The sequence below is a fragment of the Salmo salar genome, chromosome ssa09, assembly GCF_905237065.1.
Source record: "Salmo salar chromosome ssa09, Ssal_v3.1, whole genome shotgun sequence".
Taxonomy (NCBI): domain Eukaryota; kingdom Metazoa; phylum Chordata; class Actinopteri; order Salmoniformes; family Salmonidae; genus Salmo; species Salmo salar.
In genome coordinates, this window is record NC_059450.1 from 86408721 (window position 1) to 86697078 (window position 288358).

Below are 288358 nucleotides of genomic sequence, written 5' to 3' on the forward strand. Positions count from 1 at the left end.
CTGGTCTGTTCTCTCTTCGCTCTCCCCGTGGTCTCAGCAGCTCTCTCTCAGTCTTCGTCTCTCCGCTCACATCTCTGTCAGACAGACACAGACAAACGCACAGTCATTAGCATGCAGCAGCCTGGTACAGATGCCGAGAACAGTTATGATTCACAGCACTTATCTGTGTCTGATAACACGGTGTGTATGTGTGTGTGAGTCGGCGTGCATGTCTGTGTGTGTGTGTGTGTGTGTGTGTGTGTGTGTGTGTGTGTGTGTGTGTGTGTGTGTGTGTGTGTGTGTGTGTGTGTGTGTGTGTGTATCTACGTCTCTGTGTGTTCTCAAACAGCACTGCCTCTCTGCTGATAGTGGTAAGAGTGATAGTCATGTACTATAGACTACTATCACTGGAGGGTGTGTAGATAGCCCACCTCAACCCTGCAGACATGGCATTTAGACACTAGAGGAGATCTGTGATTCAGCTGGATACTGCATTTAGACACTAGAGGAGATCTGTGATTCAGCTGGATACTGCAGGGATGAGAACCAGTCTGAGTTCCAAACTGGCACTCTTTTCCTCCATAGGGCATTATTCCCTCATAGGGCTCTGGTCAAAAGCAATGCACTATACGGCTTGTAGGTTACTGGCTACTAGCCGCTCTACGTGTTAACTTCTCAATGGAAAGGGAAATTGATCAAATTAAAGGCCTAACCAGCAATAAATAAATGAATAATATTAAAGGCCTATAGAAAATAAACTGCATGATACACTGACCTCAGATGGGTTTGAAACACTAGACTAAAGAGATATAAAGAGATTGAAACACTAGACTAAAGAGATATAAAGAGATTGAAACACTAGACTAAAGAGATATAAAGAGATTGAAACACTGGACTAAAGAGATATAAAGAGATTGAAACACTAGACTAAAGAGATATAAAGAGATTGAAACACTAGACTAAAGAGATATAAAGAGATTGAAACACTAGACTAAAGAGATATAAAGAGATTGAAACACTAGACTAAAGAGATATAAAGAGATTGAAACACTAGACTAAAGAGATATAAAGAGATTGAAACACTAGACTAAAGAGCTATAAAGAGATTGAAACACTAGACTAAAGAGATATAAAGAGATTGAAACACTCGACTAAAGGAATATAAAGAGATTGAAACACTAGACTAAAGAGATATAAAGAGATTGAAACACTCGACTAAAGAGATATAAAGAGATTGAAAGACTAGACTAAAGGGATATAAAGAGATTGTCCGGCTGTGGGGAATTTTTGTTTTGTTTTGAGATGCATACCAGCAAGTTCCCGGTCCAAACTGTCGATGAATCTCTGTAGGTCTCCTGTGTCTCCCATTCTGGCTGCAGAGAAAAAGGAGAGCATGTGAGAATGGAGAAACAGAGAGTGGTTGAATGGAACATTTCTGTGGAGACATGCAGCAGAAGCAGCTTTAAGATCACTGGCATTTCCTCCTTTGGACCAGAGCAGGAAATGGGATCCAACTCCCAGAATTATATAAGAAGAATCTGCATCCCAAATGACACCCTATTCCGTTGAGCCCTTAGGGCCCTGGTTAAATGTAGTGGACTATATAGGAAATAGGGTACCATTTGGAACATAATGAAGGGGTCAGGACACAACCCCTGGTTTAACCAAGATGGAAAATAAGATTCACAGACTCTTATTCAGCTGTTTTTATAAAAATCTCCTCTTAAACAGCCCATAATATAAAACTCCACTGAGCCAGTGAGGCGCCTGCTGTACACCTCAGACTGACTGACGTGGAAATTCGAGTGTTATGTTTAGCTTATGTATGGCTTATGTAATGCTATGTACAGGTACGTATGTTTAATGCATCTCTTAAGTAATGTTATGTAAGTCAAATGTATGTCTCTTACGTAGTGTTATGTATGTCTAATGTATGTCTTTAGTAGTGTTATGCATGTCGAATGTGTCATAAGTAGTGTTATGTTTGTCTAATGAATGTCTTTAGTAGTGTTATGCATGTATAATGTATGTCTTAAGCAGTGTTATGTATGTCTAATGTATGTCTTAAGTAGTGTTATGTATAATGTATGTCTTAAGTAGTGTTATGTATAATGTATGTCTTAAGTAGTGTTATGTATGTCTAATGTATGTCTTCAGTAGTGTTATGTATGTCTAATGTATGTCTTAAGTAGTGTTATGTATAATGTATGTCTTAAGGAGTGTTATGTATGTCTAATGTATGTCTTCAGTAGTGTTATGTATGTCTAATGTATGTCTTCAGTAGTGTTATGTATGTCTAATGTATGTCTTCAGTAGTGTTATGTATGTCTAATGTATGTCTTAAGTAGTGCCATGTGTGCCAGTATAATGGAGACAGACAGACTGGTGCCCCCTCAACCAGCACTCTGTGGTCTTTCAATGAACATTATTCCCTCATCTACATTAGACAATGTGGCCCCCTTTCACCCAGCCACACACAGCTGCTTCTACCCTAAACCCCCGCTCCACCACCCAACGATGGGGCTCAATAGCCCTGCAGGAGACAGGCTGTAGAAACACAGCGGCCCAGCTTTGTTGTGTAAACTCAAATCAATAGTGATCTATTGTAATGCTCTAATTATCTGTGGGAAAGTGGTAGTGATCTGTGTATGGACTGATAGTGATCTCCTACTACAAATCCATCTGGACAGATTGCTCCGAGCTAGTTTACATGGTGATGGGTTGAGATGTAATGGTGTTGGTCTCCTTACCTTTGGGCGTCACTGTTATGCCTGCAGTGTGGATCTCTTCTTCACTGGTGTTCAAACTGTTACCCAGAAACGCCTCACTGCCTGGAGGGAGAGAGAGAGAGGGAGAGAGGGCGAGAGAGCAATAGAGAGAGAGAGAGAGAGAGAGAGAGAGAGAGAGAGAGAGATAGAGAGTGCGAGCAAGCAATAGGGAGAGAGAGAGAGAGCAATAGAGAGAGAGAGAGAGAGAGCAATAGAGAGAGAGAGAGAGAGAGAGAGAGAGAGAGAGAGAGAGAGAGAGAGAGAGAGAGAGAGAGAGAGAGAGAGAGAGAGAGAGAGAGAGAGAGAGAAAGAGAGGTTAGACCAAAAGAACATATCTACACGTGGCACAACTAATATATATTATAGACTGGGTGGTTCAAGCCCTGAATGCTGATTGGCTGAAAGCTGTATACCACAGGTATGAGAAAACATGTATTTTTACTGCTCTAATTACATTGGTAACCAGTTTATAATAACAATAAGGCACCTCGGGAGCTGTGGTATATGGCCATTATACCAGAGCTGGATCCAAGCAGTTTGTGCATAAGAAGAGCCCTGAGTCTGGTATATTGGCCATATTCCACACCCGCTCAGGCCTTATTGCTTAAATATATGCCATTTGGTAGACACTTGATCCAAAGCATACCGGCATACATTTTACATATGGGTGACCCCAGGACTCAAACCCACAACCCTGGCATTGCAAGCTCCATGCTCTACCAACTGAGCTACAGCAGACCATTCTGGTAGCTAATGTTGAATATAACTTTCAGATTGAATGATGTGTTAAATAAAATAATGCAACCCTTCATCCACAGACAGTCATACAAATCAATTTGATGTAATGGAGAAAACGTGCATTAGTTGAAACAGTGTTATTTTGTGTGACTCTAATTTCATTTAAGGTTGATGCATGTTCATGAACCGATGCTGTCGCCAGTAAAAAATGTCAAGTGAGGGTTGATGAAAGGGGCTCAAACGGCGGCTACCCACAGGCGTATTCTCCATCTGAGTCATCGTTTTACGCACAAAGGCCACGCGCACTCCTCCACGTATGTATGGGTCACACGACCATAAATGTTTAGACCTAAAGGCTACTCACTGCAGTCACTATTGTCTTCCACGCCGCTGTCGCTGACCACTGAGCCGTCGTCCCCTAGCCCGGTGCGCCGTTTGGCTTCAGACAAGAGCAGCTCGTATTCGTACGGGACGCTTTGGGAAGGCTCTCTCATCTCCTCAACCACGTCAGCGAACTCCTGGAGCAGATCAGTTAGCTCCAGCTCCAAGTCTGATAGGGGATTTAGAAAATGGTTTTAGTTAGAGTGGGAATAATTCAATTCATGATGGAATATAATTATTTTACACATTTATTTTAATTAGCCTATTAATAATAGGACTAAAGTGATTAAAAGCTTTTCAAAATTTGCCATTAAAAACTAAATAATGTATACCAAACAAAATCAATCCACATTAAAAATCTACAACAGCAGGAATAAAATACAAGAAAAAACGCTGCAATAATCAATAGCATAATGATTCAAATGTAAAAAATCAAGCCAACGCTCAAAACTCACCTGAAAAGTTCTCTGTAGACATTCTGAAAAGCGGGAATAGTGGGTCGATGACTAATAGAATACAGAAACTGTTGAAGAAGTGAAGTTTGAAGATAGGTGGGGTCTTCTGTTTATAAAGCCTCCATAGACTCTAGTCACAACGGAAAAGACGCGCTGTGCAGCACCCAATCAGGTCACTGCGCGCGGCTTCTGTGGTTACAGTAGTGAGTGGGCGTCTCGAAAGTAACAGTAAAGGGCGAGGAAGAAAATATGAACGGAACAGTCTCAGAAACCCCAAGATAGAAACTTATGCAACTCCATGAACGTCACCAGGACCTGGCTTTCGGGGCTTCCGCCACAAATATTTTTGGCGCTGATGCTGCAATGGTGTAAAAATAAATTGTAGTCAACTGAATGCACCACTTAGGTCATGGAACTGTTGTTATGTGAAACTTCCAAAGCCATCCAACCATTATAAACACTTCTCAGAATGGTGCTGTGTCTCGTAAAGTCACTTAATGATTCATTAGTATTGTACATAACAAACAGAATATAATAGCATGATAATGTCCGGCTGCTCTTATACCAAACACACCAGGTCATTTCTTGTGACAATTTAGGATAATTATATATATATATAAATATATATATATATATATATCTTCTCATGCTGTGGTTGTTTACCTCAATCTGCTCTAAAATCCGATTAGTTAGGCCTGTTAGCCACCCTTGCGTCATTCAACAAGATCAAAATGCCTATTCCCATGAACCTGATTGGGATTAAATGCACGTAGCACGGACGTTTCACCGGTAAAACGTGAAGAATTATCATTCACCATTGACAGTGATAATGACCTAATTTATAATAAGGTAGGCCTCATTTGGTGTTTTAGGATTTTTAAAAGGAGACAATGTTCCTTTAGCCTCTTACAGTATGTATAGACATACATTTTTAGTCATTTAGCAGACGCTCTTATCCAGAGCGACTTACAGTAGTGAATGCATACATTTCAATTCATTTCATTAATTTTTTCTCCATACTAGTCCCCCGTGGGAATCGAACCCACAACCCTGGCGTTGCAAACACCATGCTCTACCAACTGAGCCACATAGACAATAATCATGCATTGTATACATATTCTACAATTATTTTATACAATAGGCTTCATGTCGGTACCAACTTTCATTAAGAAATGATGGCTTAATAGACTACCTATAAAAATAACACAACACCACTGGTTATAATAACTGTAAAGCCATGTGTGGTGATCATTCCAGCACCGTTTTGATTGGGACTGCCTTGAGACAAGCATGGAAACTCATATTGATAAATCAATCTAAGTCTGATTTTTGTTTTCACTGAATCTCTGTTTGGATATTTGGTTATAATTAGGCTGGGAAATGTTAGCTAAATTGAAGTGAGTGCTCATGATCATTAGTCTAGCTATATAAAGAAAGGCAGCTCTTCTCTACACATGACTATAGTCGACTTGATGAGCTTCCCTGATGTTTTCCTGAACTTTCCAATACTTTTCTGATGCATTTCAGTCACTTAGCCTACTGATGCGAATATACATTTGTACACTATTCCCATTGGCTATCCAAGTCATTTGACGTGTGTTTTTATTGTTTAAAAAGGACACATGGTATATGTCGTTTCAATAACAATATAGCTGAAATCACTACAGGTTTCATTAACGGGGTGGCTGAAGTGCTACAGATAAATTGAAATACGTTTGTCAAATTATATAATTACTCCTGTCTCTAAATGAAATCATGTCAAATACAACACTAGTATAATTTAGCCTCAGTGGATCAATAGTTTATTTAACATTTAAAAAATGCTTTAGATTGTGTTTTGTCACATTATGAGCGCATAGGCCAAGTCTACAGTCTGGAATCCCGCAATTAGGCGGTAGCAAATATAAAACAGCTGGTTGTTGAGTTGTGGCTGTCAATGAACAGCAGGCAGCAGCTAGAAGGTATTTCGCAATATTTCAAAATACAATTGCGGGAAGAATCTGTTTGAATAGACAAGGGTCACTCAAGAAGTGAGAATGAAACGTTCCAATTCATGTCACTGCCAACATAGACCTCTGTCCTACAGACTGATTTACTGGTTGTATGCCTACACCTCTGGGGAGGAAAGATTATAGCCCTTTTACATTGGGGAAGCACTCTGTGATCACAGTGATCACTTGCCATTTGTGGCCACAGTTGAAATTGGAACGTTGTGGTGGAATAACTGTCCCTAAACTGACTTCTTTCTCATCATGTATAACAGTACGTATGTTCATATGGTTACAGATAAGAACCTATTATATGTGTTATCTGACATCTCATATTCTGTTGTTCCATTCACCAGAACCATTCAGATAATCTTTTTACATTTACTTTCTATTAGTCAATTCCTCAAACCACTAAACCAGAGATAAATGTTACAGGAAGAAGGTAAAGATGCTGAGTAACGAGTTGTTCTGATTGGCTGCTGCACACTGTTCAATCAGCTTATTAAGTTACCTGTAGTGGGAGGGGCACAAGGTGTGTGTGTGTTGGCACAGCAGTACCCAGGTAGGCTACAGGTACAGCTACCTCCCAGGCTTCCTCCCTACACTAGTCTGGCAGAGTGGGAGGGTCAGGAGAGAAGGAGAGGGTGTTAACAGTACCCAGGTAGGCTACAGGTACAGCTACCTCCCAGGCTTCCTCCCTACACTAGTCTGGCAGAGTGGGAGGGTCAGGAGAGAAGGAGAGGGTGTTAACAGTACCCAGGTAGGCTACAGGTACAGCTACCTCCCAGGCTTCCTCCCTACACTAGTCTGGCAGAGTGGGAGGGTCAGGAGAGAAGGAGAGGGTGTTAACAGTACCCAGGTAGGCTACAGGTACAGCTACCTCCCAGGCTTCCTCCCTACACTATTCTGGCAGAGTGGGAGGGTCAGGAGAGAAGGAGAGGGTGTTAACAGTACCCAGGTAGGCTACAGGTACAGCTACCTCCCAGGCTTCCTCCCTACACTAGTCTGGCAGAGTGGGAGGGTCAGGAGAGAAGGAGAGGGTGTTAACAGTACCCAGGTAGGCTACAGGTACAGCTACCTCCCAGGCTTCCTCCCTACACTAGTCTGGCAGAGTGGGAGGGTCAGGAGAGAAGGAGAGGGTGTTAACAGTACCCAGGTAGGCTACAGGTACAGCTACCTCCCAGGCTTCCTCCCTACACTAGTCTGGCAGAGTGGGAGGGTCAGGAGAGAAGGAGAGGGTGTTAACAGTACCCAGGTAGGCTACAGGTACAGCTACCTCCCAGGCTTCCTCCCTACACTAGTCTGGCAGAGTGGGAGGGTCAGGAGAGAAGGAGAGGGTGTTAACAGTACCCAGGTAGGCTACAGGTACAGCTACCTCCCAGGCTTCCTCCCTACACTAGTCTGGCAGAGTGGGAGGGTCAGGAGAGAAGGAGAGGGTGTTAACAGTACCCAGGTAGGCTACAGGTACAGCTACCTCCCAGGCTTCCTCCCTACTCTTAGCAGTGGTGGAGGCAGAGGTAACCCGGACAGGTGTCATGTGTGGAGGCTATGGGCCATGTGACGGATGATACTATGAACTGGGCTGGACTCCTTCAGGTCAGTCATCCATTAGTCAGTCACTTTATCACTTCATAAACCATAGGGCAATTGATCTGTCATGTCATATCTTGTATCTACGTAATTGTCTATGCTAATTGTGTAAAAACCCAATAAACATTAGTTCACCAGTATTAGTGGCAGCATTACACTCCTTGGATGTTTTAAGAATAATGCTATTATTCACTATTAACATGGAACATCATCATGTAAATATGTAAAATGTCATAGAAATGATGTGTGTGTAGGTTTTGTTAAATGCTTTTTTTATATAATTCCACAAGCATGTTTTGTCATTAGTCATGGTGCAGTAGGTTTGAACAGTAAGGGAAAAGAGGGTGAGATGCCTCAGATTATATTACAGTACCTCTGCGTCCCCAATGCCACCCTATTCCCTAAATAGTGCACCATTTTTTTTTTTTTACCCTATGGCACTGGTCAAAAGAAGTGCACTAAATAGGGAATAAGGTGCCATTTGGGACACGACACAGTCCCTTCGTTTACAGTAACCACTGAGGCAGTAATGCCACTGTTAATAATAGATCATGAAAGGAAGCTGTTTCCATCATAGCCTACTTCAGGGGGAACTTCCAAGGATAATAATTTCCTCATATGAATGTTTTTCCAACCTCACAACAATGTTCTCCAGTGTTTTAAGTTCCCTATTCAGGTTCTCCTTTAGAACATGGTACATATCAGTGGTTTACTTCACACCAATGTCTTCTAGCGTTCCTAGTCCTACATTTTCATTTCTATGTTCTACTTTAGAAGGTGCTTGTCATGGTCCATCTCAGGCAGATCCTGTGCTACGGTTCCGTTCAGATCTCGGTTCCAGAGGAGCAGGAGGCTGGGGTCCGGGTCGGGTCCATCGGGTTCATGTCCCCCCCCAGCAGCTCCTGACCCAGGTCTACCTCAGGGTGGACCAGGGGACAGGGAATGTCTACACCACCGACCACAGGTGGTTATTATTGAAACTCATTCTAGATGATCTGGTAGCCTACAGGCCTTTTGACTGTTTCTTTACCTAACTGGATGGATTTTTGCACTTTGATGTTTCTTGTTGCTGTATGCTTGTAATGTATAGCTGCTGCTGATAAAGAAACTATCTATCTATCTGTCCCAGGATGGACCGAGAGGCCCTGTGTCCTGACCAACCCCAGGCTGGGGAGTGTATCGTCCCACACGATGCCATCGTGGGCCCTGAGGCAGAGCTGGTGAAGTTCACTGTGGTCGTAGAGGACATCAATGACCACGCTCCTCACTTTGACAACACTGAGATCCATCTGAGTGTCTCTGAGGATGTGGCTGTGGGGACCAGTTTCTTATTGGACGACCAGGCAGAAGACAGAGTCATGGGACGTAACGGACAGCTGCAGTACCAGCTAGAGGGAGCCGGTGGGTTTTTCAGTGTGACAGTAGAAGAAGAAGCAGCCATTTTGTTTTTGGTTGTGCGACAAGGACTAGACCGCGAGAAGCAGGATCTTCATGAGATGACTCTAGTGGCCACAGGCTGTGGTTCTACCCCACTAAGCGTCACAGCAACTTTATTCATAAAAGTGACTGACGTGAATGATAACTGTCCAGAGTTTAGCCTGGACAGCACCCAGAAGTTGGTTATTATAGCAGAATCACCCAGAGACAGCAGTAATCATGGTCAGAGCCACAGACCTAGACCTGGGCCCCAACGCTGCCATTACCTACTCCCTCAGCCCCAAGGTCTCAGAACGGGCCAGGGAACTCTTCAGTCTGGACAGTCACACTGGCCTGATCAGCCTGAGGAGACCTCAGAGACCGCCACAGTGACAGTGTTAGTGACAGGGGAGAGGAGGTGGTGTTGAAAGTGTTAGCCAGCGGCCCCCACTGCCCCCCTGCAGACACTCAGGTAACCGTATCCCTGCTCCCCTTGCCATACCAGGAGAATGGCATAAAGATCAGGTTCATAGCAGAGCATCAAAACCAGACGATAGTGTTACAGGAAAACCAGCCCCCCACTCTTGGCTTTGCTAGAGCTGCTGGGGGATACTAGGACTGTTAGAGGCTCATTGTCTCTCTCCATTGAAGGAGAGGTGCCATTTTCTTTGAGCCTGTAAAACGGCAAATATCTCCTGTCAACATCAAAGCCCTTAGACTATGAGATGAAGAGTGAATATCATGTTTCTGTAGTGATGCGTGGTGGTGTCGGAGAGCCTGCAGCTCAGGGCTTCCCCAGGAGAGTGATCCAGGTGAGGGTGGTGGATGTGAATGATAATGCTACACAGTTTCTCCAGAATCACTATCTGATAGACATAGAGGAGAATAACCCTCCTGGGGCGTCTCTGCTGAGAGTCAGGGCGCAGGACGCAGACAGCTGTCTGAACGGGCAGGTCACCTACAAACTGGGCCGACCATCACACATGGTTTTTAGCCATTTTTAGAATCGACCAAAACACAGGTCAGCTGACGGTTTCTGTACTCCTGGACAGGGAACAACAGGACGCTCACAGATTGACAGTTGTAGCCAGAGATAACGGCTCTCCTCCATTAGAGTCTTCTGTGATGGTGACAATCACCGTCCTGGACCAGAATGATAATGCTCCTGACTTCCTCACCCCTCACTTCATCTTCTTCATCCCTGAGAATATACCTCCCCTGGCCCAGGTGGGGAAGGTGGGGGTGTCGGACGTTGACACAGGGCTTAACGGGGAGGTGGAGGTGAGGGTGGTGAACAGCAGTGTCATAGACAACGCCCAGGGGACCCTGCGCTGCAAGGCTGATGTCGACCGCGAGAAACAGGACCACTACGAGTTAGATCTACTCGCCACCAACAACGGACGCCCGTCACCTCTGACCTCTGTCGCCAGGGTAACAGTGTTCATCGAGGATGTCAACGACAACCAACCCCAGTTCATCCTTCCCAGCAGCAACCTGTCGTGTCTCACCATCTCCACGGGGACCAACACGGGCACCATGGTAACCAAGATCTACGCATCGACGAGGACTCAGGGTTAAACTAGGAGATCAAATCAAATCAAATCAAATGTATTTATATAGCCCTTCATACATCAGCTGATATCTAAAAGTGCTGTACAGAAACCCAGCCTAAAACCCCAAACAGCAAGCAATGCATGTGAAAGAAGCACGGTGGCTAGGAAAAACTCCCTAGAAAGGCCAAAAACCTAGGGAGAAACCTAGAGAGGAACCAGGCTATGAGGGGTGGCCAGTCCTCTTCTGGCTGTGCCTGGTGGATATTATAACAGAACATGGTCAAGATGTTAAAATGTTCATAAATGACCAGCATGGTCAAATAATAATAATCATAGTAGTTGTCGAGGGTGCAACAAGCACGTCCGGTGAACAGGTCAGGGTTCCATAGCCGCAGGCATAACAGTTGAAACTGGAGCAGCAGCACGGCCAGGTGGACTGGGGACAGCAAGGAGTCATCATGCCAGGTAGTCCTGAGGCATGGTCCTAGGGCTCAGGTCCTCCGAGAGAAAGAAAGAAAGAGAGAAAGAAAGAGAGAATTAGAGAGAGCATATTTAAATTCACACAGGACACCGGATAAGACAAGAGAAATACTCCAGATGTAACAGACTGACCCTAGCCCCCCGACACATAAACTACTGCAGCATAAATACTGGAGGCTGAGACAGGAGGGATCAGGAGACACTGTGGCCCCATCCGATGAAACCCCCCGGACAGGGCCAAACAGGCAGGATATAACCCCACCCACTTTGCCAAAGCACAGCCCCCACACCACTAGAGGGATGTCTCCAACCACCAACTTACCGTCCTAAGACAAGGCCGAGTATAGCCCACAAAGATCTCCGCCACGGCACAACCCAAGGGGGGGGCGCCAACCCAGACAGGAAGACCACGTCAGTGACTCAGCCCACTCAAGTGACGCACTCCTCCCATGGACGGCATGGAAGAACACCAGTACGCCAGTGACTCAGCCCCTGTAAAAGGGTTAGAGGCAGAGAATCCCAGTGGAGATCACATACACCATCGCAGCGCGGGAATCACCGGGCACCTCTCCATCATCCCATCACCACGGTGACAGCAGCAGCAGTCCCTTCCAGCTGGACGCTTGGTCCGGTAATGTGACCTTAGCCCAGAGGCTCATGGATAAGGACCTGGGGATGCACCACCTGTTCATCGTGGTGAGTGACGGTGGGAAACCAGCCCCCCTCCACACCACCGTCTGGGTCAATCTGCTGGTCAACGACACCTTGGAACCATGTCACCTGGACACTGTACCCAGATCCCTGCCCTACAGACTGGCACAGACACCCTCTGTAAAGCCAGCTGAGACACCCGCCTGCGACAGACATGCCCAGTTGATCCTGCTGGTAGGCCTGGGCATCATGGTGGCCTCGCTCTGTCTGTTTCTGGTGACAGTTGTTTTATACATGAAACAGAGGAAGAGATCTAGAGGGGAACGACAGCAGAGGAGGAGGATAAATGAGAGTCAGATTCCTCTACGCATTCAGGAGAGATTTTCTTCAGGAGAAGCATTATAATGAGAGAGATGCTTGTTCTGACTGCACTCTATAGATATTCTTCAGGAGAAGCATTATAATGAGACAGATGCTTGTTCTGACTGGACTCTATAGATATTCTTCAGGAGAAGCATTATAATGAGAGAGATGCTTGTTCTGACTGCACTCTATAGATATTCTTCAGGAGAAGCATATAATGAGAGAGATGCTTGTTCTTACTGGACTCTATAGATATTCTTCAGGAGAAGCATTATAATGAGAGATATGCTTGTTCTGACTGGACTCTATAGATATTCTTCAGAAGAAGCATTATAATGAGAGAGATGCTTGTTCTTACTGGACTCTATAGATATTCTTCAGGAGAAGCGTTTTAATGAGAGAGATGCTTGTTCTGACTGGACTCTATAGATATTATTCAGGAGAAGCGTTATAATGAGAGAGATGCTTGTTCTGACTGGACTCTATACTACATATAGTTGACGTTTCTTGTATACCATGTAAAAAGTATGAAATCAATTCTACAATTAAATACATTTTCACTGTTTTCACACAAAGGAGTCTCTATCTCTTTCAATATTCTAAATTAAAACACTCTGGTTAAATGTCTGATACAATCCAACATATATTTTATCAGTAGGGCTCTGGTCCCTATTCCCTACATGGTGGCCTACTTTTGGTAGGGCTCTGGTCCCTATTCCCTACATAGATATGGTACCATTTGTGACAGCCTTTACCTCATCAAAATGTGAGTGAGAATGAAATCAGAGACATTCAAGGAAATTATTAACTTGTGTGAACTGAGTCAGACATCAATGTTGAATAACGGATACAAATTCAAAACTTGTCTTGAATGAAAGAGTGAAGAGAAGAAAACAAAGTGAAAGTGGTTTAATCACAAGATCTTTATGTTCTGTTTCCATTATCTTTAGCCTAATCCCTGGTCAGATCTTCATGTTCTGTTTCCATTATCTTTAGCCTAATCCCTGGTCATATCTTTATGTTCTGTTTCCATTATCTTTAGCCTAATCCCTGGTCAGATATTCATGTTCTGTTTCCATTATCTTTAGCCTAGTCCCTGGTCAGATCTTTATGTTCTGTTTTCATTATCTTTAGCTTAATCCCTGGTCAGATCTCTATCTTCTGTTTCCATTATCTTTAGCCTAATCCCTGGTCAGATCTTTATGTTCTGTTTCCATTATCTTTAGCCTAATCCCTGGTCAAATCTTCATGTTCTGTTTCCATTATCTTTAGCCTAATCCCTGGTCAGATCTTTATGTTCTGTTTCCATTATCTTTAGCCTAATCCCTGGTCAGATCTTCATGTTCTGTTTCCATTATCTTTAGCCTAATCCCTGGTCAGATCTTCATGTTCTGTTTCCATTATCTTTAGCCTAATCCCTGGTCAGATCTTTATGTTCTGTTTCCATTATCTTTAGCCTAATCCCTGGTCAGATCTTCATGTTCTGTTTCCATTATCTTTAGCCTAATCCCTGGTCAGATCTTCATGTTCTGTTTCCATTATCTTTAACCTAATCCCTGGTCAGATCTTCATGTTCTGTTTCCATTATCTTTAGCCTAATCCCTGGTCAGATCTTTATGTTCTGTTTCCATTATCTTTAGCCTAATCCCTGGTCAGATCTTTATGTTCTGTTTCCATTATCTTTAGCCTAATCCCTGGTCAGATCTTTATGTTCTGTTTCCATTATCTTTAGCCTAATCCCTGGTCAGATATTCATGTTCTGTTTCCATTATCTTTAGCCTAATCCCTGGTCAGATCTTTATGTTCTGTTTTCATTATCTTTAGCTTAATCCCTGGTCAGATCTCTATCTTCTGTTTCCATTATCGTTAGCCTAATCCCTGGTCAGATCTTTATGTTCTGTTTCCATTATCTTTAGCCTAATCCCTGGTCAAATCTTCATGTTCTGTTTCCATTATCTTTAGCCTAATCCCTGGTCAGATCTTTATGTTCTGTTTCCATTATCTTTAGCCTAATCCCTGGTCAGATCTTTATGTTCTGTTTCCATTATCTTTAGCCTAATCCCTGGTCAGATCTTCATGTTCTGTTTCCATTATCTTTAGCCTAATCCCTGGTCAGATCTTTATGTTCTGTTTCCATTATCTTTAGCCTAATCCCTGGTCAGATCTTCATGTTCTGTTTCCATTATCTTTAGCCTAATCCCTGGTCAGATCTTTATGTTCTGTTTCCATTATCTTTAGCCTAATCCCTGGTCAGATCTTCATGTTCTGTTTTCATTATCTTTAGCCTAATCCCTGGTCAGATCTTTATGTTCTGTTTCCATTATCTTTAGCCTAATCCCTGGTCAGATCTTTATGTTCTGTTTCCATTATCTTTAGCCTAATCCCTGGTCAGATCTTCATGTTCTGTTTCCATTATCGTTAGCCTAATCCCTGGTCAGATCTTCATGTTCTGTTTCCATTATCTTTAGCCTAATCCCTGGTCAGATCTTTATGTTCTGTTTCCATTATCTTTAGCCTAATCCCTGGTCAAATCTTTATGTTCTGTTTCCATTATCTTTAGCCTAATCCCTGGTCAGATCTTCATACTGTGTGCCAGTGTCAGCCGAACGCAAAATGCCTAACAAGACCCAACATACTGTACTTTGATCCAGTATTTTCCAAGCTGGGAGACAGCTGCATGTTAAAATAGAAAACTAAAACCTCCATTTATTTTTGTGTTTGTACCAGCAGTTTATTTCTGTAAGGGATAAAACAACAAAAACAAAACATGAAAATGACTTGTGTCCCAAAGTAGACAGAAGGTGAACTGAATAGTCACTCAATGTAAACCTAAAGTAGCTATAAAACCATGAACTGTCTGTGTGGAGTATCAGGTGTTAAGCTACTGTACACTAGTCCCTTAATGATGACAGTGAGGAGAGAAACAGAGCAGCTCTAGGCCTGAAGACTGAGATCTGTTTCATACAGACCTGGGTTCAAACAGTATTTGAAATCGTTCAAATACTTTATCTATGCTTGATTGAGCTTGCCTGCCCCGCAATAGAACGAATAGAATAGCCACTGAAATATGCAAACCCCGTCCATCTGGCAATCCAGGGAGCCTCAAGCAAACGCTCCAAGATTTTGAATGATTTTGAATACTATTTGAACCCAGGTCTGGTCTAAGCTGAGGTATTGACCCAGGTTAAGGTGACTGGATCTTTCTCCGGTTTCCTACTCTGACTGATGGCTGCTCTCAGGTATTTAGACACACTAAAGGGATTAAATGTTCCTCGAGGGAAGGTGATGAAAGTTCCTCCAAGGAGCTGCTTAGCGGAGGGCAGGAGGCCGAGGGGCATGTAGGGAGGGAGGATAAGGAGGAGGGGGAAGGCAGGGGGGACAGGTGGGAGGTGGTGGGGGGAGGGAGGGTGACGGTGGAAGAGGTTGCAGTGGGGGAGACGCTGGGTCAAGGGAGGACAGAGGAGGTGGGGGGACGGAGTGAGGGGTTGTAAGTTACATATGGACAGACAGGTGAGAGGCTGGGACGGTGGGCCGGTGGGGGGAGGTGGGGAAGGTAGACAGGGGAGGGTGAGAGTTTGTATGGATCAACAGACAGGCGAGAGGCAGCAGCGGCAAGAAACACCACCATCTTAAGTCACAGAGCTAGCCCTCCCTCCATCACCTGATATCTGGCATTCTCACTCCTCTAATGTACTGCTAGATCACATTTCACCCAGTCACAACAGAATACACTGTACTGTACTTCTAAAATGAGTAGACTAGTTCTTCTGCTGTTGTCAGGAGCCTTGATCAGAAGGGTGCAATGTTACAGAGCCCACTGTTAGAAGGGTAGTGTGTAGACCAGATGTGATTGTCTGTTACAGAATAGAGTCGTGTTAGCTCTCTTCCTTGTCAAAAGCCCTGTTCAGGACAACGTTACAGAAGAGACCCCTGACATGTTGCCTATTGTGTAGACCAGATGTGATTACAGAATAGGGAGTCGTGTCAGCTCTCCTCGTTACATCTTTGAGACTTTCTGTTTGACGTTACTGAAGTGAAGATGTTCCGGGGTGAGGACTGTGATATGATAACTGGCACGGTTCTTATCTGCAGGTACTCTGGCAGGTCCTTATTCCTTAGTATCTTTTTACTGTTGTTCATAGGGAGGGAAAACATCAAACAAGTCTTAACCTGCATGTCACAAAGTTAACAAGAATCAACATGAAAAAGACTTCATGCTGTAACATGTCCAATTAGCACAACAAGATAAAATAGAACACAGAGATGACAAATCAATGTTTACTCTATACTCAGCGTTGAAAACACAACAACAACTGTCAGCCAAACACTTCCTGTTCAGTCGGTTCTCTAAGCCTCTTCACAAGTTAAGACAGGTGACATAAAAGGAAATTCAAAAAAAGGTGTTTGGTTGAGAGAATTTCCTTATCACATAATCTTTCCAACGATGTTGAAACCTGACAACGTTGTCGTTGATACGTTGGAGTTCGGCACCTTGGGTAATTCCACCTGTAATCATGCTCGGTTTGATGTGTGTGTGTGTGTGTGTGTGTGTGTGTGTGTGTGTGTGTGTGTGTGTGTGTGTGTGTGTGTGTGTGTGTGTGTGTGTGTGTGTGTGTGTGGTGAGCTTTGGGGACATTGAGAATAGTTAAATGTATAGTAAGCAGAATACATTTTCTGCAACATAAGTGTCCTGCTACTCTCCCTCCTGCATTCTACACCCTCAGTAAAATATCAGTCAATCTATTCAGCACTTCTTGATCACTCAGTGCAACCTCAAAAGATAGACATCTAGGTAGAGTCACTATAAATCACCTACTAGTTTCCTCTATGTGTTTATATCCTCATTCCTCATTAGTGTGACTTGGTTTACACAGTAGTCAACTGGACATTGAAAAAGCCTCACAGAAGCATCAGAGAGAATCCACAGTTCAATGGAATGTGAGTCAATTTCCAAAAGCACCAAAGAGGAGTGGTTATATTATTTTCTAGAACCCTGTGAGTCATCTTCGTGTATTCCATGGTGGAAGAAAATCTCTTCTATCTATAGTCTACTGATTCTCAACTGGTGGGTCGGAGTGTCTGAGTAAAAAATTAAAGAAATAAAATACTCCAGTCTGAATTTAAACAACTTAAACCAGGTAGAAAGTGGGTAGAAATTATAATGAATGTACATTTTTGTATAATTTAATCTCAAAATATATTTTTTCAATATAGAGCTATTAGCACTGCTATTGTGGTTGATATTGTGGTCTCAAACCAGAGTTTATGGGAAAAATGTCGTTATTGACAATGAGAGGGGTGGGAATGTTGTTCCCTTGTCATATAATTACTATATCTACTATCAATATAGCATTAAAAATAGTTTTCCAGATTGTATCTTGGTGATTCTTTTTCTTGACCTGAATATTGGCTCGCGATTGAGATTGGTTCAATTTGGGTCCCGACTGAGACAACTTGGATCAATCTGGGTCCCGAGGCAAAACCAGTTGAGGACCACTGGTCTACCGGAAGTCTATTCCTGATCACAGGAGGAGCTTTGGTCTGAGGATTTCTCAGGTAATCACCAGGCATAGAAATGACCACAGCCTTAAGAATACAGAATTTTATTTAGCAGATGAAGTTAGAATGGATCTACTTTCATGTGGCAATCCTTCCAAATCTTGTCTCATTGACTCAGAATGTGAGAATCCTGGGTTTCTGAGGCTAATACATCTAATACTGATTAGAGCCTATGTAGAGCAGTGTAACCTACTGTACATATGGAACAAGCTTATCATGTGTAATGCTGCCACATAGTGGCTACGATGTGTAAAGGAAATGATGTACTTAATTCTGTCAGGTGGCCACAACCACAGGTGCAAGAAATAAAGTATACTGTCACTGCCTTGCAGTCCAAGAAAGAGACGTGAAAGGAAGAAATAAAATGATCTGCTACTCTTGGCGGAAAATATAAAGTCAACAACAGGAGTTTCATCAAATCAAATGTTATTTGTCACATGTGCCGAACACAACAGGTGTAGGTAGACCTTATAGTGAAGTGCTTACAAGCCCTTAACCAACAATAAGTGTTAAGAAAGTATTTACTAAAATAAACTGAAGTAAAAATAATAATAATAAAAATAAATAAAATAATAATAATTAAAGGGCAACAATAAAATAACACTAACGAGGCTATGTACAGGGTGTTACAGTACAGAGTCAATGTGAGGTGGCTATATACAGGGTGTTACAGTACAGAGTCAATGTGAGGTGGCTATATACAGGGTGTTACGGTACAGAGTCAATGAGAGGTGGCTATATACAGGGTGTTACGGTACAAAGTCAATGTGAGGAGGCTATATACAGGGTGTTACGGTACAGAGTCAATGTGAGGTGGCTATATACAGGTTGTTACGGTACAAAGTCAATGAGAGGAGGCTATATACAGGGTGTTACGGTACAGAGTCAATGTGAGGAAGCTGTATATAGGGTGTTACGGTACAGAGTCAATGTTAGGAGGCTATATACAGGGTGTTACGGTACAGAGTCAATGAGAGGAGGCTATATACAGGGTGTTACGGTACAGAGTCAATGTGAGGAGGCTATATACAGGGTGTTACGGTACAGAGTCAATGTGAGGAGGCTATATACAGGGTGTTACGGTACAAAGTCAATGTGAGGAGGCTATATACAGGGTGTTACGGTACAGAGTCAATGTGAGGAGGCTATATACAGGGTGTTACGGTACAGAGTCAATGTGAGGAGGCTATATACAGGGGGTACTGGTACAGAGTCAATGTGAGGAGGCTATATACAGGGTGTTACGGTACAGAGTCAATGTGAGGAGGCTATATACAGGGTGTTACGGTACAGAGTCAATGTGAGGAGGCTATATACAGGGTGTTACGGTACAGAGTCAATGTGAGGAGGCTATATACAGGGGGTACCGGTACAGAGTCAATGGGAGGAGGCTATATACAGGGGTACCGGTACAGAGTCAATGGGAGGAGGCTATATACAGGGGGTACTGGTACAGAGTCGATATGAGGAGGCTATATACAGGGTGTAACGGTACAGAGTCAATGTGTGGGGGCACATGTTAGTCAAGGTAATTTACATTTACATTTACATTTAAGTCATTTAGCAGACGCTCTTATCCAGAGCGACTTACAAATTGGTGCATTCACCTTATAATATCCAGTGGAACAACCACTTTGATGTAATATGTACATGTAGGTAGAGGTAAAGTGACTATGCATAGATAATAAACAGAGATTAGCAGCAGTGTAAAAATGGTGTGGGGGGGGGGTGTATTTGGCCATTTTTAGGGCCTTCCTTCCTTTTAGGGGCTGGTATAGAGGTCCTGGATGGCAGGAAGCTTGGCCCCAGTGATGTACTGGGCCATATACATTACCCTCTGTAGTGCCTTGCGGTTGGAGGCCTAGCAGTTGCCATACCAGGCGGTGATGCAAACAGTCAGGATGCTCTCGATGGTGCAGCTGTAAAACTTTTTGAGGATCTGCCAATGACAAATATTTTCAGTCTCCTGAAGGGGAATAGGTGTTGTCATGCCCTTAGTCACTTTAATTAACTCTACCTACATGTACATACTACCTCAACTACCCGGTGCCCCCGCACATTAACTCTGTACCGGCACCCCCCTGTATATATTTGTATTTTTTACTGCTCCTCTTTAACTACTTGTTACTTTTATCTCTTATTCTTATCCGTATTTTTGAAACGGTTAGGGGTTGGTTAGGGGTTGGTTAGGGGTTCGTAAGTAAGCATTTCACTGTAAGGTCTAACACCTGTTGTATTCAGTGCATGTGACTAATAAAATTTGATTTACGACTGTCTTGTTGTGTTTGGACCATGATAGTTAGTTGGTGATGTTGACACCAAGGAACTTGAAGCCCTGAACCTGTTTAATTGTTATCAAACGACATTATCTACAAGGACCCAAGTTGGCTATGGGTTTACACCAACGTTTCCCAAACTAGGGGTCGCGATGCCATATGGGGCCGCCTGATTTGAGAATGGGTTCGCAGGAGAAAACTCTGGTTCATAGAACCGGGTGTACATCAGTAACCTCCGGTAGCCGCTAGATGTGTTTGTAATAAACAGAGAAGTTTCTGTTTTCTTCCTACAAACATGGCTGTATCTTTTGAACGGTTTAAGCTACACAACATCACTGAAAGATAAGACTCTCTGGAACACGTCTTCTGTTTCTCTCTACAATGTCCATAAGCACAGAGTGGACAAGACCAGGCACTAAATCAGACTGGGGGGAAAAGACCATCATTAATGATGACGTTCTTTTCTACACGGAAGATGATGCAAAAATATTGCCTGACGATCTTCTGAACTTCCCAATACCTTTCTGATGCATTTCAGTCACTTCCAACCAGACTTCCTTCAGCTTGAAATACTGTCAAAGGTACTGTCAGACTGATTTGTAATAGACTGTCATAGGCCAAAATGTAAAAAAAGAAAACATTGGCCGTTAATTACAACACTTGTTTTTACGTGGTAGGTTTGCAATTTCTTTTTATCAAAATGCGGTCGCGGGTCAAAAAAGCTTGGGAACACCTGATTCACACAAACTGTTTGACTATACTCAACAAAAATGTAAACGCAACTGTAACGGCTGTCGTGAGAGAGAGTAGACCAAGGTGCAGCGGAGTTAGTGTTCATCATTGAATATTTAATAGACGAAAGAACACTATACAAAAATAAGAAAACCGACAGCCAAACAGTCCTGTCAAGTGCAAAGCACTAACAGAAACAATTACCCACAACACCCCAACGGAAAAACAGGCACTTATGTGTGACACTTATCTGTTGGTCCCATGTTTCATGAAATGAGAAAAAAGATCCCAGAAATGTTCCATATACACAAAAAGCTTATTTATCTAAAACATTTGGTGCACAAATTTGTTTACATCACTATTAGTGAGAAATTCTCCTTTGCGTAGATAATCCATCCACCTGACAGGTGTGGCATATCAAGAAGCTGATTAAATGGCATAATCATTACACAGGTGCACCTTGTGCTGGGGACAATAAAAGGCTACTAAAATGTGCAGTTTTGTCACACAGCACAATGCCACAAATGTCTCATTGAGGGAGCGTGCAATTGGCATGCTGACTGTAGGAATGTCCACCAGAGCTGTTGCCAGAGAACTAAATGTTAATTTCTTTACCATAAGTTTCTTCCAATGTCGTTTTAGAGAATTTGGCAGTATGTCCAACCGGCCTCACAACCGCAGACCACGTGTATGGCGTTGTGTGGGCGAGCGGTTTGCTGATGTCAACGTTGTGAACAGAGTGCGCCACGGTGGGACGGCAGGTAGCCTAGTGGTTAGAGCGTTGGACTATTAACCGTAAAGGTTGCAAGATCGCATCCCCGAGCTGACAAGGTAAAACTATGTCGTTCTGCCCCTGAACAAGGCAGCTAACCCACTGTTCCTAGGCCGTCATTGAAAATAAGAATTTTTTAACTGATTTGCTTCGTTAAATAAAGGCAAAATAAAAATGGTGGCGGTGGGGTTATGGTATGGGCTGGCATAAGCAACGAACACAATTCCTTTTATCGATGGCAATTTGAATGCACAGAGATACCGTGACGAGATCCTGAGGCCCATTGCCGTGCCATTCATCTACCGCCATCACCTCATGTTTCAGCATGATAATGTACGACCCCCATGTCGCAAGGATCTGTACACAATTCCTGAAAGCTGAAAATGTCCCAGTTCTTCAATGTCCTGCATACTCTCCAGACATGTCACCCATTGAGCATGTTTAGGATGCTCTGGATCGACATGTACGACAGAGTGTTCCAGGTCCTCAAAATATCCAGCAACTTCATACAGCCATTGAAGAGGAGTGGGACAACATTCCACAGGTCACAATCAACAGCCTGATCAACTATATGCGAAAGTGATGTCACGCTGCATGAGGCAAGTGGTGGTCACACCAGATACCGACTGGTTTTATGATCCACGCCCCTACCTTTTAGGTATCTGTGACCAACAGATGCATATCTGTCTTCCCAGTCTCATGTGAAATCCATAGATTAGGGCCTAATGAGTTTATTTAAATGTACTGATTTCCTTGTATGAACTGTAACTCAGTAAAATCTTTGAAATTGTTGTATGTTGCGTTTATATGTTTGTTCAGTGTAGTTTCAAAGCAGCAGAAACCAACTGCTTCACACACAGCCACTAAGGGATGCACAGCAGCCTAATGTTCTCACACAGCGGCCTAATGTTCTCACACAGCGGCCTAATGTTCTCACACAGCGGCCTAATGTTCTCACACAGCGGCCTAATGTTCTCACACAGCGGCCTAATGTTCTCACACAGCGGCCTAATGTTCTCACACAGCGGCCTAATGACAGATATCTGTCCGAGCAAAATCAAGAGGGAACAGAATCTTCTTGAAAAGTTGACTGATGATGTTGCAGTGTCTAACCTCTTGTGAACATCTCAGTCTCTTTTCTTCATATTTTATTTATTTATTTATTTATTTCACCTTTATTTAACCAGGTAGGCTAGTTGAGAACAAGTTCTCATTAAAAACTGCGACCTGGCCAAGATAAAGCACAGCAGTTCAACACATACAACAACACAGAGTTACACATGGAATAAACAAACATACAGTCAATAATACAGTAGAAAAAATTAAAATCAATATACAGTGAGTGCAAATGAGATAAGATAAGGGAGGTAAGGCAATAAATAGGCCATGGTGGCAAAGTAATTACAATATAGCAATTAGACACTGGAATGGCAGATGTGCAGAAGATTAATGTGCAAGTAGAGATACTGGGGTGCAAAGGAAAAAGATAAATAAATAAATACAGTATGGGGATGAGGTAGTTGTATGGGCTGTTTACACATGGGTTATGTACAGGTGCAGTGATCTGTGAGCTGCTCTGACAGCTGGTGCTTAAAGCTAGTGAGGGAGATATGGGTCTCCAGCTTCAGTGACTTTTGCAGTTCATTCCAGTCATTGGCAGCAGAGAACTGGAAGGAAATGCGGCCAAAGGAGGAATTGGCTTTGAGATATACCTGCTGGAGCGCGTGCTACGGGTGGGTGCTGCTATGGTGACCAGTGAGCTGGTCACCATAGCATAAAGTGGGGCTTTACCAAGCAGAGACTTGTAGATGACCTGGAGCCAGTGGGTTTGGCGATGAGTATGACGCGATGGCCAGCCAACGAGAGCATACAGGTTGCAATGGTGGGTAATATATGGGGCTTTGGTGACAAAACGGATGGCACTGTGATAGACTGCATCCAATTTGTTGAGTAGAGTGTTGGAGGCTACTTTATAGAGGACATCGCCGAAGTCGAGGATCGGTAGGATGGTCAGTTTTACGAAGGTATGTTTGGCAGCATGAGTGAAGGATGCTTTGTTGTGAAATAAAAAGCCAGTTCTAGATTTCATTTTGGATTGGAGATGCTTAATGTGAGTCTGGAAGGAGAATTTACAGTCTAGCCAGACACCTAGGTATTTGTAGTTGTCCACATATTCTAAGTCAGAACCGTCCGGAGTAGTGATGCTGGACGGGCGGGCAGGTGCAGGCAGTGATCAGTTGAAGAGCATGCACTTAGTTTTACTTGCATTTAAGAGCAGTTGGAGGCCACGGAAGGAGAGTTGTATGGCATTGAACAGTGTCCAAAGAAGGGCCAGAAGTATACAGAATGGTGTCGTCTGCGTAGAGGAGGATCACAGAATCACCAGCAGCGAGAGCGACATCATTGATGTATACAGAGAAGAGAGTCGGCCTGAGAATTGAACCCTGTGGCACCCCATAGAGACTGCCAGAGGTCCGGACAACAGGCCCTCCAATTTGACACACTGAACTCTATCAGAGAAACAGTTGGTGAACCAGGGGAGGCAATCATTTGAGAAACCAAGGCTGTTGAGTCTGCCAATAAGAATGTGGTGATTGACAGAGTCGAAAGCCTTGGTCAGGTCGATGAATACGGCTGCACAGTAATGTCTCTTATCGATGGCGGTTATGATATCATTTAGGACCTTGAGTGTGGCTGAGGTGCACCCATGACCAGCTCTGAAACCAGATTGCATAGCGGAGAAGGTACGGTGATCCGCATAGCGGAGTCAATCACCACCTTCCGGAGACACCTGAAACCCCACCTCTTCAAGGAATACCTGGGATAGGATAAAGTAATCCTTCTAACCCCCCCCTTAAAAGATTTAGATGCACTATTGTAAAGTGGTTGTTCCACTGGATATTATAAGGTGAATGCACCAATTTGTAAGTCGTTCTGGATAAGAGCGTCTGCTAAATGACTAAAATGTAAATGTAAATGTACGGTGGGATTCGAAATGGTCGGTAATCTGTTTGTTGACTTGGCTTTCGAAGACCTTAGAAAGGCAGGGTAGGATAGATATAGGTCTGTAGCAATTTGGGTCTAGAGTGTCTCCCCTTTGAAGAGGGGGATGACCATGGCAGCTTTCCAATCTTTGGGAATCTCAGACGATACGAAAGAGAGATTGAAAAGGCTAGTAATAGGGGTTGAAACAATTTCGGCAGATAATTTTAAAAAGAGAGGGTCCAGATTGTCTAGCCCGGCTGATTTGTAGGGGTCCAGGTTTTGCAGTTAAGAACATCAGCTATCTGGATTTGGGTGAAGGAGAAATGGGGAGGCTTGGGCAAGTTGCTGTGGGGAGTGCAGGGCTGTTGAACGGGGTAGGGGTAGCCAGGTGGAAAGCATGGCCAGCCGTAGAAAAATGCTTATTGAAATTCTCGCAGTGGGCAGCTGGGAGGAGGTGCTCTTATTCTCCATGGACTTTACAGTGTCCCAGAACGTTTTTGAGTTTGTGCTACCTGATGCAAATTTCTGCTTGAAAAAGCTAGCCTTAGCTTTCCTAACTGCCTGTGTATATTTGTTCCTGACTTCCCTGAAAAGTTGTATATCACGGGGGCTAGTCGATGCTAATGCAGAACGCCACAGGATGTTTTTGTGCTGATCAAGGGCTGTCAGGTCTGGAGAGAACCAAGGGCTATATCTGTTCCTGGTTAAAAAAAAAATTGAAAGGGGCATGCTTATTTAAGATGGTGAGGAAGGCACTTTTAAAGAATTACCAGGCATCCTCTACTGACGGGATGAGGTCAATATCCTTCCAGGATACCGGGCCAGGTCGATTAGAAAGGCCTGCTCGCTGAAGTGTTTTAGGGAGCGTTTGATAGTGATGAGGGGTGGTCGTTTGACCGCAGACCCATTACGGATGCAAGCAATGAGGCAGTGATGGCTGAGATCTTGGTTGAAAACAGCAGAGGTGTATTTGGAGGGCAAGTTGGTTAGGATGATATCTATGAGGGTGCCCATGTTTACGGATTTGGGGTTGTTCCTGGTGGGTTCATTGATAATTTGTGAGCGATTGAGAGCATCAAGCTTAGATTGTAGGATGGCCAGGGTGTTAAGCATGTCCCAGTTTAGGTCACCTAGCAGCACTAGCTCTGAAGATAGATGGGGGGCAATCAGTTCACATATGGTGTCCAGGGCACAGCTGGGGGCAGAGGGTGGTCTATAGCAAGTGGCAACGGTAAGAGACTTGTTTCTGGAAAGGTGGATTTTTAAAAGTAGAAGCTCGAATTGTTTGGGTACAGACCTGGATAGTATGACAGTACTCAGCAGGCTATCTCTGCAGTAGATTGCAACACCGCCCCCTTTGGCAGTTCTATCTTGTCGGAAAATGTTATAGTTAGGGATGGAAATTTCCGTTTTTTTTGGTCTTCCTGAGCCAGGATTCAGACACGGCTAGGACATCCAGGTTGGCAGAGTGTGCTAGGGCAGTGAATAAAACAAACTTAGGGAGGAGGCTTCTAATGTTAACATGCATGAAACCAAGGCTTTTACAGTTACAGAAGTCAGCAAATGATAGCGCCTGGAATGGAGCTAGGCACTGCAGGGCCTGGATTAACCTCCACATCACCAGAGGAACAGAGAAGGAGTAGGATTAGGGTATGGCTAAAGGATAAAATAACTGGCTGTCTAGTACGTTCAGAACAGAGAGTAAAAAGAGCAGATTTCTGGGCACGGTAGAATAGATTCAAGGCATAGTGTACAGACAAAGGTATGGTAGGATGTGGATACAGTGAGGGTAAACCTGTGTATAGAGTGACGATGAAAGAGATATTGTCCCTAGAAATATAATTTAAACCAGGTGATGTCACCGCATGTGTGGTAGGTGGAACTAAAGTGTTAAATAAGGCATATTGAGCAGGGCTAGAGGCTATACAGTGAAATAAGGCAATAAATACTAACCAAAACAGCAATGGATAAGGCATATTGATGTTAGCGAGAGGCATGCGTAGCCGAGTGATCATAGGAGTCCAGTGAGTGGCTTCAGGCAGCTTGCGGGCCGGGGCTAACAAGCTACAGAAGGTCCTTGGCGGGACATCGCGACGGAAGAAAGTCTGTTGTGGCCCCCTCGTGCTATTACATCGGCAGACGGATCAGCAGGGCTCCGTGTGGTAAACCAGGCCAATTGGCAGAATAGGTATAGTGGCCAAAGAATTTGTCCGGTGGGCCTCTTAAGCTAACAGTCCGATGTGCTCTGGACAGCTAGCAGGCCGTGGCTAGCATGCTAGCGGATGAGATTTCAGGGGACGAAGCGACGGCAGAGCAAGTTGAGAAAAAACCCATTGGGTGAATCACGTCGGTGGTCCAGTCGTGATGAGTCGGCGGGGGTCCAAGCCATTTGGCTAAAAGAGGTACTGTAGCCCAAGTAGTGGCTGATGGACCTCTTTGGCTAACTGGGAGATGGGCCTAGCAAGGCTAGCTCCAGGCTAATTGGTTCTTGCGTCGGGACAGTGACGTTAGCCAGGAGTGGCAACTCGAATAGCAGCTAGCTAGCTGCGATGATCCAGGTGAAGAAAAAAAAGTTTTGGAGCTTGCGGTAGGAATCCGGAGATATGGAGAAAAATAAGTCAGATTTGCTCTGGTTTGAGTCGCACTGTGCAGACTGGCGAGAGTTGTCCATGCTAGAGGTGGCTGATGACCGCTAGCAGTGGCTAGCTGACTACTAGCTAGTAGCTAGTTAGTTGGCTAGCTTCTGTTGGGGTTCCGGTTCAGACGACGGATCAGCAGGGCTCCGTATGGTGGGTATAGTGGCCAAAGAATTTGTCCAATGGGCCTCTTAAGCTAACAGTCCGATGTACTTTAGACAGTTAGCGGGCCGTGGCTAACTAGTAGCCAGTTAGCTGGTAGCCAGTTAGCTGGCTAGCTTTTGATGAGTTGATGAGTTCTTAAGTATAAAAATAGCAGATCCGTACCACAGTCGGTGAGGCGGGTTGCAGGAGAGTATATTCAGTCCGTTGATAGAAAGTGATATTAAAATATTAAATATATATATATATGAAAAAGAAAAACAAGGAAAAACGATGTTTACAAGGGACGGGAAGAGACAAGACAAAAACACACGTCCGACTGCTACGCCATCTTGGAAAGTGATATGTTACAACGCCAACCTTTACAACAAACATCCATGACCCACCACCCATCATGTCATCTGATCAGTCCAGCAATCAGTGGGCTAGAAGATAACCAAAAATGACATTTTACAAGATGTCAATAGCCTATTTATTTATATGCTCAATTCCTGTAGGCTGTTAGCCTCGTACGAACCATCCTGATCTTGCCAGCTTTCATCTGTTTCAAATCAAATTAAATGTTATTTGTCACATGCGCCGAATACAACAGGTGTAGACCTTACAGGGAAATGTTTACTTACAAGCCCTTAACCAACAATGCAGTTAAGAAAAAAAGTGTCAAGAAAGTATTTACTCAAATAAACTGAAGTAAAAAATCAATAAAAAATAAGAAACATTTGAACTATTTAAGGAGCAAAAATAGAATAACAGTAGCGAGGCTATATACAGGGGGTACCGGTACTGAGTCAATGTGCGGGAGCACAGGTTAGTCCAGGTATTGAGGTAATATGTACATGTAGGTAGAGGTAAAGTGACTATGCATGGATAATAAACAGAGAGTAGCGGCAGTGTGAAAATGAGGGTGGGGGGGACAATGCAAATACTCAGGGTAGCTATTTGATTAGCTGTTCAGGAGTCTTATGGCTTGGGGGTAGAAGCTGTTAAGAAGCCTTTTGGACCTAGACTTGGCGCTCAGGTACCGCTTGCCGTATGGTAGCAGAGAGAATAGTCTATGACTAGGGTGGTTGGAGTCTTTGGATATTTTTTGGGCCTTCCTCTGACACCGCCTGGTATAGAGGTCCTGGATGGCAGGAAGCTTGGCCCCAGTGATGTACTGGGCCGTATGCACTACTCTCTGTAGTGCCTTGCGGCAAGGAGGCCGAGCAGGCAGGTGATGCAACCAGTCAACCACTACCCCTTGTATTACCGGAGGCAGCTGTTCTGTCTTGCCGATGGACCAAAAACCCAGCCAGCTGTATGTTACCCATGTCGTCATTCAGCCACGACTCAGTGAAACATAAGATATTACAGTTTTTATTGTCCCGTTGGTAGGATAGTATTGATCACAGCTCATCCATTTAGTTATCCAATGATTGCACGTTGGCTAATAGGATTGATGGTAGAGAGGGATTACTCACTCGCCGTCGGATCCTTACAAGGCACGCCGACCTACGTCCCCGATATCTCCGTCTTTTCTTCCTGAGAATGACGGTGATTTGGGCCTTGTTGGGTGTCTGAAGTAAACCCTTTGCGTCTGACTCGTTAAAGAAAAAATCTTCTTTCAATACGAGGTGAGTATTCGCTGTCCTGATATCTAGAAGCTCTTTTCGGTCATAAGAGACGGTGGCAGAAACATTATGTACAAAATAAGTTACAAATAACGCAAAAAAAAACACACAATAGCACAATTGGTTAGGAGCCCGTAAACAAAATGTAAGCTAGCGAGATCAGGATGGTTCATACAAGGTTAGTAGGCTGTGGCCTATGCCTGTTGATTCACATTGCACAACACAATAATAGGCTATTGTTTGGTTTATTATCCCATGAAACAGTAGGCATCACTACTACTAGGCCTATTAGACTAGGCTACACAAAAGAACGAAAGAAAAGAATGTGGAACCTTATCTGGCAAGACATCTTGGAGATGCTACCACAATGATATGCAAATGTGGAATCTTTTCTGGGAAGACATCTTGGATATGCTACCACAATTATATGCAAATACACGTGGTACTGCTTACTAACAATGAACTGAAGTACATTTCTCCAACGGGGAGAGAAGTTGACCTTCATTATCCTCAGTCTTGAACCCGGCCAGTTCTAGTGCGGACCCCTAGTCCATTGAAAAGCGACATTGTTTCTTTAAGATTCGACTTTCGGCCATCAGCGGGTCTGTCTGTTCATTGTTGGAGAGAGAGAGTGAAAGAGACAGCGAGTTGAGATTGATATACGGGGGCTGAGGACAAGTCGTGCATAATATCATCGAGCAGCTGTGGTGGAAAGCAGCACAGAACTCCGGTATTGAGCACACATTCTACCAGAGACAACATGGGTAAGTCGTCTACATTTGTTATGGTACCTCTAAATGGCTATTAATAGCCAACCAACCACAACCAAACTGTACATTTTCTTTGGTATTCTTTGAATGATTTTGGCATTATAAAATATTATATTATGGCTGGCATGAAAAGTGCTGATAAGTGATTTATTTAATGCTTCGAGAGGTACAGACTAGGCTACTTTCCAGAGGTGCATTGTCTTTCACTTACAATGTCTTAATTTTTACCAACCCAATGTGTTCTAAGTGCTATTTGTTTTAGGGCATAAAGGTCTGTGACGTCCATGAGAAGTTGTTTGAGGTCCTAATAGGTCCGTATCTTTATTAGTATAGTTCCTCTCTGCAGTTCTCGAGAGGGGACTTTTGAGGCTAGAATGGTGCAAATAGAGAAGTGTACTAGAAAACAAAGGAAAGCCGCACACTCTAAGCGCTCAGATGCAAAAATTTAATAACCAATTTTTACCACAGGGACAAGTTATAAGATAAATAACTGGCATAGTGGAACACGTAATAACACCTTTAATTGGGATAGATTTCCCTGTTTGGGGGTGTTTGAAGGATCTACATTTATAAGTGCCATTGCATTGAGCACAGCCATTACACTTGTAATTTCCATCCAGTATGGGAGCAAATAGGCGTTGTTCAGGAATATCTTGGGGTGGTAAATCAGAGTGTACCAATTGGTCTCTGAGATTTCTGCCCCGCAAATAGAGAAGTGAACTGTTTTAAACTAGGTAGAAAACCCCTGCACCTGTTGCTGGGTGACTATGCTATTTTCCTTCCTATGTGTATAAGTACTGCTATTTTCCTTCCTATGTGTATGATAAGTACTGCTATTTTCCTTCCTATGTGTACTGAGAAGTACTGCTATTTTCCTTCCTATGTGTATGATAAGTACTGCTATTTTCCTTCCTATGTGTACTGAGAAGTACTGCTATTTTCCTTCCTATGTGTATGATAAGTACAGCTATTTTCCTTCCTATGTGTACTGAGAAGTACTGCTATTTTCCTTCCTATGTGTTCTGAGAAGTACTGCTATTTTCCTTCCTATGTGTATGATAAGTACTGCTATTTTGTCAAAGTAACAAAATTGCTTGAACATAGGTATTGAGACTTGAAAAGTAAAGTGCTGAATATCAAGTCATGTTACTGAAGTGGCTTTTCCGCAGTGTGTTTTATAAAAGGCGCTTTATGGTCAGTCCTACAACTGCGTTGGCGCGCAGCATTCAAGGTGATACGGCTCTGCAGAAGGCAGGGCATTCATACTTCTAGCGCTTCGCTGAGCTGTTGTCAAGGAAGTGAGTTTGTGTTTATACTGGACCTCCTGCCATCACCTACCGTCAACTAATCATGTCAATGCGGAACTATATGGAGCCCTCCGCATTGTAACAAAATTTGAGAGGAGCAAGGTGATGCGGTCCAAAGCTCAATTTGGCTTCGTAATTGCATCACACCATCCATACGGAGTCCCCGACCACATTTTCCAATCAACCATAAATTGATTCTTAGTCCGTGTTCTTTCATTGGCAAACTTTTTAATTGGTTCAAAACTCATTTCCACACTGGAGTGATTATGCAACCTGGAAGACAGCCTGATCTCACACACACACACACAACCCTGGAGTCACAGAGTGCATGTGTATGGTGCCCCTTCCTGCCGTCTGTGCCAACTGTAATAATGGTACCAGCTCCAGCCAGTCTTCTGAGGGAGAGCGTGATCTCCCTCCTGTCTTTCCCCACTTCCACCACGGACTATTGGATATCCCTCTGGCTGTCACAAGCCTCCTTCTGCTCCTATAAACCCCAGTGTGGGTGCTGGAGGTGGCTCAGGCTATTGTTTGCTTGACATTGGTGGCCCTTGTCTTCCCACACTGCACCGGGACAAAGAACATTGTCTCTGCAGTCACACAAGCAGCCTCTCTCTTTCTTAGTCTCTTTCTCTGCCCTCCCTCTTTTCTCCCACTGTCCATGGTGTGAGCGCTGATTGGAGCCAGGGTTAGTGCTGGGTTTGGGACAGACAGATCCTCACATCCTAAGGGCCCATTCACAGCACATGACTCTGGGGAAGAATGACCATAGCTAGCTGACAGACTGAACGCTACTGTGCATAGAGAACAGACCAGTCCAAGGCCACAAAGAGTAACTCAGGGATGAGCTATTTTACGACCACAGCTGGATAGTGTAATAACTGTAGCCAGATCCTTCCAGTATACAGTTGTTTATCCATCCATTTAGTCACAGTGACGTATGTTCATTACCACTCCCTTGGTGGTTGCCCTATGCTTCTCTACAGGTAACCCATACGTAACCCTACATTAACCCCTATGTCGTTATGTCCTGTCCTATAGGTTGTTATGACTGCTGTATGAAGTGCCTGGGAGGAGTACCGTATTGCTCCCTGGTGGCCACTCTGCTGTGTTTCTCAGGGATAGCTCTGTTCTGTGGCTGTGGTCACCAGGCCCTCACTGAGACGGAGAGACTCATCGAGACATATTTCGCCCGTAACCTACAGGACTACATTACCCTGGCCTACCTGTGAGTGGCTCAAAGGCTATTGCTTTATCTCAAACCTACTCCCTAGGAATACCTGCAACTGATTAGAGTAGGGGTGGCCAAGACCTAGAAGGTTTTGTTAAAGCTGGGCTGGAACAAAAACCTAGATTGTTTTGGCGATCCAGGACCAGGATTGGCCACCACTGGTTTAGATGTCCCCTAAGTCTGCTGTATAAGTACATTGAACTAAACGGCAGACCTACTGTTAATGGTAGACCTCATGTTAGCGGTAGACATCATAGACCTACTGTTAATGGTAGACCTCATGTTAGCGGTAGACATCATAGACCTACTGTTAATGGTAGACCTCATGTTAGCGGTAGACATCATAGACCTACTGTTAATGGTAGACCTCATGTTAGCGGTAGACATCATAGACCTACTGTTAATGGTAGACCTCATGTTAGCGGTAGACATCATAGACCTACTGTTAATGGTAGACCTCATGTTAGCGGTAGACATCATAGACCTACTGTAGTGATGTGTCCTAATACTTTTTCCCTCCTTCTCCCCTGCCCCTCCTCTTCCTTCACCCCCGCCCCGCCCCTCCTCTTCCTTCCCCCCTGCCCCTCCTCTTCCTTCCCCCCTGCCCCTCCTCTTCCTTCACACCCCCTGCCCCTCCTCTTCCTTCACCCCCCTGCCCCTCCTCTTCTGCTCTTCCAACATAGTATCCAGTACTTCCAGTATGTTATCTACGGCTTGGCTTCATTCTTTTTCCTCTACTGCATCGTACTGCTGGCGGAGGGATTCTACACCACCAGCGCCGCCAAGCAGACCTTCGGAGAGTTCAGGAGCACCCTGTGTGGACGCTGTCTTAGTAGCACGGTGAGAGAGTCGGGGAAATGGTGGAGGGGTGATGGTAACAGGCTGGGGTGGAGGGGTGATGGTAACAGGCTGGGGTGGAGGGGTGATGGTAACAGGATGGGGTGGAGGGGTGATGGTAACAGGCTGGGGTGGAGGGGTGATGGTAACAGGCTGGGGTGGAGGGGTGATGGTAACTGGGTGGAGGGGTGATGGTAACTGGGTGGAAGGGTGATGGTAACAGGATGGAGGGGTGATGGTAACAGGATGGAGGGGTGATGGTAACAGGGTGGAAGGGTGATGTTAACAGGCTGGGGTGGAGGGGTGATGGTAACTGGGTGGAGGGGTGATGGTAACAGGATGGAGGGGTGATGGTAACTGGGTGGAAGGGTGATGGTAACAGGATGGAGGGGTGATGGTAACAGGGTGTGGATGGTGTGGAGGTAAGAAGATGAGGATGGAGGAAAGGCTGGGTGAGGAGGTAGTTGAGAGGATGCCGTGAAGGTATAGTGGGGCTGAGGCTAGTGGGATAGAGGTAAGAGAGTGAGGGTGGAGATGAGAGCTCAACAAAACTCTGAAAGTTACACTTCCCTGATTCATTTTTGGCCTGTTAAGATTCATAATGCCTAAACATGAATCTCTCTCTTCATCTGCAGTTTATATTGATAACGTACCTTCTGGCGGTGGTGTGGCTGTTAGTGTTTGCCTTCTCTGCCTTGCCTGTCTATTTCTTCTACAACATGGACTCTACCTGCCACACCATCACCGTCCTGACTGAGACCCCAGCTAGCATCAACCAGCTCTGTATCGACGCCAGACAGTACGGTAAGGAAAGAAAACATCACCTCACTATATCATCTGCTATGTTCATTCATATGGTAACATACAGTGCGTTCAATAAGTATTCAGACCCCTTTGACTAATTCCAGATTTTGTTACGGTACAGCCTTATTCTAAAATGGATTACATTTTTTGTAAATGTATAAAAAATAAAAAACATCACATATACGTAAGTATTCAGACCATCTGCTATGAGACTCGAAATTGAGCTCAGGTGCAGGAGCACACTGGCCTCCATCATTCTTAAATGGAAGAAGTTTGGATCCACCAAGAGTCTTCCTAGAGCTGGCTGCCCGGCCAAAATGAGCAATCGGGGGAGGAGGGCCTTGGTCAGGGAGGTGACCAAGAACCCGATGGTCACTCTGACAGAGCTCCAGAGTTCCTCTGGTGGAGATGGGAGAACCTTCCAGAAGGACAACCATCTCTGCAGCACTCCACCAATCAGGCCTTTATGGTAGAGTGGCCAGATGGAAGCCACTCTTCAGTAAAAGGCAAATGGCAGCCCACTTGGAGTTTGCCAAATGGCACCTAAAGACTCTGACCGTGATAAACAAGATTCTCTGGTCTGATGAAACCAAGATTGAACTCTTTGGCCTGAATGCTAAGTGTCACATCTGGAGGAAACCTGGCACCATTCCTACGGTGAAGCATGGTGGTGGTAGGATCGAGGGAAAGATGAACGGCGCAAAGTACAGAGAGATCCTTGATGAAAACCTGCTTCAGAGCGCTCAGAACCTCAGACTGGGGCGAAGGTTTACCTTCCAACAGGACAACGACCCTAAGTATACAGCCAAGACAACGCATGAGTGGCTTCGGGACAAGTTTCTGAATGTCCATAAGTGGCCCAGCCAGAGCCCGGACTTGAACCCAATCGAACATCTCTAGATAGACCTGAAAATAGCTGTGCAGCAATACTCCCTTTGCAACCTGACAGGGCTTGAGAGGATCTGCAGAGAATAATGGGAGAAACTCCCCAAATACAGGTGTGCCAAGCTTTTAGGATCATACCCAAGAAGACTCAAGCCTGTGATCGCTGCTAAAGGTGCTTCAACAAAGTACTGAGTAAAGGGTCTGAATACTTATGTAAATGTGACATTTAAGTTGGAATAAATAAGCAACAAATTTGAACCTGTTTTTGCTTTGTCATTATGGGGTAATGTGTGTAGATTGTTGAGGGGGGAAAAAAATATTTTAATCTATTTTAGAATAAGGCTGTAACGTAACAAAGCGTGGGAAAAGTCCAGGGTTCTGAATACTTTCTGAATGCACTGTATGATCTCTGTGGGCCTAGTAAAGATTGGTCATACCACGTTTAACATGTATTACCTTTAATGTGGCAGAAACACAACCAGTCATGATGTTTTCATCTGCTTGTCAAACAATCACTTAACAAAGGCGGTCCTGTAGGCTACTTGTGCACATTAGTTCACTCAGAAAATAATTCCAGCATCCAAACCCCAACAGTGCGCTATGCACCCGCAATTTGATGAATAGAAAGAGACAGCAGTTCTAAAACACCTGGTGTATTGTAATGGCATTGTGGGATTGTCATTAGGCCTCCACTTGTAGACTGAATTGATGCATCCACTGTTGTCTGCGGCCGCCGCGGTCTGGGCCACTCGTCTCCGCCTTGGCAAAAAGTGTTCTCGTCGAACCACAACGCAATTCGCTCATTTTTCATGGCCTATATTTTTCTTGGCAATATATGTTAATTGTGATAGGCTCACGTTTTACCAGTACGTTGTACCCCCACCATTTTTTGGGCTGGGACACTGTACCTTACCGGACCGTACCTTACCAGACCGTAATGTACCAGAACATACCAGACCTTACCTTACAGTACCAGGCCGTACCTTACCGTACCATAGCATACTGTACCTTAACAAACCAGAACATGCATACCAGAACATACCTTACCGTACCATACCTTACCTTACCTTACCAGACCGTACCTCACCTCACCATACCGTACCAGAACATACCGTACCAGAACATACCATACCAGACCATACCTCACCTCACCATACCGTACCAGAACATACCGTACCAGACCATACCTCACCTCACCATACCGTACCAGAACATACCTCACCTCACCATACCGTACCAGAACATACCGTACCAGAACATACCATACCAGACCATACCTCACCTCACCATACCGTACCAGAACATACCGTACCAGACCATACCTCACCTCACCATACCGTACCAGAACATACCTTACCATACCGTATCAGACCGGACTGTACCAGAACATACCTTACCTTACCATGCCAGACCGTACCAGACCGTACCAGAACATACCGTACCAGACCGTACCATACCAGACCATACCATACCCTGACATTACCAACTGTGAAAGCAGAGAATCGGATATGTGTATATATTTTTCATCTCTTTCAGGGCTCCTACCATGGAATGCGATGCCAGGCAAAGCTTGTGGAATGACACTGTCCAATGTCTGCAAAACCAGAGAGGTCAGTAATACAGTCTCTCATGATAGAACGGCAGACATGTTAAAAACAATGCGTCTCTAGAGTCTAGACTGTTAACGTTTCTCTGACATATTTCCAGAATGACACATGATCACTCTGACTCATCTCTGACTCTGATTTGTCCTTTTACAGTTCCGTGTGACCTACGACCTGTACATCGCTGCGTTTGCCGGGGCAGGCATCACACTCTTGGCTCTGGTGAGTGACCCTTCCCTAATCTCTTAACTGGGACCAGATTGGCTACAGCTTTACAATAGAGTTGTGTCTTATGTGACGTAGTCAGTGTAGGTGTTCAGGAATGCCAGAACGTCAGGCCTCCATGGCTGATAAGTCTCACTGTAGCTCTCTGTTCTTTCACTTTGAGTTCTCAGCTGATTCTGATGATAGAAATACCCTAATAATGTCATAACGTCTGGTACTTTTCCTGCTGGGAAGATCCCATAGTTACATTACCATGTCAGTACACTGTTAATGTAGCCTACTGTAGATCAGAATTATACTGAGATTGTCATGGACCTTGATGAACATAATAGGTGCATGAAATGGGGCTCGAAATTCTGTCTTATGTCTTTCTGGTCTATGCTCTTTCTTACCCTCTCTCTCTCTCTCTCTCTCTCTCTCTCTCTCTCTCTCTCTCTCTAGCTCACCTACATGGTGTCCACCACCTATAACTTTGCGGTGCTGCGGTACCTGGGGAGAAAGGGCATAGGCACGCGGTGTTAGACTCTACACTTCCTCCCTCCTGTCTCTCCATCCGACACAGCGACACCCAGAGAGGACACTATGACTCCCTAACACCCCTCTGCCTTTCCTCAACACCACCTGTGGAGTTGATTCTTTGAACTTGAGTGATTGATTCCTTGAACGATTCCTATTCTTTCCATTTTTCCCTTCACGACCCACCAACCTTTCCATGTACTGTGTCTTCATAGCACCATGGGTGGTTTGGTGGAAACCCAGACGTACACTACCTTAGTCTACTGCTTTGTCACACTGGTCTTCTCATGTTATATTTACTTTGCTCTGAAGCTGTCTTCTTCAAGTTAGAAGTTTTCTGTATTTTTGTTGTTCTCCATGTGTATTTTATCATGGGTTTGTAAAGATTGATGTAATGTTCCTCATATACTGCGGTTAGTGTGCCTGACGTATACACCATGTTTTCCTCACTTTTTAAAACGTAAATCACATGTAAAACCTACCTAGGAACATAACAAAGATCATTTTATTTCACAAAAGTATTCAGTTATAAATGTCCCACTGACTCTCATGGTTAGGGACTACTTGGTTAGGGACTACTTGGTTATGGACTACTTGCCTACTTTAGGCTTTGGGATTATAATCGGTTACCATGGGTACCATCCCTCACATCTGGTTGCCATGGTACCAGACATGTGTGCGTTTGCAGTTCTTCTCTCTGACCTCAGGGCCTTTTCTCACGGGAGGCAGAAAAGCCTCAACAATGGAGGCCACCCCCCTTAGGACTTCTTAGAAAACTAACCAATCAGAGGGGGTTGCTAGGGTCCACCTGCCCCGGCTCCCGGGTAGGGGGTGGAAGAGAGGTTTGTGTGAGAAGGCCCCTTTGTTACTATAGGGACCTTGGTCTATGGCAAGGGTCAGATTGCATGTCATAGGGAGAGGGTCTCATGACAAGGACAGGAGAAAGGCTGAAGGCTTCTCTCAAAGGCCTGAATACAACCCTTCTGTGACGGACCCACTGCTGCACGACACCCCATCTGTTGGAGGTGATGGACCCTGTGAAGGGACTTGGAAAGAAAAGGGTTAACATTTCTTTGAATGAAGGGATATCTCTGAGAAAAGGGACAACATTTTTAGTGAGTTTGTGCCATAGAATTCTGGTTGGTACAGATCAATAGGAGAAGTCTTTAATATCTCTGTTTTTAATGTTGAGATAGTAAAGTTGTTACAGGTTCTTAATGTTTTTTTTTTTTATTGCAACATTTATGTTATTTAGAAGTTTAAAACATCTCTGAAGATGCTTGACACTGTATGGCACTGCATTGAGGTGATATTATCATTGCTCCCCCTTCTGGCAGTATATGTGGTAACGTTCGCAAGGGATGAGGGTCTGTTATAGAGGCAAAACAATGCAGTTTTTATATAGTTTTGTCTCTGTAGCTGTCTAGAAAATATTAGTAGTTATTGTATAACACCCTAGTACTTACTGTAGGTAAATGTACTAATCTTAACGACAATTCACACTTTGTTTAATCTCTTGCTAACAAAATATCTTGTAACATACTGTGAGTATAGGTTATCCAATTGGGTGGAAGCTTTATCCAACAGCTCAGGTTGGTTTTGTGAACTGACGGCTGGCTGTTTGTCTGTTTTTTGTTTCTTTGTGTTTTATGATATGTTGGTTTGGCAATAAAAGATGGTCTGTCCTTTTTTTTTTAATTGTTCTCTCTGTTTGTCACAGAAATTGTTCTCTCTGTTTTTGTCACGACCGGATATTGAACCCATGACGTCCGTGCTACTCCAAAAGGTTTGACTACTACTGTTGGAACCCAGAACCAAACCTTTTGTGTCCTGGCCAGCTAGTCAACGTGGCATTTATTTATTCACATTTATGTGAAGTCTGCCACGGGAAACTAGGCTGCTAATCTCACAAGCATAGCTCACGGAACCAACTGTTACCTCTCAATATCAGTAAATGTTTTGTGTGAGAACCTATGCCATGCTGTTGTTGATTGACTTTGTGTTATAGTAAGCCATGTGCTCCTGGGACTGGTGTTGTGTTCTGTTTCTCTTCTCTATACAGATACTCTGCTCCCTCCTCCTGGCAGTCAGACTACAGAAACTCTCTGCTCCCTCCTCCTGGCAGTCAGACTACAAAAACTCTCTGCTCCCTCCTCCTGGCAGTCAGACTACAAAAACTCTCTGCTCACTCCTCCTGGCAGTCAGACTACAGAAACTCTCTGCTCCCTCCTCCTGGCAGTCAGACTACAAAAACTCTCTGCTCACTCACCTGGCAGTCAGACTATAGAAATTCTCTGCTCCCTCCACCTGGCAGTCAGACCTCAGAAACTCTCTGCTCCCTCCACCTGGCAGTCAGACTATAGAAACTCTCTGCTCCCTCTACCTGGCAGTCAGACTACAGAAACTCTCTGCTCCCTCCTCCTGGCAGTCAGACCTCAGAAACTCTGCTCCCTCCACCTGGCAGTCAGACCTCAGAAACTCTGCTCCCTCCACCTGGCAGTCAGACCTCAAACTCTGCTCCCTCCACCTGGCAGTCAGACCTCAGAAACTCTGCTCCCTCCACCTGGCAGTCAGACCTCAGAAATCTCTGCTCCCTCCACCTGGCAGTCAGACCTCAGAAACTCTGCTCCCTCCACCTGGCAGTCAGACCTCAGAAACTCTGCTCCCTCCACCTGGCAGTCAGACCTCAGAAACTCTGCTCCCTCCACCTGGCAGTCAGACCTCAGAAACTCTGCTCCCTCCACCTGGCAGTCAGACCTCAGAAACTCTGCTCCCTCCACCTGGCAGTCAGACCTCAGAAACTCTGCTCCCTCCTCCTGGCAGTCTGACCTCAGAAACTCTGCTCCCTCCACCTGGCAGTCAGACCTCAAACTCTGCTCCCTCCACCTGGCAGTCAGACCTCAAACTCTGCTCCCTCCACCTGGCAGTCAGACCTCAGAAACTCTGCTCCCTCCACCTGGCAGTCAGACCTCAGAAACTCTGCTCCCTCCACCTGGCAGTCAGACCTCAGAAACTCTGCTCCCTCCACCTGGCAGTCAGACCTCAGAAACTCTGCTCCCTCCACCTGGCAGTCAGACCTCAGAAACTCTGCTCCCTCCACCTGGCAGTCAGACCTCAGAAACTCTGCTCCCTTCACCTGGCAGTCAGACCGGTGGACGAGGAGGGAGAAGGAGAGGAAGAGCTACGAGCTCCACAGAAGACTCCAGGACAGTTGAGGGACAATATGCTCCCTTTACGCACCCCACATAATATCTGATAGTCTACCTCCTGACTGACCCCCTCATTCCTCCATGGTAACCCCCTGTGAAGGATCAGTTGGAGCTGACATCCTCATTCCTCCATGGTAACCCCCTGTGAAGGATCAGTCGGAGCTGACTCCCTCATTCCTCCATGGTAACCCCCTGTGAAGGATCAGTCGGAGCTGACCCCCTCATTCCTCCATGGTAACCCCCTGTGAAGGATCAGTCGGAGCTGACTCCCTCATTCCTCCATGGTAACCCCCTGTGAAGGATCAGTCGGAGCTGACCCCCTCATTCCTCCATGGTAACCCCCTGTGAAGGATCAGTCGGAGCTGACTCCCTCATTCCTCCATGGTAACCCCCTGTGAAGGATCAGTCGGAGCTGACTCCCTCATTCCTCCATGGTAACCCCCTGTGAAGGATCAGTCGGAGCTGACTCCCTAAACGTGAAGTGCCAGTTTTCCAGACCCAGATTAAGCCTGGTTTTAATAGCACTTTCAGTGGAGAATATTGCGCTTGGTAAATGACTTGTACAGGGTGGGAGCGTGTTGGGTAGGAGTTGTGCTTCTTCTAAAAGAACAACCACATCCAAGTCAGTTCCTGTATTTGGTTATGTTTCATGTTTGGTTTTATTGTCATACAATATTGGATAGTATTCACACCTACATCAATTTGACTGCATCCCATATGGCACCCTATACCCTATATAATGCCATCATTTTGACCAGGGGCCATGGGGCTGATTCCCTATGCCATCATTTTGACCAGGGGCCATGAATGTTATGGGTCTCTATATAGCGGGGCCGGGTTCTCTATATAGCGGGGCCGGGAGGCTGGGTTCTCTATATAGTGGGGCCGGGTTCTCTATATAGCGGGGCCGGGAGGCCGGGTTCTCTATTTAGGGAGGCCGGGTTCTCTATATAGCGGGGCCGGGAGGCCGGGTTCTCTATATAGTGGGGCCGGGTTCTCTATATAGCGGGGCCGGGAGGCCGGGTTCTCTATATAGCGGGGCCGGGAGGCCGGGTTCTCTATATAGTGGGGCCGGGTTCTCTATATAGCGGGGCCGGGAGGCCGGGTTCTCTATATAGTGGGGCCGGGTTCTCTATATAGCGGGGCCGGGAGGCCGGGTTCTCTATATAGGGAGGCCGGGTTCTCTATATAGCGGGGCCGGGAGGCCGGGTTCTCTATATAGTGGGGCCGGGTTCTCTATATAGCGGGGCCGGGAGGCCGGGTTCTCTATATAGTGGGGCCGGGTTCTCTATATAGCGAGGCCGGGTTCTCTATATAGCGGGGCCGGGAGGTTCTCTATATAGCGGGGCCGGGTTCTCTATATAGTGGGGCCGGGAGGCCGGGTTCTCTATATAGTGGGGCCGATTCCCTATACAGGGAAAGGGGGATAGCTAGTCAGTTGTACAACAATGTATTCAACTGAAATGTGTCTTCCTGCATTTAACCCACCCCTCTGAATCAGAGATGCGGGGGGGCTGTCTTAAATCGACATCCACGTCTTCAGCACCTGATGGAACAGTGGGTTAACTGCCTTGATCAGGGGCAGAACAGATTTTTACCTTGTCAGCTTAGGGATTCGATCCAGCAACCTTCCAGTTACTGGCCCAATGGGGCCATGGGGCTCTGGTCAAAAGTAGTGCACTATATATTGTATTAATCGGGGGCCATTTGGGAAGCAGCTCTGTAAAGGGACAGTCTTAACCTCCATAGGGCAACGAGGGGAAGAGTGGTTTTAAGGAAGTTTTGATATTGGATTTGCAACAAGCAATCAACAGATATACAGTTATATTCCTACATCACAACTGTATGATAGTTATTCATTTCTTACTCAGCTCAAAGCAGACTAAACACTTGGGTGGAGTTTAAATGATTTCAGTCAGTTGGTACAGTATTGAGGATTGAAACGATGGTACAGTATTATTTCAGGAATTAAAATGAATGCCATTTACAATGTACATTAACCATGTCTTTGTGCACCGTGTGACAAGCCCAAAGGAAACAGAGTACAATGAAAAACAAAAACGGGGTCATCAGCATTGGTTAGTGGGCGTGAGACAAGACGGGTGAGGCAAGACAAGACGGGTGAGACAAGGCGGTGAGGCAAGACAAGACGGGTGAGACAAGACGGTGAGGAGACAAGAACTGTATGTTAAACAGAGTATGAAAGATTTAACACATTCTCAGGAATATAGTTTACCTAGCAGTAGAATGTGACGTCTGACTTTAAGCACCTCTTTTTCAATTGGGTAAAAATAGATCACATGTATAGTTAACTGTTAAAACAAGACATTCACATGTCAGTTAATACTTGTCTTTTGTTACGTACCATGACCTAGAACATTATAAATTGTTATTTTGTTAAACTGTTTTTCCTAAATACAACAGGCTGAGTCAAAATCAACTCCTTCAATAGATACAGATGTAACATGAGAACAGAGTCAACATAACACAGTGCTAAAGTTTCATTGAACGGCTGGCTCTTTCACAGTGGACCCTTCTGCTGTACCAGACAGTCGTTTAACTTGAATTGAGAGGCAGATTAAAGTTATGTTTGTGTGTTATAAAGTCCTGATTAGATTGGTAAAAGTGAAGATACAAAGATGTGTAACTTTCCAGAACAGGGCCCATGCGGTAGACAGGCAAGGCAGTAGGGCTGGGAAACAAACCCTCGCTCTTCCTTAGTGACACACCAACCCAAACACACGTTACATGGTAGAAAACCCACAGTAAATATAAGAACAAATGCACTTCTGAAAAGAGAAATGGATCTGCCATACGCCAAACAAAAACTGGCTTATCTATAGAGAATACGCTTTACTGACTAAGAACGCTATATCCTTAACATTGAAGTGTCAAGAGAGACCGAAAAAATGAGAGGGACCTCACCGTAGTAGGTAAGGGATGAAATTACAGCCAGTGTCTCCTACAACTCTCACACACAGGCTTTCTACGAAGTGTTAGTCCTACAGGATATTTGGAGAGAATACTGGATCATCTGGTATACAGTTGTGGCCAAAAGTTTTGAGAATGACACAAATATTAATTTCCACAAAGTTTACTGCATCAGTGTCTTTAGATATTTTTGTCAGATGTTACTATAGAATATTGAAGTATAATTACAAGCCTTTCATAAGTGTCAAAGGCTTTTATTGACAATTACATGAAGTTGATGCGAAGAGTCAATATTTGCAGTGTTGACCCTTCTTTTTCAAGACCTCTGCAATCCACCCTGGCATGCTGTCAATTAACTTCTGGGCCACATCCTGACTGATGGCAGCCCATTCTTGCATAATCAATGCTTGGAGTTTGTCAGAATTTGTGGGTTTTTGTTTGTCCACCCGCCTGTTGAGGATTGACCACAAGCTCTCAATGGGATTAAGGTCTAGGGAGTTTCCTGGCCATGGACCCAAAATATCGATGTTTTGTTCCCCGAGCCACTTAGTTATCACTTTTGCCTTATGGAAAGGTGCTCCATCATGCTGGAAAAGGCATTGTTGGTCACCAAACTGTTCCTGGATGGTTGGGAGAAGTTGCTCTTGGAGGATGTGTTGGTACCATTCTTTATTCATGGCTGTGTTCTTAGGCAAAATTATGAGTGAGCCCACTCCCTTGGCTGAGAAGCCACCCCACACATGAATGGTCTCAGCATGCATTACTGTTGGCATGACACAGGACTGATGGTAGCGCTGACCTTGTCTTCTCCGTACAAGCTTTTTTCCGGATTCCCCAAACAATCGGAAAGGGGATTCATCAGAGAAAATGACTTTACCCCAGTCCTCAGCAGTCCAATCCCTGTACCTGCAGAATATTAGTCTGTCCCTGATGTTTTTCCTGAAATGGCTTCTTTGCTGCCCTTTGCTGCCCTTCTTGACACCAGGCCATCCTCCAAAAGTCTTCTCCTCACTGTGCGTGCAGATGCAATTCATCTGATCACTCTTCATAACATTCTGGAGTATATACAAATTGCCATCATACAAACTGAGGCAGCAGACTTTGTGAAAATTAATATTTGTCTCATTCTCAAAACTTTTGGCACGACCGTAGATACAAAGTACATCATATGTACCCAGTGTTAACAGATACGACAGAACAGAAACATCTTTCCCTTTGGGAGAAAATAAAATTAAATGTCATTCCTTTGTGCAGTAAACATTTTTCCTGGTACAGTAACGTGTGTAATCAATGTTGTCAGTTCTTAAACTGAACTGGAAAAAAAGTCCAGTCTATGTCAGTGTTTTAAATTATATTCCACCAGTCAGTCAACAGACCAGGTCTATGTCAGTATATTATATTATATTATATTCCACCAGTCAGTCAACAGACCAGGTCTATGTCAGTATATTATATTATATTCCACCAGTCAGTCAACAGACCAGGTCTATGTCAGTATATTATATTATATTCCACCAGTCAGTCAACAGACCAGGTCTATGTCAGTATATTATATTATATTCCACCAGTCAGTCAACAGACCAGGTCTATGTCAGTATATTATATTATATTCCACCAGTCAGTCAACAGACCAGGTCTATGTCAGTATATTATATTATATTCCACCAGTCAGTCAACCAATGTAATGAGATCTGACAGGGTGATGGGCCTGTCCTGGTCAGAGTACCTGTGAGACCTGACAGGGTGATGGTCATGTCCTGGTCAGAGTACCTGTGAGACCTGACAGGGTGATGGTCATGTCCTGGTCAGAGTACCTGTGAGACCTGACAGGGTGATGGTCATGTCCTGGTCAGAGTACCTGTGAGACCTGACAGGGTGATGGTCATGTCCTGGTCAGAGTACCTGTGAGATCTTTGAAGACACAGAGATTAAGGAATGAGAATGTTGCTGTGCCTGAAGCAGCCTGTTCTCTTGGAGAGGAGAACAGAAAGGACACATTAATATTATCAAATTAGAATGACTTATGTAGGAGGGCTAGGCCTATATGGTGAAAACATTACACAGGGCAGGTACATGAAGCTGGTTGGATGTAGACAGCAGTTTTGTGATATACTGCAGAACGCAGACAGAGTTGAACAACATGGTGTACCTGTTACATTGTACCTCATTGATAACCTTTCAAAATCAGATGTGTTGATTATCCAATACTCTTCCAAATCATTCTGTACCGACAACCTGACACTATTTAAAATCAGCTGTGTTGATAATCAGGTTGTCTCAGTAGCTTGTACCTGCATCATCATCATCATCAGTGGAGAGCTCCCAGAATGCTACAGGGTAGACAGAGAGGATTCAGGGAGGGGCTAGCTCTGACCAGTCCTTTCATCCAATCAGCAGCAAGAAGAGCGCGGTACTTTACGGTTGCCGTGGAGATCGATAGTGCTACTCAACAATGTGTGGTCGATCTGATCCTCCGCCGCCAGAACCTCCAGTACCGCTGCCTCAAACGCCACTCCCACGTTCGTATCATCCTTTGCACTGGTCTCGAAGTAGGGACAACAGCCGTTCTCCTCGCACCAGGCCCGAGCCTCGTCCTCCCCCACCTCCCTCTCCTCTTTGTCCACCTTGTTGCCCAGGACAACAAAGGGGAACCTCTCTGGGTCTCGTACGTCAGAGTAACACATGAACTCTTTCTTCCAGCTGGCCAGGTTCTGGAAGCTGTGCAGGTCGTCTACAGCGAAGGTGAGGAGGCAGCAGTCGGCGCCACGGTAGAACGGCGTCCTCAGGGACTTGAAGCGCTCCTGACCAGCCGTGTCCCAGATCTGAAGGGTCACCAGGCGCCCTTCCACCTGGAGAGAGGAAGTGAATGAAAACATTTATTGTACCAAAGAGAAACCTTTATTGCTCCCAAAAAGGATTAGATTTGTACATAATATGCACAGCAATCATAAAGATAAAACAGTAGACAGGGGAGGAAGAATCAATGACAGTAGCACAGCATATAATACATTTATTAAAACACATTCTGTGGGGTCAAAAAGCAGTCCACTGCACTAGCCTATATTGAGAATAGGGTGCAATTAGTCAAACTATAAATCAATTGAACAAATAACTGCTCAACCCCCCTCTCCGGGAATAGAAATGCGCAAACTGAATTAGGAACTGTATTTCCACATTTGGTTACGTTATAGCCTTATTCTGAAATAGATGCAAGACACAATACACCATAATGACAAATCAAAAACAGGTTTAGACATTTTTGCAAATGTATTAAAAACAAAAAGCTGAGTACTCAGTACTTTGTTGAAGCACATTAAGCAGCGATTACAGCCTTGAGTCTTTATGAGTATGACGCTACACGCTTGGCACACCTGTATTTGGGGAGTTTCTCCCATTCTTCTCTGTAGATATCTCAAGCTCTGTCAGGATGGATGGGGAGTGTCGCTGCGCAGCTATTTTCAGGTGTCTCCAGAGATGTTCGATCTGGTTCAAGTCTGGGCCACTCAAGGACATTCGGAGACTTTTCCCCAAGCCACTCCTGCATTGTCTTTGCTGTATACTTAGGGTCATTGTCCTGTTGGAAGGTGAACCTTCGCCCCAGTCTGAGGTCCTGAGCGCTCTGGAGCAGGTTTTCATCAAAGCTCTCTCTGTACTTTGCGCAATTGAATCTTTCCCTCGATCCTACCACCACCATGCTTCACCGTAGGGTTAGGGTTCACCGTAGGAATGGTGACAGGTTTCCTCCAGATGTGACACTTAGCATTCAGGCCAAAGAGTTTAATCTTGGTTTTATCAGACCAGAGAATCTTGTTTATCATGGTCTAAGAGTCTTTAGGTGCCATTTGGCAAACTCCAAGTGGGTTGTGGTGCCTTTTACTGAAGAGTGGCTTCCATCTGGCCACTCTACCATAAAGGCCTGAGATGGTTGTCCTTCTGGAAGGTTCTCCCATCTCCACAGAGGAACTCTGGAGCTCTGTCAGAGTTGACCATCGGGTTCTTGGTCACCTTCCTGACCAAGGCCTTTCTCCCTCGATTGCTCAGTTTGGCCGGGCTGCCAGCTCTAGGAAGAGTTTTGGTGGTTCCAAACTTCTGCCACTGTGTTCTCGGGGATCTTCAATGCTACAGACATTTTTGGCACCCTTCCCCAGATCTGTGCCTCGACACAATCCTGTCTCGGAGCTCTACGGACAATTCCTTCGACCTCATGGCTTGTTTTTTTTCTCTGATGTGCACTGTCAACTGGGGGACCTTATATAGACAGGTGTGTGCCTTTCCAAATCATTGGCAATCAATTGAATTAACCACAGGTGGACTCCAAGTTGTAGAAACATCAAGGATAATCAATGGAAACAGGATGCACCTGAGCTCAATTTCGAGTCTCATAGCAAGGGGTCTGAATACTTATGTAAATAAGTTTATAAAACCTAAAAACCTGTTTTCTCTTTGTCATTATGGGGTATTGTGTGTAGATTGATGAGGACATTTTTGTTTAATCTATTTTAGAATAAGGCTGTAACGTAACAAAATGGTGGAAAAAGTCAAGTGGTCTGAATACTTTCTAGATGAACTGAAGGTATTTATGCACTTATGTGGTCATGCGGTGCTGTGGTTAGTTGAGATGCAATACATTTCCAGAAAGGGACACAATAATAATTATTATTATTCAATTTCAGACAGAGCTTGGGTCTATCTCCTCACCTCCTTCTTAATTTCATTGGAGAAGAAGGTCCAAGGTCCCTCCTCTTATTTTGCAGTTTAAGAAGGCGATAAGGAGATAATGCGAAGAATAAAAAAAATACTAATTCAGAAACAGCTCTAAATCTGACCTCAAGGTCTCTGTTGAGGAACTCGACCCCGATGGTGTGGAAGGACTGGGAGTTGAAGCGGTCCGTGACGTAGCGGTTCATTAAGGAAGACTTTCCCACGCCACCATCCCCCAGCAGGATCACCTTTAACAGCAGGCTCTTCCCGCTCATCACAAACCTTCCTCTGCTGCTAGGCGGTGCAGCTCACCAGGCCATTCCAGGACCAGGCCACCTCCCTCCGCTGGCACGCTGGCTAGCCTGGAGCCGAGCCTCCTAGCCGGGTTACTGATCACTGTGACCCAGCCTCCACCTCGACACTAGGCTACTGGGCTAGTACTAGCAGGGTCAATGCAACCTGAAGGATGAGCAGAGAGATTTTTGTTATTGGTATTTGGAAGATGTTTCAGGTGTAGCGAAATGCTTATGCTCCAACGGCACATTAATGCCCAACAATACACACATCCCAGAAATGTAAAGGGAATTAAGAAATATTAGAATGAGCAATGTCAGAGTCCAGAAAATAAATATGTTCATGATGGTGTGTATAGACAGTACATCAATAGAAAAGGTGTGTACAGCAGTAGTTATATAGGATGAGCCTTGACTAGAATTCAGTATATACATATAAAGTGGGTGAAACAGTATGTACACCTTATTAAAGTGACCAGTGTTCAATGACTGTGTACATAGGGCAGCAGTTTTTAAGGGGCAGGGTTGAGTACCGGGTGGTAGCCAGCTATTAACAGTGACTAAGTTCAGGGCAGGGTACTGGGCGGAGGCCGGCTAGTGGTGACTATTTAACAGTCTGATGGCCTGGTGATAGAAAATGGTTTTCCGGCATTGATGCACCTGTACTGTCTCCGCCTTCTAGATGATGGTGAACAGGTCGTGGCTCGGGTGGCTGAGGTCCTTGATGATCTTCTTGGCCTTCCTGTGACACCGGGTGCTGTAGATGTCCTGGAGGGCAGGCAGTGTGCCCCCTGGTGATGTGTTGGGCTGAAAGCACCACCCTCTGGGGAGCCCTGCAATTGCAGACGGTGCAGTTGCCATTCCAGGTGGTGATACAGTCTGACAGGATGCTGTCAATGGTGCATCTGTAGAAGTTTGTGAGGTTCTTAGAGTCCAAGCCAAATTTCTTTAGCCTCCTGGACGTTGAAGAGGCGGTGTTGCGCCTTCTTCACCAAACTGTCTTTGTGGATAGACCATTTCAGGTGGTCAGTGATGTGCACCCTGAGGACCTTCAAGCTTTTCACCCTCTCCACTGTGGCTCGTCGATGTGGATGGGGGTGTGCTCCTTCTGCTGTCTCCTGAAGTCCACGATCAGCTCCTTCATTTTGTTGACGTTGAGGGAGAGGTTATTTTCCTGGCACCACTCTGCCAGAGCCCTCACCTCCTCCCTGTAGGATGTCTCGTCATTGTTAGTAATCAGGCCTAATACTGTTGTGTCGTCTGCAAACTTGATTGAGTTGGAGACGTGTGGCCACGCAGTCATGGGTGAACAGAGAGTATAGGAGGGGGCTGAGCATGCAGCCTTGTGGGGCCCCTGTGTTGAGGATCAGCGTAGCGGAGGTGTTGTTGCCTACCTTCACCATCTGGGGGCCCGTTAGGAAGTCCAGGACCCAGTTGCATAGGGCAGTGTTCAGAACCAGGGCCCCAAACTTAGTGATGAGCTTGGAAGGCACTATGGTGTTGAAGATAATGCTGTTAATCGACTACTGCTCTCTTACATAGGTATTCCTATTGTCCAGATCGGATAGGGTAGTGTGCAGTGCGATGGCGATTGTGTCATCCGTGGATCTGTTGGGGCAGTATGCAAATTGTAGTGGGTCGGGTAAGGTGGAGGTGATATGATCCTTAACTAGCCTCTCAAAGCACTTCATGATGACAGAAGTGAGTGCTACGCGCGATAGTCATTTAGTTCAGTTACCTTCGCTTTATTGGGTACAGGAACAATGGTGGACATCTTGAAGTGCGGACAGCAGACTGGGATATGGAGAGACTTAATATGTCCGTAAACACACCAGCCAGCTGGTCTAAACATGCTCTGACGAAGCAGATAGGGATGCCGTCTGGGCCGGCAGCCTTGCGAGGGTAACACACTTAAATATCTTACTCACGTCGGACACAAGGTGGAGGCCCTACATTTTCCTCGTAGTGGGCAAAGGTGTTTAGCTTGTCCGAGAGCATCGGTGTACACAACGTAGCTGGTTTTCCCCTTTATAATCCGTGATTGTCTGAGGTTCCTGCCACATACGTCTCATGTCTGAGCCGTTGAATTGCAACTCCACTGTCTCTGTACTGAAGTTTTGTCTGTTTGATTGCCTTACGGAGGGCATAGCTGGACTCATCCATGTTCCCAGTCATCTTACCGTGGTTAAATGCAGTGGTTCGCACTTTCAAATTTGTGTGAATGCTGCCTTTTGGCTTGGATAAGTTATACTCGTCACAGTGGAAACAACATCCTCTATGCACTTCCTGATCAATTCAGTCACTGAGTCAGTGTACACATCAATGTTTTATTTTTGTATTTTTTTGAGGCAATCCAGAACATTTCCCAGTCCGCGTTATCAAACAATCTTGAAGTATAGATTCCGATTGGTCAGACCAACGTTGAACAGGCCTTACCACGGGTATTTCCTGTTTCAGTTTCTGCCTATAGGAAGGGAGAAGCAGAATGTAGGTGTGATCTGATTTGCCGAAGGGAGAGCAGGGGAGGGCCTTGTAGTCTTCCTGGAAAGGGGAGTAGCAATGGTCAAGAATTATTGATGAGCGAGTAGCGCAGGCGATGTATTTATAAAACTTTGGAAGCGTTTTCCTCAGATTTGCTTTATTAAAGTCCCCAGCCAATATAAATTTGGCCTCATTATTTGCGGTTTCCAGTTCGTACAAAGTCCAGTGTAGTTCCTCAAGAGCCGTCATGTGTCGGCTTGAGGGGGAATATACACGGCCGTGATGATGGCCGAAGAAAATTAACTTGGAGGTAATGCGGTCGGCATTTGATAGTGAGGTATTCCATATCGGGAGAACAAAAGGACTTGAGTTCCTGTACATTACCACAATCACATCATGAGTAGTTAATCATGAAACACACCTCCGCCTCTCTTTCCCGCACAGTTCTTTCTTCTTGTCCATGCAATGTACGGAGAACCCCGCTGGCTGTATGGACAGGGACAATATACCTGGAGAGAGCCATGATTTCATGAAACAGTGCATGTTACAGTCCCTGATGTCTCTCTTGAAGGAGATCCTCGCCCTGAGCGCGTCTACTTTATTTTCCAGGGACTGAACGTTTAAGAGTAATATACTCAGAAGCGGTGGATGGTATGCATGCCTTCTGAGTCGGACTAAAAACCCACTCTGTATTCCTCTTCTCGTCGGCGGCATCTTGGAGCAGTGGAAATGCCTCTGGGGGTACGAACAAGAGATCCAATTCAGGAAAGCCTAATTTCTGGTCGAAATGCTGGTGAGGGACCGCCTATCTAATATCCAAAAGTTATTTTCAGCTGTAGGCAATAATGCAAGAAATGTTCTGAACAAGTAATATAAGAAATAAAAAACAACAAAAACGAAATACTGCAAAGTTGGCTACAAGCTAGGAATAGGGAGACCAAGTCTGTCAGCGCCATCTTGTACTTGTCAGTTAACAGCAGCATTATTATCGATACCTATATATATAAAAATTGGCTTTGTGTTCATGAGAGGCCGAAGACCTAACAGCAACCTGAGAGATACATGCTGGAAGATACTGACAATGAACACCACAATTTAGGCCTAGACAAAACAACATCAAGTAGCTGTCTCTCACCAGGAGGAGAAGTGGAGAGAGAGACTAGCTAGAGACAGAACAAAAGAGAATGGTTACTAAAACTGACAAACTCAAATAGCAGCAGCTTTAAAAATTGTAACAAAAATACTGATACAACAACATAATCTCTCTTCCAAAAGCCCTTGTATATGGAGCGCCATAAATCTGGTAACCTAGACTAACAGAACAACTATTTGGAAGTGATGTCCCTCCTGTCTGAGATGTGCTAGGTGAAGAGATATGTGTAAGGTCACCAGGGTGGTTGTCCTCAGGGACACCTGATAGGGGTGAATGACCCTGAGAAGAAACTCCCCCTCTCACAAACCCAGGGATTGGTTGAGCTGGAGATTGGCAAGTCGTAAAATGTACTACTGATGAGCTGAAGTTCCTCTGCTGTACATCACAATTCCCATGTTGTTGATAATGTAGAGACAGGAAGCAACCCTGAACCAGTGTACAGTATGGTTGAAAATCATGGTTCTTGATTTACAATACAGCTTCAGTAAACTGCTTCTTATTATGCCACATATGAGATATCCCAATAGATAGTTAGATAGTTAGCTAACTCACAACAACTCAGAATGTATCCTCCACTACCAGAGACTTTCATAACAACAACGATGAGTCAGGAAGATGAGCACTCGACTGCCTCAGGAATACATGACAACAACAAAAAAAGTTCCACCATAATTCGTCTTGGATCACTAAGATTAGGATCTGTATTTATCTATTTCATAATTATTGTTATGTTTATTGATAAGATATTAAGCATTTTTACCATAATTACCAATGCAAAAATTCTCATTACCGTGATAGTTTTGGAAGTCCAAAAAAGTCAAACAAGTCAATTTATAATATCTTTTTGTGTTTTTACATTCCTCACCTAATAAAATGGCCTGAGTTAAAACATGACACTGAAATCAAATATTTAAAATTGTATAAACATTTATTTAGCAATTTCACTCACAATATTTTCTGACAAATTGTCACAATTACTTGTGTATGTTATTTTTATGTACACAATTGGATAAACAAAAGACAAACTAAGATTCAGCCAAAATGGCAAAAGTATACGTTTGATTTTTCCTAAATACTGGCGCATTACGGTAATGAGAAGCAGGTTTCGGAGATGAGAATGCATGTTTCGGTAATGAGTGTTGCATAGTTTGCCATTGAAAAACTGTACTGAGCTCTATCAGAGATTCAGTAAGCCAATACATCATCAAACTGTCATTTGTTAATCCCAAATGACTTGCATAAAACTAAAATCATGGATTTTAATGCAATTGACTAATACACCCCTTATTATAGCATAATGACAAAAAAAGTTACTTAAATAAATCAAAAGGTCTTTGTGGGTAATATTGGCATATTAGGACATGGATGTGTTTGGTTCTAAGGTATTTTAGATGCATTTCTAAATTGAATGGGATCCTGCGAGCAAATGGCATAACATGATATGCCTATAAAATATCTAAATATGTGGGATATGGACAAGCAACTGTCTTGGGATATCTAACAAAAGTATAGGTAAGCGCTTAAAACAGGTACACGTCAAATTGGGGAATATCCTCCTTTAAGTGGTGGTTGCTCTTTGCTGAAACACAAACTCCAGATTGTGGCTTTAAGTAAATTAAAATGGGGTTTATAAACCCAGATTTCTTGACTACCCCCTACTTAATCAAATAACTGTTTTACAAAAACAAATCTATACAATAAGTGTAAGCAGTAGTCCTAGTAAATAATTAACGTTACCAGCATAGCACACCCATTGACTATACATTAGAATTAGCTTATTATCATTACCAAAACTGACCCTAAAAATGAGGCACGAATGAGAAGTATGTTTTGTAATGACAGGCCCTTAGCTCAATCTACCAGTAATAGGAGACTGCTGTTATGACTCAAAACAATTGACCACATCAGTAAAGCCCATTCATGCCTCCATGTTGATAAGGTCAATGGGTCTTTAAGTTTTTCCCAATTTTAGCTTTTTAGTCATGAGTGTAATGAGAAGGTTAAGTGTCGTAAAGAGGGTGTTTGAGAATAATATTCTCCTTCTGAAGGCCTTTAAAAAGGTTACATTTCATTTTTTTATTAAAAAAATATGTGAAGAAATGAAATTAACTTGTGCTCATCTAAGGCCTGCTCCTCTGACACATCATGGGGAATACAACTTCATTTTTAAAAAAGGATTGGAGTTTTTACAGCAACTTGAAAAAGTGTTATTGTAATGAGAAACATGTCAAAAGACACTTTTTACAAAAACAAATATTAGATTTTAATGTAAACTTCTATTAACGTATACAATTTTATGATTTATGGACAAACTACAGCAAAATATTTTGTGTTTTATTCAAATAAGTTAGCTAGCTAATGACCCGAGAATTTTATCTGGAAGCATTTCAGTGCATACAATTCAGGCGAAAATATTATATTCAGGCATCTTAATTTTTGAATAATATTTGATTCTTGCAGATACAGCATGGTTTTCTAACTCAATTTGCTCGTGCCATGGTTTCAACTGGTTTCATGAGAATCAACCAATTAACGTAGTAGCTAACCTCAACTAACTGCTATAGTTGTTCTGATGCCATTTTATTGTAGATAATAAAATCTGAGTGTTCCCATTCCGTAAATTATTACACAGGACATCTAGCTAGATATAGGGCTGAATAGCTAGCAAATGAAATGGCGACTATGTAATGATGATGATGATGATGATTTTAAAATAAAAAAAATAAGCCAGCCAGACTGTTACCGTTAGCTAGCTATATTTAGTGGATGGGTGGTGATGTTGACATCAATTGTTCTGAATTATTCAACTAAACTACGAATAAACAGACCGATTTGATCAAACGTGCAACATAATCAATATTACTACATGTGCATTCATTTAAGTAGTAAAATGGTTTTCGTTACCTCATTCTATACCATGATATGAGTCGTGGCTTGCCCAGTTTTGCATCTGAAATGTGATGTGCTATGAACTCGCTTGTTGGGGTTGCAGTGCGTCCCCAGGCTTTTAGAGTCCAGGGTAATCGTTATTCTAAACAGGTGCGTTTTGCAACGAAAACGAGAGTTGCGATTGGACACATGCAGGTTGTTCAGCCCCGTTTAATTCAGTTTGCTTCTGTTTAAGAACCGTTTTGCAACAGAATATGCGTAATGAATACGCCCTAGAGTTCAGTCGCGACGCCTGGTCCTAAAGCCCAGTTCACTTACCCATCCCTGGTCCATTTATTTATTTAGCTGTCAAATGTGGTCCATCCTCTGTGAGTCTGGATACTTCAACATGTTCAAATGGCCCTGCTTTGACTGTACATATTCTCTATTTTATGTGTTTTAAAATGTTTTATCGCTGAAGAAAATAACGTGAAAGTGCACAGTCAGTGTGTGATTCCACTCCAGAACTGTAGATGGTAGTAATGCATTAAAGTTTATTTGGCGTGAAGATCCCAGATTGCTTCCCTTTTTTTGCTGCTTCCCCCATTTTTCTCTCCACCCAAATACACATTTACAGAAGAAATTATTGAGTTCGGGGAGAGAGAAAAAGAGAGAAGAACGCGTCTACATTCATGTGTTTATTGTAATGATAACGGTAAGAATACGTGCGGTTTATTATGACCCTTGTAATATGTCTGATTGTGTCCCTCAAATTGGTTGTTTCAGCCAGAAAGATGGCTTTGATCCGTACTTTGACGTAGCTGGCTGGCTAGCTACAGTAGATCAGTATATTTAGTGGCTGTATATAGTGAAATATCACCGTGTAGCTATCATGTAAGTGATGGACAGACCAGAGCCATCTATTGCATGAAGCATATCTATTGGCCAATAACATCCATAGACTGTGACTAGTGTGCAGTGTACAAGCAGACAGAATCAGTGTACAAGCAGAAAGAATCAGTTTACAAGCAGTGTACAAGCAGACACAATCAGTGTACAAGCAGTGTACAAGCAGACAGAATCAGTGTACAAGCAGACAGAATCAGTTTACAAGCAGTGTACAAGCAGACAGAATCAGTGTACAAGCAGACAGAATCAGTGTACAAGCAGAAAGAATCAGTTTACAAGCAGTGTACAAGCAGACAGAATCAGTGTACAAGCAGACAGAATCCAAATAGAAGCATGATATCAGATCTATATAATGGTTCTCAGATGCCTGTGGAGGGGAGGCTGGGGGCCAGGCTGGTGCCCTGCTGTGTGTGGCTGTGTCTGGGGCTGCTGTGTCTCCTGTCCACCCTGCCCTGTTCCTGGTCCCAGGACCCCCTTAACGTTGGGGACCCCAAGGATATTGGAGACTCCATGGATGCAGATCAGGGTGCCTTCCAGCCGCAGAGTGCACTGTCTGACATGGAGTTCTCTTCCGTTGCCTCCTACCGCGGCCCCGGCAACAATGACTCGCGTGGCAACAAGGACCTGCCCATCCTGTTGTGGTGGAGTGCAGGACTCTTCCCTCATTTCCCCGGAGACACAGAACGCATCGACTGTCACACCTCCTCCTGTCTGGTCACACGCAATAGGAAGGTCTGTAGTTCTAGTATTATAGCTAGGTCTTCCAATGGTTTATACTGTTGTGTGATGTCCTAGCCTGTTCCCAGATCTGTTTGTGCTGTTTTGCCAACTCCTATGGCCATTGTCTCACCAAACAGATATGGGACCAGGCTAGTGTTTTCTTTGTGATCTGTTAATACATGTAGTTTATAATATGTTATTAATAATAGCCCCATGTCTTTTTCATGACCATGGATTTCAGTTTATATTGACTACAATGTGGATATGTATAAACTAGCACCATCCTAAATCTCTTTAGGTTCAACTGTACCGACGTACCTCCTCCATCATCTTCTATGGGACAGACTTCAGGGCCTACGAGGCTCCTCTTCCCAGACCCTCTCACCAGACCTGGGCCTTATTCCACGAGGAGTCCCCCATGAACAACTATGTCCTGTCCCACAGCCCAGGCATCAGGCTGTTTAACTACACAGGTACAGGAGACAGCGGGTCAACTCTTATCTTGTGTAAATAAAGTAAAGGGTACATGGAGCCAACAGTCGCTCACATAAAGAAATGAAGATTGCGTCCCAAATAGCACCCTATTCCCTATATAGTGCACTACTTTTGACCAGGGCCCATAGGGCTCTATATAGGGAATAGAGTGTTATTTGGGATGCAGTCTCGAAGGACAGCACTCACTTGAATGAATATAATTTGCAACTCAAAGCTTTGTTTGAATTTTATTTTTGTCAAAGCAACATGTCTTAATAAACCATACATTTCCCTTTGTTCATTTTGGATGTTCAACTCCACAGCCACCTTCAGGAGAGGTTCAGACTACCCTCTGACCCTGCAGTGGCTGCCCTCCCTGGGATACCTGCTCCAGCCTGTAGCCGTGTCTCTGGAGCAGAAGAACCGCTGGAGGAGAGAGGGTCTGGCCCCCATCATGTACATGCAGTCACACTGTGACGTCCCCTCTGACAGGGACAGATACGTACAGAAACTCATGAAGTACATAGAGGTACAGTGATATGGAATGTGTTCCCTCCTAGCCTAGATGTTTTGATATAAAGGAATGTTGTCTGGTTTTTATTATCTAATGATTTAGCAGACTGGCAACCATTTGTGTGAATTGAGCCCTTTAGTCTGGTCCAAACTTTTCTCTCATCTACCTCTTTGTCCCCTGTTCCCCCACCCACTCTCCTTTTCTCTCTCTCGCGCTCTCTCTCTCTCTTGCCCCCCTCCCTCTAGGTGGACTCGTATGGGAAATGTCTGAACAGTAAGCCCCTCCCTCAGTCCCTGGAGGACACAAGCACGGCCACAGGGGAGGACGCCGGCTTTATGAGCTTCACGGCACGCTACAAGTTCCACCTGGCCCTGGAGAACGGCCTGTGTCAGGTAAGAGAAAGAGGAGAGAGGAGCAAGGGAGTGATAGAGAGACAATTTTAGGTTTTTAGGCATGTTTGAAACTCATGTTTTTTTAGCTTGTCCTTAATGATTTTATTGTTGTTTAGACATCCTTTGTGTTTATTTTTTTTATTAATCTCTCTTATACAATATGAACTGAATGGTGAATAATGTATTGTCATTTTGGAGTCACTTTTATTTGAAATAAGAATAGAAGATGTTTTCGAACACTTCTACGTGAATCTGGATACTACTATAATTATGGATAATCATGAATTCATCTTTAAAAAGTTTGAGGTAGGAAAAAAAAATAGCTAACGTCCCGTATTATTGATAAAGGTGAGAGGTTAGCCTTTTTGGGGGGAGGGGGTGTGATCTTTGTTCTTCTGTAACTTTCTCCCTCATCATTATGTCAAATGAAAGGTGACATTCTGTAAAGTCGCCTCATATTAAACAAATTGAGAGTGTATACTGAACAAAAATATAAACGCAACAGGTAAAGTGTTGGTCCCATGTTTCATTAGCTGAAATAAAAGATCCCAGAAATGCTTCATATACACAAAAAGTTTGAGTGTAACTCTCAAATTGTGTGCATAAATTTGTTTACATCCCTGTTAGGAAGCATTTCTCTTTTGCCAAGATAATCTATCTACCTGACAGATGTGGCATATCAAGAAGCTGATTAAACAGCATGATCATTACACAGGGGCAGCTTGTAAAATGTGCAGTTTTGTCACACAACACTATGCCACAGATCGATGTCTCAAGTTTTGAGGGAGTGTGCAATGGGCATGCTGACTGCCGGAATGTTCACCAGAGCTGGTGCCAGAGAATTGAATGTTCATTTCTCTACCATAAGCCGCCTCCAACGTCGTTTTAGAGAATTTGGCAGTACGTCCAACCGGCCTGACAATCGCAGACCACATGAAACCACGACAGCCCAGGACCTCCACATCCGGTTTCTTCACCTGCGGGATCGTCAGAGGGGGAGCTGAGGAGTATTTCTGTCTGTAATAAAGCCCTTTTGTGGGGAAAAACGTATTCTGACTGGCTTGGCCTGGCTCCCCAGTGGGTGGGCCTGGCTCCCAAGTGGGTGGGCATATGCCCTCCTAGGCTGCGCCCCTGCCCAGTCATGTGAAATCCATAGATTAGGGCCTAATTTATTTATTTCAATTGACTGATTTCCTTATGTGAACTGTAATTCAGTAAAATGTTGAAATTGTTCATTTTTTTATTCCGTATATAAAGAATGATATTTGTTTGTGGATGGATTTACTTCTACCGCATGAAGACTATTGCGCTACAATTTTGCGCATTGAAGATCCATTAAATCTTTTTTTTTTTTTTTTAAACGTTCGAACTATAAGGCGTAGGCACTTCCTGGTTACTTTCATAGTGTATTGTCTTTTTATTTATTTTTGTCTCTTTCATTTCATTGTTTTAACTGTAAAGCGTGTTGTGATTTCAAATGCACTTTAAATAAAGTTGGATTTAATTTAATTTCCTCCAGGACTACATGACAGAGAAGCTATGGCGCCCTCTCCACCAGGGCTGTGTACCAGTCTACCGCGGCTCCTCATCAGTAGCCGACTGGATGCCCAACAACCTCTCTGTCATCCTTATCGATGACTTCCCATCACCTCAGGACCTAGCCAAGTTCCTCAAGGCGTTGGATGAGAACGATGAAGAGTATGCTAAGTATTTACAGTTTAAGAAGCCGAGCCACGTTACCAACGTTGGCCTGTTGGAGGCACTGGAGAGCAGGGAGTGGGGCGTGAACGACATGAGCAAACCCAACTACCTCAACGGCTTTGAGTGCTATGTCTGTGACCAGGAGAATACCAGACTGGCAATTGAACGGGCCTATAGGAAAGCCCCAGAGAAGAGCCCGCCCCCCCAGCCTAAGATGGCCAATAATTCTCATATGGGATGTCCTCTACCCAGCCCAGGGTTTGGAGACCTTCAGGATCTACACATCAATGACAGGTAGACACCACCAGCCTCAGAAATAAAGGCTTTAACCTTATAGTACATTATGACAGTGTACTGTTTACATTGAGAGATATTCCTCCATTGAGTGTCTTAACATGTCTTAACATACACACACACACACGTGTGTTTTTTTTCTCCTAACATTTCAAATAAACTGCTGTGTTTATTAGCCTTATTTATTTGTGTGTGTTTTTTTCCAGCTGGGTCCAGATGTGGCCGCAGGACTACTGGCAGAGCCTAGATCAGGCTGAAGGATTGGAGTCTCTCATCAGACATAACGAGTCAGACCCTGCACTGCTCTGGCATCACATCCAGGAGTTGGCTATGAGGAGGGCCAGAGGACAGGCATAACTAGTCGAACCCTGCACTGCTGAGGAACCACATACAGTAGGAGAGCCAGAGGTAACTGAGAAAGTTCCTTATTGCCAGTGTTTTTTGACAGAAAGAGGACAAGGAAAGAAAGCCATCTAATTGTCTAGAGACTTGCACCCCTTAACCAGTGGGGCCAAACGCAAACCTGAGAGATGTGGACCAGCAATAAGAATCAATGAACTGCTACTGAACTATCGGTAGTGTAGACTAAAGGATAGAGAAGATGTACAAAAATATATATATCACAGTACTGCTTTATAATGTTGTCCACTTGAGATGCCTGGTACCCTCATCTGTGGTACAAAAGGGCCTAATTTGTGTCCAAGTTACAGTAATGTTTTGTTATCTCAAACCTGTCGCCAATAGTTGTCTTTTCAACACTCAATAATGTACATTTTTTATACTCTATATTTATCATGTTTATATAAATCAATTTTATTGTTTTTCTGAGTCAAAGCATCAATTTAAAAATAAACGTTTGAACGAAAATCGTAGTTATTTACTTTGCATAGTCAAGCCTGAAAGTAGAAAATTGTACCCAACTGCCAATCTACATATCCAGTTCCCAGTTAACTATTGTCATTACGTAATAATATTTAGAGGCTTTTACATACAGTATCTTCATATTTCACAATACATTCACCAAGTTACAACATTAAAGGTACAATGCAGACGTTTTTATCTCAATGTCAAACCATTTCTGGGTAACAGTTAAGTATCTTACTGTGATTGTTTTAAATTAAAATGGTCTAAAATAAAATGTATTAATTCTTAGCAAAAAGCAATTTCTCAAGCAAGAATTTAGCTAGGACTGTCTGGGAGCGGTTTGAGTCCTAACTGGACGAGCCTAATGGGAGGGTTATCTAACATGACAACTAGCTGTTATTCGCTGAGCGGTTTGAAACTCTCTGTTATTGGTCTATTAACTCATTCCGCCTGGTGATGTCACCAGACAGTCCTAAACTCCATCCCACAAAAACAGGCTGAAATTTCAGGTGGTCTTTTCAAACAGCTCTTACACTAAAAGGGAATTATCATAATTTTCACAATTTCACAGTATTATTCCAACCTCCATAGTGTGGAATTATAAAACACAGGAAATCATGTTTTTGACTGCACTGGGCCTTTAAGGAGAAAAAGGCAACAAAAAAAGTGGACATTGAAACGGACGGAAGATTCAACTATATCAGTAATATGATCAGATTATTATCTTTACCAACCCTAAACCATAGAATAACTGCCATAGTATTTCAGTGTTAACCTCATTCAATTCAGTAGGACCCATACAAAGGTCTAAAAACAAAATGTGACACATGGAAATTCCTGTCAAAATGAAGGTGCAGTATCCCCTGTCTGTTAGCAGACGACAGGTCTTGATAGGAGAGAGCAGTTATATCAGCCATCCAGTCTTGTCACCTCTGTGGCCATGAAGGAAAAGAGACGGGGAGACAAGGGGATGAAGCTATCTACAAGACGTTGGCGTAGCAGCTCTCACAATGGACTGTCCCTTTGTGCAGGAACATGTTGTACAGAAAGTCTCCCATTGGCTTACTGCAAACACCACACTGCAACAAGAACAACAGCATAGTGTTAATGTAGCACAGCCAAGACTATATGAAGGCTTAGTTCTGGTCTGCAATGATGCTACCTGCTAGCAACACAGCTGCTATACCACTGAAACAACCCTTTTTATAACTACCGCAATCTCTACAGCTGATACAGGGTTAACGTGTATAACCTATAACATGATTGTAACCAGAGTTTAACATGTTAATAACCAGGTTTAGTTACCTTGAAGCAGGCCGGGTGGCAGGAGATGTTGAGGTGCTCGATGGTGATCTTGGCATCGTTACCCACCTGCTCTCCACAGTACGTACAGGCAGACGTCATGGTAGACCTAGAGGAGGGGGGAGAGGTGTTGAGCATGGGACACAGCTCTAATCGATCAAAGCCTGTATCTACAAGTTTCCAGCCAAGGAAAGACAAAATGATATGTGTGTCCATCAAAGTTATTATAGTTTTGGTATTTAATAGTTGTTATTATGTCTGTTCATTTTTAGAGTTTTATTTTAAGTTTAGTTTCCGTTCGTTTTCAGACTTTATTTAGTTTCAGTTTAATAAAAAACATTTCTATTTTGTTTGTAAACTTAGTTTCAGTTTTAGAAAGTAGCCAATGGGTGGGTGGCTAAGAGCCATTTATATGTTGTAGGTCTATAGTGTTTTATGGGCGGGGGGGGGGGGTGTCACTTCTTACCACTTGGGGGGCAGTAATACACAAGGTGATGGACCAGGACCATAGACGTGGATAGACATAACATCTGGATCTGTGTCATGATGGAGATGATAAGGTGATGGACCATAGACAGACACAACATCTGGATCTGTGTCATGATGGAGATGATAAGGTGATGGACCATAGACAGACATAACATCTGGATCTGTGTCATGATGGAGATGATAAGGTGATGGACCATAGACAGACATAACATCTGGATCTGTGTCATGATGGAGATGATAAGGTGATGGACCATAGACAGACATAACATCTGGATCTGTGTCATGATGGAGATGATAAGGTGATGGACCATAGACAGACATAACATCTGGATCTGTGTCATGATGATGTCTGAGGGGGAATCTCCATCTTGAAATAATCCATGTTCTTCTACACCAGGAAAATTCATTGGCTGATCCCTCCTGATGACCCAGCTGTCGTGACTCCAACCGGGTCATCAGGTCATGCCAACCGGGTCATCAGGTCATGCCAACCGGGTCATCAGGAGAAATCAGTCAAATAAGTTGGAAGTCCCGCTCAGTTGACTAAATCAAAATGGTGAAAGTTCTCAATGGTGCTGCCCATGGTAATACAGGCTTTTGGCAACTAGACTACATACAAGGCCATAGGTTTGGTTTGGTTTAAATTATAAATCAATCCTAATGTGACTTGGATTTAAAGGATAAGTGCCTAGACTGGTGCAAGAAATATGGTGGAAGGAAACTCTCTTGCCCATGTTTACACCAATCCAAAGCTTTTTTAACTTTAGTAGCAGATGTAAGAAGAATGATGTACCTTTATCTGACAGAAGAGAGAGGAAAAAACAACTAATATAACGTCAAATGTGCCATGACTTCATTAAGCACGTATCACTGGCTAACCCCTTCAAATAGTTCTAATAGAAACAGCTGGAACTACAGCACCAAAAACATGCTTCACAAATCTATCAGTTCACAGCCTGCCAGCCAGCCTGCCAGCCAGCCAGCCTGCCAGTGTGTGTTTTTCTGTTCAAACAAACAATATTCTGTGGTTTCTAACTCTTGGGATACAGGGGCAGAAACCAGATCCAGTGGATAAACATCCGTCCTTTACCTGTCCGAACTGGGGAGGTGACTCTGTAAACATGCCCCTCCGCAGGTACTTAATACACTGCCAGGTTGACCCTCTGTCTGGACAGTGATTCAGTATGCATGCAAAGTGCTCCCGCAGTGACTTCAGGAGGACCTGTGCCAACTGTCTTGCAACAGTAGTGACTGCAGGTGTGCCTCAAAGTTGAGACAGCACGGCACCACATCAGACTGCGACTGGCTGTCAGTTTGAAGTTGGTCGTGTGTGGATTGAGAACGGCTCCAGCATCTTCACAAGCTGTTGTAGCTTGGCCCAGTTACGCTCCGTGCTCGCCCTCGGATTTCTTCCCTGTTAGCTAGTGATCGCTAATGACAGTGATGCACAAGATAGGTGGTCTATTTGAAACATCGGCATCTACTGGCAGCATTTACCTGCCAGATTCAGAAGCTCAAACCACATTAGGAAAAAAAAGCTTGAAAGCCACGTTTTATATTTTTGGTTAAAATTTAGATGCAAAAACCTAAAAGTAACTTAATTTATGATGGTTTTTATTGAATTGTTTTGCAGTCAAAGATAATAGTTTCAGTTTTTCAAATGTTGCGTTTTATTTTATTTTTTCTTCAGTTTACTAAATCGGTTTTCCAATTTTAGTTTTATTTTAGTTTCAGTTTTGATTTACTATAATAACCTTGGTGTCCATGCCACTTATTTGCCAATCTGAAGGAACTGGATAGGTGTAAGCAATAAAGTTTGATTTGAATATGGTGATGACCCCGCTCCACCCATCTAGTCTTGTAGCTTCCTTCTGCTGTGTTGATTACACCTATCTGGGTTCCTTCAGATTTGGACAACAAGGGCCAAGGAGTTATTTTCAAAGTGTGGCGTGGTCAAAGTATTGTTACCTGGTGTAAGGGCTGCTGTAGGAATAGCTGGTAGAACTAGACGTTACATAGTCAGGATCGTTGTCTCTGGTGTTGTGCTTGGTTAGGTCTGTAGCGTTCACGTACTCCTTCAGATACACAAAACCCCTTTCAGAGGAGAGAGAAGGGCGGAGTAGAGGGGTCAGCGAGAGATACTTATTGTAACCATCACATTGATAACCATCACATAGTAACAATCACGTTGATAATAACTTTCACATAGTAACCATCATTACTAGAGTAACTGGTATAACTCACTGTACTTCTAACGTTCTACCCCCATCCTTCTCATGATTCACTCACTTCTTGGACTCGGTGTCTGGTGACGTGGGTCTCTGGTTGGCAGAACTGTCCAAGGTCCTGGAGTAGGAGCTAGAACTAGAGGAAATAATACTGTATATCAGACAGTGTGTCATTATGGGTCAAATAGAACATAGCAGAGAAATAGAATGGGAAAGAAAAACACAGGACAGACTATACTGGTATGTCTATGAGTTGTACCAGAGAGGTTTGATACAGAGGACAGACTATACTGGTATGGACAGACTATACTGGTATGGACAGACTATACAGGTATGGACAGACTATACTGGTGTCTATGAGTTGTACCAGAGAGGTTTGATACAGAGGACCGACTATACTGGTATGGACAGACTATACTGGTATGGACAGACTATACTGGTATGGACAGACTATACTGGTATGGACAGACTATACTGGTATGGACAGACTATACAGGTATGGACAGACTATACTGGTGTCTATGAGTTGTACCAGAGAGACTTGATACAGTGGACAGACTATACAGGTATGGACAGACTATACAGGTATGGACAGACTATACTGGTATGGACAGACTATACTGGTATGGACAGACTATACTGGTATGGACAGACTATACAGGTATGGACAGACTATACTGGTGTCTATGAGCTGTACCAGAGAGACTTGATACAGTGGACAGACTATACAGGTATGGACAGACTATACTGGTATGGACAGACTATACTGGTATATCTATGAGTAGTACCAGAGAGGCTTGATACAGAGGACAGACTATACTGGTATGGACAGACTATACTGGTATGTCTATGAGTAGTGCCAGAGAGGCTTGATACAGAGCTCAACACAACAGTCAGGGAGGTAACCTTAGATCCAATACAGATAGATAATACAGCTGCTTTAGCCTAAATCTCTTACTGGGTCTCCCTCTTACCACCAGTACTATATTATATATTCACCAGGTACAACTAGTGGATAACCTGTATGTGCTATGACCCTCACAGTTTCTCTTGGATAACCTGTATGTGCTATGGCCCTCACAGTTTCTCCTGGATAACCTGTATGTACTATGGCCCTCACAGTTTCTCCTGGATAACCTGTATGTGCTATGGCCCTCACAGTTTCTCCTGGATAACCTGTATGTGCTATGACCCTCACAGTTTCTCCTGGATAACCTGTATGTGCTATGACCCTCACAGTTTCTCTTGGATAACCTGTATGTGCTATGACCCTCACAGTTTCTCCTGGATAACCTGTATGTGCTATGACCCTCACAGTTTCTCCTGGATAACCTGTATGTGCTATGACCCTCACAGTTTCTCCTGGATAACCTGTATGTGCTATGACCCTCACAGTTTCTCCTGGATAACCTGTATGTGCTATGACCCTCACAGTTTCTCCTGGATAACCTGTTTGTGCTATGACCCTCACAGTTTCTCCTGGATAACCTGTATGTGCTATGACCCTCACAGTTTCTCCTGGATAACCTGTATGTGCTATGACCCTCACAGTGTCTCCTACATATATCTTTAGAGTCCCAAAATATCACATGTATTTGGTTTCCTATCTTACTACCAATAGATTCCTTACTATCATAGAAGCCCTAGCTTAGGTATCTCCAACTATAACATTCATTAGGTTCCCGTTCCACGTATCCCTTCCTTAAGCACAGCAACAAAGAGAGTGTTGTGGAGATTTTAGATTACAGCAGACAATGGGAAGGTATGCTATGACAGACATGAGGAAACATGAAGAGATATGAACATGTTGCTGTGTAAGACATAACGTGACACTCACCGGTCCATTGAAGGCTTTGGGTCTCTGTGATGAAGAGACAGTAATATCGTCAGAACACCCACTTCTAGAGAATGGCTTCCAATAGCCACACTGGGCACAGATGTCAATTCAACGTGTATTCCACGTTGGTTCAATGTAATTTCATTGAAATGATGTGGAAACAATGTTGATTCAACCAGTGTGTGCCTAGTGGGTTCTCATCCAAGTCTCTAACTTGTCACTACTTCTTCTAACTTGTCCCTTCTCAACTGTGATGCTAAGCTGTATGTCTCCCTGTAAAGAATGTCTCTGTCTGCCAATAGTCAACCAGCTAGCCTTTCAGATGTCTCTTTAACATGACTTTAGTCACTTCTCACCTGTAGCAAGCTATGTACGTCTCCTTCTGCCAGTGGTTCCCCCTCCCAGAGGATAGGTAGATGAATGGCAGGGATTATGTTTCAATGGCTGCTTTACTGGCTAACAAAGGTGTGGTCTAACACTTCTGTACTTCTGTACTACCTTACCGACCTCTCCTCCCCTTCTAGTCAAACTGCAGTTAACCATTACTCTCTCTCTCTCTCTTTCTTTCTATTTCTCTTTCGCTCTTTCTTTGGTCTCTCTCTCATTCTTTCTCTCTCTCTTTCTCTCTCTCTCTCTCTCTCTCTCTCGCTCTGTCTCTGGTATTTTCTCACTCTCTCTCTCCTTCCTCTCTCTAACATGCTTCTAGCATTATGCTGATAATGTTAGTCAATGATTAAAGGCATTGTGTTGTAAAATAAAGACTAATACATCCTATAGGGGTGGTCATATAATCAAGGTCATACCTCTTCTCTTTATAGACAGTAGGTGCACTCCATCTATCCCATGGTGAATCACTGTCAGATGACCTGCAACACAAACACACACACCATTAAGACATCATACATACCACTCCCATAGGAAGACACCACGGTAACGTCATGCACACAGTGATGGATGTAAAGAGATCAGTTTACTAGAGATGTATGGGAAAGGGCTAACGGGAATATATCTGACCTATATCCTATATACAGCAGCACCAATTCAGTCTGTATTCTGGTTCACTGGGCTGAGGGTGTTACTAATGGAGGACAGAGGCTGAGGGTGTTACTAATGGAGGACAGAGGCTGAGGGTGTTACTAATGGAGGACAGAGGCTGAGGGTGTTACTAATGGAGGACAGAGGCTGAGGGTGTTACTAATGGAGGACAGAGGCTGAGGGTGTTACTAATGGAGGACATAGAAAGAGGCTGAGGGTGTTACTAATGGAGGACATAGAAAGAGGCTGAGGGTGTTACTAATGGAGGACATAGAAAGAGGCTGAGGGTGTAACTAATGGAGGACATAGAAAGAGGCTGAGGGTGTTACTAATGGAGAACATAGAAAGAGGCTGAGAGCGTTACTAATGGAGGACAGAGGCTGAGGGTGTTACTAATGGAGGACAGAGGCTGAGGGTGTTACTAACAGAGGTTATAGAAAGAGGCTGAGGGTGTTACTAATGGAGAACATAGAAAGAGGCTGAGAGCGTTACTAATGGAGGACAGAGGCTGAGGGTGTTACTAATGGAGGACAGAGGCTGAGGGTGTTACTAATGGGGGTTATAGAAAGAGGCTGAGGGTGTTACTAATGGAGGACAGAGGCTGAGGGTGTTACTAATGGAGGACAGAGGCTGAGGGTGTTACTAATGGAGGAGATAGAAAGAGGCTGAGGGTGTAACTAATGGAGTACAAAGAAAGAGGCTGAGGGTGTTACTAATGTAGGTTATAGAAAGAGACTGAGGGTGTTACTAATGGAGGACATAGAAAGAGGCTGAGGGTGTTACTAATGGAGGACAGAGGCTGAGGGTGTAACTAATGGAGGACAGAAGCTGAGGGTGTACCTAATGGAGGACAGAGGCTGAGGGTGTTACTAACAGAGGTTATAGAAAGAGACTGAGGGTGTTACTAACAGAGGTTATAGAAAGAGGCTGAGGGTGTTACTAATGGAGAACATAGAAAGAGGCTGAGAGCGTTACTAATGGACGACAGAGGCTGAGGGTGTTACTAATGGAGGTTATAGAAAGAGGCTGAGGGTGTTACTAATGGAGGACAGAGGCTGAGGGTGTTACTAATGGAGGACATAAAGAGGCTGAGGGTGTTACTAATGGAGTACATAGAAAGAGGCTGAGGGTGTTACTAATGTAGGTTATAGAAAGAGGCTGAGGGTGTTACTAATGGAGGACAGAGGCTGAGGGTGTAACTAATGGAGGACAGAGACTGAGGGTGTAACTAATGGAGGACAGAGGCTGAGGGTGTTACTAATGGGGTACATAGAAAGAGGCTGAGGGTGTTACTAATGGAGTACATAGAAAGAGGCTGAGGGTGTTACTAATGGAGTACATAGAAAGAGGCTGAGGGTTTTACTAATGGAGGACAGAGGCTGAGGGTGTTACTAATGGAGTACGTAGAAAGAGGCTGAGGGTGTTACTAATGGAGAACATAGAAAGAGGCTGAGGGTGTAACTAATGGAGGACATAGAAAGAGGCTGAGGGTGTTACTAATGGAGAACATAGAAAGAGGCTGAGGGTGTAACTAATGGAGGACATAGAAAGAGGCTGAGGGTGTTACTAATGGAGGACAGAGGCTGAGAGTGTTACTAATGGAGAACATAGAAAGAGGCTGAGGGTGTAACTAATGGAGGACAGAGGCTGAGGGTGTTACCAATGGAGGTTATAGAAAGAGGCTCGGGGTGTTACTAATGAAGGACAGAGACTGAGGGTGTTAATGGAGGACAGAGGCTGGGGGTGTTACTAATGGAGGACAGAGGCTGAGCTGTTGCGCAGCAACTCCCTGCCTTCCTGAAGACAAACAATATATACGAAATGCTTCAGTCTGGTTTTAGACCCCATCATAGCACTGAGATTGCACTTGTGAAGGTGGTAAATGACCTTTTAATGGCGTCAGACCGAGGCTCTGCATCTGTCCTTGTGCTCCTAGACCTTAGTGCTGCTTTTGATACCATCGATCACCACATTCTTTTGGAGAGATTGGAAACCCAAATTGGTCTACACGGACAAGTTCTGGCCTGGTTTAGATCTTATCTGTCGGAAAGATATCAGTTTGTCTCTGTAAATGGTTTGTCCTCTGACAAATCAACTGTAAATTTCGGTGTTCCCCGAGGTTCCGTTTTAGGACCACTATTGTTTTCACTATATATTTTACCTCTTGGGAATGTCATTCGAAAACATAATGTTAACTTTCACTGCTATGCGGATGACACACAGCTGTACATTTCAATGAAACATGGTGAAGCCCCAAAATTGCCCTCGCTAGAAGCCTGTGTTTCAGACATAAGGAAGTGGATGGCTGCAAACTTTCTACTTTTAAACTCGGACAAAACAGAGTTGCTTGTTCTAGGTCCCAAGAAACAAAGAGATCTTCTGTTGAACCTGACAATTAATCTTGATGGTTGTACAGTCGTCTCAAATAAAACTGTGAAGGACCTCGGCGTTACTCTGGACCCTGATCTCTCTTTTGACGAACATATCAAGACTGTTTCAAGGACAGCTTTTTTCCATCTACGTAACATTGCAAAAATCAGAAACTTTCTGTCCAAAAATGATGCAGAAAAATTCATCCATGCTTTTGTTACTTCTAGGTTAGACTACTGCAATGCTCTACTTTCCGGCTACCCGGATAAAGCACTAAATAAACTTCAGTTAGTGCTAAATACGGCTGCTAGAATCCTGACTAGAACCCAAGAAATTGATCATATTACTCCAGTGCTAGCCACTCTACACTGGCTTCCTGTTAAGGCAAGGGCTGATTTCAAGGTTTTACTGCTAACCTACAAAGCATTACATGGGCTTGCTCCTACCCATCTTTCTGATTTGGTCCTGCCGTACATGCCTTCACGTACGCTACGGTCACAAGACGCAGGCCTCCTAATTGTCCCTAGAATTTCTAAGCAAACAGCTGGAGGCAGGGCTTTCGCCTATAGAGCTCAATTTTTATGGAATGGTCTGCCTACCCATGTGAGAGACGCAGACTCGGTCTCAACCTTTAAGTCTTTACTGAAGACTCATCTCTTCAGTAGGTCCTATGATTGAGTGTAGTCTGGCCCAGGAGTGTGAAGGTGAACAGAAAGGCTCTGGAGCAACGAACCGCCCTTGCTGTCTCTGCCTGGCCGGTTCCCCTCTCTCCACTGAGATTCTCTGCCTCTAACCCTATTACAGGGGATGAGTCACTGGCTTACTGGTGCTCTTCCATGCCGTCCCTAGGAGGGGTGCGTCATTTGAGTGGGTTGAGTCACTGACGTGGTCTTCCTGTCTGGGTTGGCGCCCCCCCCCCCCTTGGGTTGTGCCGTGGCGGAGATCTTTGTGGGCTACACTCGGCCTTGTGTCAGGATGGTAAGTTGGTGGTTGAAGATATCCCTCTAGTGGTGTGGGGCTGTGCTTTGGCAAAGTGGGTGGGGTTATATCCTTCCTGTTTGGCCCTGTCCGGGGGTATCATCGGATGGGGCCACAGTGTCTCCTGACCCCTCCTGTCTCAGCCTCCAGTATTTATGCTGCAGTAGTTTATGTGTCGGGGGGCTAGGGTCAGTCTGTTATATGTGGAGTATTTCTCCTGTCTTATCCGGTGTCCTGTGTGAATTTAAGTATGCTCTCTCTAATTCTCTCTTTCTTTCTCTCTCTCTCTCGGAGGACCTGAGCCCTAGGACCATGCCTCAGGACTGCCTGGCATGATGACTCCTTGCTGTCCCCAGTTCACCTGGCCGTGCTGCTGCTCCAGTTTCGACTGTTCTGCCTGCGGCTATGGAACCCTGACCTGTTCACCGGACGTGCTACCTGTCCCAGACCTTCTGTTTTCAACTCTCTAGAAACAGCAGAGGCGGTAGAGATACTCTCAATGATCGGCTATGAAAAGCCAACTGACATTTACTCTTGAGGTGCTGACCTGTTGCACCCTCGACAACTACTGTGATTATTATTATTTGACCATGCTGGTCATTTATGAACATTTGAACTTCTTGGCAATGTTCTGTTATAATCTCCCCCCGGCACAGCCAGAAGAGGACTGACCACCCCTCATAGCCTGGTTCCTCTCTAGGTTTCTTCCTAGGTTTTGGCCTTTCTAGGGAGTTTTTCCTAGCCACCGTGCTTCTACACCTGCATTGCTTGCTGTTTGGGGTTTTAGGCTGGGTTTCTGTACAGCACTTTGAGATATCAGCTGATGTAAGAAGGGCTATATAAATACATTTGATTTGATTTGAGGGTGTTACTAATGGAGGACATAGAAAGAGTTTGAGGCTGTGTGTGACTCAGTGCAGTGTTGTGTGTGAAAGGGGTGAGCTGTGTGTGTTTGTGAGGGGTTGATGCTTTTCCAGAGCCTTTAATAAAGAGGTGGCTTACTGTTTCTGAACCGTAACCAGGGACACCTGTGGATCCTGCTCCTCAGGCTCCTCCTCCTCACTGAGATGAGAGAACATAATAGGCTTTTAGTACTGCATGGTTGGGTGGTTCTGATGTGGACTTGGTTAGGAGCTTGGGAGGTGGCAGTGTGGATGTATATAAGTGATGATCTGTGAGGAGGTTCATTCACCTCTTGTCTGTGGTAATGATAGGGTTGACGTCCCAGGACCTCTTCCACGTCATTCTGAAGAGGGGGGGGAGAACACCACAGTTAGTCTGGAGACTGAGCTCAATTCTACATTGGAAGAGGAATGGGGTTTGCAAATATACACTAGTATAGGATGGACACAGTGAAAACAGACACTAGTAAAGGATGGACACAGTGAAAACAGACACTGGTATAGGATGGACACAGTGAAAACAGACACTAGTATAGGATGGACACAGTGAAAATATACACTAGTATAGGATGGACACAGTGAAAACAGACACTGGTATAGGATGGACACAGTGAAAACAGACACTAGTATAGGATGGACACAGTGAAAACAGACACTGGTATAGGATGGACACAGTGAAAACAGACACTGATATAGGATGGACACAGTGAAAACAGACACTAGTATAGGATGGACACAGTGAAAACAGACACTGGTATAGGATGGACACAGTGAAAACAGACACTGGTAAAGGATGGACACAGTGAAAACAGACACTGGTATAGGATGGACACAGTGAAAACAGACACTGGTATAGGATGGACACAGTGAAAACAGACTAACATTCGAATACCTTGTTGTGTTCGTGTTGAATGGGATAAAGTCGTCTTCAAGGGCCTCCAACACATTTTCATTCACACTGTAAAACAGAAAACAGATTAAAACAGATCATTTAAAGCTCTGACTCGTCATGAGCAGTGTGGATCCAAGTATAAAAACATAAATTAAAGTGTTACAAGCACAATGTCTCTCAGTAGACAGGTACAGTATATCTAAATCTCAGTAGACAGGAACAGTATATCTAACAGGTGTTCTCTCTCAGTAGACAGGTACAGTATATCTAACAGGTGTTCTCTCAGTGACATGTACAGTATATCTAACAGGTGTTCTCTCAGTGACAGGTACAGTATATCTAACAGGTGTTCTCTCTCAGTAGACAGGTACAGTATATCTAACAGGTGTTCTCTCTCAGTAGACAGGTACAGTATATCTAACAGGTGTTCTCTCAGTGACAGGTACAGTATATCTAACAGGTGTTCTCTCTCAGTAGACAGGTACAGTATATCTAACAGGTGGTCTCTCTCAGTGACATGTACAGTATATCTAACAGGTGTTCTCTCTCAGTAGACAGGTACAGTATATCTAACAGGTGGTCTCTCTCAGTGACAGGTACAGTATATCTAACAGGTGTTCTCTCTCAGTAGACAGGTACAGTATATCTAACAGGTGTTCTCTCAGTGACAGGTACAGTATATCTAACAGGTGTTCTCTCTCAGTAGACAGGTACAGTATATCTAACAGGTGTTCTCTCTGTGACAGGTACAGTATATCTAACAGGTGGTCTCTCAGTAGATAGGTACAGTATATCTAACAGGTGTTCTCTCTCAGTAGACAGGTACAGTATATCTAACAGGTGTTCTCTCTCAGTGACAGGTACAGTATATCTAACAGGTGTTCTCTCTCAGTAGACAGGTACAGTATATCTAACAGGTGTTCTCTCTCAGTAGACAGGTACAGTATATCTAACAGGTGTTCTCTCTCAGTAGACAGGTGCAGTATATCTAACAGGTGGTCTCTCAGTAGACAGGTACAGTATATCTAACAGCTGTTCTCTCAGTAGACAGGTACAGTATATCTAACAGGTGGTCTCTCTCAGTGACAGGTACAGTATATCTAACAGGTGTTCTCTCTCAGTAGACAGGTACAGTATATCTAACAGGTGGTCTCTCTCAGTGACATGTACAGTATATCTAACAGGTGTTCTCTCAGTAGACAGGTACAGTATATCTAACAGGTGTTCTCTCTCAGTGACAGGTACAGTATATCTAACAGGTGTTCTCTCTCAGTAGACAGGTACAGTATATCTAACAGGTGTTCTCTCTCAGTGACAGGTACAGTATATCTAACAGGTGTTCTCTCTCAGTAGACAGGTACAGTATATCTAACAGGTGTTCTCTCTCAGTAGACAGGTACAGTATATCTAACAGGTGTTCTCTCAGTGACAGGTACAGTATATCTAACAGGTGTTCTCTCTCAGTAGACAGGTACAGTATATCTAACAGGTGTTCTCTCAGTGACAGGTACAGTATATCTAACAGGTGTTCTCTCTCAGTAGACAGGTACAGTATATCTAACAGGTGTTCTCTCTCAGTAGACAGGTACAGTATATCTAACAGGTGTTCTCTCAGTAGACAGGTACAGTATATCTAACAGGTGTTCTCTCTCAGTAGACAGGTACAGTATATCTAACAGGTGGTCTCTCTCAGTGACATGTACAGTATATCTAACAGGTGTTCTCTCAGTGACAGGTACAGTATATCTAACAGGTGTTCTCTCTCAGTAGACAGGTACAGTATATCTAACAGGTGTTCTCTCAGTGACAGGTACAGTATATCTAACAGGTGTTCTCTCTCAGTAGACAGGTACAGTATATCTAACAGGTGGTCTCTCTCAGTGACATGTACAGTATATCAAACAGGTGTTCTCTCTCAGTAGACAGGTACAGTATATCTAACAGGTGGTCTCTCTCAGTGACAGGTACAGTATATCTAACAGGTGTTCTCTCAGTGACAGGTACAGTATATCTAACAGATGTTCTCTCTCAGTAGACAGGTACAGTATATCTAACAGGTGTTCTCTCTGTGACAGGTACAGTATATCTAACAGGTGTTCTCTCTCAGTAGACAGGTACAGTATATCTAACAGGTGTTCTCTCTCAGTAGACAGGTGCAGTATATCTAACAGGTGGTCTCTCAGTAGACAGGTACAGTATATCTAACAGCTGTTCTCTCAGTAGACAGGTACAGTATATCTAACAGGTGTTCTCTCTCAGTAGACAGGTACAGTATATCTAACAGGTGGTCTCTCTCAGTGACATGTACAGTATATCTAACAGGTGTTCTCTCAGTGACAGGTACAGTATATCTAACAGGTGTTCTCTCTCAGTAGACAGGTACAGTATATCTAACAGGTGTTCTCTCAGTGACAGGTACAGTATATCTAACAGGTGTTCTCTCTCAGTAGACAGGTACAGTATATCTAACAGGTGGTCTCTCAGTGACAGGTACAGTATATCTAACAGGTGTTCTCTCTCAGTAGACAGGTACAGTATATCTAACAGGTGGTCTCTCTCAGTGACAGGTACAGTATATCTAACAGGTGTTCTATCAGTGACAGGTACAGTATATCTAACAGGTGTTCTCTCTCAGTAGACAGGTACAGTATATCTAACAGGTGTTCTCTCTCAGTAGACAGGTACAGTATATCTAACAGGTGTTCTCTCAGTGACAGGTACAGTATATCTAACAGGTGTTCTCTCTCAGTAGACAGGTACAGTATATCTAACAGGTGTTCTCTCTCAGTGACAGGTACAGTATATCTAACAGGTGTTCTCTCTCAGTAGACAGGTACAGTATATCTAACAGGTGTTCTCTCTCAGTGACAGGTACAGTATATCTAACAGGTGTTCTCTCTCAGTAGACAGGTACAGTATATCTAACAGGTGTTCTCTCTCAGTAGACAGGTACAGTATATCTAACAGGTGTTCTCTCTCAGTAGACAGGTACAGTATATCTAACAGGTGTTCTCTCTCAGTGACAGGTACAGTATATCTAACAGGTGTTCTCTCTCAGTAGACAGGTACAGTATATCTAACAGGTGTTCTCTCAGTGACAGGTACAGTATATCTAACAGGTGTTCTCTCTCAGTAGACAGGTACAGTATATCTAACAGGTGTTCTCTCTCAGTAGACAGGTACAGTATATCTAACAGGTGTTCTCTCAGTAGACAGGTACAGTATATCTAACAGGTGTTCTCTCTCAGTAGACAGGTACAGTATATCTAACAGGTGGTCTCTCTCAGTGACATGTACAGTATATCTAACAGGTGTTCTCTCTCAGTAGACAGGTACAGTATATCTAACAGGTGGTCTCTCTCAGTGACAGGTACAGTATATCTAACAGGTGTTCTCTCAGTGACAGGTACAGTATATCTAACAGGTGTTCTCTCTCAGTAGACAGGTACAGTATATCTAACAGGTGTTCTCTCTGTGACAGGTACAGTATATCTAACAGGTGTTCTCTCTCAGTAGACAGGTACAGTATATCTAACAGGTGTTCTCTCTCAGTAGACAGGTGCAGTATATCTAACAGGTGGTCTCTCAGTAGACAGGTACAGTATATCTAACAGGTGTTCTCTCTCAGTAGACAGGTACAGTATATCTAACAGGTGTTCTCTCTCAGTGACAGGTACAGTATATCTAACAGGTGGTCTCTCAGTGACAGGTACAGTATATCTAACAGGTGTTCTCTCTCAGTAGACAGGTACAGTATATCTAACAGGTGTTCTCTCTCAGTGACAGGTACAGTATATCTAACAGGTGTTCTCTCTCAGTAGACAGGTACAGTATATCTAACAGGTGGTCTCTCAGTAGACAGGTACAGTATATCTAACAGGTGTTCTCTCTCAGTGACAGGTACAGTATATCTAACAGGTGTTCTCTCTCAGTAGACAGGTACAGTATATCTAACAGGTGTTCTCTCTCAGTAGACAGGTACAGTATATCTAACAGGTGTTCTCTCTCAGTAGACAGGTACAGTATATCTAACAGGTGGTCTCTCAGTGACAGGTACAGTATATCTAACAGGTGTTCTCTCTCAGTGACAGGTACAGTATATCTAACAGGTGTTCTCTCTCAGTAGACAGGTACAGTATATCTAACAGGTGGTCTCTCTCAGTAGACAGGTACAGTATATCTAACAGGTGTTCTCTCTCAGTGACAGGTACAGTATATCTAACAGGTGTTCTCTCAGTAGACAGGTACAGTATATCTAACAGGTGGTCTCTCAGTAGACAGGTACAGTATATCTAACAGGTGGTCTCTCTCAGTGACATGTACAGTATATCTAACAGGTGTTCTCTCTCAGTGACAGGTACAGTATATCTAACAGGTGTTCTCTCTCAGTAGACAGGTGCAGTATATCTAACAGGTGTTCTCTCTCAGTAGACAGGTACAGTATATCTAACAGGTGTTCTCTCTCAGTGACAGGTACAGTATATCTAACAGGTGTTCTCTCAGTAGACAGGTACAGTATATCTAACAGGTGTTCTCTCTCAGTGACAGGTACAGTATATCTAACAGGTGTTCTCTCTCAGTAGACAGGTACAGTATATCTAACAGGTGTTCTCTCTCAGTGACAGGTACAGTATATCTAACAGGTGTTCTCTCTCAGTAGACAGGTACAGTATATCTAACAGGTGTTCTCTCTCAGTAGACAGGTGCAGTATATCTAACAGGTGTTCTCTCTCAGTAGACAGGTACAGTATATCTAACAGGTGTTCTCTCTGTGACAGGTACAGTATATCTAACAGGTGTTCTCTCTCAGTAGACAGGTACAGTATATCTAACAGGTGTTCTCTCTCAGTAGACAGGTGCAGTATATCTAACAGGTGGTCTCTCAGTAGACAGGTACAGTATATCTAACAGGTGTTCTCTCTCAGTAGACAGGTACAGTATATCTAACAGGTGTTCTCTCTCAGTGACAGGTACAGTATATCTAACAGGTGGTCTCTCAGTGACAGGTACAGTATATCTAACAGGTGTTCTCTCTCAGTAGACAGGTACAGTATATCTCACCTGGAGTCAGTACTCGGGGTCGGACTGTCAATATCTCTGTTGAAATAATATCATTATATGGTACTGTTAGAATGAAGCACATTGAAGTACAATAGTAATAGATTTAGTAGTGGCAGGTGGTTGTAGTAGTAGTAGTAGATTTAGTTGTGGTAGGTAGTAATAGATGTAGTTGTGGCAGGTAGTAGTAGATTTAGTAGTGGCAGGTAGTAGTAGTAGTACTAGTAGATTTAGTAGTGGCATGTAGTAGTAGATTTAGTAGTGGCAGGTAGTAGATTTAGTAATGGCAGGTAGTAGTGGTAGTAGATTTAGTAGTTTTAGTAGTGGTAGGTAGAAGTTGTAGTAGATTTAGTAGTAGTAGTAGTAGATTTAGTAGTAGTAGTAGTAGATTTAGTAGTGGTAGGTGGTAGTAGTAGTAGAGTTTGTGGATTTAGTAGTGGCAGGTAGTAGTAGTAGATTTAGTAGTGGCAGGTAGTAGATTTAGTAGTAGTAGATTTAGTAGTTTTAGTAGTGGTAGGTAGTAGTAGTAGTAGATTTAGTAGTAGTAGTAGTAGTAGATTTAGTAGTGGTAGGTGGTAGTAGTAGTAGAGTTTGTGGATTTAGTAATGGCAGGTAGTAGTAGTAGATTTAGTAGTGACAGGTAGTAGTAGTAGATGTAGTTGCAGGTAGTAGTAGTAGATTTAGTAATGACAGGTAGTAGTAGATTTGGTAGTAGTAGTAGTAGTAGTAGTAGTAGTAGATTTAATAGTGGCAGGTAGTAGTAGATTTAGTAGTGACAGATAGTAGTAGATTTGGTAGTAGTAGATTTAGTAGTGGCAGGTCGTAGTACTAGTAGATTTAGTAGTGACAGATAGTAGATAGTAGTAGTAGTAGTAGTAGTAGTAGATTTAGTAGTAGTAGTAGTAGATTTAGTAGTGGTAGGTGGTAGTAGTAGTAGAGTTTGTGGATTTAGTAGTAGTAGATTTAGTAGTGACAGGTAGTAGTAGTAGATGTAGTAGTATATTTAGTAGTTGCAGGTAGTAGTAGTAGATTTAGTAATGACAGGTAGTAGTAGATTTGGTAGTAGTAGTAGTAGTAGTAATAGTAGATTTAATAGTGGCAGGTAGTAGTAGATTTAGTAGTGGTAGGTAGTAGTTAGTACTAGTAGATTTAGTATTGAAAGGGATAGTAAATTTAGTAATAGATTTAGTAGTGGAAGGTAATAGTAGATTTCATAGTAGTAGATTTTGTAGTGGCAGGTCGTAGGAGTAGTACATTTTGTAGTGGCAGGTCGTAGTAGATTTAGTAGTAGCAGGTAGTAGTAGTAGTAGATTTAGTATTTGTAATGGTAGATTTGAAAAACATTAGGCATTAGGAAAGACAACTGTTGTGTTATCAGACCCTGTGTGTGTGTGTGTGTGTGTGTGTGTGTGTGTGTGTGTGTGTGTGTGTGTGTGTGTGTGTGTGTGTGTGTGTGTGTGTGTGTGTGTGTGTGTGTGCATGTGTGTGTGTGTGTCATACTACATATCCAAGAAGTGAATGATCATAGGAGAGGGGAGAGGATAGGGGGAGGAGGGAGAGGGGGAGAGGATAGGGGAGAGGGGAAAGGGTAGAGGATAGAGGGAGAGGGGAGAGGATAGGAGGGGAGAGGGTGGGGGAGAGGGGAAAGAGTAGAGGATAGAGGGAGAGGGGAGAGGATAGGAGGGGAGAGGAGAGGGGGAGAGGGGAAAGAGTAGAGGGAGAGGGGAGAGGATAGGAGGGGAGAGGAGAGGGGAAAGGGTAGAGGATAGGGGTAGACGTTAGAGGATAGGGGGAGAGGCTATAGGGAGAGGGTTGAGGGAGGGGGAGAGGTTAGAGGTTTGAGGGTAGAGTGATAGGGGAGAGGTTAGAGGGTAGAGGGATAGGGGGAGAGGGTAGAGTGATAGGGGGAGAGGTTAGAGGGATAGGGGGAGAGGTTAGAGGGGAGGGGGTAGAGAGTAGGGGGGAGAGGGTAGAGTGATAGGGGAGAGGTTAGAGGGGAGGGGGTAGAGAGTAGGGGGAGAGGTTAGAGGTTAGGGGTTAGGCGGAGAGGGTTGAGGTTAGAGGGAGAGGTTAGAGGGAGAGGGTAGAGGGATAGGGGGAGAGGGTAGAGGTTTGAGGGGAGAGGGAGAGGTTAGAGGGAGAGGTTAGAGGGAGAGGTTAGAGGGAGAGGTTTGAGGGGAGAGGGAGAGGTTAGGGGGAGAGGTTAGAGGGAGAGGGTAGAGGGATAGGGGAGGGGGTAGAGAGTAGTGGGAGAGGTTAGGGGGAGAGGTTAGAGGTTAGGGGGAGAGTTTATAGGGAGAGGTTAGAGGGGAGAGGGATAGGGGGAGAGGTTAGAGGTTTGAGGGGAGAGGTTTGAGGGGAGAGGGAGAGGGTAGAGGGATAGGGGGAGAGGTTAGAGGGGAGGGGTAGAGAGTAGGGGGAGAGTTTAGGGAGAGAGGTTAGAGGGGAGGGGGTAGAGAGTAGGGGGAGTGGGTAGAGGGAGAGGTTAGGGGGAGAGGTTAGAGGGGAGGGGGTAGAGAGTAGGGGGAGAGGTTAGAGGGTAGAGATGAGGGGAGGGTAGAGGTTAAAAATTAGATGCTAGGGGGGAGAGGTTAGAGGTTAGAGGGAGAGTTTATAGGGAGAGGATAGGGGGAGAGGTTAGAGGTTAGGGGGAGATTTTATAGGGAGAGGTTAGAGGGGAGAGGGATAGGGGGGAGAGGTTAGAGGTTTGAGGGGAGAGGGAGAGGTTTGAGGGGCGAGGGATAGGGGGAGAGGTTAGAGGGGAGGGGGTAGAGAGTAGGGGGAGAGGTTAGGGAGAGGTTAGAGGGGAGGGGGTAGAGAGTAGGGGGAGAGGTTAGGGAGAGAGGTTAGAGGGGAGGGGGTAGAGAGTAGGGGGAGAGGTTAGGGAGAGAGGTTAGAGGGGAGGGGGTAGAGAGTAGGGGGAGAGGTTAGGGGTAGAGAGTAGGGGGAGAGGTTAGGGAGAGAGCTTAGAGGGGAGGGGGTAGAGAGTAGGGGGAGAGGTTAGGGGTAGAGAGTAGGGGGAGAGGTTAGGGAGAGAGGTTAGAGGGGAGGGGGTAGAGAGTAGGGGGAGAGGTTAGGGAGAGAGGTTAGAGGGGAGGGGGTAGAGAGTAGGGGGGAGAGGTTAGGGGGTAGAGAGTAGGGGGAGAGGTTAGGGAGAGAGGTTAGAGGGGAGGGGGTAGAGAGTAGGGGGAGAGGTTAGGGGTAGAGAGTAGGGGGAGAGGTTAGGGAGAGAGGTTAGAGGGGAGGGGGTAGAGAGTAGGGGGGAGAGGTTAGGGAGAGAGGTTAGAGGGGAGGGGGTAGAGAGTAGGGGGAGAGGTTAGGGAGAGAGGTTAGAGGGGAGGGGGTAGAGAGTAGGGGGAGAGGTTAGGGAGAGAGGTTAGAGGGGAGGGGGTAGAGAGTAGGGGGAGAGGTTAGGGAGAGAGGTTAGAGGGGAGGGGGTAGAGAGTAGGGGGAGAGGTTAGAGGGTAGAGATGAGGGGAGGGTAGAGGGTAGAGGTTAAAAATTAGATGCTAGGGGGAGAGGTTAGAGGCTAGTGAGAGAGGCTAGGGACTAAGGGACTAGGGGGTAGATCAATGTGGGACGTACCTGTGTGTGTCCTCTGGCTTCTCGTCTCTCGGCTCCTCCTCTTCCTCCTCGGACTCGGCATAACTGAGCCTGAGGGAGAGACAACCAGAGACACAGTTGGTCAGTAAAATGCCCCCTCTTTTTTATTTATTTCACATTTTATTTCACATTTTATTTAACCAGGTAGGCCAGTTGAGAACAAGTTGTCATTTACAACTGCGACCTGGCCAAGATAAAGCAAAGCAGTGCGACAAAAACAACAACACAGAGTTACACATGGGATAAACAAACGTACAGTCAATAACACAATGCTGGTCCATCCCACCCTAACTGCTGGTCCATCAGAACCACAGACACAGAACCACAGACACAGTTGGTCAGTAAATTGTCCCCTAATCGCTGGTCCATCAGAACCACAGACACAGCATTACACATGAAACAGGGTGGGAGAGGTCATCAGAAATGGCTCAGAGAGAGAGAATATCTGACCACTGTGACTGACCCAAACTTAAGGAAAGCTTTGACTATGTACAGACTCAGTGGGCATGGTCTTGCTATTGAGAAAGGCCGCCGTAGGCAGACCTGGCTCTCAAGAGAAGACAGGCTATGTGCACACTGCCCACAAAATGAGGTGGAAACTGAGCTGCACTTCCTAACCTCTTGCCAAATGTATGACCATATTAGAGGCACATATTTCCCTCAGATTACACAGACCCACAAAGAATTTGAAAACAAACCCAATTTTGATAAACTCCCAAATCTATTGGGTGAAATACCACAGTGTGACATCACAGTAGCAAGATGTGTGACCTGTTGCCACAAGAAAAGGGCAACCAGTGAAAGAACAAACATCTATGTAAATACAACCCGTATTTAAGTTTATTTATTTTCCCATTTGTAATTTAACTATTTACACATAATATGACATTTGAAATGTCTTTATTCTTTTGGAACTTTTGTGAGTGTAATGTTTACTGTAATTTTTTTAATTGTTTATTTCACTTTTGTTTATTATCTACTTCACTTGCTTTGGAAATGTTGACATATGTTTCCCATGCCAATAAAGCCCCATGAATTGAAATTGAGAGAGAGAAAGAGAGAGACACACTGTGGTGTATGGAGGAATGAATGAGTGTCTGATATAAGGGGTCTCCTCTCTAACTACCTGTCTGATCCACTGAGAAGCTCCTGACTCCAAGATCCTGGGATGGGAGGGATGGGCTTCACCAACTCCTGTTCTAGACTACACAGAGGAGACGAGAGGATAAGAGGGGAGGGGAGAGGACAGGACAGGAAGAGGAGGAGAGGAGAGGACAGGAAGAGAGAAGAGGAGGGGAGGACAGGACAGGAAGAGAGGGGAGGGGAGAGGGGGGGAGGAGAGGAGAGGACAGGAAGAGAGAAGAGGGGGGGAGAGGAGGGGAGGACAGGACAGGGAGAGGGGGAGGGGGAGGAGAAGGGGGGAGAGAGGAGGAGAGGAGAGGACAGGACAGGACAGGAAGAGAGAAGAGGGGGAGAGGAGGGGAGGACAGGACAGGAAGAGATGGGAGGGGGGAGGACAGGACAGGAAGAGAGGGGAGGGGGGAGGGGAGGAGAAGGGGGGGAGAGGGGAGGACAGGACAAGAGGAGAGAGGAGAGGAGAGGGGAGGGGAGACAAGACAGAGGACTTGAATTGAAGAACCCAACGGTTTACATCTGACAGACTATTAAAAACCAGTCCAAACTTTTGACTGGTACTGTATATATTTACAAAAAATATATATAAGGAATTGGAAATGATGCAGACAATTACATTGATGGAAGCTACAATCTATCTGCAATAATAAAGCTGATATACCCCCAAACATTTTTATTTATAAAAAAAAAAAAACAATGTATAAATACAAAGAATGGTCCACCACCCAAAGGATCCAGTCAACTTGGCACAACTGTGGGAAGCATTGGAATCAACATGGGCCAGCATTCCTGTGGAACTATTTCGACACCTTGTAGAGGCCATGCCCCACCCAATATTAGAAGGGTGTTCCTAATATTTTGTACACTCAGTGTAGAAGTACACAATGACAGCTGTCACCAGGGGTGTATTCACTAGAAACCAAATGGATAAAAAGGGACGAAACAGGGAGGGACTAACCTAAATGTGTCCCATTAAAAAAACACTCGTTTTCATTGCAAAACATTTTCAATTGAAAAACATTTTGCCGCGGTTTGGTACTGGTTTTATATCGCCCACTATGACATGAATGAGGAAGTGTCTCTCTGTTGATTCCTACCTGTCCTCTGGCTCTGCAGCCTGTGGACCAACTTTAATAGTCTCACCCAGAGCCGTATATAGCCTACCCATAATGTCAATAAATGGCTCTGGTCTCACCACTACACACACTGTGGTGCAACATATCTGATCATTGTAATTCAAATGAATAGAAACATTAATGAATCAATACTGTACCTGGATGAACCTGTGTCGAAGGAGATGAGTGTGTCAGACAGGGCTGTCAGTGTGTCCACTGGGGCAGGATTCTTCTTCACTGGGTTATATGGGACAGGGGACGCTAATACAGAGGACACTGGGGGGACGTCTTTCAACGGGACACCACTCTCTGGGGACAGTTTTTTCATCACCTCAACTGTCAACTTAGGAAGTGGAGTAGCCATTTTGGTACACCCTGGCTTCATGCCCTCATAAGGGTCAATCGCTGCTGTGGTGTCAACTATGACGGGGGCTGGAAGGAGGACGTCTTTCACAGATATAGGAGAGACGTCTTTCACAGAGACAGGAGAGACAATGTTCACAGAGACAGGAGAGACGTCTTTCACAGAGACAGGAGAGACGTCTTTCACAGAGACGGGAGAGACAACTTTCACAGAGACAGGAGAGACGTCTTTCACAGAGACAGGAGAGACAACTTTCACAGAGACAGGAGAGACGTCTTTCACAGAAACAGGAGAGACGTCTTTCACAGAGACAGGAGAGACAGCTTTCACAGAGACGGGAGAGACGTCTTTCATAGAGACAGGAGAGACGTCTTTCACAGAGACAGGAGAGACAACTTTCACAGAGACAGGAGAGACGTCTTTCACAGAAACAGGAGAGACGTCTTTCACAGACACAGGAGAGACGTCTTTCACAGAGACAGAAGAGACGTCTTTCACAGAGACAGGAGAGACGTCTTTCACAGAGACAGGAGAGACAGCTTTCACAGAGACAGGAGAGACAGCTTTCATACATACAGGAGAGAAGTCTTTCAAGGAGACAGGAGAGAAGTCTTTCAAGGAGACAGGAGAGACGTCTTTCACAGAGACAGGAGAGATGTCTTTCACAGAGACAGGAGAGACAGCTTTCACAGAGACAGGAGAGACGTCTTTCACAGATACAGGAGAGACGTCTTTCTCAGAGACAGGAGAGACAGCTTTCACAGAGACAGGAGAGACAGCTTTCACAGAGACAGGAGAGACGTCTTTCACAGACACAGGAGAGACAGCTTTCACAGAGACAGGAGAGACAGCTTTTACAGAGACCGGAGAGACGTCTTTTACGGAGACAGGAGAGACGTCTTTCAAAGAGACAGGAGTTTCGTCTTTCACAGAGACAGGAGAGACGTCTTTCACAGAGACAGGAGAGACGTCTTTCACAGAGACAGGAGAGACAGCTTTCACAGAGACAGGAGAGACGTTTTTCAAGGAGATAGGAGAGACGTCTTTCAAAGAGACAGGAGAGACGGCTTTCGCAGAGACAGGAGAGACGTCTTTCACAGAGACAGGAGAGACATCTTTCACAGAGACAGGAGAGACATCTTTCACAGAGACAGGAGAGACGTCTTTCAAAGAGACAGGAGAGACAGCTTTCACAGAGACAGGAGAGACATCTTTCACAGAGACAGGAGAGACGTCTTTCAAAGAGACAGGAGAGACAGCTTTCACAGAGACAGGAGAGACAGCTTTCACAGAGACAGGAGAGACGTCTTTCACAGAGACAGGAGAGACAGCTTTCACAGAGACAGGAGAGACAGCTTTCATAGATGGTGCAGCTGGTTCTTTGGGGACAGAAGGAGTCTCAGTGAAGACAGAGTCGTCATTGTCTGTGATCACCACCCTTTAGACACACAAGAAACAACAAGACAGAAAAATGAAACATCTCCAGTCAAGCCTTTCATTTCAGACATTATCATCATTTTCCATGAGGAACAAAACAGGACAGGACAGTCCATTGAGAGGCATCAGTTACCTTTTAGCCACAAAAGATGAAACATCTGGGGTCAGGGAGGTTTCTAGAGGTTTCTCTGTAGAACTGTCAGGAGAACAGGAGAACAGGAGATAAGATACAAACAGGGGAATAGAGAGATGGAGAGAGACAGATAAAGAGAGAGAAAGATCGAGACAGAAATAGAGAGAGAGAGGGAGAGGGAGATGGAGAGAGAGGTATATAGCCAATCACATACTCGTATTTCTTGGCGGCTGAGAGGACGTAGGAGCGTTGTCGGGCTGAAGAGGTCCTGAGCACATCCATGGCTGCTTCCTCCCTGATGGACAGATGGAGAGACACGGAGAGAGAAAGAGGGAGACAGGGAGAAAAGAGAGAGAGACAGATAGAGAGAAAGAGCGAGAGAGAAAGTGTGTGAGAGAGAGAGAGAGAGAGAGAGAGAGAGACGCAGTAAAGAGAGAGGGGTAAAGAAAGAGATGAGACTTGTTTTTCCTCAACGTCTATTTTCTGAGGTATAATAAGAGTTTTGTAGACAGCATCTGAAATGGCACTCTGTTCCCTATATAAGGCCCTATACAGTACCAGGGCCCTGGTCAAAATTAGATCTCTATAAAGAGAACAGGGTGCCATTTGGGATGCATTGTGTGTGTCTCACCGTTTCTCCTTCTCCTCTGGGGAAAGCTGGTCCTCAGTTTGAACTGGGAGGTTTGAGGTGGGACGCACTGTGTGAGGAGCTCTGGAGGGAGGAACACATACACAAAACACACACACACACAAACACTTATCAAACACATCCCCTTAAGTCACTACAGTTATCTCAGTTAATCCTTTACCACACACAGCGTCACACACTCAAGCACGTTCACTGAGTTTACTCATAAGATTTGCATAAGGTTTACTCACATTCTCTTGTAGCTCTCTGAAGGCCTCTTGCTGAAGCTGGATGTTGATCCACTGCAAATAGAGGGACACCATGTAATCAAGCCATCTAACAAGGCATTGGCTGTCCGAACGATAGACTGATTACACTGCTGCCAGTAGAGCTCTGACATCACTGCTGCCAGTAGACTCTGACATCACTGCTGCCAGCAGACTTATGACATTACTGCTGCCAGTAGACTCTGACATTACTGCTGCCAGTAGACTCTGACATCACTGCTGCCAGTAGACTCTGACATCACTGCTGCCAGTAGACTCTGACATCACTGCTGCCAGTAGACTCTGACATTACTGCTGCCAGTAGAGCTCTGATATTACTGCTGCCAGTTAGAGCTCTGACATTACTGCTGCCAGTAGACTCTGACATTACTGCTGCCAGTAGACTCTGACATTACTGCTGCCAGTAGACTCTGACATCACTGCTGCCAGCAGACTTATGACATTACTGCTGCCAGTAGACTCTGACATTACTGCTGCCAGTAGACTCTGACATCACTGCTGCCAGTAGACTCTGACATCACTGCTGCCAGTAGACTCTGACATTACTGCTGCCAGTAGAGCTCTGACATTACTGTTGCCAGTTAGAGCTCTGACATTACTGCTGCCAGTAGAGCGCTGATATTACTCCTGCCAGTAGACTCTGACATTACTGCTGCCAGTAGACTCTGACATCACTGCTGCCAGTAGACTCTGACATTACTGCTGCCAGTAGACTCTGACATTACTGCTGCCAGTAGACTCTGACATTACTGCTGCCAGTAGACTCTGACATCACTGCTGCCAGTAGAGCTCTGATATTACTGCTGCCAGTTAGAGCTCTGACATTACTGCTGCCAGTAGACTCTGACATTACTGCTGCCAGTAGAGCTCTGATATTACTGCTGCCAGTTAGAGCTCTGACATTACTGCTGCCAGTAGACTCTGACATTACTGCTGCCAGTAGACTCTGACATTACTGCTGCCAGTAGAGCTCTGACATTACTGTTGCCAGTTAGAGCTCTGACATTACTGCTGCCAGTAGAGCTCTGATATTACTCCTGCCAGTAGACTCTGACATTACTGCTGCCAGTAGACTCTGACATCACTGCTGCCAGTAGACTCTGACATTACTGCTGCCAGTAGACTCTGACATTACTGCTGCCAGTAGGCTCTGACATTACTGCTGCCAGTAGACTCTGACATCACTGCTGCCAGTAGAGCTCTGATATTACTGCTGCCAGTTAGAGCTCTGACATTACTGCTGCCAGTAGACTCTGACATTACTGCTGCCAGTAGAGCTCTGATATTACTGCTGCCAGTTAGAGCTCTGACATTACTGCTGCCAGTAGACTCTGACATTACTGCTGCCAGTAGACTCTGACATTACTGCTGCCAGTAGACTCTGACATCACTGCTGCCAGCAGACTTATGACATTACTGCTGCCAGTAGACTCTGACATTACTGCTGTCAGTAGACTCTGACATTACTGCTGCCAGTAGACTCTGACATCACTGCTGCCAGTAGACTCTGACATCACTGCTGCCAGTAGACTCTGACATTACTGCTGCCAGTAGAGCTCTGATATTACTGCTGCCAGTTAGAGCTCTGACATTACTGCTGCCAGTAGACTCTGACATTACTGCTGCCAGCAGACTCTGACATTACTGCTGCCAGTAGACTCTGACATCACGGCTGCCAGTAGACTCTGACATTACTGCTGCCAGTAGACTCTGACATCACTGCTGCCAGTAGACTCTGACATCACTGCTGCCAGTAGACTCTGACATCACTGCTGCCAGTAAACTCTGACATTACTGCTGCCAGTAGACTCTGACATTACTGCTGCCAGTAGACTCTGACATCACTGCTGCCAGTAGACTCTGACATCACTGCTGCCAGTAGACTCTGACATCACTGCTGCCAGTAGACTCTGACATCACTGCTGCCAGTAGACTCTGACATTACTGCTGCCAGTAGACTCTGACATCACTGCTGCCAGTTAGACCTCTGACATTGCTGCTGCCAGTTAGAGCTCTTACATTACTGCTGCCAGTTAGAGCTCTGACATTACTGCTGCCAGTTAGAGATCTGACAGTACTTTATTTACCTCAAGCTATTGAATGTAGATGAGGTGGCAGCAGGCTTGGTGTCTGTCTTGGTGAAAATCCCTCTGAAAAAATGGATAAGATTATTCATTCACCTTTTATATTATTCACAATTAATGAATTTAATCCATTGTATATGCTGTTGCTCAAGTGATGCAATGTTGGAAGTCTGTTATACCTGATAAGATATCCTGGAGATGGTGTTCTATATTTAGGAACAAGAACCAAAGGTCAGTTTATAATAAAGAGCATGTTTTGTTGTTTGTGTTTTGAGGTGTGTACCAGTGTGTAGTGTCGAGGTGTGTACCAGTGTGTAGTGTTGAGGTGTGTACCAGTGTGTAGTGTTGAGGTGTGTACCAGTGTGTAGTGTTGAGGTGTGTACCAGTGTGTAGTGTTGAGGTGTGTACCAGTGTGTAGTGTTGAGGTGTGTACCAGTGTGTAGTGTTGAGGTGTGTACCAGTGTGTAGTGTTGAGGTGTCTACCAGTGTGTAGTGTTGAGGTGTGTACCAGTGTGTAGTGTTGAGGTGTGTACCAGTGTGTAGCGTTGAGGTGTGTACCAGTGTGTAGCGTCGAGGTGTGTACCAGTGTGTAGCGTCGAGGTGTGTACCAGTGTGTAGCGTCGAGGTGTGTACCAGTGTGTAGCGTCGAGGTGTGTACCAGTGTGTAGTGTCGAGGTGTGTACCAGTGTGTAGTGTCGAGGTGTGTACCAGTGTGTAGTGTCGAGGTGTGTACCAGTGTGTAGTGTTGAGGTGTGTACCAGTGTGTAGTGTTGAGGTGTGTACCAGTGTGTAGTGTTGAGGTGTGTACCAGTGTGTAGTGTTGAGGTGTGTACCAGTGTGTAGTGTTGAGGTGTGTATCAGTGTGTAGTGTTGAGGTGGGGGTCAGTGTGTAGTGTTGAGGTGGGGGTCAGTGTGTAGTGTTGAGGTGGGTGTGTAGTGTTGAGGTGGGTGTCAGTGTGTAGTGTTGAGGTAGGTGTGTAGTGTTGAGGTGGGGGGTCAGTGTGTAGTGTTGAGGTGGGGGGTCAGTGTGTAGTGTTGAGGTGGGGGTCAGTGTGTAGTGTTGAGGTGGGTACCAGTGTGTAGTGTTGAGGTAGGTGTGTAGTGTTGAGGTGGGTGTCAGTGTTGAGCTGGGTTTCAGGGTTTACCCGTCTTCTGCAGGTCTGGTGGGGGAGGGAGGGGTCTTGGATGTGGGAGAGGCCACTGGGCTGGTGTCTATAGGGGCTCCATTCAGTCGATTCACTCTGACTTCTGCAATCCTGCTCAGAGAGGGAGGGGGGGAGGGTAGAGAGAGAGAGAGAGAGAGAGAGAGAGAGAGAGAGAGAGAGAGAGAGAGAGAGAGAGAGAGAGAGAGGTTGAACACGGTCCATACTAGTCTAACCTCATCCCCAGGTTAATTGCTACCACACAGAGAGATCTGGCAGTAAACCACAATAATATGATTAACTTCATCCTAATGACTTAGTCTGTCTGTCTGTCTGTCTGTCTGTCTGTCTGTCTGTCTGTCTGTCTGTCTGTCTGTCTGTCTGTCTGTCTCACCATGGTTCCTCCTGTCTGTCTGTCTGTCTGTCTGTCTGTCTGTCTGTCTGTCTGTCTGTCTGTCTGTCTGTCTGTCTGTCTGTCTGTCTGTCTGTCTGTCTGTCTGTCTGTCCGTCCGTCCGTCCGTCCGTCCGTCCGTCCGTCTGTCTGTCTCACCATGGTTTCTCCTGTCTGTCTGTCTGTCTGTCTGTCTGTCTGTCTGTCTGTCTGTCTGTCTGTCTGTCTGTCTGTCTGTCTGTCTGTCTGTCTGTCCGTCTGTCTATCTGTCTGTCTGTCTGTCTGTCTGTATGTCTGTCTGTCTGACCATGGTTTCTCCTGTCTGTCTGTCTGTCTGTCTGTCTGTCTGTCTGTCTGTCTGTCTGTCTGTCTGTCTGTCTGTCTGTCTGTCTGTCTGTCTGTCTGTCTGTCTGTCTGTCTGTCTGTCTGTCTGTCTCACCATGGTTTCTCTTCCTCTGTTTCAGACTGTGGTTCACTGAGTCTCTGCATCCAGCTGCCATCTCCTTTCAGCTTGGTCCGAACCTTAGTGGTCTTCAACACTGATGCTCTTTCCCCCTCTGAAACACACACACACACACACACACACACACACACACACACACACACACACACACACACACACACACACACACACACACACACACACACACACACACACACACACACACACACACACAGACACACACAGTTAGACATAAACACACAAAGATATGAACAAATGCACATGCACACAGTAAAACAATCACACACACACACTATCTGAATAAGAAAACACAACGTCTGATACATTCTTGATCACACAGGATGAATAAATGAAACGTTGTTATAATAAACATGGTATCTGTCACCTCATCCCCTTTTAATGGAGTTGATCTACTACCACATCTGACAATGGTAGGAAACACACTATCACACACTCATCCTATTGAAATCAGCTCAGTCAGTAAGCCAGTCAACTCACCTTTTGACATAGTAGGTGGTTGTAATCTGGTTCCTGTGATTCCTCCACTGGCTCCCAATCTGGTTCCTGTGATTCTTCCACTGGCTCCCAATCTGGTTCCTGTGATTCTTCCACTGGCTCCCAATCTGGTTCCTGAGATTCCTCTAACTGGCTCCCTGAGTACCACAGACAGCAGCACAGACACAGGTTAGTAAGAGAGGTCCGGTCCAGAAATAAACCTTAGTCTCTGTCCCACTTGGTCCTTGTCTCTGTCAAAAGGAGCGCGGCAGTATTCCTCCCCTCCCTTAAGGAACAGGAACATGTAGCAGGCATTCCAGCCACGCAGATGAGCCTGTCCTACCACTTTCTACCAAACAAACAAACATGCCCTCTGTCAGCCAAAGATAGATGGACACACGCACGCACACGCACACAAATTGGAGCAAACATCATTTCTCAACATAGGGTCTTAGAAGCAGGATTCAAGATGTTATTGAAAACCTGGTCTGCTTGATCTTTCTCCCACATATTGTAATTAAATATTTGTTGAAGTGGCTAGATAGAATGATCTAACACAAATAGTATCTTTATTTCATCTCTAACCGAACACAAACGGCTCACTCACATTTCTCCTCAGGGAACTGAAAGCAAGTGGGAATTCTAATAAAACATTGTTAAGATTTTTTCCTTATCAAATGACTGGCAAAGTTGACCTTATGCAAATGACCTTCCAGTGGTAGAAAGAATAATATCCTGATGTGGTAAAATGTCTCTTTCCGAATATCTTTTGGAGGTGATGACAGACCAAATAGACTGTAATCGATCATTCACGATACACACCAGTCTACACACACACGACACATTTTTACATGAAACACACCACCAGCACAGACCGACAAGTTAAATGATAAATGATAAGGTACGGTAAAGGGAGCAGAGCGGCTAATGGTTCTGAGAGGACAAACAGACTGTCTGGCCACCATCTCTGGTGTCTGTCAGGGTCTGAGGAGTTAGCATGACATAAACAGCTGGCAAAAGATAGCGTAGATTATATTCATGATCTACGCTGATTTAAAAAGAGACGGTTAAGAAGAGAGAATCCACATTCTACACCCGGACAAACGTGGTACCGAGACGGAAATTAGAGTGAAAACGTACCTACTTTCACTGGATACTGTATCCACAGACGGTCTCCCAAACGATAGAGAATCCCACACAGGTAGAGGGAGAGCAGGTGAGAGTATAGGTAAAGACAGACAGGTGTGTAGACTGACAGGTGTGTGTGTGAACGGAGCGAGGGAAAGTATTTTCTCTGTGACAAGCTGACAGGTGTTTGAACAGGTACGGGCGTGGACACAGACTAGCTCAGCCAGTCAGAGAGGCTACGCCACACCCAGGGTGAGGTGTGGGGGGTGTCTCCCTAACAGAGACAACACATCTGAGAACAGTGACTGTAGCTATTCCCTAACAGAGACAACACATCTGAGAACAGTGACTGTAGCTATTCTCTAACAGAGACAACACATCTGAGAACAGTGACTGTAGCTATTCCCTAACAGAGACAACACATCTGAGAACAGTGACTGTAGCTATTCTCTAACAGAGACAACACATCTGAGAACAGTGACTGTAGCTATTCCCTAACAGAGACAACACATCTGAGAACAGTGACTGTAGCTATTCTCTAACAGAGACAACACATCTGAGAACAGTGACTGTAGCTATTCCCTAACAGAGACAACACATCTGAGAACAGTGACTGTAGCTATTCTCTAACAGAGACAACAACACATCTGAGAACAGTGACTGTAGCTATTCTCTAACAGAGACAACAACACAACTGAGAACAGTGACTGTAGCTATTCTCTAACAGAGACAACAACACATCTGAGAACAGTGACTGTAGCTATTCTCTAACAGAGACAACACATCTGAGAACAGTGACTGTAGCTATTCTCTAACAGAGACAACAACACATCTGAGAACAGTGACTGTAGCTATTCTCTAACAGAGACAACAACACATCTGAGAACAGTGACTGTAGCTATTCCCTAAGAATTGGGTCACACTTTCAAATCTACTGTACTTCAAAGTGTTTCACACTCCCAAAGCAAACACCAGGACTGCTATTTGCTTTGTAATGTTATGAGATCAATAAGCCTCTCTATTTCTCTTTCAAACTACAGGCAATTATGTTGTAGCCCCATTAAAACATGCCTCATCTTGATAGGGTCTGTTTACGTTAATAACAGTCTATTGAAAGACAGACCTGGGTAACATTGTCAAGAGTCAGCTGACCTATGAATGGGTGAACTATGGGACCATGAGGTGAAGAAGTAGGCAGATCAGGGTGTTGGCTCACAGATGAGAGCCGTCAGTGTGTGTGATGACACACACTTTCTCAAAACGCCTGCGTCCAACATCTACGATCTACTCCAAAGCAGTTGTCAATAGCAACATAATAGATTAGCCCTTACAATGTGTCCACACCAGCTAGTGTTCTGAGTTTACAGTACATAACCCCACCCCCGCCCCTGAACAAGGCAGTTAACCCACTGTTCCTAGGCCGTCATTGAAAATAAGGATTTGTTCTTAACTGACTAGTTAAATAAAGGTACAACAGAAAAATTGCTACAGAACCAATCACACACATACCATGCATACATTCACCCAGCCTTTTCAAATGAAATAAGGTGGGGACTTGGGAGGAATGTCGCAATGCAACTCTCAGGGGACTATCATTTACACACGAATGTCTCTTTCCTCAGTCATACAGGTTCACTGTAGTGGAGAGTGTAAGTATGAGGAAACTGGGTGGTTTTAGTGGCAAAGTTTCACTTCAGCTGATAGCCAGTGTAAACTGTGAAGTCTATTGTACCTCCATGTTTTCTCAACCCCCTCATCCCGTTCTCTCTCTCTCTCTCGTTCTCTGAGAGGTAAACCAGTTGAACAGCTCAGCCCAGCTGCAGTGACAGTCTCACCATGGCTCATAATACTGGAAGCAATGTCAGGCATTTCAACCTAACCACCGCCCTCCATCCCTCTGTCTCCCTCCTTCACCACACCAACAGGATAATGTCTGGTATCTGAACCCCCCTCCCTCTGTCTCCCTCCTTTACCACACCAACAGGATAATGTCTGGTATCTGAACCCCCCTCCCTCTGTCTCCCTCCTTTACCACACCAACAGGATAATGTCTGGTATCTGAACCCCCCTCCCTCTGTCTCCCTCCTTTACCACACCAACAGGATAATGTCTGGTATCTGAACCCCCCTCTCTCTGTCTCCCTCCACCACACCAACAGGATAATGTCTGGTATCACATCTGAACCCCCCCTCTCTCTCTGTCTCCCTCCATCACCACACCAACAGGATAATGTCTGGTATCACATCTGAACCCCCCCTCTCTCTCTGTCTCCCTCCTTTACCACACCAACAGAATAATGTCTGGTATCTGAACCCCCCTCTCTCTGTCTCCCTCCACCACACCAACAGGATAATGTCTGGTATCTGAACCCCCCCTCTCTCTGTCTCCCTCCACCACACCAACAGGATAATGTCTGGTATCACATCTGAACCCCCCCTCTCTCTCTGTCTCCCTCCACCACACCAACAGGATAATGTCTGGTATCACATCTGAACCCCCCTCTCTCTGTCTCCCTCCACCACACCAACAGGATAATGTCTGGTATCACATCTGAACCCCCCCTCTCTCTGTCTCCCTCCACCACACCAACAGGATAATGTCTGGTATCACATCTGAACCCCCACCCTCCTGCTCGCTCTTCCTCTCAGCTTCATTAAATATTACCAGGAAAACACCAGCCTCAATGTCAACAGTGAAGAGGCGACTCTGGGATGCTGGCCTTCTAGGCAGAGTTGCAAAGAAAAAGCCATATCTCAGACTGGCCAATAAAAATAAAAGACTAAGATTGGCAAAAGAACACAGACACTGGAGAGAGGAACTCTGCCTAGAAGGCCAGCATCCCAGAGTCGCCTCTTCACTGTTGACGTTGAGACTGGTGTTTTCCTGGTAATATTTAATGAGGCTGACAGTTTAGGACTTGTGAGGAGTCTGTTTCTCAAACTAGACACTCTAATGTACTTGTCCTCTTGCTCAGTTGTGCAGCGGGGCCTCCCACTCCTCTTTCTATTCTGGTTAGAGACAGTTTGCTCTGTTCTGTGAAGGGAGTAGTACACAGCGTTGTACGAGATCTTCAGTTTCTTGGAAATTTCTTGCATGGAATAGCCTTCATTTCTCAGAACAAGAATAGACTAATGAGTTTCAGAAGAAAGTTCTTTGTTTCTGGCCATTTTGAGCACGTAATCGAACCCACAAATGCTGATTCTCCAGATACTCAACTAGTCTAAAGAAGGCCAGTTTTATTGCTTCTTTAATCAGGACAACAGTTTTCAGCTGTGTAGAAATAATTGCAAAAGGTTTTTCTAATGATCAATTAGCCTTTTAAAACAATAAACTTGGATTAGCTAACACAACGTGCCATTGGAACACAGGAGTGATGGTTGCTGATAATAGGCCTCTGTACGCCTATGTAGATATTCCATTAACAATCAGCCGTTTCCAGCAACAATAGTCATTTACAACATTAACAATGTCTACACTGTATTTCTGATCAATTTTATGTTTTTTAATGGACAAAAAAAATTGCCTTTCTTTCAAAAACAAGGACATTTCTACATGACCCCAAACTTTTGAACGGTAGTGTATGTATACTGTAGCTAAGAAAGTAATAGTAAGTGTATGTTGTGTAGTAAGCTGTTAGTAGCCCAAGTGCATTACCCTAATAATTTGGTCTATTTACCCCTCTTAATATCGCCTACTGTTCTGACTTGGTGGTGCACATGTAGCCTATTGTCACGTCCTGACCAGTATAGGGGTTATTTGTATTTGTAGGTTGCTCAGGAAGTGGCAGAGGGTATTTGTTTTATGTGGTTCGGGGGTTATGTGTATTGTAGAGCGGTGTTTTATTTATGTACTCCGGGGTTTTGGTTTATGTTCTATGTTTTGTATTTCTAGGTTCATTGTAGTTCTTTATACACTGCTCAAAAAAGTAAAGGGAACACTTAAACAACACAATGTAACTCCAAGTCAATCACACTTCTGTGAAATCAAACTGTCCACTTAGGAAGCAACACTGATTGACAATAAATTGCACATGCTGTTGTGCAAATGGAATAGACAACAGGTGGAAATTATAGGCAATTAGCAAGACACCCCCAATAAAGGAGTGATTCTGCAGGTGGTGACCACAGACCACTTCTCAGTTCCTATACTTCCTGACTGATGTTTTGGTCACTTTTGAATGCTTTCACTCTAGTGGTAGCATGAGACGGAGTCTACAACCCACACAAGTGGCTCAGGTAGTGCAGCTCATCCAGGATGGCACATCAATGCGAGCTGTGGCAAGAAGGTTTGCTGTGTCTGTCAGCGTAGTGTCCAGAGCATGGAGGCGCTACCAGGAGACACGCCAGTACATCAGGAGACGTGGAGGAGGCCGTAGGAGGGCAACAACCCAGCAGCAGGACCGCTACCTCTGCGTTTGTGCAAGGAGGAGCAGGAGAAGCACTGCCAGAGCCCTGCAAAATGACCTCCAGCAGGCCACAAATGTGCATGTGTCTGCTCTAACGGTCAGAAACAGACTCCATGAGGGTGGTATGAGGGCCCGATGTCCACAGGTGGGGGTTGTGCTTACAGCGCAACACCGTGCAGGATGTTTGGCATTTGCCAGAGAACACCAAGATTGGCAAATTTGCCACTGGCGCCCTGTGCTCTTCACAGATGAAAGCAGGTTCACACTGAGCACGTGACAGACGTGACAGAGTCTGGAGACGCCGTGGAGAACGTTCTGCTGCCTGCAACATCCTCCAGCATGACCGGTTTGGCGGTGGGTCAGTCATGGTGTGGGGTGACATTTCTTTGGGGGGCCGCACAGCTCTCCATGTGCTCGCTAGAGGTAGCCTGACTGCCATTAGGTACCGAGATGAGATCCTCAGACCCCTTGTGAGACCATATGCTGGTGCGGTTGGCCCTGGGTTCCTCCTAATGCAAGACAATGCTAGACCTCATGTGGCTGGAGTGTGTCAGCAGTTCCTGCAAGAGGAAGGCATTGATGCTATGGACTGGCCCGCCCGTTCCCCAGACCTGAATCCAATTGAGCACATCTGGGACATCATGTCTCGCTCCATCCACCAACGCCACGTTGCACCACAGACTGTCCAGGACTTGGCAGATGCTTTAGTCCAGGTCTGGGAGGAGATCCCTCAGGAGACCATCCGTCACCTCATCAGGAGCATGCCCAGGCATTGTAGGGAGGTCATACAGGCACGTGGAGGCCACACACACTACTGAGCCTCATTTTGACTTGTTTTAAGGACATTACATCAAAGTTGGATCTGCCTGTAGTGTGGTTTTCCACTTTAATTTTGAGTGTGACTCCAAATCCAGACCTCCATGGGTTGATAAATTGGATTTCCATTGATTCTTTTTGTGTGATTTTGTTGTCAGCACATTCAACTATGTAAAGAAAAAAGTATTTAATAAGATTATTTCATTCATTCAGATCTAGGATGTGTTATTTTAGTGTTCCCTTTATTTTTTTGAGCAGTATATTTCTATGTCTAGCTAATTGGGTGTTGGACTCTCAATTGGAGGCAGGTGTTTTTTAGTTGCCTCTGATTGAGAGTCCTATATATAGGTATGTGTTTTGTTTGTAGTTTGTGGGTAGTTGTATTTCGCACTGCTGTGAGTATTAGCCTGTGAAACTGTCGGTCTGTCGTTCTTTGTTTTCTTGTTTTTTCTGTGTTCACATTTATTTAATAAAATATAATGATGAACATGCAACCCACTGCGCCTTGGTCCTCTCTACCCAACGACACCCATTACACCTATAGCCTGTTTTAGAGAAATGTAATCAAATATTGTAAGAGCTTTCATTGTCTGCTTTATATGACCTTTATTTATCCTACAGTTCTGACTTGGTGTACAGGGAGAACACTGTAAGAACGGCCCACGTTCTGTATTCTGTCGCTGTACATTTCAAAAGTGCTAAACAAATAATTATATTGACTACGTCCGTCCTAACTCGCTCATTAATGTCTTAATCGAAAATACAGATTGCCTCTTATCCGCCCACTGTCCCCTTATGCCATAGTTTGTACAGTGAGGGAAAAAAGTATTTGATCCCCTGCTGATTTTGTACATTTGCCCACTGACAAAGAAATGATCAGTCTATCATTTTAATGGTAGGTTTATTTGAACAGTGAGAGACAGAATAACAACAAAAAAATCCAGAAACACATGTCAAAAATGTTATAAATTGATTTGCATTTTAGTGAGGGAAATAAGTGTTTGACCCCTCTGCAAAACATGACTTAGTACTTGGTGGCAAAACCCTTGTTGGCAATCACAGAGGTCAGACGTTTCTTGTAGTTGGCCACCAGGTTTGCACACATCTCAGGAGGGATTTTGTCCCACTCCTCTTTGCAGATCTTCTCCAAGTCATTAAGGTTTCGAGGCTGACGTTTGGCAACTCAAACCTTCAGCTCCCTCCACAGATTTTCTATGGGATTAAGGTCTGGAGACTGGCGAGGCCACTCCAGGACCTTAATGTGCTTCTTCTTGAGCCACTCCTTTGTTGCCTTGGCCGTGTGTTTTGGGTCATTGTCATGCTGGAATACCCATCCACGACCCATTTTCAATGCCCTGGCTGAGGGAAGGAGGTTCTCACCCAAGATTTGACGGTACATGGCCCCGTCCAGTTGTCCTGTCCCCTTAGCAGAAAAACACCCCCAAAGCATAATGTTTCCAACCCCATGTTTGACGGTGGGGATGGTGTTCTTGGGGTCATAGGCAGCATTCCTCCTCCTCCAAACACGGCGAGTTGAGTTGATGCCAATGAGCTCCATTTTGGTCTCATCTGACCAGAACACTTTCACCCAGTTGTCCTCTGAATCATTCAGATGTTCATTGGCAAACTTCAGACGGGCATGTATATGTGCTTTCTTGAGCAGGGGGACCTTGTGGGCGCTGCAGGATTTCAGTCCTTCACGGCGTAGTGTGTTACCAATTGTTTTCTTGGTGACTATGGTCCCAGCTGCCTTGAGATCATTGACAAGATCCTCCCGTGTAGTTTTGGGCTGATTACTCACCGTTCTCGTGATCATTGCAACTCCACGAGGTGAGATCTTGCATGGAGCCCCAGGCCGAGGGAGATTGACAGTTCTTTTGTGTTTCTTCCATTTGCGAATAATCACACCAACTGTTGTCACCTTCTCACCAAGCTGCTCGGCGATGGTCTTGTGCCCATCCAGCCTTGTGTAGGTCTACAATCTTGTCCCTGACATCCTTGGAGAGCTCTTTGGTCTTGGCCATGGTGGAGAGTTTGGAATCTGATTGATTGATTGATTGCTTCTGTGGACAGGTGTCTTTTATACAGGTAACAAGGTGAGATTAGGAGCACTCCCTTTAAGAGTGTGCTCCTAATCTCAGCTCGTTACCTGTATAAAAGACACCTGGGAGCCAGAAATCTTTCTGATTGAGAGGTCAAACACTTATTTCCCTCATTAAAATGCAAATAAATTTATAAAACTTTTGATGTGTTTTTCTGGATTTTTTGTTGTTATTCTGTCTCTCACTGTTCAAATAAACCTACCATTAAAATTATAGACTGATCATTTCTTTGTCAGTGGGCAAACGTACAAAATCAGCAGGGGATCAAATACTTTTTTCCCTCAATGTACATCTTAACTGTCAGTAGAAACCACATTAGTTTAAGCAAGTCAGCCATATCAGCTATGTTTTTTTTAAAGGCAGTAAATGAGGCTGAATGAACTGTTTCGCTGCCAGACAAGGCTCCGCTGATAGCCAGGTGTAGCAGTGGTAAGGTGTTGGGACTGCTTTATGTAGGCCGTTTGTGGGAACGGTTTGTCACCGTTATAGTGCAATTAATGCATTGTTTAGTGTTGTGGCTTTGCTGGCATGCATCCCACTTTTATTTTTTGCCACAAGATTTGCATGCTAAAATCACCACACCAACAGCTGGAATGTCAAATATGCACCAGTCACAGAGCTATACGATGCTTTGAAGCTAACGCACCTAAACGATATCTTTCACTGTGATCCGCTTTAATAAGTGTTACAGGGGAAGATGTGTTTATGAGAGGAAACCATGTCACGGTGACTGTAAGACAGCTGGAATGTAGAAAAGGGAGGCTGACGGAGAGAGAATAGTGGCCCATCCCTTTCTGTTGTGTGTACTACTGTTCTATGACATACATTGTAATACAGTTTGTCTTAAATACACGTCATACGAACATTAATCCTGTGATATTGACTTTGGTAAAAGATAAGGGCGGGGCTTGCCTGAGTGATGTTGGATATAGGGTTCAAACATTTGTCTGTAATTATATTTTCTAATGAAGGTAAACAAACATATGTTGACAATATTGGTCCATATACAAACACATTCTTAGTGTTTTAATAAACAATGCAATGTTTAGATAATGGATTTTATTTGAAATGAACAAACTGCATGATTGCTTGTGATTTGTATAAGAGAATAGAAATAAGATAGATGTAGAGGGAAACCAGTCACAGTAAATGTATCACTCACACATCAAAATGAGTGCTCATGAATAATGGCAAGAGGAAGTGTTGGAAACATCTCCACGTTAGATTGTGTATACACATTCCACAGAGAAGAAATGTGTGCTGCTCTCTATTGGTGAGGAGAGGTACTGAAACCAGGCACTAATGGAAGAGTGACTGTTGTAGGAAAGGTGAGAGTTCACAGATCCTCATATAGGCTTACAGACATGACAGAAAGCACTCATGTCAACGGCTCATACCTCCTGTTAGTATTATGGGACAAAAAAATGTGAGTTTGAAAATTACACTTTTTTTTTTACCTAAAGATCAAGACTTAAGACACTGGTGAGAGTATGAAACCGTCCTCGAGGTTGAATCTTAACTTGAGGACTGTACACACAACTCCCAGCTTAATGTTTTCCTCCTATTGACATCAGTGTATGATTTTACTAAAATGAACAAGTTGTGTGCATAGATCTCAAGTTAGGACTCAGCCGTGAGGATCCGTACCACTAGCCTGGAATCCAAACTGATACGATCCATTTCACCATTGTTTCACAGAGCATATCAGTTTGGTTTCCAGGCTACCATATTGCAGGCATAGCCATCAGGCTCCATGTCGTAGATGAGGATAGCTCTCCACCGTGCGTCTGATCCCATCCTTTAGACTGACCACAGGCTTGTACCCCATGTCCTGCTTGGCTCTGGAGCAGCTGTAGAAGTGGTGTGTACCTGCCAGGGCCACCCTCATGGGGGTGAAGGTGGGTTTGAAGGCCACTAGGGGGCTTAGTAACAGAGACAGCAGCCACAGCAGCAGAGACAGCCCGTAGACCAGTGTGTAGGGAAGGTGGTAGCGCGGAGCAGCGTAGCCCAGACCTACTAGAATATCTGACATGAAGTCCCAGAACCGGACAGGCTCGTCATTAGTGATGTGGTACGCCTGGAGGGGGAGAGGTGAGAAAGACCAGTCAATGTGGATTGAGAAAATGTAAATGTTGCCAGAGTTAGGTTAAGACATTTCTATTCATTCTCTGTAGCCATACATTGGTTAGAACCTAGTCTCATCCACCTTCCATCTTTCTTTATGGAACCGCCTGGTTTCACAGCGCCTCAGAAAGGGACTTAATCGGAGCCTATGGCAGGAGCGGGAAAACCTGCCGCTGGATTTTCATTGGCTGATCTCTCAGTCCATCAACATCTAGTACAGGGATGGGCAACTTTGAAGGCGGGTCCACAACAAATCAGAACATGAGCGGCTAGATGGTCTTCACCATTCGGTCATCAGATTTGCCACCAATGCTCCTTATAGGACATATCACTGCACTCTATACTCCTCTGTAAACTGGTCATCTCTGTATTCCCGTCGCAAGACCTACTGGTTGATGCTTATTTATAAAAAAACATCTAGTACAGGGATGGGCAACTTTGAAGGCGGGGCCACAACCCTCTTAGGCCTCACTCCCCCCTATCTGAGATATCTACTGCAGCCCTCATCCTCCACATACAACACCCGTTCTGCCAGTCACATTCTGTTAAAGGTCCCCAAAGCACACACATCCCTGGGTCGCTCCTCTTTTCAGTTCGCTGCAGCTAGAATGAGCTGCAACAAAACACTCAAACTGGACAGTTTAATCTCCATCTCTTCATTCAAAGACTCAATCATGGACACTCTTACAGACAGTTGTGGCTAATTTGCGTGATGTATTGTTGTCTCTACTTTCTTGACCTTTATGCTGTTGTCTGTGCCCAATAATATTTGTACCATGTTTTGTGCTGCTACCATGTTGTGTTGCTACCATGCTGTGTTGTCATGTGTTGCTGCCTTGCTATGCTGTTGTCTTAGGTCTCTCATATATATATAAATAAATAAAAAATGTACCCCCGTTTTCTCCCCAATTTTGTGGTATCCAAATGTTAGTTACAGTCTTGTCTCATCACTGCAACTCCCGTACGGACTTAGGAGAGGCGATGGTCGAGAGCCGTGCGTCCTCCGAAACACAACCCAACCAAGCCACACTGCCTCTTGACACAATGCCCACTTAACCTGGACACCAGCCCCACCAACGTGTCGGAGGAAACACCGTGCACCTGATGACCGTGTCAGCGTGCACTGCGCCCGGCCCGCCACAGGAGTCGCTAGTGCGCGATGGGACAAGAACATCCCTGCTGGCCAAACCCTCCCCTAACCCAGACGACGCTGGGCCAATTGTGCACCGCCCCATGGGTCTCCCGGTCACGGCCGGCTGCGACAGAGCCTGGACTTGAACCCAGGATCTCGTGACACAGCTAGCACTGCGACGCAGGGCCTCAGATCACTGCACCACTCGGGTGGCCTGTGTTGTCTCTTTTGTCGTGATGTGTGTTTTGTCCTATATTTAATACATTTAAAAAAAAAATTCCCCGCAGGAGGTCTTTTGGTAGGCCGCCTAGTTAAATAAAGGTGAAAAAAAATACAAATGAGGGGCCGCAGCTGCTCGCAGGTCTGCGTACTAAATGATATCTGAGTGAGACTGATTAACAAAATCAATGGGGGCCCCCCCGGCCGGTAAAAAAAAGTTAAGATAGCTGGCCGCTAAATCAAAAACAAAAATTTGCTGACATGGGCTAATTGACTGACTATCAGTGACTGACAAGAGAAAAACTGCTGAATCACAACCACATTTGGAAATTGCACTTTGAACATTCATTTTCAATAGCTATTTAGCCCCTTTCAAATCCCATTTTGGTAGACAGTATTTCCAGGCTCTATATTGAGAGCTTGGGACTTTAACGTTGTATCTGCATTTTTGTCCAAATTGAGTTACAGATATAGCCTTGTTCTGTTCAATGTTCTCTACCTACAGTAGATAGTACTCTAAATATCCCAACTCCTGTTGTTAAGGTCAAAAGAATACAAGATCACATTTGCTGACACCATTCAAACCAATTAGGGTTGGATCTTTAAAGCCAATTACCTCAGAATCCTATTTTTGCCGATAGAACCTTATAGTCCCATGCTCTCAATATGCGCTAGCAAGGGATGAGGTTAGTCTGAACCCAACAAATATTGTGTGAGAGCGAAAGGCATCTCTTTCTTCAAACACAGAACAGTTGACCCCATTGATCATCATACAGTCAGTCGTACAGTGCAGGCAAGTCTAGCGTATGAGCGAGGCCATAGAGGGTTCCTACCTTGCCACAGATAGGAGACTCTGGCCTCAGACTCTCAGCTGCCAGGATGTGTCCATGAACCACATTGTCCACAAAAGTGAAATCCACCAGGTTAGAACCATCACTACAGAGACCGAGAGAGAGAGGCAGAGAGACCACATCAACAGAGACAACATAAAACATTAACTTTGGTCGATCCCACTATGTCTAGTGAAAAGTCCATGTTAAATTCCAGTCCTGTGTATGACTGACCCGATGATGAACTTCATCTTGCCCCTGCGTGCCGTGTCGACCAGGATGGGCACCAGCTGGGGGTCCCGGGGGCCGAAGATACCGTGAGGTCGGATGGCCACCGTCAGGAGACCCTTCTCCTTGTCACAGGCCTTCAGAACCAGCTGAGACACCAGAGGGACATGGAGATAGAGGAGAACATGACTTATTTCATGTGGAGTATGTAGAGTCAATGTAACATGTATGTATGCATTTATGGATAGTCCAGCGTCAATGTCTTAATGTGTAGGCAAGTTCTCCCCCCTAGCAATGCTCTGGTACCATTAATATAACTATGATCAAGCTATTCTACAAATAAGCCTCTTCCACAAAACAAACAAGCATCCTCACCTTCTCCTGTTCTATCTCGGTCTGTGTGTAGTAGTGTCCTCACCTTCTCCTGTTCTATCTCGGTCTGTGTGTAGAAGTGTCCTCACCTTCTCCTGTTCTATCTCGGTCTGTGTGTAGAAGTGTCCTCACCTTCTCCTGTTCTATCTCGGTCTGTGTGTAGAAGTGTCCTCACCTTCTCCTGTTCTATCTCGGTCTGTGTGTAGTAGTGTCCTCACCTTCTCCTGTTCTATCTCGGTCTGTGTGTAGAAGTGTCCTCACCTTCTCCTGTTCTATCTCGGTCTGTGTGTAGAAGTGTCCTCACCTTCTCCTGTTCTATCTCGGTCTGTGTGTAGAAGTGTCCTCACCTTCTCCTGTTCTATCTCGGTCTGTGTGTAGTAGTGTCCTCACCTTCTCCTGTTCTATCTCGGTCTGTGTGTAGTAGTGTCCTCACCTTCTCCTGTTCTATCTCGGTCTGTGTGTAGTAGTGTCCTCACCTTCTCCTGTTCTATCTCGGTCTGTGTGTAGAAGTGTCCTCACCTTCTCCTGTTCTATCTCGGTCTGTGTGTAGTAGTGTCCTCACCTTCTCCTGTTCTATCTCGGTCTGTGTGTAGTAGTGTCCTCACCTTCTCCTGTTCTATCTCGGTCTGTGTGTAGTAGTGTCCTCACCTTCTCCTGTTCTATCTCGGTCTGTGTGTAGAAGTGTCCTCACCTTCTCCTGTTCTATCTCGGTCTGTGTGTAGTAGTGTCCTCACCTTCTCCTGTTCTATCTCGGTCTGTGTGTAGTAGTGTCCTCACCTTCTCCTGTTCTATCTCGGTCTGTGTGTAGAAGTGTCCTCACCTTCTCCTGTTCTATCTCGGTCTGTGTGTAGTAGTGTCCTCACCTTCTCCTGTTCTATCTCGGTCTGTGTGTAGTAGTGTCCTCACCTTCTCCTGTTCTATCTCGGTCTGTGTGTAGTAGTGTCCTCACCTTCTCCTGTTCTATCTCGGTCTGTGTGTAGTAGTGTCCTCACCTTCTCCTGTTCTATCTCGGTCTGTGTGTAGTAGTGTCCTCACCTTCTCCTGTTCTATCTCGGTCTGTGTGTAGTAGTGTCCTCACCTTCTCCTGTTCTATCTCGGTCTGTGTGTAGAAGTGTCCTCACCTTCTCCTGTTCTATCTCGGTCTGTGTGTAGTAGTGTCCTCACCTTCTCCTGTTCTATCTCGGTCTGTGTGTAGAAGTGTCCTCACCTTCTCCTGTTCTATCTCGGTCTGTGTGTAGAAGTGTCCTCACCTTCTCCTGTTCTATCTCGGTCTGTGTGTAGAAGTGTCCTCACCTTCTCCTGTTCTATCTCGGTCTGTGTGTAGAAGTGTCCTCACCTTCTCCTGTTCTATCTCGGTCTGTGTGTAGAAGTGTCCTCACCTTCTCCTGTTCTATCTCGGTCTGTGTGTAGAAGTGTCCTCACCTTCTCCTGTTCTATCTCGGTCTGTGTGTAGAAGTGTCCTCACCTTCTCCTGTTCTATCTCGGTCTGTGTGTAGAAGTGTCCTCACCTTCTCCTGTTCTATCTCGGTCTGTGTGTAGTAGTGTCCTCACCTTCTCCTGTTCTATCTCGGTCTGTGTGTAGAAGTGTCCTCACCTTCTCCTGTTCTATCTCGGTCTGTGTGTAGAAGTGTCCTCACCTTCTCCTGTTCTATCTCGGTCTGTGTGTAGAAGTGTCCTCACCTTCTCCTGTTCTATCTCGGTCTGTGTGTAGAAGTGTCCTCACCTTCTCCTGTTCTATCTCGGTCTGTGTGTAGAAGTGTCCTCACCTTCTCCTGTTCTATCTCGGTCTGTGTGTAGAAGTGTCCTCACCTTCTCCTGTTCTATCTCGGTCTGTGTGTAGAAGTGTCCTCACCTTCTCCTGTTCTATCTCGGTCTGTGTGTAGAAGTGTCCTCACCTTCTCCTGTTCTATCTCGGTCTGTGTGTAGAAGTGTCCTCACCTTCTCCTGTTCTATCTCGGTCTGTGTGTAGAAGTGTCCTCACCTTCTCCTGTTCTATCTCGGTCTGTGTGTAGAAGTGTCCTCACCTTCTCCTGTTCTATCTCGGTCTGTGTGTAGAAGTGTCCTCACCTTCTCCTGTTCTATCTCGGTCTGTGTGTAGAAGTGTCCTCACCTTCTCCTGTTCTATCTCGGTCTGTGTGTAGAAGTGTCCTCACCTTCTCCTGTTCTATCTCGGTCTGTGTGTAGAAGTGTCCTCACCTTCTCCTGTTCTATCTCGGTCTGTGTGTAGAAGTGTCCTCACCTTCTCCTGTTCTATCTCGGTCTGTGTGTAGAAGTGTCCTCACCTTCTCCTGTTCTATCTCGGTCTGTGTGTAGAAGTGTCCTCACCTTCTCCTGTTCTATCTCGGTCTGTGTGTAGAAGTGTCCTCACCTTCTCCTGTTCTATCTCGGTCTGTGTGTAGAAGTGTCCTCACCTTCTCCTGTTCTATCTCGGTCTGTGTGTAGAAGTGTCCTCACCTTCTCCTGTTCTATCTCGGTCTGTGTGTAGAAGTGTCCTCACCTTCTCCTGTTCTATCTCGGTCTGTGTGTAGAAGTGTCCTCACCTTCTCCTGTTCTATCTCGGTCTGTGTGTAGAAGTGTCCTCACCTTCTCCTGTTCTATCTCGGTCTGTGTGTAGAAGTGTCCTCACCTTCTCCTGTTCTATCTCGGTCTGTGTGTAGTAGTGTCCTCACCTTCTCCTGTTCTATCTCGGTCTGTGTGTAGTAGTGTCCTCACCTTCTCCTGTTCTATCTCGGTCTGTGTGTAGTAGTGTCCTCACCTTCTCCTGTTCTATCTTGGTCTGTGTGTAGTAGTCGATGGGCTTCTTGGCGTAGGGAAGGTCTTCTCTCCCATCCTTGATGTCTGTTCCTTCAAACACCACACTGGCACTGCTGGTCAGTACCACTTTCTACAGTAGACAGACACAACTGACTATCTATTCACTAGATCAGTAATTACACAAAGTCCAAGTATTTTAACAGAGCATTTCTTTCATTGAATTTAGTCTGTCTTTATTGTAATGTCTTGTATGACCAATCTATACTGCCCCCTACCTGTACTCCAACCTCAGTGCAGGCCTGTAGGACAGCCTGTGTCCCCTGGATGTTGACTCTCTGGAACAGAGCCTTGTCATCACTGGCTGGGGCTGGAGAGGCACAGTGGAACACCAGGGAGACACCATGGAGGGCTGTTAGGAGAGACTGGGATAAAGCCACACACAATGATGTTCAGATGCAGACACACATAGAATGCACACACAAGCAAAAGACACACACTGACCTAATGTGTACACACAGGCCACAGTTCAAAGGCCATAGACCATAACAAGGTCATATAGCATGGCCCAAACAGCTCAGTGCACAGACTCGACAGAGAGACAGACAGACAGACAGACAGACAGACAGACAGACAGACAGACAGACAGACAGACTCACCTGTTTGTCACAGAGGTCTCCCTGGTGGAAGGTGACCCCAGGTAGTTCGTAGCTCTGTCTGATGTCAAACACCGACACAGTATAGCCCTTATCCAACAGCTTCTCTACCAGGTGTCTACCCAGGAACCCAGAGCCTCCAATTACTGCACACCGCTTACTGCTCTGTAGAGGGATAGAGGGACAACATTCAGTAAAGAAGAACAAATACATAGCTGCGCATGTGGAATACAGCTCAGAATTTGATATTGTCTACAAACTGCTGTGTACTCACCGGTCGTATGCGTGTGGCCATGACAAACTGCAGGTGAAACGTCGGTGTTGGGAGATAAACTGGCAGAGAAAAGACAATATTTGGTTAAAAATTCCCTCGGTCGAAAACAGTTTGACAAGATCATGTCACATGGACAATTGAAGAATGATGAAGACTACAATCAAACACCTTTAGGCTATTTCAAGACAAGTTTTCAATATAAAGACACTAAAATGCTATCAAATGAATGGAAAACGTATCATTTTACCAGTTTAAATCTGTTTTGCAACAGTATGAAAGGACGCGCGAACAAATAATAAACCCCCGTATCCGCTGAGCGCAAGAGGCGCTCTCGTTGGCTGTGAAGTTGGCATGCTCGAACAGCCAATGGAGTGGAGCCATACGTCAAAGAACGCCACTGCTCTGACCAACCAGGACATAGTCACAGTGAGACCACACCCACAGTGGGTGGAGTGTAAACGCCCCTAGAACAGATTCTGGATCAGAGCTTCAAAGATCAATTCAACCAATTATCGTATAGCGTTTTATACCACATGTCGTCAACGACCAATAATCTTCTCGCCCGACTACATGCCCTCGATTTAGCTTCGTACGAATTGTTTCCATTCTGAATATGCCATTTTGCACACCCGTCGTGCAGAATGAGCTAAATCGAGTGCACAGTCACAGACTAATCAAAATGATTATAGCACTGACTGAATACTGCGCTCATTGACTGGAAATCTTAATTTTATTTTCTTCATTTATTACGCAAACATTATATTAACCCTATTATAACATTGTACTATGCTTGTTAATAACGGCATATCTGCTCCCCTGTAATAAATGGTCCGTTTTTCTGTGTATGATCTCATCTCTGCCTGGATGATAGGAGGAGAGAGAGGAGCGACATCACTAGATTAGACAGGAAACTCTTTAGTAAATCTACGGCTCTCTTGTTGCTGCCTTCGCGAGTGATCATCTGAAATGGTGAGTGTGTCCATGATGGAGCGGTTCTGGTTTGATGCTCCTTGTGCTTATGCTACAAGTTACATAAGGCCTCGCTACACTGAGGCTACCACAACCTGTATTAACCCTAACTGGCTCTCTGATCGGAATAATACTCACTCAATGGAAGAACGTGTATATTATTTGATAGGGCTAGTAATGAGATGTGAATAATCCGAATGAAAAAAGCAATGATGCATATTTTCCCATGTCCTGAAAGCGTTCATTCTGTTGCCAGCTATCTGTAAATAATCAGCTTTAGGGCTGGTCATGCTTTTTTTAAATGACACATTGTCTCCCTATTTATGGCATGTTTCCCCCAGACTATCTGACTTTACATTGAAATGGCCCTATGTAGATACAAGATGACAACTGAAAATACACCCTTCTAAGGCTTTCCCTATCTCTTTATCTCCCGGCTGCATCTCAATATTCTAGCATAGCTGGACTGAAGGAGATTAGACAAGGAATCCACTTAGAACCATTGAGATGCGCCCATCAACCCTTAATGTGCTTCCTTGTTGCCATTGCTAGGCGACCAGTGTAAAGAGGCCGTCCCTAGGTCCGGTCCCTCCCCCCAGGAAGAAGTCCAGCCCCAAGTCAGAGCTCACTGAGGAGCTGAAACAAGAGATCAGAGAGGCCTTTGAACTTTTCGACACCGACGCCTCCGGACACATTGAAGTCAAGGAGCTAAAGGTAAGGGGTCAGAGGTCAGGGTTAGGGGTTATGCACAGGGACAATGTTTGCGTAACATAATGTATTACAGTACCCATAATGCTTAGTAATACAGTGTCGGTTAACACATCCCGAGGAGCTACGGTTTGCTTTTGTTCCAACTCAACACTAACACACCTGGTTTTAACCAACTCATCTGTTTTTATCTATCAATCTTTCTCTCTCTAGGTTGCTATGAGGGCGCTGGGGTTTGAGCCGAAGAAAGAGGAGATTAAGAGGATGATGACGGAGGTGGATAAGGACGGAACAGGAAAGATCTCATTCTCTGATTTTCTCAGCGTCATGACTCAGAAGATGGTAAGAAAAATAACATAGTGAGTAAATAATGTCTGTTTTTGTAATAAAAAATTTACTGTCAAGAGCAAACACTGTCAGTGCTTGTAACAACCAAAATATGTGATAGGAGCAGTGGTTTAAAGTACTTCAGTAAAATACTTTAAAGTACTACTTAACCTGTTTAGGATAGGGGGCAGTATTTTCACGGCCGGATAAAAAACGTACCCGATTTAATCTGGTTATTACTCCTGCCCAGAAACTAGAATATGCATATAATTATTTGATTTGGATAGAAAACACCGTAAAGTTTCTAAAACTGTTTGAATGGTGTCTGTGAGTATAACAGAACTCATATGGCAGGCCAAAACCTGAGAAGATTCTATATGGGAAGTGCCCTGTCTGACCATTTCTTGGCCTTCTGTAGCCTCTTTATCGAAAATAGAGGATCTCTGCTGTAACGTGACATTTTCTAAGGCTCCCATAGGCTCTCAGAAGGCGCCAGAACGGGGAATGATAACTCTGCAGTCCCTGGGCGAAAAACAGTAGGGGTTTTGGAAAGTGGTCGTTCTGAGAACAATGACACTGGTGCGAGCGTGCATGTGAAGAGTCCATTTTCTATTTTCAGTGTTTGAATGAAAACAAGGTCTCCCGGTTGGAATATTATCGCTATTTTACGAGAAAAATCGCATAAAAATTGATTTTAAACAGCGTTTGACATGCTTCGAAGTACGGTAATGGAATATTTAGAATTTTTTTGTCACGATACGCGCCGGCGCGTCACCCTTCGGATAGTGTCTTGAACGCAAGAACAAAACGCAGCTATTTGGATATAACTATGGATTATTTGGAACCAAAACAACATTGGGTGTTGAAGTAGAAGTCCTGGGAGTGCATTCTGATGAAGAACAGCAAAGGTGATCCAATTTTTCTTATAGTAAATCTGAGTTTGGTGAGTGCCAAACTTGGTGGGTGTCAAAATAGCTAGCCATGATGGCCGGGCTATCTACTCAGAATATTGCAAAATGTGCTTTCACCGAAAAGCTATTTTAAAATCGGACACCGCGATTGCATAAAGGAGTTCTGTATCTATAATTCTTAAAATAATTGTTATGTTTTTTGTGAACGTTTATCGTGAGTAATTTAGTAAATTCACCGGAAGTTTTCGGTGGGTATGCTAGTTCTGAACGTCACATGCTAATGTAAAAAGCTGGTTTTTGATATAAATATGAACTTGATTGAACAAAACATGCATGTATTGTATAACATAAATTCCTAGGAGTGTCATCTGATGAAGATCATCAAAGGTTAGTGCTGCATTTAGCTGTGGTTTTGGTTTTTGTGACATTATATGCTAGCTTGAAAAATGGGTGTGTGATTATTTCTGGCTGGGTACTCTCCTGACATAATCTAATGTTTTGCTTTCGTTGTAAAGCCTTTTTGAAATCGGACAATGTGGTTAGATTAACGAGAGTCTTGTCTTTAAAATTGTGTAAAATAGTCATATGTTTGAAAAATTGACGTTTTGGATTTTTGAGGTGTTTTTAATTCGCGCCACGCTCTATCATTGGATATTGGCGAAGCGTTCCGCTAGCGGAACATCTAGATGTAAGAGGTTTTAAGTAGTTTATTTGGGTATCTGTACTTTACTATTAACATTTTTGACAACTTTTACTTCACTACATTCCTAAAGAAAATAATGTACTTTTTACTACATACATTTTCCCTGACACACAAAAGTGTTGTGGCGGCAGGTAGCCTAGTGGTTAGAGTGTTGGGCCAGTAACCGAAAGGTTGCTAGATTGAATCCCTGAGCTGACAAGGTAAAAATCTGTCGTTCTGCCCCTGAACAAGGCAGTTAACCCACTGTTCCTAGGCTGTCATTGTAAATAAGAATTTGTTCTTAACTGACTTGCTTAGTTAAATAAAAAAAGTACTCATTACATTTTGACAGGAAAATTGTCCAATTCCCACACTTATCAAGAAAACATCCCTAGTCATCCCTACTGCGGACTCACTAAACACAAATGCTTTGTTTGTAAATTAATGTCTGAGTGTTGGAGCGTGCCACTGGCTATCCATAAATTACAAATAAATACAAAAAATTGTGCCATCTGGTTTGCATAATATAAGGAATTTGAAATTATTTATACTTTTACTTTTGATACCTAAGTATATTTGAGCAAATCCATTTACTTTTGATATTTAAGTATATTTAAAATTAAATACTTTTAGACTTTTACTCAAGTAGTATTTTACTGGGTCACATTCACTTTTACTTGAGTCATTTTTTATTAAGGTATCTTTACTTTTACTCAAGTATAACAATTGAGTCCTTTTTCCACCACTGGATAGGAGTTGTACATTTTACTTCACAACTATTGTATTGTGTTGTATTACAGGGTATTTTTGTGATATTGTCTCACCATGCTGTATTGTGTTACAGTGTATTGTGTTGTATTACGTTGTGCTGTAACTGTCTACCAACTCAGGCTGAGAAGGATTCTAAGGAGGAGATCCTGAAAGCATTCCGTCTGTTTGATGATGATGAGACAGGGAAGATCTCCTTCAGGAACCTGAAGAGGGTCGCCAAGGAACTAGGAGAGAACCTGACTGACGAGGAACTGCAGGTGAGACATACACCTGGACAGCACTGTACCCCCCCCCCACACACACGCACACACACGCACACACACACACACACACACACACACACACACACACACACACACACACACACACACACACACACACACACACACACACACACACACACGAACCGACAGGATGATATGGGATAGGATACAAGATAGTTTTAATTTGTCAAGAGAAATATACATACCGGTCCACTGCTAAGGCTTCTGTTTAGTCATTTACTGTGAATCTGCCACCCACCTTCCCCTGTCCCCTGCTTCCTCTCTCCTCATCTCTCTGCCTCGCCTTCCTCTGCTTCCTCTCTCATCTCTCTCCTTCCCCTGTCCCCTGCTTCGTCTCTCCTCCCTTCCCATCTCCCTCCCTCTCCTTCCCCTGTCCCCTGCTTCCTCTCTCCTCATCTCTCTCCCTCTCCCTCCTCTCTCCTCATCCCTATCCTTTCCCTGTCCCCTTCCTCTCTCCTCCCTTCCCATCCCTCTCCATCCCTCCCCTCCTTCCTCTCTCCTCCCTTCCCATCCCTCTCCCTCTCCTCCCTTCACATTCCTCTCCCTCTCCTCCCTTCACATTCCTCTCCCTCTCCTCCCTTCACATTCCTCTCTCTCCTCCCTTCACATTCCTCTCTCTCTCCTCCCCTCACATTCCTCTCTCTCTCCTCCTTCCTCCACTCCAACCTCCAGGAGATGATCGAGGAGGCAGACAGGGATGGAGACGGCGAGGTGAATCAGGGAGAGTTCCTCCGCATCATGAAGAAGACCAGCCTGTACTGAGACTGCACCAGGGTGTTGTGGGGTTAGAAGACCAGCCTGTACTGAGACTGCACCAGGGTGTTGTGGGGTTAGAAGACCAGCCTGTACTGAGACTGGACCAGGGTGTTGTGGGGTTAGAAGACCAGCCTGTACTGAGACTGGACCAGGGTGTTGTGGGGTTAGAAGACCAGCCTGTACTGAGACTGCACCAGGGTGTTGTGGGGTTAGAAGACCAGCCTGTACTGAGACTGGACCAGGGTGTTGTGGGGTTAGAAGACCAGCCTGTACTGAGACTGCACCAGGGTGTTGTGGGGTTAGAAGACCAGCCTGTACTGAGACTGGACCAGGGTGTTGTGGGGTTAGAAGACCAGCCTGTACTGAGACTGGACCAGGGTGTTGTAGGGTTAGAAGACCAGCCTGTACTGAGACTGCACCAGGGTGTTGTGGGGTTAGAAGACCAGCCTGTACTGAGACTGCACCAGGGTGTTGTTGGGTTAGAAGACCAGCCTGTACTGAGACTGCACCAGGGTGTTGTGGGGTTAGAAGACCTGCCTGTACTGAGACTGCACCAGGGTGTTGTTGGGTTAGAAGACCAGCCTGTACTGAGACTGGACCAGGGTGTTGAGGGGTTAGAAGACCTGCCTGTACTGAGACTGGACCAGGGTGTTGTAGGGTAGAGGGTGGTGTTGGGGACATACAGAGGAGATTGTGGTTTGGTTTTACATGTTATGTACTAGTCAAGTCATTAGTCAGTTATCCAGGCCTGTCCTAGTTCAATTAGACAACCTCCTTTCCTCATCTCCTTCCTCATCTCCTTACTGTCATGACCACTCATCAGTTAGTCTTTATACAGTGCCTTGCGAGAGTATTCGGCCCCCTTGAACTTTTCGACCTTTTGCCACATTTCAGGCTTCAAACATAAAGATATAAAACTGTAATTTTTTGTGAAGAATCAACAACAAGTGGGACACAATCATGAAGTGGAACGAAATTTATTGGATATTTCAAACTTTTTTAACAAATAAAAAACTGAAAAATTGGCCGTGCAAAATTATTCAGCCCCCTTAAGTTAATACTTTGTAGCGCCACCATCATGTTGTGGGGGTGCTTTGCTGCAGGAGGGACTGGTGCACTTCACAAAATAGATGGCATCATGAGGGAGGAAAATTGTGTGGATATATTGAAGCAACATTTCAAGACAGTCAGGAAGTTAAAGCTTGGTCGCAAATGGGTCTTCCAAACGGACAATGACCCCAAGCATACCTTCAAAGTTGTGGTAAAATGGCTTAAGGACAACAAAGTCAAGGTATTGGAGTGGCCATCACAAAGCACTGACCTCAATCCCACAGACAATTTATGGGCAGAACTAAAAAAAATCGTGTGCGAGCAAGGAGGCCTACAAACCTGACTCAGTTACACCAGCTCTGTCAGGAGGAATGGGCTACCCGAAAAGTTTGACCCAAGTTAAACAATTTAAAGGCAATGCTACCAAATACTAATTGAGTGTATGTAAACTTCTGACCCACTGGGAATGTGATGAAAGAAATAAAAGCTGAAATAAATAATTCTATCTATTATTATTCTGAGATTTCACATTCTTAAAATAAAGTGGTGATCCTAACTGACCTAAGACAGGGAATTTTGTATGTAAACTTCCGACTTCAACTGTAGATTTGGAATCTATTAAGAATCTGATAACCTAAAGGTGAGCGTCCGTCAGCCAGACAGCTGAAGGTGAGTGTCTGTCAGACCTGGGTTCAAATACTATTTAGGGTATTTCAATTACTTTCAAAGACATTTGGAAAGTATTTAAAAAAATACTAGAATACACTAACTCAAATACCCTTCAAGTATTTCAAAATACTTAATTGTAGGCTATTTAAAGGAAATTGTGCAGATTTCCATTCACCTACTCTGTGTCTTTGTGAGACGCAGAGTAGGTGAACGGATGATCTCCGTATGTGTAGTTCCCAACGGTAAGCATGGAGGAGGAGGTGTGATGGTGGGACTCTCATCTGTTTTTCCCCAGGACAATAACCCAACACATCTCTAGGCTGTAAAAGGCTATTTGACCAAGGAGTGTGATGAAGTGCTGCATCAAATGACCTGGCCTCCACAATCACCCGACCTCAACCCAATTGTGATGAGTTGGACCGCAGAGTGAAGGAAAAGCAGCCAACAAGTGCTCAGCATATGTGGGAACTCCTTCAAGGCTGTTGGAAAAGCATTCCAGGTGAAGCTGGTTGAGAGAATGCCAAGAGTGTTTAAAGCTGTCAAGGCAAAGGGTGGCTACTTTGAAGAATCTAAAATATATTTTGCTATGTTTAACATTTTTTTGGTTACTACATGATTCCATATGTGTTATTTCATAGTTTATGTCTTCACTATTATTCTACAATGTAGAAAATAGTACAAATAAAAACCCTTGAATGAGTAGGTGCATCCAAACTTTTGACTGGTACTGTATGTCTGTACAGTATTGTATATGTCTGTGTGTAAGTATAGTGTTGATGCAAAATACCCTTCTCTAGCCTATTGACTCAATCCTCACCTTAGTGATGTTAGTTTACCAGTGACTCATCAGATATGTCTATACTGTACAGTTGACACTGATGTGTAAAACATCAAATCTTTATTCAAAAACAAAACATGAAAAAAACATTAAAACAAACTTTCAAAATGTAACAAATTATGTGAAGTTGCCACATCTGCTTTTTATGCACCGTATTAAATTTCATGGAACAATTTTCTGATTTAATATTTCAAGTAATTGTAAACAGTTGGTCACAAAATGATATTTAAATGGTATGAATCCATGTCACAGGCAGGCTCAACAACAATATGACTGATTCACGTTGCCTTTAGTCACTGTTCAGTGTCTCTCTTGGCTCATTTCACTGTAACGGTGAGACTCCAGTTAGAGGTAAGGAATGACAGACTCACCATAGCTGCCTCTGAAAACCTGATACATACACAGAGGTATTTAAGACAGACCTATCAACTTGAAGATCCCACTAATCTAACACATGAGGATGGTTGAAAGAGAAGGATCCCACTAATCTAACACATTAGGATGGATGAAAGAGAAGGATCCCACTACTTTAACAAATTAGGATGGTTGAAAGAGAAGGATCCCACTGATCTGACATTAGGATGGATGAAAGAGAAGGATCCCACCATTGCTTCAAATCAGAGCAGTGGAAACCTTCAAGGAATGAATAGAAGAAGGCATGTTCAGGGAGGGTTTTATGGATACTACTGAACAAGAGTGCTTTATCAAGAGTTATCAAGAGTGCTTTATCAAGAGTTATCAAGAGTGCTTTATCAAGAGTTATCAAGAGTGCTTTATAGTCCAGGAGAAGAAAGTAATGTAGGTCTAATCCAGGTTAGAATGATTCCACCTCATCCCTTTCACACGCTCTCTCTCCCTCTCAGTTCTGGCTGAGTTTGGTCTTGGTGGCGAAGTCAACACTGAGTTTCCTCATTACCTCACCGTGGCTCTGACCCACCAGGTTTTGGCGAACACTGCCATAGTTCTCCTTGACAAAGTTGGCGAAGGGCGTGGGCGCCCGGGGCTTGGCGGGGGTGAGCAGGACCAGCGGACCCGTACAGAGGGCACACACAAACCTCTGGGTATCCAGAGACTTAGAGTGACGACCGAGTCTACAGAGGGCAGGAAGAGAACAGTTTAGCCATCAACTGGTTTTACAGTTTAGCCATGAATTGATCCATGGTAGACTGAGGGCTTAAACTACCTAGTCTGACAGCATAACTATAAACTGTGACAATACATACTGTAGTTTAGACTCAGGTAACTAATATAGCAATAATATAATGCAATTTAGTGGACACTTATCCGCAGTGATTAACACAGTGAGTATATATTGTTGGTGTAATGTGACCCCTGCTGATCCACACAGGACAACTATTTCATTTGATGGAATGACTGTTTCCTTGGATTAAACAAATCCATCTAATATCCCCAAACTCCACTTCATTTGCAGCACTAAAACAGCATTCATGTAAGTGTAATCCAGGGACAGACAGGAAGTTAGTGTTGACCTACGTGTTTTTGCAGCGGCTGCACTGGTACTGGTACTTGTAGTTAATGTCGTAGCTGTGGCAGCGGGTGACCATGGGCAGCTCGGGGTGTGCCAGCGTGGCCTTGTGGGCGTACAGCTTCCAGAAGGGGCCGTGCCCATCCCTCACACTGTTGATCAACCAGGTGGCAGCGTGGCACATCTCATGGACTAACGTGTCACGCAGACGGTCTGGGAGGAGAGAAGGGGGAGGATGGGGATTGGAAGAGAGAGGAGAGGAGGAGAGGGAGGACGGGTGAGAATGAGGGAAGGTGGGAGATATTGTTATCATACAGACACAGGCTATTCACATTAAAGTTGAACTTTAAAAGACTTACACCAGAACCTAATTTAAAATGTTATAACAACATACATGTCCTTAGTTTCTCAACCAGTGAAGCCTTACCTGCAGAGTCACAGACTTTCTCAGAGAGTTGGATGCGGGCGTATCGGTTCCCACCTCTCTCCTGCCCTGTGATGCAGTAGCCAGCAGTCTTTCTCATCTTCTTATTCCAGCTCACTGACATGTTACTGGGCAGCTGGGGCACAAAGATGTTATAAAGGCAAGAGGAGGTAAAACATACAAGATAATCCCGGGTCACATGATGGTAAGGTGCAAGTGAACACAAAACACTTTATAAGATGCCATCTTTATCACTCTCCAAGTGATATGGCAGTATATGTATGCTTATAACCTGTGTGTTGATGGGTTCTGACTTCTAAACTTGAAAATATGAAATATCCTCTTGAGGATACCCTAGGATAGGGGGCGCCACAGCGCATTTTGAAAAAAAATCGTTCCCATTTTCAACGGCCTACTAATCAAACTCAGAAGATAGGGCATGCATATACTTATTATATATGGATAGAAAACACTCTAAAGTTTCTAAAACTGTTTGAATGGTGTCTGTGAGTATAACAGAACTCATTTGGCAGGCAAAACCCTGAGACATTTTCTGACAGGAAGTGGATACCTGATGTGTTGTATTGAGTTTAAACCTATCCCATTGAAAAACACAGGGGTTTAGGAATATTTTGGCACTTCCTATTGCTTCCACTAGATGTCGCCAGTCCTTTCACAGTGGTTTGAGCCTTATAGAGTCAAAACTCAGTGAATGACAGGAGTTTGAAATTGGTCACAGGGGATGGGCCATCACCATTATGACGCCGGCGGCCATGTCTGCCCCCACCTTTGGAAACGGTTTTAAAGGCAATGAAATCATCCCCCTCGAATCTTATTGGCTCTCTTGGTGTTAGAGGCCCTGAACATTTATTTTATACAACGTTTGACATGTTTGAACGAACCTACATGCGCGAGGATTGCTTTCAGTATGAAGTGCAGAGCTGCGTTTGGAGAGAGCCATAGGACGCGCTACCAACATCAGGCTAATGGAACGTGAAGTATGGACTTTTTGACCGAAAATACATCTGTTGTGGACCTGGGATGCTTTCTGATGAAGACAACTAAAGGTAGGCGATTATTGACAATATTATTGAAGATGAGATGGTTCATACTGTTGCGTCCAAGATGGCGCCGAGCACTGTATATTAGCTGATTTTCTGAGTATCGCATCTCCTTTTATCGCAAAGTGTGATTACCCAGTAAAGTTAATTTAAAATCTGGTATGACGGGTGTTCTCAAGAGATATTCATCTATAAATGTTAGATTGACAATATACATTTAAAAAATCGTTATAGTATAGCAATTTATTGAAACGTAGCATTGTTTACCGGGACGCTTTTGAGGGGAAATTAGGTAGTCAACGTCAGACAGAGATGTAAAATGCTGTTTTTATATATAAATATGACCTTTATTGAACAAAAGAATGCATGCATTGTATAACATGATGTCCTAGGGGTGCCATCTGATGAAGTTTGTAAAAGGTTAGTGCTACATTTAGCTGTTTATTGATAATATGTGATGGAAGTGGTTGGTCGGAAAATGGCTATGAAGCTGCTTTTTACGATGGACTCATCTAATATAATGATTTGCTTTTCCTGTAAAACCTTTTGAAATCGGACGACGTGGGTCGATTCAGGAGAGGTGTATCTATAAAAAAAAAAATATATATATTTTTTATTTTTGTAAAAAATTATGATAATTTTTTAATGCTAATTGGCGATATGATTTTTCGCTGGATTTTGATCCCGCTAACGGGATCAGATGCTCAAGAGGTTAACCTTATTCATGTCACTGAGGGAGAGAGGGGAATGTAGAACGTTTACATTCTGTCAGAACGTGTTATTGTTAGACATCAGGGATCCTTTGGAGAGGGGAAGGGCTACTGTCTGGTTGTTACACCACAAGTTAATGGTAGGAAGAATATATATGGTGGAGTCAATGAAGCTTGGAATGTTACTGAGTAAGGGAAAGGCAATCAAATGGTTGCAGTCACTGATAAAGGTGGAGAGCTGTGGATTAGTGAGGAATGGGGGGGCAAGTCAGGTCACTGAGGGTGGAGAGCTGTGGATTAGTGAGGAATGGGGGGGCAGGTCAGGTCACTGATAAAGGTGGAGAGCTGTGGATTAGTGAGGAATGGGGGGGGGCAGGTCAGGTCACTGATAAAGGTGGAGAGCTGTGGATTAGTGAGGAATGGGGGGGCAGGTCAGGTCACTGATAAAGGTGGAGAGCTGTGGATTAGTGAGGAATGGGGGGGCAGGTCACTGATAAAGGTGGAGAGCTGTGGATTAGTGAGGAATGGGGGGGCAGGTCACTGATAAAGGTGGAGAGCTGTGGATTAGTGAGGAATGGGGGGGCAGGTTACTGTTTTAGGTGGAGAGCTGTGGATTAGTGAGGAATGGGGGGCAGGTCACTAATAAAGGTGGAGAGCTGTGGATTAGTGAGGAATGGGGGCAGATCACTGATAAAGGTGGAGAGCTGTGGATTAGTGAGGAATGGGGGGGCAGGTCAGATCACTGATAAAGGTGGAGAGCTGTGGATTAGTGAGGAATGGGGGGGCAGGTCAGGTCACTGATAAAGGTGGGGGAGCTGTGGATTAGTGAGGAATGGGGGGCAGGTCACGTCACTGATAAAGGTGGAGAGCTGTGGATTAGTGAGGAATGGGGGGCAGGTCACTGATAAAGGTGGAGAGCTGTGGATTAGTGAGGAATGGGGAGGGGGGGCAGGTCAGGTCACTGATAAAGGTGGATAGCTGTGGATTAGTGAGGAATGGGGGGGGGCAGGTCAGGTCACTGATAAAGTTGGAGAGCTGTGGATTAGTGAGGAATGGGGGGGGGGCAGGTCAGGTCAGGTCACTGATAAAGGTGGATAGCTGTGGATTAGTGAGGAATGGGGGGGGCAGGTCAGGTCACTGATAAAGGTGGAGAGCTGTGGATTAGTGAGGAATGGGGGGGGCAGGTCAGGTCACTGATAAAGTTGGAGAGCTGTGGATTAGTGAGGAATGGGGGGGGCAGGTCAGGTCACTGATAAAGGTGGAGAGCTGTGGATTAGTGAGGAATGGGGGGGGGGCAGGTCAGGTCACTGATAAAGGTGGAGAGCTGTGGATTAGTGAGGAATGGGGGGGGCAGGTCAGGTCACTGATAAAGGTGGAGAGCTGTGGATTAGTGAGGAATGGGGGGGCAGGTCAGGTCACTGATAAAGGTGGATAGCTGTGGATTAGTGAGGAATGGGGGGGGCAGGTCAGGTCACTGATAAAGGTGGAGAGCTGTGGATTAGTGAGGAATGGGGGGGCAGGTCACTGATAAAGGTGGAGAGCTGTGGATTAGTGAGGAATGGGGGGGGGGCAGGTCAAGTCACTGAGGGTGGAGAGCTGTGGATTAGTGAGGAATGGGGGGGGGGGGGCAGGTCACATTAAGGGAGAAGGAACAGTTTACTACCCACATCACTTAACTTCCTGCCTAGCAAAAAAGGTGTAACGTATAGAGGGAAGGAATAATTCACCTAAATTGGAGTATCTATACTGGTGCTGGTGGGAACATATCTTTGTCTGTTCACCTGTCTGACCCATTGGATGAATAAACTTGGTTTGAGCTTTTCATAGTTGTCGGTCAGTTTTTACTCCTTTATTTAGAACCTAACACTATGTATGCTTAAAGTGTGTGTTTACCTTGCTGTTGAACACGCTGGTGTTGTACAGGTGGTAAAGTCTGCTGGTGAGCTCCTCCTTGGTCTGTTTGAAGTTGCGGCTGTAGCTGGAGCCTGGTCCTGACAGAGACTGGAGGAAACACCCTGGAGTCTGACACCCTGCTGCTGACACGCTGAGGAGAGAAACACAGCCTGGCGTCTGACACGCTGAGGAGAGAAATACAGCCTGGAGTCTGACACGCTGAGGAGAGAAATACAGCCTGGAGTCTGACACGCTGAGGAGAGAAACACAGCCTGGAGTCTGATACGCTGAGGAGAGAAACACAGCCTGGAGTCTGACACCCCGAGGAGAGAAATACAGCCTGGAGTCTGATACGCTGAGGAGAGAAACACAGCCTGGAGTCTGACACGCTGAGGAGAGAAACACAGCCTGGAGTCTGACACCCCGAGGAGAGAAACACAGCCTGGAGTCTGACACCCCGAGGAGAGAAACACAGCCTGGAGTCTGACACCCCGAGGAGAGAAATACAGCCTGGAGTCTGATACGCTGAGGAGAGAAACACAGCCTGGAGTCTGATACGCTGAGGAGAGAAATACAGCCTGGAGTCTGACACCCCGAGGAGAGAAACACAGCCTGGAGTCTGACACGCTGAGGAGAGAAATACAGCCTGGAGTCTGATACGCTGAGGAGAGAAACACAGCCTGGAGTCTGACACCCCGAGGAGAGAAACACAGCCTGGAGTCTGACACGCTGAGGAGAGAAATACAGCCTGGAGTCTGATACGCTGAGGAGAGAAATACAGACAGATTCAGCCACACACAAACACTTCCCTGAACCTATGTATTTAGATCAGTGTAGAACAGGTGAAGGAGAGGAGACAGTATTGAGCTACACTCCGCCCAGGGCCCTGGTCAGTAGAGTATTGAGCTACACTCCGCCCAGGGCCCTGGTCAGTAGAGTATTGAGCTACACTCCGCCCAGGGCCCTGGTCAGTAGAGTATTGAGCTACACCCCGCCCAGGGCCCTGGTCAGTAGAGTATTGAGCTACACCCCCGCCCAGGGCCCTGGTCAGTAGAGTATTGAGCTACACCCCGCCCAGGGCCCTGGTCAGTAGAGTATTGAGCTACACCCCCGCCCAGGGCCCTGGTCAGTAGAGTATTGAGCTACACTCCGCCCAGGGCCCTGGTCAGTAGAGTATTGAGCTACACTCCGCCCAGGGCCCTGGTCAGTAGAGTGTTGAGCTACACCCCCGCCCAGGGCCCTGGTCAGTAGAGTATTGAGCTACACCCCCGCCCAGGGCCCTGGTCAGTAGAGTATTGAGCTACACTCCCAGGCCCTGGTCAGTATTACCTGGAGGAGGAAAGGCTGCTGGTCTTGAGTGTGTATTCCGTCTGGGATCCAGTGGGTTTGGTGACGAGCGGCCGCACCGGGGTCTTCAGATCCAAGGGCGTTCTCACTAACGGCCGAGGGACCACCTCTTTCGAGGCTTTTGGCCGTGGAGCTGACGGGGGGGGCTTCTGATTGGGCCCTGGATTCACACACACCAGGAGGCAGCCAATGAGATGACGTGATATAGAAACAAAAAAGGAAATATACCAATTAAAGACCACAGCTGGCAGAAGCCTTGTTGGTGGACACCGTGAACAGAAATATAAGACTTATATTTAAAAACATGTTGGGAGCAGTATACCAGCGTGCAGATTTATTTTGTTACGTTACCCTCTCTGATCCAACACCTTTTTAGGTCTGTGCCGCCCCACTTTACAGAAAGATCCCCCTGTATTACACTCATTATGGCAACTGCTCGACCTCCGACAGCAAGACACTACAGAGGGTAGAGCGTACGGCCCAGTACATCACTGGGACCAAGCTTCCTGCCATCCAGGACCTCTATACCAGGCGGTGTCAGAGGAAGGCCCCAAAAAATTGTCAAAGACTCCATCCACCTTAGTCATAGACTGTTCTCTCTGCTACCACACGGCAAGCGGTACCAGAGCACCAAGTCTAGGTCCAAGAGGCTTTTAAACAGCTTCTACCCCCAAGCCATAAGACTCCTGCACATCTAATCAAATGGTTACCCAGAGTATTTGCATTGCCCCCCCCCCCCTTCTTTTACGTCGCTGCTAATCTCTGTTTATTATCTATGCATAGTCACTTAACATCTACCTACATGTACATACTACCTCAATTACCTCGACTAACCTGTATCACCGCACATTGTACCAGTACCGCCTGTATATAGCCTCCTCACATTGACTCTGTACCGTAACACCCTGTATATAGCCTCCTCACATTGACTCTGTACCGTAACACCCTGTATATAGCCTCCTCACATTGACTCTGTACCATAACACCCTGTATATAGCATCCTCACATTGACTCTGTACCCTAACACCCTGTATATAGCGTCGCTACTTATTTTATTGTAGCTCCTTAATTATTCTGTATTTTTCTATTTCTCTTATTTAATATTTTTTTTACTTCAGCTTATTTTTGTAAATACTTTAAAACTTTTTATTAACGGCATTGTTGGTTAAGGGTTTGTAAGTAAGCATTTCACTGTAAGGTTGTATTCAGCGCATGTGACAAAAAAACATATGATTTGATTTATTACTGTGAGCTGTGTTTAGGTGTTACCCGTGTTGGGTTTAGGTGTTGGGGTGTTACCCATGTTGGGAGTTGGGGTGTTACCAGTGTTGGGATGTTACCCGTGTTGGGTTTAGGTGTTTAGGTGTTGGGGTGTTACCCATGTTGGGAGTTGGGGTGTTACCCGTGTTGGGTTTAGGTGTTGTTGGGATGTTACCCGTGTTGGGTTTAGGTGTTTAGGTGTTGGGGTGTTACCCATGTTGGGAGTTGGGGTGTTACCCGTGTTGGGTTTAGGTGTTTCCCGTGTTGGGTTTAGGTGTTGGGGTGTTACCCGTGTTGGGTTTAGGTGTTTAGGTGTTGGGGTGTTACCCGTGTTGGGTTTAGGTGTTGGGGTGTTACCCGTGTTGGGTTTAGGTGTTGGGGTGTTACCCATGTTGGGAGTTGGGGTGTTACCCGTGTTGGGTTTAGGTGTTGCCCGTGTTGGGTTTAGGTGTTGGGGTGTTACCCGTGTTGGGTTTAGGTGTTTAGGTGTTGGGGTGTTACCCGTGTTGGGTTTAGGTGTTGGGGTGTTACCCGTGTTGGGTTTAGGTGTTTAGGTGTTGGGGTGTTACCCGTGTTGGGTTTAGGTGTTGGGGTGTTACCCGTGTTGGGTTTAGGTGTTGGGGTGTTACCCGTGTTGGGTTTAGGTGTTGGGGTGTTACCCGTGTTGGGTTTAGGTGTTGGGGTGTTACCCGTGTTGGGTTTAGGTGTTGGGGTGTTGGGGTGTTACCCGTGTTGGGTTTAGGTGTTGGGGTGTTACCCGTGTTGGGTTTAGGTGTTGGGGTGTTACCCGTGTTGGGTTTAGGTGTTGGGGTGTTACCCGTGTTGGGTTTAGGTGTTGGGGTGTTACCCGTGTTGGGTTTAGGTGTTGGGGTGTTACCCGTGTTGGGTTTAGGTGTTGGGGTGTTACCCGTGTTGGGTTTAGGTGTTGGGGTGTTACCCGTGTTGGGTTTAGGTGTTGGGGTGTTGCCGGTCTTGTGGTTCTTCTTAATTCTGTCCAGTAAGCTGAGGAACTCTTCCTCTGAGCTGGCTGAGTCCTCCACCTTCGACGGGGCTGAGTAGTTCCGCCGTGGAAGGGGGGTCGGGGATGGGGTGAAGGAGGAGCAGAGAGGAGGAGAGCTGGGAGAGAGGGAAGGCAGAGGAGGGCTGGGAGAGGTAAAGAAGATTTTGTCCTTCTGGTTACTTTGTAGGACTTTGACTTTGTGCGTCTGTGACAGCGGCGGCTGGTGCACAGGGTGGCATGTCCTCCACGTGCTCTTCATCACAATACCATCTTCTTCACTGTCGCTGAGGAAAACTGGAGTGTCACACTGGGACAGGGGTCTTCTGACTGGGGTCTGGAAGGATGACGGCTTAGGGGTCTTAAAGGCACCTGTAGAAGACATGATGAGTCTCCATGTAACGCTGTCAGCCGAACAACTCCCCTAGCCGTGACAATATATCATATTAACCAAGGCTTCCTGGGTATTACTTCAATTCTGGCTATGCAAATAAAAGTAATCACAGTGCTGAACTGAAATCGAGCAGAAAGAACTTATTAGAAACGTAATTCAGATTATTACAAGCATGTATGAGGACAGTCAACGATAGCGGGTCAAAAGGCAACCTATTCCCTAAATAGTCCACTACTTTTGAATAGAGCCCTATTCGCCCTGGTCAAAAGTAGTACATTAAATAGAGAATAAGTTGCCATTAGGGAAGCAGTCAATGTTACCTTTAGAGGTAGGTTTTTTCTTCTTCTCAGCGACAAAGTCATCATCGGAGGAAAAGCTGTCGACAACGAAGTTTTTGAGGCTGAGGACAAAACAGGAGATAAACCTGAGTATTTAACACACGATAGGGACCATAGTCATGGTAAGAGGTTGGGACCACTGTACCTGTCTACACTGCCACGCTCCGCTTCCTTGAGTTTAGGCTTGGGAGTTTTCACACGGCTCAGGACTTCAGGGGCACCAGACGAGACACAAGGGAACAGTAAACATGTCATCCTACATGATGCAGCAGCGCCAGTTATACCTCTCACTTGGCCTTTTCCTCTCTGCTGTGACTAACACATTTCCGTTATTTACCTCATCATTCACCAGAGATTAGTCAAAACCGTGTGACTAACGTACGAATGTATGGACAGGCGGGTGGAGACCGATCTACAGTCCCCTCCCCGATTTCATCGTGGGGACAATGACACGAGTTTGGAGATATGGAAGGGCCCTGGGCCCGGTTTCCCCGACAGTGATGGAACTTACGAGTGTTTTAATGATGCATCTTTCCTACAATGGCCGAAGACGAAAAATACGTTTCCCAAAACCCCACACAGAGAGAACATTCACTAAGTACGTTGGAGAATGTGTCCATACTGATAGGACTGAAAGAAAGGCAACGCTGCTCTTGGATCAGCTTTCTCCATTCAAATCTTAACTTCACATTAGAATTACTTCACAATACTGATGACGGATCAGCTCCTAAAGATATTATCACCTATGGCTGCAAATATTGGGGTGGCTTATTCTAATGCTTACCCTATAATAATGCACTGAATCAGGATTTGGCAAGTTAGGCTTCACATTATGAAACATATTGAGGGAAAAGTTACAGACGGTAGACAAATCGCAAAATAAAACTATTAAATGAACATGAAATGTATTTAATCATTGAAATATATAATATATAGGTCTATAGTCTCTACTGTAGTATATTTGTAATATATAGGTCTATAGTCTCTACTGTAGTATATTTGTAATATATAGGTCTATAGTCTCTACTGTAGGTAGTCTATTTATAATACACTGCTCAAAAAAATAAAGGGAACACTTAAACAATGTAACTCCAAGTCAATCACACTTCTGTGAAATCAAACTGTCCACTTAGGAAGCAACACTGATTGACAATAAATTTCACATGCTGTTGTGCAAATGGAATAGACAACAGGTGGAAATTATAGGCAATTAGCAAGACACCCCCAATAAAGGGGAACTGAGAAGTGGTCTGTGGTCACCACCTGCAGAACCACTCCTTTATTGGGGGTGTCTTGCTAATTGCCTATAATTTCCACCTGTTGTCTATTCCATTTGCACAACAGCATGTGAAATTTATTGTCAAATCAGTGTTGCTTCCTAAGTGGACAGTTTGATTTCACAGAAGTGTGATTGACTTGGAGTTACATTGTGTTGTTTAAGTGTTCCCTTTATTTTTTTGAGCAGTATATATATATAGGTCTATAGTTTATACTGTAGTATATTTGTAATATATAGGTCTATAGTCTCTACTGTAGGTAGTCTATAATATATAGGTCTATAGTCTCTACTGTAGGTAGTCTATTTATAATATATAGGTCTATAGTTTATACTGTAGGTAGTCTATTTATAATATATAGGTCTATAGTTTATACTGTAGGTAGTCTATTTATAATATATAGGTCTATAGTTTATACTGTAGGTAGGCTTTTTGTCTTTTAATGCAGTCCTCTCGGTTTTTATTTGAAGCTTTGTTTTCAAAGATTTTTATCCTTCGCTTGTTTCTAACAATTGCAATGACATCGGCAACTTAGTATTTGTAAATCAACTAGGTTGTGAAGTTATTGGCGGTCACAGAGAGACTGATACACATCTTGATTCTGTGTTTAGTGGCGATCTTCTGTGTGTAAAGTGACGTGGTAGGTAAAAACAATTGGAATCTAACGACACACTTTGCTGTTCTACAAGTAGTTTGAGGCAGTCTGTAAACAAGTGTTTTCAAGTACAACTTTAGTAAGGACTGTTTTGGGAAACAGCTGTGAGATTTAACGATGCTCCAACAAAGGTTCTAACAATGAACATAGCCTTAAGATGCGTTTAGGAAACCGGGCCCCGGACAGTCAGAAAGACTTCTGTTCTTTGACTTAGAAATGACATACACCAAATTAGACATGGCAAAGACCCATTTACAAATTACATACAACATACAATGTTTCAATAAAGGATTCTGAAGCCTCATTGGGTTTCAGAATATGATGACAATGATCAAAACATGACTTCCCCAATACATATGTCAAGGCAGCAGTATGATACTTACACTTTTCAAAGTGGTCATCACTGTCTGAGCTTAATACAAGGACTGGTTCACTAGAGGGGAGAGAATCAGAGAATAAACAACACATTTTGTCCAATTGAATGACTAGATAGAGAAAAGGGGATTAAGGGCACTATTCAATCCGTATCGTGGAAGTTCAGCGTTACAGCGTGATTGAAATTTAAAGGCAATGTTACGAGGTTAGCGGAGACAGCATTCACGGTAAACGCAGCATATGTCGGCATGATCGGACATTGATTGAATAGAGCCATAAGACTACAAGGCTATGTAGGCTGGAAGTAGGACTGTGACAGTTATGGAATCTTGGATGACGGTAATTGGCCAGCCAAATGAGAGCTGTCACTGTAATAACGGCAAAGAAATGTATAAAATAAACAATTATAATATTCTACTCTCCTCTGCATGTGCTGCCATAGAGATAAAATGAATAGAACGGGCATCCCCATTCAAGTCAATGATGGCATAATGGGAGGACTGGCGGCCATTGTGAGTGTACCCATATGAGCAAGGCAGGAAGTAAAATGTGCTGCTATTTGTTGATTGAACTCAACTGACATTTAAAAAAAAGACATTCCGTTGCATGAGCCACATCAGTTAACATCACTTCAATGAACATTCTACATTTCCATGGAAATGATTGCATCACAATACCAGGCAGGAAACAAGACATCCCACTCCCTGATTTTTTCTGGTTACGTTACAGTCAGCTGCTATTGTATTGGTGTCTATGGGAGAATCACCCCGTTAAGCAGACCGGAACGGCACACTTTTTATTTATTTATGGTAAAGTGAATTATCTTCATTTATCCACCATGTTTGAAACGGACTCAACAGGGCACTAATGCTGTCCCATCTTTGTTTTTTTACAGGTATTTTATTTTCATGACGGTCTTCATAAATAACTGTCAGTTACAGTTATACGGTAATTGTACCAACCTTAGCTGGACAAATCACTACTTTACCTGACTTTCTTAGCAGCACTGCAATGTTTCCGAGAAGCAGTTTTGGGTGTAGCCTGCTCCACAAGAACTACAGACAAGAAGAAGATGGAGATTAATTCATTCAACTACAGTATTTCAATGCATAGCTGTCATATGCATACATGTTTAGCACCATGACAACCATAATCACGAGTTAGCCAACGCTCATACAGCTCTGGACCAGGTGTAAAGGAATCTTCCAGGTGAACAAAAAGACAGCAGTCGTAGGTAAAGTCAAGCAAAAATCAGTCCAGGTTTAATATAACTGGCAACAAGGAGACACCCTTCAGCACAGAAGCAGAGAACATGTTTAACAGGCCTCTTGGAAACAGCCCTTTATATCCTAATAGTCTAGTAACCCAACCCACTGACTCTCACTTACACTGGTCGAAATCATCGTCACTGGACTCCATGAACACCTTGGTCCTGTAATTGTTGCCCTTGGAGACCTGGTTCTCTTTCCCTGAGCCTCTGTCATCCTCTTCCTCACTGTCTAGCAGATGTAGCTGGACTGGGGGAGGAAGGTCTTGAGCACCCCTGGAGGCATGACAGCCTACGGCCAGACGCAGAGTCTTACTGATGCTCTTAATCAGCTGCAGAGAAGACAAAGGATGTGTTTGAAATTGAACCCTATTCCCTATAGTGCACTACTTTTGACCGGGGACTATAGGACTCTGGTCAAAACAAATAGTGCACTATTCACTGTATTCCCTATATAGTGCACTACTTTTGACCGGGGACTGTAGAACTATATTCCCTATATAGTGCATTACTTTTGACCGGGGACTGTAGAACTATATTCCCTATATAGTGCACTACCTTTGACCGGGGACTAAAGGACTCTATTCCCTATATAGTGCACTACCTTTGACCGGGGACTATAGGACTCTATTCCCTATATAGAGCACTACATAGGAAATAGTGTGCAATTGATTAAGATAATCACTGGTGGTTCTAATTCATGTGACGAAGTAACCACAACATACCTGTTGTTCTGCTGTTTCCAATCCTCCCTTCTCTGACCAGCCCAGCTTCTCTGCAACTCTATGAAATAATCTGTGATTATCGTCATCCATGGTCCCTTTCTCTCTCTGTAAGGGGGACAATATGAGTATTATCTGGAAACAACACGGTAACAAGATGCCCGGGCTGCGTACCCACCGACAGTTAGCAATGCCCTGGCCAGCCCTCTTTGGGCAATGAAAACAAACAAGACACATTTTGATAATGCAGTATCTTTATTAGCCAACAATAGCAAGACACATTCTCGTAGCAGGCAAATGTATTTTATCTAGGTATTTGATTAAGTATGTAGTAGTAGCCTAGCTAGCTAATGGTCTGTGCTATCCGATATATATCCCTAACCTAAACCCTAACTAACCTAAACCCTAACTAACCTAAACCCTAACTAACCTAAACCCTAACTAACCCTAACTAACCTTAACCCTAACTAACCTTAACCCTAACTAACCTTAACCCTAACTAACCTTAACCCTAACTAACCTTAACCCCTAACTAACCTTAACCATAACGCTTACCTAACATCGTCGAGATTTGAGGTATTGCAACGCTAGACTAACTCTTACCAAACCATTTTAAATGTAAACTTCAATGAGGGGATATGGAAGTCCCAATGATACCGGATAGCACGCTAGCTAATGCCTGCTACCAAAAACCCTATAACCACGACTGTAAATAAAGGCTAAACGTTACAGTTTCTCGTGTTTAACTCACTATGCATTACTATTTGTTTATTCAATATTAGATTTTCGCGAATCGGGACACAACGTTACCTTTGAAGATTATGGTCAGTACATTTGCTTGGGCCCACGTCTCGGATAGCAACCGAAAGCGAACAACGAAGATTCAAAACTGTGCACCGGAAGTTCTCATCGGCCGAGCGGAAAACTAGTAGTAATGACGTAGGTAAAGTTACACAGAGCAGGTTTGTACTGACGACTTCCAACTGTATCAACATCAATCATTCATATGGCATCTTGGTAAGATAGAAGCCAAAGGTACACGATTGTAAATATACAAGTAGAAAGGCAACGCTGTAATTGTAATGTTGAATCCCATAGCATATTCTCTGTGTACTAAAACCAATAAACTAGTTAGCTTTTTCAAATTTTGTAATTGCATGTTTTAGACAGGACTTAGAGAAGAACACGTTGGATTTAGTTTTAGACCAAATATTTATTGAATTGTCAGAAACTTTATCAGATCCCAGAAGCTCACTCTCCCCATATCTGAGGAGGACATTCCCCCTGTGCAGGAGCACTGTGAGCAGGAGTGGAGCCCCAGTCTGAGGCAGGAGGACCCAGAGCTCAGACAAATTAAAGAGGAACAAGATGAACTCAGGACCAGTCAGGAGAAAGAGCAGCTTCAAGGACTGGGGGAGGCTGATATCATATAGTTCATATTCTCTCCTGCCTGTGTGGAAAATGACTGTGATCAGGAGAACCCACCTCAGCCCTCACATCTTCACCAAACCCAAACTATGGAGAACAGAGAGAGGGACTCTCTACCCACCAACACACCTATAGAGATTAAAACAGACCCCGATGGAGAGGATTAGAGTATCAGAACCAACCAATGATTCTCAACCCCTCTGCAGTAAATCCAGACGGTTCTGCAGCTCAGAGTGAAAACAGGGAAAGTGATGAGGTGGAAAGTAGAGGACTACTGTCAGGGTCTAAGACACTCAAATCAAAGAGAAAACAGACAACGAAAGGAGAAAGGTTCCATACCAGTGCTGGAGGCAGGACGGACAGAGACAAAATTATACATAATCTGCAAACTCACACTGAAGAAAAACTTTCTTGTTATGTTTGTCGCAAATGTTTCTCTAAGAGTGGTGTTCTCAAAATACATATGAGGAGTCACACAGGAGAGAAATCATACTGGTACAAAGAATGTAGGAAATGCTTCAGCTGTAGTAAAACCCTGTCCAATCATATGATGGTTCTTAGAGGGGTAAAACCATATCAGTGCAAATAATGTGGAAAAGGCTTTACTGAAAGTGTAGCCTTAAGCAGGCATATGAGAGTTCACACAGGGGAGAAATCATATTGGTGCAAATATTGTGGAAAATGCTTCACTCTGAGTGGGACCTTGAGCAGGCATGTGAAGATTCACAGAGGGGAGAAAGACCATTGTTGCAGCTATTGTGGCAGATTTTTCAATGATCATGGAAATTGTCAAAGACACAACGACTGTTCACAAGAGTGATAACACATTACAATTTAGTTTATTTATTTTTTTATTAAACCTTTATTTAACTAGGCAAGTCAGTTAAGAACAAATTCTTATTTACATGACGGCCTACCAAAAGGCAAAAGGCCTCCTGCGGGGACAGGGGCCTGGGATTAAATAAATAAATACAATATAAATATAGGACAAAACACACATCACAACAAGAGAGACAACACAACACTACATAAAGAGAGACCTAAGTCAACAACATATTCTCTCCTGCGGATAGAAATATAGGGCCTATTGCAACCATCGATGGCCACTGTATGATCGACAGATTATCTCTTGTTAAACCATCTATATGTGCTAAGATCACTCGCACAACTAATCTCAGTTACAACCATTATTGTTTACCGTATTACCGCTCCCTAAAGCTGATGTCAATGTTAACTTTAAGTCATACTTTCTCCCAAAATCTTTCAAGACTTTTTTTCCATCTACAGGATAAAATCTTCAGTATAAATCAAACCTTCTCATTGAGCAGACGAAGCAAAGATGTAATCGTTTCTTTTCTTAACATATATAGACATTGTTATTGTGCTGGAGATAATGAATATCAGCTTGAAAAGTGGTGGAGATGCCCTTTAAAATCTAAATGGAAGTTTTATTTGTTCTTTGTGATTTTGGCTGTTTCACATGAGAGTTTCTACCTGACTATTCAACACATGGTGTTGTTTAAATAGAGGTCGGACACAAGGTATAGTATTAAAAAGAAGCATATCAATATGAGAATCTCAATTGCGTTTCCTTGACTCCTCGTGTCCTATTTCCTCGCCTCCTTCTCAAAACCCATTGGATGAGAACATCAGAGGTCCCTTCCCTCTTACCTTCTCCTCCAATAGGTTTTGAGGAGGAGGCAAGAAGAGAGGACGCCAGGAGTCAAGGAAATCCAATTGAGATTCTTCCTTTGAGTTTAGACTTGCTCCAATGATGCTCCTTTGGCACATAATTCCCAGCTGTTACCATTTCACAAAAGTGGATCAAATCATATATATATATATGAGGGTGTGTATGGACAGTATAATAGAAAAGGTGTGTACAGCAGTAGTTAAATAGGATGAGCCTTGACCACAGTATTCAGTATATACATATTAAGTGAGTAAAACAGCATGTAAATATTAAAGTGGCCAGTGTTCAATGACTATGTACGTTGGGCAGCGGTCTCTATGGGGCAGGGTACTGGGCAGAGGGCGGCAAGAGGTGACTAAGTCTGATGGCCTGGAGATAGAAGCTGCTTTTCAGTATCTAGGTCCCAGCTTTGACACACTGTCACCAGCTTCAACACAGAACAAAAATATAAATGCAACATGTAAAGTGTTGGTCCCATGTTTCATGCGTTGAAATAAAAGATCCCAGAAATGTTCCATGTGCACAAATTTGTTTACATCCCTGTTAATGAGCATTTCTCCTTTGCGAAGATAAATCATCCATCTGACAGGTTTGGCATATCAAGAAGCTGATTAAACAGCATGATTATTACGCAGGTACAACTTGTGCTGGGGACAATAGAAGGCCACTAAAATGTGAATTTTTTTCACAACACAATGACACAGATGTCTCAAGTTTTGAGGGAGCCTGCAATTGGCATGCTGACTGCAGGAATTTCCAACAGAGAAGTTGCCAGAGAATTAAATTGACTACTTTTGTGAGACCACAGGAAGGCAACCACGTGGGCAAAGACACTCGGCAGATTAAAAACTGGCTAAGCAGAAGCTTGAGTTTACAAAAAGCAAATGCCTGATTTCAACATTTTAAGACAATGAAATACTCTAACAAAAAAAATCTGTTAAAATGATGTGTATATCCCTTAAGGTGTTTGTGTAATGTGTTATTGTACGTCCTAGCCCAACTGTCCTTTGTATACTCTATACGTTTCCCATGTACCTTTGTATACTCTATACGTTTCCCAATGTACCTTTGTATTGACTAATTATTGTTAATAAAAAATCTCTCTTCCGGAGAAGGTTGAAGATATCAGAGACAGTACACGTATGGGTTAGAAACTCTGCGGTACTGACAACATCATAAACCTAGAGAAAAGTATTTTTGAAAATGATCTGCAGGTAACTTATACAGTATGTCTGACTACTACATTTCCACCTTACGAATTGTAACTTTACTAGCTGAGCAGAATCATCCGAATTTGTCGACTTCCAGTCTGATCAAAATGTCTAAACTACGGTTACTGGACGTACACCAGCTGCTGCAGACATATCAGTGGCGATCGAGAGAACAGTAGCAGAGTTGCATGAATAAATCTCCCGTTCTAAAGAGGAGAGTGACCGTCTACGAAGGCTGAGGATTTGATTTTCAACCCAGGGATTACGTTTCACAAAACATGTTGTATTGATAAACTCACATAAATCAAATGGATAGCAAGTTAACGTTGCAGCTAGACAGTGGCGTAGGCAGAAATTGCCTTTTGTCAAGTAAAAGTAATTGGGCCAACATTTTCCAGCAAAAATAAATACCCTGACATATTTCGGTGAAATCTAGTGCAATCACATGGCACAGGATAAATGTGAACAATAAAGTTTCAAATTTCCATTAGCAAACAAGCCTTTTATCATAAAACCGCTTACAACAGTCTGACAGTAAGCAACAATGAAATACACAACATAACTATCACATACATATTCGGATAGAGGGAGATATTATACAGTGATAAAATGGGGGAAATTGCTGTCACTAAAAACAGGGGAATGGATGAAGTGTTAAGTCCGACAGTAATAAAACAATGAAATAGTGAACATATGCGATCAGATCCAACACTCCTGGCCGCCATCTACAGTTTGCTTTCAGGTACAAAAGGTGGATTCAGGACCATGGTCAAGTCAGCGCTCAGCACCGAATATGGAGAAAGTTCATTGTTGCACAAAGAAGCAAGGAAAGAACGGAAAAAGCCCCAAAAAGTTGCCACACTTTTTGCCATAGCAACAGTCATTAGAATTCTAATAAATGCAACAGTTGGACAATGCATGAAGATACTCCAAACTGTTAGAGTTTTTAAAATCCATCAGCTATTGACTGAATTTTAGCACATCAAACATTTTACTGTCAGTTCAGGGATTTTGGTGAGAATTCAGGTATTCAATTTATTGTAACATTTCACCATTTTAGAACACACTCACATATACATTTTCTAATGGAATCCGGTATTTATTTTATATTTTGTGTTAAATTGAATAAATGTATACAGTTGAAGTCGGAAGTTTACATACACCTTAGCCAAATACATTTAAACTCAGTTTTTCATCATTCCTGACATTTAATCCTAGTAAAAATTCCCTGTCTTAGGTCAGTTAGGATCACCACTTTTTATTTTAAGAATGTGAAATGTCAGAATAATAGTAGAGAGAATTATTTATTTCAGCTTTATTTCTTTCATCACATTCCCAGTGGGTCAGAAGTTTACATACACTCAATTAGTATTTGGTAGAATTGCCTTTAAATTGTTTAACTTGGGTCAAACGTTTCGGGTGGCCTTCCACAAGCTTCCCACAATAAGTTGGGGGAATTTTGGCCCATTCCTCCTGACAGAGCTGGTGTGACTGTTTGTATGCCTCCTTGCTCGCACATGCTTTTTCAGTTCTGCCCACAAATGTTCTATAGTATGGAAGTCAGGGCTTTGTGATGGCCACTCCAATACCTTGACTTTGTTGTCCTTAAGCTATTTTGCCACAACTTTGGAAGTATGCTTGGGTTCATTGTCCAATTGGAAGACCCATTTGTGACCAAGTTATAACTTCCTGACTGATGTCTTGAGATGTTGCTTCAATATATCCACATCATTTTCCAGCCTCATGATGCCATCTATTTTGTGAAGGGCACCAGTCCCTCCTGCAGCAAAGCACCCCCACAACATGATGCTGCCACCCCCATGCTTCACAGTTGGGATGATGTTCTCTGGCTTGCAAGCCTCCCCCTTTTTCCTCCAAACATAACGATGGTCATTATGGCCAAACAGTTCTATTTTTGTTTCATCAGACCAAAGGACATTTCTCCAAAAAGTACGATCTTTGTCCTCAAGTGCAGTTGCAAACCGTAGTCTGGCTTTTTTATGGCGGTTTTGGAGCAGTGGCGTCTTCCTTGCTGAGCGGCCTTTCAGGTTATGTCGATATAGGACTCATTTTACTGTGGAAATAGATACATTTGTACTCGTTTCCTCCAGCATCTTCACAGGGTCCTTTGCTGTTGTTCAGGGATTGATTTGCACTTTTCGCACCAAAGTACGTTAATCTGTAGGAGACAGAACGCGTCTCCTTCCTGAGCGGCATGACTGCTGCGTGGTCCCATGGTGTTTATACTTGCATACTATTGTTTGTACAGATGAACATGGTACCTTCAGGCGTTTGGAAATTGCTCCCAAGGATGAACCAGACTTGTGGAGGTCTTCTGAGGTCTTGGCTGATTTCTTTCGATTTTCCCATGATGTCAAGCAGAGAGCAGGGGCGGAAATCCCGGGTGGGACGGGGGGGACACGACCCCCCCATCCTGGGAAAAATAGGATTTGTCCCCCCCAATATATCACTGAAACATAACTATGTAATTTAAATAATATTAATAATACGCAATGAAAGCAACTGTGCTGATTATAGACACTTAATAGCGCGTTTTTAAGTTTCAAAAGATTGCGACCCCCCCACCTTTTGCCTCACAATGGTTCGATCCACTGCCAGTTCCTTAGTTGGCAAGGTAACAGAGGGGTCGTATCCACTGTCTGAAATGCACTCAATGAACGTAACTGACGTGAGGTTAATCCAGTCAATCGCGCACACACTAGCTGAATATGCAGAGCTAGCGCGCAAATATTAACTATTAAGCTAGCTAGTACCTATTCCATTTATGTGGCCTCGTCAAAGATGGAATCTTTGCTATCGTCAATTTATTCCAAGATCAGCATGCAGATGATGTAAGTTAGTGCTTCAAAGTCCCTGTGATAAGGTTAGCGATAAACTGGAGTCCAAACTGAACAGAACTACACTCTCTTCTACCATTGTCTTAAATATATTTAATGGTCTCGTTGCAAAAGCTAAATTGTCGCAAGGGAACTTTTATTTATTTATTTTATTTCACCTTTATTTAACCCGGGTAGCAAAGATTATAGCAAACACCACTGAAACGGAATTTGTGCTTGCTAGCTTTGCAAATTCAGCTATTGTTGGAAGCCAGCCAATATGAAACAAACTATTAAAATTACAAAAGGTTGCAGCATATGTTGTGTAAATGGTGAACTCATACAGCTGTCAACTCTTGTCATTTTAATCCGTTTCACATTTGCTAGCTACCTTTTAGATCGAAGCCCAAATAGAATGATAAAAGATAAGATGATAGAAGCCCATCTCCTACTGTAAATAACCTACACACTGTGTGTGTGTGTAGCCAGCCAGCCAGGTAGAAAAATGGCAGAAAAATAAAAGACGGACATCAGAGTATTTTTCAGTACACCAAAACGCAAAGTAAGAACCCTAGTAGCCTAATATCTCAAAGACTAGTTGATAAAATGTTCATAAGAAAGAAATGAAATTCTAATGGAAATGTTTCACAATGATGTCATTAGGCAGAGCAGGCAACAGATGGCACACAGACAGCAGAGTTGGGGACAGATATGCAGGGACAGACTGGCAGAGACAGGGAGTCTCAGGTAAGTTTGTTGAGTCTTTGTTTGGCAACATTATGAAAGGTTCTCAATTTTTTTACTTGTAAAATAGGAACATAATTGGAAAATGCCATGGATACCCCCACTCTCAACTTAAACTGGTGACTGAACTAAGATTTGTTAAAGGCAATGGTATTGCTGTTGTGATTAGTTGTGTAGTTTTGTGTACTGGTAGTTAGGAGTACGGCAAACACCTTATTTCTTTGGTTCCTCAATATACATTTACCATATTACAATGTAGGCTATGTGTTACAGCACTACTTTTCGTGTCCCCCTCAGGAATTGCTCTTGAGAAAATGTCATGTAATTGTCCCCTCCAAAGTTGATATCAGATTTTCGCCCCTGGCAGAGAGGCACTGAGTTTGAAGGTAGGCCTTGAAATACATTCACAGGTACACCTCCAATTGACTAAAATGATGTCAATTAGCCTAAACCGATGACAACATTTTCTGGAATTTTCCAAGCTGTTTAAAGATACAGTCAACTTAGCGTATGTAGACTTCAGACCCACTGGAATTGTGATAAGTGAAAAAAATCTGTCTGTAAACAATTGTTGGAAAAATTACTTGTGTCATGCACAAAGTAGATGTCCTAACTGACTTGCCAAAACTATAATATGTTAACAAGAAATTTGTGGAGTGGTTGAAAAACGAGTTTTAATGACTCCAACCTAAGTGTATGTAAACCTCCGACTTCAACTGTATGTGCAGCATTTGCATAAATACACTGTTTGTATTTGCATATACAAAATACATTATCATAAAGGGGTGGAACAGGACTGCAACCACAAAAACATCTGTGGAGGTCTACCTGCACTCACCTGAGCTGGTTGTTGTCACGTTCTGTTGGATAATTCAACAGCGTGTCAATAGCAGGATACCCTAGGATTAAAAATCAACATGCTTGGCTCTAGATTACATCTATCTATACATACTTTACATTGTTTACAAGGTCAGACATAATATCACTATAATTGCTTTCATTTCAGCGCATTTAATTTGTAAACATTTTAACTGTAGCAAATGACAACTTTTTTTCAATTCCACAAAAAATGAACATCCATCAAAATAAAGTTATCTTTCTTCATTTTCTTGTTATGTGTCAAGTTGTTAAATCCCAGACAAAGCTTTAGCGTTCTTATAGATGGGTCATTCTACGAAAATGGTGGCTTTCCTGTCCCGGCCTTAATCACCAGGAAAAACACTTAAAAGTGAGATAATGACAAAAACATTTTAATATATTTTTTAAGGTGTTTTATTATTACTAAATCATATAAAAGACAGTTATATTGCAAACTATTTTTTTTATATATTGTAGAGCACGGTCAGTACCATGAAGTTGACTTGTCCCTTGGGTCAGGAGTCATGGTTTAGTGACATATTTTGAGTAAAATAAATATATTTTTCTCCCTCTTTAAATGTCATAATACAAAGGAAAGTATTATAGTTATTTAGTGGACTACTTAAAAAAACTAAAATATCAAATAAATATTACAAATAATTTACAAGTAATAGCTGTCTCTCAATCTCATGTCAATGGTTTTACAATGTATAAAAACCACCACTTTGAAAAAATGCAACATCCTTTCCAAATTCTTCCTGGGTCAAAGGTTCATTGGAGACTGGACTGTTTTGAAAAGCACATAGTGAGTGTGCACTTTCTCTTCATATGTTAACAATTTGATGATTAACTTGGTAATTTCATGTGAGGACTTTTAAGATATGTCACTGGTGTTATACAGTTTATAGTAAGGGGAAAGGAGATTGGATAAAAATTATTGATAAAATTGCATGATTAAGTGATTTATTTACAATTTAAGAAGTGTGGTTTGAGCTACAGTGGCCGCCATCTTAGATATGCCATCTTGTCTGCCGATTTGTCACTGGTGTTATCGTCACTGTAGTAACAATTATATAAAAAATACTTATTTTATTAATGTTTCAGTATTGTAATCACATAATATGGCTTTCCTTTTGATAGATATGGCAAAATTAGGTGCTGCTGAAAAGCAAAGACTCTACAGACAGAGCAGGCATGCTGACCCACACCGCAGAGCAGCCTTCCTTAAACAAAAACACCAGACTTACTTAAAGGATTTAGAGTCAAAAAAGAGAGTGAAGGTTCTCAAAGAAAGGGAAAAAGACAGGAGTGAAGGAAATGGTGGATCAGATAGGCAAAACACACAGAGAGATTGAGCGCAGGAACAACAGTGTTGACCCCCCATCCTCTCCAGACAGTGAACCCAGTACTGCAAGGTCAGAATTAAGACAATGTGTCTGTAGGAAGACATATGTACTCTGTATCTACAGAGTTACTTAAACGGATAGTTCACCCAAATTACAAAATTACATATTTGGTTTCCTTACCATGTATGCAGTCTACGGACAAGGTATGACAGCAAGCCATACTTTTGTTTACATGGCCATTATTTCAAATGCTAATTATTTTGCATTTGTGGCACAAAACCAAAGCATTGATTGCTGTCATACCTTGTCCATAGACTGCTTACACAGTAAGGAAACCAATATACGTGTATCGTGAACTACGACAAACAACCATACCCTAGCATTATACAGGTTGAAGAACATAATGTCAAAGTTAAGTGCAAGCACAGGAATGGCGTCAACAAGTTCTACTTGCAACCTAAGAGATGATATCAACTGGTATGAGGATGACCAGATTGTTTGTCTGATGCCAGAGCTGCTGCCAGTGAACAAAAGATCAGTTCAAATTTGCCAGAGTATCAGGAAGTACTTGGAGGAGCACCTAACTGTGTGAAAGTGGCAGATGTGAACTGTCTACTAGTGAAGAAGCCGTCAGTAGCTAGAAAGCAATGGAGATTGGCTCAGAGATGATAAGAGATGGACGCGACACAATAACATGGCAAAACAAACATATCTGAAGTAAAAGTGAAGAACAATACAGGAACATTTCCATGAAAATGTTTTAATGCATACAAAATGTTCATATCAGTGTGGTTAGGAAAACAGTTTTAGTTTATGTTCAATGTTAGTGTTTTTAATATTCTAGTGGACATGTTTAATATGTTTGTATCACAATGTGTTATGAAAGACATTTTAGTCAATAGGCTTCATCTTTTGGTCTTAATCTTTGACCAATAACCCTAATTTTATTGTTCATATTAAATCAACCAATTCTATGAAATCTGAAATTATTTGTAATTAAAAATATTACTAATAAATTTATAAAATTTGTTTGAAATAATCTTATGTTTGTCATTGGTTTCACATTGTGTCACTGGATTTACATTGCATCATTGGTATTAATGTATGGTATATTGTTGTTCTGGCATCAGTTGCCAAATTTCATTGAATATGGTTTTTGTATCTACCTAACTGTTGCTATATTCATTAGTAAACATTTTAAGGATATGAGCATTACATTTTGATGACTCCACCTCTATTTCTAATGTTACAAACAACAACAAAAAGTATAAATGTAAACATGTCAGACGACAGAACTGTACATGTTTAAAGTCAATTATTACTAATCCAAACAATTTCTTAGTATTATCATTACTAACCTTTTCTGTCTTTGATTATATATGCAAATTAGACTGAAATTGCATTCTAGAAAGCCTGAATTGTCATCTAAAATATAGCTAACACCAGTGACAAAGCATTTTTTTTATGTAATGTAGTAAAAATATAAAAATGTTAAGCTGTCATTTGTTGATTTATAATGTTAAGGGGTTAACTATTATCTGACTATAAGTTGATAAAAAAAGAAAAAGAATTACAATTCGTAAAGGTTGGCTGTTCAAAAAGCCACCATTTCCATAGAATGACCCAGTTGCAACGGAAAGGCAATGTATTCCATTGAGCCCGTTTCAGCCATATGTGGAATCTGTTTGACGGATAATTACGAACATTTCCGTGGTCGTAACGTTAACGGGGAAAAATTACAGGCACAAGCAAGAGTATGAAAGAGTCGCAGGAGTAAAATGAACGCAATCAATCAAGCGAGATTTAAGTGACAAGTGGATTCGGCACCCCTCAAACACAGGCAATAGATGTGTTTGTGCCTAGGCTAGCCTAAATCTTGGACTATGCAGCGGGTGTGAAATGAATGTCTGACTTTGAACAAGGAAAACAGAAAGGAGAACGCCGCACACTGCTGCTCGGAGGTGATATTTATTAACGTTTGGACCCTAGGTCTTCATCAGACATCCATAACATTAAAGCAAACGCTACTGTAGAGGCAGACCTGAAACATGAAATCATTCACCATACTACCACGGCAGGTCTGACTACACTACCTCACTTGAATAAGCAAACATATAAGCCTGCCTGGCCTAGCAAGGCAGGTATAAAAACATGAAATGATTACACATCGGCCTAACATCACAGCGGGTATGAATACAGTAGCTCACTTTGAATCAAACATAGGCCTGGAGTTACAACACACTAAAGGCAGGCATGAAAACATCAGGCTAAATCAAATCACATTTTATTGGTCAAATATACATATGCATAGTGAAATGCTAAACAATATAGTCAGGCCTTTCTTGTGTGTTCTGTGTTTTCCTGCATAAGTGAACTTTGTTTCGCCATGTAGTTTTGTAACTAGCGCTAGTAAGCCTACTCATTAGCAAAGAGCTGCAGAGGTTCACCAGCGGCAGTAAGTGCACAGTTAGCTAGCTGGTAGGTACGGGGGTATTTTAGCAATTACATTCACTTCTCATACTTAAGTATATTTAAAACAAAAATAATGTTAGACTTTTACTCAAGTAGTATTTTACTGGGTGACTTTCACTTTTACTTGAGTCATTGTGTATTAAGTTCTTTACTTTGACTCAAGTATGACAATTGAGTACTTTTTCCACCACTGTGTAATTTCATGTTTCAGATAGGACCCAGAGAATTTTTGTTTTGTATTTAGCCACTTTGTATTCAGTTTTAGATAGAAAATGTCAAACTATTTAATGAATTCTAGGTAACTTCATATTTCCTCTATCAGAACCCCAGTAACTCACTCTCCCCATATCTGAAGAGGTTGCCCCTGAGGAGTGGAGCCCCAGTCTGAGGCAGGAGGACCCAGAGTCCACACACATTAAAAAGGAACAGGAGGAAGAGGAACTCGGGACCAGTCAGGAGGAAGAGCAGCTTCAAGGACTGGGGGAGGCTGATATCATAGAGTTTTTATATTCTCTCCTGCCTGTGTGGAAAATGTATTGTGATCAGGAGAACCCACCTCAGCCCTCACATCTTCACCAAACCCAAACTGTGGAGGATAGAGAGAGGGACTCTCTACCCACCAACACAACTGAAGAAAACAGACCCTGATGGAGAGGATTACAGAGTATCAGAACCAATCAGACTCTCAACCCCTCTCTGCAGTAAATCCAGACTGTTCTGCAGCTCAGTGAAAACAGGGAAAGTGATGAGGTGGAGAGTAGAGGACCACTGTCAGGGTCTAAGACACTCAAATCAAAGAGAAACTGGACAATGAAAGAAAGCTGTGCTGGAGGCAGGATGGCCTCAACAATATAGATCACCTGCAAATTCACAGTAAAGAAACATTTTATTCTCATAAAAACATGAGTCCCACAGGGGAAAAATCATAGATGTCAAGAATGTGGAAAACAATTGACTCAAAGACGAACCCTGAGGCCACACATGAGAATTCACACAGGGGAGAAGTCATGTCAGTGCAAAGAATGTAGGAAATGCTTCACACGTATGGGATGCCTGACAGATCATATGAAAACTCATATAGGAGCGAAACCATATCGATGTTAAAGAACGTGGAAAAATGCTTCAGCCATAGTGAACACCCTCTCCAAACATATTGTTTGATGATCCACAGACGGGAGAAATAATAGCAGTGCCAAAATAAGAAGAAACACCTCACACAGAAGGTATACTTGACTACTGTTGAGAATTCATACAGGGGATAAATCACACAGGTGCCAAGAATGTAGCAAATGCTTCAACCCTAGTGACACCCCGACTAGGCATATGAAAATAAAAACTAGTGAAGACTATCGTGAAGGAGGGGATACACCTGCGGGATCCACAACAGAGTCCAAGGCCTTCCTCCACCCTGTCCTCCGTCACCCAGAAACCGATAAGTGGTCGAGATGTCGATTCGTTAGTAGGCGAATGGAAGAGGCTCCTCCCCTCCTCAATAGCCACCTTTCATGGAGGATAGTCATGTGAAACCTGCCAGAGTCCTTCGGAAGGGTTTTGAAATCTGCCGCACCGCCTTTGAATCTGCTTTTTTGTCAGAGGAGAAAAGCATGCGTTTAAAAACAATATGCTACTTCCCTTCTCGCCGCCTCTCCTCGATTGACCTTTTTCAAAAGGAGGCGAGACGACAGAGCGGATGCAGGAGGCGAGCAAATCCAATTGAGAGAATGCCCAAGTCACAGGAAGGGGGAGGGCAGGTTGGGGCGGTGTGCATCAATCTATGGAACTTCTTTGATTAACGGTTTCAGAGAAATATGCTTCAAAGTAGAGTAATTGCCCTTTTGGACCTTTTGATAGCTGGATTTACAGTTGGACCTTAGCTGGATTTTGTTCATCATGATACAAGTAACTGCACATAAAATCTATGACTGAATGTTTTAAGACAAACCTAACTTTTTGTTAGCTTGTTCAAAGAGATATTTATATAGTTTTGTTCATATTGCAGTTCTGTTGAATTTTCTATTTTGTAATTATTACAAAACTATTATTTATGGCTAACAGTTATTACATTTAGAACATCTTTACAGCCACAGTTCCGTCTTGTGTACACGTTTTGAACATCTACAGTGTTGAAAAAGTTGTACCAAATTGAGAAAACAAACATATGTGTAAGGTGGAAGCAATATTGGGGGAACGTGCCCATACACTACCCTGATTAAAGCAGCAAAATGATCACACATTCCAGGAGGTTTACCATATTTTTCTTTATTTCAACAGAAATGGAGTCAGAGCCTTGCAGCATACCAGACAAAGCTTAAATAAAACAGTTCACAGAAAGATGAGTACAAAACTAAAACTGCTTAGAAAATACTTACCTAGGCCATTCCTGGTTTGAGTGATAAAATCAATCATTACACGTAGGGAGAGGTGGGCATAACTAAGGGTGAAAGAAATACAGGGCCTTTCAAATGGGTAGTACTGACAACAAACTCCTGTCTGTCCAGTTTATCCATACGGTTTGGTTTTAACCAGCATAGTGTGACATCGAACAAGAGGACAAAGCAATTGAGAGTATTTTTTTGTTTTCTTACATTGAAACATGACAAAATCCTTAAAGTTGGCATTTGGTGGTGGTGAGGGAAGGGAGTGGTTATGATCTTTCTCTCTGAAATGTAATAAAACTACTCTCATCCTGAATAACCAATAGCCTAAGATGAGAAAAACCAAGAGCAGCTACAGACTATAAACAAAATGTTTCAACATGTTTAAGCTGATCCAACGTTTTTACTTCAAGACTAGAGTTACTAGATGTTCAGACTGCGGTGCAACAGTCCCTTTATACTCTTACTCCAGATTAAATTATTACACTGAGATAGAAAAAAACATTGATGCAGACTTGTGTAACAAGTCCCATATACACACAGAAGAGAAGAAGCCACGGGGGGAGTCTTCCAGGCGCTGGATGGAGAGGGGGTGTTCCTCCCCTCGTACCCTGTATGGAAGCTGTGGTTTGGGGAAGAGTCTCAGGTGAAGAGCAGAGTGGTTCTGGCTCAGTCTGGCTCAGGGAAACAGACATGGATGGGATATGACTAGAGTGGAGGAGGCAGAAGGTGGGATGAGGTGATGAGACAGTGGACACACCTGCAGGCTCTACAACAGACAAGAGTCCAAGTCACAGGGGAGGGAAGCAGGGTTGAAAGGGGCTAAAGAGGAGCAGATAGGCACGAAGCTTTGGGCAGGAGGGGTAGAGTGAAGGGCAAGTGGGGGTCAGAGTTCGTGGGGGTCAGAGTTCCAGCCCAGGCGCTTCTACTGCTCTGGAGGGGCTGGAGGTGGACAGGGTCAGGTGGTGAGGTTAAAGGTCAGGGTGGGGCGGCTGGAGGTGAGGTTAGAGGTCAGGGTGGAGCGACTGGAGGTGGACAGGGTCAGGTGGTGAGGTTAAAGGTCAGGGTGGGGCGGCTGGAGGTGGACAGGGTCAGGTGGTGAGGTTAGAGGTCAGGGTGGAGCGGCGTGCATCGATCGATGGGACATCTGGTCGGGGGTTGCATCCCATATAGCACCCTGTTCCTTTTTTGTAGTGCACTACCTTGGTCCACATCCTCTTTAGGTCCTGGTCATAAGCAGTGTACTGAATAGGGTGCCATTTGGGACGACCCCAGGGTCCGGGACTTCAGGCGCTCTCGCTGCTCTCAACGGGCTGCAGTTTGACCAGGTGGTCTGGCTTGCCGCCGCTGGCGTGGCGCTCCCACATCTGCAGGTAGAGCTTCTCCAGATCCATAGTGTACTGCTTGGTGTTGAACAGAGGGCTGCAGATACGCTGCTTCCACACACGGGACCGGATCATCTTCAGACTGGGGGGAGAACCGGGTCAGTTACAGCAATGGTGAGAAGAGGGAGAGATTCTCAACCACAGGAGAGATGGAGAGACAGATGGAGTGTGAGAAGAGGGAGATTTAGAGAGAGCTAGCTGGTGTGTGTGTGTGTTGGTCAGAGGTTCTTACTATTCCATGTCACAGCCCAGTTTGACAGCCACGTCCTCATATTCCTGTCTGGTGTGGGCGATGAGCTCAGGACAACCCAGACACTGCAGCTGAGAGGCTGCCACGCGTGACGCCAGAGTCTCACCTGTACGGGCACACGTCACATTTAAAGACGGACTTGTCGTTCACACATCACACAGAACCGTGCATCCCAATTACCTCTCCTTCCTCCGTAGTGTGCATTTGTTCTCTTCATGGATTAGAAATGGAAATGACTGGGACATAGAAACCCCCTCTAACCTAAGTCAACACTGATCCAACACGTTCTAATTTATGGAGAGTAGTGAACACTTCAGGAGGAAACATCTCTGTCCTGCGATCATACACCGTCTCACCTGGCATTGTAACCATGGGTGTCCCGGCCCAGAGGACGTCCATGCCGGTGGTGTGTCCGTTACAGAGTGGCGTGTCCAGACACACGTCGGCCAGCTGGCCCCGTCTCACATGTTCCTCCTTGGGCGCCACGGGAGAGAAGATGATGCGGGAGCCGGGCAGGCCGAAGTTCTGGGCGTACTGTTGGATGTTGGGCTCACCCACTGCAGGGAAACGCAGTAACCACAGAACACTGTTGGGAACACGCTTCAGGATCTACAGGAGAGACCGGAGACGAGATCAGTAAGAGGTGCTGTGTGTCTGAAATGGAATTAAAAATGGCACTACTGTTGACCAGAGCCCTATATAGTGCACTACTGTTGACCAGAGCACCTATTCCCTATATATAGTGCACTACTGTTGACCAGAGCCCCTATTCCCTATATATAGTGCACTACTGTTGACCAGAGCCCCTATTCCCTATATAGTGCACTACTGTTTACCAGAGCCCCCATTCCATATATAGTGCACTACATTTGACCATGGGATAGGGCCTGGTCAAAGCTAGTGCATCATCACATAGGAACCAGGGTGCCATTTCAGACACCCTGAGAGTCACGGAAAAGGGGTATTCCTGAAGAAACATGAACATCTCAGACAACAGGAGCATGGAGAAAGTGTTTTCTAGCTTGATGCTTACATTGGCCCACATCTGCAGGGTGGGAGGGTCGATCTTGTAGAGCTGGTTGAAGTTGCAGTAGACGATGGAGTCTTCAGGCAGGCCGTACTGGGAGCGGGTTGTCACCACGATGGTACGAGGAACCTCCTCTCCTGTAGCCGCCTTGTTGTTGAGCTGAGATGGAGGACAAGGCGGAGGTTATGATGGAGAGATTTATTATGAGCAGAGAGACAGATGAGGAGAGGCTAGTGCATAGTGACAGTGTTGACCTTACACCCCTGTTCTAAACCCCCGTTCTGACCCCTGTTCACTACAGTACTGGAACCATTTTCCCAGGTGCCAAATCCCCAAAAGTAGACATGCAAGTGACCCAATGTCTTTATCCAGTACTAGCCGGTCTTTGTGCCATACCAGGAGGGATTCAGACCCTGATACTAAAACCTTCTCCCCTGGAAGTATCTGAAAACACACAGTATACATGAGATGTAACCCTACTAGTAACTTCCTGCTTCATTAGGTCACATGGCTGGGATCAAAGGTGAACCACACAGGTACCTCACTGCTTCACTCCAACCAGCAAAATAACACCCTGGTACTCATTCTTATCCATTTCCTGTGTGTGTGTGTCTCCCTCCAGTACCTGTGTGGTGGCCAGTCCATTGCTGACGGTGAATCCATTGATGGTGACCTGTATCTGTCCCTGGTTGATCATGTTGATGATGGCCTCAGCTGCTGTGTTCATGGGGATGACGGGCATGGACAGAGCCCCGTTGGTTTCTGCTGCGCCACTCTCCCCAATGGAACACTTCATCTGCACAGGAAGGAAGGAAGGAGTTAGTGATTTGCAACATATTTTCTGGAGGATAAGGGCAGGTCTTCACTGTTCAAATTTAAGAACAGACAATTGGGTACCTTTCCGACAGTTCATAGTCCAATGGAAATATGGTCACAGAACATTCTCTATGTCACCGTCTCACCTTGACGTCAGGCAGGCTTGTCCAGGAAGGGTTAGGGCTATTCACCATGTCACTGTCTCACCTTGACGTCAGGCAGGCTTGTCCAGGAAGGGTTAGGGCTATTCACCATGTCACTGTCTCACCTTGACCACCTTGACGTCAGGCAGGCTGTCCAGGAAGGGTTAGGGCTATTCACCATGTCACTGTCTCACCTTGACCACCTTGACGTCAGGCAGGCTGTCCAGGAAGGGTTAGGGCTATTCACCATGTCACTGTCTCACCTTGACCACCTTGACATCAGACAGGCTTGTCCAGGAAGGGTTAGGGCTATTCACCATGTCACTGTCTCACCTTGACATCAGACAGGCTTGTCCAGGAAGGGTTAGGGCTATTCACCATGTCACTGTCTCACCTTGACCACCTTGACGTCAGGCAGGCTGTCCAGGAAGGGTTAGGGCTATTCACCATGTCACTGTCTCACCTTGACGTCAGGCAGGCTTGTCCAGGAAGGGTTAGGGCTATTCACCATGTCACTGTCTCACCTTGACCACCTTGACGTCAGGCAGGCTGTCCAGGAAGGGTTAGGGCTATTCACCATGTCACTGTCTCACCTTGACCACCTTGACGTCAGGCAGGCTGTCCAGGAAGGGTTAGGGCTATTCACCATGTCACTGTCTCACCTTGACCACCTTGACGTCAGGCAGGCTGTCCAGGAAGGGTTAGGGCTATTCACCATGTCACTGTCTCACCTTGACATCAGACAGGCTTGTCCAGGAAGGGTTAGGGCTATTCACCATGTCACTGTCTCACCTTGACCACCTTGACGTCAGGCAGGCTGTCCAGGAAGGGTTAGGGCTATTCACCATGTCACTGTCTCACCTTGACATCAGGCAGGCTTGTCCAGGAAGGGTTAGGGCTATTCACCATGTCACTGTCTCACCTTGACCACCTTGACGTCAGGCAGGCTGTCCAGGAAGGGTTAGGGCTATTCACCATGTCACTGTCTCACCTTGACCACCTTGACGTCAGGCAGGCTGTCCAGGAAGGGTTAGGGCTATTCACCATGTCACTGTCTCACCTTGACGTCAGACAGGCTTGTCCAGGAAGGGTTAGGGCTATTCACCATGTCACTGTCTCACCTTGACCACCTTGACGTCAGGCAGGCTGTCCAGGAAGGGTTAGGGCTATTCACCATGTCACTGTCTCACCTTGACGTCAGACAGGCTTGTCCAGGAAGGGTTAGGGCTATTCACCATGTCACTGTCTCACCTTGACCACCTTGACGTCAGGCAGGCTGTCCAGGAAGGCCTTGAGGTCAATGCCATTCAGAACGATGCGGTTGTCAAAGATGTGGCCGTTAGACTTGAAGTCAATCACCGCCTTTTTCTGTTGAAGAAAATAAAAACAAGAATACTGGAGGTGAACTGCATGTCAAGAAACCAAGTCAGGATTGTAGATCTAAAAAGCATTATTTTTAATTCATCAAAGCACACCGTTTTCCTTTCAGATGTCAGTTTATGTAAGCAGGGGAAACCCATTGAGACCAGGGTCTCATTTTCAAGGGTACCCTGGGAATAATAATTACCACCATAGCACAGAAAGAAAAGACCACTGGGCCTCTATCACCGGAATGCTAACAAAATTAGCACAAACTAAAAGCGAAATCACATAGCCGTTGTTAGCAAAATGCTAACGAACGAAAACGAACAAACTTATTGCAGACAGGCAAATCCATCTCAAAGTTATACAAGCATAGCTAGTAGCTACCGAATGTCATTTTCAGTGAGTATAGACATTTTACAAGCTTAAGTGAATGAGAGAAATTGTGCAAATGAACAAAGTTGTGATGTATGTATTTCAGAAGGAAGAGCAGCATGTGTACCTGGAGCAGAGGGGGGGAAAAAAAACAAAAAAACAACACTATTAGGAAGCGGGGGGGGGGGGGCAGCTGTACAGATAACTCATTCAGAGCTCACTAGACTTCTGGCTGAAAGCCATAAGATATCAAACATTTAGTAATAAAATCAAATTTTATTGGTCACATATTTAGCAGATAGTAGCGAAATGCTTGTGCTCCAAGCTCCAACAGTGCAGTAGTATCTAAAAACAAGTCACAAATCTAAAAGTACAATAATGGAATTAAGAAATTTATAAATATTACATTGAGCAATGTTGGAGTGGCATTGACTAAAATACAGTATTGATTTTTTAAGCGACCAGTGATTCCATGTATATAGGGCAGCAGCCTCAAAGGTGCAGGGTTGCATAAACCAGGTAGGAGCTGGCTCGTGATGGCTATTTAACAGTCCGATGGCCTTGAGTGAAAAACAGCTTCTGTCACGCGATCCCAGCTTTGATTCACCTGTACTGACCTCGCCTTCTGGATGACAGTGGGATGAACAGGCTGTGGCTCAGGTGGTTAATGTCCTTGATGATCTTTTTGGCCTTCCTATGGCTCCGGGTGCTGTAGGTGTCCAGGAGGGCGGGAAGTTTGCCCCCAGTAATGCGTTGAGCAGACCACACCAACCTCTGGAGAGCCTTGCGGTTTTTGGGCGGTGCACTTGCCGTACCAGGCAGTGATACAGCCCGACAGGATGCTCTCAATTGTGCATCTATAAATGTTTGTGAGGGTTTTAGGTGACAAGCCAAATTTCTTCAGCCTCCTGAGGTTTCAGATCGTCAGTGATGTGTACGGCGAGGAACTTAAATCTTTTCACCCGCTCCACTGCGGCCCCATCAATGTGGATAGGGGCGTGCTCCCTTTGTCATTTCCTGAAGTCCACGATCATCTCCTTTGTTTTGTTGACGTTGAGTGAGTTTATTTTCTTGGCACCCTTCTCCTCGGGCCCTCAACTCCTCCCGGTAGACTGTCTCGTCATTGTTGGTAATTAGGCTTACTAATGTGTCGTCTGTAAACTGCATAATTGAGTTGGAGGCGTGCGTGGTCATGTAGTCATGGATGTACAGGAGGGGGCTGAGCACACACCCTTGTGGGCCCCTGTGTTGAAGATCAGTGAAGATGTTTCCTAACTTCACCACCTGGGGGCAGCCCGTCAGGAAGTCCAGGACCCAATTGTACAGGGTGGGGTTCAGACCCAGGGCCCCAAGCTTAATGATGAGCACTATGGTGCTGAATGCTGAGCTAGTCAATAAACAGCATTCTTACATAGACATTCCTCTTGTCCAGATGGGATAGGGCAGTGTGATGGCGATTGCATCATCTGTGGATCTATTGGGGGTGCTAAGCAAATTGAAGTGGGTCTAGGGTGTCAGGTAAGGTAGAGGTGATGTGATCCTTGACTAGCCTCTCAAAGCACTTCATGATGACAGAAGTGAGTGCTACGGGGCGATTGTCATTTAGTTCAGTTATCTTTGCTTTCTTGGGTACAGGAACAATGGTGGACATCTTGAAGCAAGTTGAGACAGCAGACTGGGATAGGGAGAGATTGATCATGTCCCTAAACACTCAAACCAGCCGGTATACGCATATTCTGAGGACACGGCTAGGGATGCCGTCTGGGCTGGCAGCCTTGTGAGGGTTAACACGCTTAAATGTCTTACTTACATTGGCCATGGAGAAGGAGAGCCCACAGTCCTTGGTAGCTGGACACATCGGTGGCACTGTGTTATCCTCAAAGCGGGCAAAGGTTTTTAGCTTGTCCGGAAGCAAGACGGTGTCCGCGACCTGGCTGGTTTTCCCTTTGTAGTCCTTGATTGTCTGTAGACCCTGCCACATAAGTCTCGTGTCTGAGCCATTGAATTGTGACTCCACTGTCTCTATACTGATGTTTTGCCTGTTTGATTGCCTTACAGAGGGAATAACTACACTGTTTGTATTCAGCCATATTCCCAGTCACCTTTCCATGGTTAAATGCAGAGTTTCACACTTTCAGTTTTGCACAAACGCTGCCATCTATCCACGGTTTCTGGTTTGAATAGGTTTTAATAGTCACAGCGGGTACAACATCTCCTATACACTTCCTGATGAACTCAGACACCGTATCTGTGTATTCGTCAATGTTATTCTCAGAGGCTACCCAGAACACATCAGTGTCCGCACGTGCAAAACAATCTTGAAGCATGGATTCCGATTGGTCAGACCAGCATTGAATAGACCTTAGCACAGGTACTTCCTGTTTGAGTTTCTGCCTATAGGAAGGGTGGCGCAAAACAGTTGTGATCAGATTTAATGTACTACAGTACTAATGTGCTGGTAAAATTTCAGAAGCGTTTTCCTCAAATTTGCTTTGTTAAAATCCCCAGCTACAATAAATGCAGTCTCAGGATGTGGTTTCCAGGTTGCATAAAGTCCAGTGTAGCTCCTTGAGGGCCGTCGTGGTATCGGCTTCAGGGGGATGATACACGGCTGTGACTATAACGAAAGAAAATTCTCTTGGGAGGGAATACATTTGGCATTTGATTGTGAGGTACTTTAGGTCGGGTTAACAAAAGGACTTGAGTTTCTGTATGTTATCACAATCACACCATAAGTAGATAATCATGAAACATACACCCCCCCCACCTTTCTTCTTCCCGGAGAGTTCTTTATTCCAGTCTGCACGATGTACTACTGAGAACACAGATGGCTATATGGATGGGGACAGTATATCCCGAGAGAGCCATGTTTCTGTTAAACAGAGTACGTTACAATACCTGATGTCTCTCTGGAAGGAGATCCTCGCCCTGAGCTCAATATTGTGGAACTCTTAAAGAGATGGGTCTGATAGATATCTGGAGAGAGACTAATAGCTTATCCGTGGACTATACATACTACTTCAATGTCCATAACACCTACTCCCGTATAGATTACATTTTTAGCCCAAAGATTTCCATAAAGTCTGCCACTTGTACAAAATCGGACACATAGCACTTTCAGATCACGTCTTTGTCCACCTCCGCTTTGACCTCTAAAAACATCCTGAGGTCAAAGAGCTGGAAATTCAACAGCTCCATGTTAAATGAAGCATTCCATACATCGGTTACTACATGGATAGACAACTACAAGTCTCTCCTATTTCTCCAGCCAATGTGGGACGCTGCCAAAGTCACACTTAAAAGGTCATCTAATTGCATATGCTTCCTCTAAATAAAAAGCAATGGAAGCACACAGGTTAGATCTTGAGGGAGTTGGAACACAGCGAAAAAGTACATAAATAATCCCAGACAGTATCCTCCTAGAGTCAACTTAAAGTAGCCAAAGCAAAACTAAACATGGACTATACTCGGGAGATGTACTAAACAGAAATACCATGAGTATAGCAATAGGCCTAGCAGATTTTTTTTTTAAACGAGTAGTCAGAGCGTACAATCATCGCCATCTGAACAGCAGATGACAAGGTCACATACGATCCAAATATCTCACATGACTTTTACTGGCAATTATATACTTCTGAGAGAAAAACAGATGCAGAAGTCCATTCCTTCCTAGAAGGACTCTCACGACCAAAACTAATCAGAGACCCACCAAGATCGCAACTCCCCTTTCACTCCTGAGATCCTTGAAGCAATTATCTCCATGCCACCTAACAAGTCCCCAGGCCCAGATGGATTTCTCCAGAGAGTTCTAAAAAGCTTTTTTGCCCCAGCTTAGCCCAGACTATTACAGCGTTGTTAAAAACGGAGCTCTCTCCCCCAGACTATTACAGCGTTGTTAAAAACGGAGCTCTCTCCCCCAGACTATTACAGCATTGTTAAAAACGGAGCTCTCTCCCCCAGACTATTACAGCGTTGTTAAAAACGGAGCTCTCTCCCCCAGACTATTACAGCGTTGTTAAAAACGGAGCTCTCTCCCCCAGACTATTACAGCGTTGTTAAAAACGGAGCTCTCTCCCCCAGACTATTACAGCGTTGTTAAAACGGAGCTCTCCCAAACTATGTTCACAGCCCTCAGTGTTGACAAGGACCCTCTATCCTGCTCGTCCTTCCGGCCATAAAATAACTACCAAATTGCTCACCAAAAGACGAAACACTTCCGAAAGTAATAAAAGCGGATCAAACTAGATTTATTAGAGACAGATACTCTTCATCCACCATCTTTTTTTATTTAATAGATCAAGTTAAAACGCACAGAAGACCACTGTCCTGCTGTCGTCACTGGGATGTTGAGAAGGTGTTCGACAGGATGGAGTGGAACTTCCTGTTCTTAGTCATAGTTAGGTTTTTCAATGTGCGTTTTAAAAAGACATGAGGGAGTTCAAGGTGCAGATATGCAGATCTTCAGGGTCAATTCTATGAGCTTTGGAGAAAAACAAAACTTGGTTTTATCACCATTTAAGATCGGTGAGAAATTTTTGATTTGAATCAAAGCCAAGCTGAAGGTCTTTAACCAGTTAAATGTCATCGAAAATGTCGTCTACGTAATGCCCCAAAGTAAGTATTTATCATGAGGCCATAAACAATAACAATTAATGCTGCATACTTTAGTTAAAATCTCACCTTTCTGATGAAAATATAACTAAATTGCTGAGGTGTAGTCACTTGAAGACAAGCGCAAGTACACAGTACAAATGTGAAAATGAAATATTTTATGATGCATTTCCTATTCAACAATGAATAAGGTTTGAAATGATTTATGCTTTCGTTATAAATCATAATCAAATAAAAAACGACGAATTATACGATTTCACCTTCCTTATAACTGTAAAGTACATAGTTGTATGTTTAGTGTTAGAGAGAGAATGTGCATATTTTATAAAGGTCTCTTGATCAAAACATCTGCCCCCATCGCTGTGAACGTCTCAGGGCTCTAGCTTTGCTTCCTGAACTCGCTAGGAACTCGCCATTCATCTCGTCCGTCTATGATGAATAGAACCAAACCCTTTCTGTTTATTATTTTACATGAATGCGCTACGATGTAACGATTGCAGGAATATGCTTTGTCAGTGGCTGCGATGTAGGATTCAGCCAGGAGTTCATGGACAGTCGGAAGAGCTAATGAAATGGTAGGAGGGACATCCCAGCTTCAAGTCGTTTCAGATTTCACATCCTACATCACAGGCTCATAAAAAAAAAAAAAAAATGTCCGTGGGAAACAGGGCTATCGCTCAATGCAAGCCATTTGATCTACGGCGTCCACAGATCGATTTAAGTAAAATTGATGGTCGGAACTGGTAACAGAAGCACTTTGGTCCCCAAAACAGGGGACCTTACATCTAAGAGCTTTTAATGGTCTGCTGCACTGAAGGGGAATAAATAACTCATCTACACAGTCCCATTTATTATTAAAAAAAGGTACAAACCAACATTATTAAAATGTAAATAGTGAACAATAAAGGGCCTAGTATTGAGCCAGGCCGCTTGCTCTCGACCAATTACTACACCTTTATATTTAAAATTCACTGCAATAATATCCTTGATGCTGAAACGTGACCTTTGACTCAAACATATACAGGAAAAAAAAATCCTTTGTATGTATATATGCATATTATTTTATTGCTCTAGGGAAGTAATTTACTATGCATAGATTATTTTTCTCCCCACTCTATGCGATGCGCAATGCATAGAACACCGGAAGAAGAATTATCATTTTAATTTACCATAGTGAATTAGTGTAATGTTTGTGCGACAATTAATCCCATCAGGGATGGGTTGCCAACTGGCGATTTGACACGAAAGTAAAATTAATTCATTTTTTATTTCACCTTTATTTAACCAGGTAGGCAAGTTGAGAACAAGTTCTCATTTACAATTGCGACCTGGCCAAGATAAAGCAAAGCAGTTCGACACATACAACAACACAGAGTTACACATGGAGTAAAACAAACATACAGTCAATAATACAGTAGAAAAAAAATAAGTCTATATACAATGTGAGCAAATGAGGTGAGATAAGGGAGGTAAAGGCAAAAAAAGGCAATGTAAATACATAGCAAGTAAAACACTGGAATGGTAGATTTGTAGTGGAAGAAAGTGCAAAGTAGAAATAGAAATAATGGGGTGCAAAGGAGCAAAATAAATAAATACAGTTGGGGAAGAGGTAGTTGTTTGGGCTAAATTATAGATGGGCTATGTACAGGTGCAGTGATCTATGAGCTGCTTTGACAGCTGGTGCTTAAAGCTAGTGAGGGAGATAAGTGTTTCCAGTTTCAGAGATTTTTGTAGTTCGTTCCAGTCATTGGCAGCAGAGAACTGGAAGGAGATGACCAAAGGAGGAATAGGCTTTGGGGGTGACCAGAGAGGGGGTGACCTGCTGGAGAGCGTGCTACAGGTGGGTGCTGCTATGGTGACCAGTGAGCGGAGATAAGGGGGGACTTTACCTAGCAGGGTCTTGTAGATGACTTGGAGCCAGTGGGTTTGGCGACGATTATGAAGCGAAGGCCAGCCAACGAGAGCGTACAGGTCGCAGTGGTGGGTAGTATATGGGGCTTTGGTGACAAAACGGATGACACTGTGATAGACTGCATCCAGTTTGTTAAGTAGGGTGTTGGAGGCTATTTTGTAAATGACATCGCCGAAGTCGAGGATCGGTAGGATGGTCAGTTTTACGAGGGTATGTTTGGCAGCATGAGTGAAGGATGCTTTGTTGTGAAATAGGAAGCCAATTCTAGATTTAACTTTGGATTGGAGATGTTTGATGTGAGTCTGGAAGGAGAGCTTACAGTCTAACCAGACACCTAGGTATTTGTAGTTGTCCACATATTCTAAGTCAGAACCGTCCAGAGTAGTGATGCTAGACAGGCGGGCAGGTGCAGGCAGCGATCAGTTGAAGAGCATGCATTTAGTTTTACTTGTATTTAGGAGCAGTTGGAGGCCACGGAAGGAGAGTTGTATGGCATTGAAGCTCGTCTGGAGGGTTGTTAACACAGTGTCCAAAGAAGGGCCAGAAGTATACAGAATGGTGTCGTCTGCATAGAGGTGGATCAGAGACTCACCAGCAGCAAGAACGACATCATTGATGTATACAGAGAAAAGAGTTGGCCCAAGAATTGAACCCTGTGGCACCCCCATAGAGACTGCCAGAGGTCCGGACAACAGGCCCTCCGATTTGACACACTGAACTCTATCAGAGAAGTAGTTGGTGAACCAGGCGATGTAATTATTTGAGAAACCAAGGCTATTGAGTCTGCCGATGAGGATGTGGTGATTGACAGAGTCGAAAGCTTTGGCCAGGTCAATGAATACGGCAGCACAGTATTGTTTCTTATCGATGGCGGTTACGATATCGTTTAGGACCTTGAGCGTGGCTGAGGTACACCCATGACAAGCTCTGAAACCAGATTGCATAGCGGAAAAGGTGCGGTGGGATTCGAAATGGTCAGTAATCTGTTTGTTGACTTGGCTTTCGAAGACCTTAGAAAGGTAGGGTAGGATGGATATAGGTCTGTAGCAATTTGGGTCAAGAGTGTCCCCTCCTTTGAAGAGGGGGATGACAGCAGCTGCTTTCCAATCTATGGGAATCTCAGACGATACGAAAGAGAGGTTGAACAGGCTAGTAATAGGGGTTGCAACAATTTCGGAAGATAATTTTATAAAGAAAGGGTACAGATTGTCTAGCCCGGCTGATTTGTAGGGGTCCAGATTTTGCAGCTCTTTCAGAACATCAGCTGAATGGATTTGGGAGAAGGAGAAATGGGGAAGGCTTGGGCGAGTAGCTGTTGGGGGTGCAGTGCTGTTGACTGCAGTAGGGGTAGCCATTCATAGGAAACATGGCAAGAGGACAAACAGTACCTCGAGGATTCCCTGATTGCAATTTGTTTGGCAAGATCAACAATCCCCTGTATGTTATGTGAGGGCTTGCAAATCTGACCCATCTGCACATTGGCAACATAACGCTCAAAATCAAGCCACACAAACTTTTATTTACTGGATAAACAGGAATCTCACCTTGAGGTGGGGAAACATGTTAGCGTGGTCTCCAATGAAGAAGGTGTGTGGCATGTAGGCTAGTTTCTCAGAGTACTGCTCTGCCACCTCGAAGGGGGACGTCTCCTTGTCTGACACAATGTAGTCCATGAAGGGAGCTCCGCTGGTCCCTGGGTAGCCCAGCCACATACACTGAGGAGAGAACAGTTGGCACAATGAACTTTATTTGGACATTATAACCCGACTGTTGTGTAGTGACTTTTTTTTGGTGAGGGTGCGCACTTAAATAAAAAAATATTTTCAAAGTGTAATGACAGATGTAGCCTACTGAATATCATTGTAGAATAGGCCTACGCCCAAATATATTGTCAAGAAAATGTTATATTTTTAATACCCTCAAAACACCAAGTTAAGCTTAACTAACTTCCAAATAGGCCATCACTGTGAATCGTAAATGATAATTCTTCATGTGTTAACGATGAAATGTCCAAACTGAATGCCTGCCAATCATTTGATCTCAATCAGTTTCATGGAAATATGCAGTTAGATATTCTTGAACTACTTTTTCATGAGCAAAAAAAAAAGAAAAGGTGTTAAAATATTAGCTTTTCTTCTAGGCCTATTTTGTTTCAATTAAAGCATAGTGTACAAAACATTGTGAACACCTGCTCTTTCCATGAGAAACTGACCAGGTCAACGCTGTGATCCCTTATTGACATCACTTGTTAAATCCACTTCAATCAGTGTAGATGAAGGGGAGGAGACAGGTTAAGAAGGATTTTAAAGCCTTGAGACATGGATTGTATGCGTGTGCCATTCAGAGGGTGAATGGGAAAGAAAAGATGAATGTGCCTTTGAACGGGGTATGGCAGGCACAACGGTTTGAGTATGTCAAAAACGTCAATGCTGCTGGGTTTTTTCCACACTCAACAGTTCCCTGTGTGAGTCAAGAATGGTCCATCCCCCCAAGGACATCCAGCCAACTTGACAACTGTGGGAAACGTCTTAGTCAACATGGGCGAAAACCCCTGTGGAATTTATTTGACATCTTGTACAGTTCATGCCCCAACGAATTAAGGGTTCTGAAAAGGGGGGAACAACTCACAAAAATGCGTGGACACCCCTTCAAATTAGTGGATTCGGCTATTTCAGCCACACCTGTTGATGGCAGGTGTATAAATACAGCTAAAATCTGAAGTTTACATACACTTAGGTTAGAGTCATTAAAACTCGTTTTTCAACCACTCCACAAATTTCTTGTTTAACAAACTATAGTTTTGGCAAGTCAGTTAGGGCATCTACTTTGTGCATGACAAGTAATTTTAACAACAATTGTTTACAGACAGATTACTTCACTATATCACAATTCTAGTGGGTCAGAAGTTTACATACACTAAGCTGACTGTGCCTTTAAAACAGCTTGGAAAATTCCAGAAAATGTCATGGCTTTAGAAGCTTAATTAGCGGTGTACCTGTGGATGTACTTCAAGGCCTACCTTCAAACTCAGTGCCTCTTTGCTTGACATCATGGGAAAATCAAAAGAAATCAGCAAAGACCTCAGAAAAAAACAATTGTAGACCTCCACAAGTCTGATTCATCCTTGGGAGCGATTTCCAAACGCCTGAAGGTACCACGTTCATCTGTACAATAGTACGCAAGTATAACCACCATGGGACCACGCAGTCGGCATACCGCTCAGGAAGGAGACACGTTCTGTCTCCTAGAGATGAATGTACTTTGGTGCGAAAAGTGCAAATCAATCCCAGAACAACAGCAAAGGACCCTGTGAAGATGCTGGAGGAAACAGGTACAAAAGTATCTATATCCACAGTAAAACAGTCCTACATTGACATAACCTGAAAGGCCACTCAGCAAGGAAGAAGCCACTGCTCCAAAACCGCCATAAAAAAGCCAGACTACGGTTTGCAAATGCACATGGGGATAAAGATCGTACTTTTTGGAGGAATGTCCTCTGGTCTGATGAAACAAAAATAGAACTGTTAGGCCATAATAACCATCGTTATGTTTGGAGGAAAAAGGGGGAGGCTTGTAAGCCGAGGAACACCATCCCAACCGTGAAGCATGGGGGTGGCAGCATCATGTTGTGGGGGTGCTTTGCTGCAGGAGGGACTAGAGCACTTCACAAAATAGATGGCATCATGAGGATGAAAAATTATGTGGATATATTGAAGCAACATTTCAAGGAATCAGTCAGGAAGTTGAAGCTTGGTCGCAAATGTGTCTTCCAAATAGACAATAACACCAAGCATACTTCCAAAGTTGTGGCAAAATGGCTTAAGGATAACAAAGTCAAGGTATTGGAGTGGCCATCACAAAGCCCTGACCTCAATCCTATAGAAAATGTATGGGCAGAACTGAAAAAGTGTGTGCGAGCAAGGAGGCCTACAAACCTGACTCCACCAGCTCTGTCAGGAGGAATGGGCCAAAATTCACCCAACTTATGGTGGGAAGCTAGTGGAAGGCTATCCAAAACGTTTGACCCAAGTTAAACAATTTAAAGGCAATGCTACCAAATACTAATTGAGTGTATGTAAACTTGTGTGCTTGATTATTATATATATAAATAATAAAAACAATCAAGCACACAGCCATGCAATCTCCATAGAGAAACTTTGCAGTAGAATGGCCTTACTAAAGAGCTCAGTGATTTTCAACATGGCACAGATGCCACCTTCCCAACAAGTCAGTTTGTCACATTTCTGCCCTGCTAGAGCTGCCCCAGTCAACTGTAAGTGCTGTTATGTTGAAGTGTAAAAGTCTAGGTGCAACTACGGCTCAGCAGCGATAGGTCACACAAGCTCACAGAAGGGGAACACCATGCGCCTGTAGCGCATAAAAATCATCTGTCCTCGGTTGCGACACTCACTACCGACTTCCAAATTGCCTCTGGAAGCAACGTCAGCACAAGAACTGTTAGTTGGGAAATTGGTTTCCATGGCCTAAGATCACCACGCGCAACGCCAAGCGTCGGCTGGAGTGGTGTAAAACTCGCCGCAATTGGACACCGGAGCAGCGTCAACGCTGTCTGTAGAGTGATGAATCACGCTTCACCATCTGGCAGTCTGACGGATGAACCTGGGGTTGGCAGATGTCAGGAGAACGCTACCTGCCCCAATGCATAGTGCCAACTAAAGTTGGAATAATGGTCTGGGGCTGTTTTTCATGGTTCGGGCTAGGCCCCTTAGTTCCAGTGAAGGGAGATCTTAACGCTACAGCATACAATGACATTCTAGACGATTCTGTGCTTTCTACTTTGTGGCAACAGTTGGGGAAGGCCCTTTCCCGTTTCAGCATGACAATGTCTCTGTGCACAATGCGAGGTCCATACAGAAATGGTTTGTTGAGATCGGTGTGAAGAACTTGACTGGCCTGCACAGAGCCCTGACCTCAACCCCATCGAACACCTTTGGGATGAATTGGAATGCCGACTGCGAGCCAGGCCTAATCCCACAACATCAGTGCCCGACCTCACTAATGCTTCCATTCAGCCACGCGCAAGTCCCCACAACTATGATCCAACATCTAGTGGAATGGCTTCCCAGAAGAGAGGAGGCTGTTATAGCAGCAAAGGGGAGATTAATTCCATATTAATGACCATTATTTTGGAATGAGATGTTCGACAAGCAGGTGTCCACATACTTTCGGTCATTTACTATGTGTGCATGCATGCATGCATGCATGCATGCATGCATGCATGTATGCATGTGAGACACTGTTTAACGCCAAATATAAGGCATTAAATATATGTAAAAAAATATATAATGCCTGATCCTTTTTATATCGCTGAGATATAGGACAAACCCTTCAGACCAAACTTCATTTTTTGAGGGACTGTTGTTCCATGTAGTGAATCTGTTATTCAATGCGTTTGTATGGTCAAATAGCAGTAAGGCCAAATACAATTTGTTTTATACTTCACGGGGTCTTATAATTCAAAATCAAATAGCAAAAGGAACCTTAAAACAATTAAATACAGCTCATGAAACATGGCACAAACACTTCACATGTTGCGTTTATTGTTGTTCAGTATAGAAATGAACATGGCTAAATAAAGAATGATTATCTCACCTGGATGGGAGCAGGGCGCAGGGCAAACAGCTCGTTGCGGGCTCCTTTGGTATAGCCGTTCATATTGACCAGGATGTGGAGTCCATCCTGATGGATCCTGTCTGCTGCCTTACCATTACACGGGAGCTGACAGAGGGGAGGAGTAGAGAGAGAGACAGGAGGAGAGACATGAGGGGGAAGGGAGAGGATTTCAATCTTTACTCTGAAGTGCTGAATGTGGCTCAGAGGACAGAAAGGGAAGCTACTTCTAAAGTACTTAGATTCACTTCTCAATCTGAGTAAACTCACCTGTGACAGGTCAGTGAAGTGATGTGCCTCGGCCACCACTTTAACCCTAAAGTTGGTGTTGTCATCTGGACTCAGTGCATAGCAGAACACCTGGCGAGAGAAACCACCAACCATGTTATAACCATGTTACGACCAACTGTTAGAACCCCCACCAACCATGTTACAACCAACTGTTAGAACCCCCACCAACCATGTTACGACCAACTGTTAGAACCCCCACCAACCATGTTACAACCAACTGTTAGAACCCCCACCAACCATGTTACAACCAACTGTTAGAACCCCCACCAACCATGTTACAACCAACTGTTAGAACCCCCACCAACCATGTTACAACCAACTGTTAGAACCCCCACCAACCATGTTACAACCAACTGTTAGAACCCCCACCAACCATGTTACAACCAACTGTTAGAACCCCCACCAACCATGTTACAACCAACTGTTAGAACCCCCACCAACCATGTTACAACCAACTGTTAGAACCCCCACCAACCATGTTACAACCAACTGTTAGAACCCCCACCAACCATGTTACAACCAACTGTTAGAACCCCCCACCAACCATGTTACAACCAACTGTTAGAACCCCCACCAACCATGTTACAACCAACTGTTAGAACCCCCACCAACCATGTTACAACCAACTGTTAGAACCCCCACCAACCATGTTACAACCAACTGTTAGAACCCCCCACCAACCATGTTACAACCAACTGTTAGAACCCCCACCAACCATGTTACAACCAACTGTTAGAACCCCCACCAACCATGTTACAACCAACTGTTAGAACCCCCCACCAACCATGTTACAACCAACTGTTAGAACCCCCACCAACCATGTTACAACCAACTGTTAGAACCCCCACCAACCATGTTACAACCAACTGTTAGAACCCCCACCAACCATGTTACAACCAACTGTTAGAACCCCCCACCAACCATGTTACAACCAACTGTTAGAACCCCCACCAACCATGTTACAACCAACTGTTAGAACCCCCACCAACCATGTTACAACCAACTGTTAGAACCCCCACCAACCATGTTACAACCAACTGTTAGAACCCCCACCAACCATGTTACAACCAACTGTTAGAACCCCCACCAACCATGTTACAACCAACTGTTAGAACCCCCACCAACCATGTTACAACCATGTTACGACCAACACATTTCAAGTAATGTTTGGTCACTATAAGACCTCACTTTTATGTAACTATTATTTATTCAGTTACGTCAACAACAAAAAACATTGGTTTAAATGACAAATCGAATCCAAGTAAGCAAACATCAGTTCACTTTATATCATTGGTTGTTGCCAGTCTAGTGGTAATATGTCACACAACAGTAAGAAACCCTCACCTCAAACTTGTCAGAGTTGTGCATGCCGGGGATGGACTGCATGAGGTGGGAGGTGGGGTGGTTCCCGAAGTCAGAGCTGACATATCCCACCCTCAGACGACCCGCGCTGGCCTTCAGGTCCTTGGGGTACTCAAAGGCCGGCTTGTGGAGCGCATTGATCTGTGGAGGGACGGGGGGTTAGGCTAACCAGGATGCATCCCAAATGGCTTCCTATTCCCTATATAGCTTACTACTTTATGTAATGAAAAGGGTGCCATTTGAAACATAGTCCAAGGCTCTATTCTAGCATACAACATAGAATGATTGCTAGTACGGACATTGGAACATCATAGCCTGTCAGACAATCACCATAAACCCTAGCTCCTTTCACCAGATCCCTCGTCCATTACGCAGTTACAACTAGCCTGAACCTGACCATCCAACCAACCTCTTCACCCTGCAAGCAACCCAACCACCTTCTGCCATGTAAGGTTGCTTTTACTGTTTATTTTCAACAAAATAGAAGACTACGGGCCTAATAAGTTTCCTTAAAATGAGCCAGACGGGTAACTTCCAAGACGTCCCACCTTACCGTTTACCCTTCACCATGCAAACATCCCAGCCCAACTTTCACCTGAATAAAAGGTCAATACTGTACTTGCTTTGATGAGGGCCTGTACCTTGTCCAGACAGAGGTTGCCGTGCCTCTCAGCGATGGCCTTGCGGAAGCCGTGCGAGAGGGGGTACAGCATGCTGTGGTGGGGGTGCACCGAGGGCAGCCGGTTCTTATCCAACTGGTCAGCCACGATGCTCACCAGCTTCTTCATACGCTCATCATAGTCTGTCCAGTCACACACAATCTGGGGAGAGGAGAGGACTGGTGTGGAAGTGGTGAGGTGTGTGTTTGTGTGACAAGTTTTGTGAGGCAGTCTGAAGCGGAAAATCAGAGAAATGTAAATCAAAGAGCAGTAACTCGAGCCTTCCTTGGTTTTACTCTCGCAATGGCTCACATCAATACATGACTTATACTTAAGTTACAGTTAAGTCCCAAATCAGGATTTGGCCTCAAGTGTATCTGCAGTAACTTGACATAGGAGACTAGTGTGTGTGTGTGTGTACCTGCAAGCAGTGTGCTAGGTTGCAGTAGGCATCAGGGAAGTCAGGCTTCAGTTTCAGGGCTGTACGGTATGAAGCAATGGCTTCTGGGATGTTACCAGAGTCCTGGGGGGGAGACAATAACATATCGTTACAATAATGGAATCATAGGACAACTTCCTTTATAAATACGTGTTTTAATATTTCCATTCATTAAAAAACTAATTGCAGACCAATTTTGCCCTGTGGAATATCAGTGACAGAAGAGGAGTGATGCCAATCCTACAAGACTTCACTGCACTTCTGTAGGTTTGATAGGAGTTGATTTAGAATTGGGGGTTAGAACAGAGATGGCAGATGAAAGTCACCTTGTGTATGGAGGCCAGGTTAGAGTGAGCGTCAGCGAAGGCAGGGTTGATCTGGATGGCTCTGGTGTAACACTGTAGAGCTCCCTGGACATCCTGCATCTCTTTCAGAGTGTTGCCCATGTTGGAGTAGGCATCAGCAAACGTAGGGCTGATTCTACAGAAACAATTCAGTAGGACACAAATCAACTAGATTTAGAACCTTGAAACACCATCCTAAAAGTTGTGTCTCTGTCGATTGTCAAACCACAACTGATTGAGATGAGAGGGCGAGACGGAGAGAGGTGTCTGTCTACGGACCTGATGGCCTCCTTGTAGTGCATGAGGGCCTCCTGGAGTTTCCCTTGCTGCTGCAGAACACTGGCCAGGTTAGAGTGGGCCGCAGCAAACTCTGGAAACACCTGAAGACAACACAACCACACGTTAAAATACATATTACAACAGAACACTGGCCAGGTTAGAGTGGGCTGCTGCAAACACCACACACACAGGTTATAGGGTGTCCAATCAAAAAGTGCATAATTTGACCACTGGGTAAGATAATCCTCTATCTACAATATTAACATATTAAAACCATTGTTCCAAACATCAGGTCTCTACCATAATCCATTCAAAAGTTATTGGAGTGTTCACCCTTGTAGGGTGGCCAGAATCAGGACGACTAACTCAATGGAGACCAGAGAAAAAGTAGTAATAAAATACAAATCTGGAAAATTGCGTCGCGTCAGATAGGGTAGCCTTAATTGTAGACATAATACAGCCTAACAGCTCACCGCTGAACTCGTCACCTTCTCCAATCTGCAGGACATGAAATCAATAGAGGCAAGATGATATCGATTGAGACATGTAATATTTTCTTATTTTAGTAAGATGTCTAAAAAAAAAAAAAACAAGCATATGATGTGAAATGTCAACGGTGCTCTGAGCATATGCCAAGCTTTTTACTTTAACTCCGCTCGTGTCACGCTAAATGTAGCTTTTTGCATTTAACGCCACTCGTGTCTTTTTGCAACCTGCGGAAACAACTTGGACGACGAGCCAAATGGAAAATCCTCAAAAGTTGAGGCGAGAAACCGGCACCACTCTGTCAGAGCTCGGTGCATATTATCGGATGTATTACGTTACGAAATCCAACTCTTTACATATCATGTTAAATGGTATGTTAGAGAAAGACCACCACTGAACGATTGAGAACATGAATAAATCATATTTGTCTTGGTAAAATGTATGTTATAACATAAGGAGGCAAAATGATCACCAAAGCACGTTTTCACAAACTCTGGGCAGAGTGAGTGGACACCTATAGGTTAAAATACATACTACAACAGAACACTAGCCAGGTTAGTGGGCCGCTGCAAACTCTGGAAATAAACCCCCCCCAAAAGGTTCAGTCACCACCAGATTCATGAAATGACACTTCCTTAAAAAGAGAACACTGAGCTGACGTGATTAAGATTGTGGGGGAAAAAAAACAAGGGCTTATAAACAGCCTTCCTTTAACCCATCATGCCAGGTAAAATACTTTTTAATGCTACTGTCAATGCTTTCTATGAGCATTCTGCCATATAGTTAACCATCTCACCTCCAGGGCTTTCCTGTAGAGCTGGACGGCGTCCTCGATGTTGCCCTGCTCCCTCTTGATGTTGGCCAGGTTGTTGAGAGAGTCTGCGTGGGTGGGACACAGCCGCAGAGCCGTGTTGTAACACTCCTCAGCCTCGGATACCTGGGAGAGACGGGGTTCAAACCACACATGGTTAAACCAGAGACACCCCACACACAAACAGTCACATTTTCATACAGACACCAAGGCCTAGACAGGGCCAACAGAAAAGGGAAAGCCCAACAGACAGACACCAAGGCCTAGACAGGGCCAACAGAAAAGGGAAACCCCAACAGACAGACACCAAGGCCTAGAAAGGGCCAACAGAAAAGGGAAACCCCAACAGACAGACACCAAGGCCTAGAAAGGGCCAACAGAAAAGGGAAACCCCAACAGACAGACACCAAGGCCTAGAAAGGGCCAACAGAAAAGGGAAACCCCAACAGACAGACACCAAGGCCTAGACAGGGCCAACAGAAAAGGGAAACCCCAACAGACAGACACCAAGGCCTAGACAGGGCCAACAGAAAAGGGAAACCCCAACAGACAGACACCAAGGCCTAGACAGGGCCAACAGAGGCAGAACATAGACAACAGCAATGGCAAACAGACAGCTGGAACCCATATCAATCTACATCTATTTGTAGCTGAACAGAGGACATTTAAGCATCCCAAAATAATCTGTCAAGAGTAGTGGTGAAAGGGATGGCCTCACAACAATCATGAAGACCAGTGTGTCATGCATATCCATCTAACCACGCCCAGTCTGATCTCTGACCCCCCCCCATCATCTCCTAAACTGGGTCAAGGAAGACATGGCATGCACAAGGCACTGCTGCGGCCTGCTGGGAAAGCCATGCCTCTCAAACTGGGAGTAGGGATGCAGAATAACGGAGCAGTCGCTCACTGTGTGGAACACACACACACACACACCGTGTTCTTCCTTACATTGCCCTTCTCCTTGAGGGCGTTGGCCAGGTTACAGTAGGCGTCAGGGAAGTGGGGCTGCAGCTCGATGGCGCGGCGGTACGTGTCAATGGCCAGGTCGATAAGACCCTGCTCGTAGTAGACGCACGCCAGGTTGCCGTGGACGACGGCATGGTTGGGGCTCAGGCTGAGGGCACGCAGGTAGCCAGCCACCGCTCTGAATGGTAGGAAGAAGAGAGAAGGGTCGGTAAACTACTGGTAACAATTAAGGCAAATACTACTAAAGGCTGAGGACTCAGAGGTAGCCCACCACTGCTCTGCAGAGGAGAGTAAAGAGTGGCACTAGTGCTACTGAGCTGCAGTAAAATGTGTCTTTGTTAAGATGGCGCTGTACTGGATGGCCTCTGTTTTGCCAACTTTGAGATGATTTACTACTTTATTTTCTCTAAATGTATTCGCTATCATTTCTTACAAACGGACAACTTTGAACATCAGATTGGCAGTTACCACAATTCCAGTTTATCTGCCCTGGGCTCTTGATGTTATTCCGAACAAATTCAGGTTACCCAAGAGGAAATGCCAACATTCTACTAGTCACTTGATACCAACGGGACTCCCAAAACTGAAATAGTCTCTGCTTTTCTGAAACATGGCTCTTGGGCAAGATACCCCCTCATGGCTATTCAACTCGATTTGGGCTGCCCCCCCCCCCACAGGTCTAACTAGTTATACCATGGGAAAAGTCTCTGACCTGTCAAAGATGCGAGCCTCTTTCAGAACGTTGCCCAAGTTGATGTAGGCATCCAGGAAGTTGGGATCCAGAGTCACAGCCTGACAAACACCCATAAATACATACATCAAAACAGACAGGACATACTGTATTAGAAGTGTGTTAAACATTTCCTCCAAACACCAGTTGTAATGGGAAATATTTAAGATGAATAAAGTTCCTATTCAGTTTAGAGTGATTAACACAATGCTTAGCATATATATATACACACGTTTTCCCATTATGTAATCCACATGATTTTAAGTGTTCTATTTGTGACACTCATTTATGACACAGGTTGGTCACAAGATGTAATGCTGGACGTTACTCATATCTGTTGAAAGGGACTGACGCCAGACTGCAGTTTCAAGGAGACTGATTGTTGTTGTATTCTGTGGAACACTGATTCTGTGGCTAGCAGTCGACAAGGTCTTGGCTTTCTGGTGCTGTATAATTATGATAAGGACCTTCCCTGCGAAGGCCAAGTTAGACATTCTCTCCGCTCCTGTTGCAACTTGAATTAAACAAAATTGATTTTCTAATTGACTATATCCACCACTGCCCTCTCTTTTGTTCACCTGAGAACAGTCCACAGTACTCTACTTAAAATGGTCCTGTGTGGCTCAGTTGGTAGAGCATGGTGTTTGCAACGCCAGGGTTGTGGGTTCGATTCCCACGGGGGACCAGTACGGGGGAGGGGGGGGGGAAATGCATGAAATGTGTTCACTACTGTAAGTCGCTCTGGATAAGAGCGTCTGCTAAATGACTAAAATGTAAAATGTTCTCAGACATTAATTGTATGTGAATTATAAAATGTTTCTGCCCAGACATGAATCATTAGTCAGTGACACCAGACTCTCCTGGTCTGTCCTTTGTTTTTACATAATCGGCTGTGTAGAAAAGTCTTACCTTCTCAAAGTGGTGTATGGCCAACCATATCTCTCCCTGGGCGTTGAACACACAACCTAGGTTGCTCCAAGCCACCGCAAAGTTAGGCTGAGTCTCAATAGCCTTCAGGTAACACGCCTTCAATGGATTAACAATCAAAACCAGAGGAGAGGAAGAGTAGTAGTGGGAGGAGGAAGAGTAGTGGGAGGAAGAGTAGAAGAGTAGTGGTAGGAGAGAAGAAAACCCAAAAAAATAAAAAGGCAGAGGAAACAGAATTAGTGACTGTTCTCAACTAAAGCAAAAAGTGAGTGTGCAGCATGGGCTCGCCTGCGCTGAAATCTGCGGCGCTAAGCTGCCTTGCTTATTCCTACGCTGCGCAGATCCAACCAGCACCCACACGCAGACCGACATTCTGCAGTTATCAGCCTCTCTCACAACACGAGGAACTACGAGACTTTTCTTCTGTTTGGTTATGTAAATGTACAGCCGTTAAGCTGCTGATATGAGTGAAGGAAAATACCTAAATGATATTCAAATGTATAAAACAACCAGTAACTTCGTTAGTTGCAGTCTATTTGATAGCTGACTATATTAACTAGCGGTATCTCACAACCTTGAATGGCGGGTGCTGCGTGCAGGTGGAGGTCCCTGTAATGCGTGCGCACAAAAATCTACGTGGGCGGGCGTGTCCTAGGTGTGTGTCTAACTACAACCAAAGTCACCCCGCACGCCACCGACCCTGCTGCTGCTTAGCAACACATGGTCGTTGTTTGCCGCCGCTGCGCTCGCTGACCCCGGCCGCGTTGCAGTCCGGCTGCAGACCCAGATTCCCGGGAGACGCCCTGCTTACCCAGACTGCCACACTCTGTACCCACAATGCCTTTCAGAACCAACGTGCGGCAGGGGAGAGGGTTGGGGTTAGAGGTCATTGAGACCGCAGCCAAGCGGCTGGTTAGATAAGAGGGGGAATACAGAGAAGTGGAATTTGAAGTTTAGGGGCATCAAGATGGCCAAGTGTCTGACGCCCTAAGAGGAGGATAGAAGAGTTGATCTACCACCAGAGCCCAGGGACTGTTCCGCAGGGCAATGGGGAAATAGAGGAGTTGTTTTAGAGAGACAAATTGTGTCCTGTTGGAGGTACGCTGGGTGCCAGGCTGATTGAGGGCGTCGGGAGGAGGGTCTGTACCCAGCAGGCCGGGGGGGAGGGGGGGGGAAGGAAGCATCGCTTGAGCCTGAGGCCTTTTTGGCCGTGGAAGGTTTGTTCGCTGCGCAGCCCCTGCGTTACTGCACACTCACAGCGCAGTCTGCATCACCGGCAGAGCGCTGCAACTACAAAACCAAGAAGGAAAAAAACTCAAATCAACAGGAAAAAAATGCAACCAACAAATAAGAGTTAGATGGTTCTTACTTTTTCTTTACTTAATATTTTCCCGCTAATTGCTTCCATGTTTGGTATATTTTTTTGAATTTACTGATATAGGTTTTGGCCGTTGTTGTCATGGTAATTTAAGGTATTTAAAGGAATGCTTACTGTACTTCTCATTTTGTTTGTTTTACTGTTCTTTTCTTGTTTTGTTTCTCTGCTCTTCAGAGGAAGCCACAAGACAGAGGCATGACGTAGTAGTAGTAGTAGTGCGTGGTTTTTTCTTTTGCTGGCAGTTTACAAACCCGTTACCACATTGTTTGGACTTTGTCAGAGGGGCGGGCGGCAGCCTCAGCAGCTGGTGGTTGAGGACTGATGCTGCCCTAGTGATCCGTGTTTCAGCCAGGGCACCTAGGGTACGGTAGCAGGAGTAATGTCATCACCCACCTGAAACAACCTTCTAAATAACATCATCAGTTGTGGAAAAAAACCCAAGAGACAAAATAAAACAAGAGCGTTAGTAAAAGTTGGCAAACAATACATTATTTTTTCCTCTCATATGGAAATTAAATAAAACATCCCAAAAAATAAACAGCACAACAAAATGAAGACAACCTGCTCTGTTTACATTCATGTTTATTTTCCAAGAAAATAAAAAAAAGGTGATGTTTCGGGGGGGTGGGGGGGGTGGCACGAGGGGAGAAAGGCTTCAATAAAATGTGTGTTATCAATCACTAATATTAATAGTATGGCCAAGCTAGGAGAAAAGAGGGAGGATAACTAGCTTGATCTTCATCAAATGAACTGATGACATTTCTTTGGGAATAATATGTCATAGCATACGCTTTCCTTCAACAAGGTTCTTTTTTTTTATTTAATGCTTGGCTTTTTCTTTGTCCTGTTGTGCTTGAATCCTGGCCAATGGGGAGTGAGAAAAGCCTTGGTTGTGTAATGTTTGGACATCTAGAAGCCTCCATAGGTAGCTCTGAAATAAAGAGGGTTTCTCTCTAACCCAGCCAACTGAACGCGGGCGGCGGAGTGCAGATTGTGAGCTGTCTGCCTGACGCAGCATCGGACCGTACTACGGGCTCTTGTAAGGAGGGGTGTGTGTGTGATAGGGTATAAAAACGTGGTACAGTCCTGACTATTCTATTCACCCACTCTTTAAGACAGCAGGGACAGTCAGATAAGATGACCAGTAGGGTCCAGTTGGCACTAGTGACAGCATTGGCTGTTTCTGATCAGATGGGGGGGGGTGTGTGGAGCCTCTGATTGGGGTGTAGCTGGGGTGTCAGGAAGGCAGCTCTTAGCGCCACACTCCACCGGACCTAGCGAGCGCGCGGGGGGGAGGAGCAACAGCGCAGGGGGGGCTGGCCTGGCAGCTCCCTGGAGCTCCTCCCCCTTCTGGCACCAAATAAGATGGCCTGGCACCAGGTCACCTAGCAAGATGTCAACTCCACAGCTCCAGCTTTCACCCAACCCAGGGAAGGTATAGATATCGTATCAGGGAGATGAAGAGAGATATCACTAAAAAAGAGCCAATGTTTGCATGGCTTAGAGGAGGTAAAGAGGGAATAACAGGGTCAGAGGGCACTCCATAAAATACAAGACTAGCAAATCTGCATGGGTAGGGAGTAGTGGGAAAACTGGGTTGAGTGGTGGAGTTGTCCATTTGTTGCTAAATAATTGGAGTAATGTGGTTTGGTTAGAGGCCATCTTATCTTTTGCATTGCAGAGAACTAGCTTCATCAGTTCATTTATACTTCCAAGACCGAGCCAGCATTATCCTTCCAAAACCACCTTTGTTTTTAATCATTTCAGGAGTTTTTAATGGGAAGGGAAAAAAAATCCATATCAGAACCCTCATTATTGCTAGCAATTTGAAAAGCCCAGCCTTTCTTCCTGTGAGGGGAGGGGAAATGACCTGAGGTTGAGAGGTCAGAGCATTGTGAGAGGAAGCAGGGGAGTTGTGTGTGGGTGTTGGGAGTGGAGAGAGAATGGAGAAGCCTCTATTCGAGCTAGGCTCAAAAGGAATAAAGTATAAAGCGGTCTGAAAAGTCACTTACAGGGGGGAAAAAAAGGAGGGTTTAATGGGTTGGGGATCTAGAGAATTTTCCCCCCCCTTATAAAAAAAAAAAGAAGCCTCATAAGAGCCAGGGTGTACTGGGGTAGGGCCCGCACCAGGGTGTACTGGGGTAGGGCCCGCACCAGGGTGTACTGGGGTAGGGCCCGCACCAGGGTGTACTGGGGTAGGGCCCGCACCAGGGTGTACTGGGGTAGGGCCCGCACCAGGGTGTACTGGGGTAGGGCCCGCACCAGGGTGTACTGGGGTAGGGCCCGGACCAGGGTGTACTGGGGTAGGGCCCGGACCAGGGTGTACTGGGGTAGGGCCCGGACCAGGGTGTACTGGGGTAGGGCCCGGACCAGGGTGTACTGGGGTAGGGCCCGGACCAGGGTGTACTGGGGTAGGGCCCGGACCAGGGTGTACTGGGGTAGGGCCCGGACCAGGGTGTACTGGGGTGGTGGGGTAGGGCCCGCCCAGAGCCAGGGTGTACTGGGGTAGGGCCTGCCCAGGGTGTACTGGGGTTGTGGGGTAGGGCCCGCCCAGGGTGTACTGGGGTAGGGCCCGCCCAGGGTGTGGTGGGGTAGGGCCCGCCCAGAGCCAGGGTGTACTGGGGTAGGGCCTGCCCAGGGTGTACTGGGGTTGTGGGGTAGGGCCCGCCCAGAGCCAGGGTGTACTGGGGTAGGGCCCGCCCAGAGCCAGGGTGTACTGGGGTAGGGCCCGCCCAGAGCCAGGGTGTACTGGGGTAGGGCCCGCCCAGAGCCAGGGTGTACTGGGGTAGGGCCCGGACCAGGGTGTACTGGGGTAGGGCCCGGACCAGGGTGTACTGGGGTGGTGGGGTAGGGCCCGGACCAGGGTGTACTGGGGTGGTGGGGTAGGGCCCGCCCAGAGCCAGGGTGTACTGGGGTAGGGCCCGCCCAGGGTGTACTGGGGTAGGGCCCGCCCAGGGTGTACTGGGGTAGGGCCCGCCCAGGGTGTACTGGGGTAGGGCCCGCCCAGGGTGTACTGGGGTAGGGCCCGCCCAGGGTGTACTGGGGTAGGGCCCGCCCAGGGTGTACTGGGGTGGTGGGATAGGGCCCGCCCAGGGTGTACTGGGGTGGTGGGATAGGGCCCGCCCAGAGCCAGGGTGTACTGGGGTGGTGGGATAGGGCCCGCCCAGGGTGTACTGGGGTGGTGGGATAGGGCCCGCCCAGGGTGTACTGGGGTGGGGCCTGCCCAGGGTGTGCTGGGGTAGGGCCCGCCCAGGCCCAGGGTGTACTGGAGTGGTAGGATAGGGCCCACCCAGGGGGGTCTGCCTGAGATGGCATCAGGTACAGAAAAATCACACTCAAGTGAATGAGTAGAGTGAGGGCAAAGAGCACTGGCTCAAAGGGGGCGAGGAATAGAACTGACAAACAAAACATCTACAAAGAAATCAAAGTACAAAGTAAATTTTCAAACAAAAGAAAGATAAGCAAAAAGCTGTGCAGGTGTCAAGCCCCTGGAACATACCTTAGCCTCTTCCAAACGCCCCAGGGCTTTGAGCAAGTTCCCCAGGTCGCTGCGGACACAGTACAGATCCTGAGGGACAGGAAACAGATTAGAGCTCCAAACCAGAAACGCTCTACTAGACTGACTAACATGTTATTTCAGATCTATCATTTGAGATCTACACCCACATTAACATCTGCTAAATATGTGTATGTGACCAATAACATTTGATGTCAGATTGGGGTAGTTTGAGGGTGCAAGACATGTTCAGAGTCAAGGTCTGGCAGAACACCAAAACATTGGGTTTTGTGCTGGGCTGCTACCTTATGAGGTACACGAACTGGGTCCAAGGTCTACTCACAGGGTTGTACTGTAGGGCTGATACATAGGCCTGGACGGCTCCCTCCATGTCCCCCGCTGCCACCAGGGCTGCTGCCAGGTTGATGTACCCATCGATGAAGTCTGGTTTCAGCCGCAGCGCATGGCGGTAGTGCTCTATAGCCTCCTGCAACTGGCCGCGCTCCTTGTAAACGTTGCCCAGGTTGGAGTAGGCCTCAGCCAGCATAGAATTCTGCTTGATGGCCAAGGTGCTGAAGTGGGCAGATCTGGAGGGACGGAGGTGGTGGTCACGAGGCTGGTAGACAGTACTGGAGAGATGTGGTGGTGTGTGGTCCAGTACTGGTACTTTGGTCACACTAGCTGGTGTGTTGTGAGCTAGTGGGACGACTAAATGGTTGTGTGTGTGTGTGTGTGTTGGGGGGGGTTAAACATAAGTTTCATTCAAAATCACTTCCTTGTGCTTTTTGTACATAGTAAGAGCAACAAGCCAAAACACCAGAGAAAAACAGTCAAATCCAAGCCAACAGCTGGATCACCTGTGAGAAGCGAAAACTGCCACCACCCCCTGTAAGAGTAATTTTAGAGATCCAGGAAGATTACCGACAGACCAGCTGCACAGCCAGCCATTCCTTACTCCTCAACACCACAGATGTGTAGTAGTAACATGACCTGTAGCAGCCAGAGTGCTGCAGCTACAGCCAGTCACAGGCCCAGTATTCTCTCCAGACCAGGCCAACCTGCCCACCTCACCTGTCGAGCCTGCGACACTGGAAGTGGATGGAGGAGAGCAACAGCAGCACGCCCGTGTTGTCGGGCTCCTGCCTCCACAGCTGCATACAGTGGCGCTCGGCAGCCTCAAAGTCACCCGACTGGTACTCCCGGTGCGCCAGCTCGGCCAACCCTTGGAAGGAAAGCATACGTTGTTTTGTCGGTTCTGTATCACCAACACCCAACAACCCGAGGAGGGGGGAAACAACACGTTAGAGATGGAAGAACATGAGGACAGAGACAAAATAATAAACAAGATAAAGTACTGGAGAAATCAAAATCAGACCATTTATAAAATGCCCTTAGGTGCTAAATAATTGCGCCGTTGAAGTAGATCAATCAATAGTTTAATATAAATTGCTGTGTAGCAATGGACTGTCAATCACAGGGTATTAGTCACGTTTTAGAGACAAATGTGTGGCTATAGGTCAGATAGCTACTGTTATATAAGCCAAGAAGTCAACCATCCTTGAAAATAGCAGCAGGTATTCTTCCTTTGAAAGATACACTACATGACCAAAAGTACGTAGACACCTGCTCGTCAAACATCTCATTCCAAAATAACCAGGATTAATATGGAGTTGGTCCCCCCCCCCCTTCACAGCCTCCACTAGATGTTGGAACATTGCTGCCACATTCAGCCACAAAAGCATTAGTGAGGTGGGCACTGATGTTGGGCTCGCAGTCGGTGATCTAATCATCCCAAAGGTGTTCAATGGGGTTGAGGTCAGGGTTCTGTGGTGGCCAGTCAAGTTCCTGAACACCGATCTCAAACCATTTATGTATGGACCTTGCTTTGTGCACGGGGGCCGTGTCATGTTGAAACAGGAAAGGGCCTTCCCCAAACTGTTGCCACAAAGTACAATGCACAGAATCGTCTAGAATGTCATTGTATGCTGTAGCGTTAAGATTTCCCTTCACCGAAACGTAGCCCGAACCATGAAAAACTGCCCCAGACCATTATTCCTCCTCCACCAAACTTTACAGTTGGCACTATGCATTCGGGCTGGTAGCGTTCTACTGGCATCCGTCAAACCTAGACCCGTCTGTCAGATTGCAAGATGGTGAAGCGTGATTCATCACTACAGAGAAAATGTTTCCACTGCTCCAGAGTCCAATGGCGGCGAGCTTTACACCTCTCCAGCCAATGCTTGGCATTGCGCATGGTGATCTTAGGCTGCTCGGCCATGGAAACCCATTTCATAAAGCTCCCGACAAACAGTTCTTGTGCTGATGTTGCTTCCAGAGGCAGTTTGGTACTCGGTAGTGAGTGTTGCAACAGACGACAGACAATTTTTCCACTCTATACGCTTCAGCGGTCCCGTTCTGTGAGCTTGTGTGGCCTACCACTTCGTGGCTGAGCCGTTGTTGGTCCTAGACTTCCACTTCACAATAACACTTACAGTTGACTGGCTCTAGTTGGACAGAAATTTGAAACTGACTTGTTGGAATGGTGGCATCCTATGACAGCGCCACATTGAAAGTCACTGAGCTCTTCAGTAAGGCCATTCTACTGCCAATGTTTGTCTACGGAGATTGCATGGCTGTGCGCTCGATTTTACACTTGTCAATGGGTGTGGCTGAAATAGTCGAATCCTCTAATTTGAAGGAGTCCACACTTTTGTATATATAGTGTAGCTAACTAGCTAAATGATTAGCTGCTGTTAGCTATATAACAGTCAAGAGCTTTAGAAAAATAGTGAATTAGGATTTTAACTAACGTTAGCTAGGCATCAGCTTCATTATGAAAAGTATCAACATTGGCTAGTTAGAACTGTCTGACACGAAATATTATGAAAAACGCAATGTTGTGCGATTAAATTAAAATGGACCAAAGTAACGTACATAGCTAGATGAAATGTAAGGTGATTGTTTCCAAATGAACGCTAGTTGGCGGACAAAAACAACCCCCATCAACATCTAACGTTAGCTAGTCTAGCTAAAATTAGATTGATGCCTAAAATGTCAAGGGAAAACTAAACGGTCTACAGACAAAATATAGTCAATGCAGTGTCAATTATCTACGTTACCTAGCTAAATTGGATTGTATCAAACGTTGGGGAAGATAACAAAATTACGTTTTGCGAGATTATGGTCAAGCTAGCTAATACAATAACCTTCGGGAATCATGGCTGGCGGGTTCACCTACCTACATGATCCATTTTGTGTATTTACACAACAAATCGCAACATAGCCACACCTTGCTAAGTTACATAAATGAAGTTGGCGCAACATTTGGATTAGTTACACGCTGGCATAAAGTTTTAAAAAAAATGGTTCTGCAAGATGTTAGCAGACTCGTCATGTTAACAGCGTTAGTTAACTAACGAGAGCTCTACCTGTGCTGTCAGCCACGTTTCCCACGGAGCTCGCCATCTCCTCGGTCTTCGAGTCTTGCACGGTGGTCGTCAGTGTTGTGGTTTGATAATATCAAATTAAGAGAAACGTTTAATTATATGCGTCGATTGGTCGACGTTTCTTGAGCTGTTGCTAACTAAAGCTGTTTGCCTAGCTATGCTAGCCAGAATCAATGCTAGCTAGTCAAGAAGAAAGCCACTCTATTCAACAGTTGGCTAGCTCCTAAGCGAGTTACTGTCCTTGTAATATATACGTCTAACTGCTAACAATCAACGTACTGCTACGGGACTCAAATAATTATTCCTTCAAATTCGCAATCATGAAGTGCTGCTTCGTCCTCAACAAAGCGACTCTCGAGACACAAAATGGCGAATGAGCCTCAGCCAGGGACACATGTTTTGACAGAAAATAGAACCAATGAAAATAATAAATACACAAACTGTACAGAAAATGAGCGTCATTTATTAACATTTTGATGACATATGAAATATTCATTCATTATTCAAAGAGCACAAATCTAACGTTTAAAAAAGAGCATATGCAAACATTTAGTAGATCATTTTAGCGCGGATGGATACACCATCGCAGTGATGTTTTTGTGTGACGCATCATGTGCACTGCGGCAAATGGAAGGCCAAGAGAACGTTCTGAAAGATGACTTTCATTTCAGGGTTGTGAAGAGAAACCAAGGCAGTTAGCAGATGGAGAGACTGAGTTGTTATGACATTGATTGAAAGACAGAAAAATTACATGTGTTTGTTGGCTAACTAGAAGTAATTTAAACGTGTCGGTGTAGGGGCTGGGGGCATAGCTGTTCACACCAGTGGTTGACCTCTTTCTCGTTGCAACATGATGAAACGATTGATGCATATTCATACTTTTCCTATACCCCCTCTGAGAATTGTGTCCAAGTACACTTAAGTAGTAGGTAATGTGCGGTGATAATGCACACTTTGGCAAGGTGAGCGCCACCGACTTTAGGCACTTAATTTTTTGACCACGACCAACAGGTGGCAGTCGCCACATACCTTTTGATTCATTGTTGTTTTATTTCATTATTATTTCATTATTGTACGGAAATGTCAATAATGTAAAGCACAGGTGTCAAACTCATTCCACCGGAGGCCGAGTGTGCGGTTTTCGCTGCCTTCCTTTTACTTAATTGATGAATTGGTAAGGAACTCCCCACACCTGGTTGTCTTGGGCTTAATTAAAAGGCAAAATCAAAAACCTGGAGACACCATAGGCCCTCCATGGAATGAGATTGACACCCCTGATGTAAACGCTCTGCAAGATTGTCATGCACAGCCTATTATTATTATACCGTACATGTTTATTATTTTTATCCAATTACACACAGCTATGCATATCCATTCTATGTATAACCATTCATGCATAACCATGTCATGTTGAACTTTTAACTCTGTATTTGTGGCGAAATTGACATGTGAATACATGTTACTCACCAATGGTGTAACATACTTAAGCAAAAATACTTTAAAGCACTACTTAAGTGTTTTTTGGGGGGTATCTGTACTTTACTATTTATAATTTTGACTACTTTTACTTCACTACATTCCTGAAGACAATTATGTACTTTTTACTCCATACATTTTTCTTGACACTCAAAAGTAGTTGTTATGCTTAGCAGGACAGGAAAATGGTCAAATTCACACACTAATCAATAGAACATCACTGGTCATCACGATTGCATCTGATCTGGCGGACTCACTTAACACAAATTCTTTGTAAATTGTGTCTGGATGTTGGCGTGTGCCCCTGGCTATCCGTAAATTTAAAAGATTTGCTTAATATAAGGAATTTTAAATGATTTATACTTACATTTTTGGTACTTAAGTATATTTTAGCAATTACATTTACTTTTGATACTTAAGTATATTTAAAACCAAATACTTTTTGACTTTTACTGAAGTAGTATTTTACTGGGTGACTTTCACTTTTACTTCATTTTCTATTAAGGTATCTTTATTTTACTCAAGTACGACAATTGGGTACTTTTTCCAACACTGTTACTCACAAATGTAACCAGTTTAACAAGGCTATAACTTTTGTAAATACTTAACAGTTACATGAGGGGCCTGTAACATGGAATCTCTGGTGTGCAAGCTCTTTCTCTCCTCTCTTTCTCTCCACTATCTCTCTCTCTCCTCTCTTTTTCTCCTCTCTTTCTCCCTTTCTCTCCACTCTCGCTCTCCTCTTTCTCTCCACTCTCGCTCTCCTCTTTCTCTCCACTCGCTCTCTATTTATATTTCTCTCTCTTCAACCTGTGCCCTTTCCTGTATCCCCACTCTCCAGCTCTTTACCATGTCAATAAAAAGCCAGGATCCTTGCTCTTTACCATGTAAATGAAAAACTGGGGTCTGGGAACAGAACAGACCCCAAACATTTTCACCCCTTCTCCTCCTCCCTAACCCCTACCACCCCCTTCTCCCAAGCCTCTCCAGCTGATTGACATGTCTAAAGAGACCCTAAAGGATGTTGAGACCTTATATGAGAGTCATTAACTTCCCATTCTACGTTCTGCCCTGCCTGAGGATGTTGAAAAGGCGACACTCTGCACCGCTCTTGTTTTCCAGAGCCCATCTATGGGAACAAGGCTGACATCATTGACCATGTCGGGTCATCTCTAGTCCTCTCTGTGTGCTCAGAGCATGCACAGCCGCATCCAGCTTGTGTGTTCGTCCCCCCTTTTTTCATTCCATTCCCCTCCCTCCATCTCTCTCTTTCCACTCGGCTCTGCTGTGCCGGTTGACGATCGCCTTACGCAGCTAGGGCCAGGGAAGGGGAATGATGTCATGGGTAATGGGCAGTGTCTGCAGCGATTCTATCTCACATGTTTTATCTTTGTTCAGGCCCCATTACTGGTTGGGCCAGTCAGGGTGGATACACACGCACACACTATTCCACTTCTCAACCCCAAAGTTAACTGCTGGGCAGACTCACCAAAACAAGGGTGGCCAGAAATATCACCCATTCACTAAACTCTCTCAGTCTGGGTTGTTCCTAATAGGCTGTGTTTACATAGACTGCCCAATTCTGATCTTTTGCCCAATTATTGGTGTTTTGACCAATCAGATCATATATTTGACCTATAATTCGGCAAAAGATCAGAATTGGGCTGCCTGTGTAAACGCAGCCATACAGTACTGAGCCCAATAATGTTCTGTACCGATAGTTGTGTCTCGTTTGGGGACCACATCTTATCTCATGGGTGACCAGAGGGATCTCAGCCAAATTGTTTTAGGGTACGGATGGTCCAGTTTCAGATACCGGCAAATACAGTACCAGTGAAAAGTTTGGACACACCTACTCACTCAAGGATCTTTCTTTATTTTCACTATTTTCTATACTGTAGAATAATAGTGAAGACATAAAAACTGTGAAATAACACATATGGAATCATGTAGTAACCAAAACATGCTTAACGCTTTTCCTTCACTCTGCGGTCTAACTCATCCCAAACCATCTCAATTTGGTTGAGGCCGGGTGGTTGTGGAGGCCAGGTCATCTGATGCAGCACTCCATCACTCTCCTTCTTGGTCAAATAGCCCTTAAACAGCCCGGAGGTGTGTTGGGTCATTGTCCTGTTGAAAACAAATTATAGTCCCACTAAGCGCAAACCAGATGGGATGGCGTATCGCTGCAGAATGCTGTGGTAGCCATGCTGGTTAAGTGTGCCTTGACTTCTAAATAAATCACAGACGGTATCACCAGCAAAGTACCCCCACACATCACACCTCCTCCTCCATGCTTCATGATGGGAACCACAGATGCGGAGATCATCCGTTCACCTACTCTGTGTCTCACAAAGACATGACGGTTGGAACCAAAAATCTCAAATTTGGTCTCATCAGACCAAAGGACAGATTTCCGCCGGTCTAATGTCCATTGCTCGTGTTTCTTGGCCCAAGCAAGTCTCATCTTATTGTTGGTGTCCTTTAGTAGTGTTTTCTTTGCAGCAATTTGACCATGAAGGCCTGATTCACGCAGTCTCTGAACAGTTGATGTTGAGATGTGTCTGTTACTTGAACTCTGTGACTCACTTATTTGGGCTGCAATTTCTGAGGCTGGTAACTCTAATGAACTTATCCTCTGCAGCAGAAGAAACTCTGGGTCTTCCTTTCCTGTGGTGGTCCTCATGAGAGCCAGTTGCATCATAACACTTGATGGTTTCTGCGACTGCACATGAAGAAACTTTCAAAGTTCTTGAAATTTTCCGTATTGACTGACCTTCATGTCTTAAAGTAATGATGGACTGTCATTTCTCTTTGCTTATTTGAGCAGTTCTTGCCATAATATGGACTTGGTCTTTGCCAAATAAGGCTATGTTCTGTATCCCACCCTTACCTTGTCACAACACCAATGATTGGCTAAAACGCATTAAGAAGGAAAGAAATTCCACAAATTAACTTTTAACAGGGCACACCTGTTCATTGAAATGCATTCCAGGTGACTACCTCATGAAGCTGGTTGAGAGAATGCCAAGAGTGTGCATCAAGGCAAAGGGTGGCTCCTTTGAAGAATCTCAAATATAACATATATTTTGATTTGTTTAACACTTTTAGGTTACTACATGATTCCATATGTGTTATTTCATAGTTTTGATGTATACACTATTATTCTACAATGTATCCCTGTTGAATATACAATGAACAAAAATATAAACGCAACATGTAAAGTGTTGGTCCCATGTTTCATGAGTTGAAATAAAAAAAAATACATACATTTTCCATACATACAAAAAGGTTATTTCTCTCTAATTTTGTGCACAAATTTATTTACATCCCTGTTAGTGAGCATTTCTCCTTTGCAAAGATAATCCATCCACCTGACAGGTGTGGCATATCAAGAAGCTGATTAGGCCTCCCGGGTGGCGCAGTGGTCTAAGGCACTGTGCCACCAGAGATTCTGGGTTCAAGTCCAGGCTCTGTCGCAGCCGGCCGGGACCAGGAGGCCCATGGGGCAGCGCACAATTGGCCCAGTGTTGTCCGGGTTAGGGAGGGTTTGGCAGGCAGGGATATCCTTGTCTCATCACGCACTAGCGACTCCTGTGGCGGGTCCAGGCACACTGACCAGGTTGCCAGGTGTATGGTGTTTCCTCTGACACATTGGTGTGGCTGGCTTCTGGGTTGGATGGGCATTGTGTCAAGAAGCAGTGTGGCTTGGTTGGGTTGTGTTTTGGAGGACGCATGGTTCTCGACCTTCGCCTCTCCTGAGTCCGTACGGGAGTTGCAGTGATGAGACAAGACTACAAAAAGTGGTGAAAAAAAGGAAGCTGATTTAACAGCATGTTCATTACACAGGTGCACCTTGTGCTGGGGACAATAAAATGCCACTTTAATAGGTGCAGTTTTGTGAAGCCACACATGTCTCAAGTTTTGAGGGATCGTACAATTGGCATGCTGACTGCAGGAATGTCCACCAGAGCTGTTGCCAGATAATTTAATGTTAATGTCTCTATCATAAGCTGCTTCCAATGTTGTTTTAGAGAATTTGGCAGTACTTCCAACTGGCCTCACAACTGCACACCACGTGTAACCATGCCAACCCAGGACCTCCACTTCCAGCTTCTTCACCTGCGGCATCATCTGATGGGTGCTGAGGAGTATTTCTGTCTGTAATAAAGACATTTTGTGGGGAAAAACTCCTTCTGATAGGCTGGGCCTGGTTGCCAAGTGGGTGGGCCTATGCCCTCCAAGGCCCACCCATGGCTGCACCCCTGCCTAGTCATGTGAAATCCAAAGATCAGGGCCTAATTTATTTATTTCAATTGACTGATTTCCTTATATGAACTGTAACTCAGTAAAATCTTGAAATTGTTGCATGTTGCTTTTTATACTTTTAGTACTTTTGTTCACTGGTGAACAATGTCCTCCTGGGACCTTTAGGGAACCATACATTATCATCAGCAAGAGAAGATAAGATTACAACACTGTGTAGAATATAGTTGGTTTACGTGGGGATCTTCCCCCTTTCCCATATGTCCCTGACTTGCAGTTGGTAGAACAGCCAGTAGGTGGACCACAAAGTTACCTTGAAAGTACACCGACTTTGTAAAGTAAACACTGCAGCAGAAGAAACACAAATATTATTGTTGTCAGCTGATCCTGACATTTTTCTGACTGAGGACCAATCCTCAAGGTTGTTTGAGAAAATGAATGGAGAGATAGAGTTGACAACCTATTCTATAGAATTACTTCAATGTAATAAAACAACCTGTGTAGGGAAACACTATTTCTGTGATTCTTATTTGTCACCATTCTTATAAACAGCATACTGGGGAAATGCCCATATGGATACACACAATAAATAATGAGCTACAAGATGGATACACTGAGTAAATAACAAGCTACTCGGTATCCTGTTTATGCTCTGGACAAACTGTCACACTGTTGTTGTTGATACACTAGCATACTGAGACGGTTCCCTTATGTTATGAGTCACTTCCAGTGTTGTGGTAACTTGTGGGAATACTTCCAGCCAAGACAGATCTAATCCAGGTGATTATACATGACGTTCAGTCAGTCATATTACTATAGTTATACATTATTCAGCCAATATACATGATTAGGCTAAGGGTTCCTGTCACCTCAGTTGACACCTCTGAGAGGTTTTACAAGGCTGGACGTGTAGCCTACATATCTGGGTTAAAATAGCATTAATTTTATTTCAAATACAAATACAGATGGGCAGGGTTTTCACTTTGGGGACTATTATGTTAGCTCCATCATGACAACCATGCTCAATCAAAGGCAGCTAAAGTATTTGAAAGAAAACAAATGGTATTTGAACCCAGGTCTGGTACATACTAATCATGCTGTGTTAGTTAGCCAGAGAGAGCGAAAACATCTGAGGTAGAGTTAATGTAGGGTCTCCTGCCAGCTACCTCCTGCTAGTTCTTAAATATCAGGTGCTGGGTGTTTGATTCATGGCCCTGGTCTTTATTTAAGGCGATTGTCAGGTGCGGACTGATTCACATGTTTTATAGCCACACATTTTGTGGTCAGGGTTGTTTCCCTGAACAAAACAAGTATACAGAAAAATCTACCCTTTTAAAGCTGTCTGTTTCTGTTTGAAGACGTTTAATCCACACCTTCTGATTGTCCTCCAGCAATATGGGGGCGTAGGTTGTTCTGTGCCAAAACAGTGTGTTCATTGAAGAACACTTTATAGTCCCATAGGGCAACGCACAATTGGTCCAGCGTCATCCGGGTTTGGGGAGGGTAGGATGTCATTGTAAATAAGAATTTGTTCATAACTGACTTGCCTAGTTAAATAAAGGTTAAATAAAATATCACATAACTGCATTTCTGGTCATTGATCTAGGATATCTATCTCAACCTTATTCTACTCAGTGAGCAGTAATTCATCTCAAGTCTAATAACTGTCAAATGAGCAATGGCTTTTATGAGCAAGCAAAAGAACGGTCCCTTTGGAGCCGTTGGCAGTTTTATTGCATGTTGTTTTAACCAACTCCTGGTGTCAATAAATGAGAGTGAATGAGAGAGAGAATAATGCATACAGAGCAGAATTAGGCTGATAACCGCTAATTATCAAAATCCAGAAAAGAGACTTTAAATTCTACAACCACCTAAAAGGAAGCGATTCCCAAACCTTCCATAACTAAACCTTCACCTACAGAGAGGTGAACCTGAGGAAGAGTCCCCTAAGCAAGCTGGTCCTGGAGCTCTGTTCACAAACACAAACAGACCCCACAGAGCCCCAGGACAGCAACACAATTAGACCCAACCAAATCATGAGAAAACAAAAAGATAATTACTTGTACTTATAAGAAATCCCGCTATGCCTTCAGACTAACCATCAAACCATCAAATAGGCAAAGAGTCAATACAGGACTAAGATTGAATCCTACTACACTGGCTCGGATGCTCGTCTGATGTGGCAGGGCTTGCGAACTACTATGGACTACAAAGAGAAACTCAGCCTCGAGCTGCCCAGTGCACAAGCTTACCAGACAAGCTGAATGCCTTTTATGCTCGCTTCGAGGCAAGCAACACTGAAGTATGCATGAGTGTCACAACGTCCACAGAAGGTGGCGCCTCTCCCTGGTCGGGCGGAGCTCGGCGGTCGTCGTCGCCGGCCTACTAGCTGCCACCGATCTCTGTGTCAATTGGTTATGTCTGTCTTGGTTATGTCTGTTTTGTGTTAGGTCGTTAGTGGGGTATTTAGTCTGTCTGTTTTTGTTGGGGTTTGTGCGGGATTATTTTCGTGTCGTCTTATTAGTAGGTTGGGGATTTGGTCTTCCTCTGCTGTTGTCATTTTGGGCATTAGGGTTGCTGGGCTGCGTCCCGACTCTCTCCAGGATTATTTTGTTCCTGTCGTTTTTGGAGTGTTGTTTACCCTGCCTTGTGTTGGCATTTGTGGACTCATTTATTAAACGTGTGTTTTCATGTACCTCGGTCTCCTGCGCTTGACTTCACCCTCCTGCTATTTAGAGTAGCCTTGACAATGAGAGCACCAGCTGTTCCGGACGACTGTGTGATCACGCTCTCCTTAGCCGATGTGAGCAAGACCTTTAATCAGGTCAACATTCACAAGGCCGCGGGGCCAGACGGATTACCAGGACGTGTACTCAGAGCATGTGCAGACCAACTGGCAAGTGTCTTCACTGACATTTTCAAGCTCTTCCTGACCGAGTCTGAAATACCTACATGTTTCAAACAGACCACCATAGTCCCTGTGCCCAAGAAAGCGAAGGTAACCTGCCTAAATGACAGCCGCCCTGAATCACTCACGTCGGTAGCCATGAAGTGCTATGAAAGGCTGGTCATGGCTCACATCAACACCATCATCCCGGAAACCCATCAATAAGCTAAGGACCCTGGGATTAAACACTTCCCTCTGCAACTGGATCCTGGACTTCCTGACGGGCCGCCCCCAGGTGGTAAGGGTAGGCATCAACACATCTGTCATTCTGAACCTCAGCACGGGGGCCCGTCAGGGGTGCGTGCTTAGTCCCCTCCTGTACTCCCTGTTCACCCACAACTACGTGGCCAAGCAAGACTCCAATTCCATCATTAAGTTTGCTGATGACACAACACAACACCGACAATGATGAGACAGCCTATAGGGAGGAGGTCAGAGACCAGGCAGTGTGGTGTCAGGACAACAACCTCTCCCTCAATGAGAGCAAGACAAAGGAGCTGATCATGGACTACAGGAAAAGGAGGGTCGAACATGCCACCATTCACATCGATGAGGCTGTAGTGGAGAGGGTCGAGAGTTTCACGTTCCTTGGTATCCACATCAACAACAAACTGTCATGGTCTTAACACACCAAGACAGTCGTGAAGAGGGCACGACAACACCTTTTCCCCCTCAGGAGACTGAACATTTGGCATGAGTCCCCAGATCCTCAAAAAGTTATACAGCGGCACCATCGAGAGCATCCTGACTGGTTGCATCATCGCCTGGTATGGCAACTGCTCATCATCTGACCGTAAGGTGCTACAGAGGGTAGTCAAGCCTCCTGCCATCCAGGACCTATATAATAGACGGTGTCAGAGGAAGACCCCAAAAATAGTCAAAGACTCCAGTCACCTAAGTCATAGACTATTCTCTCTGCTTCCACATGGCAAGTGGTACCGGAGCGCCAAGTCTAGGTCCAAAAGGCTCCTTTACAGCTTCTACCCCCAAGACTGCTGAACAATTAATCAAATGGCCACCCGGACTATTTACATTGACCCCCCCTATTTGGCACTGAACAGAGAGTACACAGTGGGAGAATACCTGGCCACTGTGACTGATCCAAACTTAAGGAAAGCTTTGACAATGTACAGACTCAGTGAGTATAGCCTTGCTATTGAGAAAGGCAGACCTGGCTCTCAAGAGAAGACAGGCTATGTGCCACACTGCCCACAAAATAAGGGGGAAACTGAGCTGGACTTCCTAACCTCCTGCCAAATGTATGACCATATTAGAGACACATATTTCCCTCAGATTACACAGACCCACAAAGAATTAGAAAACAAACCTGTCACGCCTGCTTCCACTCCTCCTCTCTGGCGCTTGAGGGCACCAGGCTACCCGTCATCATACTCACCTGTTACCAGCATTACGCGCAGCTGCGCTCATTGGACTCTCCTGGACTCCCTCACTTTGTTGATTACCCCTGGATATATGTCTGCTCCTCTGTGTTGTTCCCTGTAACAGCATTGTCGTGTCGTGTTTATGTCCAGACGCTGTTCTTGTTCCATTGCATGTCCGTCTGTATTAAATGGTTCACTCCCTGTACCTGCTTCTCATCTCCTGCATTGGGCGTTACACAAATCCAATTTTGATAAACTCCCATATCTACTGGGTGAAATACCACAGTGTGCAATCACAGCATCAAGATTTGTGACCTGCTGCCATCAGAAAAAGGCAACCGGTGAATAACAAACACCATTGTATCTACAACCCATATTTATGTTTATTTATTTTCCCTTTTGTACTTTAACTATTTGCACATCATTACAACACTGTATATAGACACATTTCTTTATTATTTTGGAACTTTTGTGAGTGTAATGTTTACTGTTCATTTTTTATTGTTTAATTCACTTTTGTTTATTTATTTCACTTGCTTTGGCAATGTAAACACATATTTCCCATGCCAATAAAGCCCTTTGAATTTAATTAACTTGAGAGAGAGAGAGAGTGAGAGAGTGAGAGAGAGAGAGAGTGAGCTTGTGGAAGATCATAGCAGAGAACAGTGTGTCAGTAGGGTTCAGGACCTGTCCTCTATATCTCTCCATTCTTCACCTGACCCCTCTCCTCCTCTTCTTCTCCTCCTCCTCCTCCTCCCGTTCCCCCTGTCCCTGTGAAGAGGAGAGAGGTGATGAGAAGGTGGTACTATAGTGACAGAAGCTCTCAGTCTCTGCTATCCATTGCAGCGTTGGGGTGACTGACATGCTCTGACATGCTCTTTCTCTCCTCCCAGCAGATCCCTGCTTTTTAACCTCCTGGGAATTAGCCCATACCAGCTTCCCCCTCCACCTCCCTAGCACATCTACCCATAACCCCTCTACCCCCCCTCAGCCCTCCTAACCCTCCCTAGTCCTCTACCCAGCCGCTCCACTGCCCCCCCAGCTTCTCCAAACCTTCTCACCTCTCTACCCAGACCCTCCGCTGCCCCCCAGCCTCTCCCAACCCCCTCACCCCTCTACCCAAACCCTCCACTGCCCCCCAGCCTCTCCCAACCCCCTCACCCCTCTACCCAGACCCTCCACTGCCCCCCAGCCTCTCCCAACCCCCTCACCCCTCTACCCAGACCCTCCACTGCCCCCCCAGCCTCTCCCAACCCCCTCATCCCTCTACCCAGACCCTCCACTGCCCCCCCCAGCCTCTCCCAACCCCCTCACCTCTCTACCCAGACCCTCCGCTGCCCCCCAGCCTCTCCCAACCCCCTCACCCCTCTACCCAGACCCTCCACTGCCCCCCCAGCCTCTCCCAACCCCCTCACCCCTCTACCCAGACCCTCCACTGGCCCCCAGCCTCTCCCAACCCCCTCACCTCTCTACCCAGACCCTCCACTGCCCCCCCCAGCCTCTCCCAACCCCCTCACCTCTCTACCCAGACCCTCCACTGCCCCCCCAGCCTCTCCCAACCCCCTCACTTCTCTACCCAGACCCTCCACTGCCCCCCAGCCTCTCCCAACCCCCTCACCCCTCTACCCAGACCCTCCACTGCCCCCCAGCCTCTCCCAACCCCCTCACCTCTCTACCCAGACCCTCCACTGCCCCCCAGCCTCTCCCAACCCCCTCACCCCTCTACCCAGCCCCTCTACTGCCCCCCCTCAGCCTCTCCCATGCCTCACCCCCTGTTTATTGGGAGTAGCATCACATCCCCACTAAAGATCCCAGCAACAATGTACTGCCTGTCACAGTGATCTCTGAGTGTCCTCCAAAACAACCTAAAACATGTTCACTCTACTGCCTTGTGCTAAGCTGTTTATTTAACTGTGATTTGACCAGTTATGTTTGCTAAGAACACATTCTGTCTTTCCAACAACCAACCAACAGACGTTCCAGTGAAGTTCAACACGAGGTTCATCTTGTCCCTCTACAGCTATGAGCCCTGCAGCACACAGTAGTATATTTATATTAGAACCCAACGATGTGTTCATGTCCTTATAGAAACACAGCTTGTCTCGTATTATTACTCCTTTATAATGTCTTACACCTATATGTCAATGGCTTATGCAAATACAACACATCTGGTATTGTAGCCCTACTGTGATTGGTTTAATAGTGATGCATGTGAGACTCCTCCTTTGGGGCTTTGAAGTAAAATGTCCCTCGTATGAAGTCTCTCTGGAGTCTCCTTGGAGGGAGAAGTCCACTGATCATGGCTCTGCCAGATTTCATTTTGATCCAGCTGAGGGTGGCAGCGAGCAGGAAGTGAACCCAGAGACGGGCTGTCTGGGCTGGGGAGGATTAGAGGAGACTACTCCTGGGTTGGTGGAGCAGCTGGGGCCCAGGCCGACCAAGCCGTCTGAGGGGTGCCTGTGTGTTTGTATGTGTGTGTGTGTGTGTGTGTCGTGTGAGTGTGTGTGTGTGTGCATGCATGAAAAGACAAATCCTTAAATTTCCTTCAGTTCATAGACTTGAAATTTTATTGAAATTAAACTTCCTCAAATAGGATAATATGATAGTATATAGCCTCCATCTTGATAGTGTGTTGTTTTGTGTACTGAAGAGTGCAGGGAAGGGAAAATAACACCCTCTCTTTCTTTCTCTCTCTCTTTGTCTCTGTCTCTCTCTCTCTCGCTCGCTCTCTCTGTTCTCCTCCTGTCCCCACGCTTTCTCTGCACTCTGCACCCCTCTCTTTAGTCTCTCCATTGTGTGTGTGTGTGGCAGTACGTTACTAGGAGGAGTTGATCTGTTAGTTTAATTGACTCCCATTCCGTGAACTTTATGATTCCAGCCACTGAAAACAACAGTCTTCTTAAACGACAGTTTGCTCTCTTTAGATAGTTAATGATCCTCATAGTCACCTGGTATCTCCACAGACGTCTCCACAATGGAGAGGCTCCTTCTCATAGTCACCTGGTATCTCCACAGACACCTCCACAACGGAGAGGCTCCTTCTCATAGTCACCTGGTATCTCCACAGACACCTCCACAACGGAGAGGCTCCTTCTCATAGTCACCTGGTATCTCCACAGACACCTCCACAATGGAGAGGCTCCTTCTCATAGTCACCTGGTATCTCCACAGACATCTCCACAATGGAGAGGCTCCTTCTCATAGTCACCTGGTATCTCCACAGACTCCTCCACAACGGAGAGGCTCCTTCTCATAGTCACCTGGTATCTCCACAGACTCCTCCGCAATGGAGACGCTTCTTCTCATAGTCACCTGGTATCTCCACAGACTCCTCCACAATGGAGAGGCTCCTTCTCATAGTAACCTGGTATCTCCACAGACTCCTCCACAATGGAGAGGCTCCTTCTCATAGTCACCTGGTATCTCCAGACTCCTCCACAACGGAGAGGCTCCTTCTCATAGTCACCTGGTATCTCCACAGACTCCTCCACAATGGAGAGGCTCCTTCTCATAGTCACCTGGTATCTCCACAGACACCTCCACAACGGAGAGGCTCCTTCTCATAGTCACCTGGTATCTCCACAGACTCCTCCACAACGGAGATGCTCCTTCTCATAGTCACCTGGTATCTCCACAGACTCCTCCACAATGGAGAGGCTCCTTCTCATAGTCACCTGGTATCTCCACAGACACCTCCACAACGGAGAGGCTCCTTCTCATAGTCACCTGGTATCTCCACAGACACCTCCACAATGGAGAGGCTTCTTCTCATAGTCACCTGGTATCTCCACAGACATCTCCACAATGGAGAGGCTTCTTCTCATAGTCACCTGGTATCTCCACAGACTCCTCCACAACGGAGAGGCTCCTTCTCATAGTCACCTGGTATCTCCACAGACTCCTCCACAACGGAGAGGCTCCTTCTCATAGTCACCTGGTATCTCCACAGACACCTCCACAACGGAGAGGCTCCTTCTCATAGTCACCTGGTATCTCCACAGACACCTCCACAACGGAGAGGCTCCTTCTCATAGTCACCTGGTATCTCCACAGACTCCTCCACAACGGAGATGCTCCTTCTCATAGTCACCTGGTATCTCCACAGACTCCTCCACAATGGAGAGGCTCCTTCTCATAGTCACCTGGTATCTCCACAGACACCTCCACAACGGAGAGGCTCCTTCTCATAGTCACCTGGTATCTCCACAGACACCTCCACAATGGAGAGGCTTCTTCTCATAGTCACCTGGTATCTCCACAGACATCTCCACAATGGAGAGGCTTCTTCTCATAGTCACCTGGTATCTCCACAGACTCCTCCACAACGGAGAGGCTCCTTCTCATAGTCACCTGGTATCTCCACAGACTCCTCCACAACGGAGAGGCTCCTTCTCATAGTCACCTGGTATCTCCACAGACACCTCCACAACGGAGAGGCTCCTTCTCATAGTCACCTGGTATCTCCACAGACTCCTCCACAACGGAGAGGCTCCTTCTCATAGTCACCTGGTATCTCCACAGACTCCTCCGCAATGGAGACGCTTCTTCTCATAGTCACCTGGTATCTCCACAGACACCTCCACAATGGAGAGGCTCCTTCTCATAGTCACCTGGTATCTCCACAGACTCCTCCACAATGGAGAGGCTCCTTCTCATAGTCACCTGGTATCTCCACAGACTCCTCCACAATGGAGAGGCTCCTTCTCGTCTTTAAATCAGGCCCTTTCTCTCACTGTGTACCTCCCCGTCTCTCACTGTGTACCTCCCCGTCTCTCACTGTGCACCTGCCCGTCTCTCACTGTGCACCTCCCCGTCTCTCACTGTGCACCTCCCCGTCTCTCACTGTGCACCTCCCCGTCTCTCACTGTGCACCTCCCCGTCTCTCACTGTATCTCCCCCTCTCTCACTGTGTACCCCCCTCTCTCTAGCTGTGCTCCTCCCCATCTCTCACTCTTGCTCTCATCCATCCCCTCTCTCTCTCGCCACACTCCCCTTCTCTCCCACCCTGCATCTCTCCCTCCCTCTCTCTTTGTATGTCAGTCAGTCAGGTGGCTTGATCCTGTTACAACCCCCGTCTCTCACTGTGTACCTCCCTCTCTCTTGCTGTGCACCTCCCCCTCTCTCTCACTCTTGCTCTCATCGAGCCGCCCTTCTCTCCCTCCTCCCCCCCCCCCTCTCTCTGTATGTCAGGTGGCTTGATCCTGTTACAACATAGTTGACCCTCGGCCAACCTTGGGCTTAGAAAAACAGGCCCTTTTGTTGTTTCTCATTCTCACGCAGCTAGCCACCCACAGTCAGAGAGGGAACACCTCCAGTCACCCCTTCTGCCTCCCCCGTTCTCGCATTCCTCCCCTCTATCACCCATGCCCTCCCATCCCTCAAGTCACCCCTCTCTCCCCCAGCTCACCTCTCTGCTGTCTCCCCCTCTCTCACCCCTGCCCTCTCTCCATGTATGGATCTGTTCCTCTTGTTGATCAGTGGACGGTGGTCCAAAACTCATGCATGAAGTATCGTGTGTGTGTGCGTGTGTGCGTGCGCTCGCGTGTGTTTGTAAGAACTTATGAGAACCTGTGTGCCCGTTCTGAAATACATTATGTAACTGGTAAGTCATGCCACAGTATTGGATTAGCCCCACGTTGAGATGTTAAGATTCACTAATAAGACCTAACAGCTGCTTTTAATGTACCGTCGCTTTTCACAACATCTCTCCGTGTTGGTACTAGCTCATCTACCACCAATGTCGCTTACTTGCTGGTATCAATGCCCTGCATGATGGCATGCCATAGCTGCCTGTTTCTCATAGAATCTGCAATGTCCACTACCAATGTAGAGTTGTTATTATTGTGTTACACAGGTAGAGGTCTCAGCTGTTTTAGTTGACAACTGGATTAGTTTAGTCGCCACTCCAGTCCTCTTCTCATGCTTTTCTGTATACTTTGGTTTCCTCAATGATTTAATACAATGACAAACACACACACAAACAATAATGTGTAATGTGTTGCTCATTCAATGGCTTTACAACAGTTTGGTTCATATTATCTCAGCCTGCGCCAGTCTTTCCCTTTCCCACCCTCCTCTCTTCCCCTCCAGGTATCCTGTTTACATGTCACCCAACAGTGGAAATACAGTGGAGAAGGAAACATTTAACAGTCCAGACAGAGTGATTTCTAACGGGCCAACCTCACCCACCCTGCCAATGTGCAGACAGAGGAACATGGAAACTGATCAGAACCACTGCTGTCTGAAGGGCCCAACTCACAATACTAGAGATAAGGGACCACCCCACTACCTCCACTAAGAAAACATGGGTGGGGTCATGCTCTGTGTGTGAATTACAGGGTGGAACCTGGTGGGTCGTGTTGTGCATTGTGGGCTGAATGCCTCTCAGGAGGGCAAGTGGTGGTTGTATTTAGGCAGGGTTGGCATCAATTCTATTTCAATTACAGTCAAATTAGAAAGTAAACGAAATTCAAATTCCACATTTTCCTAAATTGAAAAGCATGGAAGAGAATTGGAAATGTAGTATAGTCAGGAATTCTGTTCTGAAGGCTTGTTTAACTTCATCCAGTAAACAGAACATAATTTACTTTGTTTCCTATTCCAGGGGCGTAGTGGGAATGAATACAAAAGTATCATCAGCATAGCTTCTAGTTTCTTCTCGTCTTTCCTATTAGCCATGTGTGGAATCTCATTCACCCATTTAATGTATAGCCTATAACCCTCAAACTAGTTCCACTGCATGTTATAATTGTTCCCCTCAGTGACTGATTTAGACCTGTGACACCAGATGTGCAATTAATTATCAGGTAGAACAGAAAAACAGCAGGCTCCGGACCTCGTTAGGGTCAGAGTTGAGTACCCCTCGGCACAATAATGCACATTCCTTGCCGTTTAACTAATGGGATCATTCTTGCAATTATCACCTTCTCTCTCTCAACCAATGTGTGTACATCTTGGGATGTACAGTATTTAAATGTCAACTTACCCTCGTTGTCTCACTTGTTTGACAACCATCCACCTCCCCACCACCACCAGTGTCGTCGTAGTAAATGGACCAAGGCGCAGTGAGTCAAGTGCTCATCTTGACTTTATTTGTGAACACTCAATAAACAAGACATGAACTAACAGCCTTGCAGGCTAGATACAGCAGTGCAAAGAACAACCTCCCACAATACACATAACAAACATACTCCTAAATATAGGACCTTCAATCAGAGGCAACGATAACCAGCTGCCTCCAATTGAAGGCCCCAATCCCAATTACCTAAGCATAGATCTAAATACCATAGAACAGACATAGAACTATACAACATAGAACTAAACCAAAACCCCCGGAATACATAAATCAAACGCCCCTCTACATAAACACACACTCAAAACCATATAAAACAAATACCCCCTGCCACGTCCTGACCAAACTATAATAACAAATAACCCCTTTACTGGTCAGGACGTGACAACCAGCTATAACAACCTTAAGGCCTGTCACTGGAACTCTTTCCCCTCAGCAGGGGGGTTCGATGCCAGCTGCCCCGCAGAGGGCTACCTGCCATCACATCATCTGGCTCAGAGGATCTTCCCTAAGAGACGAGGCCATTCCCCAAACTATTTAATAACATGTCATGTTTCATTCAGTTAAGCCTGTACTCAATTTCATTGGAATTTCAGTGTATTTCCAAAATGTACTGGAATTGAAATGGAATTGACCTCAGCCCTGTATATGTTTGTGTTTCTAGCTCCAACAGTGCAGTAATACCTAACAATTGTAACGTAATACGCCGCGAGTCAGGAAGCCTGTTTTGCATGTTATTTTGACATTAATATGTGTCACATATCAGTTACCAAACAATGTAAAAAACAAACAAAAAATAACATTTGAGTTAATAATGCCGCATACAAACATGGTCTCTGTTTAGCTTTCTTGAGTAAGGCAGCTCCAAAATGCAGGTGTTTCAGTCTAGCTCAGTGCTTTCTGTGGTGGTGGGGCAGCCAGCGGAAAATACGGAGCGTAGGGGTAGGTAATGTTCTCTAGTTGTCCCGTGATTGGCTCAGTGTTCTGTCACTCATAGTATAACGGCACAAGGTGAGAACCAGATGCAGACACGGGATGCAGATGGTTTTAGCTCTGGAATTTATTATAATCCAAGGGGTAAGCAAAAGGCAGGTCAGGGACAGGCAAGAGTTCATAACCAGGACAGAGTCCAAAACAGTACAGGGCAGCAGGCAGGCTCGAGGTCAAGGGCAGGCAGAATGGTCAGGCAGGCTGGCTCAGAGTCAGGACAGGCAAGGGCCAGAACCAGGAGGACGAAAAAAATTTAAACTGGGTAACAACAGGAGCTAGGAGAAAAACGCTGGTTGACTTGGCAAACAAGACGAACTGGCACAGACAGACAGAAAATACAGGTATAAATACACAAGGGATAATGAGGAAGATGGGTGACACCTGGAGGGGGGTGGAGACAAGCACAAGGACAGGTGAAAGAGATCACGGTGTGACAAATGGGGACATTATGTCACCGCCAAATCTAAGGGTAGAGCTCTAAAATTCAAGCCCCCTTGGGTGCCGCTATAGAGTTACATTGGAAGTGCCCATCCAAGAAGGCGCAAGGTCATTGGCCACAGATAAAATTACATCATAGCACGTTATATCATACTTTTAAATTCTTAGCTAGCAAGCTAGCAGTCATCATCATAAATCAAGGCGACAATCTACTGGCAAATCCTTTTTACTCCTTGTCATATGAAGAGAAATGATAAAGTATCAGTGCTCATCGGCCATTGGACATCAACATTACACAACAAGTCGGAAATCGCAAACTCAACAATGAGTGGTTTGAAAGGAATCAGTGGCTAACTGCAAGCATTGCAAAGCAATCACTAGCCTGCTATTCAGTGGAGTGGGTGTGTGGTCCCAAATCTGGGTTTAAGGGTCTCTTTTCCAAGCTTAAAAGGAGAAATATTCAACATTGGCTATGGTGTCAATCCAGCATGACTTCTGCTACTCTCAAAACAACTGGAAACTCAGAACTGGGAAATTTGATTTCAGTGAGTTTAAGACAACTGGGAACTCGGAAAATACGTTTTGAACAGTCATCCAACTCGGAATTGCAAGTCGGGAACTCAGGCCTCTTTCTAGATCTCCGACTTGAAAATCACTAATGTCATCATGATTCAACCTTGTTTTTTTCCCCCCAGAGTTCGCAGTTGTCTTGAAAGCACCATAAATCCAGAGAATGCCAGACTTTGATGACAAAGTTTGATGACTCCTGTTCAAGTGAACACAGCAAAACAAGGTGAGTCCAAAATGTCTTGTATGCTGCTGCCTAAATTATATAATAGGCCAGGGAGATATGCTTACTGTAGCTGGGGGCTCCCGAGTGGCGCAGCGGTCTAAGGCACTGCATCTCAGTGCTAGAGGCATCACTACAGACCCTGGTTTGATTCTGGGCTGTATCACAACTGGCTGTGGTTGGGAGTCTCATAGGGCGGCTCACAATTGGCCCAGCGTCGTTAGGGTTTGGCCAGGGTAGGCCGTCGTTGTAAATAAGAATTTGTTCTTAACTGACTTGCCTAGATAAATAATATTAAAAAATTAAGTAATGAGTGTATGTCGTGTAGTAAGATGTTAGCAGACCGTATGCTTCACCCTAATAATTCGGTCTGACTTGGTGTACAGGGAGAATACTGTACAAACGATCGTTGTTCTGAATTCTGTCGCTGTACATTTCAAAACTGCTGAAAAAAATTGTTATATTGACTATGTCCGTCCTAGCTCGCTCATTAATGTCTTGATCGAAATTCCGGATTGTCTCTTATCTGCTCGTCATCCCCTTATGCCAGAGTTTGTACATCTCAGTTGTCAGTAGAAACCCCATTAGTTTAAGCAAGTCAGCCATATCAGCTATTTTTTTTAAAGGCAGTAAATGAGGCTGAATTAACTGTTTCGCTGCCATACAAGGCACAACTGATAGCCAGGTGTAGCAGTGGTAAGGTGTTGGGACTGCTATTGGGAAAGCTTTATGTAGAACCTAACAGTTTGTAGGGACCGTTTGTCACCATTATAGTGCAATTCATGAATTGTTTAGTGTTCTTTTGTGCAGTGGGTTTGCTGGCATGCATGAAACATTTTTCTGTGGGGCTTTAACCCACCAAGATTAACATGCTAAAATCGGCACTGCTAATGACTGATGTAAACTGAGGGCTAAATAAAGGGGGAGTAATCACAGAGAAAATGATGACCAGGTATGCATAATGATTGGGAACAGGTGTGCGTAATCATAGTTGCCAGGGCCGGTGGTTAGTAGACCTGCGACATCGAGCACCGGATGGAGGGAGCAGGAGTAGGTGTGACAACAATGCAAAACAATACACACAAATCCCAAAATAAAGCCAGGTCATTATGAACTGTGTCAGTGGTGTTCCTGTGCTGGGAGAGAAGCCAGAACATTATGAACTGTGTCAGTGGTGTTCCTGTGCTGGGAGAGAAGCCAGAACATTATGAACTGTGTCAGTGGTGTTCCTGTGATGGGAGAGAAGCCAGAACATTATGAACTGTGTCAGTGGTGTTCCTGTGCTAGGAGAGAAGCCAGGACATTATGAACTGTGTCAGTGGTGTTCCTGTGCTAGGAGAGAAACCAGGACATTATGAACTGTGTCAGTGGTGTTCCTGTGCTAGAAGAGAAGCCAGGACATTATGAACTGTGTCAATGGTGTTCCTGTGCTAGGAGAGAAGCCAGGACATTATGAACTGTGTCAGTGGTGTTCCTGTGCTGGGAGAGAAGCCAGGTCATTATGAACTGTGTCAGTGGTGTTCCTGTGCTAGGAGAGAAGCCAGGACATTATGAACTGTGTCAGTGGTGTTCCTGTGCTGGGAGAGAAGCCAGGTCATTATGAACTGTGTCAGTGCTGTTCCTGTGCTGGGAGAGAAGCAGAAAGTGTCACCAGCAAAGCACCCCCACACCATCACACCTCCTCCTCCGTGCTTTACGGTGGGAAATACACATGCGGAGATCATCCGTTCACCCACACCACGTCTCACAAAGACACGGCAGTTGGAACCAAAAATCTCAAATTTGGACTCCAGACCAAAAGACAAATTTCCACCGGTCTAATGTCCATTGCTTGTGTTTCTTGGCCCAAGCAAGTCTCTTCTTCTTAAAACCTCTTACATCTAGACGTTCCGCTAGCGGAACACCACTCCAATATCCAATGATAGGGCGTGGCGCGAAATACAAACTCCTCGAAAATCCGAAAACTTCAATTTTTCAATCATATGACTATTTTACACCATTTTAAAGACAAGACTCTCCTTTATCTAACCACACTGTCCGATTTCAAAAAGGCTTTACAACGAAAGCAAAACATTAGATTATGTCAGGAGAGTACCCAGACAGAAATAATCAGACACCCATTTTTCAAGCTAGCATATAATGTCACAAAAACCAAAACCACAGCTAAATGCAGCACTAACCTTTGATGATCTTCATCAGATGACACTCCTAGGACATTATGTCATACAATAGATGCATGTTTTGTTCAATCAAGTTCATATTTATATCAAAAAACTGCTTTTTACATTAGCATGGGATGTTCAGAACTAGCATTCCCACCGAACACTTCCGGTGAATTTACTAAATTACTCACGATAAACGTTCACAAAAAACATAACAATTATTTTAAGAATTATAGATACAGAACTCATTTATGCAATCGCGGTGTCCGATTTTAAAATAGCTTTTCGGTGAAAGCACATTTTGCAATATTCTGAGTAGATAGCCCGGCCATCACAGGCTAACTAATTTGACACCCACCAAGTTTGGTACTCACCAAACTCAGATTTACTATAAGAAAAATTGGATTACCTTTGCTGTTCTTCGTCAGAATGCACTCCCAGGACTTCTACTTCAACAACAAATGTTGGTTTGGTTCCAAATAATCCATAGTTATATCCAAATAGCGGCGTTTTGTTCGTGCGTTCAAGACACTATCCGAAGGGTAACGAAGGGTGACGCGCCGACACGTTTCGTGACAAAAAATTTCAAAATATTCCATTACCGTACTTCGAAGCATGTCAAACGCTGTTTAAAATCAATTTTTATGCGATTTTTCTCGTAAAATAGTGATAATATTCCGACCGGGAGTCGTTGTTTTCGTTCAAAGACTGAAAATGTAAAATGGCCTCTTCACGTGCACGCGCAGCCCCGTCTCATTGTTCTCAGATCGACCACTATCCAAATGCGCTACTGTTTTTCAGCCAGAGACTGCAGAGTCATCATTCAACGTTCTGGCGCCTTCTGAGAGCCTATGGGAGCCTTAGAAAGTGTCACGTTACAGCAGAGATCCTCTGTTTTGGATAGAGATGACAAAGAAGGCCAAGAAATGGTCAGACAGGGTACTTCCTGTACAGAATCTTCTCAGGTTTTGGCCTGCCATTCAAACAGTTTTAGAAACTTTGGAGTGTTTTCTATCCAAAGCTACTAATTATATGCATATTCTAGTTTCTGGGCAGGAGTAATAACCAGATTAAATCGGGTACGTTTTTTATCCGGCCGTGAAAATACTGCCCCTTATCCATAACAAGTTAATGGTGTCTTTTAGTAGTGGTTTCTTTACAGCAATTCGACCATGAAGGCCTGATTCACATAGTCTCCTCTGAACAGTTGATGTTGAGATGTGTCTGTTACTTGAACTCTGTGAAGCATTTATTTGGGCTGCAATTTCTAATGCTGGTAACTCTAATGAACTTATCCTCTGCAGCAGAGGTAACTCTGGGTCTTCCTTTCCTATGGCGGTCCTCATGAGTGCCAGTTTAATCATAGCACTTGATGGTTTTTGCAACTGCTCCTGAAATTGAAATTTGACCTTCATGTCTTAAAGTAATGATGGGCTGTCGTTTCTCCTTGCTTATTTGAGCTGTTCTTGCCATAATATGGACTTGGTATTTTGCCAAACAGGGATTCCTTCTGTATCGCACCCCTACCTAGTCACAAAACAACTGATTGGCTCAAACGTATTAAGAAGGAAAGAAGTTCCACAAATGTAATTTTAACAAGACACACCTTTTAATTGAAATGCATTCCAGGTGACTTCCTCTTGAAGCTGGTTGAGAGAATGCCAAGAGTGTGCATAGCTGCCATCAAGGCACAGGGTGGCTACTTTGAAGAATCTCAAATCTCAAATATATTTTGATTTGTTTAACACTTTTTTGGTTACTACATGATTCCATATGTGTTATTTCATAATTGTGATGTCTTCACTACTATTCTACAATGTAGAAAATAGTCAAAATAAAGAATAACCCTGGAATGAGTAGGTGTGTCCAAACCTTTGACCGGTAGTGTAGCCTATAACTACTGTAGGGCCCAGAGTTGCCTATAGGGCCATGAGTTTTCCTGAGATATACAATGAGCTCCAATGGTATTGGGACAGTGACACATTTTTGTTGTTGTTTTGGCTCTGTACTCCAGCACTTTGAATTTGAGATGATACAACAACAAAAAACGAGTCACTCTCCCAATACTTTTGGAGCTCACTGTAGCCTATATCACCTATCGGGCCCTGAATTTTCCTGAGACATAGCTTATAGCCACGGTAGGGCCCAGAGTTGCCTATAGGGCCTGGAGTGTTCCTGAGTGAACTGACCAGGCCCGGAGTGTTCCTTTCTATTTGATTTAGTATTTATTTTTATTTAACCTTTATTTAACTCAGCAAGTCAGTTAAGAACAAATTCTTATTTACAATGACGGCCTACCCCGGCCAAACCCGGACGATGCTGGGCCAATTGTGTGCAACCCTATGGGACTCCCAATCATGGCCGGTTGTGATACAGCCTGGAATCAAACCAAGGTCTGTAGGGACGCCTCTAGCGCTAAGAAGCAGTGCCTTAGACCGCTGCGCCACTCGGGAGCCATGAGTTATGGCCTAGGGCCTATGCAGGTTTTTTATGGTCAGGTGACATGGTCAGGAGAGACTCAAGGCCCTAACTATGAGTAATGGTGTAGACTGTGTGATGCTGTTGCAGTTTGTATCCAGACGAATTATGACAGCTCTGTGGCGCTATGCTGCATGATCACTCTGAGCTGGTGTCTAGTTCTGACTGTTCCTGGGCTATCTCTGAGCTGGTGTCTAGTTCTGACTGTTCCTGGGCTATCTCTGAGCTGGTGTCTAGTTCTGACTGTTCCTGGGCTATCTCTGAGCTGGTGTCTAGTTCTGACTGTTCCTGGGCTATCTCTCAAAAAACAATCACAGAAATCCTAGGGACTTTCATCTCTCTCTCTCTCTCTCTCTCTCTCTGTGTCTCTCTCTCTCTGTGTCTCTCTCTCTCTCTCTGTCTCTCTCTCTGTCTCTCTCTCTCTCTCTCTGTCTCTCTCTCTCTGTCTCTCTCTCTCTCTCTCTCTCTCTCTATGTGTGTCAGTGAGAAAGTGAAATGAATGTTGCGTCACGCCGTTGACTGAGCCAAGGTCAGGTTGATAAGGGTGGTCCTCCTATGGCCTCGATCCTGTACACTACTGGGGTTCCTTACAGAAATATGTAACTGCTGATTAAACAGTACTTATAGCTGACTCATACTGTATGACATCCTAGAACACAAGACTTTTAGGGGAACAACATGACTGGACTAGATTGTGGTTAAACCGGTGAGTGAGGTTACTCCCTTTAGGGTAATTGTTATGGAAAGTTTGTTATATTCCAAGTGGATGGTTGTACTTACTCACAAGGTAATTCGTTACCAAACAGCAGGAATCGAGCATCCAGAGAAAAACTGTAATAAAATGTGCATCATAACGTTTGTCCTCTTTCTCAAGTCAATGGAAAAAACGATTATTCAAAGAAAAGCAAAAACTCTCCCTTTGTGGTTGCTTCCCTGTGTATGTGTCTTTAGGATCTCTGCTCTCCTCTGCTTAGACAGCACGAGCTTGTAGAGACGTGTTCAGTGTTCATAATGTGTTGTTCACTGGACCGAGGAGGGACCGAGGATATGGCTTAAGAAGTGAAGAGTTGAATTGGGTCTTTGGCTCTCCCTTCCAAGCGCCTGCATTAGTTGTAAGTGGATGTTTGAGTTCTGGTCATTTCATTGTCTGAGGCCCAAATCGCACCCTGTTGCCTATATAGTGCAAAAAAGTAGTGCACTAAATAGGGAATAGAGTGCCATTTAGTGGTCTTTTCATGCCCTCTTGTTAGTCTTGGCCTGATGGGCAGCTGGGAGAGGCTTTGAAGTTGCAGGGCTGATGGAGAGCTTAGAGAGCCTCAACAGCCAAGGGAAGGGGGGGTTGTGTGTATACGTGTGTGTGTGTGTTTATACGTGTGTGTGTGTGTTTATACGTGTGTATATGGTGCAGAATTGACTTCAATCTCTCTGAGAATGTTTGGTCCTGCCTGATCAGAGAGTATACTTAATTTATACATGGCGCTGGAAATTAAAACATGTCGTTAATCAACATTTGACAGGGATGTTTGCTGGCATCTGCAGCACTTCTAACTGAGAAACACAACGACAACAGCAGAGGGAAAATGATAGAATAACAGATAACACAACGGTGAGCTAAATGTGCGTGATTACTTTGAAGCTTTGAGTCCCTGAGTGATTCATTGATCATAACAGGAATACATGCAGTTAGTTAGTGGACAAAGCAGGAAGGAGGTGTGAGCAGTAGCCCAGGGGTCATGTTTTGGATTGTGTTGTGTTTGGCTCAGCTGAAGGGAGATTTGTGGAGTTCTACTGGGATCTAATGCTCTGTTTGGCTTTAGGTGTGTTGGCCTGAGTAACATTCTAGAATACTGCTGTGGATTTCTCATATATATATATATATATATATACTGCTCAAAAAAATAAAGGGAACACTAAAATAACACATCCTAGATCTGAATGAATGAAATAATCTTATTAAATACAAAATCACACAAAAATAATCAATGGAAATCCAATTTATCAACCCATGGAGGTCTGGATTTGGAGTCACACTCAAAATTAAAGTGGAAAACAACACTACAGGCTGATCCAACTTTGATGTAATGTCCTTAAAACAAGTCAAAATGAGGCTCAGTAGTGTGTGTGGCCTCCACGTGCCTGTATGACCTCCCTACAACGCCTGGGCATGCTCCTGATGAGGTGGCGGATGGTCTCCTGAGGGATCTCCTCCCAGACCTGGACTAAAGCATCTGCCAAGTCCTGGACAGTCTGTGGTGCAACGTGGCGTTGGTGGATGGAGCGAGACATGATGTCCCAGATGTGCTCAATTGGATTCAGGTCTGGGGAACGGGCGGGCCAGTCCATAGCATCAATGCCTTCCTCTTGCAGGAACTGCTGACACACTCCAGCCACATGAGGTCTAGCATTGTCTTGCATTAGGAGGAACCCAGGGCCAACTGCACCAGCATATGGTCTCACAAGGGGTCTGAGGATCTCATCTCGGTACCTAATGGCAGTCAGGCTACCTCTGGCGAGCACATGGAGGGCTGTGCGGCCCCCCAAAGAAATGCCACCCCACACCAAGACTGACCCACCGCCAAACCGGTCATGCTGGAGGTTGTTGCAGGCAGCAGAACGTTCTCCACGGCGTCTCCAGACTCTGTCACGTCTGTCACATGTGCTGAGTGTGAACCTGCTTTTATCTGTGAAGAGCACAGGGCGCCAGTGGCAAATTTGCCAATCTTGGTGTTCTCTGGCAAATGCGAAACGTCCTGCACAGTGTTGGGCTGTAAGCACAACCCCCACCTGTGGACGTCGGGCCCTCATACCACCCTCATGGAGTCTGTTTCTGACCGTTTGAGCAGAAACATGCACATTTGTGGCCTGCTGGAGGTCATTTTGCAGGGCTCTGGCAGTGCTCCTCCTGCTCCTCTTTGCACAAAGGCGGAGGTAGCGGTCCTGCTGCTAGGTTGTTGCCCTCCTACAGCCTCCTCCACGTCTCCTGATGTACTGGCCTGTCTCCTGGTAGCGCCTCCATGCTCTGGACACTACGCTGACAGACACAGCAAACCTTCTTGCCACAGCTCGCATTGATGTGCCATCCTGGATGAGCTGCACTACCTGAACCACTTGTGTGGGTTGTAGACTCCGTCTCATGCTACCACTAGAGTGAAAGCACCGCCAGCATTCAAAAGTGTACCAAAACATCAGCCAGGAAGCATAGGAACTGAGAAGTGGTCTGTGGTCACCACCTGCAGAACCACTCCTTTATTGGGGGTGTCTTGCTAATTGCCTATAATTTCCACCTGTTGTCTATTCCATTTGCACAACATCATGTGAAATGTATTGTCAATCAGTGTTGCTTCCTAAGTGGACAGTTTGATTTCACAGAAGTGTGATTGACTTGGAGTTACATTGTGTTGTTTAAGTGTTCCCTATATTTTTTTGAGCAGTGTGTGTATATATATATATGTATATATATATATATATATGAGAGAGAGAGAGAGAGAGAGAGAGAGAGAGAGAGAGAGAGAGAGAGAGAGAGAGAGAGAGAGAGAGAGAGAGAGAGAGAGAGAGAGAGAGAGAGAGAGAGAGAGAGAGAGAGAGAGAGAGAGAGAGAGAGAGAGAGCAAAAACTGCAGTACAAAGCTGGTTTGCTTGCAAGTCCTGGTTAGAGGGGTTAACCAAGCCAAGTACAATAGGAACAGTGTGTTTGTGACGCAGTCAGCCAGGCAGGCAATGGGTCGCGGGCATGGGGCAGTGGGCATAGGGCAGTGGGTATGGGGCAGTGGGTATTGAGCACTGGGCCGAGCTGTGCTACTTACGGGCCTTGGAAAAGTTGCCATGAAGCATTGTGCCTGTGTTATGGGCCCTGGCATTCCGTGGGGCGATGCATCCTATGTGCAACGCCAACCATGCTGAAGTGTGTGTGTGTGTGTGTAAGCGATGCATTCTGTGTGCCACGCCATGACGAACCAAGCTGCTGGGCTGGCAGATAATTAGCAATGCCTGGCAATGACGTAACCACTCCTGGAGTGTTGCTAATCCGTTGTGAGGGAGACATGACAAGATACATCGCAAAACAGCTGGTCACAGAAACATCTTTCAAAAGACCACCCTCCCTCCTCTTAAGGAAAGAGGAGGGAGGATGAGGAAGTAGGGAAAGAGGGGAGGTGAGAGATTAGGTAGGGAAGAGAAGAGGGGGAGAAGGGAGAGGAGATGGGAGGGAAGAGGAAAGGGGAAGAGGGAGGGAAGTGGAGAGGAGAGGGAGAGAGGCAAGAGAAGAGGGGGGAAGAGGAGAGGGGGGGAGGGAGGGAGGGAGGGAGGGAGGGAGGGAGGGAGGGAGGGAGGGAGGGAGGGAGGGAGGGAGGGAGGGAGGGAGGGAGGGGGAGAGGAGAGGGAGACAGGGAGGTGAGAGGGGAGGGAAGAGGAGAGGGGGACAGGGATGCAAGAGGAGAGAAGAGGGGGAGGGAAGAGAAGAGGAGAGGGAGAGAGGCAGGGAAGAGGAGAGGGAGAGAGGGAGGGAAGAGAAGAGAGGGAGATGTATGTATAAAACAATACTGGAATATACAGTATAGTATCACAATAAAACAATGGAGGTGGGAAGATCAGAGAGCAGAGACTAGTTCATACCTGTACCACTGTACTAAAGGGTTTATCACTACTGGCTGGCAGCTATAATCACTACCCTGCATACCTCTACTGCTGCTGTTTTTATGTGTGAGCACTGTGTTATTACTTCCTGTGTTATTGCTTGTTATTACTTCCTGTGTTATTACTTCCTGTGTTATTACTTCCTGTGTTATTAATACCTGTGTTATTACTTCCTGTGTTGTTACTTCTTGTGTTATTGCTACCTCTGTTATCACTTCCTGTGTTATTACTTCCTGTGTTATTACTTCCTGTGTTATTACTACCTGTGTTATTACTTCCTGTGTTGGATAGCACTCTGATAGACTGCATCCAATTTGCAAAGTAGAGTGTTGGAGGCTATTTTGTAAATGACATCGCCGAAGTCAAGGATCGTAGGATAGTCAGATTTACAAGGGTATGTTTGGCAGCATGAGTGAAGGAAGCTTTGTTGCGAAATAGGAAGCCGATTCTAGATTTAACTTTGGATTGGAGATGCTTAATGTGAGTCTGGAAGGAGAGTTTACAGTCTAGCCAGACACCTAGGTATTTGTAGTTGTCCACATATTCTAAGTCAGAACCGTCCAGAGTAGTGATGCTAGACGGGCGGGCGGTTGCAGGCAGCGATCAGTTGAAGAGCATGCATTTCGTTTTACTAGCATTTAAGAGCAGTTGGAGGCCACGGAAGGAGTGTTGTATGGCATTAAAGCTCGTTTTGAGGTTTAATAACACAGTGTCCAAAGAAGGCCCAGATGTATACAGAATGGTGTCGTCTGCGTAGAGGTGGATCAAAGAATCACCCGCACTAAGAGCGACATCATTGATATATACAGAGAAAAGAGTCAGCCCGAGAATTGAACCCTGTGGCACTCCCATAGAGACTGCCAGAGGTCCAGACAACAGGCCCTCCGATTTGACACACTGAACTCTATCTGAGAAGAAGTTGTTGAACCAGGCGAGGCAGTCATTAGAGAAACCAAGGTTGTTGAGTCTGTCAATAAGATCACGGTGATTGACAGCGTCGAAAGCCTTGGCCAGGTTGATGAAGACGGCTGCACAGTACTGTCTTTTATCGATGGCGGTAATGATATCGTTTTGGACCTTGAGCGTGGCTGAGCTCGGAGATCAGATTGCACAGCGAAGAAGGTACGGTGGGATTAGAAATACTCGGTGATCTGCTTGTTCACTTGGCTTTCAAAGACTTCAGAAAGGCACTGTAGGATAGATATAGGTCTGTAATAGTTTGGGTCTAGAGTGTCTCCCCCTTTGATGAGGGGGATGACCGGGGCCGCTTTCCAATCTTTAGGAATCTCAGACGATACGAAAGAGAGGTTGAACAGACTAGTAATAAGGTTTGCAAGGAAGAGAGGTTCCATTATGGTTCAAAAAATGAAGAGGTGCATCCATAATGTTTGCATTTGGCAGATTATCACATAGTGAATTACATAGCCAAATGTAAATATTAAATATTAATTTAAATCCTACCAACCTATTACCTCAGACAGTCAGATCAGGTTTAGTGGAGGCAGTTCAAAGGGGACAGCACTCAGTGTTCACAGTGCCCCCCACACATCAAAGTATTCTTACACACACACACACACACACACACACACACACACACACACACACACACACACACACACACACACACACACACACACACACACACACACACACACACACACACACACACACACACACACACACACAAACCGCTTCACCACACTAGTGACCTCATTGTCACCCAGTCATATGTGTGTAATCAGCCATAGGATGTTTATTTTAGATCAGAGGCTGCTCAGCATTATGTGGGACATGTATAATGGCACCAGAGGGGATGGCTGCTGTTTTACGGTCTCCTAACCAGCTGTGCTATTTTGTTTGTTTTTTCACATTGTTTATAACTTATTTTGTACATAATGTTGATGCTACCGTCTCTTATCTTCTGGACATGTGTAACGGGTTTCGTCGGAAGGAGTGGACCAAAGCGCAGCGTGGAAAGTGTTCATGATATTATTTATTAATCACCTAAACACTCAAACAAAATAACAAAGGAAAAAACGAAAACGCACAGTTCTGTCAGGCACAGAATGCTAAACAGAAAACATCTACCCACAAAACACAGGTGGGAAAAGGCTGCCTAAGTATGATTCCCAATCAGAGACAACGATAGACAGCTGCCTCTGATTGGGAACCCTACTCGGCCAAAACAAAGAAATAGATAACATAGAATGCCCACCCCACATCACACCCTGACCTAACCAAATGGAAAATAAAGCGGCTCTCTAAGGTCAGGGCGTGACAACATCAGAACAGAGATTATTTACCTTGAACTGGACAAAGATTTTTTATTTCATGAGTCAGATGCAAAGGATATACTGCTTTGTCAAGATAAGGCCCAAATCCCCATCGTCAGTGTGAAGAAAAGACGGAGGAAAATGGGGAGGAGGGCGGGGTGCCTTTTAAGAATTCGCCGACAAGTAGGTAAACCACCACCACCCTCCGTATTATTGGCCAACGTGCAATCATTGGAAAACAAACTGGACAATCTACGATTAAGACTATCCTACTAATGGGACATTGAAAACTGTAATATCGTATGTATAAACGAGACGTGGCTGAATGACGACACGGATAATATAGAGCTGGCTGGCTTCTCCGTGCATCAGCAGGACAGAGCAGTTACGTCTGGTAAGACAAGGGGCGGGTTGTGTGTCTATTTGTCAATAACTGCTGGTGAGCGATGTCTAATATTAAAGAAGTCTCGAGGTATTGCTCGCCTGAGGTAGAGTACCTTATGATAAGCTGTAGACCACACTATCTTCCAAGGGAGTTCTCCTCCATATTATTCCTAACCATCTATTTACCACCACAAACCAATGCTGGCACTAAGACTACACTCAACAAGTTATGTAATTTATTACGTCATAATGCTACTTTTTGATTTTAATTGTATATTTTTTACTTTAATTTATTTAGTAAATATTTTCTTAACTCTATTTCTTGAACTGCATTGTTGGTTAAGGGCTTGTAAGTAAGCATTTCACGGTAAGGTCTACACCTGTTGTATTCAGCGCATGTGACAAATACAATTCGATTTGATTTGAGAATTCTCTCAGGGTCACTGGAGCTGACTGATGTCGACCTGGACTCATAATGGAGCTGACTGATGTTGACATGGACTCATAATGGAGCTGACTGATGTTGACATGGACTCATAATGGAGCTGACTGATGTCGACATGGACTCATAATGGAGCTGACTGATGTCGACCTGGACTCATAATGGAGCTGACTGATGTCGACCGGACCTAATGGAGCTGATATCGCAAAGAGCGCCGATGTCGACATGGACTCATAATGGAGCTGACTGATGTCGACCTGGACTCATAATGGAGCTGACTGATGTCGACCTGGACTCATAATGGAGCTGACTGATGTCAACCTGGACTTATAATGGAGCTCCTCCATGGTGGAGGACTCACAAATAGAACCACAACAAGCTGGCGTAATGCTGACCATGGTTCTGGTGATGTTTCAAATCAAATCAAATTTATTTGTCACATACACATGGTTAGCAGGTGTTAATGTAAGTGTAGCGAAATGCTTGTGCTTCTAGTTCCGACCATGCAGTAATATCTAACAAGTAATATAACCTAACAATTTCACAACAACTACCTTATACACACAAGTGTAAAGGAATGAATATGAATATGTACATAAAAATATATAAATGAGTGATGGCCGAACGGCATAGGCAAGATGCAGTAGATGGTATAGAGTACAGTATATACATATGAGATGAGTAATGTAGGGTATGAAAACATTATATAAAGTGGCATTGTTTAAAGTGGCTAGTGATACATTACATCAAGATGGCAAGATGCAGTAGATGGTATAGAGTACAGTATATACATATGAGATGAGTAACATAGGGTATGAAAACATTATATAAAGTGGCATTGTTTAAAGTGGCTAGTGATACATTACATCAAGATGGCAAGATGCAGTAGATGGTATAGCGTACAGTATACACATATGAGATGAGTAATGTAGGGTAAGTAAACATTATATAATATAAAGTGGCTAGTGATAAATTGATGTAATCAATTTTACCATTATTAAAGTGGGTGGAGTTGAGTCAGTATGTTGGCAGCAGCCACTCAATGTTAGTGCTGGCTGTTTAACAGTCTGATGGCCTTGAGATAGAAGCTGTTTTTCAGTCTCTCGGTCCCAGCTTTGATGCACCTGTACTGACCTCGCCTTCTGGATGTTAGCGGGGTGAACAGGCAGTGGCTCGGGTGGTTGTTGTCCTTGATGATCTTTTTGGCCTTCCTGTGACATCGGGTGGTGTAGGTGTCCTGGAGGGCAGGTAGTTTGCACCCGGTGATGCGTTGTGCAGACCTCACTACCCTCTGGAGAGCCTTCCGGTTATGGGCGGAGCAGCTGCCGTACCAGGCGGTGATACAGCCCGACAGGATGCTCTCGATTGTGCATCTGTAAAAGTTTGAGTGTTTTTGGTGACAAGCCGAATTTCTTCAGCCTCCTGAGGTTGAAGAGGCGCTGCTGTGCCTTCTTCACCACGCTGTCTGTGTGGATGGACCATTTCAGTTTGTCCGTGATGTGTACGTCGAGGAACTTAAAACTTTCCACCCTCTCCACTACTGTCCCGTCAATGTAGATAGGGGGCTGTTCCCACAACAAGGACCACAACAAGCTGATGTAATGCTGACCATGGTTCTGGTGATGTTTAGACCCACATGTGTGTATGTCGCAGCGTGTGTGTGTTTTACCCTCAAATGTACAGTCGTTTCCTCGTCTCATCCTGATTACCATAGAGATCACCTCTACAGAGTCTTAACCAGTAGAGATCACCTTTATAGAGTCTAAACCAGTAGAGATCACCTTTATAGAGTCTTAACCAGTAGAGATCATCTTTATAGAGTCTTAACCAGTAGAGATCACCTTTATAGAGTCTTAACCAGTAGAGATCACCTTTATAGAGTCTTAACCAGTAGAGATCACCTTTATAGAGTCTTAACCAGTAGAGATCACCTTTATAGAGTCTTAACCAGTAGAGATCACCTTTATAGAGTCTTAACCAGGAGAGATCACCTTTATAAAGTCTTAACCAGTAGAGATCACCTCTACAGTCTTAACCAGTAGAGATCACCTTTATAGAGTCTTAACCAGTAAAGATCACCTTTATAGAGTCTTAACCAGTAGAGATCACCTTTATAGTCTTAACCAGTAGAGATCACCTTTATAAAGTCTTAACCAGTAGAGATCACCTTTATAGAGTCTTAACCAGTAGAGATCACCTTTATAGAGTCTTAACAAGTAGAGATCACCTTTATAGGGTCTTAACCAGTAGAGATCACCTTTATAGAGTCTTAACCAGTAGAGATCACCTTTATAGAGTCTTAACAAGTAGAGATCACCTTTATAGGGTCTTAACCAGTAGAGATCACCTTTATAGAGTCTTAACCAGTAGAGATCACCTTTATAGTCTTAACCAGTAGAGATCACCTTTATAAAGTCTTAACCAGTAGAGATCACCTTTATAGAGTCTTAACCAGTAGAGATCACCTTTATAGAGTCTTAACCAGTAGAGATCACCTCTACAGAGTCTTAACCAGTAGAGATCACCTCTATAGAGTCTTAACCAGTAGAGATCACCTTTATAGAGTCTTAACCAGTAGAGATCACCTTTATAGAGTCTTAACCAGTAGAGATCACCTTTATAGAGTCTTAACCAGTAGAGATCACCTTTATAGAGTCTTAACCAGTAGAGATCACCTTTATAGAGTCTTAACCAGGAGAGATCACCTTTATAAAGTCTTAGCCAGTAGAGATCACCTCTAGAGTCTTAACCAGTAGAGATCACCTTTATAGAGTCTTAACCAGTAGAGATCACCTTTATAGAGTCTTAACCAGTAGAGATCACCTTTATAGTCTTAACCAGTAGAGATCACCTTTATAGAGTCTTAACCAGTAGAGATCACCTTTATAGTCTTAACCAGTAGAGATCACCTTTATAAAGTCTTAACCAGTAGAGATCACCTTTATAGAGTCTTAACCAGTAGAGATCACCTTTATAGAGTCTTAACCAGTAGAGATCACCTTTATAGTCTTAACTAGTAGAGATCACCTTTATAAAGTCTTAACCAGTAGAGATCACCTTTATAGAGTCTTAACCAGTAGAGATCACCTTTATAGAGTCTTAACCAGTAGAGATCACCTTTATAGTCTTAACCAGTAGAGATCACCTTTATAAAGTCTTAACCAGTAGAGATCACCTTTATAGAGTCTTAACCAGTAGAGATCACCTTTATAGAGTCTTAACCAGTAGATATCACCTTTATAGAGTCTTAACCAGTAGAGATCACCTTTATAGAGTCTTAACCAGTAGAGATCACCTTTATAGAGTCTTAACCAGTAGAGATCACCTTTATAGTCTTAACCAGTAGAGATCATCTTTATAAAGTCTTAACCAGTAGAGATCACCTCTACAGAGTCTTAACCAGTAGAGATCACCTTTGTAGAGTCTTAACCAGTAGAGATCACCTCTATAAAGTCTTAACCAGTAGAGATCAACTTTAAAAAGTCTTAACCAGTAGAGATCACCTCTACAGAGTCTTAACCAGTAGAGATCACCTTTATAAAGTCTTAACCAGTAGAGATCACCTCTACAGAGTCTTAACCAGTAGAGATCACCTCTACAGAGTCTTAACCAGTAGAGATCACCTTTATAAGTCTTAACCAGTAGAGATCACCTTTATAGAGTCTTAACCAGTAGAGATCACCTTTATAGAGTCTTAACAAGTAGAGATCACCTTTATAGGGTCTTAACCAGTAGAGATCACCTTTATAGGGTCTTAACCAGTAGAGATCACCTTTATAGAGTCTTAACCAGTAGAGATCACCTTTATAGAGTCTTAACAAGTAGAGATCACCTTTATAGGGTCTTAACCAGTAGAGATCACCTTTATAGAGTCTTAACCAGTAGAGATCACCTTTATAGTCTTAACCAGTAGAGATCACCTTTATAAAGTCTTAACCAGTAGAGATCACCTTTATAGAGTCTTAACCAGTAGAGATCACCTTTATAGAGTCTTAACCAGTAGAGATCACCTCTACAGAGTCTTAACCAGTAGAGATCACCTTTATAGAGTCTTAACCAGTAGAGATCACCTTTATAGAGTCTTAACCAGTAGAGATCATCTTTATAGAGTCTTAACCAGTAGAGATCACCTTTATAGAGTCTTAACCAGTAGAGATCACCTTTATAGAGTCTTAACCAGTAGAGATCACCTTTATAGAGTCTTAACCAGGAGAGATCACCTTTATAAAGTCTTAGCCAGTAGAGATCACCTCTACAGTCTTAACCAGTAGAGATCACCTTTATAGAGTCTTAACCAGTAAAGATCACCTTTATAGAGTCTTAACCAGTAGAGATCACCTTTATAGTCTTAACCAGTAGAGATCACCTTTATAAAGTCTTAACCAGTAGAGATCACCTTTATAGTCTTAACCAGTAGAGATCACCTTTATAAAGTCTTAACCAGTAGAGATCACCTTTATAGAGTCTTAACCAGTAGAGATCACCTTTATAGAGTCTTAACCAGTAGAGATCACCTTTATAGTCTTAACTAGTGGAGATCACCTTTATAAAGTCTTAACCAGTAGAGATCACCTTTATAGAGTCTTAACCAGTAGAGATCACCTTTATAGAGTCTTAACCAGTAGAGATCACCTTTATAGTCTTAACCAGTAGAGATCACCTTTATAAAGTCTTAACCAGTAGAGATCACCTTTATAGAGTCTTAACCAGTAGAGATCACCTTTATAGAGTCTTAACCAGTAGATATCACCTTTATAAAGTCTTAACCAGTAGAGATCACCTTTATAGAGTCTTAACCAGTAGAGATCACCTTTATAGAGTCTTAACCAGTAGAGATCACCTTTATAGTCTTAACCAGTAGAGATCATCTTTATAAAGTCTTAACCAGTAGAGATCACCTCTACAGAGTCTTAACCAGTAGAGATCACCTTTGTAGAGTCTTAACCAGTAGAGATCACCTCTATAAAGTCTTAACCAGTAGAGATCAACTTTAAAAAGTCTTAACCAGTAGAGATCACCTCTACAGAGTCTTAACCAGTAGAGATCACCTTTATAAAGTCTTAACCAGTAGAGATCACCTCTACAGAGTCTTAACCAGTAGAGATCACCTCTACAGAGTCTTAACCAGTAGAGATCACCTCTACAGAGTCTTAACCAGTAGACATCACCTCTACAGAGTCTTAACTAGTAGAGATCACCTCTACAGAGTCTTAACTAGTAGAGATCACCTCTACAGAGTCTTAACTAGTAGAGATCACCTCTACAGTCTTAACCAGTAGAGATCACCTTTATAGAGTCTTAACCAGTAGAGATCACCTCTACAGAGTCTTAACCAGTAGAGATCACCTCTACAGAGTCTTAACCAGTAGAGATCACCTCTATAGAGTCTTAACCAGTAGAGATCACCTTTATAAAGTCTTAACCAGTAGAGATCACCTCTACAGAGTCTTAACCAGTAGAGATCACCTCTACAGAGTCTTCACCAGTAGAGATCACCTTTATAGAGTCTTAACCAGTAGAGATCACCTTTATAGAGTCTTAACCAGTAGAGATCACCTTTATAGAGTCTTAACCAGTAGAGATCACCTTTATAGAGTCTTAACCAGTAGATATCACCTTTATAAAGTCTTAACCAGTAGAGATCACCTTTATAGTCTTAACCAGTAGAGATCACCTTTATAGAGTCTTAACCAGTAGAGATCACCTTTATAGTCTTAACCAGTAGAGATCATCTTTATAAAGTCTTAACCAGTAGAGATCACCTTTATAGAGTCTTAACCAGTAGAGATCACCTTTATAGAGTCTTAACCAGTAGAGATCACCTCTACAGAGTCTTAACCAGTAGAGATCACCTCTATAGAGTCTTAACCAGTAGAGATCACATTTGTAGAGTCTTAACCAGTAAAGATCACCTTTATAAAGTCTTAACCAGTAGAGATCACCTCTATAAAGTCTTAACCAGTAGAGATCAACTTTAAAAAGTCTTAACCAGTAGAGATCACCTCTACAGAGTCTTAACCAGTAGAGATCACCTTTGTAGAGTCTTAACCAGTAGAGATCACCTCTATAAAGTCTTAACCAGTAGAGATCAACTTTAAAAAGTCTTAACCAGTAGAGATCACCTCTACAGAGTCTTAACCAGTAGAGATCACCTTTATAAAGTCTTAACCAGTAGAGATCACCTCTACAGAGTCTTAACCAGTAGAGATCACCTCTACAGAGTCTTAACCAGTAGAGATCACCTCTACAGAGTCTTAACCAGTAGACATCACTTCTACAGAGTCTTAACTAGTAGAGATCACCTCTACAGAGTCTTAACTAGTAGAGATCACCTCTACAGAGTCTTAACTAGTAGAGATCACCTCTACAGTCTTAACCAGTAGAGATCACCTTTATAGAGTCTTAACCAGTAGAGATCACCTCTACAGAGTCTTAACCAGTAGAGATCACCTCTACAGAGTCTTAACCAGTAGAGATCACCTCTATAGAGTCTTAACCAGTAGAGATCACCTTTATAAAGTCTTAACCAGTAGAGATCACCTCTACAGAGTCTTCACCAGTAGAGATCACCTTTTTAGAGTCTTAACCAGTAGAGATCACCTTTATAGAGTCTTAACCAGTAGAGATCACCTTTATAGAGTCTTAACCAGTAGAGATCACCTTTATAGAGTCTTAACCAGTAGAGATCACCTTTATAAAGTCTTAACCAGTAGAGATCACATTTATAGAGTCTTAACCAGTAGAGATCACCTTTATAAAGTCTTAACCAGTAGAGATCACATTTATAGAGTCTTCACCAGTAGAGATCACCTTTATAAAGTCTTAACCAGTAGAGATCCCATTTACAGAGTCACACCACCTTCAATAAACAAATCACCTCCGTTAACCCGTTCAGTTACACTTGGACCCATGGACAACAGGCAGGTGTTTGTGTGTGTGTGTGTGTTTGTGTGTGTGCGTGTTTGTGTGTGTGTGCGTGTGTGTGTGTGCGTGTGTGCATATGCGTGTGTGTGTGTGTGTGCATAAGTGTGTGTGTGTGTCTGAAACAACATTTAGGTGTAGGATCATCAACAACAGGATGACAGATCAACACCTCGACTCCCCGCTGACTTCCTCTCTTCTACCACACCCAGAGCTGTGGGGCAGTGTGTGTGTGTGTGTATGTGTGTGTATGTGTGTATCTGTGTATGACAGGAGGCATGCATTTGGTCTCCTCTTTTCGGTTTTATCCCCTGTATACCTGATGTTTGCGCTTTACTGGTTAATCTGTCCGACTGCTGAAAGTATCCCAGAGCCCCTATCCATACCCACAGCCCCTATCCATACCCACAGCCCCTATCCATACCCACAGCCCCTATCCATACCACAGCCCCTATCCATAGCCCCTATCCATACCCACAGCCCCTATCCATACCCACAGCCCCCAGCCATACCACAGCCCCTATCCATACCCAGAAGCCCTATACTACGAATCAGGTTTGAGGAGTTAGCGAGGTAACTTTGGTAAACTATGAGTTCAACTAGATAGATCCGGTCATATGAAAGTAGCTCACCTTTTATCCAGGTACATTTCTAAAGGCAACGAATCCTTCAGAACTAACCTGCTCCAGGGCAGACTGACTCAGGGCTAATTCCACTTACCCTGAATGAAATGACTGAGCAACGAGTTGAGGACCAATGAAATGACTGAGCCGCGAGTTGAAGACCAATGAAATGACTGAGCCGCGAGTTGAGGACCAATGAAATGACTGAGCCGCGAGTTGAGGACCAATGAAATGACTGAGCCGCGTGTTGAGGACCAATGAAATGACTGAGCCGCGAGATGAGGACCAATGAAATGACTGAGCCGCGAGTTGAGGACCAATGAAATGACTGAGCCGCGAGTTGAGGACCAATGAAATGACAGAATCGTGAGTTGAGGACCAATGAAATGACAGAACCATGAGTTGAGGACCAATGAAATGACTGAGCTGCGAGTGAAGGACCAATGAAATCAGATTCCTTCCCTGGAGTCAGCTACCTGTCTAGATTAAGACACCACGGTGTACTCAATTGTCCCATCATCACAACTGCTGTTTTCATCCTCATGCTACCTAGCAGTAGCCACTTTGGAATGGCACATCACATTGAACAACAAAGGAGCTGATTGGTTGACACTGCCATTCCAAAATGACTGCTGTGGCTTCTGCTACCTAGCATGAGAACAAAAAGGGCAGTTTCCTGGAAAATCTAGCAGTCGCTCAAATCTTCTCGGTGTAACAGTTAATGGGACAATTTGGAGTACAACGCACTTCTCATCCCTGGATTGAAGTTTTTCAAGCCATATTTTGCACCAGCGCGGTGGTGTCTTAATTTAAACAGAAAGCCTATCCGATCCCAGTGCAGTTGTAAGCAAGATTAGGGTTGGAATCCATTCTGGATAAATTTGCAAGATAACTTTTCTTTCATGTTGATTTCTGCAAAAATGAAAATGTGCTACTGACTTGCTGTCACGACTGTGTGTAGGAACGGACCAAAGCTCAGTGTGGGTATCATTCCACATACTTACACTTTTATGTGAAACAATGCAAGACATACAACAAACCATGACAAAGAGGTGCTACATGCACTAACTCAAAATTATCTCCCACAAACACAGGTGGGAAAAACAACTCCTTAAATATGATCCCCAATTAGAGACAACGATGACCGGCTGCCTCTAATTGGGAATCATACAAAAACCCCAACATAGAAAAATTTAACTAGAACACAACATAGAAAAATTAAACTAGATAAAACCCCTAGTCACGTCCTGACCGTCTCTACCATAGAAAATAAGACCACTTTATAGTCAGGACGTGACACTTGCCCATGGATTGATGGTTCAGCGTTGTCTCAATGAATAATTTGGTGTTTGACTAGCCATGTGGACTTGCACATGCAGTTTCAAGCCTGCTTGAGTTAGTGGAAGCTGCATGATCAAATATCCACCGTAGTATGGACGAAGCCTGACCTGGAATGTGAAGCTAACTGAAGCTGGCTAAAAGCCTGAGTAGATGTAGCTTCCATTGTAGTATACCCCTAAAGGTTAAACCCTTTAACCCTAAACAGAGATAACCCTTGACCTCTAACCTTAACCTCGGGGGCTCTTTAAATGGGACTTTGGCCCTCTGGGAATCTCACCTTATATCTCATGGAGGATCTCTCTCTCTCTCTTTCTCGCTCTCTCTCGCTATCACTTTCTTCCTTACTTTCTCTCTTTTTCACTCTCTCTCTCGCTCTCTCTCTCTCTCTCTCTCCCCCCTCTCATCTCTCTCTCTCTGCTATTACTGTTCTTAATCCTTTAACTCTGTGTCTCTGCTTTCCTTAGAGCCCATCTTGAGTTTTCACAACAGAGAGCCGAGGGGGCCACTAGTATATACACGCGATGGCTAAACTGAGACACATGGATGTGTTTACCGGCCTGGTCTGAGCCAGGTGATACTTGTGTGTTTGTTGACTTTATCACTTTGTTTATTTTTGGGGTCTCAAGCAGAAGAGTAAAAAGGATACTGTTTTGCTTTGACCAAACTATGTTTTCTATGACTTAATTCTGTCCTTTTCCGGTCTCCTTGTGTCTTGTAAATATATTATTTATATTTCATTGAAATTTAACACATTATACTATAATACACTACACTGCATAAACACTACAAACACACTACACTACAACTACACTACACCACACTACACTACAACTACACTACACCACACTACACTACACTACAAACACACTACACTACACTACAAACACACTACACCACACTCAAACACACTACACTACAAACACACTACACTACAACACACTACACTACAAACACACTGCTCTACAAACACACTACACTACACTACACTACACTACACTACACTACAAACACACTATACTACACTACACACTACCCTACAAACACACTACAAACACACTACACTACACCACACCACAAACTACACTACACTACAAACACACTACACTACACTACACTACAAACACACTACACTACAAACACACTACTCTACAAACACACTACACTATACTACACTACACACTACACTACAAACACACTACAAACACACTACACTACACCACACCACAAACTACACTACACTACAAACACACTACACTACACTACACTACAAACACACTACACTACAAACACACTACTCTACAAACACACTACACTACACTACACTACACTACAAACACACTACACTACACTACACTACAAACACACTACACTACAAACACACTACAAACACACTAAACTACACTTCACCACAAACACACTACGAAGACACTACACACAACTACAAACACATTACACTACACTACACAGTACACTAGAAACACACTACACTAAAAACACACTACACTACACTACAATACAATACAATACACTACACTACAAACACATAACACTAAAAACACTCTACAAACACACTGCCCTACACTACACTACAAACACACTACACTACACTAAACTACACTACACCACAAACACATCACACTACAAATAAACTACACACAACTACAAACACACTACACCACACCACACTACACTACACTACAAACGCACAACACCACAAACACACTACGCTATGCTACACACTACACTACACACTACACTACACTACACTACACCACACCACACTACACTACACTACAAACGCACAACACCACAAACACACTACGCTATGCTACACACTACACTACACACTACACTACACTACACTACACTACACCACACTACACTACACTACAAACACACTACACTATAAACACACAATATCATACTACACTACAAACACACTACACTAAACTACACTACACAACACTACACACTACACTACACTACACTACGCTACACTCACTACACTACACTACACACTACATTACACACTACACTACAAGCACATTACACTACACTACAAACACAATACACTACAAACACACTACACTACAAAACACTACACTACAAAACACTACACTACAAATACACTACACTACACCACACTGCAAACACACTACAAACACACTACACTACACTGCAAACACACTACACTACAAACACACTACACTACAAACACACTACACTAAACTACACTACACTACACTACACTACACTACACTCTACTATGCTACACAACACTACACTACATTACACTACACTACAAACACACTACACACTGCACTACACTACACTACACTACAAACACACTATACTACACTACACACTACACTACAAACACACTACACTACACCACACCACAAACTACACTACACTACAAACACACTACACTACACTACACTACAAACACACTACACTACAAACACACTACTCTACAAACACACTACACTACAAACACACTACTCTACAAACACACTACACTACAAACACACTACACTACACTACACTACAAACACACTACCCTACACTACACTACAAACACAATACACTACACTACAAACACACTACACTACAAACACACTACACTACAAACACACTACACTACAAACACACTACACTACACTACACTACAAACACACTACTCTACAAACACACTACACTACAAACACACTACACTACACTACACTACAAACACACTACACTACAAACACACTACACTACACTACACTACAAACACACTACACTACACTACAAACACAATACACTACACTACAAACACACTACACTACACTACACTACACTACACACTACACTACAAACACACTACTCTACAAACACACTACACTACAAACACACTACACTACACTACACTACAAACACACTACACTACAAACACACTACTCTACAAACACACTACACTACACTACACTACACTACACTACACTACAAACACACTACACTACACTACACTACAAACACACTACACTACAAACACACTACAAACACACTAAACTACACTTCACCACAAACACACTACGAAGACACTACACACAACTACAAACACATTACACTACACTACACAGTACACTAGAAACACACTACACTAAAAACACACTACACTACACTACAATACAATACAATACACTACACTACAAACACATAACACTAAAAACACTCTACAAACACACTGCCCTACACTACACTACAAACACACTACACTACACTAAACTACACTACACCACAAACACATCACACTACAAATAAACTACACACAACTACAAACACACTACACCACACCACACTACACTACACTACAAACGCACGACACCACAAACACACTACGCTATGCTACACACTACACAACACAATACACTACACTACACTACACTACACTACACCACACTACACTACACTACAAACACACTACACTATAAACACACAATATTATACTACACTACAAACACACTACACTAAACTACACTACACTACACTACACACTACACTACACTACACTACACTACACTACGCTACATTACACACTACACTACAAGCACATTACACTACACTACAAACACACTACACTACAAAACACTACACTACACTACAAACACACTACACTACAAACACACTACACTACAAAACACTACACTACAAAACACTACACTACACTACACTACACTACACTACAAATACACTACACTACACTACACTGCAAACACACTGCAAACACACTACACTACAAACACACTACACTACATTACACTACACTACACTCTAATATGCTACACAACACTACACTACATTACACTACACTACAAACACACTACACACTGCACTACACTACACTACACAACACTACGCTACACTACACTACGCTACACTCACTACACTACACTACACACTACACTACAAACACATTACACTACACTACATTACACACTACACTACAAGCACATTACACTACACTACAAACACACTACATTGCACTACACTACAAACACACTACACTACAAACACACTACACTACAAACACACTACACTACAAAGTGTAGTGTATATTGTATAAATAACAACCAGCAGAAATATATAAAAAAATATATAAATAACAACCAGCAGAGATATATAAATAACAACCAGCAGAGATATATAAATAACAACCATCAGAGATATATAAATAACAACCAGCAGAGATAAATAAATAACAACCAGCAAAGATATATAAATAACAACCATCAGAGATAAATAAATAACAACCAGCAGAGATACAGTCACGGTCAAAAGTTTGGACACACCAACTCATTCAATGGTTTTTCTTATTTTTACTATTTTCTACATTGTAGAATAATAGTGAAGACATCAAAACAATGAAATAACACATATGGAATCATGTAGTAACCAAAAAAGTCTTAAACAAATCAAAATACATTTTATATTTGAGATTCTTCAAAGTAGCCACCCTTTGCCTTGATGACAACTTTGCACGCTCTTGGCATTCTTTCAAACAGCTTCACCTGGAATGCTTTTCCAACAGTCTTGAAGGAGTTCCCACATATGCTGAGCACTTGTTGGCTGCTTTTCCTTCACTCAGCGGTCCAACTCATCCCAAACCATCTCAATTGGGTTGAGGCCGGGTGCCTGTGGAGGCCAGGTCATCTGATGCAGCGCTCCATCACTCTCCCACTTGGTCATATAGCCCTTACATAGCCTGGAGGTGTGTGTTGGGTCATTGTCCTGTTGAAAAACAAATGATAGTCCCACTAAGTGCAAACCAGATGGGATGGTGTATCGCTGCAGAATGCTGTGGTAGCCAAGCTGGTGAAGTGTCCTTGAATTCTAAATAAATCACAGACAGTGTCACCAGCCAAGCACCCCCACACCATCACACCTCCTCCTCCATGCTTCATGGTGGGAACAACACGTGCGGAGATTATCCATTCACCTACTCTGCGTTTCACAAAGACAAGGTGGATGGAACCAAAACTCTCAAATTTGGACTCATCAGACCAAAGGACAGATTTCCACCAATCTAATGTCCATTGCTCGTGTTTCTTGGCCCAAGCAAGTCTCTTCTTCTTATTGATGTCCTTTAGTAGTGGTTTCTTTGCAGCAATTTGACCATGAAGACCTGATTCACGCAGTCTCCTCTGAACAGTTGATGTTGAGATGTCTTCTATTTGAACTCGGTGAAGCATTAATTTGGGCTGCAATTTCTGAGGCTGGTAACTCTAATGAACTTATCCTCTGCAGCAGAGGTAACTCTGCGTCTTTCTTTCCTGTGGCGGTCCTCATGAGAGACAGTTTCATCATAGCGCTTGATGGTTTTTGTGACTGCACTTGAGGAAACTTTCAAAGTTGTTGTAATTTTCCACATTGACTGACCTTCATGTCTTAAAGCTAGACATGCATATTTGAGCTGTTCTTGCCAGAGTAGGACTTGGTCTTTAACCAAATAGGGCTATCTTCTGTGTACCACCCCTACCTTGTCACAACACAACTGATTGGCTCAAACGCATTAATAAGGAAATAAATTCCTCAAATTAACAAGACACACCTGTTAAGTGTGCAAAGCTGTCATCAAGGCAAAGGGTGGCTAAAAAAATTGAAAAATACAAAAAACCCTTGAATGAGTAGGTGTGTACAAACTTTTGACTGGTACTGTATATAAATAACAACCATCAGAGGCATATGAATACCATGTATTAATTTAGCAAATATGATACATTAGCCTCCAAGAGCTCTGATCTTTATGGCAAAGTAGATCTCTAGTGTACTTGACCTACAATCACAGGGTTGGGTTTGTGTGTTGTGTGTGTGTGTGTGTGTGTGTGTGTGTGTGTGTGTGTGTGTGTGTGTGTGTGTGTGTGTGTGTGTGTGTGTGTGTGTGTGTGTGTGTGTGTGACAGGCCTAGCAACAGGCCTAGCAACAGGCCTTCATACCCCTTCCATTTCCACAGGGGTTCTCCAAATAACTCAGCTGGCCATTGTGACCCTGCAGTGGCCACTCTTCCTTTTTATCCTCTCTTCTCTCTTATCCATGCATGCCAGCTCTCTCTGTGTCAGAAGAGAAAAAGGGAGGGAGTGTTTTCACTCAAAGAAAACAACCACACAAACTCATATCCTGTGCTTTCGTAGACTTTAATTGACTCAATCTACAGTATGTCATCTCCTCTGTTACTTTCACTTTGTAAATATTTCTGAATATTGTGGTTGTCATCAACATTACTAAGACAAGTGATAGGGAATCCATCATAGGCCCCATACATTGACTGTCTTTGACCCATTGATAGCCTTCCTCTTTAGCTGATCCTTGATGAAGATTCCCTGTCTCGTCACCCAATTGCCATGCAGCCTCTACAGAAACTGGATTGTGGCTCATAGAATCACAGAAAGTCACAGGGGCCCAAGGGTAGAAACTGGACCACGGCTAATAGAATCTCATAGAATCACAGGGGCCCGAGGGTAGAAACTGGACCACGGCTAATAGAATCTCATAGAATCACAGGGGCCCGAGGGTAGAAACTGGACCACGGCTAATAGAATCTCATAGAATCACAGGGGCCCGAGGGTAGAAACTGGACCGTGGCTGAGTCAGAGAATCCCAGCCCAAGGGCCCGAGGGTATAAACTGGACCATGGCAGAGTCAGAGAACCCCAGCCCAAGGGCCCGAGGGTATAAACTGGACCGTGGCTGAGTCAGAGAATCCCAGCCCAAGGGCCCGAGGGTATAAACTGGACCGTGGCAGAGTCAGAGAATCCCAGCCCAAGGGCCTGAGGGTATAAACTGGACTGTGGCTGAGTCAGAGAGTGTCTTGTATAACTAACATCTCAGATGCCTCAGCAAAAGGTAGGCTGTGTTCTTACGTAACAGTTTAGGTCGTAATAAATGGACCTCAGCACAGGCCTGCTGAGTGGAAGCAGAGGGGACAACGCTATAGATTAATCCCCTAGGAGAAGGTCCCGGGCCCACCAGGGCCCTCCAGGGCCCAGTCCCTTGCATCTCCCTGCATGTTCTCCTTTCAGCATTAACCGGGCTGACTTAATCAGAGCTGGAGAGGGGAGAGTTGGGAGAAAAAGCGAGATGTTGGTTGGGATGTGAGCTGGATTGGGGCGAGAGAGACAGGAGAGAGAGGGGGAGTTTGGTTTTGCTGCTCCAGCGCTTAGCTGAAACTCTAATCCATTTGGACCCTACGCAACGGCCAGCCAGAATCTCTCCTCCCCTCCTTTCCTCCCCTCCTCCCCTCCTCTCCTCCCCTCCCCCCTCCCCCTTCTCTCCTCCCCTCCTCCCCTCCTCTCCTCTTCTTCCTCTCCTCCTCTCCCCATCTCCCCATCTCCCCCTCTCCTCCTCTCCTCCTCTCCTCTCCCCATCTCCCCCTCTCCTCCTCTCCTTCTCCTTCTCCTGCTCCTCCCCTCCTCCTCTCCCCTTCTTTTCCCCATCTCCTCCTCTCCCCTCTCCTCCTTCTCCCCTCTCCCCCTCTCCTCCTTTCCTCTCCCCCTCTCCTCTTCTCCTCCTCCTCTCCTCCTGCCAGTTTAACCATTGCTGGGCGGTGTGCCAATCCAACCTCTCTATGGTTGACATCACTGCTTGGCTCAGAGGGGAAGGGGGCGGGGAAGTGGGGATAATTAGGTTTAGCTGGTTGAAGTAACTGTGTGTGTGTGTGTGTGTGTGTGTGTGTGTGTGTGTGTGTGTGTGTGTGTGTGTGTGTGTGTGTGTGTGTGTGTGTGTGTGTGTGTGTGTGTGTGTGTGTGTGTGTGTGTGCGTGTGCGCGTGTGCGTGGAACAAGGCTTTACGCAGTGTAGGGCACGTAGATGCTTGGCGCTGACGATGGAAGGAGAATCCGGTTAAGAAAGTGGCTATAAACAATTTGTCAATAAGACACGCTACTGATAGCATTTCATTCACTTAGAAATATCTCTCAATAACTCACTAGTGATACCATGTAACTCACGTTTAATTCACTTAGAAATATCTCTCAATAACTCACTAGTGATAGCATGCAACTCACGTTTCATAACTCAAATCAATTGAGCTTGAATTCGTCACAATATTATTTGAATTCTTCAAAATAATCAAACAATCAAAAATGTAAGAAAAAAAAAGAAGTCCCTTACTTGCATACTGCACCTGATGCAGGGTATAGTAAAGGTTCTAGAATATGTTAGAACACAGAAAATGGAACTGAAAGACAATCTGACCAAGGTTCTAGAATGTGTTAGAACACAGAAAATGGAACTGAAAGACAATCTGACCAAGGTTCTAGAATGTGTTAGAACACAGAAAATGGAACTGAAAGACAATCTGACCAAGGTTCTAGAATGTGTTAGAACACAGAAAATGGAACTGAAAGACAATCTGACCAAGGTTCTAGAATGTGTTAGAACACAGAAAATGGAACTGAAAGACAATCTGACCAAGGTTCTAGAATGTGTTAGAACACAGAAAATGGAACTGAAAGACAATCTGACCAAGGTTCTAGAATGTGAGCTGTGGGGTTAGTTTGTTTGCAGTGATGGGGGAGAGGGGAGGCTTAGTGTGAGACCTTGCTTTAATGACCCACTATAGACTCTATACATGACCACCCTAGCACAGCCCTCCCTCAGGCCTCCACCCTTCCACCCCTCTGTACACAGCCCCAGTACTCTTTCACCCCACCCTGCATCCCTCTGCTCTGCCTCACTATACACAGCCCCAGCCCCCTGCATCCCTCTGCTCTGCCTCACTATACACAGCCCCAGTACTCTTTCACCCCACCCTGCATCCCTCTGCTCTGCCTCACTATACACAGCCCCAGTACTCTTTCACCCCCCTGCATCCCTCTGCTCTGCCTCACTATACACAGCCCCAGCCCCCTGCATCCCTCTGCTCTGCCTCACTATACACAGCCCCAGCCCCCTGCATCCCTCTGCTCTGCCTCACTATACACAGCCCCAGCCCCCCTGCATCCCTCTGCTCTGCCTCACTATACACAGCCCCAGCCCCCCTGCATCCCTCTGCTCTGCCTCACTATACACAGCCCCAGTCCTCCACCTCCACCCCAACACCCCACTATACACACAGCCTATTTAAAGGCCAGGTCTTTGTGTATGCAACTCGCTTTGTCAATCTCTATTTATGGCTTCCTTTACAAGGCCCCGGGTCCTTTGAATATGAACTATGTGAGCGGTCCTGCCACACAGACAGCCTCCTCCAGATACATGGACTGCTGAATCCCAAATGGCACCCTATTCCCTACATAGTGCACTACTTTGACCAGGGGTGCACTATATAGGGAATAGGGTGCCATTTGGGATGCTACCCTTCCAGAGAGACCCCCTGTAAACTCAGATTGGGGTCTATGTGCTCTAAACTACTGCCTCCGTGGATGTCTCATTGTCATTCATTAATCCAACAAGCACTTGAGTTTAGTCAACGGCCAACTGGTAGGGAGAAGAGATTTCATTTGATTCAATTTCCACTGCTTACATTAATTGTACAGTCTGGAAGCACACATTGCACCAGTCATTAGATACGACTGAGGAGACTGTGTCAGTTTCAACCATTACAGGCCCTGAGAAGGAAACAGCCAAAGTAAAGACAAGAGGGAGTGTGGAGAAACACAGGAATAAAAGGAGAAGAGAGGAGATTTGTCTGTGTCATTGTGTCACCGTGTGTCACCGTGTGTCACCGTGTGTCATCGTGTGTCACCGTGTGTCACCGTGTGTCACCGTGTGTCACCGTGTGTCATCGTGTGTCACCGTGTGTCATCGTGTGTCACCGTGTGTCACCGTGTGTCACCGTGTGTCACCGTGTGTCACCGTGGAGTTCTAGTGGAGTGAGACTGTAGTGTGATGATTGAGTCACAGAGCTGCTCATAAATGGCAAGACACACACACACACACCAATAACATACACACACACACACAGAAACACACACACACCAAGACAGTATAGCGTAGCATAGTGGGGGGTGGGAAGGGGTGGGAAGGGGACAGAGGAGCAGTAGTCAGTCTGGGCTGGTGGTTTCTCTCAGCCAATAAGCCCTTTTAATGAGTCTCGGGAAATCCTAATTGGAGTCGGAAGTGGCTCCGACAGCCAGATGTACAAAGACAAACAGACAGAATAGAGAGGGAGGGAGGGGGTAGTAGGACAAGGAGGGAGGGGGAGGACAGAGGGGGGGGGGTAGAATAGTGAGGAGGGAGGGAGAGGGGAGGGGAGGGAGGGAGGAATGGAGTGAGGGAGGGAGGGGTGAGCGGGGTAGTACCAGGAGTAGAGAGGGAGGGAGGTGGTAGGACAAGAGTGTGCAAAGTTGTCATCAAGGCAAAGGGTGGCTACTTTGAAGAATCTCAAATATAAAATGTATTTTGATTTGTTTAACACTTTTTTGGTTACTACATGATTCCATATGTGTTATTTCATAGTTTTGATGTCTTCACTATTATTCTACAATGTAGAAAATAGTACAAATAAAGAAAAACCCTGGAATGAGTAGGTGTGTCCAAACTTTGGACCGGTAGTGTAGCCTATAACAACTGTAGGGCCCAGAGTTGCCTATAGGGCTCTGAGTTTTCCTGAGATATACAATGAGCTCCAATGGTATTGGGACAGTGACACATTTCTTTCTTACACATATTTAACACATTTTTGGGGTAGGCACAAAACTACCTCCATTCTTCCATTCATTTGTATGTGTTCCCTTCAGACGAGTCCCGTGACACTTGTGGGGGTTGTAGAGCAAAACGGAGACCACCATCATGTGTTTCATCTTTCTATAGAGTGGTCATATTAGTTTGTAGGACAAACCGTTTGGACGCTACAGCCGTTTTCGTGAGAACAGTGGTTATTCGGGATATGTCATAGTCCACTGTAACTCGGACACTTTCCACTGCAGATGAGGAAGGTCGCCATAGGAGGATGTGGTGGATTGAGACTCATCCCATGCAACAACAAAAAAAACAACAGATATCTTAAACTGACGGATCGTTATGGGGATTTTTGTATTATTATGTAACTTAGATTGACGCACCGGTATGTCAATAGACTCTAGGGGATATTAAGCTGACTAATAAAGAACTGTGAGGGGAATGTGTATGTATTCTCCACTCGGGACAGATAGGCCCTGAAGGAAATCCGCACCAGACCAGACAGCCCAGCAGAGGATTTATCAAGCCTGGATCACTGCTAGGTCCTGTGACCAAATTAACTGTACAAAGCTCTGTGAAATTAGTATTATTTGAAGACCAGGAGCTCCTCCTAACAATAACTTTACATTGAGATGTTGACTCGCCTGTTTATTGGTGTACTTTATTACATTGACTAGATTGTCTGTTATGTTTAGCTGTGAGGTTTCAACTAATGGGACATCATTGTACAGCTTTCCTTTCTGCGTGCATTATTTTGTGTGTGTGTCCATGAGTGTGTGTGTGTGTGTGTGTGTGTGTGTGTGTGTGTGTGTGTGTGTGTGTGTGACTCATGGGAGGTGCTCACCTTTACTGTATGTAACCCTGAAGGACATCAAAGAGAGATTAGAGATTTCTAAAGGAGAGAGGCTAAACTCTCCCTGTACGGCTGTAACGACCCCATCAAGCTTTAATCTGAGTTTCTGGAGGGGGTCGGAGAGAGGGGTTGACAGTCCATCTGTAAGCATTAGGGGGTGGGGGCAGTTCTCACACTTATGGTCCCCCACTTACCAAAACATTCACACAAATCACCCTCATCAATTGATCAAACGGTGAACACCAAAACACATCCATAGTATGTATATACTGTATATATATATATATATATATATATGTGTGTGTATATATGTGTGTATGTATGTATATATAGATGTATGTGTACATTTCAACGTGGAAATGTAGGTAATATTTGGTTGAGACATTGATCAATGAGATTTTGAATCTTTTTTCACCCACTCAAAAAGACAGCCAGAAGTTTGTTGAATTCCCAATGTGTTATCACTATGCTTTCATCTGAAAGCTGTAAAAGCTCAACCAAAGTCCAATAGAAAAACAATATCAGGTCGTCTGCTTTAGTTGTCATCTAAATGTGTTATCACTTCGCTTTCATCCTTTTTTTAAAAGCTCAACATAGTTGAAATGGGAATACACTGTCAGATATGTTGTATTTACACAACAGATTAATGTGAAACCACTGTGCTTTATCTTATATCACAAACAAATGGATTGTAGTTGAGATTACATTAACAGTACATGGTTCAAGTGATCAATGACGTTCAAGATTCTACTCAGATTGTTACAGGCATTGTGAAGATGTCCACAGACCTGTGATGACCTTTGCATTCTATCTTGAACACGTACTCTTTCTATGATTACATTAGAAAACATTATAGTTACAGTAACCTCAGTGTGGCCACGGATGTTTTACTCATTTTAAGTTTGAATAAATACTGTTACATTAGTCTGTAAGATAGCTTTAACTTTAGGCTATTTAATGTATTGCAAAAGTGATATTGAATTGTGTTTAGTTGCCAACGAAATGTATCTTTTGTGCCGCAGACTTAATCTGGCTTTAATTCCAGTTTGTCTACAAATTAATAAATGATATGTTGGATTCACGTTTCCATCTCAACCAAACATCTAAGTTAATGAATAGGACTAAATTAAATCAAATCAAATGTTAAATTCTATTTAAATAAAGCCTGAACTGACTGGACAGAAAGAGACATTTCCTGAGAGTTAGTTTATTCTGGCACAGTCTCGCCATAATCATAACACACCCCGATGGATAGACGGAGTCAGAGAGAAGAATGTCTGGTCCTGAGAGGTCATAACCTCCTAATGAACTACTACTGCCTCTGATGTGTTAAGTTGTTTCTGTCACCGTGCCGTGTAAAGGAGGCTACCTACCTGAGAACACACAGGTGACATGGGTCCAGAAGCACCCCGGACGCCCAAGCACGTCTAATGAAAGGCCAGTGTTGTGGCTTCACACCCATGGGTCAACAGCCTGTCTGGACTTCTAGCTTCTTGGCTTTCAGGCTTCATCCCTTCATACACTCTCTCTCTAATTTTTCTCTCTCTATAATTGTTTCTGTTCCCACTCAGCAGGCTCTTTCTCCCTCCTGCTCCCTCTCTTTCACTCATCCCCTGCTCCATCTCTCCCTCTCTAGTCTCATCTGGATCTGAACATAATCTCCATGTCTGTCTAATCCATGTGGTTTCTCAGGGTCTTGTTCCCCTCCTCTCTCCCCTGATCAAGGCTCTCTACACCAGGCCGAGATCACAGCCCCACCCCCCTGTGATGATAACCCTGGAACAAGGACTTATCACCAAGATACTGTAACAATAAATTGTTCTTGTTGTCATCAATGATCTTGCTGCACCTTTTAACTGGCAATTTGGCCAAATTTTCAGCAGCAAACGGATCAATTGTTCAATGTTTGAGGGATGCCTTCCGCCAACTGCCGTTTTTAGATTTTAGCATTGGTTTTGGATGTGATTCAGATACAGCATCTCTGAACCATTCCAGAGACACAGTCCAAAAACTGTCTCTGTTGAAGGTTGTGAGTCTTCCAGCAGGACAACAACCCCAAGCACACATCAAAAGCACACTGGAAAGGTTCAAGAAGAAACGTTGGACGATTCTGGAGTGGTCAGCGAAGAGTCCAGATCTGAATCACATCCATAAACTATGGCGAGAGCTGAAAACAGCGGTTGGTGGAGGGCTTTGAAGAATTAGAGCAGTTTGCTGGTGAAGAGTGGGCCAAATTGCCAGCAGAAAGGTGCAGCAAGCTCATTGATGGCTACAAGAAGAATTTGCCAGCGTTATCTTGGGAAAGGCTGTGTAACCAAGTATTAGCTCCGGGGTGCCAATAATTGCCTTAATGCCATTTGTTTTTATTTTCAAATTAAATTGTAAACTTTAGTTTACAAAAATAAAATTGGTTCGGCAATGTTGAAAATACAAAAACCAGGTGTGAAGACCAAAAAAAAATTCAGTTTCAATTTATTTTAGAAGAAATAGGGAATTATTTAACAAAAGTGCAAGGGTGCCAATATATTTGGCCACAATTGTATCTATACATTTTATCCTAATAATGGCAATTTCTATATCATCTCATAAGTACTCTTTTTATTCACCATTATGTGTTGGGGCAGCAGGTAGCCTAGTGGTTAGAGCGTTGGACTAGTAACCGAAAGGTTGCTAGATCTGAATCCCTGAGCTGACAAGGTAAAAATCTGTCGTTCTGCCCCTGAACAAGGCAGTTAACCCACTGTTCCTAGGCCGTCATTGAAAATAAGAATTTGTTCTTAACTGACTTGCCTAGTTAAATAAAAGTGTGTTAGTGTGTAAGCCTGTTGTAAATGTGTCCAGGCATTATAAATGTGCTCAGGTATGCAGGGGAAACCACTGGAGTGATTAGTGTAGTACCTGTTTGACCATCACATGGGAAAGTTGGGATGAAATAATGCAAGAAGGTCAGAGCCACGTTCAGTTGCCAAACGTATCGAACGTTGCAGATATATATTCATGCATAGAGCCGCCGTGATTCCTTATTCTACATGTCAGAGTGGCATGTTTGTTCTACATAACATATTTCTATCTGAACGTTCCAAAACGTTGAGTCCTGAGGTGCGCGATCCTGGGCAAATCTAAACGACGCGGCGGCGCGCCTGCGCGTTCCTTCAGCGCTAGGAAAGTTTTCCTGCAAATTGAGCAGAGCAGAGTAGAACACTTCAAACTGCGGAGCAGCACAATGCATTGGCTTGAGCGAGGAGGCATCAAGCAACAGAGAACGAATTAAAACAATACGTTTTTCATTGAAGTTTACAACAAGAAAGAAGGAATTGTAAAATAACTTTGGGTGTTACCTTTGGAAAGTTGGATATCGCATCATAACGCACTGTAAGTAGCATGTGTTTTTGTTTTTAGTGATTTTCTTTTTGCAGGAAAAGCTGGAAATAACCACGATAAACCGAATACGATAAACTAGAGGATTGCTTTGTAAATTTAAGTCATTATTGCAATTTCTCTATAGCCTAAACAATTGTCTTTATAAAGTAATTTAGCCTACATTTAATTGAGAAAAAACATGCAGAGATGATCAAATTCTGAATATTCACGGTAGGCCCATGCTACCTAGGTGGCTGAGTGTTTTTAAATGAAAGAAAGTCTATTTTAGGAACTGACACCGTTTTAGATTAAATCTGTCAATTGAATGTGTTTGTTTTGGGGGTGTCCACACAATCTCTTCATTCCTCCTTGAATTAAAACCATCAGGCTATGAACTATCTTCGCCTACTTCTCCCAAATTATGTATTTATTTAACATTGTTTACTTTTGAAGAATGACTGTCTTGGCTGTATAGTAGGAAAAAATAGTAATTTACGGTTGGCCTAATCAGAGATGTAAGGTCTTTGGCTGTGTTTAGACAGGCAGCACAATTCTGATCTTCTTTTGAACGTATTGTTCTTTTTGACCAATCAGATTAGCTCTAGAAGAAAAATCTGATGTTGAAAATCTGATATGATTGGTCCAAAAAAGATCAGAATTGTGCAGTCAGTCTAAAAGCAGCCTCTGTTGCGCGCTCATGCCGTGCAAATTGAAACAACTAACTTGGCATTGATTACGGGCCTCAGAGCGCCATTGTACCCGAGAGTTGTCATTCATGCAAAGAAAATCACACGAGGAGCCCCACATGTTGCCATTATGATTGAATAACTTATATTTTCAATCCAATTAATTAGAACATGCACTTGAAACCTTACTGACTCGTTTGTATAATTGCAGGAAAGGCCTATCCAAAACTCCCCATTGGGTGCATGATGCTTATTGCTAATTTTCAGAATCTGTTTAATATTCGTGACCGGACAAGTCCTATCTGAATAGAATCTAGTCATATTAGACACAGACAATGTGGGGGCGTTTTCTGTAACACCTTTCCGTGTGAGAGAGAGAGAGTAGATCACCTGTTTCTCTACACCTCTCTCCCATTTGCAATAATTAGAAGGTAGAGCAGCAGGCAGGGCGTGTGTGTGGACTTGAGGCAGGCATCAGGGTGAAACAGTGCAGGATTACACATGCTGTTCTCTCTCGCTCTCTCTCTGTCTTTCTCTCTGTAACCTGACTGAAGGTAACATGTTTCAGACTGTGTAACAAACAGCCAGTTAGATCCGCTGTAGAGTGATGAACAGAGATATAACAGGCATAACCATGCTGGTAATTAAAGGACTAGCCAGGTGTGGGCGAGTTAGTAGCTTGCGGGCCAGCACACTGGAATATTCCAAATGCTTCTTGAAAAACCTTAAATACCGGTGTTAGTCTGGTACAGAGTTTTACTCAAAGAATACAGATGGATAAGACATACTTTTATTATTTGAAAATGTGGTTTGTCAATCACAATCAACAACATAAGTTACACTGATTCCAAATGACATAGGTTGATGTAGGCTAAGGCTCAACCTTTTTACATCAGCTTATCAGAAGGAGTGACAATGGAACACTTGGCTTCTGAATCTCAGAGCATCTGATGTCATCTCAAATGTGTAGTAACTAAAACATATGAAGATGTTAATGTCAAGCCCAGGACCAGACTAGACAGGGCCTGTATTTATAATGTCTGTCTTTAAATAAGTCATGTGATCGTGGAGACTGGATGAAATGCTTCATTACATTGTCTGATACCCTATACTGCTGAATAGCCTATATTGGTATAATACAGATGGCATGAGCAGTATTCTGAGGTCTGTCTGTCTATTGAACCTTCCTGGGAGCTGATTTCATTGTGTTGTTGTTTTCCTAGATTGGAGGGACTGACTGAGACTTGCACCACTGTGAGAAGAGAATAGAGAGAAGACACCTTGGTTGAGTAGAGACTGTACTCGCCCGTTGGGAAGCACCCTAACAAGCATTAAAGCTACACCCTAACTAGCCCCTATAGCCTACATTTCAATATCCATCTATCTGTGTTGAACTCTGGCTATCTGCACTGTTAGACCACAACCAGTCCCAGTCCTAAACCCTAGTTGAGCCCTATCCTAACTCCCAACTAGCCTCCATGCTCTTCAACCAGTCCTAAACCCTAGTTGAGCCCTATCCTAACTCCCAACTAGCCTCCATGCTTTTCAACCAGTCCTAAACCCTAGTTGAGCCCTATCCTAACTCCCAACTAGCCTCCATGCTCTTCAACCAGTCCCAGTCCTAAACCCTAGTTGAGCCCTATCCTAACTCCCAACTAGCCTCCATGCTCTTCAACCAGTCCCAGTCCTAAACCCTAGTTGAGCCCTATCCTAACTCCCAATTAGCCTCTATGCTTATCAACCTCACCGTGTCCATCAAGGAGTCCCGTGCCTTTCATGGAACGCCACCCGCCAGCCCTCGCGGTGTTGCGCCCCTCATCTTGGAAGTGACAGCCATGGATACCCTCCCTCTCCTTCCTGGCGCTAAACCTGTTCCCCTACCCCTCACCCCTGCTCATACTCCTCCTCCTCCCCCGCCGCCTCCTCCTCCCCCACCTCCCTCCTCTCCTCTAACCCATATGGACTCGGCCCGTCACAGCCGGCTAAGGAAGCTGAACTGGGAGCAGATCCCTAAGGAGAAGGTGGAGGGGAGGAAGAGTGTCTGGAGTGGAGCGGCTACGGAGGAGGAAGAGTTCCCTATAGATCTACACTCTCTGGATGAGCTGTTTAGACAGAAGGACAGTAAACCTCAGGACAGACCCGGCAGTTTGAGATGGAGGTCTGTGCTGATGCGATGCAGTTCACCCCAGGACAAAACCACGGATAAGGTGAGAGGATTGGAGATGGGTGGGAGAGGATGAGAGGACTGGGGAGGATGAGAGGACTGGGGAGGATGAGAGGACTGGGGAGGATGAGAGGACTGGGGAGGATGAGCGGACTGGAGATGGGTGGGGGAGAGGACTGGAGATGGGTGGGGGAGAGGACTGGAGATGGGTGGGGGAGAGGACTGGAGATGGGTGGGGGTGGGGGAGAGGACTGGAGATGGGTGGGGGGGAGAGGACTGGAGATGGGTGGGGTGGGGGAGAGGACTGGGGTGGGTGGGGGGAGAGGACTGGAGGTGGGTGTGAGAGGACTTGGGACGGGGAGAGGACTGGGGATGGGTGGGGGAGGGGGAGAGGACTGGAGGTGGGTGTGAGAGGACTGGAGATGGGATGGGATGGGGAGAGGACTGGGGATGGGATGGGGAGAGGACTGGGGATGGGATGGGGAGAGGACTGGGGATGGGATGGGGAGAGGACTGGAGGTGGGTGTGAGAGGACTGGAGGTGGGTGGGAGAGGACTGGGGAGAGGACTGGGGATGGGATGGGGAGAGGACTGGGGATGGGAGGGTGAGAGGACTGGGGGTGGGTGGGAGAGGGTGAGAGGACTGGAGATGGGTGGGGGAGAGGACTGGAGATGGAGGGGGGGAGAGGACTGGAGATGGGTGGGAGAGGATGAGAGGACTGGAGATGGGTGGGAGAGGATGAGAGGACTGGAGATGGGTGGGAGAGGATGAGAGGACTGGAGATGGGTGGGAGAGGATGAGAGGACTGGAGATGGGTGGGAGAGGATGAGAGGACTGGAGATGGGTGGGAGAGGATGGGGAGAGGACTGGAGGTGGGTGGGAGAGGACTGGAGGTGGGTGGGAGAGGACTGGGGAGAGGACTGGGGAGAGGACTGGGGATGGGAGGGTGAGAGGACTGGGGGTGGGTGGGAGAGGGTGAGAGGACTGGAGATGGGTGGGAGAGGGTGAGAGGACTGGAGATGGGTGGGAGAGGATGAGATGGGTGGGGGAGGGAGGGTGAGAGGACTGGAGATGGGTGGGGGGGAGGGTGAGAGGATTGGAGATGGGTGGGGGGGAGAGGGTGAGAGGACTGGAGATGGGTGGGAGAGGATGAGATGGGTGGGTGGGGGAGGGAGGGTGAGAGGACTGGAGATGGGTGGGGGGAGAGGACTGGAGATGGGAGGGGAGGGGAGAGGACTGGAGATGGGAGGGGGAGGGGAGAGGACTGGAGATGGGTGGGGGGAGGATAAGAGGACTGGAGATGGGTGGGGAGAGGATGAGAGGACTGGAGATGGGTGGGCGAGGATGAGAGGACTGGGGGAGGGTGAGAGGATTGGAGATGGGTGGGAGAGGATGAGAGGATGGGAGGACTGGAGATGAGAGGACTGGCGATGGGTGGGTGGGAGAGGGTGAGAGGACTGGAGATGGGTGGGTGGGAGAGGGTGAGAGGACTGGAGATGGGTGGGAGAGGATGAGATGGGTGGGTGGGGGAGGGAGGGTGAGAGGACTGGAGATGGGTGGGGGAGAGGACTGGAGATGGGAGGGGAGGGGAGAGGACTGGAGATGGGAGGGGGAGGGGAGAGGACTGGAGATGGGTGGGGGGAGGATAAGAGGACTGGAGATGGGTGGGAGAGGATGAGAGGACTGGAGATGGGTGGGCGAGGATGAGAGGACTGGAGATGGGTGGGCGAGGATGAGAGGACTGGAGATGGGTGGGAGAGGATGAGAGGACTGGAGATGGGTGGGAGAGGGTGAGAGGACTGGAGATGGGTGGGAGAGGGTGAGAGGACTGGAGATGGGTGGGAGAGGATGAGAGGACTGGAGATGGGAGGGGGAGAGGACTGGAGATGGGTGGAGAGGATTGGAGAGAGGCCTGGAGAGAGGAGTGGAGATGGGAGGGGGAGTGGAGATGGGTGGGTGAGAGGATTGGAGAGAGGACTGGAGATGGGAGGGAGAGGAGTGGAGATGGGAGAGGAGTGGAGATGGGAGGGGACTGGAGATGGGTGGGGGAGGGGAGATGACAGGAGATGGGTGGGGGAGGGTGAGAGGATTGGAGATGGGTGGGAGGGTGAGAGGATTGGAGATGGGTGGGAGAGGGTGAGAGTACTGGAGATGGGTGGGAGAGGATGAGATGGGTGGGTGGGGGAGGGTGAGAGGATTGGAGATGGGTGGGAGGGTGAGAGGATTGGAGATGGGTGGGAGAGGGTGAGATGGGTGGGGGAGGGAGGGTGAGAGGACTGGAGACGGGTGGGTGGGGGGAGGTGGAGAGGATTTGAGATGGGTGGGGGAGGGAGGGTGAGAGAACTGGAGATGGGTGGGGGAGGGAGGGTGAGAGAACTGGAGATGGGTGGGGGGGAGGGAGGGTGAGAGGACTGGAGATGGGTGGGGGAGGGAGGGTGAGAGAACTGGAGATGGGTGGGGGAGGGAGGGTGAGAGAACTGGAGATGGGTGGGGGAGGGAGGGTGAGAGGACTGGAGATGGGTGGGGGAGGGAGGGTGAGAGAACTGGAGATGCGTGGGGGTGGGGGAGAGGACTGGAGATGGGTGGGGGTGGGGGAGAGGACTGGAGATGGGTGGGGGGTGGATGAGAGGACTGGAGATGGGTGGGCGAGGATGAGAGGACTGGAGATGGGTGGGCGAGGATGAGAGGACTGGAGATGGGTGGGAGAGGATGAGAGGACTGGAGATGGGTGGGAGAGGATGAGAGGACTGGAGATGGGTGGGAGAGGATGAGAGGACTGGAGATGGGAGGGAGAGAGGACTGGAGATGGGTGAGAGGATTGGAGAGAGGCCTGGAGAGAGGAGTGGAGATGGGAGGGGGAGTGGAGATGGGTGGGTGAGAGGATTGGAGAGAGGACTGGAGATGGGAGGGAGAGGAGTGGAGATGGGAGAGGAGTGGAGATGGGAGGGGAGGATGGGGGAGGGGGAGATGACAGGAGATGGGTGGGGGAGGGTGAGAGGATTGGAGATGGGTGGGAGGGTGAGAGGATTGGAGATGGGTGGGAGAGGGTGAGAGTACTGGAGATGGGTGGGAGAGGATGAGATGGGTGGGTGGGGGAGGGTGAGAGGATTGGAGATGGGTGGGAGGGTGAGAGGATTGGAGATGGGTGGGAGAGGGTGAGATGGGTGGGGGAGGGAGGGTGAGAGGACTGGAGACGGGTGGGTGGGGGAGGTGGAGAGGATTTGAGATGGGTGGGGGAGGGAGGGTGAGAGAACTGGAGATGGGTGGGGGAGGGAGGGTGAGAGAACTGGAGATGGGTGGGGGAGGGAGGGTGAGAGAACTGGAGATGGTGGGGAGGGAGGGTGAGAGAACTGGAGATGGGGGGGAGGGAGGGTGAGAGAACTGGAGATGGGTGGGGAGGGAGGGTGAGAGAACTGGAGATGGGTGGGGAGGGAGGGTGAGAGAACTGGAGATGCGTGGGGGGTGGGGGAGAGGACTGGAGATGGGTGGGGGGGTGGGGGAGAGGACTGGAGATGGGTGGGGGGGTGGGGGAGAGGACTGGAGATGGGTGGGGGAGGGAGAGTGAGTGAGAGGACTGGAGATGGGTGGGGGAGGGAGAGTGGGTGAGAGGACTGGAGATGGGTGGGGGAGGGAGAGTGGGTGAGAGGACTGGAGATGGGTGGGGGAGGGAGAGTGGGTGAGAGGACTGGAGATGGGTGGGGTAGGGAGAGTGAGTGAGAGGACTGGAGATGGGTGGGGGAGGGAGAGTGAGTGAGAGGACTGGAGATGGGTGGGGGAGGGAGAGTGAGTGAGAGGACTGGAGATGGGTGGGGTAGGGAGAGTGGGTGAGAGGACTGGAGATGGGTGGGGAGGGAGGGAGAGTGAGTGAGAGGACTGGAGATGGGTGGGGTAGGGAGAGTGGGTGAGAGGACTGGAGATGGGTGGGGGAGGGAGGGAGAGTGAGTGAGAGGACTGGAGATGGGTGGGGGAGGGAGGGTGGGTGAGAGGACTGGAGATGGGTGGGGGAGGGAGGGTGGGTGAGAGGACTGGAGATGGGTGGGGGAGGGAGGGTGGGTGAGAGGACTGGAGATGGGTGGGGAGGGAGAGTGAGTGAGAGGACTGGAGATGGGTGGGGGAGGGAGGGTGGGTGAGAGGACTGGAGATGGGTGGGGAGGGAGAGTGAGTGAGAGGACTGGAGATGGGTGGGGGAGGGAGGGTGGGTGAGAGGACTGGAGATGGGTGGGGGAGGGAGGGTGGGTGAGAGGACTGGAGATGGGTGGGGGAGGGAGGGTGGGTGAGAGGACTGGAGATGGGTGGGGGAGGGAGGGTGAGTGAGAGGACTGGAGATGGGTGGGGGAGGGAGGGTGAGTGAGAGGACTGGAGATGGCACCACAGACAAGGTATGGGATAGGAGCGCAGTATGAGTTAGTGCCAGTATGTGTGTGCATTCAACAGTGGTATGTTGTTGCTGTGCCACGACAACAGCATGCTGGCTAGAGGCAGACACTGACTAGGTGTAGTTTAAACTGGCACTGACTGGCATTGAGGCGAGGTGTAGTTTAAACTGCCAGGTAGCCTATATTGATAGCATGTGGTGTCTGTAAAGTTGAAAGAGATACTGCATATACCACACAGGAGGTTGGTGGCACCTTAATAGGGAAATACGGGATCATGGTAATGGCTGGAGCGGAATCAGTGGAATGGTATCAAACACATTGTTTCCATTCTCTCTGTTCCAGCCATTATGATGAGCTCTCCTTCCCTCAGCGGCCTCCACTGAGATACCGGTATACTACTGACTGTTATTCCAGCTTGATCATAGCATCTGACATGTTCTCTGTGTCTGTGTTTGCAGGTCTCACTACTGGACTCCAAACGCAGTATGAATGTTGGAATATTTCTACGTCAGTTTAAGACGTAAGGATCCCTTTCCTCATCACACACTTTCATTTTTCTAAGTATTTATCTGGAAGGTCCTAGAGAGCATGTGCTGCTCTGGTATCAGAGGTCAAGCACCATGAATCAGAAAAGCTCTTAGAGTCTGTAGTAGGAAGTACAAGGGGCCGGGATAGTACCCAGGGGAACAACCCTTCACACTATCGAGGAGTGGGAAGTGTGTGTGTGTGTGTGTGTGTGTGGGGGGGGGGGTGGGGGGGTTTCTAAGTGTGAGGGGACAGGGGGTGTCAAGAAGGTAACAGGTGCAGATGAAATGGCATCCTGCCTTAGCAACTGGACTGTAGGGGGGCACAAAGTGGTAGGGGGATAAGATGGTGACCTGAGGGGTCAAAGTTGACACCTGCTCAGACCGTTAAGGAGAGCTGCCCTTCAGTAAAGACTGTCGGACACAGGCTTGTGTCCCAAATGGCACCCTACTCCGTTTACAGTGCACCACTTTTAACCAGGGCCCTGTAGCGAATAGGGCACCATTTGGGACGCACGCCTTTGAGACGCTGATCCTCCTCCTGTAGAGTTCATGAGTCTGGAAACACAAGGTGAAAAGTCTGTAAATTACTAGTCCTGAAAAGTCATAACATTTCTTGTAAAACCAAGGGTGGCGCTTTTCTATAGCTTGATGTTTTCACTTTTCACTTTTATTTTATGTAGAGTTTAGATCGTAGGTTTAAAATCGGTGTACTGTTTGGAATGTCTTTGCTGTTTATGCTGTGTCTGTGTGTTGGCCTCTGTGGGTCAGATATGGTTGGTGTCTGTGTGGGTCAGATATGGTTGGTGTCTGTGTGGGTCAGATATGGCTGGTGTCTGTGTGGGTCAGATATGGCTGGTGTCTGTGTGGGTCAGATATGGCTGGTGTCTGTGTGGGTCAGATATGGCTGGTGTCTGTGTGGGTCAGATATGGCTGGTGTCTGTTTGGGTCAGATATGGCTGGTGTCTGTGTGGGTCAGATATGGCTGGTGTCTGTGTGGGTCAGATATGGCTGGTGTCTGTGTGTTGGTCTCTGTGGGTATTAGTATTGCACGGTATACCAAAATGTTGGTACTTCTTCCGATACCAGAACACGGTTAATTACTGAAATGTGTTACTTTTGGTACTTCTGTCAAATGTGTCTCACGTCGTCTACTGATTTAGAGAGGATCAAGTCAATCAGCGCAGCCGATTACCCTTATAGAGCGAGAGCACCATGCCTGCTCCACAGCCTCCACTTACTCATTGCTAGCTCCAGCCTATCTGAAGAACCAATGAACTCACTGGGCTGCATCATGTTAGCTCCCCTCTTATACTGGCTCTAGTCTGTCCTGAGGAACCACTGAACTAACTGGGAGTCTGGACTGTATAATGTTAGCTCAGTGGAGAGAGCGGAGGAGCGGGGTGACGTGAGAGAACTTGGGAAGGTTGAACACCAGACGGGCTGCGGCGTTCTGGATGAGTTGTAGGGGTTTAATGGCACAGGCAGGGAGCCCAGCCAACAGCGAGTTGCAGTAATCCAGACGGGAGATGACAAGTGCCTGGATTAGGACCTGCGCCGCTTCCTGTGTGAGGCAGGGTTGTACTCTGCGAATGTTGTAGAGCATGAACCTACAGGATCGGGTCACCGCCTTGATGTTAGTGGAGAACGACAGGGTGTTGTCCAGGATCACGCCAAGGTTCTTAGCACTCTGGGAGGAGGACACAAGGGAGTCGTCAACCGTGATGGCGAGATCATGGAACGGGCAGTCCTTCCCCGGGAGGAAGAGCAGCTCCGTCTTGCCGAGGTTCAGCTTGAGCTGGTGATCCGTCATCCACACTGATATGTCTGACAGACATGCAGAGATGCGATTCGCCGCCTGGTTATCAGAAGGGGGAAAGGAGAAGATTAATTGTGTGTCGTCTGCATAGCAATGATAGGAGAGACCATGTGAGGATATGACAGAGCCAAGTGACTTGGTGTATAGCGAGAATAGGAGAGGGCCTAGAACAGAGCCCTGGGGGACACCAGTGGTGAGAGCGCATGGTGCGGAGACAGATTCTCGTCACGCCACCTGGTAGGAGCGACCTGTCAGGTAGGACGCAATCCAAGCGTGGGCCGCGCCGGGAGATGCCCAACTCGGAGAGGGTGGAGAGGAGGATCTGATGGTTCACAGTATCAAAGGCAGCAGATAGGTCTAGAAGGATGAGAGCAGAGGAGAGAGAGTTAGCTTTAGCAGTGCGGAGAGCCTCCGTGACACAGAGAAGAGCAGTCTCAGTTGAATGCCCAGTCTTGAAACCTGACTGATTAGGATCAAGAAGGTCATTCTGAGAGAGATAGCAGGAGAGCTGGCCAAGGACGGCACGTTCAAGAGTTTTGGAGAGAAAAGAAAGAAGGGATACTGGTCTGTAGTTGTTGACATCGGAGGGATCGAGTGTAGGTTTTTTTCAGAAGGGGTGCAACTCTCGCTCTCTTGAAGACGGAAGGGACGTAGCCAGCGGTCAAGGATGAGTTGATGAGCGAGGTGAGGAAGGGGAGAAGGTCTCCGGAAATGGTCTGGAGAAGAGAGGAGGGGATAGGGTCAAGTGGGCAGGTTGTTGGGCGGCCGGCCGTCACAAGACGCGAGATTTCATCTGGAGAGAGAGGGGAGAAAGAGGTCAAAGCACAGGGTAGGGCAGTGTGAGCAGGACCACCGGTGTCGTTTGACTTAGCAAACGAGGATCGGATATCGTCAACCTTCTTTTCAAAATGGTTGACGAAGTCATCCGCAGAGGGGGAGGAGGGGGGGGGAGGGGGAGGAGGATTCAGGAGGGAGGAGAAGGTAGCAAAGAGCTTCCTAGGGTTAGAGGCAGATGCTTGGAATTTAGAGTGGTAGAAAGTGGCTTTAGCAGCAGAGACAGAAGAGGAGAATGTAGAGAGGAGTGAGTGAAAGGATGCCAGGTCCGCAGGGAGGCGAGTTTTCCTCCATTTCCGCTCAGGAGTTTTCCTCCATTTCCGCCACTTGGGAGTCCCCCCCCCCCCCAAAAAAAATATGCAAACCATAACGCTAAATATTGCTGATTATCACCAAAAACATTATTAATTCACTTTGTTTCCTCCGCCTCACGTCTCTCCCAGTCAAGATCATCTTTGCTCGAGCCTTGAACGGACTCTGTCTGTGAATGATGTCATGGGTCTTAGAGACCGCTCACACATTTGTAGAAGGAGAGCTTGCTTCTTCTATGCAATTGTTGAACAGTACAATACAATAAGTCCCACATGGAAGGATAAACAGAGTTTTTCATCTGTAGCTTCTTGAAGTCAGCCAAAAAAAGCTCAGTAACTCCTATTCAATATGCATTCATAGGCTACGTCTTGATTCACCCAGTTTAGATAGAAATTTACCATTCAAATAAATGATTACCATTGTGATGTGGTTAGATTGATTCATTAATGCATACATTTCAACAGATCATTTCAACAGATCTTTGGCTAATATGACTTGTTTTTTTTTGCTGTGGTATCGAGTATCGAAGTCAAAATTCTGGTTTTGTGAGAACACTAGTGGGTATGACGGTAGTTACCAGGCAATGCCCTCTTGCAGAGTAGGTATGTTGTCATGCCCCTTGTGTACTGCACACAGAGTTCACAGAGATTCAATTGTGCGCATCCTAGTTGAAGAGCGCTTTTCTCTCTCTAAACAGCATATGTCAGAACATGTAGTTGAAAGCCTTTATGAAGGGAGAAGAGCCTCTCCTATGGACAAAAACGTGTCTTCTTACATGGAGCTTGTTTGTCTTGTGTGAGTCACAAAGTACTTTTAGATTTGCGACATGGGTGGAAGTCGTTTGATTGGCCCCTTCGTGAGACACTATGGCATTAATACGTGTGCTACTTCCCTCTACTTTTTCATTATGCTCTATTTCAGCTGTGGAGACAATTATTGTATCCAGCATTCAGTTCTGCATAGAAATAACAGGCCGCAGGCTACAAAGGCAAAAACATTTTATTGAACTCTTTTGAATCAGGATAATCCCAGTTGAGCCATGTGTATTTTCACTCCTTAACAAAGGTTAGTGTTATCTCTGATTCAGACAGGCAGAGCCATGGCATTAGTAAACACAGGGCCCGACAGGCAGAGCCATGGCATTAGTGAACACAGGGCCGACAGGCAGAGCCATGGCATTAGTGAACACAGGGCCCGACAGGCAGAGCCATGGCATTAGTGAACACAGGGCCGACAGGCAGAGCCATGGCATTAGTGAACACAGGGCCGACAGGCAGAGCCATGGCATTAGTGAACACAGGGCCGACAGGCAGAGCCATGGCATTAGTGAACACAGGGCCGACAGGCAGAGCCATGGCATTAGTGAACACAGGGCCGACAGGCAGAGCCATGGCATTAGTGAACACAGGGCCGACAGGCAGAGCCATGGCATTAGTGAACACAGGGCCGACAGGCAGAGCCATGGCATTAGTGAACACAGGGCCGACAGGCAGAGCCATGGCATTGGAGTGAACACAGGGCCGACAGGCAGAGAGGAGAAATGTAAGAGAAAGACCGAAAAAGGGGGGCATATAGGGGAGAGAGAAGGGAGGAAAATATGTAATGAAGGGGGGAGAAGTAGGAAAGAGGAAAGTCAACAAAATAGTGGGGAGATGGAAAGAGAGGAAAAGCCAGGGAGAGAGGAAAAGCCAGGGAAAGAGGGGGGGAGAGTGAAGGAATGGTGAAAGCTGTGTGATGTAGGTAGTGATGAAAGGAGAGATGTATTTCTAATGGGCTCCTGGAGGGGTTGAGCTGCAGACTTGTGTCATTTGGAGGAAGTTCGAGTTGGGGAGAGGTCATACAGTCAGGGACTGGCCAGTTTCTGCTCTCTCTCTCTCTCTGTCTGGTGATACCTCAACCTCTAAGGACCGCTGTGTGTTGGTGTCTACATATGGTGTTTGCCGAAGTGTCTGTGTTGAGCGCCTGTGTGTGTTTTATCTCTGTATGTGTATTTGCTCAGGGCACATGTCATGCTGTGTGTCGCCAACGTGGCGTCAAATGCCTTTTCCCCCAACAGTCAGTCAGATAAGAGGTGATAAGCTTGACCATGCGTGTGCATGCACCAAGCAGAGTAATCAGAGAATATCAAACCCATGACACCATTCCACACCCCTGCATGATACCCCCTCCGCTATTCTACACCCCTGCATAATACCCCCTCCGCTATTCCACACCCCTGCATGATACCCCCTCCGCTATTCTACACCCCTGCATGATACCCCCTCCGCTATTCTACACCCCTGCATGATACCCCCTCCGCTATTCTACACCCCTGCATGATACCCCCTCCGCTATTCCACACCCCTGCATGATACCCCTCCGCTATTCTACACCCCTGCATGATACCCCCTCCGCTATTCCACACCCCTGCATGATACCCCCTCCGCTATTCTACACCCGTGCATGATACCCCCTCCGCTATTCTACACCCCTGCATGATACCCCCTCCGCTATTCTACACCCCTGCATGATACCCCCTCCGCTATTCTACACCCCTGCATGATACCCCCTCCGCTATTCTACACCCCTGCATGATACCCCCTCCTCTATTCCACACCCCTGCATGATACCCCCTCCGCTATTCTACACCCCTGCATGATTTCTTAAATAATTAGTGTTCTCTTGAATCACCTCAGTATATCAGTAACTTCCATCCTCTGTGGCTAAAACTCCGTTTCCCTAAACCCCGCAGACGTGTGTGTGTGAAGTGAGGTCACCATAGAGCTGATGTGTGTCATGTGTCTACAGGGCTGTCCAGGAGATAGTTGAGGATATCCGGCAGGGGGTCGGGACCCGCTACGGGCGCTGAGAAACTGTCTGAGCTCTGCAAACTGCTGCCTGACGCAGACGAGGTAAAGACTCTGCTCTGCGTCCTCTCCGACACACCGTAGCTCCTACTGCAACACTGACTAGCCTGTAACCCCCCCCCCCACCCCTCTATTGGGTGATGGGGGTTCTACCACTGGACTCATCCTGGGTGATGCGGGTTCTACCACTGGACTCATCCTGGGTGATGGGGGTTCTACCACTGGACTCATCCTGGGTGATGGGGGTTCTTCCACTGGACTCGAAAGCAAAGCTTTGAATTCTAAATATTATTTTGGGAGATTCTAGTAAATGAAACCCAGGTGGAATTCCCAGTAAAAGGAATGAGGTTTGTAGACTGTAACAGGAAAGCTAACTGATAATATCTCTAAGCTGTCTGTCTGGGTGTTTATACAGGAGGCTCGCCTGAAGAGGTTCAAGGCAGAACGCAGTGGGCTCGGGGAGTCTGACCTCTTCATGATTCTGCTAGTGGAAGTCCCCAGGTATACCACACAACCTCTAGCACTGTTATCACTTCACTGTTTTACAACTATTACAAACCCTAACCTTGAAGTTCAAACTATGTTGCAAAACATGCCAATTTATCGGCTGTTCTCATTTTTGCAGTGACTCCCACCCTCAACACACTATAATGGCTGATTCACTGACTTTCCACTCTGTGCTGATGTGTGTCTGATGATCGATAAGGCTCTGACCACTCTCATCCTCTCCTCCCCTTTTCTCCACCGTTAGCTTTCGTCTGCGTCTGGACGCCATGATCCTGCAGGAGGAGTTTGACCCTGCCGTGACCTCTCTCTGTCTGGCAGCCAGATGTCTGAGGGAGGCGGCCAGAGGTAAACCATCAACAGGGGCTTTTAGTAAATGGATACGTCCCAAATGGTGCCCTATCCCCTATATAGTGTACTACTTTTGACCAGGTTCCATAGGGCTCTCCCATAGGGAATAGGGTGCCATTTGGGATGAACCCTAGGTCTGCTCTACTCCCTATCACCGCCCCTTCAAACTCTTTTGTGGCTGTTCCCTTCCGTACCGTTCCCTTCCGTACCGTTCACTTCCCCTTTTAGTGCTCTGTCTTGTTGGAGTTCAGTATGAAATGGTGGAAGTTATTTAGTTTTACTCTAGACTACTACTCATCACCGTCCCTTTAACAAGCTTTGTTGCCCATCTACTTCCCATTTTTAGATACTACCAATACATCCCAAATGGCACCCTATTCCCTACATAGGGCACTACTTTTGTCCAGATCCCTATGGGCCCTGGTAAAAAGTAGTGCACTATAAAAGGTATAGGGAGCCATTTTGGACACAGACATGGCCTACTGCTCTTCATCAGCGCCCCCACCCCTTCAATCAGTTTCCCCTTTAATCAGCGGAGGGTTTAGTTTCCCCTTTAATCACCTGTCTGTCTCTGTGTCTGTCTCTCTCTCTCTCAGAGCTGTTGAGCTGTCCTGAGCTGCACTCTATCCTCCGTCTGGTTCTGAAGGCAGGAAACTACATGAACGCTGTGAGTATTATACTTTCTTTCTTCTCCTTTCTTTTTACCTTTCAGTTGAAAGAGAGAGACGTCCTTTATCTGTGTGCACAATGCTGCCGGTGTAGGACTGGGGTCTGCACTGGGTTCCAGAGCATCACTCTGGCTGCACCTGGGTTTTGTAATGTTGTGTTTGTTTAAGATGGTGTGTGTGTGTGTGTGAGACCTATTTTCACTGACCTACTGTATTTGACCTCAGGGTGGGTACGCAGGCAACGCAGCAGGGTTCCGAATCCCATCCCTGCTCAAGCTGGCTGACACTAAAGCCAACAAGCCAGGCATGAACCTCCTGCACTTCGTGGCCATGGTAAGACCTGATCTATGATCAGATACGTTTTGTGCATAATAGCTGTATTCCTTGTCATCTAAAATGCAAAACTGATCCTACTGTAGATCAGCACTCCTACCCTGATGTAGTCAAATATACACCTTCCTAATATTGAGTTGTACCCACCTTTGCCATCAGAACAGCATCAATTTATTCCACAGGGATGCTGACCCATGTTGACTCCAATGCTTCCCACAGTTGTCAAGTGGCTGGATGTCCTTTGGGTGGTGGGCTATTCTTGATACACACAGGAAACTGCTGAGTGTAAAAAAGGAAAAAAACAGCAATGTCGCAGTTTGACACACTCAAAGCGGTGCACCAGGCACCTACTTCCATACCCTTTTCAAAAACACTTCAATCTTTTGTCTCGGCCATTCACACACTGAATGGCACACATACAACCAGTCTCAATTGTCTCAAGGCTTAAAAATCCTTCTTTAACCTGTCTACTCCCCTTCATCTACACTGATTTGAGGTGGATTAAACTGGTGACGTCAATAAGGGATCATAGCTTTCACCTGGATTCACCTGGTCAGTCTGTCATGGAAAAAGCAAGTGTTCATAATGTTTTGTACACTCAGTGCAAGTCACACTGCAGTGAGGAGGAGACCCTTGAAGTGCTTGACTTGAATTTATCTTTCAGTGAAGACTTAAGCTAAAGCATTAATATGCCACATCTAAAGAAACTCTAGATGCAGTTCAAAGACGACGATGAATCCCAGACTACTATTTATTGAAGACTCACAACCATCTGACAGACTGCACATTTAGTTTCCTTTTAAAAACTTGACACTTTGTTATATCGCAGAATTGTTCAATTGGCACAGATGAAACGGGTCTTCAGAATCTCTTTCAAACTATGTGTTGGGTATTTGACCAACCATGAATTATTACATTCACAATAACCATATCAACACACTGAATCGTGACACAATGCAATGATTCAGCCAGAATTATGACGGCTCACTGTGTGAAACAATAGCTGGATCAGCTCTGTCTCTGTCTCCACAGGAAGCGGTGAAAAAGGACCAGAGTTTACTGTCGTTTCCTGGCCAACTAGGACACGTCGGCCCCGCCTCCAGGTTAGTAAGAGCCAATAATACAGCCCCCCCCCCAAGTTTAGAAATACCCTCCTTCTTCCTCAGAGCCTGGGCCACATTCATTTGCCAAACATTGTTGTTGCAGATAGAATTGCCATGAATAGAGCCAACATGATTCCTTGGTCTACACGTCAGAGAGGCATATTTCTTCTATGTTACCTATTTCTATCCGAACGTTCCAAAACGTTGTCCTGTTGAACGCGTCCTTGTTCTAATAGTTAGTGTACCTTGGGGCAAACACAGATCTTTACGTGATCTGCTTGTAAAGCAAGGTTTCCATTTCCTTGCTTTTAACCAGTCTAGCAGATCTGTAATTAATTAAAGAGAGGAAGGAAGGAATCTGAAGTGTTTGAACGTGGCTCGTGGTGTTTTGGATGCTTCTGGGGAGCATATGAGATCCGTCCTATAACATCAATACGCCCCAGCAGGCTGCTATCTCACACACACTACGCCCAACAAGAACAGTTTCAACAGGACTGTATTGTGTTACAGTACTGGAGCTCTGTCCAGCTGTTAGTGATATAGCTATCCCCTTGTTTTAATATGGCTCATGACAACATTTCTGTTTCAATCCAATATTACGGCTCTGTTGGGGTTTTGGGTTTGGTTAGCTATGTAGGACACTTAGATTGTGTCCCAAATGGCACCTAGTACTTTTTGTCAATGCGCTATATTGGGAATAGGGTGCCATTTGGGACGCACGCTTACTGTCAGTTACTCTGTGGGTATCGGTGTTACTGTAAGTCAGTCAGGACCTAGTAATGAGCGACAGCCTACTCCTGCTGGGGCGGAGCCAAAGGGGACATTTTGGATGTATTAAGATGTCTGAGGAAAATAACAGCTTTATGTAGGTCACAGCTTAGGAACCACTGCTTTGAGGGAAAATAACAGCTTTATGTAGGTCACAGCTTAGGAACCACTGCTTTGAGGGAAAATAACAGCTTTATGTAGGTCACAGCTTAGGAACCACTGCTTTGAGGGAAAATAACAGCTTTATGTAGGTCACAGCTTAGGAACCACTGCTTTGAGTTAGAATCTAAGTAACAGCATCTTCTGAAACAAAGATTCCCATATGGTTTACTTTGCCTCATAGTCTCTTATGGATCGCAGCAACAGGTTGGGTTGTGGTTAAAAACACAAGGTTTTATCCAGAGCCGTACATTTGCAGTTTGGCCAACTTTTGGAGTAGACGCCATCTATTTTTTGGGTCACATAATCTCGCAGCAATCACTTTACTATCATCTATAAAGGTGAACTCCGTGAAATGACGTTGCCACAAGCAGCACTGGAGATATTGAGATAAGCGAGATCCAACACAGTCACAAACAGTATCTGTGCATGTGCACGGATATGCTTCAGCCTGTTCAGTGTGATAGCCAGGGGGTAGTTGAGCCTCGCGCTTCAACGTTCTTAGTTATGGAAATTGACCCACTTATGCTGTTTACTTTCTGCGTCTATCTCATATCGCTGAATCTACCTTTTTAAATGTCATGTCAAGTAATGCATCTCTGGTCTCTGTCTTCCTATAGGTTGTGTGAGGAGTCGGTAGTAGAAGATCTCTCCAGACTCCACATGCGTGTGGCATCCCTCAGGATCAGTGTCCAGACGGAGGCAGAGATCCAGCAGCTCACACGGTCTTTCCTGGAGGTACTGAACTAGATTCTAGAACATGGATTTAGAACACACACTGATCTAGAACATGCATACCGTAAATTCCGGACTATAAGCCGCAACTTTTTTCCCAGGCTTTGAACCTCGCGGCTTAAACAATGACGCGGCTAATATATGGATTTTTCCCGCTTTCAATTTTTTTGTTCTCCTAAAAAACACATTCTGTGACGTGCTCAGTTTTTTGGCGGCATGAAGCTTTCATTAGACCAATGAAATTGCCGAACGGGTTAAGGTCAAACAACTTTTTTGTTTACTGTTTTGATTAAATCGAGCGCTCTCAAACTTCCCATCATTCTGATTACGGTAGTCATTTTGTCACCCTCATCATGGCAAAGACACGGAGAAATGCATATGATGCAACTTTCAAGTTGAAGGCGATTTGTCTGGCTGTTGGAAAGGAAATAGAGCTGCTGCACGGGAGCTTGGTCTTAATGAGTCGATGATAAGACGTTGGAAACAGCAGCGTGAGGAATTGACTCAGTGCAAAAAGACAACTACCGGTAAAGCTTACTGCTAATTTTTTACTTTTTGTTACAAGCTGTGTTTTGTTAAAGCCTGTGTAAAGTTCCTTTGTTTCAATGTACCGGTAGGCACCTGTGGCTTATAGACATGTGCGGCTTATTTATGTTCAAAATATATATATTTTTTTTCATTCAGTGGATACGGCTTATATTCAGGTGCGCTTAATAGTCCGGAAATTACGGTAATTATAAACACTGATCTATGGTGTCTAGTGAAGTGAGAATTTATGAACTCACAAAGAACAACATTGAAACTCACATGGCTTTGGTTAACTTTGAGTCTCTTCTCACCTTATTTTTCCTCCTTGGTCAAAACAGTGAGTCTAATCTCCCTTTCTTGCTCTCTCGATCTCCTCATCTCTCTCTCTAGGTGGCAGAGGACCGTCTGAAGGAAGCAGAGGATGACGTGGAGGGGATGAGGATGTCCAGTCAGGCTCTGGTTGAATTCTTCTGTGAGGATGACAGCATCTTTAAATTGGAGGAGGCCTGCAGGGTCTTTCACTCCTTCTGCCTTCGCTTCCAAAGAGCCGTACAGGTGAGACCGACTGCTTTACATCAAACTGTCTGTATGTTTCCCACTACATGGCCAAAGTCCAGATTTTGTCCATATTGTAAACATTTATGAAAACTAAAATGAGCCGTTTGGTCATAATTCAAGGTTTGGGTTAGACTTAGGGTTGGGTTTAAAATCTGATTTTTAAGAAGAGGACGAGGTTGGGCTTCTGACTTTGTAGCTTGGGCAGATAGTTATGAAGACATCAAAACTATGGAATCATGTAGTGACCAAAAAAGTGTTAAACAAATGAAAATATATTTGAGTAGCCACCCTTTGCCTTGATGACAGCTTTGCACACTCTTGGCATTCTCAACCAGCTTCCTGAGGAAGTCACCTGGAATGCATTTCAATTAACAAATATGACTTGTTAATTTGTGGAAGAGAGAAACGACAGTCCGTCATTACTTTAAGACATGAAGGTCAGTCAATCCGGAAAATGTGCAGTTGCAAAAATCATCAAGCGCTATGATTAAACTGGCTCTCATGAGGACCGCCACAGGAAAGGAAGACCCAGGGTAACCTCTGCTGCAGAGGATAAGTTCATTAGAGTTAACTGCGCCACAGATTGCAGTCCAAATCACAGAGTTCAAGTAACAGACACATCTCAACATCAACGTTCGGAGGAGACTGAGTAAATCATGCCTTCATGGACAAATTGCTGCGAAGAAACCACTACTAAAGGACACAACAATAAGAAGAGACTTGCTTGGGCCAAGAAACTCGAGCAATGGACATTAGACCGGTGGAAATATGTTCTTTGGTCTGATGAGACCAAATTTGAGATTTTTGGTTCTAACCGCCGTGTCTTTGTGAGACGCAGAGTAGGTGAACGGATGATCTCCGCATGTGTGGTTCCCACCGTGAAGCATGGAGGAGGAGGTGTGATGGTGTGGGGGGGCTTTGCTGGTGACACTGTCAGTGATTTATTTCGAATTCAAGGCACACTTAACCAGCGTGGCTACCACAGCATTCTGCAGCGATACGCAGTCCCACTAAGCACAAACAAGATGGGATTATCATTTGTTTTTCAACAGGACAATGACCCAAAACACACCTTCAGGCTGTGTAAGGGATATTTGACTGAGAGTGATGGAGTGCTGCATCAGATGTCCTGGCCTCCACAATCACCCGACTTCAACCCAATTGAGGTGGTTTGGGATGAGTTGGACCGCAGAGTGAAGGAAAATCAGCCAACAAGTGCTCAGCATATGTGGGAACTCCTTCAAGACTGTTGGAAAAGCATTCCTCATGAACCTGGTTCAGAGAATGCCAAGAGTGTGCAAAGCAAATGGTGGCTACTTTGAAGAATCTAAAATAGATTTTGATTCGTTTAACACGTTTTTTGGTTACTACATGATTTCATGTGTTATTTCATGGTTTTGATGTCTTCAGTATTCTACAATGTATAAAATAGTAAAAAAAAGTATGTATGTATGTATGTATGTATGTATGTATGACAGGAGTTATAGACTGATGAGGACAAAAAGACATAAGATGGAGGCGTAGATGCTGTGCTGATAAATGTATACTTGATGTTTCTTCTTCTACCATAAACTAATGTAACTCATCATGTTCCCTCTCAGGAAAACGCAGAGCGGGAACAGAAGGAGCAGAAGCGGATGGAGCGAGAGCGTGAGATGGTGGAGAAGCGTCGCTCCGTGGCCGTGTGTACAGGGCTGGACCTGGGTGTGGTTCTGGGTCGGGTGTCCCCACTGGGAACCCAGAAGAACCAGGATGACCTGGAGAGAACCCTTGAGAACCTGAGCCACACCTGGAGCCAGCGCAGCCTTAGAACCCAGGAGAACCGCAGGCACTCCCACCACCTCCAGAACTTCAACTCTCATCTCCTCCAAAACAACTCCTCATCCTCCCCTCCTCCTCAAACCTCCTCCACCCACCTCCAGAACTACAACTCTCATCTCCTCCAGAACACCACCTCCGCTCCTCTTCAGACATATCCCCACCTCAACAACTCCTCCAACCTCAGTAATACCTCCATCCACCCCCAGACCTCCCCAGGGCTTCCCTGCCCCACCTACCCCAGCCAGGAGAGGCCATCCCTGGGGACAGAGACCAGGACAGAGCCCTTGGTCCATCAGCACCAACCAGTCCTGGAGACTAAGAGACCAAATCATGAGGGGACAACTCAGACTCAAGTCTCACAAACTCAACATGAACTGACTTCTAACGTCACTCAAACCCAGTGTGGACGTAGATTCAATGTCCCCCAAAACAGGCAGGACATTATTGCCTATGTCACCCAAACGCAACATGGAATTGCTACTAACATCATTGAAAGCCGACTCGCACCAACGGCTCAAGTGACTGAACATGAGCGGACAGTTGATGCCAGCCCTGACCAGGATGTACTGACCACTAAGTCTATGGCCAGTCCTCATAGACACTCCTCCACTACCACTACTGCCATCCCCAGTGTGAGAAGAAATACCATTGGTCTTAGACACAGGCATGACCTAGAGGGGACTGACCCTACCCCTGTTTCTCAGGAGAAACACACAGACTCCTCAGTCAGAGACGCAGCGCATCAGGACCCTGACTTCGCTCCTCTCACACGGTCAACGGTCACTGAGGTGACTGAGCAGCCCTTTGAGAGCCAATCAAAATCATCCATGGCCACTGATGCCTCAGACGGTGTCCAATTGCAGGAGTCTAAGGGAGACAAGGAGACCACACAAGGAACTGGTGGTGCCTTGGCGCTGAGGCTTTCACCTGAGGGGGGAACAACCCAGCAGAGGGAAACAGAATCTCGCTCTACACCAGTAGAACAGAAATGGCTGCCTCCCAGCCTACCAGAGCTGAGCCCACAGCGGGCATATCAATGCCCAGAGGTCTGCAGCCCTGACAGGGAGAGGGACCGGTCATACCCACGTGTGGGCGAAACCCTGGAGTGCCACACCCTGGTCCGAGGCCTGCATTCCTATGACAACCTATCCCCTCCTCCCACTCCAACCACACCTCTCCCCAAAGCCCCACCCAGCCTCTGCTCCAAGTGGAGGAAAGAGAGGCAGGCGGAGACTCCAGGGGCTGGTGCCGGACTTCCAATGGGGAAAGAGGACTCTCGGAGCGGGGGGAACACCCCTGTTGTCCGAGGAGGGGCTAAGAGGGGCTTGGTACCCCGTGCACGTCTGCCTAACGATACAGGCATCCATAGAGCCCGTTTAATTTCCAAACCAGAGATACAGACACCCACTGGCCCTGTCCCAAATCCTAATTTACAGACTACACCACGTTCCACTCGTCTGGCGTCCCCGTCCATACGCAGCGCCTCCATGCGCTCCTCACCCATCACGCGTCCTACTACTACCCAGACAGAGGTGAAGCGAAGCAGTAGCACCAGGAGTGAGAGGAGCCAGGCTGGGGGTGCGAACCAGCAGCTGGCCCCAGGGAAACCCACCTTGACCCGCCGGGTATCAGAGAGAGCTGGGCTGGGGCTTGGACCAGAGAGGGAGAGGACTTCTAGCACCAGCACCACTAGTAGTACAGCTACCACCCAGCCAGCCTTTGTCAGAGGCTCTCCTCTCAGGGTGACCAAACGTCTCGCCCCCACCTCCAACTCTGAGACCCAACACTCCTCTCAACCCCGCTCCACACACAGCCCCTGCTCTGCTACAGCTAAAACCATCCGTACAGCTATTATAGCTGCGGCCAGGACTAAAACGGCCAAGACGAGCCCCGGCACAGAGGCCTCTAGAGCTGCTGTTTCTGCCTGTAAAACCCCCACAGCAACACGGATACCTGGGCCTAAAATGGACCGTCCTGTATCCTCACCCATGTGGAAGTGATCATGGCAGATCATACCACTTTTTCAACTTTATACAGGAGTCTTACTTACACACGTACCTTGTGTGTATTTGGGTCCATTGTACATGTATGTGGGAATCAGTAAATGACTTGTATCAGACCTCTCTGTTCTGGCGGAGTAGGTAGTTACTGGTCCATTCAGACTCTATTCAGCTTGTCCAGAATTGATGGGGCGTTTTCACTTAGGTCTCTCCCATACACTTTCTTGTCTGCTGGGAAGATAACAAAGGACTGCAACTCCAACAAAATGGCTGCCACTACACCACTCTACAGCTGTTCTGTTTTGCATATGGGCTGTACTGTCACTGTAGATAGAAATGTTTTCTGTTCTACACACTACCTCCATCCACTAGTGTCCTGTGCAGTCAACAGGGCACTTCAGGGAGAGACTACCCCCCAACCTGGACTTCGTCAAGCTCCTGAAATGTGTGCCTCTGACCTTGTTCATTTGTAGAAAATCCTTAATTTAGAATTATGTGGCACTGCGGCCTCCTCTGTGCCTTGGTCGTCCAACAGATCATTCTCATCAACTTGTTTTTTTAGGGTGTATGTTGAAAATGGCATTTTTTTTTTTCAAGGGGTTAATTTATTTAACTTTAGTTGTGTCCTAAATGGCACCCTATTCCCTATACATTGAGTATACCAAATATCCTAATATTAAGTTGCACCACCTCCCTTTTACCCTCAGAACAGCCTCAATTTGTCAGGGCATAGTGCACTACTTTTGACAGGAGCCAATAGCGCTCTGGTCAAAGGTAGTGCACCATGTAGGGAATAGGAAGCCATTGGGGACCACCATATTTGATCAGTCCAGCTCCTATGTGCGACGTCATTTCTGAGTCCTCAATGATTTGAGTGTGTAGTCTTAGAAGTGTATTTGTAAATGAATAGGTGCATGGACCAGACTCCTCAGACTGTGTGACCCTTCTTTCTCTTCCATTGCTTTCTCACCTCGGGCTATTTGTTTGCCCAATCAGCAATCAATCAGTATGATATTGAATTGATTATTGGTAATCGATTGATTTTGTTGGTTATCCTAATCTTGAATGTGCTCTTCATTTTGATGCACTTTAACAAGTGAAGAGGTGACCTGTTGCTAGGATACTCACTGTAATATTCTACTGCTGATGTTTATATAAAAAAAGAGACTTAAATTGAACGACATGAATTGTAATCCATGGCGACAATGAGTGCATTTGTAAAATAAAATAAAAATGCTAATCACTATGGGTGTGTGTTGTTGTTTTACCTCATTAAAAGACTGTTTTTGTTTAAACACAATAAGGAACTGTAAGGCAGGTTTTCTTTTGAGTGTATGCACAGCTGTTCTTTTGTCTTGCGGTTACTGGCCATCTCCACAATCAGTTTCCCCAGACATCGGGATGGTCACAGTATGGTTGATTTCATCCCAAATGACACTATTCCATATATAGTGCACTACTTTTGATCAGATACCTATGTGCCCTGGTCATGAGTAGTGCACTATATAGTGAATAGTCTGCCACTGGTCATAGTATTTTAGACTAGAGAGCTTTCTTAATAACCAAGCTGTTGGCTCGTTATCAGCATCAAGAGACGTCGTCCTGCAGAGACAAAGCTGTCCTGCTCTACTAACACACCATTGTCCTCTTTTCCGCACTCCTTTTCTCTCCCTCTCTCCACTGCCCCTCAGCGTCACTCCTTTTCTCTCCCTCCCTCTCTCCACTGCCCCTCAGCTTCACTCCTTTTCTCTCCCTCTCTCCACTGCCCCTCAGCGTCACTCCTTTTCTCTCCCTCCCTCTCTCCACTGCCCCTCAGCTTCACTCCTTTTCTCTCCCTCCCTCTCTCCACTGCCCCTCAGCTTCACTCCTTTTCTCTCCCTCCCTCTCTCCACTGCCCCTCAGCTTCACTCCTTTTCCCTCCCTCCCTCTCTCCACTGCCCCTCAGCGTCACTCCTTTTCCCTCCCTCTCTCCACTGCCCCTCAGCGTCACTCCTTTTCTCTCCCTCTCTCCCCTGCCCCTCAGCGTCACTCCTTTTCTCTCCCTCTCTCCCCTGCCCCTCAGCTTCACTCCTTCTCCATGACTTGACATAATCAGCCTCCCCCTCAGGCCTGTAACCATTGCCATGGTGACACTGCAGGCATTCTAGGGGACCTCCTTGGAGAATAGGGGTGAGAGTGGTGTGTAGGAGTTCAGTGGGAGAGCTCTGTTTACAGGCCACAGTGACGCCGCTGACGCCAGAACCCCTTGGAGGGCAGAGCAATAAACTGGTGCCTCTTAGCGTTCCAATATTGTCTGGTGGTTGGTCAGCACTGACCTCTTAACCACTCTGCATACCAAATGACACCCTAATCCCTTTATAGTGTACTACTATTGACCAGGGTACTGTGCTACAAAGTGAAAAGGCTGCCATTTGGGACGCATCCATTGCTTTACCTGGATCAGTGTATAGATGGGAGATGTGGTTGGGGAAATGAGTATACCAAATATTTCGGGGAAATGCCAGATGGGATGGGCCTGTCTAACTTGTTTTTTTTTGGACAGAAAATGAGCCGGTGTGGGGGCCTCAAGGAAAGAAATGGACTGGTGTGTTAGAAATGTCAGGGGTAATTTCTGTCCCCAGTCTGCCCCAGTATTCTGAAGTGGCTTCCTTTCCTATTCCTCTTCTGCTTGTGATGAAAAGTTACAACCGCTCTGTTACTATCTACAAACATTCATAGATTACACATTTTATGAACTGAACTGGACAATGAACCCTACACTTAAGTTAAACGTAACCAGTGAAGGCATGTTAGTGTCTGTTCTCTTCAGAAGAAAGCGGACAAAGCAGCTGAGACATGGTCATCATTAGCACTGTGAATGGTATCAGAAGAAAACAGATCGTTTTTGCGCTTGGTCAAGGGGGGCACTTTTTTTTTTAAATGGTTAGGCCTGTCCTACACCCAACCAAATGTATTATTTTATTAATCCTTTATTTAAACAGTCACGTTGAGATTTACATCTATTTTTCAAGATAGCAGAAAGCACATACACTACTAAAATAAAAACACAGCATGCAACAATTTCAAAGATTTTATGAAGTTACAGTTCAAATAAGGAAATCAGTCAGCTTAAATTCATTATGCCATAATCTATGGATTTCACATGACTGGGAATACAGATATGCATCTGTTAGTCACAGATACCTTTAAAAAAAGGTAAGGGTGTGGATCAGAAAACCAGTCAGTATCTGGTGTGACCACCATTTGCTTCATGCAGCTAGACACATCTCCTTTGCATAGAGTTGATCCGGCTGTTGACTGTGGCCTGTGGAATGTTGTCCCACTCATCTTCAATGGCTGTTTGAAGTTTCTGGATATTGGCGGGAACTGGAACAAGCCGTCGTACACGTTGATCCAGAGCATCCCAAACATGCTCAATGGGTTACATGTCTGGTGAGTATGCAGGCCATGGAAGAACCTGGACATTTTCAGCTTCCAGGAATTGTCTACATGGGCCAGTGCATTATCACGCTGAAACATGAGGTGACTGCGGATGAATGGCACAACAATGGGCCTCAGGATCACCTCACGGTATCTCTGTGCATTCAAATTGCCATCGATAAAATGCAATTGTGTTAACAGAGTGCCCCCACCATGGGGCACTCTGTTAAAAACGCCATACACGCTGCCATCTGCCTGGTACAGTTGAAACCGGGATTCAACCATGCCAGTGGTCATCGAAGGTGAGCATTTGCCCACTGAAGTTGGTTACGATGCCAAACTGCAGTCAAGTGAGTACGGAACATTTCTGGGACCTTTTATTTCAGCTCATGAAACATGGGACCAACACTTTACATGTTGCATTTCTATTTTTTGTTTCTGTGTAGTTACACAATACACATGAATGGAAGTTAAAACAGTGCAAAGTGCATAAGAGAGAAAGAGATTAAAAGAGCAGGTTTAAAAACACGTTCAGTCAGTCAGTGGGTAGCAGCCCTCCAATCCTGAATTTAAACTGATCAATCAGAATAAAATGATCTAATTTTGTGATTATAACCTAATGACTTGTGTTAACATTTTGGCATGGTCTGACTACTGTTGCTTTAGTCATTGTTAATGGTTTATGTTATGGTTTATATTGCCATCTAGCGTCCGAATGACCTCTTAACAACTTGAAGTAAGACAAGAAGAAAAACTACAACTACCATGATCACGTAAGTAACGTCGTACGTGGTGGGCGTTTACGAAAGTTCCCCGGATGAAGTTGTGATTGACTCTACACGGCTAAAAAGTTGAGCTCTAGTCGAGAGGTGGTAAGATAAACAACACTTTTTTTAAATATAGATCATTCTGGCAAACTATTGTTATACCTATATGTATACTAACTATGTGCTGATTGTGGCTAATAACCACTTTAATTGTTTTTAGGAAGTCTAAACTTTGAGAAACTCCACATGCTTGCTTGCTAGCACGCTAGCTAACGTTAGGTCCTTAGCGTTCCATCTAGCTGGCTGGCTAGTATGGGTGCGCCCAAAAGTTGACTACCAAGGATAGCAATTTATTGTTGCTTATTACTCAGGCTTTACATTTTATCATAGTTAAATCATTGTACTTAACTAGTACCTTGTTAATTAAAAGGAAAGATTTGATAACTACAGTCAATGCGTTGCTAATGGTTTCTGTTTCGCCTGTGGACTTTGATTTAGAGTCAAATCGGTTAGAGGATACAAACAACCTTATATTTACTTTCCCCCCTCCTCCTCTTTCCCCCCTCCTCCTTTCCCCCCCCTCCTCCTTCCCTCTCCCTCCTCCTTCCCTCTCCCTCCCCTCCTCCTTCCCTTTCCCCCCCTCCTCCTTCCCTCTTCCCCCCCTCCTCCTTCCCTCTTCCCCCCTCCTCCTTCCCTCTTCCTCCTCCCCTCTTCCCCCCCTCCTCCTTCCCTCTTTCCTCCTCCCCTCTTCCTCCTCCCCTCTTCCCCCCTCCTCCTTCCCTCTTCCCCCCTCCTCCTTCCCTCTTCCCCCTCCTCCTTCCCTCTTCCCCCCTCCTCCTTCCCTCTTCCCCCCTCCTCCTTCCCTCTTCCCCCCTCCTCCTTCCCTCTTCCTCCTCCCCTCTTCCCCCCTCCTCCTTCCCTCTTTCCTCCTCCCCCTTCCTCCTCCCCTCTTCCCCCCCTCCTCCTTCCCTCTTCCCCCCTCCTCCTTCCCTCTTCCCCCCTCCTCCTTCCCTCTTCCCCCCTCCTCCTTCCCTCTTCCCCCCTCCTCCTTCCCTCTTCCCCCCTCCTCCTTCCCTCTTCCCCCCTCCTCCTTCCCTCTTCCCCCTCCTCCTTCCCTCTTCCCCCTCCTCCTTCCCTCTTCCCCCCTCCTCCTTCCCTCTTCCCCCTCCTCCTTCCCTCTCTCCACCCCTCCTCCTTCCCTCTCTCCCCCTCTTCCCTCCCCCTCCCCCTTCCTCCTTCCCTCCCCTCCTCCTCCTTCCCTCCCCCTCCTCCTTCCCTCTCCCCCCTCCTCCTTCCCTCTTTCCCCTCTTCCCCCTCCTCCTTCCCTTTTCCCCCTCTTCCCCCCTCCTCCTTCCCTCTTCCCCCCTCCTCCTTCCCTCTCCCCCCTCCTCCTTCCTCTTCCCCCCTCCTCCTTCCCTCTTCCCCCTCCTCCTTCCCTCTTCCCCCCTCCTCCTTCCCTCCTCCCTCCTCCTTCCCTCCCCTCCTCCTTCCCTCCCTCCCTCCCTCCCCCACTCCTCCTTCCCTCCTCCCCACTCCCTTTCCCTCTCTCCCCCCTCCTCCACCCCTCTCTCCCCCCTCCTCCTTCCCTCCCTCCCCCCCTCCTCCTTCCCTCTCTCCCCCTCCTTCCCTCTCTCCTCCTTCCCTCTCTCCCCCCCTCCTTCCCTCTCCCTCCTCCTTCCCTCTCCCCCCTCCTCCTTCCCTCTCTCCCCCCTCCTTCCCTCTCCCCCCTCCTCCTTCCCTCTCCCCCTCCTCCTTTCCCTTTCCCTTCCCTCCCCCCTTCTTCCTTCCCTTCCCCCCTCCTCCTTCCCTGCCCCCCTCCTTCTGCCCTCTCGCCCCCCTGCCCTCTCGCCCCCCTCCTCCTGCCCTCTCGCCCCCCCTCCTTCCCATCCCTCCCCCTCCTCCTTCCCCCCTGAAATGGTTGATAGGGATTGGGCAAAATGAGTGACTAATAAGTCTGGCTGTATATCTGAATGGCTGACTTACTGTAAATTGAGAAATTATGTGAATAAACTCAACAAAAAGAACTGTATTATGAAGCCAAGATCAACGACATAAAGAATGATGGAAAAAAGCTTTGGAGTACTTTAAATGAAATTATTGGCAAAAAGACATTCAACTCCATCTTTCATCGAATCACATGGCTTATTCATCACAAAACCATTTGATGTTGCCATTGGCTAACTTATGCAGGAAGTGCCAACAACGAACAGTGAGCCATCGTATTAATGCATATAAAAACAATGAAAGAAAAGCATTGCAAGTTTGAATTTTGTAAAGTTAGTGTGGGGGAGGTGGTAAACTGGTTCCAACAGCAGACCTATCAGCTTGCTGCCAGCTCTTGGCAAACATATGGAACAAATTGTGTTTGACCAAATACAATGCTATTTCTCTGTAAACAAATGAACAACAGACTTTCAGCATGCTTATAGAGAAGGGCACTCAACATGTACTGCACTGACACAAATGACTGATGATTGGTTGAAAGAAATTGATAATAAGATTGTGGGAGCGATACTGTTAGATTTCAGTGCAGCCTTTGATATTATTGACCATAACCTGTTGTTGAAAAAACCTATGTGTTATGGCTTTTCAACCTCTGACATATGATCGATTCAGAGCTATCTATCTACTAGAACTCAAAGGGTTTTCTTTAATGGAAGCTTCTCTAATGTCAAACATGTAAAGTGTGGTGAACCGCAGGGCAGCTCTCTCGGACCTCTGCTCTTTTCCATTTTTACCAATGACCTGCCACTGGCATTAAACAAAGTGTGTGTGTCTCCATGTATGCTGATGATTCAACCATATACGCATCAGAAACCACAACTAATGAAATCACTGAAACCCTTAACCTCTATGGGTTAGGTGGGACGCTTGCGTCCCACCTACTCAACAGCCAGTTGAATCCTGTGGCGCGTTATTCAAATACCTTAGAAATGCTATTACTTCAATTTTTAAAAAATATGACTATTTTACACCATTTTAAAGATAAGACTCTCGTTAATCTAACCACACTGTCCGATTTCAAAAAGGCTTTACAACGAAAGCAAAACATTAGATTATGTCAGCAGAGTACCCAGCCAGAAATAATCAGACACCCATTTTTCAAGCTAGCATATAATGTCACATAAACCCAAACCACAGCTAAATGTAGCACTAACCTTTGATGATCTTCATCAGATGACAGATGACAACCCTAGGACATTATGTTATACAATACATGCATGGGGCGCCGAAAAAAAAAAAAATCCAAAAAAAAAAAAAAGTTTTGTTCAATCAAGTTCATATTTATATCAAAAACCAGCTTTTTACATTAGCATGTGACTAGCATTCCCACCGAACACTGCCGGTGAATTTACTAAATTACTCACGATAAACGTTCACAAAAAGCATAAAAATTATTTTAAGAATTATAGATACAGAACTCCTCTATGCACTCGATATGTCCGATTTTAAAATAGCTTTTCGGTGAAAGCACATTTTGCAATATTCTAAGTAGATAGCCCGGCATCACAGGGCTAGCTATTTAGACACCCAGCAAGTTTAGCACTCATCAAAGTCAGATTTACTATAAGAAAAATGTTATTACCTTTGTTGTCTTCGTCAGAATGCACTCCCAGGACTTCTACTTCAATAACAAATGTTGGTTTGGTCCAAAATAATCCATCGTTATATCCAAAGAGCGGTGTTTTGTTCGTGCGTTCAAGACACTATCCTAAAGGGTAAATAAGGGTGGCGAGCATGGCGCAATTTGTGACAAAAAAATTCTAAATATTCCATTACCGTACTTCGAAGCATGTCAACCGCTGTTTAAAATCAATTTTTATGCCATTTTTCTCATAAAAAAGCGATAATATTCCGACCGGGAATCTGCGTTTAGGTAAACAGACAAAGGAAAAGAATGCATTCGGTCGAAGCGGGCACCCGCCTAAGCCCATAGTAGTCTGAGTGGCCACTTGCCAAAAGCGATAAAGTGTTTCAGCCAGAGCCTGCCTCGATATCGTTCAGCTTTTTCCCGGGCTCTGAGAGCCTATGGGAGCCGTAGGAAGTGTCACGGTATTGCACAGATCCTGAGTCTTCAATAAAAAGAGCCAAGATGAAACACTACTTCTCAGACAGGCCACTTCCTGCATGAAATCTTCTCAGGTTTTGGCCTGCCATATGAGTTCTGTTATACTCACAGACACCATTCAAACAGTTTTAGAAACTTTAGGGTGTTTTCTATCCAAAGCCAATAATTATATGTATATTCTAGTTACTGGGCAGGAGTAGTAACCAGATTAAATCAGGTACGTTTTTTATCCGGCTGTGTCAATACTGCCCCCTAGCCCTAACAGGTTAACAAAGAGTTGCAGTCTGTTTTGGAGTGGGTGGCCAGTAATAAACTGGTCCTGAACATCTCTAAAACTAAGAGCATTGTATTTGGTACAAATCATTCCTTAAGTTCTAGACCTCAGCTGAATCTGGTAATGAATGGTGTGGCTGTTGAACAAGCTGAGGAGACTAAATTACTTGGTGTTACCTTAGATTGTAAACTGTCATGGTCAAAACATATAGATTCAATGGTTGTAAAGATGGGGAGGGGTCTGTCTGTAATAAAGAGATGCTCTACTTTTTTGACACCACACTCCAAAAAGCAAGTCCTGCAGACTCTAGTTTTGTCTTATCTTGATTGTTTTCTAGTCGTGTGGTTGAATGCTAATAAGATAAGTCCTGGTGAAGCTGCAGCTGGCCAGAACAGAGCAGCATGTCTTGCTCTTCATTGTAATCAGAGGGCTGATATACAGGGCATTCGGAAAGTTTTCACTCCTTCCTTTGTTCCACATCTTGTTACGTTACAGCCTTATTCTAAAATTGATTAAATAGTTTTCCCCCCTCATCAATCTACACACTACCCCATAACAACAAAGCGAAAACCGGTTAGTTGTGCAAATGTATGTATATATATATATAGAAACATACCTTGTTAACATAAGTATTCAGACCCTTCGCTATGAGACTCGAAATTGATCTCAGGTTCATCCTGTTTAAATTGAGCATCCTTGAAGTTTTTCTAGAACTTGATTGGATTCCACCTGTGGTGAATTTAATTGATTGGACAGGATTTGGAAAGGCACACACCTGTCTATATAAGGTCCCACAGTTGACAGTGCATGTTAGAGCAAAAACCAAGCCATGAGGTCGAAGGAACTGTCCTTAGTGCTGAGAGGCAGGATTGTGTCGAGGCACAGATCTGGGGAAGGGTACCAAAAAATGTCTGCAGCATTGAAGGTCCCCAAGAACACAGTGGCCTCCATCATTCTTAAATGGAAGAAGTTTGGAATCACCAAGACTCTTCCTAGAGCTGCTAACCCGGCCAAACTGAGCAGTCTGCCTACGGCTGCCTCTCTCAATAGCAAGGCTATGCTCACTGAGTCTGTACATCATCAAATCTTTCCTTAATTGTGGTTGTAACAGTGTTCAGGTATTCTGCCACTGGTCAGGTATTCTGCCACTGTGTACTCTCTGTTTAGGGCCAAATAGTATTCTAGTTTGCTTAGTTTTCTTGGATTGTCTTTCTCCAATTTGTCAAGTAATTATATTTTTGTTTTCTCATGATTTGGTTGGGTCTAATTGTGTTCTCTCTCTCTCTCTCCTCCCCACTTCTCTCTCTCTCTCCTCCCCACTTCTCTCTCTCTCTCCTCCCCACTTCTCTCTCTCTCTCCTCCCCACTTCTCTCTCTCTCTCCTCCCCACTTCTCTCTCTCTCTCCTCCCCACTTCTCTCTCTCTCTCTCCTCCCCACTTCTCTCTCTCTCTCTCTCCTCCCCACTTCTCTCTCTCTCTCTCTCTCCTCCCCACTTCTCTCTCTCTCTCTCTCTCCTCCCCACTTTCTCTCTCTCTCTCTCTCTCCTCCCCACTTCTCTCTCTCTCTCTCTCCTCCCCACTTCTCTCTCTCTCTCTCCTCCCCACTTCTCTCTCTCTCTCTCTCTCCTCCCCACTTCTCTCTCTCTCTCTCTCCTCCCCACTTTCTCTCTCTCTCTCCTCCCCGCTTCTCTCTCTCTCTCTCCTCCCCACTTCTCTCTCCTCCCCACTTCTCTCTCTCTCTCTCTCCTCCCCACTTCTCTCTCTCTCCCCAGGTTCTGCAACCCGTGTGGTAGGTTGGTCTTAGGAAGGCAAAATGCAGACCATGAAGTGTGTAGTGGTGGGGGACGGTGCCGTGGGTAAAACATGCCTCCTCATCTCCTACACCACCAACGCTTTCCCTGAGGAGTACATCCCCACCGTGTTTGACAACTACAGCGCCCAGGTACACCTGTGTTTCCCCCTGTCTGTGTGTTCGTCTGCCTGTGTTTTTTACAGCTGGATTTTTCATCTCTGTGTGTGTGTGTGTGTGTGTGTGTGTGTGTGTGTGTGTGTGTGTGTCGCAGATGACGGTAGATGGTCGCAGCGTCAGCCTCAACCTGTGGGACACAGCCGGACAAGAGGAGTACGACCGCCTCCGTACTCTCTCCTACCCCCAATCCAACGTCTTCGTCATCTGTTTCTCCATCGGGAGTCCTTCATCCCACGCCAACGTCCGCCACAAGTGGCACCCGGAGGTGTCTCACCACTGCCCCAGCGTGCCCATCCTCCTAGTGGGGACCAAGAGGGACTTGAGGAATGATGGGGAGACGGTGAAGAAGCTGAAGGAGCAGGGTTTAGCTCCAACCACACAGCAACAGGGGAACAGCATGGCTAAGCAGATAGGAGCGGTGAAGTACATGGAGTGTTCCGCTCTGACGCAGGAAGGGGTCAGGGAAGTGTTTACCGAGGCCGTACGGGCCGTGTTGTATCCCGTTACCAAAAAGAATGCCAGGAAGTGTGTACTGTTGTAATGGAATGGGCTGGTGACTGGGACTTCAGGAGGAGGGGACTAAGGGAGGGACACGGATGGAGAGAGTGAGGAGAAAAGAAGGTAGAGAGACTATGACTGGGAGCAAGTTTGAGTTTGTTGGAGGAGATGGACTCAGGCCCCTCTGCCTGTAAAGACTCTTGATTCAGCTCACTTCTCTCCTTCCTCCAGTAGCCTCAAAATCAAATCAGGACCTCAAAGCCAGTTCCACTGCATTTTTTTGTTCCTTCTTACTCTAATCAGGGACTGCTTTAGACCTGGGACACCAGGTGGGAGAAATTCATTATCAGGTAGAACTGAAACCAGTTGTAGTCTGGACCTCGTAGGGTCAGAGTTGAATTACCCTGGATCTATTATTTTCCTCTCCTCAGAGTTTAATCCACTTGGAATTGTATCACCAAAGTGACTATGCCAACAGAGCTGCAGGGGAGCATAGTCTCTCTCCTCCCAGTCTGCTGTTAATGTTATCTATTGATATCACTTGATTTGTAGCAATGTTCAAAAAGATGCTTCTGCCTTAGCTAATACAATCGGTCTATTTTGTTTTGTGCAATCCCTTCCTTTTAAGATGTTTCTTAATGTTCCATAGTGACAGATCCCCAATGTACAGTGACCTGATAGAGCTGGAGAGATGAGCTCTGTCTTAGTATAAAGGTAACCACTCCCTCAATCACAGCCTATCCAGTCAGCTATTCAGGATATCCATCAAGTACTGTTGAAACCAGACCTGGAAATAGCCTATAGGTTTTGGGCATCTTGTTTTGTGCAGCTCTCTGCTTTAGCTAGGTGTCCAGTTTGCTTTCTTAATTTCCCTTCAAATGACCCTTATTAATTTCCCATCAAATGGACATTAGCCTAATCCAATTATGATGCAAGGGCCAAATCAACGGGGTTGTGAGCAGACATTTTAAAATCAATGACTCGATTGGTTGGCTGAATGTTGTGAGTTTTTATGATTAATGCTGACCAGAATGATGGAACAACAGAGATATCAGATTGTTGCTTCCGGTTATTTATGCCAATGACATTTTATGTGCCTTATTCTATGATATCTGATTTTTAAAATGTTTTATCTACCTTTTTTATCTAGATGTATATTCTTTAGATCCCAAAATGATTGTATTAGAAAAATGTTGATTAGCTGGCGTGACACCAGTCTCTGGGATTTGATTAACTCAACATGACATCCTCTCAGAAGAACCAAAGCTTCTTTCTCAAAGTGCCATGAAACAAGCTTTTTGATTTTTACATAATGTTTCTTCTCTTTCGGTCCTACTCGGAAACGGATGTAGCCCTATAACTGACATCAGAGAAGTGGTGTGGGTGTTGTGGTGTGAACTTGTGTTCACAGTCTTTAGCGTTTGCCACTAGAATGTGATTTATGCTACAACCTATATGATGCTGGTAAATGGACGATGGGGTTTACAGGCTGTGATAACTGACTACAGCAGGAAGTGGGGCTCTGATTCCAGTAACTACATTATTTAGGCTTGTCTTTTATTACTGCATGGTTTTATTAAATGAATGAAACATGGGTGGTTTTATAGTCTGGATAGGGTATCATACTGAAAATGTACAGGGCCAAACCTTCTGAAGATCTATTTAAGGGTGCATCACAAATGGCACACTACTCCCTTTCTAGTGCATTAAATAAGTAATCAGGGTGCCATTTGGGACTCAGAGTATGAAAGCCTAAACCAAGAGAGCAATAAACCTCATTCCTGTTTTATTCCAAAAATATTTTTAAATCAATTTATTCAGGTGATCAGCTGTTAGTTTGAATGTAAACTAAACCGTAACCGGTCATGGGACTTCTCTTCTAGGTAAGGAGAGAGATGGAAATTATTATTTGTGTGGTGGGGGGGAACTAAAAAAACTCTTGAGTGGAAGAACCATGTCATTCCACTCAAGTTACAGAGGGAGTTTGCTTCATTCTGTCAAGAAAAGTGACGTGGAGGTCCTTCAGGGCTTCGTGGAAACAGATGTGTTCGTTTGACAGATCGCTGTGACTGTTGTGTAGAGGATTGAATGTAAGAGAATGAAAGCGTCTGTCAGTGTAAATCCTGTTACCGTGTCCTGATTTCACTCTCTGAACATGCTGTTAAAACAACACACACCTGGGGCCTTTCCGTCTTACAGCTCTGTGTGTGTGTGTGTGTGTGTGTGTGTGTGCGCACCACGGTGTGTGTGTAGTCCAGTGTTTCCCAAATTCCAGGGGACCCCATGGGGTGTGTATTTTGGTTGTTGCCATGGCGCTACACAGTTGATTCAAATAATCTAAGCTTGATGATGAGTTGTTTATTTGAATCAGCAGTGAAGTGCTAGAGCAAAACCCCCAGGGGGGTTCTCCATTTATTATACACTGGGAACTTGATTTATTTGTAGAATTTTTGTAATTATATATATATATATATCAAAAGTGTATTTGTATAAATTAACTAACAATGAGATTATTTTTTAACTATGCAAAATAAAATTCTTATAGTTAAATAGTGATGTGTTATTTCCTGTGTGGCGTTCTCTGCTTCTGCAGATGGTGAGCTTGTGGGTGACAAAACGCATCACGGCAAGAGAGACAACACAACATAAAGAGAGAGCTAAGACGACAACATAGCAAGGCAACACAGCATGGGGCAGCAGGTAGCCTAGTGGTTAGAGCGTTGACACAGTAGACCAAGAACACAGCTCTAAGCACCAGGTCATGACACAGTAGACCTAGAACACAGCTCTAAGCACCAGGTCATGACACAGTAGACCTAGAACACAGCTCTAAGCACCAGGTCATGACACAGTAGACCTAGAACACAGCTCTAAGCACCAAGTCATGACACAGTAGGCCTAGAACACAGCTCTAAGCACCAGGTCATGACACAGTAGACCTAGAACACAGCTCTAAGCACCAGGTCATGACACAGTAGGCCTAGAACACAGCTCTAAGCACCAAGTCATGACACAGTTCTAAGCACCAGGTCATGACACAGTAGACCTAGAACACAGCTCTAAGCACCAGGTCATGACACAGTAGACCTAGAACACAGCTCTAAGCACCAGGTCATGACACAGTAGACCTAGAACACAGCTCTAAGCACCAGGTCATGACACAGTAGACCTAGAACACAGCTCTAAGCACCAAGTCCCAAGTGGCTACATGTACTGTATGTATTCAGTCCCTTTTAAAAGATACATTGAAGGCTACTGTGGCATATTTATCAGCACAGACTTTGATGGAAATAACAATTTGCAGTACTAAAATACATATATCTCTATATATATATATATTTTGTAGTTTGTATTGAATACATAACCATTCTTCAACACAAGATGGCGACAAAGCCCCTCTGTTTTATTCTTCCCTGGTTTACACACTGGTGTTACACAACCTTATACATTCAGAGGTAACGTCCCAAATGGCATTCTATTCTCATTATAGTCCACTACCTTTGACCGGGGCCCGCTTAGGGCTCTGTTCAAAAGCAGTGCACTACAAGCAATAGGGCTCTGTTCAAAAGCAGTGCACTACAGGCAATAGGGCTCTGGTCAAAGGTAGTGCACTATATAGGGAATAGTGCCATTTGGGACACAACCTCAGAGTTAAAGTTCCACCCTCGTCTCCTCTTCTCTCTGAGTCATCCTTCAACTCAGCAGACACCGACAAGTTCCATCCATTCTTCCTGCTCTAGAATATCGAAGTGTTGCTAACTCTGAAAAATGTCTGTGACCTTTGTGGGCGTTGTCTCTAACCACGTGATAGATGTGTTGAACTTCACCAACAAACTCCCACAACAGTATGCGTATTTTCTGTCCTGAAATGTTTTATTCCGTTCATGTTTGAGTTTTATTCAAGAGGTTGACATTGTTGGCACAGAATAGTAAGAAGGCCTATTTGACATTTAGTAGATACAATATGGACATAAAACTGCTTAGACGACATACCAGACATTAGAGCTGTGACGATGAACCTAAAATGATCAACAATGACCATACCAATCACTTATCGCAGCAAGTTTGTTCATATCGTTCACTTGGATAAGAAGCCTATACCAGACAAATGTGAAGTTTGTTCATATCGTTCACTTGGATAAGTAGCCTATACCAGACAAATGTGAAGTTTGTTCATATCGTTCACTTGGATAAGTAGCCTATACCAGACAAATGTGAAGTTTGTTCATATCGTTCACTTGGATAAGTAGCCTATACCAGACAAATGTGAAGTTTGTTCATATCGTTCACTTGGATAAGTAGCCTATACCAGACAAATGTGAAGTTTGAAATGAAATGTTTGCTAATATGAGAAAATGTTAATGGGACAATTGATGGCTTCAACCATCAGAATATTAGTAGTTTAATAGTTTAAAGGATCATTTTAAACTGTGGTGCACATTTATAGGATTAACTTATGGTTCTATTGATCATTATTGCATCAATTTAGACAATTTATCGCAATATGTATTTTGGTTGATATCGCCCAGCTCTACAAGACATGCGTTTAAACTACTAGACGTAATTGATTAAGACCAACCCAGCTGAAATCAGGGAGGTTTGAAGTCCGGACCACCTTCGTCTATAGGACTACAAACATGCATGCATCAAAGTTACTCTGGTGCAGAGCTGAGGACAGCTAAGTTACTCTGGTGCAGAGCTGAGGACTGCTAAGTTACTCTGGTGCAGAGCTGAGGACTGCTAAGTTACTCTGGTGCAGAGCTGAGGACAGCTAAGTTACTCTGGTGCAGAGCTGAGGACAGCTAAGTTACTCTGGTGCAGAGCTGAGGACAGCTAAGTTACTCTGGTGCAGAGCTGAGGACAGCTAAGTTACTCTGGTGCAGAGCTGAGGACAGCTAAGTTACTCTGGTGCAGAGCTGAGGACTGCTAAGTTACTCTGGTGCAGAGCTGAGGACAGCTAAGTTACTCTGGTGCAGAGCTGAGGACAGCTAAGTTACTCTGGTGCAGAGCTGAGGACTGCTAAGTTACTCTGGTGCAGAGCTGAGGACAGCTAAGTTACTCTGGTGCAGAGCTGAGGACTGCTAAGTTACTCTGGTGCAGAGCTGAGGACTGCTAAGTTACTTTGGTACAGAGTTGAGAACTGCTTAGTTACTCTGGTGCAGAGCTGAGGACTGCTAAGTTACTCTGGTGCAGAGCTGAGGACTGCTAAGTTACTCTGGTGCAGAGCTGAGGACAGCTAAGTTACTCTGGTGCAGAGCTGAGGACAGCTAAGTTACTCTGGTGCAGAGCTGAGGACTGCTAAGTTACTCTGGTGCAGAGCTGAGGACTGCTAAGTTACTCTGGTGCAGAGCTGAGGACAGCTAAGTTACTCTGGTGCAGAGCTGAGGACAGCTAAGTTACTCTGGTGCAGAGCTGAGGACAGCTAAGTTACTCTGGTGCAGAGCTGAGGACAGCTAAGTTACTCTGGTGCAGAGCTGAGGACAGCTAAGTTACTCTGGTGCAGAGCTGAGGACTGCTAAGTTACTCTGGTGGAGAGCTGAGGACTGCTAAGTTATTCTGGTGCAGAGCTGAGGACAGCTAAGTTACTCTGGTGCAGAGCTGAGGACATCCACTGTAAAGCCTGGATAGAGAACTGAGGAGAGGAGAAGATATACCAAGGTCTTAACACAATACACACAGAATATTTCCATTACAGATTTCTCTCCCTTACTAGCTCACTCTGTCTTTCTCCCTCTATGGTTCTTTTTCCTACAGTTCCATTAAAGAGCTAGGCCTTTGTAATTGGTGCCGCTGTGCTGCAACCTGTATTGCTTCCTCCACTCCCTGTCGGTAACATGGCTTAAACTAGTGACCCTCTGCTGGCCAACACACGTGACCGTCGGCTTGAAAACATACTGAGCAGTGGACCAGTGAAAATATCTGATTCTAGGGGCCAACTGGCTGAGTTTGTCCAGTACGATCTCAATCTGTTACACCTACACATATTAACCATGGTCTGTCTCAGAGTTCAGATACATCTCCCCCATCTCTGTCTCAGCTCTGTGGGAGTGTGCTGTATCTCTCAGCTCTGTGGGAGGTTAGCTGTATCTATCAGCTCTGTGGGAGGTTAGCTGTATCTATCAGCTCTGTGGGAGGTTAGCTGTATCTATCAGCTCTGTGGGAGGTTAGCTGTATCTATCAGCTCTGTGGGAGGTTAGCTGTATCTATCAACTCTGTGGGAGGTTAGCTGTATCTATCAGCTCTGTGGGAGGTTAGCTGTATCTCTCAGCTCTGTGGGAGGTTAGCTGTATCTATCAGCTCTGTGGGAGGTTAGCTGTATCTATCAGCTCTGTGGGAGGTTAGCTGTATCTATCAGCTCTGTGGGAGGTTAGCTGTATCTATCAGCTCTGTGGGAGGTTAGCTGTATCTATCAGCTCTGTGGGAGGTTAGCTGTATCTATCAGCTCTGTGGGAGGTTAGCTGTATCTCTCAGCTCTGTGGGAGGTCAGCTGTATCTATCAGCTCTGTGGGAGTGTAGCTGTATCTCTCAGCTCTGTGGGAGGTTAGCTGTATCTCTTAGCTCTGTGGGAGGTTAGCTGTATCTCTCAGCTCTGTGGGAGGTTAGCTGTATCTATCAGCTCTGTGGGAGATTAGCTGTATCTATCAGCTCTGTGGGAGGTTAGCTGTATCTCTCAGCTCTGTGGGAGGTTAGCTGTATCTATCAGCTCTGTGGGAGGTTAGCTGTATCTATCAGCTCTGTGGGAGGTTAGCTGTATCTATCAGCTCTGTGGGAGGTTAGCTGTATCTATCAGCTCTGTGGGAGGTTAGCTGTATCCTTCAGCTCTGTGGGAGGTTAGCTGTATCTATCAGCTCTGTGGGAGGTTAGCTGTATCTATCAATTCTGTGGGAGGTTAGCTGTATCTATCAGCTCTGTGGGAGGTTAGCTGTATCTCTCAGCTCTGTGGGAGGTTAGCTGTATCTATCAGCTCTGTGGGAGGTTAGCTGTATCTATCAGCTCTGTGGGAGGTTAGCTGTATCTATCAGCTCTGTGGGAGGTTAGCTGTATCTATCAGCTCTGTGGGAAGTTAGCTGTATCTATCAACTCTGTGGGAGATTAGCTGTATCTATCAACTCTGTGGGAGGTTAGCTGTATCTATCAGCGCTGTGGGAGGTTAGCTGTATCTATCAGCTCTGTGGGAGGTTAGCTGTATCTCTCAACTCTGTGGGAGGTTAGCTGTATCTATCAGCTCTGTGGGAGGTTAGCTGTATCTATCAGCTCTGTGGGAGGTTAGCTGTATCTATCAGCTCTCTGGGAGGTTAGCTGTATCTCTCAACTCTGTGGGAGGTTAGCTGTATCTATCAGCTCTGTGGGAGGTTAGCTGTATCTATCAGCTCTGTGGGAGGTTAGCTGTATTTATCAGCTCAGCTGTATCTATCAGCTCTGTGGGAGGTTAGCTGTATCTCTCAGCTCTGTGGGAGGTTAGCTGTATCTATCAGTTCTGTGGGAGAATAGCTGTATCTATCAGCTCTGTGGGAGGTTAGCTGTATCTATCAGCTCTGTGGGAGGTTAGCTGTATCTATCAGCTCTCTGGGAGGTTAGCTGTATCTCTCAACTCTGTGGGAGGTTAGCTGTATCTATCAGCTCTGTGGGAGGTTAGCTGTATCTATCAGCTCAGCTGTATCTATCAGCTCTGTGGGAGGTTAGCTGTATCTATCAGCTCTGTGGGAGGTTAGCTGTATCTATCAGCTCTCTGGGAGGTTAGCTGTATCTCTCAACTCTGTGGGAGGTTAGCTGTATCTATCAGCTCTGTGGGAGGTTAGCTGTATCTATCAGCTCTGTGGGAGGTTAGCTGTATCTATCAGCTCTGTGGGAGGTTAGCTGTATCTCTCAACTCTGTGGGAGGTTAGCTGTATCTATCAGCTCTGTGGGAGGTTAGCTGCATCTCTCAGCTCTGTGGGAGGTTAGCTGTATCTATCAGCTCTGTGGGAGATTAGCTGTATCTCTCAACTCTGTGGGAGGTTAGCTGTATCTATCAGCTCTGTGGGAGGTTAGATGTATCTATCAGCTCTGTGGGAGGTTAGCTGTATCTATCAGCTCTGTGGGAGGTTAGCTGTAACTATCAGCTCAGCTGTATGTATCAGCTCTGTGGGAGTATTGCTGTATCTATCAGCTCTGTGGGAGGTTAGCTGTATCTCTCAGCTCTGTGGGAGATTAGCTGTGTCTCTCAGCTCTGTGGGAGGTTAGCTGTATCTATCAGCTCTGTGGGAGGTTAGCTGTATCTATCAGCTCTGTGGGAGGTTAGCTGTATCTATCAGCTCTGTGGGAGGTTAGCTGTATCTATCAGCTATGTGGGAGTTTAGCTGTATCTATCAGCTCTGTGGGAGGTTAGCTGTATCTATCAGCTCTGTGGGAGGTTAGCTGTATCTATCAGCTCTGTGGGAGGTTAGCTGTATCTATCAACTCTGTGGGAGGTTAGCTGTATCTATCAGCTCTGTGGGAGGTTAGCTGTATCTATCAGCTCAGCTGTATCTATCAGCTCTGTGGGAGGTTAGCTGTATCTATCAGCTCAGCTGTATCTATCAGCTCTGTGGGAGGTTAGCTGTATCTATCAGCTCTGTGGGAGGTTAGCTGTATCTCTCAGCTCTGTGGGAGATTAGCTGTATCTCTCAGCTCTGTGGGAGGTTAGCTGTATCTATCAGCTCTGTGGGAGGTTAGCTGTATCTATCAGCTCTGTGGGAGGTTAGCTGTATCTATCAGCTCTGTGGGAGGTTAGCTGTATCTATCAGCTCTGTGGGAGGTTAGCTGTATCTATCAGCTCTGTGGGAGGTTAGCTGTATCTATCAGCTCTGTGGGAGGTTAGCTGTATCTATCAGCTCTGTGGGAGCTAAGCTGTATCGCTCAGCTCTGTGGGAGGTTAGCTGTATCGCTCAGCTCTGTGGGAGGTTAGCTGTATCTATCAGCTCTGTGGGAGATTAGCTGTATCTCTCAGCTCTGTGGGAGATTAGCTGTATCTATCAGCTCTGTGGGAGGTTAGCTGTATCTCTCAGCTCTGTGGGAGGTTAGCTGTATCTATCAGCTCTGTGGGAGGTTAGCTGTATATCTCAGCTCTGTGGGAGGTTAGCTGTATCTATCAGCTCTGTGGTAGATTAGCTGTATCTATCAGCTCTGTGGGAGGTTAGCTGTATCTCTCAGCTCTGTGGGAGATTAGCTGTATCTCTCAGCTCTGTGGGAGATTAGCTGTATCTATCAGCTCTGTGGGAGGTTAGCTGTATCTATCAGCTCTGTGGGAGGTTAGCTGTATCTATTAGCTCTGTGGGAGGTTAGCTGTATCTATCAGCTCTTTCGGAGGTTAGCTTTATCTATCAGCTCTGTGGGAGGTTAGCTGTATCTATCAGCTCTGTGGGAGGTTAGCTGTATCTATGAACTCTGTGGGAGGTTAGCTGTATCTATCAGCTCTGTGGGAGGTTAGCTGTATCTATCAGCTCTGTGGGAGATTAGCTGTATCTATCAGCTCTGTGGGAGGTTAGCTGTATCTATCAGCTCTGTGGGAGCTAAGCTGTATCGCTCAGCTCTGTGGGAGATTAGCTGTATCGCTCAGCTCTGTGGGAGGTTAGCTGTATCTATCAGCTCTGTGGGAGCTTAGCTGTATCTCTCAGCTCTGTGGGAGATTAGCTGTATCTATCAGCTCTGTGGGAGGTTAGCTGTATCTCTCAGCTCTGTGGGAGGTTAGCTGTATCTATCAGCTCTGTGGGAGGTTAGCTGTATCTCTCAGCTCTGTGGGAGGTTAGCTGTATCTATCAGCTCTGTGGGAGATTAGCTGTATCTATCAGCTCTGTGGGAGGTTAGCTGTATCTATCAGCTCTGTGGGAGGTTAGCTGTATTTCTCTTTTCTCTGTTTATCTGTTTATCTTCCTGCGGTACATGTGATTATCAGTGTAACCTAGCAGCAGATGCCCATGTTCTGTGTGTGTGTGTGATTCATTAGTGTGGGAGGAGAGGCCTCTGCTAAGACCTTGATGTGGGCTCTGCCCTCCCTCCCTCTCTCCATACATTCGTTTGATACTGTACTGGTTGGGGATAGAGGTTGGACAGCTGTGGGCTCTGCCCTCCCTCTCTCCATAGATTCATTTGATACTGTACTGGTTAGGGATAGAGGTTGGACAGCTGTGGGCTCCAGTCAGGAACAAGGAGATTTCTTATTTTCTTCAGAGAGAAATAAAGAAGAAGAGGCCTTGAACTTAGACACCCTGCAGCAGAGAATGTGAGACTGAGGCCCAAATGGCACCCGTTTTCCTACATAGTACACTACTTTTGACCAGGGCCACTAGGGTAAGGTGTAGGTTTCCATTTGGGATACAAAGAAAGTCATGGCTCTGCATTCAAATCAAGAAGTGAAGAAAGAGAGAAAGAGGTAGATGGAATCATAGCCACAGAGGGAGGCTTTATGGCTGTGTGTTCACAGAAAGACAGGCTTTTAATATAAACAGTGAAGTAGAGAGGATTGATATAGAGACAGGAGTTACTGTATAGAGGAAAGGGATTGGTAGAGAGATATGAGTTACTGTATAGAGGAAAGGGATTGGTAGAGAGATATGAGTTACTGTATAGAGGAAAGGGATTGGTAGAGAGATATGAGTTACTGTATAGAGGAAAAGGATTGGTAGAGAGATAGGAGTTACTGTATAGAGGAAAGGGATTGGTAGAGAGATATGAGTTGCTGTATAGAGGAAAGGGATTGGTAGAGAGATATGAGTTGCTGTATAGAGGAAAGGGATTGGTAGAGAGATATGAGTTGCTGTATAGAGGAAAGGGATTGGTAGCGAGATATGAGTTGCTGTATAGAGGAAAGGGATTGGTAGAGAGATATGAGTTGCTGAATAGAGGAAAGGGATTGATGGAGAGATAGGAGTTACTGTATAGAGGAAAGGAGAGGGATCGATATAGAGATAGGTGTTACTGTATAGAGGATTGGTAGAGAGATAGGAGTTACTGTATAGAGGAAAGGAGAGGGATTGATAGAGAGATAGGTGTTACTGTATAGAGGAAAGGAGAGGGATTGATAGAGATAGGTGTTACTGTATCGAGGATTGATAGAGAGATAGGTGTTACTGTATCGAGGAAAGGAAAGGGATTGATAGAGAGATAGGTGTTACTGTATCGAGGAAAGGAAAGGGATTGATAGAGAGATAGGTGTTACTGTATCGAGGAAAGGAAAGGGATTGATAGAGAGAGGAGTTTTAAAATAAATGTAGGGGGAAGATAAGCTTTAATATTGCAGATAGATTGTTGCTTCCACCAATGTAATTGTATGCATCATTTCCAATCCACCATATATTTTTGGGGTAAATATATATATATGTCACGTCCTGACCATAGAAAGATGTTATTTTCTATGGTAGAGTAGGTCAGGGCGTGACATTTTTTTTTTCTAGTTTAGTTTTCTATGTTGTCAGGTTCTATTTTTGTATTTCTATGTTGGGTTTTGTTTGGGATGATCTCCAATTAGAGGCAGCTGGTCCTCGTTGTCTCTAATTGGAGATCATACTTATGTAGGGTTTTTTTCCCACCTGGGTTTGTGGGAGATTGTTTTTGAGTAGTGTATGTTTCACCTCTGCGTCACGGTTTGTTGTTTTGTTCTTTAGTTTATGTATTGCATAGTTTCACAGTGTAAATAAAATGTGGAATGACACACACGCTGCACTTTGGTCCGCTTCTCCTTACCACAACCGTAACAATATACATACATGCATACATACACTACTGTTTGAGAAACAGACACCTCACAAGTCCTCAACTGGCAGCTTCATTAAATAGTACCCACAAAACACCAGTCTCAACGTCAACAGTGAAGAGGTGACTCCGGGATTCTGGCCTTCTAGGCAGAGTTCCTCTGTCCAGTGTCTGTTCTTTTGCCCATCTTAAGCTTTTCTTTTTATTGGCTAGTTTAAGATATGTATTTTTCTTTGCAACTCTGCCGAGAAGGCCAGCATCCCGGAGTTGCCTCTTCACTGTTGACGTTGAGACTGGTGTTTTGTGGGTACTATTTAATGAAGCTGCCAGATCAATTAGCCTTTTAAAATGATAAACTTGGATTAGCTAACACAGCCTGCCATTGGAACACAGGGGTGATCATTGCTGATAATGGGCCTCTGCACGTCTATGTAGATATTCCATAAAAATATCTGCAGTTTCTAGCTACAATAGCCATTTACAACATTAACTATGTCTACACTGTATTTCTGATAAATTTGATGTCATTTTAATGGACCAAAAATGTGCTTTTCTTTCATAAACAAGGACATTTCTAAGTGACGCCAAACCTTTGAATGGAAGTGTACATACATACACTTTTTTTTTAATATACCTTTATTATTCCCCGCAAACCCTACCTCCTCTCCCCCAATTGGCGTAAACTATTCAACAATAACACTTAGGCTTCTACCTTGAGTTTATCATTCAAATGTATTTATAAAGCCCTTCTTACATCAGCTGATGTCACAAAGTGCTGTACAGAAACCCAGACAAAAACCCCAAACAGCAAGCAATGCAGGTGTAGAAGCACGGTGGGTAGGAAAAACTCCCTAGAAAGGCCGGAACCCAGGAAGAAACCTAGAGAGGAATCAGGCTATGAGGGGTGGCCAGTCCTCTTCTAGCTGTGCCAGGTGGAGATTATAACAGAACATGGCCAAGATGTTCAAATGTTCATAGATGACCAGCAGGGTCAGATAATAACAATCACAGTGGTTGTAGAGGGTGCAACAGGTCAGCACCTCAGGAGTAAATGTCAGTTGGCTTTTCATAGCCAATCCTTTAGAGTAACTCTACCGCTCCTGCTGTCTCTAGAGAGTTGAAAACAGCTGGTCTGGGACAGGTAGCACGTCCGGTGAACAGCTGCAGGCAGAACAGTTGAAACTGGAGCAGCAGCAAAACCAGGTGGACTGGGGACAGCAAGGAGCCATCAGGCCAGGTAGTCCTGAGGCATGGTCCTAGGGCTCAGGTCCTCCGAGAGAGAGAAAGAAAGACAAGGAAAGAGAGAGAAAAAGACAGAGAGAATTAGAGAGAGCATTCTTAAATTCACACAGGACACCGGATAAGACAGTAGAAATACTCCAGATATAACAGACTGACCCTAGCCCCCCGACACATAAACTATTGCCGCATAAATACTGGAGTCTGAGAAAGGAGGGGTTGGGAGACCCTGTGGCCCCGTCCGACGATATCCCCGGACAGGGCCAAACAGGCAGGATTTAACCCTACCCACTTTGCCAAAGCACAGCCCCCACACCACTAGAGGTATATCTTCAAACACCAACTTACCATCCTGAGACAAGCCCGAGTATAGCCCAAATTCTAGGGACAGTAAGGAGGCCTGCGTCTTGTGACCGTAGCGTACATGTAGGTATGTACGGCAGGGCCAAATCGGAAAGATAGGTAGGAGCAAGCCCATGTAATGCTTTGTAGGTTAGCAGTAAAACCTTGAAATCAGCCCTTGCCTTAACAGGAAGCCAGTGTCGAGAAGCTAGCACTGGAGTAATATGAGCAAATGTTTTGCTTTTAGTCAAGATTCTAGCAGCCGTGTTTAGCACTAACTGATGTTTATTTAGTGCTTTATCCGGGTAGCCGAAAAGTAGAGCAGTGCAGTAGTCTAACCTAGAAGTGACAAAAGCATGGATACATTTTTCTGCATCATTTTTGGACAGAAAGTTTCTGATTTTTGCAATGTTACGTAGATGGAAAAAGCTGTCCTTGAAACAGTCTTGATATGTTCGTCAAAAGAGAGATCAGGGTCCAGAGAAACGCCAAGGTCCTTCACAGTTTTATTTGAGACGACTGTACAACCATCAAGATTAATTCTCAGATTCAACAGAAGATCTCTTTGTTTCTTGGGACCTAGAACAAGCATCTCTGTTTGTCCGAGTTTAAAAGTAGAACGTTTGCAGCCATCCACTTCCTTATGTCTGAAACACAGGCTTCGAGCGAGGGCAATTTTGGGGCTTCACCATGTTTCATTGAAATGTACAGCTGTGTGTCATCCGCATAGCAGTGAAAGTTAACATCATGTTTTCAAATGACATCCAAGAGGTAAAATATATAGTGAAAACAATAGTGGTCCTAAAACGGAACCTTGAGGAACACCGAAATTTACAGTTGATTTGTCAGAGGACAAACCATTCACAGAGACAAACTGATATCTTTCCGACAGATAAGATCTAAACCAGGCCAGAACTTGTCCGTGTAGACCAATTTGGGTTTCCAATCTCTCCAAAAGAATGTGGTGATTGATGGTATCAAAAGCAGCACTAAGGTCTAGGAGCACGAGGACAGATGCAGAGCCTCGGTCTGACGCCATTAAAAGGTCATTTACCACCTTCACAAGTGCAGTCTCAGTGCTATGATGGGGTCTAAAACCAGACTGAAGCATTTCATATACATTGTTTGTCTTCAGGAAGGCAGTGAGTTGCTGCACAACAGCTTTAAAAAAAAAATTGAGAGGAATGGAAGATTCGATATAGGCCGATAGTTTTTTTTTTGTTGCCACTTTTAGTGAGTTTGGTACACATCCGGTGGATAGAGAGCCATTTATTATGTTCAACATAGGAAGGCCAAGCACAGGAAGCAGCTCTTTCAGTAGCTTAGTTGGAATAGGGTCCAGTATGCAGCTTGAAGGTTTAGAGGCCATGATTATTTTCATCATTGTGTCAATAGATATAGTACTAAAACACTTGAGTGTCTCCCTTGATCCATGGTCCTGGCAGAGTTGTGCAGACTCAGGACACCTGAGCTTTGGAGGAATACACAGATTTAAATAGGAGTCTGTAATTTGCTTTCTAATGATCATGATCTTTTCCTCAAAGAAGTTCATGAATTTATCACTGCTGAAGTGAAAGCCATCCTCTCTTGGGGAATGCTGCTTTTTAGTTAGCTTTGCGACAGTATCAAGAATACATTTCAGATTGTTCTTATTTTCCTCAATTAAGTTGGAAATATAGGATGATCGAGCAGCAGTGAGGGCTCTTCGATACTGCACGGTACTGTCTTTCAAGCTAGTCGGAAGACTTCCACTTTGGTGTGGCGCCATTTCCGTTCCAATTTTCTGGAAGCTTGCTTCAGAGCTTGTATATTTTCTGTATACCAGGGAGCTAGTTTCTTATGACAAATGTTTTTAGTTTTTAGGGGTGCAACTGCATCTAGGGAATCTTTGGGTTGTCTGAGAATTTATAGCACGACTTTTGATTCTCCTTGGTTGGGGTCTGAGCAGATTATTTGTTGCGATTGCAAACGTAATAAAATGGTGGTCCGATAGTCCAGGATTATGAGGAAAAACATTAAGATCCACAACATTTATTCCACAGGACAAAACTAGGTCCAGAGTATGACTATGGCAGTGAGTAGGTCCAGAGACATGTTGGACAAAACCCACTGAGTCGATGATGGCTCCGAAAGACTTTTGGAGTGGGTCTGTGGACTTTTCCACGTGAATATTAAAGTCACCAAGAATTTGAATATTATCTGCTGTGACTACAATGTCCGATAGAAATTTAGGGAACTCAGTGAAGAACACTGTATATGGCCCAGGAGGCCTGTAAACAGTAGCTATAAAAAGTGATTCAGTAGGCTGCATAAATTTCATGACTAGAAGCTCAAAATACGAAAACGTCGTTTTTTTTTTGTAAATTGAAATTTGCTATCGTAAATGTTAGCAAAACCTCCGCCTTTGCGGGATGCACGGGGGATATGGTCACTAGTGTAACCAGGGGGTGAGGCCTCATTTAACACGGTAAATTCATCAGGCTTAAGCCATGTTTCAGTCAGGCCAATCACATCAAGATTATGATCAGTGACTAAAACTGCCTTTGAAGTGAGGGATCTAACATTAAGTAGCCCTATTTTGAGATGTGAGGTATCACGATCTCTTTCAATAATGGCAGGAATGGAGGAGGTCTTTATTCCAGTGAGATTGCTAAGGCGAACACCACCATGTTTAGTTTTGCCCAACCTAGGTCGAGGCACAGACACGGTCTCAATGGGGATAGCTGAGCTGACTACACTGACTGTGCTAGTGGCAGACTCCACTAAGCTGGCAGGCTGGCTAACAGCCTGCTGCCTGGCCTGCACCCTATCTCATTGTGGAGCTAGGGGAGTTAGAGCTCTTTCTATGTTTTCATAGACAAGATGAGAGCACCCCTCCAGCTAGGATGGAGTCCGTCACTCCTCAGCAGGCCAGGCTTGGTCCTGTTTGTAGTTGAGTCCCAGAAAGAGGGCCAATTATCTACGAATTCTATCTTTTGGGAGGGGCAGAAAACAGTTTTCAACCAGCGATTGAGTTTTGAGACTCTGCTGTAGAGCTCATCACTCCCCCCTAACTGGGAGGGGGCCAGAGACAATTATTCGATGCCGACACATCTTTCTACCTGATTTACATGCTGAAGCTATGTTGCGCTTGGTGACCTCTGACTGTTTCATCCTAACATTGTTGGTGCCGACGTGGATAACAATATACCTATACTCTCTACACTCGGCAGTTTTAGCTTTAGCCAGCACCATCTTCAGATTAGCCTTAACGTCGGTAGCCCTGCCCCATGGTAAACAGTGAATGATCGCTGGATGATTAGTTTTAAGTCTAATACTGCGGGTAATGGAGTCGCCAATGACTAGGGTTTTCAATTTGTCAGAGCTAACGGTGGGAAGCTTTGGCGTCTCAGAACCCGTAACGGGAGGAGTAGAGACCAGAGAAGGCTCGGCCTCTGACTCCGACTCGCTGCTTAATGGGGAGAAACGGTTGAAAGTGTCTGTCGGCTGAATGAGCGACACCGGTTGAGCATTCCTACAGCATTTCCCTCCAGAAGCCATGAGAAAGTTGTCCGGCTGCGGGGACGGTGCGAGGGGATTTATACTAACGTTACTATCTGTACTTACTGGTGGCACAGACGCTGTTTCATCCATTCCTACACTGAAATTGCCCTTGCCTAACGATTGCGTCTGAAGCTGGGCTTGCAGCACAGCTATCCTCGCCGTAAGGCGATCGTTCTCCTGTATATTATGAGTACAGCGACTGCAATTAGAAGGCATCATGTTAATGTTACTACTTAGCTTCGGCTGTTGGAAGTCCTGACGAACCATGTCCAGATAAAACATCCAGAGTGAAAAAGTTGAATGAAAAAAAGTTGAGTGAGGGAAAAACAAAAAATATAAACAGTAATTAAAAGTAAAAACCATAAAGTTGTCAGGTAGCAAAGTAAGGTTAGCAACAAAACGCACAACAGCACGTAAACAAGTCTGCAAGTTGTGACCGGATGTCTCAGGTATAGCTTCTACAGATTGTAAATTAAAGATACAATTTTTTGCTAAAATAATTATTATATTATTGATCGATTGACTATGACTTTTCAAATCACCCAGTAGTGCTATCAGCAGTGCTATCAGCCGTGTTAGCTCTAGGTAAATGTTGCAATTCTTCAGCCATTCCTGGACCTGTGACCAAAAACAAGCTACATATGTACAGTACTAAAATAAATGATTTAATAACTCTGCCTCCTCACAGCAAAATCTGCAGAGCTGGGAAGTGTCACAACGTCGACAGAAGGTGGCGCCTCTCCTCGTTCGGGCGTCGTCGCCAGCCTACTAGCTGCCACCGATCCTCTTTTCATTTTCTTTTGGTGAGGTCTGTTTTATGTGTGCACCTGTATTGTGTTAGGTCGTTAGTGGGGGGGTTATTTCGTCTCTCTGTTTAGGTTTGGGGATTGTGCGGGATTGTTTTTTGTCTTCATTGATTAGTTTGGGGATTAGGTGTTCCCTCTGCCAGTTGTTCATTAAGGCTTATGAGTTTTCCTGGGCTGCGCCCCTACTCTGTTTTCGGGCGTTTACCTGTTGTTGCCTTTTTCGCCCTGCCTTGCATTTTGTTGGCAGTCTTGGACTGACACCTATTAAAAACGTGTTTTCACGGACCTTGGTCTCCTGCGCCTGACTTCACCCCTCCTGCTTCTTTGAGTAACGTGACAGGAAGATTGTATCCCTCATATATATAACATTCTATTGGTTGCAAGAATTTTGTATAATCATTTAAATTGAAAAATTTGAAGTTTTGAATCTGGCATTGCTTTGTGTGTCAATTCATAAACAACGTGCCATGGAATCGGTACATCGGAAATCTCTTCCCAACTAATTTCCAATTTATATGGCACAGCTGTCCATTTTTTGGACAGTTAAAAACAAGTTATCATCCAGTAGGCTTTGATTAAATTTCCAATATCCTCGCCCACGTGGAAATTCTGTAAGAACAATATATATATGCCAGTTATATGATGGTCCCTATCAACACCTTTTAAACTTTTGGTGCCAGAGAGAATGATGTAAGAAAGTAATCAAGACGACTAGCTTGATTAAGCCTCCGCCATGTATATCTCACTAGGTCAGGGTATTTAAGCCTCCATATATCCACTAATTCCAATATATCCATGACATTCATGATTTCCTTAAGTGCCTGAGGGTGATAGTTTGTAGTGTGATTTCCTTTACGGTCCATAGAGGTACAGTTGAAGTCAGAAGATTACATACACTTAGGTTGCAGTCATTAAAACTTGTTTTTCAACCACTCCACACTTCAACCACTCCACACTTGTTAACAAACTATAGTTTTGGCAAGTCGGTTAGGACATCTACTTTGTGCATGACACAAGTAATTTTTCCAACAATTGTTTACAGACAGATTATTTCACTTATTATTCACTGTATCACAATTCCAGTGTGTCAGAAGTTAACATACACTAAGCTGACTGTGTCTTTAAACAGCTTAGAAAATTCCAGAAAATGATGACATGGCTTTAGGAGCTTCTGATAGGCTAATTGACATCATTTGAGTCAATTGGAGGTGTACCTGTGGATGTATTTCAAGGCCTGCCTTCAAACTCAGTGCATCTTTGCTTCACATCATGGGTAAATCAAAAGAAATCAGCCAAGACCTCAGAAAAAAAATTGTAGACCTCCACAAGTCTGGTTCATCCTTGGGAGCAATTTCCAAATGCTTGAAGGTACCACGTTCATCTGTACAAACAAAAGTACGCAAGTATAAACCCCATGGGACCACGCAGCCGTCATACCGCTCAGGAAGGAGACGCGTTCTGTCTCCTAGAGATGAATGTACTTTGGTGCGAAAAGTGCAAATCAATCCCAGAACAACAGCAAAGGACCTTGTGAAGATGCTGGAGGAAACCGGTACAAAAGTATCTATATCCACAGTAAAACGAGTCCTATAACGACACAACCTGAAAGGCTGCACAGCAAGGAAGAAGCCACTCCTCCAAAACCGCCATAAAAAAGCCAGACTATGGTTTGCAACTGCACATGGGGATAAAGATCGTACTTTTTGGAGAAATGTCCTCTGGTCTGATGTAACAAAAATAGAACTGTTTGGCCATAATGACCATCGTTATGTTTGGAGGAAAACTGGGGAGGCTTGCTAGCTGAAGAACACCATCCCAACCGAGAAGCATGGGGGTGGCAGCATCATGTTGTGGGGGTGCTTTGCTGCAAGAGGGACTGGTGCACTTCACAAAATAGTTGGCATCATCAGGAGGAAAATTATGTGGATATATTGAAGCAACATCTCAAGACATCAGTCAGGAAGTTAAAGCTTGGTCGCAAATGGGTCTTCCAAATGGACAATGAACCCAAACATACTTCCAAAGTTGTGGCAAAATGGCTTAAGGACAACAAAGTCATGGTATTGGAGTGGCCACCACAAAGCCATGACCACAATCCCATAGAAAATTTGTCGGCAGAATGGAAAAAGTGTGTGCGAGCAAGGAGGCATACAAACCTGACTCAGTTACACCAGCTCTGTCAGGAGGAATGGGCCAAAATTCACCCAACTTATTGTGGGAAATTTGTGGAAGGCTACCGGAAACGTTTGATCCAAGTTAAACAATTTAAAGGCAATGCTACCAAATACTAATTGAGTGTATGTAAACTTCTGACCCACTGGGAATGTGATGAAAGAAATAAAAGCTGAAATAAATAATTCTGTCTACTATTATTCTGACATTTCACATTCTTAAAATGAAGTGGTGATCCTATCTGACCTAAAACAGGAATTCTTACTAGGATTAAATTTCAGGAATTGTGAAAAACTGAGTTTAAATGTATTTGGCTAATGTGCATGTAAACTTCTGACTTCAACTGTATTTAAAATCTTATTAAAATCTCCCACCATAATAATAGAGTCTAGTGTTGCTTGTAGAGTTGATAAATTGTTATATATTTTCAAAGAAGCTTGTATCATCATTATTTGGACCATATAGGTTAATAAGCCATATGTTTATTGTCCAATAACATATTTAAAATAATCAATCTACCTTCAGGATCTGTTT

At 44.9% G+C, this 288358-nt stretch overlaps 11 protein-coding genes, 1 long non-coding RNA gene and 1 pseudogene across 23 annotated transcripts in view; 7 read left to right on the forward strand and 6 right to left on the reverse strand.

Moving 5' to 3' along the window:
- The window catches only part of si:dkey-27i16.2 (regulator of cell cycle RGCC), a 5176-nt gene extending 577 nt beyond the window's left edge, over window positions 1-4599 (reverse strand). Inside the window, exons 1-5 of the mRNA XM_014213145.2 lie at window positions 4322-4599; window positions 3850-4035; window positions 2730-2810; window positions 1290-1352; window positions 1-74 (exon numbers count right to left, since the gene is read on the reverse strand). The exon at window positions 1-74 is cut by the window's left edge and continues 577 nt beyond it. Coding sequence (XP_014068620.1) covers window positions 67-74; window positions 1290-1352; window positions 2730-2810; window positions 3850-4035; window positions 4322-4343 — 360 coding nt within the window. The 5' untranslated portion in view covers window positions 4344-4599 and the 3' untranslated portion in view covers window positions 1-66. The remainder of the gene's footprint in view (window positions 75-1289; window positions 1353-2729; window positions 2811-3849; window positions 4036-4321) is intronic.
- A 3735-nt stretch (window positions 4600-8334) lies between these two features.
- Window positions 8335-12538, forward strand: LOC123744800 (protocadherin-20-like; annotated as a pseudogene).
- A 17060-nt stretch (window positions 12539-29598) lies between these two features.
- plp1a (proteolipid protein 1a) lies at window positions 29599-38958 on the forward strand. Of its 2 annotated transcripts, XM_014213147.2 has the most exons (7): window positions 29599-29858; window positions 32213-32399; window positions 33086-33242; window positions 33875-34043; window positions 36465-36538; window positions 36689-36754; window positions 37199-38958. In XM_014213147.2, the coding sequence occupies exons 1-7, from the start codon at window positions 29855-29857 to the stop codon at window positions 37277-37279; spliced, it is 738 nt and encodes a 245-aa protein (XP_014068622.1). In that variant the 5' UTR covers window positions 29599-29854; the 3' UTR covers window positions 37280-38958. The 2 variants fall into 2 exon arrangements, with proteins under 2 accessions (XP_014068622.1, XP_014068621.1); XM_014213146.1 differs by lacking the exon at window positions 29599-29858 and having other exon boundaries at window positions 32197-32399.
- Window positions 38959-44910: 5952 nt separating this feature from the next.
- On the reverse strand, window positions 44911-55199 carry rab9b (RAB9B, member RAS oncogene family). Of its 2 annotated transcripts, XR_001330253.2 has the most exons (4): window positions 54946-55199; window positions 48240-48573; window positions 45316-46262; window positions 44911-45271 (listed from the first exon to the last, which is right to left on the reverse strand). XR_001330253.2 is itself a non-coding variant. In XM_014213151.2 (3 exons), exons 2-3 carry the CDS (start codon window positions 48387-48389, stop codon window positions 45804-45806), a joined length of 609 nt encoding a protein of 202 aa, XP_014068626.1. In that variant the 5' UTR covers window positions 48390-48573; window positions 54946-55199; the 3' UTR covers window positions 44911-45803. The 2 variants fall into 2 exon arrangements, 1 of the variants encoding a protein (XP_014068626.1); XM_014213151.2 differs by having other exon boundaries at window positions 44911-46262.
- Window positions 55200-55537: 338 nt separating this feature from the next.
- Window positions 55538-60780, forward strand: fut11 (fucosyltransferase 11 (alpha (1,3) fucosyltransferase)). The gene is given in 7 exon segments (NM_001139988.1): window positions 55538-55624; window positions 56182-56550; window positions 56837-57011; window positions 57336-57541; window positions 57772-57918; window positions 59438-59913; window positions 60120-60780. Coding segments are annotated over 7 exon segments (1533 nt in total). The 5' UTR covers window positions 55538-55615; the 3' UTR covers window positions 60271-60780.
- Window positions 60702-92468, reverse strand: znf185 (zinc finger protein 185 with LIM domain). Of its 2 annotated transcripts, none has more exons than XM_045724152.1 (23): window positions 92289-92468; window positions 91148-91302; window positions 90626-90743; window positions 89799-89909; window positions 88833-88859; window positions 88657-88719; window positions 86534-86584; window positions 86286-86366; window positions 85869-85949; window positions 85655-85717; window positions 83879-85522; window positions 82598-82675; window positions 81454-81522; window positions 77872-77907; window positions 72811-72876; window positions 72209-72262; window positions 72019-72078; window positions 67437-67499; window positions 66634-66657; window positions 64858-64932; window positions 64537-64662; window positions 62083-62188; window positions 60702-61856 (listed from the first exon to the last, which is right to left on the reverse strand). In XM_045724152.1, the coding sequence occupies exons 2-23, from the start codon at window positions 91155-91157 to the stop codon at window positions 61758-61760; spliced, it is 3105 nt and encodes a 1034-aa protein (XP_045580108.1). In that variant the 5' UTR covers window positions 91158-91302; window positions 92289-92468; the 3' UTR covers window positions 60702-61757. The 2 variants fall into 2 exon arrangements, with proteins under 2 accessions (XP_045580108.1, XP_045580109.1); XM_045724153.1 differs by having other exon boundaries at window positions 92285-92466.
- An 8171-nt stretch (window positions 92469-100639) lies between these two features.
- LOC106612199 (sterol-4-alpha-carboxylate 3-dehydrogenase, decarboxylating) lies at window positions 100640-108554 on the reverse strand. The gene is made up of 8 exons (XM_014213152.2): window positions 108429-108554; window positions 108182-108240; window positions 107911-108072; window positions 107530-107676; window positions 107256-107384; window positions 104135-104277; window positions 103904-104006; window positions 100640-101672 (listed from the first exon to the last, which is right to left on the reverse strand). The coding sequence occupies exons 2-8, from the start codon at window positions 108200-108202 to the stop codon at window positions 101340-101342; spliced, it is 1038 nt and encodes a 345-aa protein (XP_014068627.1). The 5' UTR covers window positions 108203-108240; window positions 108429-108554; the 3' UTR covers window positions 100640-101339.
- Window positions 108555-108778: 224 nt separating this feature from the next.
- LOC106612201 (caltractin-like) lies at window positions 108779-114551 on the forward strand. The gene is made up of 5 exons (XM_014213157.2): window positions 108779-109150; window positions 109703-109864; window positions 110072-110200; window positions 112669-112806; window positions 113506-114551. The coding sequence occupies exons 1-5, from the start codon at window positions 109148-109150 to the stop codon at window positions 113593-113595; spliced, it is 522 nt and encodes a 173-aa protein (XP_014068632.2). The 5' UTR covers window positions 108779-109147; the 3' UTR covers window positions 113596-114551.
- A 1638-nt stretch (window positions 114552-116189) lies between these two features.
- Window positions 116190-131287, reverse strand: LOC106612200 (acidic repeat-containing protein). 2 transcript variants are annotated; one of them, XM_014213155.2, is made up of 13 exons: window positions 131163-131287; window positions 130356-130460; window positions 129752-129962; window positions 129352-129418; window positions 128372-128421; window positions 126202-126265; window positions 126039-126118; window positions 125508-125696; window positions 123050-123227; window positions 121721-121871; window positions 118060-118192; window positions 117641-117845; window positions 116190-117237 (listed from the first exon to the last, which is right to left on the reverse strand). In XM_014213155.2, exons 2-13 carry the CDS (start codon window positions 130443-130445, stop codon window positions 117006-117008), a joined length of 1650 nt encoding a protein of 549 aa, XP_014068630.2. In that variant the 5' UTR covers window positions 130446-130460; window positions 131163-131287; the 3' UTR covers window positions 116190-117005. The 2 variants fall into 2 exon arrangements, with proteins under 2 accessions (XP_014068630.2, XP_014068628.2); XM_014213153.2 differs by having other exon boundaries at window positions 125265-125696.
- Window positions 131288-142091: 10804 nt separating this feature from the next.
- On the forward strand, window positions 142092-145617 carry LOC106612203 (uncharacterized). Its single transcript, XR_001330256.2, has 2 exons — window positions 142092-142430; window positions 143297-145617. It is a non-coding gene; the product is annotated as an uncharacterized lncRNA (long non-coding RNA).
- On the reverse strand, window positions 145185-178828 carry LOC100380730 (UDP-N-acetylglucosamine--peptide N-acetylglucosaminyltransferase 110 kDa subunit). 7 transcript variants are annotated; one of them, XM_014213163.2, is made up of 22 exons: window positions 178428-178828; window positions 176071-176221; window positions 175343-175586; window positions 175003-175071; window positions 170108-170224; window positions 169181-169260; window positions 168436-168646; window positions 167485-167625; window positions 166203-166303; window positions 165906-166059; window positions 165562-165663; window positions 165105-165302; window positions 164464-164622; window positions 163099-163188; window positions 162811-162936; window positions 158742-158912; window positions 150189-150305; window positions 148604-148774; window positions 147985-148137; window positions 147308-147560; window positions 146934-147057; window positions 145185-146783 (listed from the first exon to the last, which is right to left on the reverse strand). In XM_014213163.2, exons 1-22 carry the CDS (start codon window positions 178462-178464, stop codon window positions 146603-146605), a joined length of 3150 nt encoding a protein of 1049 aa, XP_014068638.1. In that variant the 5' UTR covers window positions 178465-178828; the 3' UTR covers window positions 145185-146602. The 7 variants fall into 7 exon arrangements, with proteins under 7 accessions (XP_014068638.1, XP_014068635.1, XP_014068636.1 ...); XM_014213160.2 differs by having other exon boundaries at window positions 168451-168646; window positions 176071-176254; XM_014213161.2 differs by having other exon boundaries at window positions 165123-165302; window positions 176071-176254.
- Window positions 178829-233737: 54909 nt separating this feature from the next.
- LOC106612215 (FH2 domain-containing protein 1) lies at window positions 233738-258261 on the forward strand. Its single transcript, XM_045724154.1, has 12 exons — window positions 233738-233940; window positions 235838-236821; window positions 241613-241674; window positions 247431-247534; window positions 247905-247990; window positions 248241-248341; window positions 248941-249011; window positions 249238-249345; window positions 250378-250448; window positions 251996-252113; window positions 253029-253193; window positions 254798-258261. The coding sequence occupies exons 5-12, from the start codon at window positions 247965-247967 to the stop codon at window positions 257015-257017; spliced, it is 2880 nt and encodes a 959-aa protein (XP_045580110.1). The 5' UTR covers window positions 233738-233940; window positions 235838-236821; window positions 241613-241674; window positions 247431-247534; window positions 247905-247964; the 3' UTR covers window positions 257018-258261.
- Window positions 258262-261230: 2969 nt separating this feature from the next.
- Window positions 261231-270565, forward strand: rhogd (ras homolog gene family, member Gd). 2 transcript variants are annotated; one of them, XM_014213180.2, is made up of 3 exons: window positions 261231-261309; window positions 267319-267488; window positions 267610-270565. In XM_014213180.2, the coding sequence occupies exons 2-3, from the start codon at window positions 267360-267362 to the stop codon at window positions 268054-268056; spliced, it is 576 nt and encodes a 191-aa protein (XP_014068655.1). In that variant the 5' UTR covers window positions 261231-261309; window positions 267319-267359; the 3' UTR covers window positions 268057-270565. The 2 variants fall into 2 exon arrangements, with proteins under 2 accessions (XP_014068655.1, XP_014068656.1); XM_014213181.2 differs by having other exon boundaries at window positions 261249-261306.
- The last annotated feature ends 17793 nt before the right edge of the window (window positions 270566-288358 follow it).

Excerpts from the sequence above, each read along its gene's own strand:
- LOC106612199 (XM_014213152.2), bottom strand. The coding sequence starts at position 108,202 with ATGGCCACACGCATACGACCG. Across the intron at positions 108,073-108,181 it reads TGGCCACACGCATACGACCG|AGCAGTAAGCGGTGTGCAGT; the intron begins GTGAGTACACAG and ends ATCCCTCTACAG. Across the intron at positions 101,673-103,903 it reads AGTCTCCTATCTGTGGCAAG|GCGTACCACATCACTAATGA; the intron begins GTAGGAACCCTC and ends CTCCCCCTCCAG.
- plp1a (XM_014213146.1), top strand. The coding sequence starts at position 32,197 with ATGTCCTGTCCTATAGGTTGTTATGACTGCTGTATGAAGTGCCTGGGA. Across the intron at positions 33,243-33,874 it reads GACGCTGTCTTAGTAGCACG|TTTATATTGATAACGTACCT; the intron begins GTGAGAGAGTCG and ends CTTCATCTGCAG. Across the intron at positions 36,539-36,688 it reads ATGTCTGCAAAACCAGAGAG|TTCCGTGTGACCTACGACCT; the intron begins GTCAGTAATACA and ends GTCCTTTTACAG.
- LOC106612201 (XM_014213157.2), top strand. Across the intron at positions 109,865-110,071 it reads TTGAAGTCAAGGAGCTAAAG|GTTGCTATGAGGGCGCTGGG; the intron begins GTAAGGGGTCAG and ends TTCTCTCTCTAG. Across the intron at positions 110,201-112,668 it reads GCGTCATGACTCAGAAGATG|GCTGAGAAGGATTCTAAGGA; the intron begins GTAAGAAAAATA and ends CTACCAACTCAG.
- rab9b (XM_014213151.2), bottom strand. The coding sequence starts at position 48,389 with ATGAGCGGGAAGAGCCTGCTGTTAAAGGTGATCCTGCTGGGGGATGGT. Across the intron at positions 46,263-48,239 it reads TCCTCAACAGAGACCTTGAG|GTGGAAGGGCGCCTGGTGAC; the intron begins GTCAGATTTAGA and ends TCCTCTCTCCAG.
- znf185 (XM_045724152.1), bottom strand. Across the intron at positions 86,585-88,656 it reads TCTACATTCAATAGCTTGAG|TGGATCAACATCCAGCTTCA; the intron begins GTAAATAAAGTA and ends CTCTATTTGCAG. Across the intron at positions 64,933-66,633 it reads CCAAAGCCTTCAATGGACCG|TTCTAGCTCCTACTCCAGGA; the intron begins GTGAGTGTCACG and ends TATTTCCTCTAG.
- LOC100380730 (XM_014213159.2), bottom strand. The coding sequence starts at position 178,464 with ATGGCGAGCTCCGTGGGAAACGTGGCTGACAGCACAG. Across the intron at positions 162,937-163,098 it reads ACTTCACTGACCTGTCACAG|CTCCCGTGTAATGGTAAGGC; the intron begins GTGAGTTTACTC and ends CCCCTCTGTCAG. Across the intron at positions 148,775-150,188 it reads CTGACGTCAAGGTGGTCAAG|ATGAAGTGTTCCATTGGGGA; the intron begins GTGAGACAGTGA and ends CTTCCTGTGCAG.
- rhogd (XM_014213180.2), top strand. The coding sequence starts at position 267,360 with ATGCAGACCATGAAGTGTGTAGTGGTGGGGGACGGTGCCGTGGGTAAA. Across the intron at positions 267,489-267,609 it reads TTGACAACTACAGCGCCCAG|ATGACGGTAGATGGTCGCAG; the intron begins GTACACCTGTGT and ends TGTGTGTCGCAG.
- LOC106612200 (XM_014213153.2), bottom strand. The coding sequence starts at position 130,445 with ATGGATGACGATAATCACAGATTATTTCATAGAGTTGCAGAGAAGCTG. Across the intron at positions 126,119-126,201 it reads GAGCGTGGCAGTGTAGACAG|CCTCAAAAACTTCGTTGTCG; the intron begins GTACAGTGGTCC and ends TTTTGTCCTCAG. Across the intron at positions 125,697-126,038 it reads GAAAAAACCTACCTCTAAAG|GTGCCTTTAAGACCCCTAAG; the intron begins GTAACATTGACT and ends TGTCTTCTACAG.
- LOC106612215 (XM_045724154.1), top strand. The coding sequence starts at position 247,965 with ATGATTCTGCTAGTGGAAGTCCCCAG. Across the intron at positions 248,342-248,940 it reads TCTGAGGGAGGCGGCCAGAG|AGCTGTTGAGCTGTCCTGAG; the intron begins GTAAACCATCAA and ends TCTCTCTCTCAG. Across the intron at positions 252,114-253,028 it reads TCACACGGTCTTTCCTGGAG|GTGGCAGAGGACCGTCTGAA; the intron begins GTACTGAACTAG and ends CTCTCTCTCTAG.